General features: G+C 51.4%; 13 protein-coding genes, 3 long non-coding RNA genes and 1 other non-coding gene across 27 annotated transcripts; 11 read left to right on the top strand and 6 right to left on the bottom strand.

Annotated features, from left to right (window-relative positions):
* Positions 1-3,350: 3,350 nt before the first annotated feature.
* On the bottom strand, positions 3,351-11,408 carry DUSP23 (dual specificity phosphatase 23). 2 transcript variants are annotated; one of them, XM_053278342.1, is made up of 3 exons: positions 11,130-11,408; positions 6,838-7,112; positions 3,351-6,357 (listed from the first exon to the last, which is right to left on the bottom strand). In XM_053278342.1, exons 2-3 carry the CDS (start codon positions 7,105-7,107, stop codon positions 6,172-6,174), a joined length of 456 nt encoding a protein of 151 aa, XP_053134317.1. In that variant the 5' UTR covers positions 7,108-7,112; positions 11,130-11,408; the 3' UTR covers positions 3,351-6,171. The 2 variants fall into 2 exon arrangements, with proteins under 2 accessions (XP_053134317.1, XP_053134318.1); XM_053278343.1 differs by lacking the exon at positions 11,130-11,408 and adding an exon at positions 7,896-8,193.
* On the top strand, positions 10,283-19,180 carry LOC128337399 (mucosal pentraxin-like). Of its 2 annotated transcripts, none has more exons than XM_053278337.1 (3): positions 10,283-10,339; positions 17,069-17,344; positions 18,133-19,180. In XM_053278337.1, exons 2-3 carry the CDS (start codon positions 17,077-17,079, stop codon positions 18,747-18,749), a joined length of 885 nt encoding a protein of 294 aa, XP_053134312.1. In that variant the 5' UTR covers positions 10,283-10,339; positions 17,069-17,076; the 3' UTR covers positions 18,750-19,180. The 2 variants fall into 2 exon arrangements, with proteins under 2 accessions (XP_053134312.1, XP_053134311.1); XM_053278336.1 differs by lacking the exon at positions 10,283-10,339 and adding an exon at positions 15,113-16,804.
* LOC128337400 (C-reactive protein-like) lies at positions 13,234-14,979 on the top strand. The gene is made up of 2 exons (XM_053278339.1): positions 13,234-13,420; positions 14,159-14,979. Exons 1-2 carry the CDS (start codon positions 13,357-13,359, stop codon positions 14,788-14,790), a joined length of 696 nt encoding a protein of 231 aa, XP_053134314.1. The 5' UTR covers positions 13,234-13,356; the 3' UTR covers positions 14,791-14,979.
* A 1,870-nt stretch (positions 19,181-21,050) lies between the features above and the next one.
* Positions 21,051-23,437, top strand: LOC128337402 (C-reactive protein-like). Its single transcript, XM_053278341.1, has 2 exons — positions 21,051-21,229; positions 22,642-23,437. Exons 1-2 carry the CDS (start codon positions 21,166-21,168, stop codon positions 23,268-23,270), a joined length of 693 nt encoding a protein of 230 aa, XP_053134316.1. The 5' UTR covers positions 21,051-21,165; the 3' UTR covers positions 23,271-23,437.
* A 144-nt stretch (positions 23,438-23,581) lies between these two features.
* On the top strand, positions 23,582-26,752 carry LOC128337401 (C-reactive protein-like). The gene is made up of 2 exons (XM_053278340.1): positions 23,582-25,063; positions 25,718-26,752. Exons 1-2 carry the CDS (start codon positions 25,000-25,002, stop codon positions 26,392-26,394), a joined length of 741 nt encoding a protein of 246 aa, XP_053134315.1. The 5' UTR covers positions 23,582-24,999; the 3' UTR covers positions 26,395-26,752.
* Positions 26,753-29,164: 2,412 nt separating this feature from the next.
* On the top strand, positions 29,165-31,168 carry LOC128337360 (serum amyloid P-component-like). Its single transcript, XM_053278278.1, has 2 exons — positions 29,165-29,374; positions 30,118-31,168. The coding sequence occupies exon 2, from the start codon at positions 30,159-30,161 to the stop codon at positions 30,741-30,743; it is 585 nt and encodes a 194-aa protein (XP_053134253.1). The 5' UTR covers positions 29,165-29,374; positions 30,118-30,158; the 3' UTR covers positions 30,744-31,168.
* Positions 31,169-34,790: 3,622 nt separating this feature from the next.
* Positions 34,791-40,217, top strand: LOC128337706 (uncharacterized). Of its 4 annotated transcripts, none has more exons than XR_008312407.1 (4): positions 34,791-35,178; positions 35,948-36,016; positions 37,960-38,048; positions 38,946-40,217. It is a non-coding gene; the product is annotated as an uncharacterized LOC128337706 (long non-coding RNA). The 4 variants fall into 4 exon arrangements; XR_008312406.1 differs by having other exon boundaries at positions 35,896-36,016; XR_008312405.1 differs by lacking the exon at positions 34,791-35,178 and having other exon boundaries at positions 35,251-36,016; positions 38,946-39,317; positions 39,511-40,217.
* A 6,532-nt stretch (positions 40,218-46,749) lies between these two features.
* LOC128336937 (uncharacterized) lies at positions 46,750-51,003 on the bottom strand. The gene is made up of 3 exons (XR_008312119.1): positions 50,781-51,003; positions 49,850-50,040; positions 46,750-47,473 (listed from the first exon to the last, which is right to left on the bottom strand). It is a non-coding gene; the product is annotated as an uncharacterized LOC128336937 (long non-coding RNA).
* Positions 51,004-55,502: 4,499 nt separating this feature from the next.
* LOC128337504 (mucosal pentraxin-like) lies at positions 55,503-56,473 on the top strand. The gene has a single exon (XM_053278567.1). The coding sequence runs from the start codon at positions 55,821-55,823 to the stop codon at positions 56,391-56,393; it is 573 nt and encodes a 190-aa protein (XP_053134542.1). The 5' UTR covers positions 55,503-55,820; the 3' UTR covers positions 56,394-56,473.
* A 2,695-nt stretch (positions 56,474-59,168) lies between these two features.
* Positions 59,169-60,787, bottom strand: LOC128337390 (C-reactive protein-like). Its single transcript, XM_053278324.1, has 2 exons — positions 60,650-60,787; positions 59,169-59,999 (listed from the first exon to the last, which is right to left on the bottom strand). Exons 1-2 carry the CDS (start codon positions 60,711-60,713, stop codon positions 59,332-59,334), a joined length of 732 nt encoding a protein of 243 aa, XP_053134299.1. The 5' UTR covers positions 60,714-60,787; the 3' UTR covers positions 59,169-59,331.
* An 849-nt stretch (positions 60,788-61,636) lies between these two features.
* Positions 61,637-73,885, bottom strand: LOC128336939 (mucosal pentraxin-like). Of its 2 annotated transcripts, none has more exons than XM_053277264.1 (2): positions 73,652-73,885; positions 61,637-64,332 (listed from the first exon to the last, which is right to left on the bottom strand). In XM_053277264.1, exons 1-2 carry the CDS (start codon positions 73,797-73,799, stop codon positions 63,728-63,730), a joined length of 753 nt encoding a protein of 250 aa, XP_053133239.1. In that variant the 5' UTR covers positions 73,800-73,885; the 3' UTR covers positions 61,637-63,727. The 2 variants fall into 2 exon arrangements, with proteins under 2 accessions (XP_053133239.1, XP_053133238.1); XM_053277263.1 differs by lacking the exon at positions 61,637-64,332 and adding an exon at positions 71,070-72,251.
* On the top strand, positions 67,208-70,225 carry LOC128336941 (C-reactive protein-like). Its single transcript, XM_053277265.1, has 2 exons — positions 67,208-67,368; positions 69,374-70,225. Exons 1-2 carry the CDS (start codon positions 67,305-67,307, stop codon positions 70,039-70,041), a joined length of 732 nt encoding a protein of 243 aa, XP_053133240.1. The 5' UTR covers positions 67,208-67,304; the 3' UTR covers positions 70,042-70,225.
* An 8,120-nt stretch (positions 73,886-82,005) lies between the features above and the next one.
* Positions 82,006-89,228, bottom strand: ACKR1 (atypical chemokine receptor 1 (Duffy blood group)). The gene is made up of 2 exons (XM_053278063.1): positions 89,208-89,228; positions 82,006-83,508 (listed from the first exon to the last, which is right to left on the bottom strand). Exons 1-2 carry the CDS (start codon positions 89,226-89,228, stop codon positions 82,594-82,596), a joined length of 936 nt encoding a protein of 311 aa, XP_053134038.1. The 3' UTR covers positions 82,006-82,593.
* A 14,324-nt stretch (positions 89,229-103,552) lies between these two features.
* Positions 103,553-247,645, bottom strand: CADM3 (cell adhesion molecule 3). Of its 5 annotated transcripts, none has more exons than XR_008312120.1 (10): positions 179,284-179,779; positions 125,523-125,663; positions 124,294-124,446; positions 124,050-124,187; positions 122,959-123,129; positions 122,039-122,129; positions 121,069-121,238; positions 119,488-119,613; positions 117,690-118,363; positions 103,553-104,542 (listed from the first exon to the last, which is right to left on the bottom strand). XR_008312120.1 is itself a non-coding variant. In XM_053277260.1 (10 exons), exons 2-10 carry the CDS (start codon positions 199,583-199,585, stop codon positions 118,245-118,247), a joined length of 1,167 nt encoding a protein of 388 aa, XP_053133235.1. In that variant the 5' UTR covers positions 199,586-199,662; positions 247,575-247,645; the 3' UTR covers positions 107,272-118,244. The 5 variants fall into 5 exon arrangements, 4 of the variants coding, with proteins under 4 accessions (XP_053133237.1, XP_053133235.1, XP_053133234.1 ...); XM_053277260.1 differs by lacking the exons at positions 103,553-104,542; positions 179,284-179,779 and adding exons at positions 199,528-199,662; positions 247,575-247,645 and having other exon boundaries at positions 107,272-118,363; XM_053277259.1 differs by lacking the exon at positions 103,553-104,542 and having other exon boundaries at positions 107,272-118,363.
* Positions 247,646-260,481: 12,836 nt separating this feature from the next.
* LOC128336922 (uncharacterized) lies at positions 260,482-270,348 on the top strand. Its single transcript, XR_008312113.1, has 4 exons — positions 260,482-260,756; positions 262,275-266,479; positions 267,514-267,702; positions 269,404-270,348. It is a non-coding gene; the product is annotated as an uncharacterized LOC128336922 (long non-coding RNA).
* TRNAR-UCU (transfer RNA arginine (anticodon UCU)) lies at positions 260,643-260,716 on the top strand. The gene has a single exon. It is a non-coding gene; the product is annotated as a tRNA-Arg (tRNA).
* A 155-nt stretch (positions 270,349-270,503) lies between the features above and the next one.
* LOC128337273 (olfactory receptor 6N2-like) lies at positions 270,504-271,376 on the top strand. Its single transcript, XM_053278062.1, has one exon. The coding sequence runs from the start codon at positions 270,504-270,506 to the stop codon at positions 271,374-271,376; it is 873 nt and encodes a 290-aa protein (XP_053134037.1).
* The last annotated feature ends 1,904 nt before the right edge of the window (positions 271,377-273,280 follow it).

The raw sequence follows: 273,280 nt of genomic DNA, 5'->3' as shown, positions 1-273,280 counted from the left end.
TCATTTTGGTTGAGCAACTACAACAAAATGCCAGGGCGGCCCTTCCGTTAGGCAGGGGAAGCGACTGCTTCAAGCGTCAGCAGGAGGGCCTCCACGAATCGGCCTAAGCCCCTTTAGAAGCCGTCTAAGGCAGCATGCAAGCACTCAACCTCCTGTTGAGTAGGGCCATCTTTTTGCTGAGTCAGACCTTTGGCCCGTCTCTCCCAGTCCTGCCAGCACAGGCCAGCAGCTGCTCTCCAGGGTTTCAGTCAAGATCTTTCCTGGGCTGGAAGTGCCAGGTGTGACTCTCTTGTTCTTTGACAGTTGGTCCTTTTGAGAAAGGGAACCATCTTCCCATTCCCTTGTTATGTAAACGGCTTGGAGGACTTTCTTTTTGTAGCAAAACGATATACAAATATTTCTCATAACAACAACAACAACTTGGGCCTGTGTTTGCACGCCACGCCTGTGCTTTGATGTCGAGTTCCACTCCCTCCCGATATGAGTCAATTACCGACTTAAAGGCTTGTCAATCAGCACAGAAATGCGGGGGGAATTGGGGGGCGACCACGACCCTCCGGCGAGGAAGGGGTGCTCCTCTCTTCCAGAGAAGCTTGCTTGGCTTCAGCAGAGGCCCCCCGGAAAGTGAAGATCCGTCCCAAGACATGTTCCACCTTGCCGGCGCTGCCTTCAGAGGGCTGGGATGTGCAGGTGTGTGATCGGCTCCAGTGCAACCCGCTGGGGAGTGAGCCGAAATCTCCTGCCGCCGCTCCCAAATTGCCACCCCCCAGCCCCATACCCCGCCGCCCTCGCTCCCCCCTCCCAGGCCCAAAGCAAACCTCTGGCACGCCGAGGCCCTTCATCAGAGCTGAGCGAGACAGCAGGTGCGTGACGGGGGGATTATTTTCCCTCTCTCTAATCGCTACCTTGGAGGGGCTGAAACCAGAGATATTGTTTGAAGTCCCCTTTAATCTAATCCGGGCCTGGGTGCGGGAGACATCTGATCTCCTGGCGGGGCGGCTACGGCGGCTCAGCTGGAAAGACCTGTCTGGGCTCAGCCGCGGCCAGGTGTCCCCCCTTGGTTCACTGAGCGCTTCTTAGATTTCCTCTGGCGATAAAGCAGGACCCCGACTGCTGCCTGCGAGACCCACTCCCCCACCTGTAGAAACCGGAGATGCTTTCTTCGTGTTTACAGGGGTGGCGGGGAAGAGATCCTTGGCAAGGGCTTCGTCGGGGGGGTCGGGAACTGGTCGCCCCCCTGCCCAAATCTGGTGCGTCCTGGGCCCCACAAAACCAAAGGCTGCAGAGGTGCTTTGGGAAGTGTGCAGGAATTCTCCACCCCTTTCCCTGGGGGATCATCTTTCACCCTGATCTGATGAAAAGCAGAGGGTTTTATTAATGCATTCTTGCCTTCCCGCACGGGAGAGCTGGAGGTTTTTCACACCCGGTTTTTAGTCTGCATCTCCTCTGAAATGGAGGGTGTGTGTGTGTGTGTTCACATATCAGCCAAATTTATGCAGTAATCCCTGAAAGCTATCAGGGAGTACTTCACACACAATTCTGGTTTTTCATTGCATGTTAGAGTGCAGTCCGATTTATATCCGGGGTGGGGGGGAACAATCAACTTTTTGCATCTTTTTTTTTTTTGGCTACTTCAAACTCATAGTAAAGTCTTGCAGAAAACCGGCAGAAAGCCTGTTGTCTGGGAAAGCTCCTGGGGGCTTATAGGCAGCAAGGGAGCAACTTTCTACTGAATCAGACCCCTGGTCCACCTACTGTATTCCCCCGAATCCAAAATGAGTTCCCCCACCCGCCACAGTGCGGCCACACCTGGAGTACTGCGTACAGTTCTGATCATCTCATCTCAAGAAGGACATTGTAGAACTGGAGAAGGTGCAGAAGAGGGCAACCCAGATGGTCAGGGGCCTAGAGCACCTTTCTTATGAGGCAAGGCTACAGCACCTGGGGCTATTTAGTTTAGAAAAAAAGATGACTGCGGGGAGACATGATAGAGGTGCATAAATTCATGCATGGTGTAGAGAAAGTGGAGAGAAAGAAATTTTTCTTCCTCTCACATAACACTAGAACCAGGGGTCATCCCATGAAATTGACTGCCAGGAAATTTAGGACCAGCAAATGGAGGTACTTTTTCACACAACGCTTCATCAGCTTGTGGAATTCTTTGCCACAAGATGTGGTGACAGCCAACAACCTGGATGGCTTGGAGAGGGGTTTGGATCACTTCATGGAGGAGAGGTCTATCAAGGGCTACTAGTCGGAAGGCTATAGGCAAGATGCCTCTGAGTCCCAGTTGCAGGGGAGTAACAACAGGAGAGAGGGCCTGCCCTCAACTCCTGCGTGTAGGCTTCCAGTGGCATTTGGTGGGCCACTCTGCAAAACAGGATGCTGGACAAGATGGGCTTCCTTGGGCCTGATTCAGCCGGGCTGTTCTTCTGTCCTTTCCTGTTAAATATAGGAAGGCCGTCTTGAATTGAAAGTCCTCTTTCTTTGGATAAATACAGGTATAACTCGTATTTAATATCTTTTTAAAGGCATCGCCTTCAATGCAGAGTCGCCTTCTATTCGGGTGAATACGGCGAGGATGTCTCTGGGGCTCCCAGCCTTGGGCGTGGCTGGGGATGATGGGAGTTGTAGTCCATCTAGTGACCCGAAGTTGGGAACCCCTGGTCTGCACCGCCTGGCAGCATCTCGGCCGGGCTTCAAGGCTCAAGGGTCCAAACGAAGACAATAAGGACCGGAGGCATTGATCGAGCGCCTTTGAGCGTTGGCGGTCCGCTCTCTGCAGATTGCAGGCGGGAGAGGATTGTGTTCGAGTGCGGGGGGGCAGCCACCCTCGGAAGGCCGGGCGTGGAACGGTGACGCCCCCCAGCGACCTTTGCCCGTGGGCGGGAAACCCAGCGTGCCCCGGGCTCCACGCGTCACGGCCTCTGCCCGGCCCCAAGCTTGCTGAGGACACGGCTAAAGTCAGAGGAGTTAAGAGTAAATAATATTCCCGCTAAGCCGCTTTCTTGGAACTCCCCCAACGACGCCAATCCGCCCCCAGCAGGCTCATCCCGCCGCCTGGCCTGGCCCTCCTGTCCCCACAGCTGCCCCTCGCCACGCTGCCGTCTTTGGGTCGCCCTCAGCTGGGGTGCTTGGCCAATATTTTGCTGGTCCAAGCAGGAAAACTGGCGGGGAACCAGTCTGAAAATCCAGTCCATGCCAGAGTCGGCTGTACTCTGGCCATGCTCCGCCCACAACCCTTGGCTCCACCCATAGCCCTCCAGGCTCCGCCCCAGGCTCTCGGGTTCTGCTTTGTCCCCGCCCACTGGCTGCACCCGGAGAACCAGCATGCGAGAATCATTCATGAATCATGCGTGGAGATCCAATTTATTATTATTAAACAGACACCCTGCATACCTTTAAACCAGGGGTGGGCAAAGATGGCCCTCTAGCTGTAGCTGGACTACAATTCCCATCATCCCCGGTCACAACTGATTGTGGCTCGAGAAGATGTGAGTTGTAGTTCAACAGCAGCGGTAGGGCCAACTTCTCTAAAGGAAGAGAAGCCACCTAATCCACACTGAGAAATCAGCACAGAATCGGTTTTATATATTAACTTATTATTATTATTTTACATTTATATCCTGCACAGAGCCCATTATGTTTATCCTCACAACAACCCTGTGAGGTAGGCTCGGCTGAGAGATGCATGACTGGCCCCGAGTCACCCAGTGAATTTCGTGCCTGAATGGGAATTCGAACTCGGGTCTCCCTGGTCTTCGTCCAACACACTACACCACATTGGCTCGCACGGTTGCGTTTTCCCAGGTTCCAGAGGAAGGTGCAGAGTTTTCACTGTGCACCATTTCCACAGCAAATTGTCACCCCATGCGGAGTTCTCACCCCCAAATTCACCACCCACGTACAGAACGGGCAGCTGAACTGGTTACAGGACACAAAACCTACTTCTTGGCTCTGGATGTACACGGCCTTCCTTCCACTCCTGCCTGACTGAAGCCGGGTTCTGAAGTCATTTACCTGCTTCGGAAAAACCTGCCCCCAGGACTTCGAAGTGAGGCGGGGAGGAAGGATTCTGTGCAGGTTCGTCTTGGAGACGAGAGCGCCTGTCAGTTTGTGTTAGCGTGCCAAGAGCGAGAGGTGAGCGCTGATGACAGACGGCTGATTGCCTTGACAAGCCAATGAGCTTCGCTCCCCAGGACCCCGAGGCTGGGCAGGTGGACGGGAACTTCGGCCAAGACGTGCCGAGAACCATCTGCGGCACGGGCAGAGGGACGAGATCACCGTTCCAAAGAGGCGAGGGCGGTGTTGCTGGCAGCCTGCTAAAACCAACGGAGCCCGCCCCCCCGGTGACCCAAAGGGAGCCCCAAATGTCGCAGAAGTGGAGCAACCTCCTGTTCTGTCCAAGGTGCTCCTTGCAAAGCTGCTCTCTGACGGTAGCCGCCGCGGGGTGTGTTTCTCTGCCTGGCCGGCACCCCCAAAATCTGCTGCCTAAGGCTGTCGCCTTCCCTCGCCTCATAGAAGGGCCGCTCTCCGAATCTACACTTTGTGGGGTTTGTCTCCCAACAGGGCCACTGAAATCCCCCATCACTACTCGTGGGATTGTTTGAAAGGCAACCGCCTTGGGATTGTTGTAATGAAAGGCGGTATATAAATGTAACAATAAAAATTAAAAAAATTTGCTGGTCCAGAGTGACACACTTCCGAACCTGAGCCTGCAGATTCTTGCTTCCTCGAAAGACCTGCCATTTGTTTCAGGAGAGTCTCATCCGCCTCCTCTCCCGTAGCGGACTCCAACTGCAACCTCGTTTTCCCATTCCTCCCCCACTTATTTTTATCCAGCGGCTCTCCAAGACCGTGTCCACCCTCTTGGACTTGGGTGGGGGTGGACCCACTTTTGATCCTCCCCCCTTTCCCGCCACTTCTGTCCTTTTCGAACACCGGCTCTTTCCCTCCTCCGACTCCCATCTGCCGACGACGCACCTGCAGGGGAAGTGTGTGGAGCAGCCCATAGGGGTAATTAGAGCCAATTTAAAAATTAGGTTTCAATTAGGGACAATCAGGGCACCAGCACAACCTTCGAAAGCAGCTGGAAAGACACGGCACGCAGGCTCCCTCTTCTGGTCCTTTCTCGCCACTACACTCCCGGAGGAAGGGAACTTGCTAGGTGGAGGCCCTTCCCTGGGGCTTTCAAACATCCCCCTCTTTCCCCCCTGCCCCTTTGTGGGCTCACAGGGCAGGAGGGGAGATTTGCAGGGCTAAAGATGCTGGCGGATATCCGGAGCAAGGATGCAGCCGAACAGCACTTCCCAGCTGCGCTGTGACACCCAAAAACAGGTCCTCGAGGGCTGTGCATCCTCACATTACATTCTGAAGCACATGTGTACACATCTTTGGCACCTGAGCCATAACGTAAGGTGTGTCTGGGGGTGGGGGTGTACAAGCTTTACCCCCTGGGGGCTCCCCACGATACATCATGCCTCCGCCTGGAACTGGTATTCCCTGCAGACAGGAGAACGTCCAGGTGCCCGTCTAAAAAGACGTCAGGCAATGCAATCGCAGTGCAACATGCGAATGGGCCCTCCATTTCTGTGCAACACTGGCTCTCATTGTGGAGTGGGAACAGTGGCGGGTAGTTCCCCTGCCCTCTGGGTGTGTGTGTGTGTCTGTCTCTCTCCATATCAGGAGAAATCCCAAAATAATCACACACATCTTGATGGTTGTTAATGTTTGAGCTTTTATTCCGGGACAAAAGCTCAGCAGAAACACCCAACAGTGGCCCTCCCCTGCCTGCTTACACCAGGAAGAGACCAGTTTCTCTTCCCAACACCGATCTGTAGGCTCAGTTCGGAAACTGGCGCTCCCACCCCTTCTCCCGGTACGGAAAGGAAGCCTCATTCCACGCAGCTCCGACTAGATCCCATTCCCCCCACCATATCTGGGATCCCTCTGGATCCCAGCAGCAATGCAAAGTCCAGAAGCCACCCACCGAGACCCCAAAGCAGATCTTTGTTATACCTCTGGCAGTCGGGGAGTCCGTTCCCACCGAGAGAGTTCGCTCTGTTTTTCCATTAATAATCAACTGTTATGATCATCATCATTTTTTAAAAAATGTCCTCTGAATGCACTCTGGAGTTGCTCAACAGCCGAGGAGTCCCATTCCTCTCCTGGCTACTTGATCCGGTGGTGGAACTGGACGACGGCTTTCTCCTGATCTTGCGTCTCAATGGAACCGTGACGCAGCCGGCGGATTTCGTGGATGGCGTCGACGCCGGTGATCTTCTGGGTCTTCATGAGGTAACAAGCCAGCATCGTCCCAGTCCGGCCAAATCCCAGCAAGCAGTGCACGGCCACGGCCTGAAGGAGGAAACACACCACCAATGTTCGAGGTATCAAGGTTAACTGGATCCAGGGGACCACTTTCATGCCCCCAAGACCCCAGGCGCTGGCCAGGGAAAACATGCCAGAATCAAGGAGGACCTCTGGAATAGGTCTATTTGCCCTCCAGCCTCAGAGGCAAGATGCCTCCCAATCCCAGTTGCAGGGGAGCAACAGCAGGAGAAGGGGCCTGCCCCTCTCAGCTCTTACCTGTGGGCTTCCAGAGGCACCTGGTGGGCCACTGTGGGGAAAAAGATGCTGGCCTAGATGGGCTTCCTTGAGTCTGATCCAGCAGGGCAGCTCTTATTTTTCTGAATTTTGGGCCTTTAACTTGACCGACGCCAGGAAAAGCATCGTTCCTGTGCATCGGACTGCGATTCGAGCCAAATCGGGCCCAAAGGCTGCCGAGAAATAGACGGCGAACCTGCGTTTTAGCTGAGCGTAAGACTGGGGTTTTACCTCCCCCTTGGCGTTGGCGTCATCCACAATCTGCAAGAAGCGCTGGATCTGCTCGGTCGACGGCGGGCAGAAGTCAGCGATACGCAGGCGGTGCATCTGGATGCCAGGACACGTGTCATGGTAGGGCGGGCTGCGTTCGGTGAGCGACACCAGGTGCCGGATGCCGTGCTCGTACATGTACCGGTAGTGTGCTGGCAACCGTGGCATGGCCAGCCCCGCCAGCCGGCCCGGCGCGACCCAGGAGAAATTGGGTGGCACCGCAGACGCCATCGGACCTGCAAAGGAAGATTCAGGAGGGAGAGGCGAGGCTGAGATCGAAGCCCAACAGAAAGGGAGTTCTTCCTTCCTTTTGTGCCTGCCTTTTGCGGGAGAGAAACAGGTGTGGCTCAGACGCCCCACCTCGGTTGAAGGGCTTTTTGGTGAGGGTTGGCTTAACCGCAGCCGCTAAGCATTCTGGGAGCTCAGCCGCCACTGTGACCCATCCCTCAGCAGGGCTAAAAGTATCATTTGGAATTAAGCAGCCCTGTAACAAAAGCTACTGAGCGGGAGGGTACGATTTTGCATCCCGTTTCAAAAGAAAAGAAAACACAGGACAGTCACTGTGCTGACGGAAAAGGGCGGATGCCGGGGAGATCTCCGGGTGTTGTCTTTGCAGGTATAGACAAAAGGAATCAGAGCAAACATGGGCAGAGGGAGCCTCCCTCAGCAGAGCAGAGGCTATTCTTTTATGCCCTCCTTGTGACCTTCTCAGAGACATGAGGCTGTCCCCTGTTGGAAGCAGGAGGCTGGGAGAGAGCCAACTTTGGCCTGACCCAGCACGGCTCTTCTGGTGTTCGAGGGCTGAACCAAAGCCCTCTTGGGGCCTTCTCACAGATGACAAAGAGAGGCCGAAAGCTCTCGTATGCAAATTTGAAGTGTCAGTGGCTGGACGTTTAATTATTATTTCTTTTATATATAGTATCATCCATGTGCACAGTACTACACAAAGAAGGAGAAGGCAATCCCTAACCCAGAGGCCTTTAGAAACTGAGAATGTAGAGATGGAAACAGAGGCTTACAGGTGTTTATTTAGGATTCTGGGACATGCGTTCTATGGATTTATTTCATTCCTCTGGCCAGGATCTTGGGGCTTAGCTGCCAATCCAAAAAATCTCCCTTGAGTTGGCACTCCTCTCTTTTCTACAGCCACTGCCCAGGGAATGTTGGCAGGCAACTGTCTTAGAATCATAGAATGTTAAGAGTTAGAAGGGAGCCCAGAGGCCATCTAGTCTAACCCACTGCCCAGTGCAGGAATCTACTCCAGCCTCCCCAACAGATGCCTCTGTTCAAAAACCTCCAGCGAAAGGAAGCTCACCACTTCATAGGAACATATGACGCTCCCATATACTGAGTCAGACCCTTGGTCCATCTAGCTCAGGATTGTCTACCCAGACTGGCAGTGGCTTCTCCAAGGGTTGCAGGCAGGAGTCTCTCTCAGCCCTATCTTGGAGATGCTTCCAGGGAAGAAACTTGGAACCTTGATGCTCTTCCCAAAGCGGCCCCATTATCCCCTGAGGGGAATCTCTTCCAGTGCTCACACTTCTAGTCTCCCTTTCATATGCAACCAGGGCAGACCCTGCTTAGCTAAGGGGACAAGTCATGCTTGCTACCACAAGACCATGAGGCAGGCTGTTCCACTGTCTAACAGCACTTAGTTCTTCCAAGCATCTCCTGCTCCACCCCACACATACGGCTTCCCTGTCCTGCAAGAGTGTCAAACCACCAGCAAGCAGCCAGCAAGCCCTGAGGCATGCTGGGATTTCTGGCTGGGGCCCACTGACAGGAATGCCATCTCTGGAGTCGGCACCTCTTCCCATAGATAACAAAAGCAGGGGGGATTATCCGCTCAGCATCCAGAGAGTCAGAGACAAAACAGGCAGCTGGGGGCCCTGGGGGAGGTCTAATCCCCCGCTGAAAACACACCGGAGCTTTCTGAGAGACGCCAGTGCTCTGGACGGCTGCCATCTTCATTGGCACGCAGCCCAGGAAGGTTTGGAGAGTGTTTGGAGGCGACAGCTATCAACTGAAGATGACTCTCAAAGGTTATTGGGCAAATTTGCAGGAAAATGGTCTATCCATGGCTATGAACTGGGATCACGATGTGGTAAAGCCTCCATATCCAAGGGCAGCGTGCTGCAGAACACTAGGAATGGGCAGGGAGTCACTCAGAGAAACTTGTGGACCGTTCTCAAATGTCTCCTTGGGAGGAACCCTGGGATTTGTCCCAGATTGCACTCCGTGTGACATGTCAGTGCCAATGCACCCAATTTGGAGCGGGGTTAGGGCTATCACTTCATTATCCACTTGTGGGCTTCCCAAAGGCAACTGTTGGCCACTGTGGGAAGCAGGAGGCTGGACTCAAGGGTTGGGTCACAGCAAGGCCATTTTTACAGCTATGGGAGGAACGCAACCTCCAGCTTCCAGGGTAGTCTACCTTTGGCCAAAAATACACAACAGGGGATGCTCATCACTTTCATGTCTGCTTGGGCTCCCTGGAAGTATCCATTTGGCTACTGTTGAGAACACAATATTGGACTAGATCGTCCTTGTGCCGGATCGCAAGCTCTGTAACTCTGTGGTAGAGCATCTGCCTTGCATGCAGAAAGTCTCAGGCTCAAAGCATGGTGGCATCTCAAGGTACGGCTCCTGCCTGAAACCTGAAACCCTGGAAAGCTGCTGCCGGTCAGTGTAGATAGTACTGAGCAAGATGGACCCATAGTGTGCCTCGGTATAAGGCAGCTTCCCATGTTCTTCCTAACATTTGCAGGGAAGGAAAATACTTTATCCTTTGCCATTCATGCAGCATAGCCTCAGGTTGCTGTAATGCAAAAGGTGTCCACAGGAGGGCACTCTTTTTGCCACACCAGGAAAACACACTGTATTGCAGCAAGCAAACAATTTGCTATGCAAAGGGCAATGTATTTTCCTGGTATGGCAAAAGAGTGCCCTCCTGTGGACACTCTTTGTATTGCAGCGAGCTAAAAATCTGCTGTACAAATGGCAAAAAGTGTCCACAGAAGGGTTAGGGTTAGGTACTTTATTACCAAACCAATACAACATACTGTCCTTTGTTATCTGTATGGTGTATAGTGCTGTAATTAAAAAGGTATCCACAGGAGGGCACTCTTTTGCCACACCAGAAAAACACACTGTATTCCAGCAAGCGAACAATTTGCTATGCAAAGGGATATGTATTATCCTGGTATGGCAAAAGAGTGCCCTCCTGTGGACACTCTTTGTATTGCAGCGAGCTAAAAATCTGCCGTACAAATGGCAAAAAGTGTCCACAGGAGGGCACTCTTACCAAACCAATACAACATACGGCCCTTTGTTATCTGCAACTAAAATAAACACATCAAATGCAAACGATAACAGGACAACAAAGTTTAGAAACAAGGGTGCAAATAATAAACAGGACCTCTGCAGCAACTGACAGAGCGCCTGCTGAGACGCACAGTGGCAGGTCAGTCAGATGAGGGGGGAATCCCCGTTTGGTTTGGGGGAAAAGATGCCAGGGGGTTGTGTTGCCTGGAAGGAACCCCCCTGCACACTGGAAGGCTTTTCCCCTTTAGAAGAGGGATGGCCAGATTCAAGGAGGACCCATCTACCCTCGGCTCTTAGTCCTGATGGCTAAATGGAGCCTCCAGTCCAGGGGCAGTCTGTCTTGGAACACTTAGTCTCATTTCCTGTAGCATGTATTTTTCTGTGTAAACCGTTTTGAGAAGTTTGGTGGGAAAACAGCATATATTCAAGGCAGCGTGTGCACAGCAGCATACTGCCCCTGGAAATGGAGGCTCGCTTAGCTGTCACGTGTCGAGCAGAGTTTGCATTCCATGAGTTTATCCAACCCTTTCGAGGACTAAAAGAGCCCTCTTCCCGTGCCAGAGAGGCTCTTTGCCGGCCTTCGCCGCTCCGCAAGAGGCAGAAATCCAACAGGTGCGGCTTCCCGGCCACTTCCGAGCGCGGCTCGCTTCTCCAAAACAGACTTTCAGCCTGTCTCAACAAACACACACGCACGTCCCGAAAGAGGGTCTAAAAATAAACCTTTGCACGGATCCCCGCGGCCCGGTGACACTGGGGCTGCAGAGGGGAGCGCCCCGCTCCAGTACCCCCTTCCCTCTCCCCAAAGGACACTCGCTGACCCCCACCACCCGCAAGCCCACAAACACGCGTGCACGAGCCTCCCCTCCCGACCCCGGGCATTATGCAAGAGCTCACGAGGGCAGGGAGAGACACCCCCCCCCCGCGCGTACCTGAGATGGAAGCAGGTTTGCAAAGCTGGGGGGGGCAGGCTTGGGGTCGGGGGGGGGGGCGACACCCAAGCACCACCACCCGCTCCCGGCAAGCAGCTGACCCTCAGAGGCGCGCCGGCATCGCGCAGGCAAGGGAGCGTCTCCAAATGCCAAACCCTCCTCCTCCTGGCGGCAGAGATCGGCCGAGAGGGATCCTCTCGCAACTCCCAGCTTGTGTGCAGGAGAAGCTCCTGAGCACCGGCTTAAGGCCTGATGAGATGATGAGAGCCACCCAAAAGGGAGTTGCTGCTGCGGCTGGTGCTCTTAGGGTCTGGGGGACCCTCCTCGCCCCGGCCGCAACTCTCTCTCTCTCTCTCTCTCTCACACACACACACGCCCCCTTTTGATAATTACATCTTTTCATGCTCTCTAGAGGAAGCCAATAAACTCCTCTAGTGCTGGAAGCCGCATATTCCCAGGAAGAACCCGCTGAAGAAAGCACTTATTATGCCAAGTTGATTTGGTGTCCCCCCCGCCTCGACCTTTCCAGGACCCAGTCTCTGCGGAGGGCTGGAGGGACAGCGAGCCTACCAATCCCTTGAGGGCAGCAGGAAGGCCAAGTTTGTCATTTTGCCAAAAATGTGCTTTCTCCCCACTGGATGGAAACTGTGGTCTTGGGGGAGCATTGAGGCCCGTGAGTCTGTTCCGTGAGCAATAAAGCTCCCCGCAAAGGTTTTCTAGTTCCAAAGCTGCGTCACGGGGGAGAGTCTTTTTTTTTCGTTCCTGCGCCATTCACCGGGGAGGCGACTGCCAGGAGATCTCTGCCCAACCCTTGCAGCTCATGGATTAGTGCAGAGCGGTTTCACAGGATCCCCGAACCTCAGAGCTGTTTTCGCCCAGGAAAGGAATCTCCGAGGCAGATCCACCCAGTTCTGTGGGTCGCGCTGACATTCTGACTTGCTGTCTGGTTTGGGCTGCAGGCAGCCGACCAACATGAGAGCCCTTCACCCACCTTTCTCCTCATCCTGGTGGGCCTGTTGGGGTCTCTGGCTCAGGAAGGCGAGATGTTCAAGGGAGGTGGGTGCAGCTGGGGGCGTGAGGAGTGGGCAGAGCTTAGGAGAAGACAGCCTTGGTTGACACCCTTGGATGCTCGGACTCAAGAGAAGCCTCTTTCCGGGACTGCCTTTGAAAAGGGTCCAGAAGCCGCATCTGGCACAAACGAGATCGTTTGCATGACCGCTGACTGGGGCTGGACGTTTTGATCAGATCCGGGCAATGCTTCTTCGCCATCTGTACAGGCCCGCAGTCCATTTCCGGGCCCAGTTAGAAGTGCTGCTCGTGTCAATCTTTAAAGCCCCACATGGCCTCACAGACCTGACTCAGACATGCGGCCACTTCTCTTGGGCAACCAGGACCACACACAACGAGATCCTCACATTCTGTTCAAAGCCCACGTTCTACTACCTTTATGAGGGAGGTACCAGTGTGAGCTTCACTGGGTCACCTGAGAGAGTGCCTTGCCCCAAATGTCCCACCCCAGACCTTAAGATCTGCTTCGGAGGCCCTCCTCCGGGTGCCCCTGCCAAATAACATGAGGCAGGTTGCTACTAGGGAGAGGGCCTTTTTGGTGGGGGCACCCCGTTTATGGAAGAGCCTCCCCAGTGAGGTACGGGACATCTATGGTGTACTGACTTCCCTACAATCTGTATAAAAGCAGGCTGCGTCCTGTTGTTTGGGGCCATTTGAGCAAGAAGCTGTGTCTCAAGATGCAAACAGCCCGGAGAAACTGGTGGGGATGTGGTTGGTCCGTTGGCCCTTCTGACTTGGGAAGTGCTGTTAGTCTTTGCAATAAAGCAGCTCAGGGTATCCAGTGAAGCCTCCTTTCTTCTACATGCACAAAAGCGATTCCTTTAAAATGGGGTTGCCATGTCACCCGGGATTTCGGGAAGAGCAGAGAAAGCAGCCTGCTGTTTTGGCAAAGCAAGTCCCTCTGAAAAAAAGGCTTTTCTAGTTCAAACCTGACTTGTATGGGGAAGTGTGAGATTTTGTTTTCTGCCCCATTCGCCTGGGCGTGGACTGCCAGGAAATCTTGGCCCACCCCTTTCTGTTCATGGATAAATTCGGAGAGGTTTTTGCAGGATCTCACAACCAGAGAGCAGTTTCATCCAGGAAAGGAATCTCCAAGGCAGATCCAACTAATTCTTTAGGCCATTTTGACCTCCCGCTTGGTGGACTGCAGCTGACCAGCATGGGGACCCTTCACACCTTTCTCCTCATCCTGGTGGGCCTGATCGGGTCTCGGGCTCAGGAAGGTGAGATGAACAAGGGAGGTGGGTGCAGCTGGGTGTGTGAGGAGTGGGCAGAGCTCAGTGGGAGGGCGCCCACTTTCATGCCGAAGGTCTCAGGCTCCATCCCTGGCGGCGTCTCCTGTCTGAAACTCTAGCGAGCTGCTGCCAGTCAGTGTAGAGAAAAAGGAGCGAGGTGGACCAGTGGTCTGACTCAGTAGAAGGCAGCTGCCTACATTCTCCAGCAGAAGGCAGAAGGCTCAGTGGGAGAACATCTGCTCTGTATGGAGGGAGCCTGACACTCAGTGCCTTGCATCTTCTTCTGAGCAGGCTGAGAAAGGCCTCTAGCGGAAACCCTGGAGATCCCCTGCCAATCAGTGTAGACAGCCTTGGCAAAGACCCATGGATTTAGGGGTCTATGTAGGGGTCTTTGTATGTTCCTCCAGAGGAGCACCGATCACTCAGGGGGGAGCACCCTCTTCACAGGCAGAAAGACCCGGGTTCAATCCCTGGCAGCATCCCAGGCAGGCCTGGGAAAGACTCCTGGGGAGAGCGGCTGCCAGTCAGTGCAGGCGAGACAGTGGCTTGACTACGAATCTCATCCAGCTCATAAGAAGTGATAGTTGAATTCTATCCGGACTGCTGTTCTGGGCACCATATTTCTAAGAAGAACGTTGACAATCCCTGCTGGGTACCAAGGAGGGCATGAATTGAAAGCAGGTGAGGGGTCTAGAAACCCATATTAAATCCCTTGGCTTTCCACAGATCTCCAAGGGAAGGCCTTTGTTTTCGCAGAGGCTTCCACCACGGCCTACGTGGTCCTGAATACGGCCCAGCAGCAGCCTCTGACCGGCTTCACCGTCTGCCTGAAATTCTACACGGACCTGACCCGGGAGTTCGGCCTCTTCTCTTGGGCAACCAGCACCACCGACAACGACATCCTCATATTACGTTCCAAGCCCACCTTATACAACCTTTACGTGGGAGGAACCGCCGTGAGCTTCACGGTCCCATCCAGACAGAGCACTCGACCTGGCGAGGAAAAGCTCTGTGTGAGCTGGGAGTCGGCCACGGGGTTAGTGGAGCTCTGGTTGGACGGTCAACCTTTCCCCCGGAAGGGGGTCAAGAAAGGTTACTTCATCCATCCCAAGGCCTCCATTGTGCTTGGGCAAGATCAGGATTCCTACGGAGGCGGCTTTGATGCCAGCCAATCTTTTGTGGGAGAGCTCAGAGATTTGTACATGTGGGACCGGGTGCTGACAGCCGACCAAATCAGCCTCGTGTGGGATGACAGCACCCTTCCCGACTACCTGATTAACTGGAGATCTCTCCCGCACGATATCAGGGGTTATGTCGTGGTGAAGCCCTTCCTGGCTCCTCTCTACTCAGCCCAGTGATTCTGAAGAAGAAATGCAAAATAACGATGATGATGATGATGATGATGATGATGATGATGATGATTGATAAAAAGAGAGAGCCTATGGAATTCTTTTCAAAATGTGTGCATATTCTATGTGGTGCGCCTGTGCACATGCTTTCCTCCTTGACAACCAATTCCATTCAATAAAAGTTTTCATGCAATGAAAGTTTCCGTCCCGAGGCTGGCCTTCCCATCCTTCCAATGGAAGATTTGGCTTGACAGGCCTGGCGTTTCCTAGCCCTTTTTACCGTCCAGGGCTGAGTGGCAAAGACACATAGATTGGGAGTGGTGTGTCTCCGCTTCTCCCAAATGGTTTGGGTTGGTTATGGTCTTGGGGCTGACTGCAAGGAGGGTCGTCAGCAAACGGGGTTCTCTCCTACATGGGTGCCCGCTTCGCAGGGCTTGGGTTGGGGGTTTGTTATGCAGCCATTGTCAGAAGGCTCGTGTGTTCCGGGCAGGCAAAGAAGGAGTGGCCCTCCAGCTGTCATTGGATGGGATATCATCTGGAAGGAGATGGGATGGCGGGGAGATGGAGATGGAGATGGAGATGGAGATGGAGATGGAGATGGGATCTGGAAGCCAGCCTCTGCTGGTGGACCACACCTTGCTCCCCTCCTCCGGTCCCTTCCTTTGATTTGGGGAGCTCCCCTTTCCCTAATGAATGGCCCTCCTCCTCCATCTCAACTCACCTTCCTGAGCAAGAGACCCCCAGAGGCTGACAAGGGTGAGGAGGGACAGGAGCAGCGTCTCCATGTTGGCCAGAGGCAGGGGGACAGGAGACCATCCTCTCTCTCTCTACTCCCAATAATGGTCTGACTCAGTATACGGCAGCTTCCTATGTTCCTTCCTAGTGTGGGTGAGGGAACAGAGGAGATGCTTATTAAAAAATTTAGACAAATTTATACAGAGCTGGGTGACAGACGTGGCCAACACCTTAGAAGAGAGCATCCATTCCAAATGATTATGGCAGGCTTGAGCAATGGGCGAACACTGAACAAGGGCACTTTCCAGATTAAACCCTGCAACAGGGTCTCTACAGATCGGCTAAGTGTGCTTCCGTACTTCCTGTGTTGTGACACCGCAGTCCCTGGGCTGACAGCAAGGTGGCGTTCAGATTCCCGATGCCTTCTTTCGGGTTTTGTCCTTGCGTTTTAGTCCTACAGCGTTGCATGTGCGTCGCAGAAAAATAGCTGTATTTTCCCGTTGTAGGAGTTAGCGATTCTGGGGATTGTTTTCAGTACGATCCTGCCAAGCCGAATCATGCTACCCCTGGAATGACGGCACCCTTTCCAACTACTTGATTAACTGGAGATCCCTCCAGTACAATATCAAAGGTTATGTCGTGGTTAAGCCTCCTATCGACTAAGCCCAGCGATTCTGAAGAAGTAATGCTAAATAATGATGATTGATTAAAAAAAGGGAAATGGCATTCTTTTAAAAATGTGTGCACATGCTATGGGGTGCGTCTGTGCACATGCTTGACTCCTTGACAACCAATTCCGTTCAATAAAAGCTTTTAAGCAATGAAGGTTTCCGTGCCGAGGCTGGCCCTCTCATCCTTCCAATGAAAAGTTGCGTTTGACAGACTGGGCATTTCCTAGCGCCTTCAGTTCAGGGGTGTGTGGCAAAGACAGATCGATTGGGAGTGGTGTGTTTCAGCTTCTCCCAAAGGGTTTGGAAACAGCTTTGGGTTGTTATTGAGGCTGGCTGGAGGGAGGGTCCTCAGCAAAGGGGGTCCTTTCCTACCGGGGTCCCCCCCAGCAAGGCTCGTCAAGGGGGGTGGGTCATGCAGGCCTTGTCAGAGGTTTAGTATTTTCACTAGGCAAAGTGAAAGGAGTTTCTCATTGCTATGTCCAGACCACAGTGATGGAAAGCCATCTGGGAGAAAGACCCCACCAGCATGTCATGAGGAGGCGATGAAGAAACCGCCCTTTCAGCTGGGAGAGCCATTCCAACACATGAAGACGGTGGGCACAAGAAACCAGGGCCCGGTAGGACCCCTCCACAGCTATCCCTGAGATGCTAGCCCTGGTTGGGATGGAGGGCTGTATCATTCAGTGTGAAGACAGACATATAGTTCGGGATGAAGACAGACATAGCATAAGAGGAGATCGCACCAGGTCTCTCTCAGCTTCTGAACAGGCAACACCAGCAGGCAGAGGAAGGTCCCCCAAGATAGGTAGCCGTTTCCCCCACACCCCTTTGCTGAATCATTAAACCAGAGCTGCGATCATGCCTATTAATTTGATCAACAGGCACGTAGATGAACAGGTGGTTTCCACTGGGATACATCCTAACACGGAACTGGCTGAGCAAACATCCGGTCCACGCCTCTCTCCTCCACTCAAGGGTATATAGTAGGCAGAGTTGGAGGCTCCCCACTGAGACTTGGAAGACCCTGGCAGAGACCCCACGGAGATATCCGGACCTGCTAGCCACATCACCGTCCACCCTGCCTCTGGCCAACATGGAGACGCTGCTCCTCTCCCTCCTCACCCTTGTCAGCCTCTACGGGTCTCTTGCTCAGCAAGGTGAGTGTCCTCTTGAGATGGAGGAGGAGGAGGGTCATTCATTGGGGAAAGGGGAGCTCCCCAAATCAAAGGAAGGAAGGGACCGGAGGGGGGCTTGCAAGCTGTGGTCCTCCGGCAGAGGTTGGCCTCCATATCCCATCACTCCTGCGGCTATTGGCCAAGGTGACAGGGAATGATGGGAGTTGTAGTCCAATGACAGCTGGGGGGCCCACCGTTTGAGACCCCGGTGGAGGACCATGCTGGCTTGAGGAAAGGGGTGGCCGATGGTGGCCAACTTAGCAGACCCTCCTAACCTGGAAGGGGGACTCTTTTTCCTAGGACACCAGCCTTAGGTTGTCCGCATGTCTGGTGTCTGCTGTGCACATGTAGATGGTTGTGTGTGAGCAACTGCGCATGCGCTCATTTGCAAAGTCCACACAGGGACTGCAGTGCGCACCTTGAATATAATGCACAAGTAACTGTACACATGTACAGAGCTGCAGTTATATCTATGTGCATGGTATGCAGCTCGAGAGCCAGGATGGTGTCGTGGTTAGAGTGCCGGAAGAGGACTGGGGAGAACCCGGTTCTAATCCCCGTTCAGCCATGAAGCTTGCTGGGCATCCCTGGGCCAGTCAGCCTAACCTCCCTCACAGACTTGTTGTGAGGATATGCATAGCTAGGCACAGCGCTCTTTCCTTGGAGGAAGAGCAGGCTATGAAGGCAAGAAAATAAAAAAATGAAATCAATTTGTCTGGGGGTGATGCCCACATCTCCTCCTCCTCCTCCTCCTCTCCTGCCCTGCACAGATCTCCAAGGGAAGACCTTCATTTTCCCAGAGGCCTCCAACACGGCCTATGTCTTTCTGAAGGACACGCCAAAGGAGCCTCTGACCAGCTTCACCGTGTGCCTGAGATCCTACACGGACCTGACCCGAACCTACGGCCTCTTCTCTTACTCCAGCAGGAAATACGACAACGAAATCCTCCTCTATAAAACAAAACCCAATGAATACATCCTATATGTGAAGAATCAGTACGTAACCTTCACCACTGAAGGAAACCAGAGCATTAAATCAGCCGGGGAGCACATCTGCATGAGCTGGGAGTCGGCCACGGGGCTAGTGGGGTTCTGGTTAGACGGGAAACCTTTCCCCCGGAAGGGGCTGAAGAAAGGGGACTCTATAGATACGGAGGCCTACATACTCCTGGGGCAAGAGCAGGATTCATTTGGGGGCAGCTTGGATATCAACCAATCCTTTGTGGGGGAAATGGAAGATGTGTACATGTTTGATCGGGTCCTGTCCCCCAGTGAAGTCAGGGCCGTCTATTACAATCAGCTTCCTTCCTCATCCCTGATTAACTGGAGATCCCTGAGCTTTGACATCAAGGGTTATGTGGTCTTGAATCCCTCTCTGGCTAGCTAGAGCAGGGGACGATTGCCAAGCAGTGGTCTAACAGGTAGGCCAGGTACCCTAACCCTAACCGGCCTTGAGAATATTGAAACCTTTGGAATAATCATTCTGACCACTGGGCTGGCTGTGTTGATCTCATGTCTCCTCTGCTAGCTAGCTGGCCAATGGGGCATATTTAAGCCACTGGGGATTCTTTTCTTTTTATCAGGGGGAAAGGCCTTCTTCAAAGCATCTCTCGGGGGCTGTGTCTGGTGTCTCCCTTCTGTTTCTTTGTAGATTGTGAACCCTTTGGGGACAGGAGACCATCCTTGTATTCTCTCTCTCTCTCTCTCTCTCTTTCTCTCTCTCTCTCTCTCTCCCAATGGCTTTGAGGATGTTTTGTTGAAAAGCGGTGAATACATCAACATTGTCTCCTGAGGATTGCTGTTAAAACGTGCAATAAATGTCTTTGCTATTTAGAAAAAAGATCTAAATGCTTTATGACCCTTGGGGAGGAGGGACAAGTGACAGGAGGAGGAGCGCTGTCGTTCCGAAAAGAAGAAGAATGCCAGGTCCTTGAAGACCTCTGCTAAAAAGCAATGTTCCCCAGGTGCAGTTTCCCCCAGCTCTGAAAGGCATGTGTCTACACGGCACATTTTAAGCCAGATTCAAAGCTGCTTAATCCTCATGGCCCCTCCCCACCCGGGCGCTGGGAGCTGCTGTCCTTTGACGAAAGGGTTCTATTAAAGGCTTCTCAGCATTGGCCTCCAACTGCAGTTCCCGTGGTGTGTTTTGGGAGGGAGGGTGGGGAGGCCCCAAATGATGAGAGCTCTTCCAAATGAGTGTCAAGGTGTGGTCCACTCCCTTTTGGAATGGGGTCCCCGTAGCACGACCCACCACATCACCCTTCTCATTCACTAGCCAAATGACTCTCCACCTCTCTTTAACCAGCCTGCCCATTCCAGACCTACTGTGGGAGAAGGACAGAACAGGTGAGTTGCTGTCCCTTTTGAATGCAATTGCAGAAGACCTTCATGATGTCTGCATAAAGAACAGGACTGTGAAGGAGGCAGGAGAGAATGATATGCAACTCATGGGGGGGGAGCACCCCTCTAGTCTTCAGAAGGGGGGGATGATCAAATGTGGGCTAAGGGGTTCCCAGATTTACTACACATTAAGTAGGAAAAGTAAGAATCCTGTAGGCTGGAGTCTCAAGACCAAGAGCAGTTGCTAAATGTTAAATGCTGCCTTTGCAGCTATTCAGACAACAATGCAAAGCTTTGGAGTAGATGGAAATGATTCATTTAGAAGCGCGGGCCCGAGGGGGGACGACCTGCTGACTGTGCTTGCAATGGGCTCGGCACCCAGTCGGCCTCTGGTCTCTGGCACAGGGAACCAGCCCCTCAGCTGGAGGTGACGGCAAGGAAGTGGGTGTCCTCCGCAAACTGGTAGCACCTCCGTTGAAATATTCAGAGGACCTTCAACGGGGGTCTCTGGCCAATGTGTGTGTGTGTGTGTAAGATTGCGGGCCATTCATGGCAGGTGCCTGGTGTCTTCTCATGCTTTGAGGAGCATCATGCGCACAGATGGTGCCACCTAAATAAATAACTGCCAGGTTGAGAGTCCAGGGGTCAAAAGTGAATAGGAAGCCCACGGAACGGAAAACACAGAATCCAAGCCTGTGCCAAAGGCTGCCCATTATTCTAAGGCTGGAGAGCTTGGCGTATCAGCAGCCACTCCTTGGGGGCCAGCTTCTTGCTTTAAACACCTGTGATTTCTTCCTGCTGGGTTTTCTAACCTGCGCCCTTTCCAGGCTTGCTGCTCAACAGCAGCGAAATGCCTCCATTCAGGCAAGTTGCCTTCAAAATGTTTAACGTATACAGCACGGGGAGCAGTTTCGTGGAAACCAACAACCCCCCAAAACCAGCAACTTCCTTACGCCGGATGATATACGGATGATATACGACATCCTAGCCCTATATCACAGTGATTAAATTCGAGACAAGGCATTGGCAGTGTGAAGGGCACCCTGCTATCCGCGGAGGGGCTGCCGTGTCACGACGCAGGAAGTGTGGAAGCACACTCCTGAGATCCGACATGACCCCATTGCAGGGTCTAGTCTGGAAAGCGCCCTGGAGAAGGAAGCCTGGATCTTGTCCCAATATCGAGTGATCTCCCTGTGTTCTTGCACAAGTCCCTCTGAAAAGGCTTTTCTAGTTCAAAAGTGCATTCTGGGTTTATATTTTGTTTGCTGTACTATTTGCCTGGGCGTGGACTGCCAGGAAATCTTGGCCCACCCCTTTCAGTTCGTGGATAAATTCGGAGAGGTTTCCACAGGCTCTCACAACCAGAGAGCAGTTTGATCCAAGAAAGGAATCCCCAAAGCAGATCCAGCCAACTCCAAAGGCCATTTTGACCTCCCGTGTGGTCTGGTCTGCAGCCGACCAGCATGGGGACCCTTCACACCTTTCTCCTCATCCTGGTCGGCCTGGTCGGGTCTCGGGCTCAGGAAGGTGAGATGAACAAGGGAGGTGGGTGCAGCTGGGTGCGTGAGGAGCGGGCAGAGCTCAGTGGGAGGGCGCCCACTTCCATGCCGAAGGTCCCAGGCTCCATCCCTGGTGGCATCTCCAGGCAGGGCTGGGAAAGATGGACCTGACTTTGTCTGAAACTCTGGAGAGCTGCTGCCAGTCAGTGTGGCCAGCCCTGCCTTACACAGACCACTGGTCTGACTCTGTAGAAGGAGGCTTTGCATCTTCAGCAGCAGCAGCAGCAGCAGCAGCATAGCTCTGTGGTACGGCATCTGCTTTGCAGGCAGAAGTACCTTGGTACTCTGGCATCCTCAGATCGGGTTGCGAAAGACCCCTGGAGAGTTGCTGCCGGCCAGTGCAGACAACACAGCGGCTGGATTCAGAATGCTGCCGTCTTAGATCTCCCATGTGCTGAACGGCTTGTGTGTGTGAAGAGACAGGGGTCTGAGAAATGGCTGAAAAGAAGTTTGGTGGCAACCCTTTTTCTCCCATCCTGGATTCCCAGACACTAAATCTGCAAGTGAAAACCTGCATTGCAGAATTCCGGTTCTGCTCCACAGTAGAGTTCAGGGGAAATAGGCTGGTCAACCATGATGGTCCAGCTGCTTTCTGAACAGATGAGAGGGGTTGGAATATGGGGAGGAATGGAGGGGATGCTTATTAAAAAATTTAGACAAATTTATACAGAGCTGAGTGACGTGGCCAACACCTTAGAAGAGAACATCCATTCCAAATGATTATGGCAGGCTTGAGCAATGGGCGAACCTTGAACAAGGGCACTTTCCAGATTAAACTCGACAACAGGGGTCACTACGGATCTGCAAAATGTGCTTACACATACTTTTTGTCTCCCTGCGCTGACAGCAAGCTGCCGTTCACATTGCTGATGCCTTACTTTGGATTTCATCTTTGTGATTTAGTGCTACAATGTTGGGGAAATATAGCTGTATTTCACCGTTGTAGGAGTTTGAGATTCTGGGGTCGTTTTCAATATGATCCTGCCAGCCAAGCGAAGCATTTCCCCCCTGTTCTAGGGTTTAATTCGGAAAGTGCCAAGGTAAAGTTCAACAAAGACACTTGTTCTTTTGGGCAAGATCAATCACAAGGCTAGGCTAGGTGTGAGAAGGATCCTGGTTTGTGGTGGATCACCACAAGCCGCATATGAGCCAGCAGTGTGTTGTAGCTGCTGGAAACTCAAATGCCATTCTTGGCCTGCATTAAAGAGACGTCCCATTCTGATCATAAGCAGCGTTCCACTCTTTTCTGTGCTGGTCACATAGAATCCTGTGTTCTGCTCTGGGCACCATGTTTTTAAGAAGAACTTTGACAAACTTTGCTGGGTACAAAGATAGTGAGGGGACTAGAAACTCATTTTAAAATTCCTTGGCTCTTCACAGATCTGAGAGGGAAGACGTTTGTTTTCCCAGAGACATCCACCACAGCCTACGTGGTTCTGAAAACTCTACAGCAGCAGCAACAGCCTCTGACCGGTTTCACCGTGTGCCTGAAATTCTTCACAGACCTGACTCGAGCATACGGCCTCTTCTCTTGGGCAACCAAGACCACACACAACGAGATCCTCATATTCCGTCCCAAACCCACTGAAACCCGGCTTTATGTGGGAAGTACCAGTGTGAGCTTCACTGTCCCATCAAAACAGGGGGCTGGAGCCAGCGAGGAAAAGCTCTGTATGAGCTGGGAGTCAAGCACGGGGTTAGTGGAGTTCTGGTTAGACGGGAAACCTTTTCCACGGAAGGGGCTAAAGAAAGGTTACTCCATCAGTCCGGAGGCATCTGTTATCCTTGGGCAGGAACAGGATTCCTTCGGAGGCAGTTTTCATATCAACCAATCTTTTGTGGGCGAGCTCAGAGATTTGTACATGTGGGATCGGGTGCTGACGGCCGATGAAATCGGCCTCACTTGGAATGACGGTACCCTTTCCAACTACCTGATTAACTGGAGATCCCTCCAGTACGATATCAAAGGTTATGTCGTGGTTAAGCCCTTCCTGGCTCCTATCGACTAAGCCCAGCGATTCTGAAGAAGGAATGCTAAATAATGATGGTGATGATTGATTAAAAAAAGAAAACGGCATTCTTTTAAAAATGTGTGCACGTGCTGTGTGGTGCGTCTGTGCACATGCTTGCCTCCTTGACAACCAATTCCGTTCAATAAAAGCTTTTAAGCAATGAAGGTTTCTGCCCCGAGGCTGGCCCTCTCATCTTTCCAATGAAAGGTTTCATTTGACAGACTGGCCATTTCCTAGCCCTTTTTACAGCCCAGGGCCCAGTGGCACATACTTTAGGAGGGCTGTGTCTCTGCTTCTCCCAAAGGGTTTGGAAACAGCGTTGGGTTGGTATCATAGGACTGCTTTCAGGGAGGGTCCTCAGCAAACCAGGTTCTCACTTACCTGGGTACCCCCCCGCCCCAAACCTAGGAGGGGAGTTGTTTTGCAGGCACTGCCAGGGGGTTGGTGCTGTGATCTGGGGAGGCACAGAAGGCATTCTCTCCTTGCTGTCTCCAGGCTACAGTGATGCAGAGCCCTCTGGCAGAAAGATCTCATGGGCAGGTCATGAGGAGGCAATGGAAGCCTCCTCTCTTTCCACTAGGAGAGTCATTCCAACATTTATTTTATTTTATTTCTCTCTTTCTATACAGCCCCAAACTTGCATCCCTACAGTTAAAATCATTTAAAACATCAAATCAATTGACAATTAAAAACATTGAAAATATCTAAAACCCTGTCTTCAATATCTTAAAACTATCAATCTAATTAAAAGCCTGGGTGAATAAGTGTGTCCTCCTCGGTGCCTTTTGAAAAGTTGCCAGAGATGGGGAGGCTCTTCTTTCAACCGGGAGTGCATTCCAAAGCCCCGGGGGCAGCAACCGAGAAGGCCGGTTGCAACGGAGAAGGCCGGTTAGGAACATAGGAACATAGGAAGCTGCCATATACTGAGTCAGACCTAGCTCAGTATTGCCTTCACAGACTGGCAGCGGCTTCTCCAAGGTTGCAGGCAGGAATCTCTCTCAGCCCTTTCTTGGAGAAGCCAGGGAGGGAACTTGGAACCTTCTGCTCTTCCCAGAGCGGCCCCATTATCCCCTATGGGGAATATCTTGCAGTGCTCACACATCACGTCTCCCTTTCATATGCAACCAGGGCGGACCCTGCTTAGTTAAGGGGACAAGTCATGCTTGCTACCACAAGACCAGCTCTCCTCTCCGGTTCCCGAGTAGAACCTCTCCAGATGATCTTAACAGGCGGTGGGGCTCATGGGGAGTGCGGAGATGGTGCAGAGAGGGTGGGCATAGGGAGTGCAGGCTCAGAAGGACCGTCCACGGCTATTCCTAGGATGCCAGCCCCGGTTGGGATGGAGGGCTGTATCATTCCGGGTGAAGACAGACATATAGATCGGGATGAAGACGGACATCACATAAGAGGAGATCTCACCATGTGTCTCTCAGCTTCAGCATGGACAACACCAGCAGGGAGAGGCAGCACCCTTGAGATACCTAGCCTCCACCACCATCTTCCACCACCTCTTTGCTGAAGCATGTAGCTGAACAGGCTTCCGTTGCGAAACTTCCTAAGAAGGAACTGGCTGAGCAAGCATCCTTCCACGCCTCTCTCCACTCAAGGGTATATAGTGGGCAGAGTTGGAGGCTCCCCACTGAGACTCAGAGGAACCCTGGCAGAGACCCCACGGAGACAGCCGGACCCGCTGGCCACATCACCGTCCACCCTGCCTCTGGCCAACATGGAGATGCTGCTCCTCTCCCTCCTCACCCTTGTCAGCCTCTCGGGGTCCCTTGCTCAGCAAGGTGAGTGTCCTCTTGAGAAGGAGGAGGAGGGCCATTCATTGGGGAAAGGGGAACTCCCCAAATCAAAGGAAGGGACTGGAGGCAGGGAGGAAACTGCGGTCCTCCAGCAGAGGTTGACTCCATAGATATGGAGGGCCTTTTTTCTAGGACACCATCTTATTTATATATGATTTCTCTTTGTAAACCGCTTTGGAAACATTTGTTGAAAGCGGTATATAAATATTTTTTTGTTGTTTGTTGTTGTTGTAGTTAGGTTGTCCGCATGTCTGGTGCCTGCTGTGCATATGTAGACAGTTGTGTGTAAGCAACTGCACATGCACTCATTTGAAAAGTCCGCACAGGGACTGCAGTGCACACTTTGAACAGAATGTACCAATAAGCTTGAGAGCCAGAATGGTGTCGTGGTTAGAGTGCCGGATGAGGACTAGGGAGACCCGGGTTCTAATCCCCATTCAGCCATGAGGCTCGCTGGGTGTCTCTGGGCTGCTCGGCCTAACCTCTCTCACAGGCTTGTTGTGAGGATATGCATAGCTAGGCATAGCACTCCTTCCGTGGCGGAAGGGCAGGCTATGAAGGCAAGAAAATAAAAAATGAAATGAATTTGTCTGGGGGTGATGCCCACATCTCCTCCTCCTCCTCTCCTGCCCTGCACAGATCTCCAAGGGAAGACCTTCATTTTCCCAGAGGCCTCCAACACGTCCCACGTGGTTCTGAAGAGCAAGCCAGAGGAGCCTCTGACCAACTTCACCGTGTGCCTGAGATCCTGCACGGACCTGACCCGAGCCTACGGCCTCTTCTCTTACGCCACCAGGAAACACGACAACGCGATCCTCCTCTTCAAAGACAAACCCAATGTGTACAGCCTGTACGTGAACAATCAGAGTGTGACCTTCACCACTGAAGGAAACCAGAGCATTAAATCAGCTGGGGAGCACATCTGTATGAGCTGGGAGTCGGCCACGGGGTTAGTGGGGTTCTGGTTAGACGGGAAACCTTTCCCCCGGAAGGGGCTGAAGAAAGGGGACTCTATAGAAACGGAGGCCTCCATCCTCCTGGGGCAAAAGCAAGATTCTTTTGGGGGCGGCTTTGATGTCAACCAATCCTTTGTGGGGGAAATGGAAGATGTGTACATGTATGATCGGGTCCTGTCCCCCGGTGAAATCAAGGCCCTCTACTACAAGCATCTTCCTCCCTCATCCCTGATTAACTGGAGATCCCTGAGCTTCGACATCAAGGGTTATGTGGTCTTGAATCTCTCTCTGGCTGCCTGGAGACGTTTGCTAATCAGTGGCCTAACAGGTAGTCCAGGATTGGTTTTGAGAATATTGTAGCTTTTGAAATAATCATTCTGACCACTGGGGTGGCTTTGTTGATCTCATGTCTCCTCTGCTAGCTAGCTGGCCAATGGGGCATATTTAAGCCACCGGGGATTCTTTTCTTTTTATCAGGGAGAAAGGCCTCCTTCAAAGCATCTCTCGGGGGCTGTGTCTGGTGTCTCCCTTCTGTTTCTTTGTAGATTGTGAACCCTTTGGGGACAGGAGACCATCCTTGTATTATATTACTCTCTCTATATATACCAAAGGCTTTGAGGATGTTTTGTTGAAAAGTGGTGAATACATCTACATTGTCTCCTGAGGATTGCTGTTAAAACGGTACTTGCAATAAATGTCTTTGCAATTTGGAAAAAAAGATCTAAATGCTTTATGAACCTTTGGGAGGAGGGGCAAGTTTTTTTCTCGGAGTGGCCAAGAGGTTTCAGAGGAAAGACTTCTCTTCTTGCTGTTGGCTGATGACGACCGCAGTGTTTATATCCCACTTCCTGCTCAAGTCTTCAATGAATGTTACAATTCATACATGCCGATATTTTGCCGATACAATTCATGCAAAGACCCCATATTAAAGGGACAGTTAGGGGAAGCAGCAAATTGAGGTATCATAGCTTGGTTGCATACATGGGTTTTGTAGTGTTTGTCCCCAGGCAGGGCAGGTTTTGTGCGGAGCTATAGCGAGTGGCACCGGGGGGGGGAGGAAAAAATTTAACTCCCATGGGGGGCAGATAGAAGTGGGTGCCAAAGAACTGCCCCACCTCTCTTCCCAGCAGCAGCAGCAGCAGCAGCAGTTCCCTGAAAGATTGCTTTGCGGGGTGGCCAGCACCTCGGGAACAAGTTGGGGTGGGGCACGGGAAGGCGAAGGGGAACCTCCTCAAAAGCCACGCAGGCGTCTTTCACAAATGACCTGATCAGGGATGTTTGTTTCCGACCTACGATTGAATAGCAACCTTCGCACTCGCAGTCACCACCAGGTCCTGCAATAATATACAGTCTAAGCTAAGGACAAAACACACAAATACGCTGTTTGCACCAACAGGAGGAGGAGGGCTGTCATTCTGAAAAGAAGAAGAATGCCAGGTCCTTGAAGACCTCTGCTAAAAAGCAATGTTCCCCAGGTGCAGTTTCCCCCAGCTCTGAAAGGCATGTGTCTACACGGCACATTTTAAGCCAGATTCAAACCTGCTTAATCCTCATGGCCCCTCCCCACCCGGGCGCTGGGAGCTGCTGTCCTTTGACGAAAGGGTTCTATTAAAGGCTTCTCAACATTGGCCCCCAACGGCAGTTCCCGTGGTGTCTTTTGGGAGGGAGGGTGGGGAGGCCCCAAATGATGAGAGCTCTTCCAAACGAGTGTCAAGGTGTGGTCCACTCCCTTTTGGAATGGGGTCCCCGTAGCACGACCCACTTGGGGGAGAGCACTGAGGCCCGTGAGTCTGTTCCGTGAGCAATAAAGCTCCCCGCAAAGGTTTTCTAGTTCCAAAGCTGCATCACGGGGGAGAGTCTTTTATTTTCGTTCCTGCGCCATTCACCAGGGAGGCGACTGCCAGGAGATCTCTGCCCAACCCTTGCAGCTCATGGATTAGTGCAGAGCGGTTTCACAGGATCCCCGAACCGCAGAGCCATTTTCGCCCGGGAAAGGAATCTCCGAGGCAGATCCACCCAGTTCTGTGGGTCGCGCTGACATTCTGACTTGCTGTCTGGTTTGGGCTGCAGGCAGCCGACCAACATGAGGGCCCTTCACCCACCTTTCTCCTCATCCTGGTGGGCCTGTTGGGGTCTCTGGCTCAGGAAGGCAAGATGTTCAAGGGAGGTGGGTGCAGCTGGGGGCGTGAGGAGTGGGCAGAGCTTGGGAGAAGACAGCCTTGGTTGACACCCTTGGATGCTCGGACTCAAGAGAAGCCTCTTTCCGGGACGGAGAGCGCTTGGCCACTCTGGGAACCTCTCGCTCAGGTTACTGCCATGCCTTGTAAGTGGGGCTGCCTTTGAAAAGGGTCCAGAAGCCGCATCTGGCACAGAGATCATTTGCAAGACCACTGACTGGGGCTGGACGTTTTGATCAGATCCGGGCCGTGCTTCTTCGTCATCTGTACCGCCCGCGGTCCATTTCCGGGCCCAGTTCGAAGTGCTGCTCGTGTCAATCATTAAAGCCCCACATGGCTTGGGACCAGGTCACCTGAGAGAGCGCCTTGCCCCAAATGTCCCAACCCGGACCTTAAGATCTCCTTCGGAGGCCCTCCTCCGGGTGCCCCTGCCAAATAACATGAGGCAGGTTGCTACTAGGGAGAGGGCCTTTTTGGTGGGGGCACCCCGTTTATGGAAGAGCCTCCCCAGTGAGGTACGGGACATCTATGGTGTATTGACTTCCCTACAATCTGTATAAAAGCAGGCTGCGTCCTGTTGTTTGGGGCCATTTGAGCAAGAAGCCGCGTCTCAAGATGCAAACAGCCCGGAGAAACTGGTGGGGATGTGGTTGGTCCGTTGGCCCTTCTGACTTGGGAAGTGCTGTTAGTCTTTGCAATAAAGCAGCTCAGGGTATCCAGTGAAGCCTCCTTTCTTCTACATGCACAAAAGCGATTCCTTTAAAATGGGGTTGCCATGTCGCCCGGGATTTCGGGGAGAGCAGAGAAAGCAGCCTGCTGTTTTGGCAAAGCAAGTCCCTCTGAAAAAAAGGCTTTTCTAGTTCAAACCTGTCTTGTATGGGGATGTGTGATATTTTGTTTTCTGCCCCATCCGCCTGGGCGTGGACTGCCAGGAAATCTTGGCCCACCCCTTTCTGTTCATGGATAAATTCGGAGAGGTTTTTGCAGGATCTCACAACCAGAGAGCAGTTTGATCCAGGAAAGGAATCTCCGAGGTGGATCCAACCAACTCCAAAGGCCATTTTGACCTCCCGCTTGGTCTGGTCTGCAGCTGACCAGCATGGGGACCCTTCACACCTTTCTCCTCATCCTGGTCGGCCTGGCCGGGTCTCGGGCTCAGGAAGGTGAGATGAACAAGGGAGGTGGGTGCAGCTGGGTGTGTGAGGAGTGGGCAGAGCTCAGTGGGAGGGCGCCCACTTCCATGCCGAAGGTCTCAGGCTCCATCCCTGGCGGCGTCTCCTGTCTGAAACTCTAGGGAGCTGCTGCCAGTCAGTGTAGAGAAAAAGGAGCGAGGTGGACCAGTGGTCTGACTCAGTAGAAGGCGGCTGCCTACATTCTCCAGCAGAAGGCAGAAGGCTCAGTGGGAGAGCTTCCGCTCTGTATGCAGGGAGCCTGACACTCAATGCCTTGCATCTTCTTCTGAGCCGGTTTATGAATATTTTTTTGGTTGTTGTTGTTGTTGTTAGGTTGTCCGCATGCCTGGTGCCTGCTGTGCATATGTAGACGTTTGTGTGTAAGCAACTGCACATGCACTCATTTGAAAAGTCCGCACAGGGACCAAAGTGCACACCTTGAATAGAATGTAAAAATAAGCCTGAGAGCCAGGACGGTTTCGTGGTTAGAGTGCCGGACGAGGACTGGGAAGACCCCGGTTCAAATTCCCATTCAGCCATGAAGCTCGCTGGGTGTCTCTGGGCCACTTGGCCTAACCTCCCTCACAGATTTGTTGTGAGGATATACGTATCTATGCACAGCGCTCTTTCCTTGTAGGAAGAGTGGGCTATGAAGGCAAGAAAATTTTAAAAAATGAAATAAATTTGTCTGGGGGTGATGCCCACATCTCCTCCTCCTCTCCTACCCTGCACAGATCTCTGAGGAAAGGCCTTCGTTTTCCCAGAGGCCTCCAACATGTCCCACGTGGTTCTGAAGGACAAGCCAAAGGAGCCTCTGACCAGCTTCACCGTGTGCCTGAAATACTACACGGACCTGACCCGGCCCCACGTCCTCTTCTCTTACGCCACCAGGAAACACGACAACGCAATCCTCCTCTTCAAAGACAAACCCAATGTGTACAGCCTGTACGTGAATAATCAGAAGGTGACCTTCACCACTGAAGGAAACCAGAGCATTAAATCAGCCGGGGAGCACATCTGCATGAGCTGGGAGTCAGCCACGGGGTTAGTGGGGTTCTGGTTAGACGGGAAACCTTTCCCCCGGAAGGGGCTGAAGAAAGGGGACTCTATCGATGCAGAGGCCTCCATCCTCCTGGGGCAAGAGCAGGATTCTTTTGGGGGTGGCTTTGATGTCAACCAATCCTTTGTGGGGGAAATCGAAGATGTGTACATGTTTGGTCGGGTCCTGTCCCCCAGAGCTGTCAGGGCTGTCAACGTGAACGACGCTCTTTCCATTTACCTGATGGCCTGGAGTGCCCTGAGCTTTGAAATCAGCAGTTATGTGAGCATGGAGATCTCCCTCGTTCTCTTGGACATGTGAGGTTTGCCACGCAGTGGTCTAATAGGCAGGCCAGGATTGGCCTTGAGTATATCAAAGTTTTTTGAATGATGATTCTGGGCCTGCCGTGTTGATCTCGTTTCTCTTCTGCTAGCCCACCAAAGAGGCATCTTTCAACTGGGGATTCTTTTCTTTTTATCAGGGGGAAAGGCCTTCTTCAAAGCATCCCTCCAGGGGCTGTGGCTGGTGTCTCCCTTCTGTTTCTTTGTAGATTGTGAACTCTTTGGGGACCGGAGATCATCCTTGTATTATTACTCTCTCTGTGTATATATATATATATACCAATGGCCTTGACGATGTTTTGTTGAGAAGCGGTGAATACATCGATGTCCTCTCCTGAGGAGTCCAGTGAAAACTGTACTTGTAATAAATGTCTTTGCATTAAAAATAAAAATAAATAAATAAAAGATCTTAATATATTATAATCCTTGGAGAGGAGGGGCAGGTTCCCCCCCCCTCCCACCGGAGTGGCCAAGGGGATTCAGAGGAAAGACAGCTCTTCTTGCAACTGGTTGCTGGTGATTGCCGTGTTTAGATCCCAATTCCTGCCCAAGTCTTCAAGGAACGTTCCGATTCATGCATGCAGATATGATCGCGGATACAGTTCATGCAGAGACCCCCATATAAAAGGGGCAGGAAGGGAAAGGGGAGGAAGCAAATCCAGGTAGCACAGCGTGGTTCCACACATGGGTTTTGTAGTCCCTGTGCCCTCCTGACTGAGGGGGCCACCTCTTTCCCAGGCCTGCCCAGGATGCTGCCAGGGATTGAACCTGGGTCTTTCTGCCTGTGAAGAGGGTGTTCCCCCCCAAATGACCTTATCAGGTAGGTTTGTTTCCGACATACGATCTATTATTTTGTATTTGTATTTGTTTATTTTGGCCCAAGGCCAGCATAACATACGATTCATTAGCAACATGTCCTTCACAATCACCACCAGCGCCTGCAATAAAATACAGCCTAAGGACAAAACACACAAATACGTTATTTGCGCCAACAGGAGGAGGAGGGCTGTTGTTCCGAAAAGAAGAAGAATGCCGGGGATATCCAACTCATTGGGGGCGGGGGGGGGTAACACCCCTCTAGTCTTCAGAAGGGGAGGGGATGATCAAATGTGGGCTAAGGGGTTCCCAGATTTACTACAGATTAAGTAGGGAAAGTAAGAACCCTGTAGGCTGGCGTCTCAAGACCAAGGACAGTTGCTAAATATTAAATACTGTCTTTGCAGTTACAGACTGTGCATATGTATTCATAGGGACAGAAGGTGCTTTTGGAAAGGATCCATGCCCCTGATATTTACTTTAGGAACATACTGCAGACGCAGCAACTGCCTTGAGGGGTTGCTTGGCTTCTTTACTGAAGAAAAACTCTCAGATACCCCTGCAATCAGTCACTCAGCCCTGCTTGCTGCCTTGCCGGGAGGCAGTTTCCACCCCACACGTTCTCGGCAGGGGGTCCAGGCAAGCAAACATCGTGTCTCACTGTGTTGGCTCATCACGTGTAACATCAGGGCTGCGTTCATTCTGCTGCTCGTTTCCCATTTAATTTTCAGCCAGGGGACTGAAACATCATTCAAGTTCCTGCTTTCCTCTTTGCTCGCCTGAACTCTCCCCCGCGCCAGCCTGGCCCCTCGGTCAGTTGGCTAAGTGAAGAGCCGCCCCTCCGAGATGGCAAATTTTTCCAGCAGGGACCCAGTTTGCAGTGGGGGATATTACAGGGTCTCTGCAGGGCATTGAGACGTGTTGCATCAGGAATGGCACCTTAGAGCCCGGCCCTCCTCCCACACTTCCCCACTCCTCGGTATCTGCGTACCAGTACTGGCAACAGGCTCGGCACCCAGTCGGCCTCTGGTCTCTGGCACGCAGGCACATGGAACCAGCCCCTCAGCTGGAGGTGACGACAAGGAAGTGGGTGTCCTCCACCAACTGGTGGCACCTCAGTTGGAATATTCAGAGGACCTTCAACGGGGGTCTCAGGCCAATGGTGTGTGTGTGTGTGTGTGTGTATAAGATTGCGGGCCCTTCATGATAGGTGCCCAGAGACTTCTCATGCTTTGAGGAGCATCAGGAGCACAGATGGTGCCACCTAAATAAATCAAATAACGGAGAGTCCAGGGGACAAAGATGAATAGGAAACCCACAGAAAGGAGGACACAAAATCCAGCCTCTGCATTTGCTCCCCAATATTCAACAGCTGGAGAAGCTGCAGCACCAGCAAACCACTCCTTGGGGGGCAGAAAAGCCAACTTCTTCCTTTTATTTATTTTTATTTTTTTTAATTTTTACATTTCTATACCGCCTTTCGCTAAAAGAAAACCCCAAGGCGCTTTTAAGACTTGTGGTTTCTTCATGCGGCATTTTCTCACTTGGAGGAAGAAGCTTGGATCTTGTGCAAATGCCAAGGGACCTCCCCATTTTCATGTTGCACAAGAAGTCCCTCTGAAAAGGCTTTTCTAGTTCAAACCTGTCTTGTATGGGGAAGTGTGATATTTTGTTTTCTGCACCATTCACCTGGGTGTGGACTGCCAGGAAATCTTGGCCCACCCCTTTCAGTTTATGTAGAGACCGCCATTTATTCCAACATAAATGCAAATTGCGATGGGAGGTTTTGTGGGGTGTCTGCACAACACATCTGAATACAGCGCCATCTGCTGACAATCTGTGGGGGAAAATATCCAATACTGTTTTATTCTGTCTTGGGAAAGGCACCGCTTTCTCACAGATTCCCAGCAGAGGGCAATAAGCTACAGGACATGTTTAAACAATATGTAGATACCCTATAAAATTCTGTTTGTGCTGGGAAAAGTTGCTGTCTAGATAGAGCGAGGTCAGGAGGTCACAGACTACAAAACCCATGTTTCCAACCACAAAATGGCAACTGAACTTGTTTATTTTCCTCTTCCCATCCCTTTTGTAGCAAGTTTGCAGACTGTGTGTGCCATGGTTTTGGATTGAAACCTTCCTAGAGTGCTTTGGCAGGAAAATGTGGTGATAGAAACATGCCATGTCTTCCCTCTGAAGCCTCTCTAGGCCACTCGGGGAAAAAGTCTGTATCACTTCCCCAAGGGTTATAAAAAGTCTAGAAAATACACAGTAGATACAATGATTCTGCCCCCACCCTGCATGCAAGGAGATTTGGTGAGCCGGCAGTGTCTCGATGCGTGTCCTAGCTGCGCACCCCTTTCTCTTTGGCTTGTGTTCGGCTTTTGGCCAGAAGTGTCTCGATGCGTGTTCCCTAGCTGTGCACCCCTATCTCTTTGGCCTGTGTTCGGCTTTTTGCTGGAAGTGTCTCGATGTGTGTGTCCTAGCTGCGCACCCCTATCTCTTTGGCCTGCATTCAGCTTTTTGCCGGAAGTGTCTTGATGAGTGTGTCCTAGCTGCGCACCCTTATCTCTTTGGTCTATATTCGGCTTTTTGCCGGAAGTGTCTCGATGTGTGTGTCCTAGCTGCGCACCCCTATCTCTTTGGCCTATAGTCGGCTTTTTGCCGGAAGCGTCTTGATGTGTGTGTCCTAGCTGCACACCCTTATCTCTTTGGCCTGTATTCGGCTTTTTGCTGGAAGTGTCTCGATGTGTGTGTTCTGTTTTCTCACCCTTATCTCTTTGGCCTATAGTCGGCTTTTTGCCAGAAGTGTCTCGATGTGTGTGTTCTGTTTTCACACTCTTATCTCTTTGGCCTGTGTTCGGCTTTTTGCTGGAAGTGTCTCGATGTGTGTGTTCTAGCTTTGCACCCTTATCTCTTTGGCCTATAGTCAGCTTTTTGCCGGAAGTGTCTCGATGTGTGTGTTCTGTTTTCGCACCCTTATCTCTTTGGCCTATAGTCGGCTTTTTGCCAGAAGTGTCTCGATGTGTGTGTTCTGTTTTCACACCCTTATCTCTTTGGCGTGTATTCGGCTTTTTGCCGGAAGTGTCTCGATGTGTGTGTTCTGTTTTTGCACCCTTATCTCTTTGGCCTATAGTCGCCTTTTTGCCGGAAATGTCTCAATGTGTGTGTTCAAGCTTCGCACCCGTATCTCTTTGGCCTACATCCGGCTCTTTGCCGGAAGTGATGCAACATTGCGGCGGCATCTTCTTCGGCTCTGTCCTGTTCCCATGGCAGCCGCCACCTCCCGAGGGGGAGCTAAACTTTCTCTCAAGCAGGGCCCCCCCCCAGACCCCCTCTCTTATTTGGGGGAGCCTGTGGGCTCAAGTAGCCCCGGCGTTGATTCGGCGCTTTGCAGGCAGGGAGGGAGCCGAGCGGGGGCGGGGGTAGCTGGTGGATCCTCCACTGGGGGGGGGGGGCGCGGCGGGTGCTTCGCCTCTCTAGCCCTGTTGGCTGCGCGCGCAGCAGTTGGGAGGCTGGCAGGAACCACCCGGCTCGAGTCTGTGTGCGAGAGAAGACGAAGCCGGGGGGACTGGCCCGGCGCGATGGCCTCCCCACAGGTCAGGAGGGGGTGGTGACCCGCGGGCTTCTCGCTCTGGTTTGCGGGGGGTGGGGGGTCCTGGGTGCAGAGCCTGGCTGGCAACAGTTTCAGGGAAGGGTCCAGCTGGGGGCCGGGGCGGGGGGAGGAAGCACCGGAGACCCTGAAGAGTTGCCGCTGCTGCTGCCAGCCAGTGCAGACAACAACTCGGAGGGGCTGAGGGCCTGACTCTGTCCAAGGCTGCTGCTGGAGCCTGTAAGCATGAAAAGGCCCTCGGTGTGTCCAGACAAGGCAGTGTCACCCAGCAGCGGCCAGCACCTAGCCCCATGTGCCAGGAGGAGAATCAGTTGGCAACCATGTTGCCTCTTTTCAGTCAGGCCGCAGGGACCTAGAAACGCTGGGAAAAGACATGGTCTGACTCCTTAGAACTGGCTTGTGTTTGCTTTCATACCCCTTGTGGGGGGTGGATGGAGATTTACCTAGAAGGCATCAGGCTGGAAGCATTGTGTTGTTGGGCTGGTGACCTCAGGGGGTGGTTGGCCTCGTGGTTTCTCGAGGGAGGGGTGCTTCCGGGGTGCTGCTTCTGCTCCCCTTCCGCCCTCTGGTTCCCAGAAGCAAGAGCAGAGTGAGTCAGCAAACTCCTCTCCGGCCAAGCCTGCCTGGTAGCACTTTGCAAAAACTGTCATCTTGGGGGGTATTTCCAGCTGCTTTTTTTGGTGGGGGGGGGGATTCCTGGCAGGAGGAAAAAATGGGACGAGTTCCAGCAGGACGTGCCTTGTGCCCGTGTCCAGGTTCAGCGCAAGCTCCTTGCACAGATGCAGTCTCGGAGAAAACGAGCCCTCCTGCCCGCCAAAAAGAAGGTACAATATTCCGCATCCTGTCTAGCATGATCCTTGGTGGTGGTTCTTTCTTTAAAGGTGGGTTTTTATTCCCCGCTTCCCAGGGTCGACCTGGGTCCTCCCTAGATTTTATCACACTTTTCCTCCAGCTTAAGGCAAGCTAGCTTTCCCTGGTAACTCCCAAAATGTGTGTGTGTGTGTGTGTGTGTTTAACAGATTTCTTTACTGCCCCAAACTCATGTCTCTGGCTGGTTTACCATAAAAATGCCATTAAAGCAACATTAAAATTGTAGTGGGTTTCCAGCGAGATGCTGAGCAACTTTGGTACTTGTGAAAAGGATTAAGTCAGTTTTCCAGCCCTCATTTAACGCTGGCAGGAAATGCAGAATCTCTCAGTTGGGTCTGCAACCAACAGGCTCTATTTAGACGCTTGGTTTGGCTTGGCTTGGCCTCGTTCATCCTCTTTCTCCTCACTACACCCTGCTCTTATCTCATCACGGACTGCTTTAATATCCATGATGGTTTCACATGCTGCTCCTCATACAGGAATGCTAGCTGATGGTTTTAAAACAAAAAACCCCAATAACTGCAAATGCTCTTCAGGCCCTTAGGGGCTGCCAATGTCTTCTTTCCGGCTGCTCTGTTTTCTTTTTATGGCAGTTACTTTCGGTTATATCGTCCTGATCCCTTTTTAATGGATTTTAATGTACGGACTTTTGTAAACTGCCTTGATGAGTTTTACAAAAGGTGGTATATAAATCGAGCAATTGGCATTGAAGGGCTGAATGACAGATTGCAGAGAAAGTAACAATAGGACCATGGGAATGGTCTCTGTGACTGTTAGCTTTCTGTTAAGAGGGGGTGGGGATTCTGGCATACTACTGGTTAGGATTTATCACTTTAGTTTGGAGGCAAATCTCTTGAAATGGTTTTTCAGGTAAAGCCCTGTGTAATCAATGCTATGCTCTGATGCCTACAGCTTTGTCTGTTAACGCCTATCTATGCTGTACCTGAAGCTACAGCACTAAAAAAAAAAAAGTAGAAGCTTATTCTCGGCTACTTGAATTATTGTCTATACAATCCTCTTGAGAAGACGCACACACTGGTGTACATTTTGGATTGAAGCTTTGCACACTCCAGGTGCCTGATGGCTCACAGCTAATCTAAATACTGGGGTGCAAGAGGTCATCTGCAACAGCACACTCTCCCCTGAACAGGACTAGTGTGTGGCTGGGTTTGGGGGTTTCATGCCTGGGTGTTTGCCACACAGCAGGCTTTACCACAAGCTTTCTGCGCACTCAAAGCAGACACAAAAAAACAGACACAAAAAGTGGATTTTTTTGAACCATGAATATAAAGCGGGTTGCACTCTAATGCACAATGGAAAACCCAAATAGTGCCTGGAGTGTTCCCCGATAGCCTGCCGGGACTTCAGGGTAAATCTGCCCTATATGTGGACGCACGCCCTCCATTCCGGAGGAGATGCAAGCTAAAGGGCTTTAAAAGCCCTGGGTGAAAAACGTCCTGGCTGTTTTCTGGATTGCATGCTATCACGGTCCCTTAAGTGTGCTTCCAAATTGCCTGTGTTCTGACATTGCAAACCCTGCCTTGTAAGGAAGGTGCCGTTCATATTTCCGACGCCTTCTTTCGGATTTTATTGTAGTGTAATAGCGGTGCAAGTCCATTGCGGGGGGGGGAAAAGAGTCGTATCTGCCCGTTGTAGGAGGCTTGGCCCCTTATAAAGGATCTCTAGTGCGGTTTGAAACAGATCTCTAATGGGGCAATCCTGAAAGAATATGTATAAAACTGGCATACGCAGCATTTAGGATGCCTGGATTGCCACAAGACAAGTGGGGCGACTGTGTCAAGTCTATTGCCCATGGAATGTTGGGAATGGGTGATCTTTCTCCAGTAAGATGCACTGCCAACCATGCAAATTAATGGAAATTCTTCCTCACCAATAGATTTCTCATGAGAGCAAAAGGATGCGACGGAAGGCCAGCTGAATGACGTTCAAGGAGGCAACCAAACAGAAGCCAAACTCTCCTGTTAGGTGAGGGCTTAAATCTTCATTACTGTGTGTGTGTTCAACCAGAAGTTTTCAAAGCGGCATAAATATCAGGGAGAATAGTGCCCTGGCCGAAGGGGCTCACGGTCTTTTAAAAAAATGTAGACACCAGCAACAGCCACTGGAGGGGTGCTGTGCTGGGGTTGGATGTGGCCAGTTGCTCTCCTCCTGCCCACTGTAAAAACAACCGCCACGCTGACCCCTGCCGGCCAGGCAAAGATGCACCCTTCAGTGTTACAGGTTAGCCAGTAAGACTTCTTGTAGAGGCTTCAAGCCTGCTTTAACTGCTGACACCAAACCTAGTCTCTCAGAAGCTGAGTTCGGAAGATGCTGCAGCCCCACAGTGACTCGCTCATAACCCCACGTGCCCCCCACTCTCCTCACTTAAAGCCTATTTCTGCAAAGGCTATGTTTGGCGGGGGTTGGTGGGGCTGATGCTTCCTGTGAGGGGAATGCTGGGGTGCCAGAGTTGGGAGAGATTCAAACAAAGGCACGTGTGCTCTTTTATTGCCCATTTCACCGAGATATACAGCATGAATGTATAACTCCTCTTAGTAACTGCCGTCCAGGCTGCACCGAATCTTTCTCTCTCGATTAGCCTTTGTAGTTGTTTGTTTGTTATTGCTGGTCAATGACCAAATGAAGGATGTGTGTCTATCAAGGCGTTATAATGTGGCTAGGTTCTGTTTAACAGCCAGTAAAGTTTGCCAGGAGTTCATTAAGACTCATTTCTAGCCACTCTATGTGTTTAACCCCCGTATCAGAACCTTGTCGGGTTGTTTTGCTGGACTTCTGTCTGTCAGCTGTGGGGGTCTGTGACTGTCATAAAGGATGGCTGGGCTGATGGAGCTCTGTCTTGCTTGGCTTTCCCTCTTGGATCAGGTTCATCATCCCCTGCTCTGTTTTGTGTGTCGACTGGAGCTCGGAGCCCCTGTGCACGTGTATCCGGCGTCCTCAGTTCTCCCGCGGCTGAGCAGGGCCGGAGTGTGGCTTCTCCAGGGGACTTCCGAACCAGACCACATCTCTCCAAGCGAGAGAAGAGAGCAGCATAATCTCCAAGACTGTTAAGTGCCTGGAGGGCCTCATCATCTGCGTCCCGTTCTGTCCTCCCACCAGTCCAGGGTGGCAGCTTGAGCAGAAAGATGGTCCACGCAGGCTTCCTGCTGAGCTGCGTGCCTGGGTGGCAGTCTGGAACCATTTCGCCTTTCCCACAGCCCTGCGGAGCCGGCAGGATTCCCAGACTGCCTGAAGCAGGTCAGGAGAAACACAGCCAATTCCTCTTATCTAACCTCCAAATACATGATATGCCTTGTTCTGAACCCTGGATTGTGAGAGCCCAAGGATCCAGAGGAAGCCAAGCGGAAGCTGGCAATGACAAGAAAGCCAAGGGTGGTAAAAATGCTTCTGTGGGCAGCCCTTCAAAATAGATGTGCCTTGTTCTTAACAGATTCCAAAGGAGTTGGCGGGGTCCAAGCCTCACTGTGCCGGGGTGAGTGAAGGCAAGTGGAGCTCCAAGACAGACGTGACCGAGGTAAAGCAACCCTTTCTAAGAGCCAGCATTAACAGGCTTAGATGGCCAGTACCTCCAAAGGAGATGATGGACCTTGTTCTTAACAGCTCTGGGGAGAGCACGGCATCCGGGGACACGGAGGAAGTCGGGCTGCACGACACCAGTGGCCAAGCTGTGCCATGCCAGGATTGTGATAAGTGGACACGCTTCATGCTCCCACTGTTCAGTTAATGTCGGGGGAGACAGACGCTGTGCTTCTTCCCGGGATCAGGACACTGGGGCACCACAGCATCCTGCATCCTGACGCTGTCGACAGAGAAAGGCTTGATCTCTGGAGCCCCACACTGCAACCGTGGGTGGTGGTACGTGGTGCTAGGGGCCTCTCAGAGTTGGGTTATGCTGAGATGTTACTTGGTGTTTGGAAGGCTTTGTAGCTGATAACGACTTCACAGACGTTTTCACTGCAGAGTGAGTGTGTGTGTGCTCTATAAATGTGTGTATGGAATGGATAACAAATTGGCTTGATTTGGGGGTGAATATTTTTGTGCAGATATCCTGACCTTGCTGGAATCCCTCTGTATAATTGGATTTGGAAAAATAACTGATTTGTAGCATTATTTAACACACATAAACTTTGTAAAGGATGTTTTGACTTGTGCTAGATATATTTGGTTTTATGCGTCGCACTTATAATCTGCCCAAGAGAAAATCTCAGGGCAGTTTTACAATTCTGTTGGTGTTGCCCCCTACTCGCAGAGTCACGTTCCAGTACCCCAGTGGAAAAGTAAGAAGACTCCAACACACAGGCAAGGGTTTAAACTGAAGAATATATTGTTCAAACAAATGGCAACTAAAACCGAGAAATCATGGACAGAGTAAAACTACCACAAATAAAACTTAAAAACATCAAAACTAAAACCTTAGGATACCTTAAACTAAAACATAAATGTGATTAAATTAATCAAACCACTCTAAACATATAGAGCTAAAGATTATCGGTTTGATGTCTGTGTGCTGGTCTTGTGGTAGCAGCCTGGATTGTCCCCTTGGCTAAGTAGGCTCCAGCCTGGATTGTATTTGGATGGGAGACTACATGTGAGCACTGTCGGCTATTCCACCCTGGGAAGAGCATCTGTATGCTTGCGTGCAAAAGATTCCAGGTTCCCTCCCTGGCATCTCCAAGACAGGGCTGGCCCATACCTGCCTGTAACCTTGGAACCATTGGTTCATCTGGGCTTTTAAAAAACATGTTGGCCTCTTTTTAGCTGTGGTCTTTTGTACACTGTGATCTACTTTTCCTTGCAGCAAACGACTTCTCCTTGCGGGGACTTGGGGATCAATTATGGGACAGCAAATAAACCTACTTCTGAGAAAGAAACGTGGACTTTGTCCCGCACAGACTTCTGTTGGCAACAAAAAGCTGACCAGATTCAGCTTTTTTTTTTTGCCGGAAATGTAGCAATGTGTGTTGTCTAGCTGCACACCCCTATCTCTTTGGCTTATATTCAGCCTTTTCTGCCGGAAGTGCAGTGATGCGTGTGTTCTAGCTGCACACCCTTATCTCTCTGGCCTATGTTCGGCTTTTTGCCGGAAGTGTCTCGATGTGTGTGTTCTGGCTGCACACCCTTATCTCTTTGTCCTATATAAGCCAAAGAGATAGGGATGTGCAGCTAGAACACACATCGCTACACTTCTGGCAAAAAGTCGAACAAAGGCCAGAGAGATAAGGGTGTGCAGCTAGCATACAAACACACACATCCTTACACTTCCGGCAAAAAGCCAACAGCTGTCAGGCAATGGAAAAAGAGGCATCTGCCTGGGGCCGAGGAGTCTTTGAAGGGGGCGAGACTCTCTCTCTCTCTCCCCCTCCCTCCCCACCCCTGCTGCCAGGCTGGACTTTGCAAGGCGGCAGCAGCCAGCCCTGCCAGGTGCCGGACAGCCCACAGTGGCAGCAGCCTTGACGACCCTCGCCTCCTCCCCCGCTGCCACCCTGTAATGGTCGCGTCCTCCTCGTGACGCCGCTGGAGACGTTCTCATTGGTGCGGGCCGCGCAGGGGGGTTGGAACGTTCAGGCCCGGGCAACGAGACCATTGGTGCAGGCAACGGGGGGTGGGTGGGCGGGAGGTGGCGAGCGGAGTTCTCGCGATGACTCGGAGCCCCGCGGACTCCTCCTCCTCCTCCTTTTGCTAGTCGACGGGAAGAGAAACTCCGGGAAGGCGCTCGTGGCAGCGGCGGCGGCAAGCCAGAAGAGCCGGTAACGGGGGCGGGGGGGGGCGGCGGGGAGGGGGGCACCCGCCCGGGGCATGGCGCGCGGGGAGGTGTGGGCGGTCTGCATGCTTGGAGCCCCCCCTCCCCGTGCAGGCAGGCTCCTCCTGCGCTTTCCCTTTAAGAGCCCTGCTTCGGTCTCGGCGTGGCTTTTTTTGCAACACGTGTGCTGCTCCCCGGTCTGTGATCGCACGTCCGAAAAGGGCGCCCCCGGGAGATCGCGGCAGCCCAGGCTGCCCGCCGCTGCTCCTCGTGGCTCTCTCCTGGACGAGGCTCCAGGCTGCCTGGCCCGAGAGAGAAAAGCACGGCGACTCCCGGCGGCTCTAGGATCCAAGGGGGTGGCCGCCCTGCGCTGTGTGCGGAGTCCGGCCTCTGGCCTGTCCCGCGTAGCCTCGCCTTCTCTGACTGGCAGCGTCTTGCCAGGCTTGCGGGGGTCTCTCCCAGCAGGGGCCTTTCAGCGATCGCGATCAGGGGTTGGGCCGGGGAGGACCTGGCGCCTGCCTGGCAGATGCTCTTCCCCCGAGCGAGCACCGGCCCCGTAGTGGGATAGTCGTGCCCTGGTTAACCTGGGCAGGGAGGATCCCCCAGTCGCAGGACCCTGCAGCTGCAGCCCGCTGCACGTCGGGTGTTGCGGTGGGGAAGCATCCTGGCCGGGAGGCGGGAGGTTAAAACAGCAGCGCAGACTTCCCCAAATGGAGAGTGCCCGTCCAGCCCGCTTCCCGCCATGTGTGCGGATGCAGATTTGCAGGCATTCACACCAGGAATGGGGCATGGGCTGAGATGGCAGTGGGGCCGAGTGAGGAGGGCGGAAATTAGACAGATCTCCTGATGCTCTGCCACTGAGTGAGCAGTGGCCCCCCGTGTGTGATCTCTGTTTTCGTGCCCTGATTAATCTGGGCGGGGGTTCCTCCGTCGCGGGATCCTGCTGCTGCAGTTCGCTGCACGTCGGGTGTTGTTGCGGTGCTGCGGCGGGGGAGCAGCCTGGCTGGGAGGCGGGAGGTGCGCCTGCGCGAGTCTCTCTCCGCGCTCCAGGTGCGGATCTGCAGGCATTTCCCCAAGCAATGGGGCCCGGCCGTGGGCGGAGAGGGCTGCGTAGCTCAGTGGAGCCTCCATGGCCCGAGGCAGCGCACCCCGATCCCCAGCTCTGACGGGCAACCCCCCCCCACCCCCCCGGCAGCTTTGGTTGATTTTATTTTATTTTCCTGCTGCTGCACTTAACCCAGCAGAGCGGCAGAGTGAAACAAGCAACCAGCTTGGCTTTTTAAAACTCGACGGGACGGGAACAAAAAATAAAATAGAGAGATTTAGTGGCTGTTATTTGTAGCAACTCGATTTTATTTTTAAAAGGCTTAAAGAGTATTTACTTTTTTTTTTTTGTGGTTTCCAGCAGGTCGGCGCTACAAGAGTTCGAGGACTCGATTTGGAAGCATCGGTCGCGGTGGCGCAGCGGGGAAGCGACTCGCCTAGGATGCGAGAAGCTGACGGTTCGAATCCCCGTGGGTGCCGCTGCCGCGATCGTCCATTACTTTAGTCGGTCGGTTGTTACACCGGGTTATGGGTCCTGCCACCTGCGTAGCCTTGGGCAAGTTGCGCAGTCTCAAATGGCCCACCTTGGCAGGACCCCATTTGGGGCTGCGGAGCGAGCTTGAGGTGAGAAGGTGAGTAGGGCCCATAACCAGGGAAAGAACCGACCTTATATTTATTGCCAGCTAGCGGATTTAAAAAAAAAAAAAATTATTTTCTTTTTAGCTGCCCCGACCGGGAATCGAACTCCGGACCTTCGGCTTCCCAGGCAGACGCTTACCGCACTCTGCCACTAGGCCGGTTGAACAAATGTTTTCGGAACTAATACTTGTCTCGCCGAGCGGAGGGCGCGTCTTTATGACGTCACTACGTAGAAACGTGCTTTCTCTTCCTTGGCTCCACAGGTAGCAACCCGCCTCGCCCTACAAGCGCGGCTGTTGGCAGTGAGTTTGGGGCGCTGCTGGAGGCAAGGCAGGAACTTGACCCTGACCCAGAGCAGGGATCTGGCTTATTCTGGTCCAAATAGCTGAGTGGCCATTGGGAGTACCGAGCTTGCAGCTTTCCAGCCAGCATGATTTTCCACTGACCTCTATGGGCTGCTGGGGGGAGGCTTCTGGGGCTCATACCTGCCCTGCCCGCTTTCAAGACTTCAGACATGGAGGCTCCAACTCCCAGTGGCCTCCCTGGCTAAAAAGGATCTGGGCAGGATTTGCATCCAGACCCCTGCACCACCTTTGTGCTGCGGATGAGCTTCTAGGAACAGCCATTTAAAAGCTCCAGGCCCCCTAGTGTGGTCTTTGCCTTGCCTAATAGAAATCGAAGAAATCAATAATAATCATCCAGGCTGGGGGCATCCCTCCCGAGGCAGCGGCCCCTGAATGCCACGTGAATCCCAGCACTGCCCAAGATCCGGCAGCAAAGAAAGTGGGGTGTGTAAGGAAGGACACAAGTTACTCTGGAAACCATTCAGTTACTCCCGGGAAATGCCTCCCACGTTTGGAGCGAACCCTGTTCTACAGAGGCAGCTGTGAATGCCTTCATGTATTCAATCAATCAATCAATCTTTATTACAGTCACAGACCAGCATAGTTCATCATTCATATACCACTTTTCAACCAAATCAAGTTTATTTTATTTTGTTTATTTAAAAGATGCATACCGCACCCCTCCAGGGCAGCTCACAACGATACATTCTCAAAGCAGTGTACATTGGAAAAGAATAAGGAGAAGAGGGTTTCCTGTCCCCAAAGGGCTTACAGTCTAACAAACTTTCTACTTAAAGAGTCACATTCATTCATTCGATTTCCATACCGCCCTTCCAAAAATGGCTCAGGGCGGTTTACACGGAGAAATAACAAATAAAGAAGATGGCTCCCTGTCCCCAAAGGGCTCACATTCAAAAAAGAAACCTAAGAGAGACACCAGCTTTAACAGTCACTGGAGGGATGCTGCGCTGGGGGTGGAGAGGGCCAGCTGCTCTCCCCCTGCTCAATAAAGAGAAGCACCACGGTAAAAGGTGCCTCTTTGTCCAGTTCGCAGGGGGACCTGCTTGGACCTGGCCGGCCCAAGCGCACACAGCACAAGGCGGCCACCCCCTCGGCTCCTATCTCAACCCTTCTCTGTTTCCGGCCAGGCGGCCTGGAGCCTCGTCCAGGGGGGAGCCACGAGGAGCCGCGGCGGGCAGCGCGATCTCCCGGGGGCGTCCCTTTCGGACGTGCGATTACAGACGGGGGAGCAGCACCCGTGTTGCAAACAAAAAGCCACGCCGAGAAGCGGCCGAAGAAGCAGCAGGGCTCTCAAAGGGAAAGCGCAGGAGGATCCTGCCGGCACGTGCGGCAGGCGGGCGGGGCCTCCTAGCATGCAGCGCGCCCCCCCAGGCCCCCACCCCCTGCCCCGGGCAGGTGCCCCCCTCCCCACCCCCGTTACCGGCTCTTCGGGCTTTCCGCCGCCGCCGCCACAAGCGCCTTCCCGGAGCTTCTCTTCCCGTCGACGAGCAAAAGGACGGACTCGGCGGGGCTCCGAGTCATCGCGAGAACTCCGCCCGCCCCAATGCTCTCATCTCCCGGGCCTCAACGTTCCAACCCGCCTCCGCGGCCCGCGCACCAATGAGAAGGCCTCCAGTCACGAGGAGGACGCGACCATTCCAGGAGGGGCGGGGGGGGGAGGAGGCGAGGCTCATCAAGGCTGCCACTGGCACCTGGCGGGACTGGCTGCTGCTGCCTTGCAGAGTCCAGTGTGGGTTGGAGGCAATGCATGCCCGCTCTCCCAGCCTGGCAGCAGGGGTGGGGTTGGGGAGGGAGAGTCTGGCCCCCTTGCAAGGACTTCTTGGCCCCAGCAGATGTCCTGAGGGGAAGATCCTCCAGCGCTTGTTGTCTGTAGTCACCCAGCCAAGTGCAAACCAGGGTGGACCCTGCTCAGCAAAGGGGTCAGTTCATGCTTGCTACCACAAGTCCAGAAGCATTCAAGATCAAGTGATCTGATGGCCACTTATGTAGCCGTGGACACCACAAAGTGCATTGTCCAGTGTGACTGTGAGTGAACTATGTAGGCCTAGTCAGACATTGCACTCTAGACGTGTACCAACGTCTATCCCCACTGTCTGTATTCTGGGTACAGGGCCCTCGAATGCGGGGTACAGAGAGGGAGTGGGCGGATGGACTCGTGTTCAGCATGATGTGTAAATAATCCTGCCTGTGGACAGAGCTGTACTTGAGCGCAGGGTACAGAGGGACACATAGGAGGCTGCCGTATACTGAGCCAGACCCTTGGTCCATCTCGTTCAGTCTTGTCTACCCAGACTGGCAGTGGCTTCTCCCAGGTTGCAGGCAGGAGTCTCTCCCAGCCTTGGAGATGCTGCCAGCAGGGAGGGAACTTGGAGCCTTCTGCAGCCAAGCAGGGGCTCTGCCACAGAGATGCAGCCCATCCCCTGAGGGGAAGATCTTACAGCGCTTGTCTGTAGTCACCCAACCAAGTGCAAACCAGGGAGGACCCTGCTTAGCAAAGGGACAGTTCGTGCTTGCTGCCACCAGACCGCCTCTCCTCCCTTTAATGTCTGTGGCGGCTGCCAGCCCGTGAAACAGGAAGGACGTCCTTGCGCAAGGAATGGAGAAAGCAGGGAGAGTCCCTGCACAGAGGGGAAGCAAGGAGGCTCAGCGAGGGATCTGGGTCAACCCTCGCCCCTCCAGCAAAGACTTTAGGCTGCCAATGTGGCTGGGGATGATGGGAGTTGTAGTCCTGCAGCAGCTGGGGAGGGGAGGGAGAGGGGGCAACCTCATGATGAGCAGGGCGGCCCCATCAGCAGTGGAGGTGCCGGGGGGGACCCCAAGTTCAGGGCGTGAGAGTGAGCAAATAGTTGCAATTTCAAAAAAAAATTTGCACTGCAGCCCACATTGATAAATAGATTTATTTTTAAATACACAACTAAATGGCAAAACTGTCCCCCTGCCGGAGGGCTGCTGTGAAAGTGAGGAGAGCCAGGAGGGAATAGTAAACGTGTGGGGCTGCCCCATAAACCCCAAGTCGTTCAGCATGCAGTGCAGCTGGTCTGCCGCTGAGCTCTAAGTCCTCCCCCAACAGGAAGCTCCCTTAGACCATTGATGCATGCAGCACTCTCTCCTCCGGCTCTCCAGGGTTCCAGACAAGGGAACTCTCTGCCACAAGCCGTGGCGACGTCCAAATAAGTTAGCTGGCTTTAAGGAAGGATCAGACACATTCCTGGAGAAGGAGGAGGAGGAGAGGGCTATCTGTAGACATTAGCTGGGATAGATAGAACCTCCCAATTCAGGAGCACCCTGTCTCCAACTGCCTGATAATTTGGGGCGATTGGTACCTTCCTGTCCTGCTTGTGAGCTTCTACCTGAGTGGGCCACCTGGCTGACCACTGTGGGAAACAGGGTGCTGGACCAGCTACACCGTGGTCCCATCCACAGGGCTCTTCTTACGTTCTCAAGCACCGATGCGTCCCTCGGAAGGAGATTTCGTTCCCTGTTGGGGCGCAGAAGCGGCAGATCTCCGTCCTTGCAGTGCAACTGCTGTCGGTCTGAGTTGAGACCCCCTCCGAAACATCTCAGGGGGCACCGTGGGGCCGCCTCCTCATCACCCAGTGGTGGTCCTGGGGGGAAATAAAACCAAGAAGAAGCGATCATCAGGAGAAGTTTCACAGAGCCTCTTTCGGGGTGGTGGGGGGGAAGAGTTTACTTGGTTGGTTTTATTTATTTATTTGATTTCTATACTGCCCTTCCAAAAATGGCTCAGGGCAGTTTACACAGAGAAACAACAAATAAATCAGATGCCTCCCTGTCCCCAATGGACTCACAATCTAAAAAAGAAACAGAAGGCAGATACCAACAACAGCCACTGGAGGGATGCTGTGCTGGGGATGGAGAGGGCCAGTTGCTCTCCCCCTGCTCCAGAAAGAAAATCACCACGTTAAAAGGTGCCTCTCTGCCCAGTTAGCAGGGGTTTTAAACTGGTTTGACCCCAGTTTGAAATCTCAAGGGTCCTCCCCGCAAAACTCTGCCATTTTGTGAAGACTAGGTTAAGAGAGTTTTCTCCATTCAGAGAACCACAACTCCTAGCTGAAGGATGGGGGCCATGTAGAAATAAGACCCCAAAGTGCCAGAGTTCTGGGGCAGAGCCCTTGCTTGCAGGTCCCAGGTTCAATCCCTGGCTGGCGGCTTCTCCAGGTTGGGCTGGGAGAAGCCCCTGTGGGGCTGAAAGACTTCCAAGCTGTACCAGAGGAAACCCCGCTTAGGGGCGCCCCAGCTGCTGAAGACAAATGGGGGCCCATTGGGAACAGGGTCTTCTCAGTGGTAGCCTCCCATTGGGGGGACCAGCCCCCCAAACCTGTTGGTTTTAGAGGGCTTTTAGGGTGTTCTTATGTGCAGTTCTGACGTACAGCATACAGAATGCAACCCTCCACCTTTACTCGCCAGTAACTCCAGCTCTGTTCAATAAGGCTTACTCCCTAGTAAATGCATGTAGAACTGTGTCCACACAATTAATTGGCTCTCCTGACTTCATTAGAAATCTTTCAGCTGGTTAAAGGGGCCCCTTTAAATCATGGTGCAGCTTTAAAAATAACAACAACATGGATAACTTATTTTTAATGCAGACACATCTCTGCTCTCCTGCTTCAGTTTGTCTTTCTTAGGGTGGCACTGCAAATTTTATTCTGATCAAGTTGGGAAATTTTAATCTTTAAAATAAAATAATCAACTAGGATGATCTCTTTCACAGGGCGAAAGCTGTTGTTTCGTGCCATTTTATTCCTCGGTGTGTTTGCCATTCAGTAATTTCGGATGTTTCACTGTAACGGAGGATCAACTGGGCCATGGAGAGCTGGTCTTGTGGCAGCAAGCATGACTCGTCCCCTTGGCTAAGCAGGGTCTGCCTTAGTTTGCATTGGCATCACCGTTTTTCAGAAAGCGAGTTAAATCTTGGCTTTTTACCCAGGCTTTTATATGATTGTCTCTACTGCTGCTTCTTTGTATATTGTATTTTGTATGGTTATTTTATGCTTGGATTTTAAATCTATAGTCAGACTCATGTTTTTATATTCTCGCTTAATATTTTTATTGTGTATTTGTATAGTCTTGTTTTAATTTTTCTGTGAACTGCCTTGTGATTGTTTTAATGAAAGGCGGTATATATATTTAACAATAAATTAAAAAAAATAAAATGAGAGACTACATACATGAGCACTAGAAGAGATTCCCCACAGGGGATGGAGCTGCTCTGGGAAGAGCAGAAGGTTTCAAGTTCCCTCTCTGGCTTTTCCAAGATAGGGAAGAGAGAGATTCCTGCCTGCAACCTTGGAGAAGCCACTGCCAGTCTGTGAAGACAATACTGAGCTAGATAGACCAATGGTCTGACTCAGTAGATGGCAGCTTCCTATGTTCCCCGAGCATTTAGGAATGTAAAATATTTGTTCAGTCTCAGTACATTTTCTTTAAAAGACGATGAATCAGAGCAGAGACATAGGTGCAGCCCAACTGGATTGCAAAAGGCAGTGCCCAAAGTTTCTGAGCTCCGGAGAACTTTTCCTCAGACCGGTTGCTCCCAAGAAGCAAGGCACGAAGGCTCCTTCCCTACGCCACTGCTGTGGTTTATCCATGCTGTGGTATCTGGACTGTTTCAGTGGGGGATTATTAGAGTCTGGTCAGCCAGTGGCTTTGAATTTCAAGGATACAGCAGGCCATCCATTTAACCACATCCCTTCACCCCCACAACCCCAGCCAGACTAGGCTGCAGCTTATCAGGAGGGGTATGTTAAGTCTGAAGAGCCATGGAAACCCAAAAGGAGTTCGCATGCATACCTGGTGGCACTGCTCTTTGCAAAACGACTAGGAGAAAGCATTAAGGCGTTTTTGAGAGGCCTCCTGCTCCGTTTAGCAGAAGAGTTGCAGGCTTAGAAGTGCGAGGCTGGCCCCACAAGCGAGTGGCTTTGGCCCCCTGGGACCCTGCCCTTGTTTGCCAACGGCCTCACCTTCTCTTTGTCCATCACCACGTCGACCACCTCTCCGTAGGCCTGGAAGTAGTCGCTCCGCTCCGAGGCCGGCGTGCCCTTGCGGAAGCCCCTGCCAAAGACACTGCGTTGCTCCTGGGCTGGGCGGGCGGTGCGGAGGTGCTCCAGGCGCTGGTGTTTCTTCCCACGCAGGTGGTCCTCCAGGCTGGGCTCTGCAGCATGAAAGAGAAGCCTTTCAGGGACAGCCCAGGAGGGAAGGGAGACACACACTGCGCGGACAGCCTGCCCCGTTCCCGGAACCCAGGACAGGGCGCGTCTTGCCAGAAGGCGTTTGAGGTCCCACTGGGGGCGCTTCTGAGGCCAGGGCAATAGCAAATGGCGAAGGGGACAGAAGGGAAGGAGCAGGGTTGTCCCTCATGGCGACCCCTTTTCAAGAGAGCCCAACAGTTCCACTTGTGTATCCAGAAGGAAATTAAGGAAGCCGAGAGAGCCAGCGTGGTGTAGCTCACTCTGGCCTGCCCTTCCCAGCCTGCCTGCCTGCCCAGGAGATGCTGCTGGGGAGGGAACCGGGGACCACCTTCGGCCTGCCCAGCAGGGGCTCCTCCTCGGAGCTGCAGCCCCTTCCCCGCAGGGGAATCTCGGGCAGCCCCCCAGGGAGTCTCCCCACCAGAGGGCAGAGCAAGGCGGACCCTACTCAGCAGAGGGAACAAGCCCGGCTTGCTGCCACCTGCAAGGAGCCCTGCTGGACCCGACCCCGAGGCAGCCTGCCCTCCTGCCCCCAAAGCAGCAGCAGCAGCCGCCAGACCCCCAGGGGCCACCTTCGTGAAAGACCCAGAGAGAGAGAGAGAAAGCGAGGGGGACGAGAGTGCCTCAGGACGTGTGCAGAGCGCCTTCCCCCCACCCCGAGAAGCTCCAGCCAGCTACATCCATCCCCCACTCGGCCCCCACTCACAGGCACGTGGCAGAGGCGGCGGCAGAAGCGAAAGCCTCCTCGGGGCAGAGACTCCGCGTCCTCCAGCGCCGCCATGATCCCGGCCTTCCCCGCCGCCATTAGGGCCCGAAAGTGGTCCGTCCCCGAAACCACTCCCCAGATATTTGCCGAAACAAAAGTTCCTCTTTCTTCCGCCGTTGACTTCTCTCAGCTCTATGGTTCCGCCGGAAGAAGAGCAAAGCCACGCCCCTCCTCTAACACGTGATACGCGGGACGCCATTTGCTTTTGTGCCACAGAGGTGACGGTTGCCTGCCTTCTAGCCATCACTTCCGGCTCCGCCCGCCCCCCCACATTCAATGGGGAACTCCGAACTAGTTGCTCCGTCCTTTCTCCGAGATTGTAACCGGCCCACAACGGAAGTGGAGCTTTCCGCGCTATTCCTTCGATGCCCAGCCTAGAGGGGAGATGCCAGTAACTAGAGAGGCGCCACTCGGCGCCCCTCCCTGCTCGCGGCTAATGGGTGCTCCCAAAAATAGGACGAGCGGAAGGGACTCCTAATGGGAGCCTGTGGCTCCCACTTTTTGCCAGAAGTGTCTCGATGTGTGTGTTCCAGCTGCACACCATTATCTCTTTGGCCTATATTCGGCTTTTTGCCGGAAGTGTTTGAATGTGTGTGTTCTGGCTGCATAACCTTATCTCTTTGGCCTATATTCGGCTTTTTGCCGGAAGTGTCTCGATGTGTGTGTTCTATCTGCACACCCTTATCTCTTTGGCCTATATTCGGCTTTTTGCCAGAAGTGTCTCGATGTGTGTGTTCTAGCTGCACACCCTTACCTCTTTGGCTATATTCGGCCAAAGAGGTAAGAGTGTGCAGCTAGAACACACACATCGAGACACTTCTGGCAAAAAGCCGAATATAGGCCAAAGAGACGAGGCTGTACAGCTAGAACAGACACATCGAGACACTTCCGGCAAAAAGCCGAACATAGGCCAAAGAGATAAGGCTGTGCAGCTAGAACACACAGATCGAGACACTTCCGTCAAAAAGCCGAATATAGGCCAAAGAGACGAGGCTGTGCAGCCAGAACACACACATCGAGACACTTTGGGCAAAAAGCCGAACATAGGCCAAAGAGATAAGGCTGTGCAGCCAGAACACACACATCGAGACACTTCCGGCAAAAAGCTGAACATATGCCAAAGAGATAAGGCTGTGCAGCCAGAACACACACATCGAGATACTTCCGGCAAAAAGCCGGATATAGGCCAAAGAGATGAGGCTGTGCAGCTAGAACACACACATCGAGACACTTCCGGCAAAAAGCCAAATATAGGCCAAAGAGAAAAGGCTATGCAGCCAGAACACACACATCGAGACACTTCTGGCAAAAAGCCGAACATAGGCCAAAGAGATAAGGGTGTGTAGCTAGAACACACACATCGAGACACTTCCAGCAAAAAGCCGAATATAGGCCAAAGAGATGAGGCTGTACAGCTAGAACACACACATCGAGACACTTCCGGCAAAAAGCCAAATATAGGCCAAAGAGATAAAGCTGTGCAGCTAGAAGAGACACATCAAGACACATCCAGCAAAAAGCCGAACATAGGCCAAAGAGACGAGGCTGTGCAGCTAGAACACACACATCGAGACACTTCTGGCAAAAAGCCGAATATAGGCCAAAGAGCTAAAGCTGTGCAGCTAGAACAGACACATCGAGACACATCCAGCAAAAAGCCGAACATAGGCCAAAGAGACGAGGCTGTGCAGCTAGAACACACACATCGAGACACTTCTGGCAAAAAGCCGAATATAGGCCAAAGAGCTAAAGCTGTGCAGCTAGAACAGACACATCGAGACACATCCGGCAAAAAGCCGAACATAGGCCAAAGAGATAAGGCTGTGCAGCTAGAACACACAGATCGAGACACTTCCGGCAAAAAGCCAAATATAGGCCAAAGAGATAAAGCTGTGCAGCTAGAACACACGCATCGAGACACTTTCGGCAAAAAGCCAAATATAGGCCAAAGAGATAAAGCTGTGCAGCTAGAAGAGACACATCAAGACACATCCAGCAAAAAGCCGAACATAGGCCAAAGAGATAAGGCTATGCAGCTAGAACACACACATCAAGACACTTCTGGCAAAAAGCCGAATATAGGCCAAAGAGACGAGGTTGTACAGCTAGAACAGACACATCGAGACACATCCGGCAAAAAAGCCGAACATAGGCCAAAGAGATAAGGCTATGCAGCTAGAACACACAGATCGAGACACTTCCGGCAAAAAGCCAAATATAGGCCAAAGAGAGAAAGCTGTGCAGCTAGAACACACGCATCGAGACACTTCCGGCAAAAAGCCAAATATAGGACAAAGAGATAAAGCTGTGCAGCTAGAAGAGACACATCGAGACACATCCAGCAAAAAGCCGAACATAGGCCAAAGAGATAAGGCTGTGCAGCCAGAACACACACATTGAGACACTTCCGGCAAAAAGCCAAATATAGGACAAAGAGATATGGGTGAGAAGAGATGGGGTGTGCAGCTAGCACACACACATCCTTACACTTCCAGCAAAAAGCCGACAGCTGAATCAACGCGCGGCTGCTGCAGGTGGAGCAGGCCAAGGGGCTAGAAACCGGGGCTGCTTGAGCCCACCCGCTCCCCCAAATAAGAGAGAGGGTCTGGGGGGGGGCCCTGCTTGAGAGAAAGTTTGGCTCCCCCTCGGGAGCTGGCGGCTGCCATGGGAACAGGGCAGAGCCGAAAAAGATGCAGCCGCAGTGTTTCATCACTTCCGGCAAAGAGCCGGATGTAGGCCAAAGCGATACAGGTGCGAAACTAGAACACACACATTGAGACACTTCCGGCAAAAAGCCAACTATAGGCCAAAGAGATAAGGGTGCAAAAACAGAACACACACATCGAGACACTTCCGGCAAAAAGCCGACTATAGGCCAAAGAGATAAGGGTGCGCAGCAAGAACACAGACATCAAGACACCTCCGGCAGAAAGCTGACTACAGGCCAAAGAGATAAGGGTGTGCAGCAAGGACACAGATATCGAGACACTTCCGGCAAAAAGCCGAATGCAGGCCAAAGAGATAGGGGTGCGCAGCTAGGACACACACATCGAGACACCTCCGGCAGAAAGCTGACTACAGGCCAAAGAGATAGGGGTACGCAGCTAGAATACACACATCGAGAAACTTCTGGCAAAAAGCTGAAAGCAGGCCAAAGAGATAGGGGTGCGCAACTAGGACAGACACTTCGAGACACCTCCGGCAGAAAGCTGACTACAGGCCAAAGAGATAGGGGTGCGCAGCTAGAATACACACATCGAGAAACTTCAGGCAAAAAGCTGAACACAGGCAAAAGAGATAGGGGTGTGCAGCTAGAACGCACACATCATGACACCTCCGGCAGAAAGCTGACTATAGGCCAAAGAGATAGGGGTGAGCAACTAGAACACACAAATCGAGACACTTCTGGCAAAAAGCTGAAAACAGGCCAAAGAGACAAGGGTGTGCTGCTAGAACACACACATTGAAACACTTCCGGCAAAAAGCTGAATACAGGCCAAAGAGATAGGGGTTTGCAGCAAGAACACAAACATTGCTACACTTCCAGCAAAAAGCCAAAAACAGGCCAAAGAGATAGGAGTGTGCAGCAAGAACACACGCATCAAGACACTTATTGCAAAAAGCTGAATATTGGACAAAGAGATAGGGGTGTGCAGCTAGGACACACACATTGCTACACTTCCGGCAAAAAGCCAAAAATAGGCCAAAGAGATAGGGGTGTGCAGCTAGGACACATGTATCGATAAACTTCTGGCAAAAAGCTGAATATAGGCCAAAGAGATAGGGGTGCGCAGCTAGGACACACGCATCAAGACACTTCTGGCAAAATGCCAAATATAGGCAAAAGAGATAGGGGTGTGAGGCTTGGACACACACATCGAGGCACTTCTGGCAAAACGCTGAGTACAGGCCAAAGAGATTTTATTTATTTATTTATTTTTGCATTTATATACCGCCTTTCGTTAAAAAGATAACCCCAAGGCGGTTTACAAAAGTTAAAAACACAATAAAGATAGGGCTGTGCAGCAAGAACACACACATTGCTACACTTCTGGCAAAAAGCCGAATACAGGCCAAAGAGATAGGGGTGTGCAGCTAGGACACACACATCGAGACACTTCCGGCAAAAAGCTGAATATATGCCAAAGAGATAGGGGTGCACAGCTAAGACACACGCATCGAGACACTTCTGGCAAAAAGCCGACTATAGGCCACAGAGATAGGGGTGCACAGCTAGGACACACACATCGAGACACTTCCTGCAAAATGCTGAATACAGGCCAAAGAGATAGGGGTGTGAAGCTAGAACACACACATTGCTACACTTCCGGCAAAAAGCCAATTACAGGCCAAAGAGATAGGGGTGTGCAGCTGGAACACACATATTGTTACACTTCTGGCAAAAAGCCGAACACAGGCCAAAGAGATAGGGGTGCGCATCTAGGACACACACATCAACACACTTCCGGCAAAAAGCCGAAAAGCTATAGATGTTCACGCTAACGGCAACACTGTGCTATGTGTTATTGGATTAATTATGTTGTTTCATGACCTTTGATGGTGCGTAAGCAACGTTGCACCTCTTATCTCAGGAAATCTAACCAGCCCGGAATGTTTTCTAATGCAGAACTTTGCAAGTAAACATTCCCCTCCACTCCTTTTATCTCAACCCTCTGTGCTGGATGGACTTCAAAGTTCCCAGGCAGGCACTGGTTTCTCAAAGATTTGGTGACATTGACGGGACAGACCTGACCCAGCTTATTTCTCAGAAGCTGTTCCCCTCGGCTCACCCTGCAGCAGTTGGGGCATCGTGGAGAGGGCCTTCCTCTCGTTCCTCTTCCTTGTCAGCCTCTTGGGGTCTCTTGCCCAGGGAGGTGGGTGCCGGCTTGGAGATGGACACGGAGAGGGATTGGGGAGGGATCCCTCTGGCGAGGTCAATGCTTATGCCTGATTCTTCTCTCTCTCTCTCTCTCTCCCCCAATGCCCCCAGGCACAGATCTCAGAGGAAAGGTCTTCGTGTTCCCAGCAGAGTCTGAAATGGCCCACGTAGCTCTGAAGGACAGGCCTAAGAAGCCTCTCACCAGCTTTACCTGGTGCATAAGGACCTTCACAGACCTGACCCGCCCTCACGCCCTCCTCTCTTACGCCACCAAGGAACATGACAACACAATCTTCTTCTTCAAACCCAGCCCCAGCAAATACCAATTTGACATGGGGGAAGAAAGCGTGACCTTCAGCACTGGGGGGAAGCAGATGGTGAAACCTGTCAGGGAGCACACCTGCGTGAGTTGGGACTCAGCCACCGGGCTGGTGGCCTTCTGGCTAGACATGGAACCTTTCCCCCGGAAGGGTCTGAGGAAGGGTTACTCGGTACCTGCCACTGCCTCGATTGTCCTGGGGCAAGATCAGGATTCCTATGGGAGAGGCTTTGATGCCACCCAAAGCTTTGTGGGGGAAATGGAGGATGTGTGCATGGCGGATTGGGTCCTGTCGCGCAGTGAGGTAATAGCTGCCTCGGTCTTCCTGACCTGTTTATTAGCTGGGCATCACTGAATTATGAGTTCAGGGGTGATGTCTGTACGGAGACCTCCCTGTTCCCGCCTACGTATCCACGGGACTATTCCAAAGTAGTGGTCTAATCCAGGGATTCTCAATGTTGGGTCTCCAGATGTTATTGAACTTCAGCCCCCATAATCCCCAGCCCCAGTGGCCTTTGGTTGGGGATTATAGGGATTATGGGAACTGAAGTCCAATAACATCTGGGGACCCAACGTTGAGAATCCCTGGTCTAATTGGTAGGTGAGAATGTGCCTTTCAATGGTCTAAGCACCTTGCATTGTGATTCAGTCAACTATGCCTGCTATGTTGGTCTCCTCTGCCCTCTGCCCCCCTGCTAAACAAGCAAAGGGGCACCTTTCAAGGGGTGACTCTTCTATCCAGTGGCAGGGGAGGGGAGGGGAACCGGCCCTCCCCAGTAACATGGCGTCCTTCCTTGGGGTAGTGCTGGTGACTTCCTTGGCTTTCTTTCCCGGCTGCGAATCCTTTTGGGGACAGGAAACATCCTCTTTTGATTATTCTCTCTGTAAACCACTTTGAGAACTTCTTTGCTGATAAGCTGTGTATGCATAATTGTTAAATTGTTACATGTATATACCGCCTTTAGTTAAAAACAATCCCAAGGCGGTTTACAAAAGTTTAAAAAAACAAACAAATAAAAATGAAAAATTCAAATATTAAGCTAAAAATATGAAACAAGTCTGATTTGTTTGATATTTCAAATCTGATAAGCATCACCCATCTTGTCGGGAGTGCCGTGAAAATCATGGACTTGTCTAGCCCTTCTCGCCAATGTTCTTCTATTCAAATAAAATTAAAATTAAAAAGACCATGTTACCTCCTCTGGTGTCTCTGCTAAATGTTTTATCATCCTCGAGGAAGTGGGCAGAGTCTTGGTCTCCGAGAGGCCAAGAGAGTTCAAAGTAACCAAGGAGGATTACAACGCAAAAAAGTGACAGAGAGCCTAGGGGCTGGATACAAAAGGGATGGGGAAAGCAAAACAAGCACATTCAGGCCTCACCAGTTAGAGAACGTGAACAACAATTGCTTTAGTGACCAGGTAGAAAGACCACGTCTACGGAGAGCAAAATGGCAGCTGGACTCTATGGAGTGTCCATAATTCCGTCCCTATGGAAAGGTGATCCACTTGTGGAAATCTCTGCCACAGGATGTGGTGACGGCCAACAACCTGGATGGCTTTAAGAGGGGTTTGGATGACTTCATAGAGGAGAGGTCTATCAATGGCTACTAGTCAGAGGGCTGTGGGCTACCTTCAGCCTCAAGGGTGTGCCTCTGAGTACCAGTTGCAGGGGAGTAATGGCAGGAGAGAGGGCACGCCCTCAACTCCTGCCTGTGGCTTCCAGCGGCATCTGGTGGGCCACTGTGCGAAACAGGATGCTGGACTAGATGGGCCTTGAGCCTGATCCAGCAGGGCTGTTCTTATGTTCTTATGTGGGGGGTACATTCCCAGCTTGAGTGTGTTGCTGACAGCTCAGAACATCCCTTGGCAATTGTGGGGTGTGTGTGTGTGTGATATGACAAGATGGACCCTGCATGGCTCTACCACAGCGTTATAGCTGTGTGTATCTTGGAGGTGAGGCTTGGACAGCAACCTGCAAGAAGTGTGGGGCTGCATGTGGCATAGAAGAGGAAGAAAAACGTGCCATTCCTTAATTTCCGTTCTTTGCAATTTTAGCCTCTTGACCCTCCCTGAGTTACCCCACCAGCAATTCAGTCCCTCTTCCCCACCTCATCAAACTGTTCCCTGGCAAAAGAATGTCTTCGAGCCCAGCTCCGTAGGTACACAAGTGTCCCCTGGTGACCAAACCTGAGCGTGCATCCATAAATATATGTATATATATATATATTTAATCCGGCCAGCCAAAGATAAACCCGTCGCAGTCCCTTTCAGGGCCACTGGAGAACTTCAAGCCCGTGGGCCGTTCTTCTTCAAGCAATGTGACTGCAAAGTTCTTAACTTTGGCTGTATCGTGTCCTTTTCCTCCCCATCCCCTGACACAACCCAGCTCACAGAGTCGTTGGACAAGATCTCCCCGTGTTTTCTGAACCTCGGGATGGAGCAGGAGAGAAATAAGAGACCGCAAGTGCTTTTGCGAGATGAGAAATTCCACTCACTGGTGTGAGAACGGAGAACCAACCCTTAGCAATCGGGCAGCACTCCTGAGTGTTCAGAACAGCAACTATTTGTCGACTTCTTGTCATCTTTGCCCCAACCCTGCAAAGTAAGTATTATTAGGCCCGTTCTGCAGCTGGAGGAGATTGAGGGCCACAGACCTGCCAAAGGGTGCCTGGCGAACTTGTGACGGCACTGAGATTTAAACCACAATTTCCCCTGATCATGACTCAGTTGTAATCTTGACCCTTCCCCAGCTCTCTCCCCAAATCTGCTGTGCCGACCCCAGTTATTACTGTCCCAAGTGTGTGGGGTAGTGGTTAGAAGAGATGCCCCGATGGGGACCTTGCTAGCCTTTCTGAGTGGCAATTCTCTTCCATTTAGCAGGAGGAGAGCAACTGGCCCTATCCAACCCCAGCACATCATCCCTCCAGGGGCTGTTGCTGGTGTCTACCTTACGTTTCCTTTTCTAGATTGTGAGCCCTTTGTGGGACAGGGAACCACCTTCTGCTGGTCCTTTTTCAGTGCGCACTGCTCTGAGAGCTTTTTCAGCTGGAAAGCGATATATGAATACTAGCCGTAAGTAATCGGGCAAGCCCTGCTCTCTCCCGGAATGGGAACATTTCGAGAGACATGCGTGCGATTATACAGCAAAATCTTTTATTGGAAGGGCTCCGGCATTGTGGAGCATTGAAGGCGCCCGATACAAGCAAGCCACAGGCAGCCTTTGCTGGATCGGCTGTGCAGGACGTTTGCGTTCCGGAAAGGCGAGAGGGTCCTCTCTCTCTCTCTCTCTCTTTTTTACAGAGAGCATTGCATGACTTTGAAGGGACACTCAGCCCTGCAGGCAGGGAAGAGGGATGGCTGCAGAGCGACATTCCCCTTGATCTCGTAACTTAAGGCCCGCCAGTCGATCACGGGGCGGGCGGGCGGGCGGCCGTCCTTGGCCAGGCACACTTCTTCAGGGCTCAGCACCCGCTCCCACAAGTAGAGGGCCTCCACCTCCCCCACCAGGGACTCGTGGGCCTCAAAGCCCCCCTCCATGGAGTCCTGCTCTTGCCCCAGGATGATGGAGGCCGCGGCCGCGATGGAGTAGCCCTGCTTGAGCACCTTCCGGGGCAAGGGCACCCCGTCCAGCCACAGGGACGCCAGCCCAGTGGAGGACTCCCAGCTGACACAGAGGTGGACCATGCAGGATCGGGGCGCCAGGCCTTCGGGGATGCCGAACTGCACCCGCTCGCCCCCCACGTGCAGGCTGTAGTCGCTGGTTCTCTCTTTGTAGAGGAGAAAGTCGTCGGCGCTGTTCTTGGTGGCGTAAGAGAGGAGGGCGTAGGCCCGCGTGACGGCCGGGTAGACCTTCAGGCAGACCGTCAGGCTGGTCAGGGGCTGCGCAGGAGGAGGGGAGGGCTTCAGGATCACGTAGGCTGTGTTGGTTTCCGCCGGGAAAATCAAGGCCTTCCCTGAGAGATCTGTCGGGGGCGAAGGAAACAAGGGAGGTGTGCTCAGGGAGGGGGAAATATGGCTCCCTGTCAACACCAGTGGACACTATGTCACCATCAGCGGACCTCCTTCTCCTCTCACAGGGGCTGGTTGGATACCCAGCCATACCCTGACTGGCAGCAGCTCTCCAATGCCTCAGGCAGGAGACCGACACTGACTGGCAGCAGCTCTCCAAAGTCTCAGACAGGAGACCTGCTCTGACTGGCAGCAACTCTCCAAGGTCCTAGGCAGGAAACTTCCCCAGCCCTACCTGAAAAGACACTGCCAGGGATTGAACCTGGGACCTTCGGCATGCTAATAGCCAGGGCTCTACCACCAAGCTCCAGCTCCTTTGCCTTCTCTGGAGGCAGACCCTCGGGCCCTTTAGACCAGTACTGTCTACTCTGACGGGCAGCAGCTCTCCAGGGAATCAGGCATTCTTTCAGCCTAAGATCCCCTCTCTGTCTGAAACTGCTGCCAGCCAGTGGAGACTGCCCTGAGCTAGACCACTAGTCTGACTCTGTAAAAGGCAGCTTTCTGTTCCTACAGACGAGAGCGCTTCCTCTGCCCTCACTCAGCATTCCAGCCCGGGCAGGCAGCCACATGCCAGTTTGCTTCGAGAATTCAAGGTGCCACCCACCTTCCTGGGCAAGAGACCCCATCAGGCCCGCAAGGACCAGGAGACAGGCACGGAGGAGCCCCATGTTGGCTGACAGGAGAAAAGGCTGGGGGGAAGTCAAAAGCCGGCTCTGCCTTGGAGTCCTTCTGCCTGGGTGACGCCAGTCCCAGAGAGAGCCTCTCTGGGATTTATCCCTCCATGAAATGGGGTGGGCGAAGCTTCCTTGCCAATCCGCTCCCAAGGCCGTTGGCCAGCAAATCCCCGGCCGGGTCCCTCCACTGCCAACTGACCCTTTAACTCCTTCAAGCCCAAGCCTCTCTCTCTCCCAAGCCTCTCTGGGGGCTGCTGGGTGCAAAAATGCATCGCCTTCAGCACGTCCGCGGTGGGAAGAGGGACGTGCTTGAGCAGCGGTGCACCAAGGTAATTTTGGAGCCTGGACCTAAAGGCCTTGGGAGCCCCCTCCCTGGCTGGGGCCCCCCCCGTTAAGTATCATCACCTAAATGTCAGAGGAGACCACACCACCCAGGACAGACCAAAGAGGATTTGGGGGGGGGCAGGGGGTTTGGAGGCCCTGGATTTCAGCCCCAAAGTCCAGGGGTAAGAACGCCACTGATCCTGACCACACAAGCACCATCAGGTCCTTAAAAAGTGATATGAAGAAATTAACCCCCTGGAAATAGTTGTAATGCAGACACCAACATCGGTGTCCTCTGAGACACTCTAGGTGGGTCTTGGGTTTGAGCCAGACATATTGTTTAACGTTCTTAGCTATTGAAACGAAGACTCATGAGATGTCAGAGGCATATGCATCATCCAGCAAAGAACATTTCGAGGAGATCTTTCGAAATTTCGAGGAGAACTTTTTCAAGAGATGTATTATTTGTTTGTTTAAATTTCATATTTGTACTTTTAACCGTGCAGCGTTTTAAGTGTGTATTGTTTTTAATTATAGTGTAAACGGCCTTGGGACTATTTTAATGAAAAGCATATAATTTTAATGAAAAGGTATATAAAATAATTTTTTTAATGAAAAGCATATATATTTTAATGAAAAGGTATATAAGATCAACAACAAATTTATAATAAAAATAAAAATCTGGAGAATATTAGCCATCAACATTCAGAGAGAAGGATTTGGGGAGACAGACAGATACGGATACAAATATGAAGAATATTGATATACCGCTTTTCAACAAAAGATTTCCAAAGCAGTTTGCATAGATATACATAGATAAATAAAAATGGCTCCCTGTCCCCGAAGGGCTCACCATCTAAAAAGAAACATAAGACAGACACCAGCAACAGTCACTGGAGGGATGCTGTGCTGGGGATGGATAGGGCCAGTTGCTCTCCCCCTGCTAAATGGAAGAGAATCGCCACTTTTAAAAGACGCCTCTCGGCTCAATTAGTAGGGGACGAATATGGAGACAATATGGAGATGGCTCCATAGGTCTCTTTCCACAAGCTTCCCCCTGGAGGTTTCCCACACAGGGCTTTTCGTTCACATCTCCTCCAGAATGGAGGGGGTTCATTCACACATCGGCCAGACTGACCCCGAAGTCCCTGCGAGCTCTCGGGGAGCACTTCACACACAATTCGGGTTTTTCACTGCACGTTAAGAGTGTAGCTTGATCTTATATCCAGGTTTAAAACATCCACTTTTTGCACGGGTTTTTTGGGGGGCAACTCCAAACTCTCAGTAAACCCGCGGGAAAACCGGCTCTCTGGGAAAGTTCCAGATCCTGACTCACTTTCGTGGAATAGAACGAGAGTTACGTAAGTCTGACCGGAGGGACGCAGACAATCCTTATCTCTCTTGTGATAGCAAAAGTCAGAGCGACCTGCAAGGGGCGGAAAGGACCACGTGGACAGGAGCAAGGCAAAGATCCAAATCTCCGACGGGTTGCAGGGACGTGGTTATGCAAGATGGCAGCCATGGAGCGTGAACTTTGAGCAACTGCCTCGCCCTCATCAGAGGTGTGCAAACCTTCCCCAGTTTTGGGGAAAAGTTAAATCTCGAACTCCTTTGAGTCACAGAGAAATGCATTAAAATGTGCATGCCATATTCTAGCCAATTGACCACTGCCTTATTAATGTTATTAGCATTACTTGTAGGGTGTTAAGGTGATTAGAGGCATTACATACAAAGCGGATGGAGATTCCTGATCTTTCAGTTTGACTCTCAACTGGGGTCGCCCCTGCCCATCCATGCTGGCCTGGCATCTCCAAGAACCAGCCTCCATCCCCAGGGTGACTCTTGAAAGCAAGCCCGGAGATTTGAGGAGCTTGATACTGTGCAAACTAATATTGGAATAAAACTGGTCACATCCAGGAGGGGGGCTCGGATTGCCCACCCACCAGGATTGGTGTGGAGTCTCTGTCTTCAAGAGACTCTTGAAAGCAAGCCCGGAGATTTCTGGGACTAGGCTAGCAGCCGGGACAGAGAAGACAACAACCCAGATTTCCCACTGTAGTTGCTGCTGATATAAGCACCTTGCAAAATCCCTCAAAGGGATGCAGCAATCAAAATCCCCTCTATTTCCAACTCTCCCATGAACGCGCAGGAGAGCTGGTCTTGTGGCAGCAAGCATGACTTGTCCCCTTTGCTAAGCAGGGTCTGTCCTAGTTTGCATTTGAATGGGAGACTACATGTGTAAAAGGATGGGGCCGCTCTGGGAAAAGCACCTGCCTGCTTGCCTGCAGAAGGTTCCAAGTACCCCTCCCCGCCGGCCCGCCAGCAGCATCTCCAAGATGGGGCTGAGAGAGGCTCCTGCCTGCAATCTTGGAGAAGCCGCTGCCAGTCTGTGAAGACAATCCTGAGCTAGATAGACCAAGGTTCTGACTCAGTATATGGCAGCTTCCTAGGTTCCTAATGTTCCCCCCCACCAGACATTCACAGCCAAAAGTTCTTCCATTGTCAGGGCAGGCCATGGGCAGTGACATTTTTGTGCAGAGGTGAGAGGTGAAAGGTGACACTGAGGGGAAAGGAGGCGGAGTCTTTTGCCCAGGAGGCGCGGCCTCTTGCAGCGGTGTCCGGGGAGAAGCCAAATCACAGGGTATGGAGGGCCGCCCAAGGGAAGCTGATGGCCGTTTTCCTACTCAGTGGAAACTGCAGCTCTCCAGGGCTATATCGCCTTTCAGTTCGTACTGCAGGTTTCGCCAGCTGATGATGGGGGGATATGATGGGAAAGACCCCAGATCTCTGTTGGGGATGGTATAATTCCACATGTCCACCTCTGTAATCTCCCCGCTGAATGGACTCCCGCTGATCATACGCTTTGCGTGGGAGGGGTAGTCCTGTCCCAACATGATCACAGCATTTGGCCCAATGGAATAGCCTTTCTTCACCACTTTGCGGGGCAGGATCTTGGTGTCTACCTGAACAGTGAGGACCCCGGTCTCCGATCCCCAGCTGATGCAGAGATACTGCCAAGACACCGAGGCGCCTTTGATTCGGAAACTGGTGGCGGTTCCCCCGATGTAGACCTCGTACTGCCAAAACTCACCCCAGCGCCCCTTATAAATTGCAATCTCTCTGTCCTGGTGCCGGGTGGCGTAAGAGAACAGAGTGACCCATCTAACGGCGTCGGAGAAAGCCGCCAGGCAGATGGTGAAGTTTTGGAGGGGTTCTTCTTGGGGAGATGGCAAAGTGACGTAGGAGTCAATGCTCCCTTGGGGGAAAATGAAGGCCAATCCTCGAAGATCTGGGAAGGGAGAGAGAGAGAGAGAGAGAATAAATGCACATTAGAAGAATTCTGCTGAATCCAATCAAAGCAAGGAGGATTCCAAGGGAAAAGAAAGAGCCGGTGGTCTCCTTCCGCCATGCCAAATATTCCCCACTCCCCCTTTCATTGCCCCATCCACCAGACGGGAACTTGACAGCAAAATGTCAGGCCACAGGGGGTTATGGGTATCGTAGTCCAAAAGCAGAGGGGGAGAGGATCCCCAAAGTTGAGCAGACCCACAACACAGTCACAGGATATGCTGGTCCCGCAGCTGAAAACAATTAATTATATAATCAATAATTTATGAATAAACTAAGGCCTTCGTTTAACGAAGCCAGGTTGCTCACGACTGCAGAACAAGCAGCAGAAGCCGCCAGGTAGGGAGGAGACTCCTGATATAGGTGTTTCCCTTCCCTCCTCCCCACCAGCGGAGATTCGAACCAGCAACCTCTGGCTCGTTAGGCCAGTCATTTCCCTGCTGCGCCATTCGGTGGCTAGAGATGCACAAAGCAGGCGGTATATACAGTACATGTGACAAATACATCAACACTTTGCATTGGACTAGCACTTTGTGTGTGTGCGAAAAAGCTTCACACACATTATTGTGATCTTTGCAACAACCCACAGGCAAGGGTCCCCCCCCCGGTTCTTAACACGGGTCGAATAACTTGCATTTAAAAATGCCATTCCTGCCATCTGGCCCATACGCAACACTTTGCCCACTCAGCCACCTTGGCTCTCTCTATGGCCTGGGCCACAGAACTGTGTGAATTCAGCAGTATTAGCATGACTGTGTGAACCCGAGCCGAGATTCCCAACGTCGGTTTGTGCCCCGGGATTGGTACACGTTTGCAGAACCGCACTCCTGTTGGCTTCCTGTTGGAAACCTCGATTCGGTGTGAACCAGGCCCGAGTCAGGGAAAGGGCCCTGCAGCTCTCTGCAGAGGAGACCCAGCCGCCATGAAAGAGTTCGCTTTCCATGGCCGTAGCCTTGCGCAATGGTGTGCTTGCAACACACCCCAGAGCAGCCAAGTTTTCTGGCATTTGGACTCTGGTACCGCTGCTGGCAAGCATTCTGTCCTCTTCTCGGCCCCTGGCAGGTCACACAGACCTCCACGTCAACTCTGTTGTCCGTGTCCCTCTTGCTAGACTTTTTTTTTTTTTTTTTGGAAGCTCCTGTACTGTTGCACAAAGATGAGCTGGATCACGAGGGAAGCGGGTTCAAAGCTACCGCTGAAACGAATGGCCTCCCCAAATTCTCCTTTATGGACGTTGATGGCAAATATCCCCCTGATTCTCCTCTTACAGCCTGGATATTTAGCATGCCTTCACTCACTGGGGGCGGGCAGACGCTCTTGAACGATGCTCGGTATCAATCAAAGAACACCAGGAGAGAGACCCCAGTAGGGTCTGACTAAGATTCTCCATTCAACAACAGCTGGCTGGATGTCTCTGGGAAACCCCAAAGCAAAGATGTTGTCTGTCCTTGGCACCTGGAATTTAGAGATGGACTGCTCCTGGTTAGGGAGGTTTCCTTTAGACATCATGGTTAATAGACCTACGCATGAAGGTACCTTCTATGTAATTTATTTAGAACATTTATATACCACCCAATTTTTTTTTTTAAGTCCCTGGGCGGTTCACGCTATAAAACCAATTAAAACATCAACATACTTAAAAATAATTTAAAATACAATAAAAAATCCTAAAACCGAAGCCTTAAAACTCTAAACTGAAAGCCTGGCTAAACAGGTATGTTTTCAGGTTCTTCTTAAAGACATTCAGAGAAGGAGAAACTCTAATTTTGTTGGGAAGCGCGTTCCAGAGTTCCGGGGCAACTCAAGAAAAGGCCCAGTTTTGCTTTGCCGCCAATTAAGCTGGTAGCAACTAAAACCAATTAAAACATGAAGATACTTAAAAATTATTTAAAATACAATAAAAATTCTAAAACCAAAGCCTTAAAACTCTAAACTAAAAGCCTGGCTAAACAGGTAGCAACTGCAGCCGGACCTCCCCAGATGATCTTGATGTGTGGTGGGGTTGATGAAGAAGAAGGCGCTTTCTTGAATATCTCGAACCCAAGCCGTTTAGGGTTCAATGGCGCAACACAGATATATTTGGGCTTTTAGAAATCTGAGCTGTCGCAGACAAATCTGTGACAGTGAGCTTCCCCACTTGAGTTTAACTGATATTACAGCTGATAGACACTGGCTGGCAGCAGCTATTAACTCAGTGGAAGAGCATCAGTCATGCAGATGCTCTCCCACTGAGTTACGTCCCCATCCCCTAAGGCAGGGCTCCTCAACGTTGGGCCCCCAGATGTTCTTGGACTTCAACACCCATAATCCCCAGGCCCAGTGGCCTTTGGCTGGGGATTATGGGAGTTGAAGTCCAAGAACATCTGGGGGCCCAACGTTAAGGATCCCTGCCCTAAGGGGAATATCTTACAGTGCTCACATAGAGTCCCCCATCCAAACGCAAACCAAGGTGGGCCCTGCTTAGCAAAGGGTCAACTCATGCTCGCTCCCTGACCAGGGCAGCCTCCCTTCAGCCATGTGGGGTAGAGCTTGGGAGGGTCTCTTGCTTGGGTGTCACTATTCCTAGCCGCCAAATGTGGGAGACGAAACACTCGTGACTCAACCATGTTGGCCAAGGAGGAGGCTCTTGGAGGCCAGGCTTTGAGAGCGGTGGTTTTATGCTGGAAGGAGTTAACAGACTCCACCTGGCAGCTGATTCCAGGATGGAAGTGGGGCGGGATTTTTTTTTTGTTATCTCTGTTCTGGAGAGTGGAGTGGACTTTGCTGGCCAGAGAAAGCCCAGCCTGCCCCCTTTTCAGTGCACGGATAAATTCAAATGCCAGCAGTGTGGACCAGTTTCAAGCAAGGAGGAGGAAGGCGCCTCCAAGCAGGTCCAGGATCTCCCCTGTCCGGTGTCTTCTGCAGCTCGCCAGCATGGAGCTCTGTCCTTTGGCCTTCCTCGTCCTAACTGGCCTGCTGGGGTCCCTTGCCAAAGAAGGTAGGTGCTGGTGGTGTGAGCAAGGCAAGCCAACTGGAAAGGGATGCGTTGCATGTGTTGAAGCTGGGAGAGCTTTGAATCTACAGGAGTGGAAGCAGAACCAAGCAGAGGACTGGGGAAGTGGGTGGTGGGAGAATTTCCCTGGGTTGGGACATCTCCAGCGTCAGGCTGATGAGTGGAAACTATCACCTCCAAAATGGCCATTTTGGCTCGGCTCCGCTCTGAGGTTTCAAGCATGCCGAAGTGAGGCTTTGCTCTTCTCCCTGGCAGCATCTCCAGAGCTGAGAGAGTCTCTTGCCTGCAACCTGGGAGAAGCCGCTGCCAGTCTGTGAAGACACTACTGAGCTAGATGGACCAAGGGTCTGACTCAGTATATGGCCGCTTCCTATGTCCCTATGTCCCAACTACTTTCTGAGCAGGGGGTGTTGTGGGGAAAGGCCAAGGGTACACACCAGCCAAAGTTACGCACTTGGAAGCCCCACCGATTTCAAAGGATTACGGAGCCACGGACTGAAATGGGAATATTCAAGATTCCAATCCCAACTGCTTAAATATTGGCTGGGGTGTGCCTAGCATATTGCAACACATAGGCATGCCTGCATCATCATGTCGGACCGCTAGGGGTCACACAGACCCCAGAGAAGTGTAGATTGAGCCAGGTTCCTTTGACATGGGATCACTCTCCAAGATGGAGCTGGGAGAACATAATTGCTTGTGGGGAGAGAAGGAGGGAGACTCCCGGAGGAAGCTGTTGTGGCCAGGACAGGAGCGGGAGAAGGTTAAGAAGCTACAAGCAGTTTCCTCCTCCCTTCTATATGAAGGGCCGTGCATCTTTCAGGCAACTGTCATGGTGTCTTCTTCCCCAAGTAATCCTGGGAACTACCTGAATCCAAGGCTAGGTCTCCCCCGTTATTTCGTGGTCAGAAACCAGGGGGTCATCTTAAATTCAAAGTCCCCTTCCTTTTGGGTTATTTGCCTTATTATATACCTTATTCATGCACAGCAATTGGTTACTGTCAAAGATTCCTGATTTTATATATTTGATGACATTTTAGGCTTTGTTTCCATTATTTTCTTTTTACTGTGTATATTCTGCGTATATTGATGTTTGATCTAAGATCGTAAATAAACAACTATCACTATACCTTATTCAACCTCCATTTTTAAAGGGACTTGTCTTAAATCCAGAGTTGTCTTGGAATCGGGTAAATACGGTAGTTCTGCAAAATGGGCTAAGGAGTCTGTTTGGTCAATAGCAAATACGCTAGCCCTGTGCTAGTTGTACATGTATGCAGATGTCTATACACTTCCATGTTCTGTGTGAATGCATTCATGCATCCACAAATGTCACAAGTGAATCCAAGTACCAGCCCCTTCAAAAGCAGGGTACAGGCAGGAATTGGGGTGCACTGAACGTGATGTGAGTAATGGCCCTTGTGTGCACACTGGATACAAGTTGTGGATCTGTTGCATATGTGAAGAGGGCTTCTGTCCACTCCTACTGGGGCAAAGTCACCTGTGCTGCTCAGACAAATTGGTGACCCATTTATGTTAATCACCCAGAGATTTTATGTTAACCGCCCAGAGACGAAAGTTTGAATAGTCTATTAGGGTCCCATTGTACAATATGCTTTTATCTGTGAGACTGTGTCTTTTTTTATCTGTGTTTTTTTAAAACACATTTTATCATTTGGGAGGTTTCTATCGTATGCCACTTTGTGCAGCATCTTGCAAGATAAGTGAGATATAAATCTAATACAATAAGGGTGCAGTGTGGGGTCAGCTTGACCCCGGATTGCCAAAGTGGATGCAAAAGCTTTCTTCCACTGTTCCCACACCACGGCTGCCAGTGTGCTTCTAGGGCGGAAAGAAACTCGGATTGGAACCGAAATGTCTCCAAACATCCGAAAGTCCCCTTCCGAGTTCTCCCAAGCAGATACGCTAGAGAATTCCCTTCATTCCGTACAACCCCACAAAAACATTTCGGTGCTTTGCCTCCTTGTAGATCTTGAAAGAAAGGCCCTGGTTTTCCCAGCAGCGACCGATACGGCCCACGTGCTCCTGAAGCTCACGCCGCCGCTGCCGCCGCCTTTGACCTGCTATACCGTGTGCATGAGATTCGTGTCGGACCTGACCCGCACCTATGCCCTTTTCTCTTACGCCACCAAGGCCCACGACAACGAAATCCTAATCCACCACGACGCGCCTCATATCTACAGCCTCTTTATGCGGGGTGGGGTTGTCACCTTTAATGTCACCGAAAAGCAGGCCTCTCCGACGGGCTGGGAGCATGTGTGTGTCAGCTGGGAGGCCTCCTCCGGTTTAGTGGCGTTTTGGTGGAACAGGCAACCGTTGCCACGAAAGACACTCATGAAAGGCCAGACCATCAGCACGGAGGCCTCGATCCTCCTGGGGCAGGAGCAAGATGCCTTTGGGGGCGGCTTCAATATCAACCAGTCCTTTGTGGGCGAGATGGAAGACGTGAACATGTGGGTTAGGGTACTGTCCCCCACGGAGGTGTGCCAGGCCTGGGATAGACGCCCTGTTCCCGACCCCCTCATTAACTGGAGAGCGTTAGATTATGAGATCAAGGGCAAGGTCATAGTTGCCCCGTCCTTGGCTCCTGCCTGCCGAACCAAATACAGTCTGCAAAGTACATGCCCGTGTCCTTAGAAAGGGGACGGGGTTTGGGTTTTTTTTGCCTCTAACAAGCATGCTTAAAGCTCCTGTCTGGTGGCACAGATTGCTATGCTGATCTCAGAGCTCCCTGCCTAAGAAGGGGGTTCCATTCAACTTGTAAACCTGCGTCCTCCTCTTAGATCAATGTTCTTCCAATAAAAGCTTTTCTTGCACCTGCCTTGTGTCTTCTGACGTGTTATAGTCCAGGAGAGAGAAGGGGAGGCTCGTACTTGGGGGGGTGGAGGCTGCAAAAGTAGAACTGCTCCTTCCCAAGACTGTGGAGCTACATTGTTAAGGGTGAAGGCAAACATAATATATGAAAAGAACATATTCCCATATTCCTTTCAGTCACCCATTTATTCATCGCTGTATATGGCTGTTGTTGTTTTAAATGGGAAATGATTGTCAAAGCGGAAAACTACCATGGGAGGTTTTTGGGTGACCGCATGGGTGCCAGCCAATCGGTCCTATGCACCCAGTCAGGACGTGTTTTAATTTAATTCCACATCCATGATATTTCAAAGGAGTGCCATTCGAAGGAGGAGAGCTGGTCTTGAGGTAGCAGGCATGACTTGTCCCCTTTGCTAAGCAGGATCTACCCACCCTAACCCTGGTTGCATACGAATGGGAGACTTGATGTCTTGACTTTATTTATATCTATGTAAACCGCTTTGGGGACTTTGGTTGAAAAGCGGTATATAAATATTTGTCATATTCGTAAGTGTGAGCACTGTCAGATATTCCCCTTAGGGGATGGGGAAGAACCCCTGCCTGCTTGCATGCAGAAGGTTCCCAATTCCCTCCCTGGCATTATCTCAAAGACAGGGCCGAGAAAGACTCCTGCCTGCAACCTTGGAGAAGCCGCTGCTGCCAGTCTGTGTAGACAATACTGAGCCAGATGGACCAAGGGTCTGACTCAGTATATGGCAGCTTCCTATGTTCCTATGACTTCACCAACATCTTATCAAGGTCTGTTTATACCAGCTGAAGGGTGCCAACAAATTAAATAACACACAAGTAAGTTCCTTTTAAACTAGGTAACCTTTATTGATTTGTTTGTAACATGCACAGACTGGTATTCGGCAGCAGGCTGTCCATGAACAACAAATAACCCTTTAAAAAAAAAAAGAGCACCCCTATTAATGTCTACATAATGTTCGGATTCATATTTGTATCTGAACTTTCTTCCTTTGAGCTCAGATGGAATAAACCAATGACCCCACTTTATCTTCACAGCAACCCTGCGAGGCAGGCCAGGGTGAGAGAAAGTGATGGACTCAAGATCACGCAATGAGCTTAACGCCGGCAGAGTGGGGATTTGAGCCGGGGTCTCCCTGGCCAAAGTCTGACACGCCTCTCAGAAACAGTATATCTAAAATCCAATTCACCACAGCTAAAATCCGCGGCATAGACAATATACTGCAAGATTTCTGCTAGGAGGACTTAGGAAGGTTGGTGCTGAAATTCCAAAAGACTGACATCTGGGGGAAATATCAGGGTTTCTCCCGAGGAGAAACCTCTCCGCATTTTCGAGGGACGCCGGTGGAGTTCCTCTAAGGCTTCTCACAGAGAGGGGCTTCTCTGCCCACTTTGAGAGCGTCATCTCAGCCTGGGCTTCACCACCACTTCGCCCTTGATTTCGTAGCGCAAATTCCTCCAGCCCAGAGCACATCGAGGCAGCTGCAAATCCTGGTAGGCCGACCTCATCTTGTAAGGCGAAAGGACAAAGGTCCACATGTACACGTCGGCCAGTTCTCCCGAAAACGAGTTGTAAGAATCAGCCGCGCCCCCATAATGGTCCTGCTCTTGGCCTAGCAGAATGAACGCCTTCTCGCCGACCACGTAACCCTTCTTCAGCCCTTTCCGCGGCCAGGGCTTCCCGTTCAGCCAGAACTCGGCGGTCCCTGTGAACGATTCCCACCCAAAGCAGACGTGCTCCCAGTCGAGAGGGCCCTCGGGGACCTTGAACGAGACGTATTCGCCCCCCACGAACACGCGGTACTCTCCCGGTTTGGGCTTAAAGATGAGGATCTCATTGTCCTGGGACTGGGTGGCGTAGGAGAAGAGGCCATAGGGGCGGGTCAGTTCAGTATAGGACCGCAGGCATATGGTGAAATTCTCTAGCGGCTTCTCCGGCGATGGTTGGAGGAGGACGTAAGCCTCGCTAGTTTCCTTGGGGAAAACAAAGGCCTTTCTAGTGAGGTCTGCAAAGAGACAGGGTGAGAGGAAAGAGAGAGGTTGCCACCATGTTTCCCTGGCCTGTGCCTTTTCCAGCTGCATCCCTGGCAGAAATTCAACAGGGGAAGAATTGTGCCTCGCTGCATCTCTCTATCCTGGGGAGCAGCTGCCCAAGGAGACCATGTATACCTCTCCCCAAGGAGCTCAGGGAAGTATACATGGGTCTTCCCCCTGCCACTATTTTATTCTCACACCAACCCTGTAAGGTAGGCTAGAGGGAGAGGGAGTGTGAGCTGCATCGATTTTTGTCATGCAGATGTTAGAGGCTCAGGCAGTGGCCCTGCCGAAGAGGAAAAGGCAGCAACCCTACACTGTCTTACTGAAGAGGGACTGGAGTTCCAGCCTGATCGGGTTCCAGATGAGTCCTCGGACTTGGAAGCCCAGCTCCATAATCTCAGATGCATGCATGAGTTACACAGATGACCTAGAGAGAGCCAGACCCTTGGCTGCTAGCTCTGTATTGCCTACACAGACCGGCAGCAGCTTCTCCAAGGTTTCAGGCTCGGGGGGTCTTTGGAACCTGGGACTTCCTTCATGCTAAGCCAGGGCTCTCCTGCTGAACTACGGCCCTTCCCCACCACACTGGCTCATCCTCATCATACAGCTGAAAGAAATGTACTCTTTACATGCTCAGAGGCATCCCCCCTTGCTATGACTCCCAGGGTTCCAGGGAGGTGAGCCCTAGGGTCGCAACGAGGCTCTGTTGTCCACCCTCCAGGGTCGACCCAGCATCTCCACGACTCAGTGTCAACCCTGAAAGCAGTCCTGGGAATTCCCATTGCTTGCCGTTAAGCAAAAAAGTTTGGAGGGGAGGGAGGGACTCTCCATGAATATAAAGCGGGGTCATCGGTTTATACCATCTGAGCTCAAAGGAAGAAAGTTCAGATACAAATATGAATCCGAACATTATGTAGACATTAATAGGGGTGCTCTTTTAAAAAAAAAAATGGGTTATTTGTTGTTCATGGACAGCCTGCTGCCGAATACCAGTCTGTGCATGTTACAAATAAATCGATAAAGGTTACCTAGTTTAAAAGAGCTGGCAACCCTACCTTGACTTCTCCAGGGAGGTCAGAAAGCGTGCACAGCCTCCCCTTTCGTTTTATTGCAAAACAGCAACCCTGCGAGGGAGGTCGGATTGCCAGCCCTCCCGGGTTGGCTTGGGGTCTCCAGCCATCGGCACCCGTCTCCCCAGGCGACTCTTGGAAGCAAGGCTGCAGATTTTAAGGGCTCGGCATGGTGCGGAATATTGGAGGGGGGAGATTTCCAGGAGCAGCTTCAGTCAAAGTGGTTCAGTCCTAGGTGGGACCCCACCTCACAGCCCTCCCACCCCGGCCCCTTAGCCCCAGAAAGTGCTGCTACTGACCTTCCTGGGCAGAAGCCCCTGAGAGGCAGGCAAGGAAAAGGACAGGGATCCAGAGGGTCTCCATCTCCAGGGGCCCCCCCGCCGTGAGCAGAAGGGAGAGAGAAGTCCAAGAGGGCCTGGATAGGCAATCTGGCTCTGGAGTCTGCATGCAACACTCCCCCCTGCTCTCCAGACAACCCCCGGCCCTGACGTCAGTGCCTAAATTTAAAGCCAAGTTGGGCTGTGTTAGCAACTCAGCATCCTTCTCGGTTTCCAGAAGTCACGGGATCCGGGGCTGCTCTTTAACTCCTTCCTGCACAGAGCTGGGCTTGAGGCATCCTGGGAGACAACTCACAGCCAGATCCCCAATGACTGGGGATACAGCCAGCCAGAAGACGAGGGCCCTGAATTAGAAAGACCGTTTGGCCTAGAGTTTAACGGCGGCCAGGATGGAAATGGCGTGTCACTGGGAAGACCCGGAGTTGCCTCTCCGTAGATGGTGGGATATTGCACTGATGGACAAATTAACTCAACAGCTTCGAATTTCTCAAGGGTCTTACATAGGAACATAGGAAGCTGCCATATAATGAGTCAGACCCTTGGTCTATCTAGCTCAGTATTGTCTTCACAGACTGGCAGCGGCTTCTCCAAGGTTGCAGGCAGGAATCTCTCCCAGCCCTATCTTGGAGATGCCACCAGGGAGGGAACTTGGAACCTTCTTCTGCTCTTCCCAGAGTGGCCACCACATCCCCAGAGTGGAATCTCTTCCAGGGCTCACACATCAAGTCTCCCATTCATAAGCAACCAGGGTGGACCCTGCTTAGCTAAGGGGACACGTCATGCTGGCTACCACAAGGCCAGCTCTCCTCTCCATCTCAGATGGTTTTATTAACCACTGCTATCCTCTTATAACATGCACAAACCACCATCCAGATATCTTTCATGGCTCTTCTAGGCATGCTACACTGTGGAATGGTGTTCTTTCTTTCTGCAATGAGAACAATCCCCATTATTTTTCATTTTTTCCTGATTGGTAGACATTCCCTGTATTGTTAACATATTGCTGCATCTGCTAACTGATCAAAGAGGCACCTTTTAAAAGTGGTGGTTCTTTTGTATTTAGCAGGGGGAGAGCAACTGGCCCTGCCCATCCCCAGCACAGCACCCCTCCAGTGGCTGTTGCTGGTGTCTGCCTTGGGTTTCTTTTTTAGATGGTGAGCCCTTTGAGGACAGACAGGGGGACATCTTACTTACTTATTTATGTCTATGTCAATCGCACTGGGAACTTCTGTTGAAAAGCGGAATATAAATATTTGTCTTATTCATACTATTGCTGTTTCTTGTTTGTGAAACTGCTTTGTTGTTTTTCCCGTTGGTTACAAATAGATGTAAAACAGACAACAATTAAAGAGTTGAGCTTTGCACCAGTTTTGAAGCTCAGCAATATTTCAGAATGCAGATCCTCAAGTAAAAGCTGTTTGCCTCTCCTGAAATTAAGCACAAATATGTGTAGGTGTAACATAGGAAGCTGCCATATACTGAGTCAGACCATAGGTCCATCTAGCTCAGGATTGTCTCTCAGCCCTCTCTTGGCGACGCTGCCAGGAGATGCTCTAGATGCTCTTCCTAGAGCGGCTCCATCCCCGGAGGGGAATCTCTTCCAGTGCTCACACTTCTAGTCTCCCATTCATTTGCAACCAGGGTGGACCCTGCTTAGCTAAGGGGACAAGCCATTCTTGCTACCACCAGACCAGCTCTCCTCTCCTAGGCGCTGGGTCACCATTTCTATTCCTGCCCCACTGCCAGTCTGCTTTGGGTTTGGTGGCCCATTTCCTTCCCTCCTGTTGCCTTTCCTGTGACTAATTTCAGACTGCAAACTCCAAACAATTTCTCCTTTTGTGTCTGCTTAGATAATAAAGTTGCAGGCAAGGCCTTGTCACTATTAGCTGTGTCAGGACATTCCCCGCCTCCCGCAGTGAATCAGAACTGAATCAGAACCTAAAATCCTGAGAGCGGCACCAGAAGTGAACTCCAAAACAGAAGAAGCAGCAACTGCTGGTTGAAAATACGTGCGTGCAATTTTCTGCTGGATGTGCAAAAGTGGCACAAGCTGGAAGTGAATAATGGTCAGAGCTGCTGCATGTGGGTAGAGAGAAAGTGGAGAGAGAGAAATTCTTCTCCCTCTCACATCACACCAGAACCAGGGCTCATCCCATGAAATTGATGGCCGGGAAATTTAGGACCAGCAAACGGAAGCACTGTTTCACACGACGCATGATCAACTTGTGGAACTCTCTGCCACAAGATGTAGTGACAGCCAACAACCTGGATGGCTTGAAGATGGGTTTGGATCACTTCCTGGTGGAGAGGTCTGACCTTGAAATGCTCTCTGCTCAAGTTGTTTTTGCACTTTCTAAATGGTTGCTTCCAAAGGGTTTTGCAACGGGGATGGAAGTGGTTTGAGGTTGTTCTGTAATAAACCTAGTTTATTACGAATATTTGCTCCAGCTCCGGCAACGTGGGGGTCATGAGCTGTGAGGAGAAACATCTGTGTGTGTGAAAGGGTGAGCGAAGGCAGGGTTCAATAGTTGAAAGAGCAGACCGGCAAAAGAGGACTGGGTGAAAAGGAAGCGTGCTGAGAGCAGAGACTCGGGAGACGTGCTCAGAGCAGGATGTGGCAGACGGATAACCTCCAACGGCAGAGGAATGATCTCCTGACTGAGCCAGTTTTGGAGAAGTTGACCTGGACCAGACGCCAAAGCAGAGGCTTGCCAAGAGGCCGGGAGGGACTTTCCACTGATGTGTCCTGGGAATGGAGCCCCAAAGCCAGGAAGACGGCCACCCGCCTGGCGTCACGAAGAAAGCCACCATCTTACAAGCCAGGACCAGGGCAGCTGTTCCTCGTGCTGTTGATCTGGGGTTGAGTTTTTGTTAGGATCCTAAAGCCATGTTTCCGTTGTGGATTTCTTGTGTGTGTGTGTGTGTGTGTGTGTGTGTAGCTGCAACTAATGCTTGCCAGCATAGTTATTATTTCTCATTGTGACCAGTGCTAGATACATTGGAACAAAGAAAGCTGCCATATACTGAGTCAGACCATAGGTCCATTGTCTACCCAGACTGGCAGCGGCTTCTCTGAGGTTGCAGGCAGGAATGTCTCTCCCAGCCCTCTCTTGGAGATGCTGCCAGGGAGGGAACCTGGAACCTAGATGCTCTTCCCAGAGCGGATCCATCCCCTGAGGGGAATATCTTGCAGTGCTTACACATCAAATCTCCCGTTCATATGCAACCAGGGCAGACCCTGCATAACTAAGGGGACAAGTCATGCTTGCTACCACCAGACCAGCTCTCCTCTTGCTGTTGTGGCTGCCTGAATATTATGGTTATCATTTAACTCTGACATTGTTGCATCGCCTCTGCCTTCATAGAAGTTACATTAGTGGTGATTTGAACCAATTATGGTCTCCAAGGTCCATCTCTCACTGTCCCTCTAAAAGGTCCCAGGTATATAAAGAAATACTGCCCCCTACTGGGCATAACATTTTCAAGGCTACAATTCTGTGATTCTACAATCACACCAGGGCGCTTTCCAGATTAACCCCTACCACAGTGTCACGACGTATCTCCGAAGTGTGCTTTCGTACTTCCTGAGTTGTGACTCCACAGTCCCTACACTGTCAGCAGGGTGCCATTCACATTTCGGATGCCTCATTTCAGATTTTATCGCTGCAATTTAGAGCTATAGGGTTGTATGTCCGTGGCGGGGAAAAAGGAGCTGTATTTCCCGTTGTAGATTCTGGGGATTGTCTTCAATTTGATCTTGCCGAGCTGAAGCATTTTACCACAGTTGTAGCGGCGGGTAATCTGGAAAGCCCCCAGCCCCATCTTGTTCTTGCAACAGCCCTGCAAGGTAGACTAGGCTGAGAGAGAGTGCTTGGCCCAAAATCACCCAGTTGATGTCCTAGATGGGTGGGAGATTTGAACCCGACACCCTTCCAGAGGGACTAGAATCCAGCCCAAAATAAATCTCCGGGGCGTGGACCCTCTTATTCAAGACAAAAACCTAACCCTCAGGAACTCAGCACCCTGCCTTCCTCTCTAATATCGACAAATGCATTTGTCTTCGGCAGTTATCAGCAGGGGATGCTGTTGTCTTGCAAACAGATCCCATCTCTGATGTGACTTGCTACTCCAAAGCAGAGCTGGTGTGTATGTAATCCCACTGCCATGCGTTCCTAGTTACCAGGGGCGGGCCCTGTTTTCTGGGAGCCGTCCCTGGCCCACCCCTACTTTGCCTTTGGGGAAATCTTCGGTCTCTCTAGGACTTAAATCTCTGAGATGGCGGAGGGGGAGGAATGATGCTAGCCCCAGCATGCATGTCTGGGCCCCAGATCCTACGGTGTTCCTTTCTTCTCACCCAGCTTTTGCACAGAAATTCCTTACCCTCTATCCGTAATTGAACAAGAAGCCAACTATAATGGAGAAACAAGAGTTTGATGTTCATTACCAACTAAACGTGAGCGAAGAAAACAATAAACAGACTACCAGGCTTTTATGCCGAGAGAGGGAGAACCCTGGCCTGGAAAATGCATCTTGCTGGGAGCATCTATTGTGCTGGGGTGGGGAGGTGATGATGCCCTCGGGGGCCCCAGGCATTTCTGAGCGGCTCCTGCAGTTTCTCCAGCCAGCCGGCAAACGCTGCCATGCCAAGCCATTACAGAGCGATCGTAACAGCATTTCGGGAAGTTCAATCAGCAAGTGGGGAATATTCGGGAAGCTTCCGGAGGTCTCCCTTGTCTGAACGTCTCCCCAGATTCTGGGTTTTTTGAATGTGCCAGTCTTTTTTCCAAAGTGGGACTAAGGCATTTGGTATTCTCGGGGGTCCCCACCCCCTTTTTAAATTTGTGAATTCTGTACTAAGCACGATGCACATACAGTTTGCTGTCGCGTTCTGTTCCGTAGGCTCCTTCGTTTCTTCTCCCCCCATCACCTGAATGCAGGTGTGCACCGACACAGCCCAGCAAAGCAGCAAATGTGATGTGCTCACATTTATTTACATTTTACATTTCTATCCCGCTTTTCCTCCAAGGAGCTACATGGTTATGTGTATCTTCACAACAACCCTGTGAGGTGGATTCGGCCCAAAGAAGTGGCTGGCCGAAACTCTGCAGAGCTGCTGCCAGTCACGGTAGGCAATCCTGAACTGGATGGGTCAAGGGCCGGACTCAGTATATGGCAGCTTCCTAGGTTCTTCAAAATTGCCCTGGTTAAACTAGTTAAATCCAAGAAGAGCAGAATGAACTAAAGTGTGCCGTCGAGTCGATGTTGACTCCTGGCGACTACAGAGCCTTGTGGTTTTTCTTTTCTTTTCCTTTTGTATAATTATTTTTATTATATGCCCTGTGGTTTTTCTTTGGTGCAATCCAGGAGGGGTTGACCATGGCCTCCTCCCGCACAGTATGAGATGATGCCTTTCAGCATCTTCCTGTATCACTGCTGCTTGATAGAGGTGCATATATCCCATAGTCTGGGAAACATACCAGCGGGGGTTCGGACAATAGATTCGGAACAAAGTATCTCCTCCTGAGGAAATACATCTCTTTTTGAGTGCACCCAGTGGGCGCCCTCCGGTTCGAATCCGTGCAAAACGAGCACACTAGGCCTCGTATCTCACAAGCCTGGAAAAGGCTGTGATAGGCCGAGAACTGACTCAAGGATCCTGGAATCTGGGCCTTGCTGGCCTCAGTCATTCCGCCCTCCCCGACATTCCCAGAGAGATCCATCCGCGGCTACCGCCGTGTGAGGCTCCCCCCGGTATTTATTTATTTATTTGTCGGCACACCGGTCCGCCATTTGCTATTTCACGGCTGACAGGGCAGTTGACAAGTTATTAAAAGAGGGAGTGTGTCAGCCGTCGACGTGAGCCCCCTTGTCGCCTGCACTTTTCAGTTAACTGTCATTAACGGCAGCTTCAGCCCCGGAGAAGAGGAACTGACACGTGTGTATATTGTCCCTAATCCTCCGCCGGCGCAGTCCGTGACATGACGTTTATCTCTGCTCGTCAGCAGAGAGAGAGAGAGAGAAAGAAAGAGAGAGAATAATCCTGCCTCCCTTTTCAGTTCATTTGGAGAGATAAATGGCCGAGCTCTGATCTGTCATCACTGCTGTCCTGCGGAACCACCTGGATTTGGAGAAAAAATAAAATAAAAAATCCCAAATCTGGTCTCGAAGGAGAGACTTCCTGGATGCAATGGTGTCAGCCCCTGGGGCTTTTATACACAGCGGGCTTTACTGCAAACTCAAAGTCGTCCCCCAAACCCGGATTTTTTTTTACCCCGGATATAAATCAGGTGACACTCTAATGCACAGTGAAAAACCCGAATTGTGTGTGAACTGCTTCCCAATCACTCGCAGGGACTTTGGGGGTAAATCTGGCCGATATGTGAATGCACACGCTCCATTCTGGAGGAGGTGCGAGTTAAAGGGCTTTAAAAGCCCTGTGTGGAAAACTTCCAGGCAGAACTGAGATGCTGCCAGGGAGGGAACTTGAAACCTTCTGCTCTTCCCAGATCGGCTCCATCCCCTGAGGGAACTATCTTACTGGGCTCACACTTCTAGTCTCTCTTTCATACGCAACCAGGGCGGACCCTGCTTCGCTAAGGGGACAAATCATGCTTGCTATCAGAAGACGAGTTCTCCAACCAAAGTCTGGGTGGGGCTGAATTTCCTTTCCAAACAGAAGAACCAGGCTTTGCCTGCCTGCTAGAAAGCTGGACTGTGTGTGTCCATTTCGGTCAGCAGAGCCGGTTATCCAGCATGTCAGAGACAAACGGCTTGCAACTCCTCTTTCAGGGCAGGGCGCAGGAGAGCTGACGGCCTCCCGCCGCCTTTAACGGAGCGAGCCGCTCGGTCAGCTGCTGCTAAACAGACGTTGCCGCCCGGTGCTCTGCTGCAGTGCCTCGAGTCTAAGAGCCCACGGGCAGGGCCCACATTTGGCCGGAGTCCCCCAGCCGTTCCGCAAAAGAGCCCGGGGTACGTTTCCCTGCCTCTCTGCAGCCGGCGCTCACAGCACGCTGGCAGCAACGAGCCCCAGCGATGGAAGATGGCTGCCGCCGTAACGCCCCGGGCCAGGTTGCCTTTGTTTCCCAGAAACCAGCTCCAACCGGAACCGAAAAGGAAACCAACCCGTGGCCTGGTTCACCGGGAGGCAGCGAGCCTCGTCGATTCCGGGGAGAGTTGCGTTTCGCAGCATCTTAGGCCGGAAGTAGAAATTGAGCAGCAGCTTCTGCAGGAGAGGGGGGGCAGCGATACCTTCTCCGTTGGCCTAGCTGGGTCCAGGTGCAGTGCTGGCCATCTCCGCCCCCCCTCCTTAGCAGCGGTGCCACCAAGGGAAAAGGTGGACAGGGAGGCCCCTCCATTGGCCTGGCTGGGATCGTGGTCCTCCTCCCTTGCAGGCTCTTGATTGACTGCAGTGAACTGTTCTACCTGGTCGTCAAACAGGGACATAGGAGGCTGCAGGTCAGACCTGGGTCCATCTAGTTCAGTGCTGACTGGCAGCAGCTTCTCCAAGGTTTCAGGTAGGATGTACACATCGATATGGGTACAAAACGATTTGTACCCAAATCTACCTGCTCTGGGCCATTTGTGGACAAAACAATTCGCCCCTGTGCTAGCTGGCCAGATTTGGACCCAAAACAAATAAGGGGTGATTCAATTAGGGCACAAATTGAATCGGAAAAACCCAGTTGTGCACAACCCTAGTTTCAGGCAAACCTAGGAATATAGGAAGCTGCCTACTGAGTCAGACCGTTGGTGAAACTAGCTCAGTATTGTCCGCACTGACAGGCAACAGCTTCTCCAAAGCTTCAGGCCGGGGTCTCTCCCAGCCCTATCTGGAGATGCTGCCAGGGAGTGAAACTGGGACCTTCTGTGTGAAAAGCAGACGCTCTGCCACTGAGTTATGGCCCCATCCCGAATAATACCACCCTGCAAGATGATGAAAGAGCTGGCACTCAAATTTGCTTATTTCCCCCTTTCCTCCTCGTTGCGTTTCTTTTTGGACAGTCTTTACTAAACAGCACAAGATAAACAATATTTCATTCTTCAACTGGAAGCTGCTCTTTCCCCCCTAAGAACCAATAGCCACCGAAAGCCGAAAGAAAAAACAGGAAAATGAAATGTGAAAATGAAAGCGGAGTCAAGCCTGGATGAGCTGAGCTGGAAGCCAGTTCCACTTTGTGTGTTTTCAGGCTGGTTTCCAGCAGTTCACATGGAATTTAGCGGTTCACCAAGAATTGAGGTTCTGATTCAGTTTCAGTCTAAGTTTCAATTCTGTTTATTTTCAGTCACTGACCAAAAAAATATACATACAGCCCAAACAGTAACAATAAACTAATCCAGATATTCAGTTTCAGTTCACTGAAATAACTTCCCTGTGCTGGTGCTTTGGTTCAGACTCGGGGTTTGAGTCAAATCATTGGTTAACCCCTGACCCCCAGCACTGAGGACCGAATCTCTCTCTCTCTCTCTCAAAATGTCTATTTGGGAAGCAGGGATTCTGTACCGCATGTTGCCCTGTGTCGTGACTGCTATGCGAAAATGAGAGAAAAGATAAACAGGGGAACAGCCTGCCTCATGAAGCAGTGGTGGGTTCTCCTTTGTCGGAGCTAGATGGCCATCTCTCAGGGATGCGGGAACAGTTTCCTTCACAGAGCAGGGAGTTTGACTAGAAACCCTCAAGGTTCCTTCTAGCTCTAGTACTCTATGGTCCTTTGCCGCAGAATGTGGAAGGAGCAGAATTTGGGATGGCATGGGTGCAGAATATTACTTTTTATACAGTGCGGATATAGCTTGGGCATTACAGTGTCCCAAGTCGGGCCCCGACTTGGGATGCTGTAATGCCGATTCAAAACGAAGCAGAAGCCGATACAAAATGAATGCTGGTGCCTGGAGATCATAGCAAGCTGTCAGCAGGATGAGGACGCCCATTGAGCAACCCTGCCTGAAGAGACGCCTAGAATTAACACCGGGCACAGAAAACAATGGGAGACACCCAGTGCTTCCGAGAAGCCCAGGAAGTAGTCGAGAAATTCCTGCTGATGGCAGTCGCGGGTGAGCTGGTTCTCCTGAACCAGCCTGTCCAGGATCATGGCCACTCCATAGGGTGCCCAGAACAGGTAAAACACCCAAGTTATGCCAAGATGCAGATTGCCGCCGCACCTGAGCCGCCTCCGATTTGCTGTGGCCAAAACCGCCACCAGGGGGAGGAAGAGGAAGAGGGCCAGGCAGAAGAGGCCGTGAGCCCACGACCACAGGTGCAGCTGGGCTTCTTGGCTGGAGACACAGACTTCCCCTGGACTGCTGATCACGGCTGCCGGCGTTGCCAGAACGAAGCCGGTGGCCCAGAGAGCTGTGGGCAAGAGCCAGCTGGGGGGAGCCCGGCCGCTGCCCCCCCCCAACAGCCCCTGTGCGAAGAGGCCGCCGGACTTCAGGACGCGGGCCACCCGGCAGAAATGGCTTCCGAAGATCCAGCGGTGGCGGAACCCCACGGCAAAAAATGGCAAGATGGCGGCAAAGATGGCGGAGGCTGCCGCCATCAGGGAGAGAACCGTTCTTCCCGGGCGGTGTCGTTGGCCCCAAAGGGGAGGGCGGGTGGCCAGGCTGATGGCAAGGGCCGTGTTGCTGAGGACGCCCAAGCAGCTGGCAATGGCCAGGAAGCCTGGGATGAAGGGGCCCACAGTGGAGCAATAGGTGCCATGACAGGGCTCAGGAAAGTCCTCGTAGTAATTGTCGCCAGACGCCTCAGAGGAATTTGGCCCAAATGCATCCACCAGGTCTTCCCAATCTGTGGAATAAGTCAGCTCGTAGGCTTGGTTGGTGACCTAAAGGAGAAACACAGAACGGAGGTGAAATGGACACCCTGACATTTGGCCAGTGAGGCTCCCAGGTGCTGGACTACAGTGCCTATTGTCCATGGCTATTGGCCATTGTGGCTGGGGGTGATGGGAGTTGTAGTCCAACTAGATAGCCTCAAGCTGGCCCCCGCCAGCAGCTAGCTCTCCTCGGAGGCATGGTTTGAAAAGAAAACGCGTAACAGTGGTGGGAAACAAAGCTTGTTGGGCCAGTTGCTCTCCCCCCGCTAAACAGAAGAGAATCGCCACTTTAAAAAGCTGCCTCTTTGCTCAGTTAGCAGGGGTGGGTAGGTCTGGGGGAGGGGGCCGGTTAATGTTGGGACGGGTAGCCCCCTGCAAACCCCATGTATGCTACTCTGAGTACCACAATGGAAGAAAGGTGAGCAATATCTATTTCTGAAAGGGCTGGAAATGTTATGGTCCTCATGGATGCATAACTGTGGCTGCGAGGGAGTTCCTGGCAGACTTGGGGTAGCCCACAGATACATCCGTTTCACAAACAGCTGAAGGAAAAAAACCCCAAAGGGGAACCCCTCCCCCACAAACTACCCCAATGTAACACAATGGAGTGGAATGTTCACAGATCCAGAGGGCACTTAACAGACAATCAGGTGGGGGACGTTAACAGATCTCAGTGGTGAGGAGGCGGGGAAGGAGGTCTTGAACAAAGAGAGTGAGAAATTTCTCAGCCTAAAGAATACTCCCTCAAGAGAGGCGCAACCCCTTCTGCTTCTGAGGGACAAAGGAACCTAAAACTTTCTCCGTGTTCAGGCTCAGGCAACACACACACACACACGGAATATACTGTTGGCAGTCCATACTGGTATATGCAATTAATCATGAAATCTCTCCCTCTCGGTGCATAGAGTTTATTTGCCTCCATACCCATCAGAATGCTTCTCTGATTTTTTTTTGCAGACACAAGATTCATAAACTTTCGGGGTCAATTTCTCTCTGAAGGATGAGGTGCACGGAGGAGGCATAAACTTCCCTGGGGGTGGATTTATGGGCTGTTTCTGGAAGGCTCTGCATCCATTTCACCCTTGTCATTTCCACCCAAAGTAATTGCATCTGGAAGGGCATGTCCACTGCCTGAAAAGGTATAGTAGCCACAAATTACCCTGCGTGTGGCTTGTGATTTAACTTTTGTTTGTTCCATCACAACGTCCGGGAGAGAGGTGCCGGAGACCGCCTGCCATATAACGGCGGGGCCCTTCTTCCATGCTAAGCAGAGACGAGCAGTTCCCGAGAAAGTTCTGATTTCTGGGTTCTTTACACACTGGTATGCTCTTTTTCACTTTCGAACTGATCAGAACCCTGGAATTAAGAGGATTTCTCCGGTTTTGTTTGCCTCCCCCTTCCAGGGCACCTAAGTTTCTTTCCCCCTCTTTGCCACTGATGCATGTGGAGAAATCACTGCAAAAAGTGAACATGATGTGCTTGAGCACATGGCTGCATCAAAATCCTTCCAGCGCTGTGTTCTGTGCAACATTCAGAAGAAGAAACCAGAACCATGGAGGATGCCTCCTGCACTGGATAGAAGGCCAGGTATCCTGAACTCTAAAACCCAGGCAGAAATTCAGATGGGATGCATCTCCAGAGCATCCTTAAGCCAGGAAAGGATTCCAGATGAAAAACCCAGCGGCAACATTTCGTCCTTTGTCAGCTTATTTCTGAGATGAGAGCAGGCCAAAGAGGATCCTGAAGAGAAGGGCGGCTTTGTTGTGAAGAAGATCAAGCAAAAGTATCAGCACTTACATGCTAGCCAGTTCTGCACACTCTATGGATGCGAAAGCTGGACTTGGAAGAAGCAAGAGAGAAAAAGCATAGACGCTTTTGAACTTGGGTGCTGGAGAAGACTTTTGAGGAGACCATGGACAGCCAAGAAAACCAACTAATGGATCCTAGTACAAATCAATCCAGGATTCTCACTCGAGGCACAGAAATGACCAGGCTCAAACTATCATATTTTGGACACATTATGCGAAGACCCAGCTCCCTCAAGAAGTCCATAATGCTGGGAAAAGTGGAAGGAAAGAGAAGAAGAGGACAGCCAGCAGCAAGGTGGAGGGACTCGATTACGAGTCTAACACACCACTGAGAGACCTAAAAGGCCAAGTTGAAGACAGAACATCCTGGAGAGAATCTATATAGTCGCTAAGAGTCGGCACTGACTTGATGGCACTCAATCAAGAATCAATCAGTTTGGGACACAGCGCCATCTATGGCTAAAAGACCAGTATTACAGCTAAAGTGGCTCGTGATGACTTCCTCTATGATTACAATCCTGCAGACGTGAAACCATAGCTCATGCGTGGAAGAGAAAGCTGTACACAATTGGAAGTTGCTTGGAAGTTTCCTATAAAGTTGGATAAGAGCATCCTGATGCTTCTGGGATGCTCATGAGCAAAAAAACCCCCCTCCTCATTCACGACTATTGCCTCTTTAGGAGGCAAGTTCAGAAGGCCTCAGGATGAGAAAGGATGTGTGAGAGAACTGGAAGGGCAGTGCCCCCCCCCTTTTTTTGCAAAAGAAAGCCTGTATGATTGATCTCTCCTCAGTGGCCTGAACAATCTTGGGCCCGGATGGACTAGAAACTAGAGACACTCCTCAGACAAGCTACTTGTTTTCTCCTCACCAACCTCTGTTTATTCACTGGGTCCCCCCTGCCCCATTTTATTAATATTTGATAGAATTAAATTACTTCAAATTTCTTAAGCTACCAGTCTGACGATTCTGCAACGATGCCCCGCTCCCTGGGGCCAACTTTGCTGCAAAATTCCTGGCTGAGAGCCTCGGGGTTTGAACTGTTTTTTTCTGGAGAATTCTATGCTGGGAGACTTCTGCACCAAGGGAAACGGTGTGGGAGAAAGCTGAGTGGAGAGATGCCGGGTGTGTGTCTGCGTGCTGATGATCCCAGGAGCTTAACATGCAGCGGAGGGACTGATTAGGCATTCCTGGACGCAGGAGAGGGTTTCGCGTTCCGTAATGTGTGGGAAAGGCGGAGGAGGCTGGTGTGTTCATGTGTCTTGAGGTTCTCAAGGACTAATAGATGCATCTGGACCGGAGAAGTAGCTGAAGGACGCACTCAGCCGGCATATGAATGAACCCCCCTCCCCTCCCATTCACTTTGATAACTTTATGCCTCCCCAGTCAGGCAGAGCCGCTCCGAATTAAGAGAGATTTATTTCTCACCGTAGCTCTTCCTCAGACACGTAATATTATCCATTATGTTGATTCTGTGCAAACCAGAAAAGGTCCAGAGATTGAGGCTGGCAGAGGGAGGAGGAGGAGGCTGGCAAGGCTGTTTCTCAAAAGGAAAAATGTGGAACAAAACATTCATGCCTGTGTAGCTCAGAGTCACATCCCATGCCATTTAGGAAGCTGCCCTGTACGGAGTCAGACCCTTGGTCCGTCTAGCTCAGTATTGCCTACACTGACTGACACACGTTGCCAAGGTCTCCCCAGTCTCCCCATGCAAACCAGCCAAGCTCGCAGCCATGGCCGTCCCTTGTGGCAGTAAGTTCCATCAGCCAACTGTGCACCGACCGGCAGGCAGACACAGAAACTGAGGAGCAAAGGCCCTCACTTTTGGACACATTTTTTGGGGGAGGTCAAATTAGCTGGGAAGCACGGAAGAAGCAACGCGCCTCTGTTTTGATCGTCATTAAACAGGGAGGAACAACCTGGCACAGCCGGCCCCCACCCTGGAAACACACGCGGCTGGTTGTCCTGGGAAGAGCGCCAGTTCTGGCCTGCTCGGGAGCCAGCTCCTCTGTTCCCAGCGCACGTCAGCCGCATTAATGCAGCGCCTGAGCATTAATGCAACTCCAGCCTCTCCGCCATTGCAACTGAGCGAGCCGAGGGCAGGATCATTATCTCGAGGTTCCTGGAGGCGCTGCTGGTGGTGTGGGCGAGTCGAGGAGGGCCAGAGCAGGAGGCCTGATCCATCAGCCCTAACATCTGGGCATGCTGGCTTTAGAGGAGCCAGGATTTCAGAGGGGCAAGGAAGGTGGTGGCCAGGAGCTCATTTTGCGTCGGCCTGGAAGGTGGTGATTTGGATGCGTCCAGCACAGCAGAGTTGGCTCTCTGATGCTGGGAAGCATTTTCTTCCTTCGGCCTGGATATACCCCTTGGATGTGGCAAGCACCCAGGCCTCCGACCGGGGATGGATGGAGCAGAGAAATGTGGCTGGGTCAGGAGTCCAGCCTGGTTCTTTTGAAGTTTTGGAGAGGGCTTAATTCGGGCGGCAGCATCTGCTTTCAGACTTCGGGGCTCCATTCTGTTCCGTCGCAATAGATTAAGGATACCTCTGAGCTCGTGCAGAGTGCATTTCTCTCAGTGCCGATGATTGAGGAGTATCAAGATACAGCATTCTTATTCTTATTCTATTTATTCATTCAGTTCTTATACTGCCCTTCCAAAATTGGCTCAGGGCTTTTTACAAATAGAACAAAGGCAGTTAAAAACAACCAACAATTCAAAATATAAAACACCATAAAAATGTCAGAGCATCGCTCCGTTTAGCTCCGCATCGTCTACTCTGACTGGCAGCATCCGTGCAGTGTTTCAGGCCGGGGTCTTCCTTCCCCTGCCCTACCTGGAGATGCTGCCAGGGAGTGAAGGCAAGGCAGATGTTCTACCCCTGACCCGCTGCCCCACGCCCAGCATCTTGATGTTTCCGCCTGGTTTCAAATGGGGGACCTTTCATTTGTTAGGCCAACGTGATAACCCCTACAATAAGGTAACCTGCGATATAACCCCTACAATAAGGTAATGTATACGTTCATAACTCAGGGATTGGGGACAGGATTCCAGAAAGATGGACGCCTTGGCTTTTCCAATTTGCAGAAATTAAGCATCGGCGTTTGCGCGACACACCAGCGGTGGATAGAAAATCATTTGATTGGTATTTTCTTTCCTGCTGCTTCCCCGAAAGACAGCAATGCTCAACGTGCGTGAACATCAGATATTTTATAAATATAATATTCCCCCCTCCTCGCCCCTGCGCCCTTGGTATCTTTCCCCTAGTGTGAGAGAAGATGGAACAATTTTTCACTAGGTCCCCTGAGGTTGGGATAAGATCGCAGGTTTGAATTGGAAAAAGATCCAGCCGTGGCGGCTTTTTGCCAGTCTGTCCACAGCCGTAGTTTAGTTAGATGTACCGCTTTCTTCCCTCCCCTCCCCATGACTCACTACCTGCCTTCTTTTATTTGTCTATATGAAACATGTATATTCTGCCTTTTAATAAGGGGAGACATTAGCCACTTCCAAATATCTGTGGCACAGGAGGAGGAGTGGACGTGTACTCTATTGCTCATGAGGACTAGCACCAATGGGCGGAAGTTGCGAGGAAGCAGATTTCAGCTAGACGACAGAAGGAATGTCCGAAGCCTGTTGAAGAGTGGAACAGTCTCCCCTATGCCGTGGCGGTTTCTCCTCCGCTTGAGGTTTTCAAGCCGCCTGTTTGGGATGCTGGAGCAGTTTCCCTGAGCAAGGGGGGGTCAGACTAGAAGAACTCCAGGGACCCCTCCGGATCCAAAATCCTATAATGCTGTGATTCTAGGCAAGCAATCAACTACCTTTAAATGCATTGGCAGGGCAGCAGCGTCTCTACCAAAGGCGCAGCAGCCAGGCTTGTGAACAAAACAGGGAGACCCCAAACTTACTGTGGGGAAACAACTGTCCATCGTGGCGCATCTGGCAGCGTCTTTGCTCTTTCTGAGGTGGTTGGCTCTGAGAACTGGTGAAGGGCTGTGCATAGGAGATAAGCAAGGCAGCTGTGGGTTTGTGGTTTTTTTTTTTAAAAGAAAAACAAGCCACACACACTTATTTTGTCCTCTCAGACACAGGAGATAGGAAACGGCTGTCCCAAGAACGGTTGGGAACATTTTTGGGTTGGGCTTGGTCCCGGAGAGAAGTGACATATGTGATATTCCCCTGAGGGACCAGAGAGTGGAAGAGCATCTGCTTGCATGCGTGCTGCAGAAGGTCTCTGCATGGGTGTCCGTCCCTCCCCTGATTGAGCCAGTCCCCATTGAATTCAATGGGGCAGATTCCCAGCGGTGGTGGTGGTGGGAATTGCATTGCTGATTTTACCCCCTGGAAAAAGTCCTCTCGACACCCTGGGTCTCAGGTTCACTCCTTGGCAGCATTTCCAGGTAGGGTTAGGGCCCCCAAAGCTGCTGCCAGTCAGTGTAGACAATCCCGAGCTAGATGGACCAAGGGTCTGACTCAGTATTCAGTATAAGGTTGTTCTCCACACAGCAGGCTTTACTGCGATTTCCAGCAAGCCTTTACTGCTAATTCAAAGTTAGGAGCATCGTTCATCAGCCATTCGCTAAAGCTCATTCCATCGCCACGTATTAGTAAACGCAGATAAGGAAATGGCTTCTTTAAAATAATGGAGCGCTCTCTCAGAAAATCTCGAGGTTAACTTGGGTTTAAATCAGAGGCACAGTTCCGAGGGGGTTGCTGCTGCTGCAGATTCCTTGCAGAGAGCGCCCCAAGAGAGGCCCCCTTTCTGCTGGCAAATTCCACCGCCGTTTAGTAATTACCCAGAATCTGAATTATTCAGCAATAATTTTGTATAACAAACGAAGTTTCACATTCTTTAATTACAGCAGGGAAGTGTGTGCATGCCTACGTGAGTGTGTGCGTGTGTGTGTGTGAGAGAGAAAGCACATTAAATTATTCACCACTTATCATCTCCACGAGAGCCTATTAAGATGGATTACTCACGGGACAAGCCGACCTGTTTGGAAGGTGTTAAATTATTGATTCTCTCTGATTTACCTCTGTTTGAGAAATCACAACATATATCAACCCAACTTATTTTGTCTTTCAGAAGGAATCTCTCCATTCCCACACGAGACAACAAACAAACAAGACGTGGCCCAAAGAATGCGTTTTGCCTGGACACCAGCAAGGGGCCATCCAACCCCACCGAGATGGAACTTCCATGTGCCGGAGCAAGAATCTTTCTAGTCCAAATCAATGGGGCTGAATAACAATGCAAGGCCACAATGCACGGCACTGACTTGTAGCAAATCAGGTCCTTGATCCATCGAGGTCAGGATTGCCTACACTGACCGGCAGCAGTTCTCCAAGGTTTGGGACAAGCCTTCTATCTCAGCCCTACCTGGAGATACTACCAGAGATTGAACCTGAGACTGTCTACATACAATGCAGGTGCTCTGCTGGTGACTTATGGTCCCCCCCCCCAAATAAAGGGATAGGTTTCCAACATCCTTATGAACATGGTCCCTCTAGCTGAAGATTGCAGGCACTGACTGGCAGCAGCACTCCAGGGTTTCAAGCAGAGAAGGCGCTTTCCTAGAGATACTGGCCTGGAGAGACTGCCAGGGATTGAACCTGGGACCCTCTGCTCTGCCACTGAGCTATGGAGCTCCCACAGTTTCTTGTTTGGCAAATCTCCTTGTGAAGTATCAGAAGCAAGGAGAGCTGGTCTTGTGGTAGGCAGCATGACCGGTCCCCTTAGCTAAGCAGGGTCGGCCCTGGTTGCATAGGAATGGGAGACTTGATGTGTCTGACTCAGTATAGGACAGCTTGCTATGTCCCTATGGTCACCGCTGAAAATTACACGGCTAGATAGATGTGTGGCTTAAAGTGCGGTGTCATAAGAAATGACCTTAAAAGGATACCTTCTCGTTTGTGTATGCCATTATTGTAATGGTTCAGAAATTTATATCCTGCCTTTTTCAATGGACCAAACTCAAAGCCGCTAACATAAGCAGTTAAAACACAACAATACTCAAAATAAAACTTGCGTTTGGTGCATGACCACCCAAATGGACACTTCTGGGTGGAGAGAACCAAGGAGAGAGGATGGCAAAACTTTTCCTGGACTGCATTTGGCTAGGATGTGACTGAGTACATAAAATCCTGTGATGTTTGCCAGATAATTGAGAGAGAGAGATATATAGTGGCTTATGCTCATTTAAAACAAGAGAAATAAATGACAGCATTATAAATGGTCACTGAAAACATATTTAAAGATAGCACAGCCGCAATAAAGGGGGGAAAATAGATAAGAAAGCAGCAGCCAGAATTAACTAACTGCTAAAAGTCTGGTTGCCGACGGACCACCGAGCCAGGCAGCAGGCAAGCAGCTCTGGAAAGAACATTCCCGGATCAAGGAGGACCACTGGGAAAGGTCCTTTCGCCCTCCAGCCTCAGAAGCAGGATGCCTCTCCATCCCAGTTGCAGGGGAGCCACAGCAGGAGAGAGGGCAGGCCCTTGCCCCTTGCCTGTGGGCTCCCCAGAGGCATCTGGTGGGCCACTGTGGGAAACAGGAGGCTGGACTAGATGGGCCTCCTCGGGCCTGATCCAGCAGGGCAGTCCTTCTGTCCTTCTGTCTGTCTACCATGTGATGGCAGTGCGCCCAGAGAAGGGTTTGCACATGTGATACTGATCTCATGACGCAGAGTGTTTTGTGCAGGGACACAGATCCTTTAGTTAGGAACATAGGAAGATGCCTTATACTCAGTCTAGCTCAGTATCGTCTACACTGACTCGCAGCAGCTTTCAAGATTCCAGGCAGGACTCATTCCCAGCCCCACTAGGAGATGCTGCCCCCAGGGACTGCACCTGAGACCTTCTGCATGCAAAGCAGATGCTCTTCCCCTGAGTTAGGGCCCCGTCCCAATAAGAGCAGAAGAACCTGCCTAGTAGAGAGTCTGACCCTTGGCCCATCTGGCTCAGTCCTGTCTACACTGACCGGCAGCTGCTCTCCCTGGCAGGAGTCTTTCTCAACGGCCCCTGGAGCCACTGCCTCCAGGATTGAGACTGGGACCTTCTCCGCGCAAAGCAGTGACCTGGATCCGAGCCGTATCGGGTTTTAGCATTAGGAGTTGGGTCCAGGGCTGCCCGTGCCTGTGTGGAAGGCGGTCTCCTCCTCACGGGAGGTCTGCTTTATGCCTCACGCACGCTACGACATTGCACGTAAAAAGGGAAACTAAATCCAAAGCTGCTCCATTGCAGTCTCTCGCACAAGCAGAAGCAGGAAAGACGCCATCAAAATGACCGACCCTTTGCAGAAGTGTCAATGGAACAGGACCAGAGTTCTCCTCCTCCTCCTCCTCCTCCAGTTCACAGTTCTTTGGGTCCAGTCCAATATATGCCATGCAACCTCGATGCGTCCCCATTTTTTTCCAGAGGTGAGAACACGTATGGTTGTCCTTTTACTGTGCACAGAGTTCTAGGAGGTTGTGCCAAATTTTAGAAAAAGAGAAATGCAATTTAAAAATAGAAATTAAAAGGCATGGTCACCGTGAAACAGGACTTGAAATCCTTTGGCCCTGAAATGGAAGAGAAAAGGCACCGTTCCATTTCCGGGGACACTTGTCTGTGGGAGAGGCTTTAATGCAATGCCTGAGGGCCCCCCCCGGCCCCACCTTCCCACCCCCCACCTTTGCATGCAGAAGGGTCCAGGTGCGATCCTCAACAGCTGGGAAAGACCCTGCTTCAAAAGCAAAATCGAGTGTCTGTCTCAGCCAAAAGGCAGCTTCATCCGTTTTGCTAACACCTGAGGAAAAACCCATCTGTGTTAGGCATTGCACAGCATCCCCCCCGCAATTCTGGCCATGCTTAGGACGGAAGCGTCTGCCCCTCTGGGAGAGAAGGCCTGCAGTGCACACCACTCTCTGGCCCCCTTCCAAGCCCCAAAGAGAAAGAGTTCTGGGCCTGTATGGCGTGTGCCACTAGGCGGCACTGCTGAGCCACCGGCAGCGAGACCCTCCCATTTTCCTGAATGCTTGGGGAAGGTTTCTTCTTTGTCTTTCTTCCCATTCAAAAGCAGAAACAAAGAAGTCCCCGTCGTCGGCCTATAGGCATCTGCCCATCCTCAGCACAATATTAAGTCCAACCCCATGTCCCCCTTCAAACTGTGGCCCCTGATCGTAGGGTCCACAGACCTCCTTCTCTGCCCCATAAGGTTTTCCCTAGACTCCAAATCTAGACTGACACATTTAATTGCCAAAAAACAAACAAACCCCTACTCACAACATTGTCAGTCATTCCTGGATCATTGCCTCACTTATATATGGCTGCCTAGAATGCAGCCACATTTAAGGACTCCAGGTAGGGCAGGAAAAAACCCCTGCGTGAAACCTTGGAGAAGCTGCTGCCGGTCAGTGTAGGCCATCCTGCCAAGCGTCTGACTCAGTTGACCCTCGGTAGGAAGGCTGCTTCCTGTGTTGCTGTGTTTTAAAGACAGGCATCCTATATGGTGGTGGGCCTGAAATGCTTGCCCCACAGTTTTGCTGCCTCCTTTGCCGGTGGCAAAATGGGCCATGCCGGAGATGTGGGGAGGGGGGAAATGAGGCATGGGGGAGTGAGAGGGGGGTCTTAGCTATGACATAACTCTAGATGGCGGCCATGTTAATTTCCCACAAGTCCCCTGGGAATGGTGCTACAGGTTGACGTAATGTCCATCCCAAGGGACTTATGGGAAATTAAAATGGCCGCCACTGGCGACCCAGAAATATTCAGCAGTGGCAAAAAAATGAGGTGAGCTGAGGAGATGCTTGAGAACAACGTTCACCCCACACTGGAGAGGATATTTCCTTCTAGCTATCCCACCATTCTAGAGTCCAGGATTTCCCAGTGAGGTTGAGAATTGGCACTTGATTCAATCAGATAATTGGCTGTGAGGAAAGAGCAGCGCTTCTTCACATGGCGAAGAATTACACTATGGAACTCACGGCCACAAGATATGGTGCCAAGTGCTTGCTTCCATGCTTTTAAAGAAGGGATCAGGCACATCCACGGAGGGGGATAGCCTATCAGTGGCTCTGAGCTACTGAGCTAAATAGAACAGGCGTGCACAGAGGTAGTATATCTCCATATTTCAGGCGCTGGGGGCAAACCAGAGGGGAAGACCCTGACACCTGGCGGACTGTGGATGGAAAAAGAATGAATGAACTAGATGGCCCCCTGGCCCAATCTAGCGACACAATTCTCGTTTTCCTAGTATGTCATCTAAACTAGACTTGCTAATTATGCACCTCACATTTACGACCTATGCGTACCCAGTTTGAAGGGTTTCAGACAGGTGCTTCACCTCTGCTCTCGGCATATGTCAGACAGGGAGGGAAAGGTCACCAGAAGATCTTCTCTGCGGCCTTCTCTCACCCTCTGAGTAGAGGATCATTTCGTGTCAACCCGGCAGCCTCATCTCTAAGAGGGCAGAAAGGCCTAAAGAGGGTGGAGAAATCGGACCTCTGGGTCACCAATGGGGATCTGAATATATCTGGTTTCAGGCTTGGGGCCTGTATAGTTCCCAGAGCCGACATCTGATGAAGATACTAGCAGAGAAACGGGACTAGTGATAGCTCCCTGGATGAGAACAGGACCATGGACAGCTCTGGGGAAGGGCAGGTTGGATACAAGACCCTGACAGGCAACGCATTGGGATATGGCTCCAGCAGTGGTCTGGAGCAATGAGAACTTAAAGAGTTCTGCCCTTAGACTGATCAGAGGAGCCAGCCTTTTGGGTGCCACAGTGGCCAACCAGATTTCCTAGGAAGCCCACAACGAGAACAGGAAGACTACAGATCTCCCCGGCAGTTTCTTTCTGCAACTGGTCTTCAGAGGTACACTGTCGCTAAACATGGGTGTTTGTGTGTGTGTCCCTTTAGGTAATCTCACAGCCCAGAATCCTACCACCTCGTTGTAGGAAGCTGCCTTCTACTGAATCAGGCCCTTGATCCATTTTGCTCAGGATTGTCTGCACTGACTGGTAGCAGCAGTCCAGGAATTCAGATTGGGGGATCATTCCTCACCCTCTCTGGAGATGCCGCCAGGGATTGGACCTGAAATCCCACCCCCATTCTCTGCAGTGTCTAGATTGCCCGCCTCCAAGCCAAGTAAAGATTATTTGAGAGGTAAAATCTCTCTCTCTCTCTCTCCCCCCTTCGCTCTCACTCGGAATTTTGATAGCCACGAACCGCAGCCTTTGAAGATGCAACTTAAACTTGTGCTGCTCTCCCGCCCCGCCCCCCCGCCAGGATGATGATCACAATTGGGAATAGATCACCGCGATCATGGGCCGTAATTAGCCCATTTGTCTTTGCAGCGAGCTCCCCCCTCCCGCCCTGTTCCCAGCGTCGGGCGTGCTCTGATATTATCCATACTATAGATCGGCTTGCTGGTTAGGAGGCCAAGAGATTATAAGAGTAAGGACTTTATCCTTCTCATTTCTCAGGGCTGTCCATTGACAGGTTTCCCACTCCGGAAGAAGAGGAAGCGGAGTCGTTTATTCTTTAATGGCTGCCCCCAGCACTTCTGCCTTGCTCTCCCCTCCTGATCATCTCACATCCTGAATATTCCCCCTCTATGCTTGTAGTCGTGGCCTCCTAGTCAAGCCCCTTCTTTGATGCCCTTTGCTGAGCAACTAAGCCCCTGTCCTCCCTCCCTCCCTCCCCCCCTCCATCCAGTTCAGGATGAGGCCTATGGAGATCTCCAGCTGGAGTCAAAGAGGTGGTTTATCTGAAGCCAGGACTTGGCGAGAAGCAAATATGCCGAGCGAAATGTAGCTAGCAAGAAGTGCTCACACACATGGCTTCTCGGGGTCTGAAAGCTCCTGCAAAATGGCTCTCTTTTCCTTGCCTGCACTAAAAAAATAAAGATGGTTCCCTTTAGAAGCTTTTAATTCCTTTTGTTTTGAAGTTCTTCTGTTTCTGGTTGCCTGGTTTGTATTTATATAGCCAGACACAGCTGTATGACAGATAGATAGATAGATAGATAGATAGATAGATAGATAGATAGATAGATAGATAGATAGATAGATAGATAGATATTCTACATGGGGACTGGTGTTGGGTCTCCTCCTGGGCACTCTGCAGACAGGAAGTCTAACTCACACATGCTCTGGGGACTATAAATCTATCAGCATTACTGTCTGTCCCCCTGACTTCCACTGCCCCTGGGTTAGCTCCAGGTCCTTGCTGGAGCAACATCAGAACTCGTTGCCTTGCATCCATGTCCCAGGTTCTTACATTGAACCATAAGTTCTCTCTCTCTCTCTCTGTTCCAAAAGAGGGCTGGGCCTGCTCATTGTTCAGAAGATTGCTCATACTATCCCAGCTCTGATTTGATTGGCTCCATCAGATCTCACAAAATCCTGCACAATGTCAACACCCTGTATAGACACAGAGTAATCAGCTTGTATAAACACCTCTTTATCTACAATTCTGATCTACAATTGATCTACAATTTTGACTGATTTCCTTCCCAGCATGGGCCCCGGGAAAGTGTGCCAGTTTCCCCTTCCATGCTAGGGCCCCTCTTGGCAGGAGCTCCTTCAGGACCTGGGATAGCATCTAGGTGGCATCTCGGACGTTGCACTAGCAAAGGCTCGCAATCAGCCACGCCTTTATGAACTGCCGCAGTTCTTTGGGCCTGCTACCAGCTTCCTAAAATTAAAAAAAAAAATCACTGCCGTCCCTCTGAATGGGCAAACCCTTTTGCCCAGTTTTGTAGCAGTCCCAAGAACATTGCTGAGAGGGGGCACTTTTTGTCACTGTTCAAAATGTGCCCGAAAAGCATCCCCTCTCTCAGATCAGCCGCTCCCCAGCCCCTTCGTAGTTTGCAGCATGTGCTCTGCCCAGCTGCTCTTTGCTACGCATGCGCACTCGGTGGCAGTTGGTGGCAGGTGCCCTGCATGGGCATTCCGTCTGGGGTGCTTTTCAGCCATCTGCTCCACTCCTCTCCTGCCCAGCCTTCCCACTGCCCTTGCTGGACCCTGGCGCCACCCACTCCTGCCTTGATCTACCTCTGCCTCCGCCAACACCCTCTGCCGGTTTTATGGCCCGGAATAAAAGTTATAGCATCTTTACCGAGTGATCCGTTGCTATTTATTCCTTTATTAAACTCCCATTCCTGTTTTATTATGGAGAATGACAGATGGGCCCCCTGCAGGTCAGGGAAACGGTAAAGCGTTGTGAGCCCAGTGACTGATGGGTAACCGTGCTCAGTGTCCGGGGGGAGCAGAGGGGGTCATCAATCTTGAAGGTAACAGAAAACCTCCAGTGGGGATGAGGCTGTTTATAGGCTGACTTTATTATGATGATTATTTTTAACAGGAAAACAAGGGCTTTGTTCCGCTTCCCCAGGAAGCCGCTGAGGGAGAGATTAAGCTCGCCACAAGGAACCAGGTACCAGGAGCAGCTTTCAAGATGGAAGCCGGCCACGGAGTTGTGCGGCTAGAGAGGAAAGAGGGAGGACTCTTTGGAAAGAGGAGGGACGCGGTCAGTGGGGTGTGTGTGTGGTATTGGCAAGATGAAAGACTTAGGGGGCAGGCTGCTTTGGGATCTGTTGTGGGGTAGTGGAGCAGGGGAAGGAGGGGAAAGATGCGCGGAGGAAAAAGGGGACGGAGCAGCAAGTGGCTTCTGCAAACAAGCCCAGCTATAGACTCAATTAGGCTTCTTTCCCCGTCCTCTTCATGAACTGGCCGCCCAGTCGGTTCAGCCACTGCGCTTGCTTTCTTGGGAGCTGAGCCCGTAGGCCAAGGTGGCGTTTGCAGCCCAGACAACAGGCCAGGCCAGCAAAATGGACTCCAAGTGTTGCTTTAGCTAATAGCAGTTGGAGAGGAGAGCCGGTCTGGTGGTAGCAAGCATGATTTGTCCCCTTAGCTAAGCAGGGTCTGCCCTGGTTGCATAGGAATGGGAGGCTAGAAGTGTGAGAAGCACTGTAAGATATTCCCCTCAGGGGATGGAGCGGCTCTGGGAAGAGCAGAAGGTTTCAAGTTCCCTCCCTGGCAGCATCTCCAAGATACGGCTGCTGAGAGAGACTCCTGCCTGCAACCTTGCAGAAGCCGCTGCCAGTCTGTGCAGGCAATCCTGAGCTAGCTAGACCAAGGGTCTGACTCAGTATACCCACTTGAGCTTCCTGACTGAGTGGAGAGTCAAACCTGGGTCTCTGTGGTCCTGTTCCAACACTCCAACCTGCACACCACCCAAGTAACCCATCTGACTTGGTTATCTGATGTGACGGCAAGCGATGGACACCGAAGGCAAGTGAAACCCACGGACAGTGTCGGCAGAGAGGGCAAGGCAAATAGAAAGTAAGCTGGGCGGTGGGGGGGGTGCAGAAAAAGGGGAGGCAGTTTCCGAGGTGGCTGAAAATGTCGGGCCAAGGTCTGAGTGGATCTGTCTCAGCCCGACACGCGGCCCTGAAAGTTGCTCGCGCCACGTCCATTGTGCAGTGCCTCCGCAAGGCCACCTGTTCCCCCCTTGCCGCAGCCCAGGGCTGGACGTGCCCGCCGCCTGCACGCACGGTGGCGGCATTTGGTCTCTGCTTGCAGTCGGAAAGCACAGCAGGAGCCCCCCCGGCTGATTTATAATCCCGGAGTGTTTTTGCCTCTCCGTCGCCTCCCCCGAATACTAACGGCCTCCGTGGCAGCTGTTGGAATGGAACTTAATTAAAAAACAATCGCAGCCCATTTGGAGGCGAGTGCTAATTCGGCGAGATCAAAGAGCCGCTATCGGGGAGTGACGGCTGCTCCTGGCGGGCTCGGGGCTCATTCGGAACCTCGTCACACAGCGAGCGGGAACGTGGCTGGTGGGGGGCGGTGATGGCAGGAGGAGAAGAGGAAATGCGGGAGGGGAGGGCCATGGCCAGGGAGCGGCAGCCCCCATGCCGGAGTGTGCAAACCGTGCTCCTAACCCAGTATACTGCCTCCGTCGAGGGGGAATACGGAGCCCTCCGGGACAAGCCCGCAGGAATCTGGCTGGCTTGAGAATTTGCAATGCATTGGTGCAGAAACCCCAGTGACAAGGTGTGGGCTCCAAACCCCACTGTCCTTGGGCCAGACAGTGCCCCCCAGGCTGGATTACTTTGCAGGGTTGTTGGGAGGATTAAATTAGGGTGGGGGGAGCACGCCCACCACCCTGAGCTCCTTGGGGGAGGAGCAGAATTGAGCGTGTGGATGTTCTATGTCTAGATCTAGATGGACAGAGCTGCTGGGATCGTTAATAGCTTCACAGCAGCCGCAGAAAAGTTGTACCAGTTTGGTTTGGGCCTCTCCTGCAACTGTAAAAAGCCTAGGCTGTGGTGTAGTTTTTAAGGAGGTCTGATTAGGCCGAAGTTGAGGGGTGCCTCTGATGTCCGAAGGAAGGTCGGAGCAGCAGAAAGAGTTCTCTGAAGTACTTTGCTGGGAAAAGGGGTACGGAGCCGTGGAAGCCCAAAACCGGGGCCGTGCACACGGCTGGTCCAATGTACCCCCTCCAAATGGTGTGGCCCCACTTGCCAGTTGTGAAAATGGGAAGGAGGTGTCAGAGATTTTTGGGGAAGGGCTGAAATTCAGGGTGGGGACAAAACTCACAGCGGTTGCCAGAAGCACTAGACAATCCCCCCACCCCTGTTTCTCCCAAACACCCCCAGGACCATCACGTTGTATGACGGTGATGCACCAATCTGGCAGGGGTTTCTGGGTAAAACATGGCGGCCACCAGGAACAGGCTCTGGTGAGGGTGGGTGGGGTTTTCCCCCCGCTCCAGGTTTCATCCCGGAAAGTGACAGGGGGGTGGTGCTGGTGGTTCTGTAGAACTTCTCCGAAAGAACGTGTGGGACCCCAGGACACACACACACACACAGACTCACCGCTACGGAGCAATCTGATCGGAGGCTGTGTTTTAAGGATGGATGTGGAGGGGTATAAATCTGCCAGCAACGAAGGACAAATCGATGGCGTGTGGGCAGGAATTAATTGGGCTTCTCAAGCACTTGTTTTTGCTCCACTTCTCCCCCTCCCCCCAATTTATTTTAATTACTTCTGCCTTGCAAATAAATTGGGAGAGGCCCGCCCACCTGCCCCCCTCCCCGTCACTCCATCATCGACTCCCTCCTCTCCTCTTTCCTCCTTTTCTTCCCATCCATCTGCCTGATGGGATAGCACGCAAGCCACAACTGGGAGAGCTGAGCTTCCTTTCCCTTCCGCTCCTCAAGTGCCAGCCACACACGCACTCTTGCAGGAGTCTTCCAAACAGGAGGCAGATCGCGGATATCACCTGCCGTGCCTGCAGAAGTCCACTGGGTGCAATGGGACACAGCCGTGGGTTTTGCATTCCTTTACATTGCTCTCTGGGATTTAGCCTGTTGCGCATGTGCATGGGCAACCACGACTCACAGCTTTATTTTGCCACCTTTGCAATGGAATGAAGTCGATGTTGTGCCTTGAAGTCATTTCGCCTGCAAGGAACAGCAGCTCAAATTGGGACCGCTGTCCTGTTGAGGAGGGAACTTTGCTGAGCCATTAAAGCAACTGCGCATGCGCTGGGCAACCCTACTTCATTTCTTGATGGTGCCTTTGCCAAAGAGTGGAGCACATGGTGCGCCTTGAAGTCAGTTTCTCTCGCAAGGAACACCAGCTCAGATCTGTCCTGCTGCCTCGCTGCAGAAAGGGGTCCATGACGTGCCTTGAAGTCAACCATAGATGTACCCGGCCGTTGCAATTCAGAGCTCTGTCGCTGCCTGTGCTGCTCAAGGGCGCAGGATGTTGTGCATGGAATGACCCAGCCATGACGAGATCTGTGAGTGCTGCCGCCCGGGGAATGCAATGTGCATGCAAGCAGGCCCTGCTGGCCTGTTTCTGATAGGACCGCATGATCTGCAAAACTGTGGCGAACAAGGCGCATGGGAGGAACCACCACTGCTTTGTGAAGACCACGTTTGTGATGCTGCCGGCAGGGGGAAAGGGAGAGAGGCCTGCCCCGAGGGAAGGGAGGGACCCCAGGGATCCGGAGAGCACCGGACTTCCCCGCCTGATTAGCCGTGTCGGCTCCTCGGCTCCTCTCCTGCCCCCATCCGACACGGGCCTGGGCCTTCCTGAGCCAGCGTTTCATTCCGGGGACTATTGAAATTCATGCGGAGCATCGGAGCGCAGCCAAGAGTGCAGGCGGAGCATGCCAGCTGCTAATGCTGTGCGCCGGAGATTGATAGAGGTCTGGAGTTTAATAGAGCACCCCCAGCTTCTCCTTTGTCAGCCGCGAAGAGGGTTTCTCAAGGTCCAGGCGGGAAATTACTTCTGCCAAAAATAAAAAATAAAAAATAGGAGAGAGAGAGAGAGAGAGAGAGAGGGAGCAGCCCAGAAAGCCAGCCGCCGCCACATCCAGAAATGCAAACACAAAAGCAGAGCGATAAAGAGCCGAGCTCGGAGCCGCGCCAGGGCCAGCGTGGACTGCTCGGAGCCACGGCCGCCGGCTGCAGCAGGGATTAGGGAAAAGAGCCAGCCGCCGGCCACGCAGCCGGAAAGGCGCCCCCCCCGCAAAGCGGATGCCGGCCTTGCCCTGGCTGGCTTGGAGGAGGCCTGCCTGCCTGCCGAGAGGGTCGAGAATGAAGCCCCTGGCCACTGATTGGTGGGATCCCTGCTGGGGTGGGTGGGTTCTGGGTTCGAGTCTCCCCCTCTGCCTAATCACGGAGGGCGTCTGGGTGGACAGGGACACAACACAACAGCACTGGAGGCATTTGAGCCATTCAGTGAATCCAAGCGGTGAGGAGGACGCTTGGGAGTTAAAACTGGACCATTTGTGCTCCAGGACTCAATTCCTGGGGGAGTCACATCCAGCCTGTGTCGGCCCGGGGCCTTTGGCGGCGTGAGGCAGAACACCAAGCCGTGGCCCCTCCCTCCCCTGCCTTTGTATTCAAAGCACGCTCCCAGTTCCTGCCTCCTTTCAACCCTTTCTCCTTTTCTTCTTTTTCTATTAGGGAAGGAAGAGGGAAAGCCGCCCTGGTCCCATCTTGCCTGCCTCTGCAGCCGCCCACTTCACCCTGCCCCATGGGTGGCAGAGCTTGTCGAAGAAGGCCCCGGGTTCCAATCCTGACATCGTCTCGGACTGTCAGCCCCCTGCCTGGAAGGGCAGCCTCAGCAGTCAGCAGTGGAACACCTACCCAGCACAGAGAGGCCCCAGGTTCAATCCCTGGCAGTATCTTCAGCTGGAAGATACTGCCAGGCCACCGGACAAGATACTGGACAAGGCCCCTGTCTGAACCTCGGAGAGCTGCTGCCAGCCAGTGCAGACCAATCTGGAATCCTGAAGAGCTGCTGCCAGTCAGTGTTGGCAAGCCTGAGCTCATTTAGCTCCGAGTTAAGGATCCTTCCCCTCGCTGCATATCTCCAAGGAGGACCAACTCGGCTCTCGGTTCTCAAGAGCCTGGCCCATTTCATCCCGGTTCCGGACCCAGGCCCAGTCACACCCAAGTCTCCACTTGGTTTCTCGCCGACTTGGTTTATTTGGGTTGCGAGGGAAGTCAGGCCGGCTTCCTCGGCCTTAATCCCAACTTAGCCCCCAGCGCTTTTGGCGGCTTGGAATCCGTCCGCTCCCTCCGTGCCGGCTGCTTTTCCCTTCGCCGCGCTAAGCCAGATTTAGCTCTTTTAATCTTTCCCTCCAGAACTCAGTCCTGTTAGATTCCTTATTATTTCAGAGGGTTTCCAACCCCCCGCCTCCTGCTCGACGCTCGCTTTGAACTCCCTGCAGTCTGACAGTCCTCTGCCAGTAATGAGATGCCCGGCAGTAAACACACAGTTCTCTCCCCACACAGCGGCCGGCCAGCCAGACGCCCGGGTTGGGGGAGCTCCCAGCCAAAGCATGAAAGCAACAGTTCTCCCTGCCGGTTTCTCCCCAGAAACTGGCATTCAGAGATAGACTGCCACGGAACATGGAAGTTCCATGTAGAGAGCATGGCAACTAAGCCATTGATGAGACTCCTCCTCCTCAAAATCTGTCTAACCCCTCTTTTAAAAGCACACTTCCTGGCTGGCCATCGCCACATCTTGTGGCCATGAGTTCCACAGAATGAATTCTGCACTGCGTGAAGGACTCTTCTCGTTTGTCTGAATTGAGCCAAATCAGTTTCACCAAATGACCCCGAGTTCTCCCACCATGGAAGAAGGAGAAAACCCTCTCCTTTTTCTCCACCGCGTGATGAGGACCTATAGACTCCTCCTTGGTTATTCCCCCCCCCCCCGAACTAAAGACAGGAAGGCTAAAAGGAGTTCTTGTTTGGGGAGCCTCAGATTTTTATTATTATTATATTTTAACATCCAGCCATTTGTGTCTTTTGAGCAACCATCACTTATTTAGGGTTGGGTATGAATTCGTTCCCAAAAATTCTCCTTGCACAAATTTTACGTTGAATATTCACCAGCTATTAGAAAGATTTCCTAAATACAGAAATTAAGTAAATAAAATGGAGTAACTGCCTGGAGGCTGGCTGATAACTGTAATAGTTCAATATGATATGATAGATAGATAGATAGATAGATAGATAGATAGATAGATAGAACATCCAGATACAGAGGAAGTATACCATAGGCCATCTCAGTCCTGGCAACAAGCCACAGTAGAACTCTCTCTCTTCATGCCCTCCCCAGGAATCTAGTTACCACTGTTGAAAGGGAATATGAAAAAGGAGATGGAGTTTGGAGTAATCCAGCAGAGATTTTCTTATGCTCTGCATTTGATATCCATCTCCCACATCTGTTGATAATTGTTTCCAATAGCGTATATTATTGACACTTGAATTTAATGTAACTTGAACAAGTGACATGCAATGGTACTGAGTATTTGATGGCTGACATGCAATTGCATTTAAAACTGGACCTAAGTGCAGTAACCCAAGCAATTCGTATGAATATGGGGACCAACTTGGAGTACTTCTTGGACCGACGTGTACCTGGGAGTGCCACCCCCCGCCTCCCGACAACCTGTCAAATTCCCCGCCCGCACTTTAAATTTTATCATCAACATGTCTGGGCTAGTAAGGGAAACTGCTTCTTCTTCACAAGGGAGCCTGCAATAGGCAGCACTTCATTGTCCTGGGGGTGTCTCCTGGTGATCATTAATTCCTACAACTTCCGTCTTCTTATCATCACTGGTGGAGAGCGCAGATAGTTTTGCCAAGAGGGGTTTCCATGGCTGGCGAGATAACGAATTTCCATTTCGCTAATCCAACCTTTAACCTGATGCTTGGGCTGCTGGCTTGGCTGTGTAAGAGAGGAAAGAGACCGAACACATCCTGTCTGTACCGCTGAGCATATACATGTTCACAGAGATGCACATCTCAGGCAGAATGTACATATGATAGATATGTGTGTATATACACACACATATACATACACACACAAACAAACAATCCAGCAGATGGTTCTCCTCTTGCATGGAACTCCCTTTCCCTTTCTCTGTATGGCCTATGGCGGTAATAATAAATTGATTGCCTATCATTAAATTGATTGACCTTTCCCAACAACATCCTCTCTTTTCCTGCATTAGTTGGCAACTGCGGTTCATTATCCTCGACTCTCACCCTCCCTCGCCCCAATGTAAACTCAGCATGTAAGTGCCTCGGGGCAGAGCCTTGATTTCTCTGTATGCTACCTGCAAGTACCATATTCACTGGGGGGCCGTTAGAAATCTAACCTGATTATGAACAGCAGCACACATTCAATTAGTAGGCGGCCTCTTCGCCTGCAGGTTCATCTCCAACAATCCCCAAAGACGCTTCAGACTCTGATTTACTTAAGCAATCAAGGGGTGAGTTCCAGGGGGCAAAATGAGCAAGCCCCCCACCCTTAATCAATTAGATGAATGGGTTTCATAACCTCAAAGAAAAACAGGAGGTCCCTGTCTCACTCCTCCTTCGTCCCAGGGGTGTTCTCAGCTGGATTTTGACACCTTGGTCTTCTGCAGACCCAACTATGAAAGGAAGATGTGTGCCACCAAGCAATGGAATACTTCTTGATGCTGGGGTCCACTCTTAAAGTACAAAGGAGTGGAGCTGGGGGTCAGCTTGGGTTCCTGCTTGCATGGATTTCAAAGAAGAAAGCCAGAGACACCCACCCATGCTTCCAGCAGTGATCACGGGCTCAAACAACAGCCACCCTGCTGTTTTGAACGCCAGCCTTCCACCGCCGGAGGCAACCTCGCCTCGATTCAGCTCACAAAAAGGCTCGCCCTGGATGGGAAACGAGCTAAACAAAGGCGAGGAACAGCCTGGATCATATCAACGGCACCGGAAATGGCTGTAACTCCCTTTCCCCGGAGATGCAGAGACCCAGGGATGGCCCAAGAAAGTCAGTGTAGAGCTTCGGTGGTGGAATTCGTTGCTACCGCGTCAGAAGGCCAGGCCCAAGCGAGCAGGCTCTTCACTGGAGGAAGCCCACCTTCCATCATCTGAAGCTTGGGTTTCTAGCTAGGCTTGCCCACTTATTTTATTTATTCATTTATCCATTCAATTTATATGCCAGCCTTCCTAAAGTGGCTCAGGGCCATTTACATTAAAATCACACACACATAATTTTTTTTTTAAAAAACCCATTTAAACCAGATTAAAACCCATTAAAATAAAAAATAAAAACTAGGTATCATTAAAAGCCAGGCTAAGAAGATGGGTCTTGAAGGTTCTCCTGAAGGCCTCCAAGGAAGATAATCTTTGTATGTCCACAGGGAGAGCATCCCTCAACCCAGGGGTGACAGCCGAGATGGGTTGCCACCTGATGAACCGGTGGCACCCGAAGACGGATCCCTCCTGAGGATCTTGATGAGCGGTGGGGATCTCATAGAGAAAGGTGCTCTCTCAGGTAACCCAGACCGAAGCCATCTAGGGCTTTAACCAGCACTTTGTACTTTGCCCAAAAACGTATCGGCAGCCAGTGCAACTGTTTAAGAGGTCATGTGGTCTTCTCTGGGATATCCCAAAGACCAACCTGGCTGCTGCATTTTGAACTAACTGAAGTTTCTGAACTGCATACCAAGGCAGCCCCATGTAGAGAGCATTGCAGTAGTCCAACCTGGGAGGTTGCCAGCTGGTGCATCACTGTCTGCAGGGCATTCTCATCAAGGAACGGGCGGAGTTGTCAAATCAATTGCATCTGGTAATAAGCACTCCTGGCCACAGCCTCAGCCTGAGGCACCAGGGTGAGACCCAGGTCCAAAAGCACTCCCAAGCTATGAACCTGTTCTTTCTGGGGGAGTGTAACCTCGTCCAGAACAGGAAATTCTATCACATCGTGCAGATTATGAACCCCAAGCTGAGCACCTCTGTCTTGCTTGGATTCGGCTTCAGTTTAATATCCCTCATCCGGCCCATTACTGCCTGTAGGCAGGCATTGAAAGGGCTAATGCCGCTTAGACAGCAGCTCTCCAGGATTTCAGACAGGGCCTTTCCCATCACCTGCAACCAGGTACTTTTAGGGACCAAACCTGGGCCCTCCTGTATGCAAAGCAGATACTCTACCATTGAGCGATGGTCCTACCCCCAACATAGGATGCTGCCTTATACTCCATCAGGCCCTTGGCCTATCTAGCTCCGTGTTACCTACACTGACTGGCAGCAGCTCTCCAAGGTTGCAGGGCAGGGGGCTTTCCATGCCCAACTTGGAGATGCTGCCAGGGATCGAGCCCGCAACCTTCTGCTTGCAAAGTTCGCGCTCTGCCCCTGAGTACGGCCTTCCCAACTGCACACCTGTTCATTAGTAGGAAAGAAGGCAGCATTTATATTTTTTCAGCCACAGGGCACCCCCAAAGGCAACTTTCTGGCCAACATTGCATCTCTTCACTGTTCTTTCAAGCTTTGCTTCAGAGGAGACCATCCTGCTGGATCGTATCCCTGGGTGGGATCCATCTGGCCTCCACGACGGTCTTGTCGTCTCCATCAATGCCACCCCAGATCTCCCACTGCCCTTCCAGGCAGGAAAGCAGAAAGAAGCCAGCCGGGTAACACGTATAATCCAGATATATTTATAGGTTTATCTTCTGAGATTAGCACAGGATATTTAGAAAGGTTATAAAGTAACATTGACGGTTGTAACTCTCTTTCCCCCACCCCAACACACCCCTGAAGTTTATGTACATACAAGAACACAGCACGACCATCCAAAACTGCCCTCCTCTCTCGTCCCCACTGCCCACCCAAAACAAGAGTTTGTGTGTGTGTGTGTGTGTGTGAAAGAATGTGTTTCCTTTCCCATTTGAGCTCAGTACAAATATAGCATATGGCTTTCGTGTAAATATTGGGAGTGTCCAACTCCAACCGGGAAGCATAGAGAGCCTGTTCCAGTAGGGGGCGCCAGCAGCCAGCGGTCAAGGACAGGATGGTAGGTTAGGTGCAGTTGGGTAGAACTCCCCCTCCCTTTCCTTCCTCCTGAGATTCTTAGACAAAGGGTGTGATCCAGATACATGCAAATAAATGAGGGGACCGTTGGTCTCATCCATCCTCACCGGTCCTCAACCTTCCTCTGAGGGCTAGCATTCCCAAATTATCGTGGCAGGAGATCCAGACAGAGAAGCCAATACTAACGGTGGGCTGCATTCTAGGAGAATCACGAGAAAGAGTCTAGGGTGGGGCTATACTGCCAAGAGCAGGGCTATACCAGTTTCCCCCTACGAGATGTCCCTCTACGGTTCCGTCAAATGGAGAAATGACTGCCAGTCATGTCTGCTCAGCAAGGGTATGCCAAGATATAATGCACGTGCCAACATTCGCCCCCACACTCTGGGGACCTTGCACTACAGAAACCTTCCTCATTCACACACACACACCCCGTACGAGGAGGGGCATTTCCCTCGTAAAACAGTAAGAGGCTGTGCACGACTATTCCTGTAGCGTGGCCTCACAACTCCTGAATGACCTCCAAGTGACGTACTCATTTAACTCAGAGATTGCCAAGCAAAAGGAGAGCAGGGCAAAAAGCGATCAAAAGAGATCTTTCAGCCAGATTTAAGGGGGTTCATCCATCCCCCTAAAAGCAGGCAGCCCCGTTAATTTTTGCAAGGCTGGGGTGAAGTTGGAGGAGAAGCTCAACTTTCTAACTTAGCATGGTGTTCTTCTTGATGGCCTCTTTGCCCCAATGCTGTGTCCCTATTTTGGACTGATGAGTTCTGCCCCTACCCCAAATTTCACTCTGATCTTTCCAAAAGACCCCTCCTTTTGTGGCTGCTAAGTGGGCCATGGAATTAGGGGGGGATTCATGCCAGAGCTAAGCAAAATCATTCACTAAATAAGAGGCGACCCTTTTAGTGTTCTGTCATCCTGAGTTAAATGTCAATTGCAAACGGGAGATACCAGCAAATGCATAGTCCAAAATAATGCACACCCTTACAGTCCGAGAGCTAAATGCATGCGTGTTTGGGTGTTGCTTCTGCCTTCCACTTCAACATATCTGGCAGCAGCAATAGGACCCAGAGGGAGCACAGGCTGTGTGTGTGTGTTTGTGTTTAAGTGGAACTGAAAAATATACACACAAACCCATTCCACTTAGTGTGCATGTGTGTAGCCTACCTGAGCATGTGCGAGCAGGCAGAAAAAGTTACTCAACTGATACAATTCAGGAAGCACTCGTGAATTTCACAGGATTTCCAAGAATGGAATGTTGGTAGGAGAATCCAACTCATACCCTGGGGTCAGGCAGACCTCTTTGGGGTTGGGTTTTTTTGTACATGGTTAGGCTTGCAGGGGTGGAGGTGCTGGTCTTCCTACCAGAACATTACACCTTCCAAAAATGAATGTCATGGGAGAAAGCCATGCCATAACCTTTGTGCCATGGGTATGTGTCAGTTTCTCAGAAACATCTGGTTGCCCTTCAAAAACAGAACAAGATGCCTCAAAAGAGTTCTTAAGAACAGAAGAACAGCCCTGCTGGATCAGGCCCAAGAAGGCCCATCTAGTCCACCATCCTGTTTCACACAGTGGCCCACCAGATGCCTCTGAGAAGCCCACAGGCAGGAGCTGAGGGCTTGCCCTCTCTCCTGCTGTTACTCCCCTACAACTGGCACTCAGAGGCATCCTGCCTCTGAGGCTGGAGGTGTCCTATAGCCCTCCGACTAGTAGCCATTGAAGGACCTCTCCTCCATGAAGTGATCCAAACCCCTCTTCAAGCCATCCAGGTTGTGGGCAGAGAATTCCACAAGTTGGGCTGTTGCCAATTGCCTCTTGGCCGCAGGGCCTGTGGGTTGGTATGTGCCCTTCTCTGTGTGTGTGTTTCCACAGCTTTTCTCTGGGTCCATCCAGGCTAGGAACTTTGCAGAGAAAAACACAATGGGCTTTAAGCAAACAGCCCCAAGAGAAGCAATAATAATAATAATTAAAACACACACACACAAAAAACACAACTCAGCAAGAACTTGGCAAGGGCCAGTTCCCCAACCTAAGCGTTTTTCTCGACCCCTGCTGTTGCTTCACAGGCTCCATCGTCCTTTACGATTGGGGTTGTTATCCGTGAAACAGAAGCCTCGCTCCACTGGAGTGTCACCAGCTCCGATTCCCCTCACTTCTCCCCCCTACCCTCTGCAGAGTTTTAGAACCAGAGGCTTGCATCTCAGCTCCTGGCCTGAACATCTCCCCGGCTCAGAAACGGCAGTGGAACTCAGTGCATGGGGTCGGGGGAGGAATATATACACACAAACAGAATCAGCATTGCAAGCCATAAAATAAATGCCTCCATCCAAAGGAAAAGCTCACTAGACACAACAGAGTGAATACTGTCTAGGGTGTCCTCAGTGAAAAGAGATCCTCTTGCACACACACATTAGAGGAATGCAGTCTGTTTTGGATGGGAATTGGGGCCCATTGAGGTAGGTTCTCGTTCATTTCAAAATGAATAGGTTGGGCAAGGGATGGGTCGAATTGGGGCTCATTTTCCAGGACCCCCTTTGCACCCATCAGGTTTTCTTGCTCTTTAAAAAGATCTTCCTTTGACATGTTGCTTTTGCCACCAACTGAGTCAGCAGTGTACCATTATGCTGCTATCTCCCAATGGCTGCTACGTTCTGCTGTGTGTGTGTGTTTTTGTGTTCAAGTGCCCTGGAATGCAGCATAAAAAGTGGTTGCTGCCATGAAAAACAAAAAAATGACACAGAATTTTAGGGAGATTATTAAGGCCCCTCTAAATCCTGAAATGCACAGGAATGAAATAATTTGGAGTGTGCCTTCCTAATGCTCTTGAAAATATTGCTTAATTCTCATACCAAAAACCACTGCGTGAGCTTCTCTCTCTCTCTCTCTCTCTCTCTCTCTCACACACACACCTTTGTTGAAGGCTTTTCTCCATCTGCTGTACCCTGTACTCATTTATCCTGCAAAAGCTTATCCTGCACTGGTTTCCTGTGCCAGACTTAAGTCAATGGATACTAACCTTCTTAGAGCTTAGGGATGTTTAATAGAACATTGACTCTTACCACAGAGCTGATTGCACTCCTTATGGACTAGCTTCTTGAATTACCCAGAAGAATTGACTATCTGGACTTGAGTGATAGAAGGGGGGCTATCTGGATAAGGGATGGTGGCAGGATGGAGAGGAAATGGTTCATCCGTCTTTTGTAGTGATGCAGAGGCTTTGAAATCCATGCAAACTAGAGTCAAGATACAGCTCAGAGACTTAACCTCAGGAGGCTGGCTTGAAAGTAAGAGCTACCATGGAATCAGCGTGCAAGAAAATATGTTGGGGAATTAGAGTGTGATCTGCAGCAAACGTTGACACCAATTCCTCCCAAATCCTTCTAAGCTGAAGGAGATGCCACCAGATCATAGGGACCCACTGTGTACAAGTTCAAGAGTCCCTACCCAAGTGAAAATGTGGAAATAATGTGGAGATTCCTGCAGGAGTCCAGTATCCAATGAGTGCTGGTGACAGATGTGTGGCATGGTCTCTTTCCTGACTCCAGGGGAGCGGAGAAAGCCAAGCAGAGACAGAAATCTGTGAACATCCAAAATGCAGTAAGCATTCCCATTTTGCTACTCAAGTTCTGTGGGAGTTCACATATGGAATCAGAATTTGAACGTGGTAGGTGCCCTGTTCTAGGTAGGAGCTTGTAGGGCATAAGATTTGCCAAGGACAGCATGAATCAATGCTGGGTTACTGGATTTCAGCACCACGGTCAGCTCTGCTCTGATTGCCAGCTGCCTTTGGGTGTGATACTGACCCTGCCCACGCCTCACACATACCTACATAAAATGTTTTGCTTTCTGAACATTTAGCCTTACAAGAGAGGCCATGAACATTGTTGGCATCTCTTGATTGTTTCAATGCAATACAAAATCTACTCTGTCACCAAGGCCAAAACACCACCAGGGTTGCCAACTCTGACTGAAGCGATTTCTGGAGATGTTCGTTCCTCCAATATTTTGCCTTCCGATATTTTTCACAGCACCAAGCCATGGAGATCTCCAGGCTGGTTTTCAAGTGTCACCTGGAGATGGAGACCGATTCCTGGAGACGCTAGGCCAGTCCTGGAGAACTGGAGACCCCAAAGGCCTTTGCACTCAATGCCACACACAGCAAATATGCCAACACCATCAAATGCATGCTAGCAAAATGCCTCCTGTTATGACGGGTGGAGTTTCTCTGTCGCTTGCAAAGGTCCCTGGGGAGGGTTGCAAAATGTCCCTGAGTACACAGACACTTCAGCCACTGTGCGAAAATGTCATTCGAGACTCCCACTATTACGGAGTGGGTAAGCAGGTTGTTTCACCCTAACTTTGGTCCTCAAACGCCACACATTCTTGGCAGCCATTAATTTGTAGTTAAAAGAGAGGTGCCTCTGGGCAGCGACACCCGGCATCTGAGGTGAGGGGCAGGTTTTTGACCCTCCTCCTTCGCTATATCTGAGATTGCATTGTCCTATGCCATTCATGGATTTCTGAGTCACCCCTGATTTGCATAGCCTTCATCTGCATCAGAGTGGAATCTTGGGCTTTAAGCACAACAGATGGCATGCTGGGAATTGAATAAGACCAATAGATCGGATATTTCAGACATGGCCAGGTATCTGGGACGCAGGGAATATTCAGAGGGTATTCTTGGAGATAAAACCTTGGAGGAGCAAATTCATCTTAGTGCCCAGTGAATGCATTCTCTCCCTCTACAGCTGATGCCCATGTCGTTTCGGAAAGTTATTGGTTGACAGCCCCCCAAAATACCCATGACTCGAATCTCTCCACGCTCAACGGATAAAACGCTCCATAAATCTTTGTGGGGCTGCAATTTACGGCTTGTCTCAAAGGAACGATCCCATCCCGAGGTTTGAATGATATGTCAAAACAGAGACAATATTGCTCTGTCCTTCCTTCTGGTAGGGATCATATATTTTAATAGGACCTGACTTCCCAAAGAGGGCCATTTCTTCCACAAACCTGTTAATGAAGGCTGACAACCTCACAGGGTTGTTGTGAAGATGAGAAAGGGGGAACAAATATGGCACCCCGGGTCCTTGAGGAAGGGCGGGGGGCAGGATAGAAAGGCAATACATGAATAAGAGAAAGAAAAATAAAGTTGGTTGTGGGCTGGGCTAGGTTAAGTCTAAGAGACCTGGACGAAAATGGTCATTGCAGTGGAGAGAACCTCCGTACCATTTTGGAATTGAATACAATGGAAAGGAAGATTCGTTGGTATAATGAAAAGAAGTTGGAAAGAGTGACGATTGAGGCAAACCCAGGCAAATGGAGGAAGCAGCAGTTGGTTAATGCATTGAATGGACCACCGATGAAAACCATGAGAGGTCAAAACACATTGGGCCATTAATTTACCCCTAACTGTCCACTTGCACTTTAGATTTGAACTGTTTTCTTTCCTGCATATATATAAGCAATAAGATATAAGCAATCTTCATGTCTCATGGTACTTATTTTGTAGATTAAATATTGGATACTTCATTTTGTATGTCTTTATAAAACATTCTTTTGCCTTGGTTTATTTGGCGAAATTCTACTTCATTTTACGATGCCTGGTGTTTTAAATTATTTGAATAAATATTCTTGCATATTTAATACAGAATTTTGTCCTGGATTAGAGTGCTTCGTTCTAAATTAAGTCTTTGTTGTCCTCTTGTTTGCAGTATCTGCAGAAATTCAACCAACTGGCTTTTCCCCTTCCTTCCAGCTAATAAGGGTGTTTGGAGAGTGATCAAACTATGCTGAGAGTGGATTTTATCCCCTACAGTATTCAGACTGGGATTTGTTAACTGTAATCCACTAACATAGCCATTGCCTTGAGGACAAAACTGGAGTCTATTTCTTGGGGTGAGGGGAAGAGAAGAAGAACCGCCTTGAGATTGTTTTAATGAAAGGCGGTATACAAATTTAACAATAAAATAAATAAAGTTCCAAATGGCTCTTTGCCACAGAAATTATATGACTGAAGTAACAAGTTGCTAGTCCTTATGGGAGGTGTGGCTAGAGAACGTTTGGTACAATAGGAACTCTTTCTCCAGGTTTTCCTAACTGGGTCACTTCATCATTTTGTTTTTTAAAGAAACAGAAGAAGTCTTAAATTATAGGCATAAACAAAACAGGTTTTGTACCAAAAATTTGGATAAAAGTGAAGTTAAAAACTAAGGTTTCTCCTGCAAGAGAAGCCAAACAATATCAGATGAGAGAGAGAGAGAAAAAGTATCAGGGTGATACTTAGATATGCTAAAGGATATCTAGCTGCTCAGTTTGATCTGAACTCTCTTAATAAATGTTTTCCAGCTGAGTTTAGAAGAAGCCATTTGCCACCTATTCCAAACTGCTGTCCTAGGTAGCCTCCTAAGCTCACCAACTTGGCCAGGTCAGACCTTTAGAAACAAGGACACTAATTCCAAGCCCAATGGGATGTGGGCGGATGTCAAAGCCTCCGGGCTCAGTCTCAATATCCCAGCTTTACTTGGTGTGAGGACAGGATCAGCAAGGCTCACCCAGGCCAAAGGTAGGGACAGGTTAAAGGAGAAACCACCGCTTCCCCGTCATTTCAGAGGAGGCGATTGCTTTCCACCAGACTGCAAGAAACAAACCAAAAAAAAAAAACCCTGAAAGGTTTTGTTAACATGCAAGTTGGCAGGAAAAGCTTCAAAAGACACCTAATTGTATTGTGCTGGAAGAAACAAGGGCTTTAAAGCTGTCGTTCACCCTGCTGAGCTGAAGATATCACCTCTAATTAGTACAACATGAGAGGCCCCATCACTTAAGACACACCCGGCAAATTCCTTGTTGGTGCCTATGTGTCGTTCCCGCCGCGTGTGCATGCGCGTGCACACACACAGAGAAGGGCAGGGCTGGTCTCTCTCCCACAGGTTAGGGGCCGGTGAATTTTCTCACATGCGTGACTCACGACTGCGACCGGGTTATCAACCCGAATGCATAGAGAAATAATAATACACAGCCCTTGTTCGGGTGTGTGTGTGTTAAAGAACAAGAGGAGATCAGTCTATCAACGGCTATTCACTGCAAGAGCTAAGTAGAGCTTCGATGTTGAGGGGCAGTATAGCTCTAAATTATCTGGTGATGGGGCCAAATGGCACAGGAGGATTCTTGCAGGCATGCTTGGCTTGCAGGGCAAGCCAAAGAGATACAGAAATGCATAGGCTGAGCTTCAGTCTGATCCGGGTGAATCAGCTGAGTGATCATCTTCAGTTCACGGGGCACAGGCCCATTCAGAAGTTAACTGGGTTGGGGCGCAGATCTCAGGGACCGGCAAGTCAAAGGCCAGCTCTTTTATCTCGGCTCTCACGGGGGAAATTCAGGTTGGTTGTCCTGCTCGCTTCGGTTCCTGATTGGCTATGCCTTCTCTCCAACGCTCTGCTTTGGCTGCAAAGGGTCACAGTGCCCAGGGATCCCTGACTGGCTATGCCTTCTCTCCGATGGCTGTCAAGGGGAGTCCCCTAGGCCAAAGTACCCTAGGACCCCTAGATCAGGGCCTGATGAGTCCTCAAAGATAGCACAATTGAAGCGAAAAGGTTACCACTTCAGAATACCAACAGTCATGTGAACTCTGCCAGATGAGACCACAGGTCCATGCTGCACCCTGTTTCCAATGGTTGCTTCCACAAAACATCACTTGAGAGCAACAAGCCCTCCCCCACAGTTGCCTTCCAATAACCCACTATTCAGAGGTAGAGTACCTCTGAACCGGATGATTCCACTTAGCTTTTATGGGTAATGTTCATAATAGTAGTAGCAGTAATAGCCTTCAATAGACAGAGACTCCTCCCTGAACTACGAATCCTCTTTTAAAGCCATCCAAGCCACTGGCCAACCCCAAACCTTGTGGTAGTGAGTTTCATAGGCTAACGATGAAGAAGCACTCTTTTTTGCCTCTCCAGAATCTGTCGCTCCAAGGTGCACGAGAGAGGGAGAAAACATCCCTTGCCATCCCTTTTCTCCATGCCACACCCTCTTTTACAAAACCCAAACCAACTTCTGGAAGGACACACACAAAAGAAAATGATCACAGTTTCAGGGGCTCAATACTGGTCAGGGCTGGCTCTGACAAGCCTGTAATGAGAGAAGGGGGGTGCTCTGTGTATGCTCAGAGGCACTAGTCCCTAGCCAAGCTGTCTTTGCAAACCAACATTAACTGCTACGTGGTCTTATGAAAAAGCTGGATGATCACAATCTTGCGCTGCATTTGGACTTGGAACATGGCAAATGTATGGCCACGGAGCAGCCAAGCTAGGAAGCCCGCACCAGGGCACACCTTATTCCAACCGCTTCTGAAAAATCATTATAGATCAATGTAAACTCCCCGAACTAAGTCAAAATGCTTCTCCCACCCATCCTGCAGATGCCTTCAAACCCGAAATGGCCAATTCTCGCCTTCTAGCACGCCCTCCTCTGCTTTTAAGTCATTTCAAAAATCCACCCAATTTCTGGCCCCAATGGAGGATTTTTAAGGAGGGCCGGCGGGGGGCGGGGGAATCATAGCAGTAGATTTTCAAGCTTCAAAAAAAGGAAGATTTTGTGATAAAAGGGCAAGTGGGATAAGCATAATAAGAACAGGAAGAATCAGACGAAGAAGATGATTGCTCTCGTTAAGAAAATGGCAAGACATTGCAGAACGACCTTGAGACTGGGCCATGCGGGCAACTGAATTGAGGTTTGGAATCCCTTCACACCACCCTGTCCAACTGCGTCCCGGGACGAACCTTTCCTTGCTGGGATCCCATCGGGGGGGTGGCAAACAGGTCATCAGAACTGCTAGCCACAGACACAAGCTGTGGGCGTCCGCATGATGGGTGGGGGGAACCGCACTTTCCGCTGGATCCGGGGAAGCACACTAGCAACGCTCTACTTCCATTACGTGGGGAGGGGTCTAGCCCAGAGGTCCCCAACTGGCCACTGGAGCTGAGGATGAAGGGAGATGGGGACCCAGGGTTGATCAAGTTAGCAGCACACAGTGTGGATTTGGGGGAGTGGGCATCCCATCCAGGAACCCTGCTTGCTCAGGAGGGAGGCACTATGGGCCGACACAGAACCCTGTCCTCACAGAAAACCTCCACCTGGCACCCTTGGAAGGCCTCACTTCTCCTCTAGCCCAAGGAAGACGCAAGAGGGTAGATACGCTTTTGCACTGAGACACTGTAGCTTCCAATGCAGAGACATCCTCAGGGATGGGGCACCTCTCTGACCACCACCGTCCCCGAAGCATGTGGGACTCCTGTCCTCCTGATAAGGAAGCACCGGGGGGGGGGGGAGGGATCAGTGAACCAATCCTTCTGGCCGTGGGTTTGGGTAGGGACTGGAGGTGGCCAGCTGGCGCCCCTTGGCACACGTACCGCACAACAACATTCTCCGCTCAGACAAAGAGACTCAACTGGAGGAACACAACGGTCTCGAAGGATAAAACCAGCAAGCTCTTGGCCCCTTCAGCACCTCCGATCCGCACTGACCGGACCCAGATACGTCAAGCCGAGAGGACGGCCCCAGGCTGGCTTCTGGGGTACCCTCTAAAGACCCGCTGCTGCCACAACGTCTTGAATTTGGATGGAACCCCGAAAGAAAGCCAGAAGGAACCCAAGGGGAAATTTTCTCCCCATTTTTGAGATCCCCCCCCCACGATTTCAGGGTCGGCACTGGTGGTGCCACCCAAATTTAGTCAGCTGTGACGGACACAGGATCCTCTTCCCAAACCGTCACCTTCCTGCTTGGTTCCCAAGCTGTAGAAGAACTCCCTGGTTCCCTCCATCACCTAATCGGCACTCTCCGATCCTTCTGCAGCCACAGCCGGGGGCGAATTTAAGTGGTTCCAGCCAGGCGGAGGGGAGCTTGTCTCTCAGCCTTGGGTGGCCCCTTACTCCTTCTCTCCATGCAAGCTGGTTTCATCCTTCCAAAAAAAGCCCAAAGTCAAAACAACTCAAAAAAAAGGAAAGCCGACGTACACCTACCCTAACCCCAACACAGCCGTCTTGCATCAAGACATTCTAAACAGAAGGGAACAAGAACAGAGATTGAGAAAGGAAAGGAGTCCAAAACAGAGCACGCCATTAAAAAAGAAAAAAGAGAACCTCAAAAGGGAACCGGGCGAAAGGGGGAAGGAGGGAGGGAGGGAGGGAAGGAGGGAGGATCATTCGCTCTCCAACTCTGTTCAGTGCGAAATTGGCAGGCCGTAGATATGTAGGTACAAGCAAGCAGGAACAGGGGCATCGAGGGGTTCCCCCGAATGTTCAGGTGGTTGGTTGGTTGTTCTGTTTAGTAAGAATGTTTTATACAAGTTCAAAGAAGCATCGCGAGCCAAGCTGATCTCGACCTCTCTCTCGACCTCTCTCCCTCCTCCTCTGTCCATCGCCGATCCCAGGTCCCCGCTTTCCTGTCCTTCCTGGGCGCGAGAGAAATTCCACGGACGTGTTGGTTGGGTGGGTTCCGTTGTCGTTCAGTTGAGGCTGGGTTCCGATCCGCCACTTCCCCCCTGCTGCCCTGCTGCGCGCCCCACCCACCCCCGCTTAGATGAAATACTCCTTCTTGTCGTCGCCGCCGGTCTGCCCTCCCTCCGCGTTGATGATCGCCGTGTCCGCATCCGGGGCGTCGTCTGAGCCTTTGGCCTCGTGGGTCAGGTAGGTCCCTGTGCAGGGAGGGAAGAGGGAGGGAGAGGCAAGATGACACCTGGAGGGCAGGAATGCTGGGAATACGGTTTCCGCAACGCTATCAGAAATAGCCAACTGGAGGCTCTCTGGCTGTTGGACTACAACTCCCATCATCCACTGCAGATGATGGGAGCCTGTTGGGCAATGAGCTAAAGGGAAGGGGACACAACTCAGTGGCAGAGCAGTGAAAAGTCCCAATTGTGGGATCTCTGCTGAGAAGATCCCTGCCTGAACTCCTAGAGAGATGCTGCCAGTGCGAGAAGATGACGCTGGAGCAGTATTCGATGTAAGGCAGAGTCATACTTCAACAGCCTGTCAAGTAGGATAGTTGGGATGGAAAGCTCCATTCCTTTCCCCAACCTTGCACCCTACTTCTCTTTCCTCATCCCCTTTTCACACACTCCCACCCAGCTCTGAGGCTAGAGGGTTACAGAACAGGCTTTGATCTGTTCTTCCACATCCTAACCCTGTTTCCCCCCATTTACTTTGTTCCATATAATTCGCTGGGAGCCAATGAGAACCTAGAATGGCTCAGCCAAAACAGGATGGGCATCTTTCATTAAAAATATGTCCCCCACCCTGCAAAGCTAATTCCTTTTCAGGTAAAATTGGTGAGGGGAAAAGCCTGTTCTGAGGGAGGGCAGCAAGAACTGCTCTCACTCCGACTTGCCTTTGCAACATCATCGGCATCATAATGCATCACCACTCCAGGGGGCATCCTTGGTGCAACATGGCAGTTGCCACCTCAGAGGAGCGGGAATGAGTTCGACCCTTGCTCTTGGAAATCACCCCCACCCCTGAAGATCACCACAACGCTCTCATTTTCACGGCCTCTGAATGGAGCCATGAGCCTGGGGACCAATTTTGGTGGTTCAGGTTCAGGTTCAGGTTCTGATAAGAATAAGGTTCTGTGAAGCACTGGGTTCCAGTAGCAACCAAACCAGAAAGTTTGGATTAAGGCAGATGTTCCCCCCCCAAAGGTGGATTTTGCCGAGGAATTTGGAGAGCGGAAGAAGCGTCATAACTTTGGTGTCCAGGGGGCAGTCAGGACGAAGAGGGAACAAGACAGAGACACATGTGCACATCTTTGCACAGAATCTACCTTTGTGCCGGATCAAATAGTGCCCCAGGAAAATCAGGAGGATGAGGAGAAGGAAGACAACGACGGCGACCACTCCCCCAATGATGGCATGGTACGTGCTTCTATTGTGCGTCACTCGGCTAGCATCTGTCCAGAGCGAGAGAGAGAGCGAGCAAGAGAGAGAGAGAGAGAGAGAGAAGGGGCGGGGAGTGGTCTCTACCATGCACCAGCAGCAAAGGTTAAAGGCCAGGTTAATGCACTGGCAGCACTTGAGAGCAGCGCCCTCCAGAGGTGCGTGCAGGGAGAATCAAATTCAAGCGAAGAACTAACCAGGCAAGCAGAAATTCTCCATGCACTCCACACACCACCCCTCCGGATCGTTCACATCAGGCCTTGTCCTTAATTTGGCCTTCCTCAGAAGGGGTTTCCCCCCTCCTAGTTTAGTTGATAAGCTTGAAGCCCAAACAGGGCTCTTCTTCTAACACCCAGTTCTTCACCTCCGGGGCGGAGGGTATGGGAGAGGAAATGGAATCTTTACGCCCATTTGGACTGGTCCACTGATTTGAAAAAAACAACAACCATCATCAGGAGTTAGACCATGTTCTGGGGCAGCCCCCTCTTGGTTTAAGGGCACACAATACCACTACCCTGCTGAAGCTAAGCAGGTCTTTGATGTGGCCAGTGCCTGGATGGGAGACCCATCTACCCTACTGTTTAGGGATTGGGCCACAGCTCAGGGGTGGAGTATCTGCTTGGCATGCAGGAGGTCCCAGGTTCAAGCCCTGGCAGCATCTCCAGGGAACAGATGCCGAAAGGAGAGAACCCAAGCCTCGAGGGACACTTTTGAAAGACCTGATACAGAAATAGTTAACGGAAATGCACACCCCGTTTGCCCGATTATTATTATTATTATTATTACATTTGTATCCCGCTCTTCCTCCAAGAAGCCCAGAGCGGTGTCCTACATACTTGAGTTTCTCTTTCACAACAACCCTGTGAAGTAGGTTCAGCTGAGAGAGAAGTGACTGGCCCAGAGTCACCCAGCTAGTCTCATGGCTGAATGAGGATTTGAACTCAGGTCTCCCCGGTCCAAGTCCAGCACTCTAGCCACTACACCACGCTGGCTCTCCAGCGATCAATGTGAGGCTATGAACATGACTGACTCAAAATATGAGAGATGCTTTGGGGTCATCATTAAAGATCTGGAGTGCATCAAGACCTTCCTATCAGAACGCAATGGGCTGTTGAGTCCGTTAGAAGGAATTTGTCGGCAGGCCGGTCAAGAGCGCAAATTAGCTGTGCCAAAAGGTGGAGCCTTTTTGCGACGGGTTGTTAGCCAAAAATATATATATATCTGCATAGTGAGACAGGCAAGATTGGGCACTGAAAGGTTACCGGCGGGAAGGAAGAGGAAGAGTGGTAATCAAGTGAAGTAAGAGCAAAATTATCCAACGCTTGACATCATAAGCCCAGGAGGTGGCATCTAGGGGTTATTAGAGAGGGTTGTTGGACAGGGATGTATTTAGATTCAACACAGCCTCTGGGCAACCTATAGAGGTCTATAGGCACTCTGCCATGGAACAGGGCGTGGGTGTGGCTTACCATTAACAGCCAGGTTGTATTTCTGGATGGCAGTCCCCATGATATTGGTGGCGTAGCAAACGTAGATGCCGCTGTCGCTCTTGTTCAGGGTGGGAAAAATAAGGACATTTTCTTGGGCTTCCAAGCGGGTGACCTCGGCACCCTCTTTCTCCCACGTGAATTCTTGGGGCCTGAGGACGGGCGGAAGAGAGTCCATTTTTTAATTTATTTCGAAAGATTTATGCTTCTTCCCTCCAGGACATTACTGCTCGGGACAGCTCACAACTTTAATAAAACAGACCCAACATAAATAGAATTTTAAAGCATTAGACCAGCTAAAAGACCAAACCAATTACTATTTGGTGGTGGTGTTAAAATATTTATATACCACTTTTCAGCACAGGAGTTCTCAAAGCAGTTTACTCAGCCAAGTATGGAGAAAATGATTTAGTTGCATATAGCCACCTAATGGCACCGCAGGGAAATCCTTGACTAACAAGCAGAAGGTTGCCGGTTCGAATCCCCGCTGGTACTATATTGGGCAGCAGCGATACGGGAAGATGCTGAAAGGCATCATCTCATACTATGCGGGAGGAGGCCATGGTCAACCCCTCTTGTATTCTACCAAAAAAAACCCACAGGGCTTTGTGGGTGTCAGAAATTGACACTGACTTGACGACACACATTACCTTTCCTTAGTCGATAAACAAGCAGAACAAACATTATGGGTTTGTTATTTGGTGATTTTTTTTAACACAAATGTATGAGATATGTGGACATCTTGGGGATCATAGAAAATCCAATCCACTGGGGAGCGAGAGAGACCCAGAAGCACATGCTCCATGGTGAATGTTGGCAGGAGAGGTTTTCTGGCAACATCCACAACCCTGACCGCAGTGCACTGCACGTTTGTGGGGAACCTGGTGCTAAATCATTCGTAGATGACCTGATTGGGTGTTTGCGAGCTCTGCGGGGGCGGAGAAAACCTTACATGGGGTTGCCTTGTCCATCGCAGTGAAGCTCAAGGTGCTCCCCCTCTTGTGGGTACTCAGGATGAGGCTCAATCGAAACCGTCGGGCTATCTGGGGATTGAGAGAGAAAGAGAGAGAGAGAAATGCCATAACCACCACTCAGGACCGACCATGATTAACCCAGGGATCTGCCTTCCACTAACACTCAGGCTATCACCCTATCCACTATCATAATTTAACTATCGATGCTGAACCCATCCGGGCATGAGGTACTATCTAAAAACGCGGAAAGACACGCTCACACCAACAGGCTTGCAATCGCAATAAGGGCCATAACTCCTGACAGTCAATGTTCCGTGACCCGGAATTGGCCAGATTCGTCTACGTTTGCTACGCCACCAATATCATAGGGACTGCCATCCAGAAATACAACTTGGCCGATTATGGTAAGCCACACCCACGCCCTCTTCCATGGCAGAGTGCCTACAGACCTCTCTGGGTGGCCAGTGCTGGGTCATGGGACGTGGATACATTTGCATCGACGCATGTTTCAACTGCACCCCACACCCGAAGAGTTTGAGTCCTAGGGTAGCCAACTGGGTCCACTGGGTCCTGAGAGAGGGGTGCTGTCAAAGCCAGACAGGGCTTCAGACGCAAGGCAGTGGTTCTCTGGAATTTCAGGCAGAAATTCTGCTCCCCACCCCAGGAGTTTTCCACACTGACTGGCAGAAGCTCTTCAGGGTTTCAGGCATGAGTATTTCCTAGTCGTCCCTGGAGAGGGCGGGGGTTGAACCCCTGAATCCTCTATATGCACTAATTAGGGGTTCTACCACTAAGCTACAGGTCTTTCCCTGGGTTCCGGCAACATTAGGAAAACCTAAACCACATCCGCATGATTTCCCCCCTGCCTCCCCACAAGATAGCACTTGTAGTCACGTACAGAAGACTTCTATCTTCTGGGAGGTGGATTTGTCCGAGTTCTGCAGGGAAGCATGATCGACTGTGCAGGTGACCTCCGCATTGTTGTCCTCTTTCTGAACGAGAATCTCGATGCGGCTGGTCACAGTGAAAGTCTTTCCGTTGGCGTCCTCTGACACCTCAGGCGGCATGGCTATTGGGAGGAGATGAAGCAAGAAATGCTTAGCCGTTCCTGGGAACGTAAAGTGGCCCCGACTTGGGTTGAGGGTCCGAAATGAGCCTTTTGGGGCTCACGGCTTGCAGAATGTGGAGTTGATTTCTGCACGCCTTGGTCGCCTGGAGTCAATTCCCTACTCACCAGAGGTGACTAAGCACCTGGCCTTTTACTGATGTATTGATGGATTCAGCCAGTGCTTTTCAAACCAAGTCCCTGGGTCCTTCAGTAAGATCAGTAACGGCAGGCAAACTTTTCTAGAAGTAAGGAAGCTGCTCATCCATCACCTCTGACCTTCCCCCACAAGGCACATGGATGGGAATCCACAGTGGATAGGTCTATATTAACAGCCATGGCAGGCTATGTCTCAGCACTAGATGCTCCGGGCAAGGGCCACGGAAAGGCTGTGGCCTCCTTCTCCTCTGGGTGGGCTCCCTGGGGGTATCTGGGGGGGGGCACTCTTGGAAACCGGCTGCTGGACCAGACAGGCCTTTGATCCGATTTATTTATGTGTTTAGCATATTTCTATACCACCCCAAACTCACATCACCGGGCAGTTTATTATAAGACACCACAGATTAAAACAATTTAAAAACAATGGCACACTCTCATTAAAAGCCTGGGCTGAATAAATGCATCTTCACAGCCGTTTTAAAAGCTGCCGGAGATGGGAGGCTCTTATTTTGGCGAGGAGCATATTCCCAAGCCTCGGGGTGGCCACGGAGACAGCCTGACCCTGAGCAGCCACGAGATGAGCTGGTGGCAACCTGTGGACGGACCTCCCTGGATGATCTCAACAGGCAGCGGGGCTTGGAACGGAGAAGGCATTCTCTTAGATACCGTGGACCGAAGCTGCTGGCCCCCTCAAGAAGGAGCAACGATCCGGTCTCCCCCCCTACCTGTCAGCACCTGGTCCCCCTTTTGCCACCGGAGGTTAGCAGCCGGCTTGCTGCCGGAGGAGACGCACATCAGCTTGGCTGTGTCTCCTTCTCTAAGAGGCTCCTTGTAGCCAGAGATCTGGGGCTTTTGAGGAATGCCTTCGAGAGAGAGAGAGAGAGAGAGGGAGAGGGGATTAAAGCCAACCACACTGGATTGTCCCAACTCTAGGCAGAAAATGCTGCGTCCGGAACATCTCCAGCTCACCCAGCACCGTGACGATGGCCTTGGCGGTCCGCACAGGCATGGTGAAAATGGAGCAGGTATACTCGCCCTCGTCCGCCAGAGTGGCATTGTTGATACTGATGGTTAGCTCGTTCGGCGTGGACCTCTCCAGCTGGATCCGGAGATCTCGCAGTGCTAGGGCGGAGAGGAAGGGCGAGTGAGGAGAGGGATGGACAAGATTCTCTGCCGCCTCCAGAACCACCAGACTGCTCTGCACTCTCCTAAGTGCAGGTTAGGGTTTCTCACTTTGAATGTGGGGCAGCTTTGGCTGAGGATCGCAGCTTTCTGTTCTGCTTTGGTTTTTTTGACACTGACACCTCTCATGTTTCTAGACCACATGGCGACATTCAACCCAGAAACGCATCATGTTTCCAGATGTCTCAGTGTCATAAAAAAACAACACCCCAGAAAAACGACATCGGTAGTTGAGAACATAAGAACAGCCCCGCCGGATCAGGCCCCAGGCCTATCTAGTCCAGCATAGTTGCTTGTTTAGTTACTCACGACTTTCAAAGACGTGGGATAACTAAGGTGGTTAACAGGGCAGGCATTTGAAAATGTGTATTGGGGACCCCCACAAAATGGGTCACGGATCTGGAGGTGGCTGGTTCTGAAGTTACATCGTGTGGCCAAGAGAGAGGGGGAAGTTTAAAGACCTGACCACGTCATCCATGCTTCCGGTGACTTCCAGGCTAGATGCTATGTGGGACTGCTTTTGAAGTGAAGAGCATAGGAAGCTGCCATATACTGAGTCAGACCTTTAGTCCATCTTGCTCAGCATTTTCTACCCAGACAGGCAGCGGCTTCTCCCAGGTCTCTCTCAGCCCTATCTTGGAGATGCTGCCAGGGAGGGAACTGGGAACCTCGATGCTCTTCCCAGAGCGGCTCTAAGGGGGAATATCTGACAGTGCTCCCACATCAAGTCTCCCTTTCATATGCAACCAGGGTGGAACCTGCTTAGCTAAGGGGACCAGTCATGCTTGCTCCCACCAGACCAGCTCTCTTCTCACAACTAGATACGGCTTCCAACATATAATGCGGCCCTGAGTGGGTCAGGAAAGTAGCCGAGAACGATCCCCACGTCCTCCAGTGAAATACTTCACGGGTCCCCAGAGTCCATCCCAGTGGCATTGGCCTTGGGGCTGCCCACTCTTCCTTCCAAGGGGGTCCCCCCCTCTGCCCAGCTCGAGCCCACAGGATCAAGGGGGTACCTCGCTTCTCCCCAAAATAGAGCGTCTGCTGCGCAGGATTAGACCACTGCAGTGAGGACTCGTCGGGATCTTCCACCTCGCAGCGGAGGACCACCTTGTAGCCTGCCACCACCGTTTCATCCGACGTGGTCGGTTGACTCCCTGCAAGGGGTGGAGAGAAACTGGAGCTGTGACCGGCGGCAAAGAGGGCCTCATAGGAACATAGGAACATAGGGCGCTGCCATATACTGAGTCAGACCATTGGTCTACCTAGCTCAGCATTGTCTTCACAGACTGGCAGCGGCTTCTCCAAGGTTGCAGGCAGGAATCTCTCTCAGCCCTCTCTTGGAGATGCTGCCAGGGAGGGAACTTGAAACCTTCTGCTCTTCCCAGAGTGGCTCCATCCCCTGAGGGGAATCTCTCCCAGTGCTCACACTTCTAGTCTCCCTTTCATATGCAGCCAGGGCAGACCCTGCTTAGCTAAGGGGACCAGTCATGCTTGCTACCACAAGACCAGCTCTCCTCCACTCGTTTCCTAAGAAGACCAACCCTGGCGCTAGAAAGGTACCACTCGGCTCTAGCCTGGCTTTGAATGGACACGCCCGACAACCGCAGGGCTCTGTGGGCGCCAGGAGTCGACACCAACTTGACAGCACACCTTTACCTTTATACCTAGCTCAGGATCGTCTTCACTGAGTGACACTGGCTCTCCCAAGTTCCAGACGGAGTCTTTCCCAGACAGGGATTGAACCTGGGACCTTCCGCATGCACAGCAGACCCACTGCCACCCTGAGCTGCGGCCCAACATAACAGCAGAAACACCACGCCCCCAGCCCTGAAAAACTATTTTGCCTTTTTGGCTCTACCAAAGCTCCCTTTTGCAGCCGCGTGGCTTCCTTTCTAGGTCGCCCGCCACCCCCAAGTTCTTTTGAGCAATGGCAAACTACGTGGGTAGTCTCAGAGCAACGCGGCAGTAGTAACGGTGGGAAACAGCTCTCGCACGCGGGTCCCTGACTTATGCTTGGCTCCGCCCCCATCCAGCGTCTTGGAAATCGAAACCGGGCAAAACGGTGCTCAGCCCCAGATGCCGCAGCCTGCAGCAAGTACACCCACCCACCCACTCGCAGGCAGATCTGTCATGTACTGAGGACTAGAAACCTGGACCGTTTTCTGGCTCCAAATCCCGATTCTGTGGCCGTATCGTGGCACAAGCCAGCCAGCCTTTCGGATCTTCCCGCAGCATGATGTGGCTGCACTGCAGAGTGCTTCCCCCCCCCCGCCCAGCTTTTACAACAAATAATAATAAAATACACTCAACCAGTTCGACTGAACTTCGCTCACTCGGCCACCAGTGCCAGCAAAAAACAAACATGTGCTTTCATCGCCAGCCCCCTTCACTGCTCTGAGCGGGAGACTCTCTCTCTCCCCCCTCTTCTCCGGCAGACTTTGCCGTCTCCTTGCCCCGTGGGCGTCTCTGCCAGGAACATTCCATCCCCGCCTTGCTGGCTGGGGGTCACGGCCTCAAGTTCCTCCCCACCTCTGCAATGCCCCAGGAACCAATGCAAGGGACCATCACAAGAGAAAGCCCTTGGCTGATATCCCCGGTGCCAAGCCTCGGCCGACGGCCCTCCGCTCTGCCAAACAAGCAGGCCCTTGTCTCGGCCACGCAGCCCCCAGATTGCAAAAAACCACGCCCGGCAGCCGAGATCCAGTGCTTCAGCGCACAGCTCCCTCGGCCACTACCCGGGGCGTCGGAACTGCTTCACATGACGAGGCAGAACGGCCAAGGAATGTGGCCGAGTGGGTGCCGTGCTGCCTCCCTTCCCAATCCCTCTTTTCTGAGACCTGCCCCATCATCTAAGCGTGGCATTAGGAAGGACCTCGGCGGTCTTCTAGTCCAACCCAGCGCAGGGAATCCGTAACACCAGCCCTGACAGATGGGCCCCCGGCTGCTGCTTGAAAATCTCCAGCCAAGGAGAGAGGGCTAATGATTCCGCTCATATAGTTGTTGCTTGAAAAGAAAAAACCACTGTTTCTTTCCCCATTTTTAAAAGGCTCTTTAAAAGAGACATTCAACGGGAGACAAACAACAGAAAAATAAGCCATGAATCACGGAACTGGTGATTCTGAATGCCTGATCACCAGACCACTTGTCTTGAACTGGTTTCCTCTTCCCCGCTATACAGGCTTGGTTTGGGTTCAAGGCAACCGAGAGATTTTAGGCTCCGATTCAGTTCGACTCCGGTCCTTAAACCCCGTTTGCACAGAATGGATAACACACAAAGAATACAAACGGCAAAAGCAGTATCAGAGAGCTAAGCCCCAGCCTGCACAGCTATCCACAAACTTTCCCGGTCCAGTTTTTAATCCCCACCCGAAGGGAATCCGAAGTTGGTCTACTTTCTCCACGGTCAAATCTCACCCTCTCATTTGCTCCTTGGTTGCCATGGAGAAGGATTGATCTCGCTACCATCCTCTCTGCAAAGCCATCCCTCTCCGAAGACTCCTGCAACCTTAGCACCCCTTGGCTGTCAATCTTCTGGACTCGAGTTTAAAAGGGGACAGGCTTCAACTGGGGAGCGTGTTCTTGGAAACTGGGTCAGGGAAGGGCCGGCTGAACCAAAGCCCAGGAAGGGAGGGGCGGAGGAGCTCTGAAAAAGCCAGTGGCCATGACTCCGATCTGGTCCAGGCACCTCCGGCCAAGTTGCAAACTCACTCTGCTCTTTCTAGAGAGAGCCACCAATGTTTGTCTCCTTAACGTAGCCTCGTTTGCATCTGAGTTTCATGAGCCACCTCGTTACATGCCACTAATTTAAATAAGATAACACACAACAACTTGCAGTTTGCAGAGTAATGCAAGGGAGACAGGTCTCTACCCCAAGGATCTTCCAATATAGATGCTGAGACAAGCACAGACTGGCAGCGGCTTCTCCACGGTTTCAGGGAGGAGGAGTCTCTCCCAGCCCTACCAGGAGATGGCCCCAGGGAGGGAACCGGGGACCTTCTGGATGCAAAGCAGACGCTCTTCCATTCTATGGCCCCTGTTCCTGATGCTCCTGTTCCTAGCCCATGCACAGGTAGTATCGTGCATGCGCGCTTAGGGTTGCCACCTCACTCACTGAAACCTTCTGTGCTATTTTTTCCCCCCAGCACAGTTTGAATCAAAAGGAATAAACACTCTTTGCTTTGCCTTTTAAGTCGGTGGCGGGCGAGATAATGGCAGTGTTAATCAATATCGCCCGTGAAACGGAGCCTTCAGCCCTGGGGCCATAATTTCTACAGTATGGGATTGGGGGTGTCCAAGCTTGTCTTGATTTATATCTGGAAACTGCTGGCGGTGGGGAGCACGAGGGAGAGGAAGTGAAGGAGAGAGGGGAGGGCACCCATTTCAAATGTGCACTGGGTAGGGGGCAGTAACCCCTCTTTGGGGTCCTGGTCCCTCTGCTGTTTATCCTTGCAACCCTCTCGTCGCAAAAGTCAAGCAGAGAGAGAGAGAGGAGAGAGGCCTGCCAAGATCTACCTGGCGGGGCTGGGGGGTGGGTTTGAATTTGGACCCCTTCCCTCAGAACTGCCCATCTCGAGGAGACCAAGGGACTAGCTAGCCCAGTCTCCCATTACCGGCAGGAGGGTCAAGCCGATTGCGATTGCATTATCAAGGACATTCATGCCGCTTTTCGACAACAGCAAAAGCCGCCAAAGCAGTTTCCCTAGCCAAGGGAATGGAAAAATAGTCCTCTGCCCCCAAGGAGCTCACAGTCTTTAAAAAGGAACCCATGGAAGAGCTCCCAGCACTGGGAGGGGGGCTCTGCTGCTCTCCCCCTGATAAATGAGAGGGCCCCCACTTGAAAAGGTGCCTCTTGGCCCAGTTCATAAAGGGGGGCTTGGAGATGGTTCCCTGCCCCAAAGAGGTCACAGTCTAAGCAGAAACACAAGCGCCAGGCTCCCGGGAGAGTCACTCTACTGCCGGGCTGGGCAGTTGCTCACCACCATCACCCGCTCAACAGAAGAGAGCTGCCATTTTCAGAAGGTGCCCCCTTAGCGGGGGCTGTTTAAAGAGGCCGACCTTTGCATGGGGCGAGGGGGGAAAAAAATCTCCTTCCTTGAGTATTTAAGCCTTAGAATCTCTCCCTACTCTGCCTCCGCAAGAGCAAAGGTTCCCAAAGCGGGGTCCCTGCTGCCAAGGGGCACCCAGTCTAGAGGGAGATAGAAAGGAGGAAGGCTGTCCTGGGCTGGAGGTGGCCAGCTGCTCTCCCCTGCTCAACAGAACAGAGCCCACCCCGAAAGCGCCTCTTTGCCCAGAGGAGGGATTCACAGACTGCGTGGGGCTCCCTGCCCCACAGAGGTCACAATCGAAAAGGAAACACATAAAGGAGGAGACACCCGCAGCAACCTCTGGGGAGGGTGCTATGCTGGGCTGGGCTGGGTTGCTTCCCCCCTGCTCAATAAGGACCAACACTTTAAGGGATGCCTTTAATCACTCCGCCTGCAGGGCTGAGCTGAGAGACCTCTGGGACAGCCTGCCTCCCAGCAACTGGGGTTCAGAGTGATAGGCTGCCCCTGGACATGGAGGTTCCATCCTGCTCACCTCCTGCTTCCCACGAAGCCGGCCCTTTGTGCAAAACAGCTCCCGTGCGCATCGGAAAGCTGCCCAGGCCACGTCCGCGCCCCACCCTCGCCCGGCATGCGACGCCAGCCCACCGCTAGCCTTCGTGTCCGCGGGCCCAGCAGGCCTCCCAATTAAAGCCCCGCTCCCGGCATGTGGCGCACAGCAGGCAGTGTGGCAGGACGCGCCCCCCCCCCCCCACGCGCATCTCTTTATGGAATGCGCTCACGGCTTGCTGTGCTCCCGCGTGAGCCGTCGCTCTTGACAGGTTTCAATATTTCTGCTAATAGAGACAATAAACCGACACTCCCCCCCCCACCAGGCAGACGCTCCCCCGGTGAAGGGAAGGGAAGAGAGCTGCACCCGGCCTCGAGAGAAGCAGGCTGCCCGGGAGCGAGGAGGGCACAGAGGCGCCGCAGCCACGGAGGTGGAGAGTGCCACGTTGGGGTCAGATGAGGCAGGAGGAGGAGGAGGAGGTGCCTGGGGGTCTGAGAGAGCTCTTGGCTTTTTCATCACAGGTTCTTGAGGGCATCCACCCCCTGGAGGCACTTCTCTCCCAGCCTCACCTCCTTCACAGGGGAGTTGCGAGCAGACACTGAACTACGTACACCGCTCTAGGCTCCTGGGAGGAAGAGCAGAATAGAAATGCAAAAGGAAGGAAGGAAGGAATGGGTCAGTGCAGACGATCTCCAGAAGGCCACACGAGAGGCACGGCTCCTGCAACACACCCACGTGTGGCCCCTCAGCTCTGGAAGAACTGGCTGGGCTCCCACTATTTGGATATTTACAAGGATTTAAAGAGCCTCCTCTTCAGAGAGATCAGAACAGCCCTGCTGGATCAGGCCCAAGGAAGCCCATCTAGTCCAGCCTCCTGTTTCACACAGTGGCCCACCAGATGCCACTGGAAGCCCACAGGCAGGAGTTGAGGGCATGTCCTCTCTCCTGCCGTGACTCCCCTGCAACTGGTACTCAGAGGCATCCTTCCTTTGAGGCTGGAGGTGGCCTATAGCCCTCTGACTAGTAGCCGTTGATAGACCTCTCCTCCATGAAGTTCTCCAAACCCCTCTTCAAGGCATCCAGGTTGTTGGCTGTCACCACATCTCATGGCAGAGAATTCCACACGTGGATTATGCATTGTGTGAAAAAATACTTCTGCTTGCTGGTCCTAAATTTCCCAGCAGTCAATTTCATGGGTTGACCCCTGGTTCTAGTGTTATGTGAGATTGGAGAAGAATTTCTCTCTCTCCACTTTCTCCACTCCATGCCTGATTTTATAGACCTCGATTATGTCTCCCCGCAGTCGTCTTTTTTCTAAACTAAAAAGCCCCAGGGTTGTAGCCTTGCCTCAGAGGCTTTCAAGCATGGGCACCCTGCTGTCAGTATCAGTCATCTTTGGGGTTTAACCACGGTTTTAAGGGGGATTCCAGACCAGTTTGCTGCCTTAAAAAAAAAAGGTATGTTCTTTTATTGTGATGTATTGTCGTGCGCTGCAGGAGCAGTGGGATATAAATATAAATCAATGTTTCAAAAAGGGCCCCCCAACACAGCCATCGTGGGGGGAAACCAAACTCAACATACAAGAGGAAATTCATCCAGCCCTGCAATAACCCTCACCCCAAGTCTTTGGGATTGCACAGGGCAAGCTCAGGGCGCCAAGAAATCTGGCTCCTAGTGCTGGCCTCCATTCCCTCCAGCGCCTGGTGAAGACTCAGTGAAGACTCCGCTTTTCCAGAAGGCATTTGATTAGTGGAGAGGCAATTTGAATCCGGGGTGTGTGTGTGTACCTTTATTGGGCTCTCTAAATGGGGTTTTTGATGCAGCCATGGCATACTATCTTATTGCTGGCTCTCCTTTGTGGCCTGTTGCTTTGTGTCTTTAGGATCCTGGAAGACGGGGTGGCCCTTCCGTGAGGCCAGGTGAAGCTGTGCCCTCAGGCCGCAGGGTACCAGCCAGACTACAAGATGACCTCAGGGGAGCTCTTCGGGACGGATCCAGCCCTTGCAAACTGCACAAGGAATGCTTCTCCTCAAATATGCTGGGCTGCCCCACTCTTTGGGCCCCGAGCTGTGCAAAAAGCAGGCTATCCATTCAAATTAAAATGAAAATACAGAGACTTTCTTCCTAAGGTCTGGAGTGAGAACTGCATCCGCTTCTTGCGAGAAACTGCAGGCATCCTGATGTGAACAACTGGATATGGGCTGTTAGAAGGGAGGCGGGCAGGAAAGAAGCCAGTGTTGCTGAAGTGGCAAATTCCGCTGTAGGATCTGGTGGCCCAGTGGAAGAGGGTGTTGTGGATGGTGTGGGGGGAGGTTCCGAATGAGACTGCCATCGAGAGAGGGGAGGAGGGAGTGTGTGAGAGCGGGGAGAAGGAAAGCAGTGGATGCAGGCAGGGAAGGGAAAGGCAAGCCAGTACCACTGGAGGCCCTCAAGGAAGGAGCAGGGGGAAAAGACCCACAAAGGGAAGCAGTGAAGGAGGAGAGAGAGAGAATACATCAAACGCGGAAACAGACGGAGAAGCGACAGCAGCCACAATTTAAGAAGAAAGGACCGCCGAGAAAGTCCTGGTGGTTGATGGGCTGAAACAACGGGAAACGCTCTTTATATTGCTGTTATTTCTTGCTATCGTGACGCAAAGCAACCAAGCAGAGGCAGATAAATAACAGAGGGCCCGCCAAGCAGCAGGATGCTGGGGGAAAGTGGACCCTCGCGTCTCAGAAAATGGCTGAGGGTGTTTCCAGATGGGTTGTGGGGGGGAGGTTATGAAGAACACAGGAAGCTGCCACCTACTGAGTCAGACCCTTGGTCCATCTAGCTTCAGTATGGTCTACCCAGACTGGCAGCGGCGTCTCCCAGATTGCAGGCAGGAGTCTCTCTCAGCCCTATCTTGGGAGATGCTGCCAGGGAGGGGACTTGGGACCTTCTGCATGCAAGCAAGCAGATGCTCTTCCAATGAGTTACGGCCCCATCCCAGAAGGGGTATATCTTACGGTGCTCACACATGTAGTGCCCCATACAAATGCAAGCCAGGGTGGACCCTGCTTAGCAAAGGGGGCAATTCATGCTTCCTACCAGAAGACCAGATCTATTAAAGAGAATAATAGAAGTTTTGGGCTATTCCACCCTAGTCCGCAGCCAAGACCCAGTGGGGTGAAGAAATATCCTATTTTTTCTACTTTGCCACAGTACAATCCATTTAAAAAACAGACCAAACAACCAGTTAAATGCACTAAACATCGTTAAAAAGATTAACGTAATGTGGCAGCAACTCCCCCTCCAAATGCTCAAATCATTGGGAGAACATATCAAAACACTTCCTGAAACAATAAGTTCTTCAAGCACTGGGAGGCCAGGGGCTCTTCTAATTTCTTGTGGCAGGGAGTTCCACATACAAAGTACCATCATGGAAAAGGCCCTTTCCTGTGTTGCTGCTCACTGTACCACCGAAGGCAGTGGAACATGCTGCAAGATCTCACCAGATAGCCTGTCCCTGAGATTATCTCATATGGAGAGAGGGATCTCTTCAGGTAACTTGGTCCCAAGACATTTGGGGTTTCAAAGATAAATGATGCGCAGTTCTTTCTCATGGGGACCTTTAATAAGTGGACAATGAATCATTTCTCCACACTGAGGGACTCCTATTATTATTAACACATTCCACAGATCTCTAGACAAGCTGGCAAACTAAGGACACAAGTTTCCCGCCCCCCTATCCAACAAGGCTCAAATAAATTTAGACAGGGAAATACCCCTGACAACAAAGCATCCCCTAAATGGAGCCTCCATTTATAGAGGAAGTCTACTTCTGACCATTACATGCTGGGTACAAATGGCAGAGGAAGTCGACAATGAATGCTTTTAAATGCACCGCTCTTGTGCAATGTGTAACCCGTGAGTATTTCTAAGAACAAGCTTTGGTGGGCACACCCCTGTGCCCGCCACCTACTAAAATCTTAAATGTTGAATTTGCATCTGCTCCAGCTAACCGATGCCACCATGGCAGGGCATGTTGCACTGCAACACTATGCTCTTTCATGTGCACGTATGCACTTCCTTTTAAATGTTTCTGAATGGTTCCTTCTTGTCATGTTCAACAGCTATAATCACCCCAAGTTGTCACTAACAAATTAAAATTAGACACAATGCGGATCATATTAACAAAAACACCGATTCCTAACATATAATATCCTATCAATCATTCTTGGAAGATATTAAAGAAAAGCGAAAGAAACCCCCAAACAATGGGAAGAAACTGATAATATTTCCATCAGAGCATCTGGTTGAAATATCTGTTCCAGGATCTTACAAAATGGTCCCTGTGTTCAGCCTCAGCTCTAATCTCCATCCTTCTCCATCTTCCCAGAACCTTGCCAAAATGTGCAATTAAAAAAAGAACTAGAAATGTCTCTTTTTACTTCAGCATAAGACTTCTTCCAGATTATTATTAAATATTCTTTTTCATAGAAGCACAGACTGCAGGCATCATAGGATTAATTACGGGCGATTTCTTCAAATTGGGCAACAAATTCTAGGTTCAAGGCCTACGTTAACACTCCCCTTGCCTTTCTCGGCTTTAATCTGCACCTCCCCTGACAACGTGGTCCAGCATTGTGCGGTTTTGCATCGGGGCCAGCCGTTAGATTGGGCCATCACTGGACCAGTCGAAAACTGACAGCTAGCAACTCTCCTGGTTGTAACTGCCGGCGGAGATCCCAGCCGAGGGCCTGTGAAAGGCTCACGTCTCCCTGGCGCTGGAGGCAGAGAGAGGGCATCAAAATGCCAGCTGAACTGAGGGATGGATCACAAAGCGTTTGGCTTCAGATACCAGCCAAGTGCGCCGCGGAGTCCTGCCCGAGGCGACGGCCAGCAGGAGCTGCTGGTATGAGATAACAACTGACCCCAACAAGGCATCCAAGCAGAGTGTGTTGGAGCCGTGACCGACGCAGTCCCCAAGGGCTGGCATTCAAAACACGGCCGCCCCTCAGGCAGCGAACTGCCACAGAGATATGTCAGCTGGAGGACAGCTCCGCAGACAAAAAGGGAAGATGCAGGGAAGAGCAGGCGGCAGAGAGAAAGGAAACCGGCAGCCATTTCAGAAAGAGCTGCTCGCCGCCCTGCTCCGGAGGGTCTGTAGGGCACAGGGAGGGGAGACAGCTTGCCGTGGGGAGCAGGCAAAGATCAGACCCCGGATAGGAGCTCAAGTGGCTCTGCAGGACCTGGGAGAGCTCCTGACGAAAGCAGACGCTGCTCCGACTCAAAGCTGAAGGTAAGGAGAGCCCTGTGGGGTGGTGGGACGGAGGGGCTCCTCGGTCTGAACCCGGGCCGAGCAAGGCAGGCTGAAGGCACGAGCGCAGAAAGGGGCTGGTGTTCCAGCAAAAGGCTGGTAGTAGCCGAGGGTATGTCGCTGGGGAGAGCCCCACTCTGGCCCCTGTTCCAGGAGGCGTTTAAACTGCCATCCGCTCCTCCCGTGTAGGCTCAATGGGAGGGAGAAGATGCACCTATGAGTATTCACCTGCAGGAATAACTGTTGCCATCGTCGTCGTTTTTTAAAGCCATTTTGATCTGCCTTTCTACCTAACACACCTGGCTGTCCATGTGTACCCAACGGCATGCAAACCTTGGTGAGGGATTCATAGATACAGAAGAACGGCTGGTGCAGAAGGAGACCCAAAGAACAGCACCAAAGAACGGCCCAAGGCCCATGTAGTCCAGCACTCTGTTCCCCACAGTGGCCCACCAGATGCCCCTAAGAAGCCTTCAGGCAAGTGGTATGTGCATGCCCTCTCTCTTGTTGTTGCTCCCCTGCAGCTGGTATTGAGAGGCATCGGGCCTCTGAGCCTGGAGGTGGCCCACAGCCACCAGACTAGTAGCCATTGATAGACCTGTCCCCCATGACTTTGCCTAAGCCCCCTTTAAAGCCATCCAAGCTGGTGGCCATCACCACATCCCGTGTGGCAGAGAATTCCAGAGGCTAATTAATCAATCAATCAACCAATCAATTAATTAATTAATTAATAATAATTCTATTTCTATACCGCCCTTCCAAAAACGGCTCAGGGCGGTTTACACAGAGAAATAATAAATAAATAAATTATGCACTTTGTGGGAAAGTCCTTCCTTTTGTCAGTCCTAAATATCCTGGCCATCGGTTTCATGGGCTGACCCTGGGTTCGAGTGTTGGGAGAGAGGCAGGATAACTTCTCCCTCTCCACATGTTCCAAACCACGCCTACTCTTATAAACCTCCATCATGTCTCCCCTTAACGGCCTTTTCTCTACGTGAAAAAGCTGTTGCAGCCTTGCCTCCTAAGGAAGACACACTGGGCCTCTTCTCCACTGTTTCTAGGCCTATAATATCCTTTTTGAAATAGGGGGACCAAAACCACACACAGTATTCCAAATGTGGCCACTCCAGTGGGGTGAACCACATACAAGCGGTGGGGTGTGTGTGTGAGAATGGCTCCATCTAAAAATTAAAAAATCTCTCTGGTCACTTGCCTAGAGCATCCCATTTACAAGAGATTTGCTGCTGCTGAACATCGAGGGTCCATTCAAGTCGCACAGGGAACAGCCCTTAACAGACCTAATTTTCTCCATGAACCTGTCCGCATAGTTAGAAGGCTTTAAAAGTAGACCCTTTGTGGGAGTGAAATATGCAAGTTAGCAATGCATTGTGTGCAGAGATGTTTCCTCTGTCTGGAACCGATTGGCAATTAGTTTTATTGGGCGAACGGGGAGTTCTAATATGTGGAGAGAAAAGCATCCACTTCCTAGCTATCCTTGTCTATAAAAACACATTGCCATTGCTGCCGCAAGGCGCCATTGGCAAGCAGAGATGTGTAAACATCCTTCAGCTCAGGAGGAGGCATAGCATCGTCTACTAGCCACGATAGCCCAGTGGAACTCCCATGTACAAGAGCAGTCTGCCTCTGAATATTAAATGCTGGAAAGGCTGTTGCCTTCATGCCCTGCTTGTGGGTTTGTTGGAATGTTCTAGCAGCCCACCAGGGGAAATTGCATGCTCGATATGGTAGAGAGGCCTATCAGCGGCTATTAACAATCATAGCAGAGAATCAACCCTCCACGTTCAAGAGCAGCACACCTCCAAATAACCATTTGGTCTGCTCAGACAAGGATTCTCCCCCCCACCGATTTTCTGTTTTCAGGACTTTCCCCTAGTGACCGATAAAGTGTGTATTTGTTGTTTCAGCTCATTTTTTTAACAGTATGTTTTCAATTATTGGCAGCTTTTCTTGGGAGACATTTATGATGAGATGTATTCTTATTGTCTCTGTGTATGCTCAGTAAAAAGCCTAGACATATGTCCATAAAGGCTCTCAGCCTTTGCTGACATCCACTCTCCCTCACCTCCCCTTTGTTCACCCCCTTGCTGTTGATTTCTAGACTGTAAGCACCTTGTGGACAGGGGCCTGTTTGTCTTTTGATCCTACAGCTCTGCAGCGCACCTTGTAACCCTGCTGGCAAACAAACAAGAAGCATCTTTGATAGGACTGGAGCGTTCCAGGAAAAGCAAGCTTTACTGAGGGTTTTCTGTGAGGCTTTACTGAGAGTTCAAATTTGCCCCCCAAAACCTTTAAAAAGTGGATGACCATGGATATAAAATTGAGCTACACTGTAATGCACAGTGAAAAACCCAAATAGTGTGTGAAGTGCTCCCTGTAAATTGCAGGGACTTTGGGGTCAAGCTGCCCGATATGTGAACGCACCCCCTCCATTCCAAAGGAGACGGAAACTAAAAGCCGGGTGTGGAAAACTTCTAGGAGTATCTACTCAAAAGAAAGGTAAGTAAGTAAGCCTGGGGGGCGTTCTATGACTTGACATCATGGGAAATCTTCTAAGATACTTCTTAGATACTTCTTAGATCTTCTAAGATACTTCTTAGATACTTCTAGGAGTATCTACTCAAAAGAAAGGTAAGTAAGTAAGCCTGGGGGGCGTTCTATGACTTGACATCATGGGAAATCTTCTAAGATACTTCTTAGATACTTCTTAGATCTTCTAAGATACTTCTTAGATACTTCTAGGAGTATCTACTCAAAAGAAAGGTAAGTAAGTAAGCCTGGGGGGGGGCGTTCTATGACTTGACATCATGGGAAATCTTCTAAGATACTTCTTAGATACTTCTTAGATCTTCTAAGATACTTCTTAGATACTTCTAGGAGTATCTACTTAAAAGAAAGGTAAGTAAGTAAGCCTGGGGGCGTTCTATGACTTGACATCATGGGAAATCTTCTAAGATACTTCTTAGATACTTCTAGGAGTATCTGCTCAAAAGAAAGGTAAGTAAGCAAGCCGAGGGTGTGTGTGTTCTATGACTTGACATCATGGGAAATCTTGGTGGGGGAGTCTCCAGAGATAGCCAAGCCCACTTTTGCTCATTCTCCCTTCACACGTTACAGGCTTGAGTTTCGACATGGAAAAGAGATGTTGGGGGCACAGATGCAGACACACCCCTGCAACTAAAGCATACGATTTCAGACTTGGAAGGGATCTCGGAGATCATGTAGGAATCTGCTATATCAAGCACAAATGTGAAATATCTTGTTGTCTGTCTATGTCACTTGGTGACTGGCATTGGGAAGCCATCTTAAGAAAAATTCCTGGGGGGCAGAAGCCAGCACTGCCCAGAGAAAGCAAGGGAGAAATATAGGATTTTCTTGGCGCCAACCCCAAACCAAACACAGCAGCTAAGGCAGGAGTTTCTGCTCTAAACCAGGGAGCTTTTCCAGACAACAGGCTTTACTGAGAAACTTTACTGCAAACTCAGTCCCCCCAAAAACGATGCAAAAAGTGGATTTTTAAAGTCCCAGATATTAAAAGCCAGATAAAATCCCCTAATGTGCAGTGAAAATCCCAAGTTGTGTGTGAATTGTGTGTGTCCCCAATAACTTGCAGGGACCTTGGGTAAATCTAGTCAATATGTAAACACACCTGCTCCATTTTGGAGAAGACACAAGGTAAAGGGCTTTAAAAGCCCTGTGTGAAAAATGCCCAGGTCTCATTTCTCATTTAAAATAAAATAAAATAAAAGGAAGCCCATGGCAGCCACAGGGAATGCTGGTTAGTGACTAAGACTCCATTTCCCCCAAGCTTTCAGCCTAAACACCCTCTGAATTCTTCCCCCCAATCTTAGAGCCCTCACTCAAATGTATTTTTCAAGCCACTAAGGAGATACAGGTAAAGGAAACTTGCTCTCCCTGAAACAGATAAAAGCTAAACTCTCTCTAATTTCTTGAGATATTGTCCTATTTTTTTTTAAGGAAAGAACCCTTGTAATAGTTTCCATATAATCGAGAATCTTTCCCTCCCTCCCAGAATCAAGTCTGAGTTATTAAAAAAAAAGCCAGAGAAGTTTACCTTCAGGATTTATATAAGAGGGAGTGGGAGATTGATTGATTGATTCCACCAGTCTCCCCTGGCTACCCAATTCTGCCTCACCCTGTTGGCTTAAAGGGCTAGCAATTCCATTTTGTGTCTAGTTTCCCTGACCAGGATGGAGGCCTTGCTCCTGAAGCAGCAGGCTCCAGACTCACCATGCAAAGCACAACTAACTTGTGGAACTCACTGCCACAAGGTTTGGCCATGGCCACTCACTGGGAAAGCTTTTGAGCAGCCCAGGCTACTGCAGTGCCTGAAGCAAGGTGCCCAATGTTGCCTGGCCCCATGCCCTGGGGGGGGCACAATCCCCTTTCAAAATGGACCCCCGCAAGCTTTGAAAGTGGCATAGGGGATGGCTGATGGCCAGCAGTCTCCTCTTCCCTCCTTGTGCCTCCTGTGGGCTTTGCAAGGCGGGGGGGGGAGAGGATCTCTTTGCAAAGCCTGCAAGCTCGCTCCCAAAGAGCTGCTCTGGCAGCAGCAGGCGGCGTCTTGCTGCCCTGCTGGCATCTCCAGAATCCACCGCCTGAGGCCAACGCTTCACCTCGCCTCATGAAAGGGCCGCCCCTGAACAGGATTCGACCATTTGTGGAGAGTGGCTCTTTTAGCAACCATTTTATTTCATTTCATTGCACTTCGATGCCGCTCTTCCTCCAAGGAGCCCAGAGTGGTGTGCATAGTTACGTTCCTCCTCACAACAACCCTGTGAGGTAGGTTAGGCGGAGAGATATGCGACGGGCCCAGAGTCACCCCGTGTGTTTCATGGCTGAGGGGGGATTTGAACTCAGGTCTCCCCAGTCCTAGTCCAACGCTCTAACCACTGTACCACGCTGGCTCTCTAGTCCTGATAGCCAAAAGAGAACCCCTCTGTTGCTGAACCTCGTGGACAGCAGCGGATTTGTACGAGCCCCTTTCAAGCTCCCAGACCTGTCTAGGTGACCGCTATTGGAGACAGCATGCTGGGGTCGTTGGGTTTTGAGTGGACCTAGCCAGGCTCTTTTTAAGCTCCCAGAGGCACTGCCCTTGCTCACAGAAAGATAAGATTTGGAGATTTGGAGCCAGCGTGGTATAGTGGTTAGAGTGCTGGACTAGGACCGGGGAGACCCGAGTTCAAATCCCCATTCAGCCATGATACTTGCTGGGTGACTCTGGGCCAGTCACTTCTCTCCCAGCCTCACCTACTTCACAGGGTTGTTGTGAGGAGAAACCTAAGTATGTAGTACACCGCTCTGGGCTCCTTGGAGGAAGAGCGGGGTAGAAAATGTAAAATATAAAATGTAAAATAAATAATAAAATGGGGGCTCAGTGTTTTCCACATGAGATGATGGGCTGCACCCCTAAGCATGGGCCCAATCCAGCATGACACCAGCATCGATTCAAACGGCCCCTCGTGGTGGGAAATGCAGCTTACGCCTCCATCCTGGCTGTGGATCAGTGGCAGGTTTCCCAGCCCCCCCGCCCAACCCTTGACTGTCTCTGCTGCCGCAAAAATTAATTAATTAACTAATTACTATAAATATTAGACCGTCTCTCTGTATAGGTGATCGTATTTAAGATGACAGTTTTCCTTGGCTAATTAATACAGACAAAACCACTTAGCGCCGGGAGGCCGGGAGCAACTCAAGATGGTCCCAGGCGCCCTTTCGAAGGGGTCAGCTCAGTAACATCCACGGAGTAATCCACGTTTGAAAAAACTCTGATTAAATCGGTTGCCTAATCATTCCCAATTAACAGCTTCCAGCTCTGCAATTAATGCATTCATTAGAGCACTGCTGAATCCTACTTGTTTCAGTAATAATGTTTTGCACCTATAAAGGGCTTTCGGGTCTTGAAGCCCCATAAATTCTTTTCTCTTAGCACAACCCCCACAACGACCCTGTAAGGTAGAACAGTCTCTCTATATTGCAGGTGCGGGACCCATGCTGAGAGCTTGGGAAGTGAATACTCCTGAAGTCGGGAGAAGAGTAAGCTTCAAACCAGGGAACTTTCCTGTTTGTAACCCAGACTGCAGTTCTACATGGAACTACTTGAGAGTAACCCTTACTTAACTCAACAGCCACTATCCTGACTAATGGTGTGCTTGTTGCATGAATGTTCAAATCCAGAATCACTGCAAGGATGGGAAGACCAACTTTTTTGCAGGGATTTATCACTGCATGCATACAAGTTAGGAATATTGAACGGAGAAGGACACATAAGAGCCAGCATGGTGTAGTGGTAATAGCACTGGACTAGGACCACAGAGATGCGAGTTCAAATCTCCATTCAACCATGAAACTCACTGGGTGATTTGGGGCCAGTCTCGTCTCTTTCAGCCTAACCTACCTCACAGGGCTGTTGTGGGGATCAATACAACCATGTACACCACTCTGCGTTCCTTGGAGGACAAGCCAGATATAAATGTAAAGATAAAATTAAAATGAAATAAGAAGAAGGTTATGGCAAATAATGCAGATTCACAGCACTCCATGTGGAATTTGGAAAGAAAATGCAATACTGGACGACGATTCTCAATGCAACGGTCCTGCTTTGGTCACCAGAGAGAGTATTCGGAACTCATGGGAACATAGGAAGCTAGCTTCTACCGAGTCAGACCCTTCCTCCAGCCAGCTCAATATTGTCTACACAGGCTGGCAGCAGCCTCTCCAAGGTTGCAGGCAAGAGTCTTTCTCAGGCCTATCTTGGAGATGCTGCCAGGGAGGGGACTTGGAACCTTTTGAATGCAAGCTGGCAGGGGCTCTTCCCTGAGTGGCTCCATCCCTGAGGGGGGATATCTTCCAGTGCTCACATGCAGTCTCCCATCCAAATGCAAACCAGGGAGGACCCTGCTTAGCAAAGGGGACAACTCATGCTTGCTGCCACCAGACCAGCTCTCCTCTCAAAGCGAAGGAGAAACCTGGCCAAGGTGAAGGTCATTAGCAGCTCTGTTTGCCTCGGTGCCCGTTCTCCCAGAAGGGCGGAGGGCACATAATTCAGGGAGCGTCTGGCCCAGGAGGGGCAGAACTGCGTTTTGGATTTCGGCATGGTTTGGAACGGCGAGGACCTCTAAATGTGTGAGCAAGGACAGGAAAAATGCAAAGCGGATGCCTGGCGTCTGGAATAATGAAACCCTGAGAACGGGTGTTGGTTTCAACACGGCTCCGAAACCAGTTATTGAGATGGTAAATAATATGATTGTCTGGGTGTTTCCCCCGACGAGTTAATCTCTCCGGCTGCCAATCCCCGCACCCACCCCAATTTGTTAATTAGCTAAAAAATAAAAAATTAGATGATGCAAGACGGGCGTGGAACTCAGTGCAGCCTCAGATAAGGGCAATCTGCCGATTTGCATAATGGCATTGTAATATTCCTCCAATTCTCGTTCTCCCTGCATCACGGCCCGTCCGGGTGTGCTTTTCTCTCTCTCAAGCATCACGTCACTCCGGGCAAAATTCTCCGTTTGGGCCTTCGGTTCTCCAAGCTTGAGGGAGGCTTTCTGAAGGAATGAGAAAGAGAGCTGGTCTTGCGGTAGCAAGCATGACTTCTCCCCTTAGCTAAGCAGGGTCTGCCCTGGTTGCATCTGAATGGGAGACGAGATGGAGCTGCTCTGGAAAGAGCATCTAGGTTCCCAGTTCCCTCCCTGGCAGGATCTCCAAGATAGGGCTGAGAGAGATTCCTGCCTGCAACCTTGGAAAAGCTGCTGCCAGGCTCTGTATAGACAATACTGAGCTAGGCTGTCCAATGGTCTGACTCAGTATATGACAGCTTCCTACATTGCTATGAGAACTTGGGTCGAGAGGAACAGAGGAAGCTGCCTCCTACTGAGTCAGACCCTTGGTCCATCTTGCTCAGCATTGTCTGCACGGACTGGCAGCGGCTTCTCCAAGGTTGCAGGCAGGAGTCTTTAAAAAGCTCTGCTTGGAGGTGCCATGAGAGATTGAACCCGGGACTTCCTGCATGCAAAGCAGTGGCTGCAACCTCTCCTTGAAGCTATTTCCCTCCCCGAAGTGATACAGTTTTCTCTTTTGCGTTTCACTTCAGAGGGATGTTGGTACCTTCGGATCTTTCAAACTGGCCAGGCTCTCCTCTTGGTTTTGGGTCTCAGCAGACACCAGACAGAGAATACCATATGTTGTCAAATGCCAGACGCCCAGTTTAAATATGGAGCTGCCTTTTACTGAGTCAGGCCATTGGTCCATCTAGCTCAGTATTGTCTGCACAGACTGGCAGTGGCTTCTCCAAGGTTGCAGGCAGGAGTCTCTCTCAGCCTGATCTTGGAGATGCCGCCAGCCAGGGAGGGAACTTGGAACCTTCTGCTCTTCCCAGAGCGGCTCCATCCCCTGAGGGGAATATCTTGCAGTGCTCACACTTCAAGTCTCCCATTCAAATGCAACCAGGGTGGACCCTGCTTAGCTAAGGGGACAAGTCATGCTGGCTACCACCAGACCAGCTCTCCTTATAAGAACAACAGTTGAGATTGTAGAATCATAATTTGCCAAACGTTTCAGAAAATGAAACTGTTTTTGACATTCACCTAAAAGCCAAGAGCAGTTTTCTACTCTATAGAGCTGAGGGGTTGGTCTAGAAGACCTCTAAGACCCCTCCCAATATTACGATTACTCTAGGGCAGTGATTCTCAAACTTGGCTCCTCAGGTGTTATTGGACTTCAGCTCCCATAATCCCCAACCAAAGGCCACTGAGGCTGGGGATAATGGGAGTTGAAGTCCAATAACACCTGAGGACCCAAGTTTGAGAATCCCTGCTCCAGGGTCTGATTCAGCATGAGGCAGCTTCCTAGGGGATGACACTGTGGCTGAAAGGGGGAGCACCTGCGTGCAGAAGCCCCATCCCTGGCAGCATCTCCAAGTAAAAAAGCTCCCCCGGCTCCTGCCCACGGCTTGGGAGGGTCACGGATGGCCTCAGCCGGTGGTCCAACCGTCTGTCCCTCCGAGCAGAAGGCAACTCGGGGTGGCCCAGAGGGGTGCCCCCTGCCCAGGGCTCAGAGACGGGAGGGAGATGCTTTTAACCGATTGCCCAGATAAGCCTCCGGGATAAGGACACACACACACACATGGCCGCAGCGGCAGGCAGGCGCCTGACCTTAATCTGTCCTCCTTACTCCCCAGGCCCTCCTGCATTTGCGCATGTAGGTCAATCTATTCTCGGCCTCGCTCTGGGAACCCCCGGCCTCTGCCCAGCTGCTGCTCGCCAAAGCCCAGCCTGGGTGCCTCCGCTGGGCCCAGCAGACAAGGCCTGGGAGCTGGCCGCAATTCTGCCGCAGGGAGAGCAGAGGGGACTTGATTTGAAGGTGGCGGGTTGCAATGGAGGTTTGCAGCGTGCCTTGCTTGCTTTCGGGGGTGTACATTTTATTTATTTATTGTTGAATTTCTATACCGCCTTTCATTAAAAACAACCCCAAGGCGCTTTACAAAAGTTAGAAAAGATATATAATAAAAATGACAGTTAAAAGTTATTTCCTCATTTCTTTGTCATCACGTGGACTAGAAACTTGGGTGTTTAGGGGTTGTTTTTTAAGCTCAGAATCCAGGCCCTGAAGATGCTAGGTTCCTACAGACTGACTTGTATTCACGGCTGCAGGAAGAGGCTGCCTTATACCGAGTCAGACGCTTGGTCCATCTAGCTCAGGATCATCTACACTGACTGGCAGCGTCTCTCTGGGGTTTCAGGCAGGAGTCTTTAAAAAGCCCTACCTGGAAATGCTGCCAGGGAGCGAACCTTGTGCATGCAAGCAGGCAGGGGCTCTCCCACCGAGCTCTGATCTCGTCCCCAAGGCCCCTCGGGAACAGGTGCCATTCCAAAAAGGTGCCTTACCGGTTGGGCAACCCGAATGAGACCACCCCACCCCATCCGGGCCCTCCTCTTTTGGGCCTCTGCCACTGCTGCTCACACATGCCGGCTGCTGTTTCTCAACCCCCACCCCCATCCTGTCGATAGCCCTGCAGCCATTTTGCAGCCGATCCGACGGCTCCCGCACGATCCCAGGCAATTTGAATTAATTCTAAGCATCGGGCATCTGACAGGCACCGTGGCGAATGGCGCGCTGACAATCCGAGAGAGCTGGAGCCTCCCACTATCCCTTTCATCTTGCTTTCGGTCTCTCAGCCAGGCGTCAACAAGAAAACAGCATTTTAACCACCCACGATGCAGATTCTTTTACACCCGGGAGTTTGCTAAGTGTGCCAATGTGGTGCCCTCTGACAGGATTAGGGTGAGGGGTTTTTTGGGGGGGAGTGGGGGCTCCGACCAGCTCTAAGCCCAAATTAAAATAAATGGGCAATCAGAATCTTTTTTTAAAAAAAATACCCCCCATGTGCAACCTTGCAAGCAGAAAAGTAGTCCAGCAAGAATGGGTCTCAGTGAATGCTAGTTTTCTGCTTGCGGGGAGTTGCCTTTTTCAGGGCAGGGAGCCTTTCAAAAGGGCCTGCTGCCACAGGGCTCTAAAGGGGGACAAGTCCACCCCACCGTTGCAGTAGGCCACCCCCTCATTCTGTTGCAAGGACCAGCCAGGCCTGGGCAACTGCCCGTGGAGGAGAGATAGCTGAAGACCCTGCAGGGCTCTTGGCTGCAGAGGGGGCAGCAGAGACCCACCTTGCACAGCACAGCAGCCTGCTTCCTTTGCTGGGGCGGGGTGGGGTAGGCAGGAAGCGGCTCAGCTAACTCCCACCTGAAAGGGAGAGAGCATAGGTGCAAAATGCAGCATGGGGAACCCTGCTCCACAACTTCCAGGGTTTGACACCACTTTGTCCTGAACCTCCCAACGTTTCCCGTCAAGCGATGGCCGGGGGTTGGGTTCTAATCTGTGTGTCCTCCAATTTTTTTTTCTTTTCTCATCTGTGTGCAGAACGAGTTCTGTTCTGGGCGGCAGGATCAAGGCAGTGTGTGTGCATTCAGAGTGGGGCCTTCCGTCCCGGTTTAACCTGAGCGGGGTCTAAAATGGACAGAGCGGACATCAAGAAATGTGCGAGCGCATGCACGCACACTCACGTGCCTTAGAGGGAACACTGGTTCGGATACTAGGAGGCGGGGGAGAGCAACTTCTCTCTATCCACTTGATCCACAAGGTGCATGAGAGAGTGCTGAGGAGGTCTATATGCCCCGCCCCAGGAAGCTCACTCCCAGGGTAGCAGACTAACCCCCCGTTGGGAGGGCTCTTAGCCCACCTTCTGCTGGCATCGTTGAAGATCTCTCTTTGAACCGAGGGCACCAGGCAATGCCCAGAGTTCTCCTGGCGGTCTTGGTGCACACACAGGCACGGGCACTCGAGAGAGAGTGGAGATCCTCTCTGAGCTCCCTCGTGGGTGGCTTGTAATGAGATGCCCCCAGCGTGTTTGCATATGGGAGTCCCCTCTGGGGTGCCTGCGTGTGTCTCTGCGGAGGGGAAGAACAGAGCCGTTTCGAAGAGCGTGGCAGGAGGAGTCCCATGTGAGGCGGAAAAGATGTGCTCCCCGAGACCTCAGAAATATCTGATCCGCTCACATCGGTTTTGCTCGCTGATACATTTGCTACTGCAAAGCGTGGCTGTTGCTGTGGTCACCTCTAAGGGAGAGGAGAGCTGGTCTTGTGGCAGCAAGCAGGACTTGTCCCCATAGCTAAGCAGGGTCTGCCCTGGTTGCATCTGAATGGGAGACTTGATGTGTGAGCACTGCAAGATCTTCCCCTCAGGGGATGGAGCCACTCTGGGAAGAGCAGAAGGTTCCAAGTTCCCTCCCTGGCAGCATCTCCAAGACAGGGCTGAGAGAGATTCCTGCCTGCAACCTTGGAGAAGCTGCTACCAGTCTGTGAAGGCAATACTGAGCTAGATAGACCAATGGTCTGACTCAGTATATGGCAGTTTCCTATGTCCCTATGTCACTCGCAACTCACAGGAACACCAGAAGCTGCTTTAGACGGTTTCGGGCAGGGGCCTTCCCCAGCCCAAGAGTGGGAAGCCGTGCTCTAGTGTGCCCCCCCCCCCAAATGTGGGCCAGCCATGGAGCTGGGCACTCATCCTGCTCAGCACCGAACAACCATGCAGAGAACCGCACAGAGGATTCCAAGCCAGAGGGGGGGGGCCCTCGGTTCTTCCCCCTGCCGCGGTTACCAGCTGAACACACTGCTTGGGGATGGGTTCTGTGGGGGAAGGAGGCACAGAGGGCATCCTGTGGGGAGAAAAGGGAGAAGCCCCTTTGTTGCAACCTCCGTGCCGGCAGGCCTGTTCTTTCCGCCGTTTGCTGCCAAGCCTTTTTGGCAGCCGGGCTCACCCCCACCCCCAGCCCTGGAGGGGACTCGGCCTCCGTTCAAAGGCTCCGAGCTAATTGTCATGAGATCATTGCTTTCTGATCCCGGGCCTCTCCGCCCCTTCGCTATTACCCTGCCTCCCGCCTCCCACTCGGCTGAGTCACGGACCCTCAGAAAGCCGCCGCGCCGAGCCCAGACAAGCCACTCCGACGCCGGCGGGAGACGTGGCCTGCAGCTCTGCCCCGAGGAGAATGCCAACGCTCGTCCCCGCGTCAGCCGAGGGAGAGAAAGAGCTCTGTGGGGTTCGGCGAACGCTGCGCTGAGTCGCGGCCACATGCCGGGATGCATTGGCTCAGTTCAACTGGCAAAGCGGGGACGTGGGGGGGGGGCAAGCTTAACCCAGCCTCTGCCCTCGCCTGTTCTCCCCTGCCCCTCCCAAGGGCCACCGTGACTTTGCCTGGCACCCAACCGAGTGGCATGTCAGAGCAAAAGGGGGAGGAGGGAGGGGTAAGTCTGGTGGCCCATGTGTGGCCACACAGCTGCTGCTTTCCCCATGATGCACTACTGCAGAATGCTCGGGGGGTGGGAAGAGAGCCTCCTTCCTCCACAAGCGCCGATGCCTCTGATTCTCCCGGCCCCCCACCCCGCCCCCCAGGATGTAAAGGCTGGGGACTGATGGGGCAGAGGGCAGCCTCAACCTCAGGAGAACTCTCAGGACTCTGGAAACTCACCGTCTTTTGGGGGGAAGGATTTCAGAGCCCCAATAATCCTTCTCGAAGTCCAGACGCAGAGACATTTGCCAGCGTCCCTGGTTATACCATGAAAACAGTGGAGGAGAAATTTCTAACCCGAACGTGGAATTTGCCAGTCTAGAACAATGTGTCAATCTCCACATTTCTTTTCTCCCCCCGAATGGCTCAGACTCTTTTGCATCATTTGGAGGATGATGCCCGCCAAAATCAAAGCAAAAATATCATAGATGATCTGCTGCCAAATACTACGCACCGTTGCAGGTTATCTACCAGATATTAGGGCATACTACATTCCATTGCATGTCAGCAGTCCAACGATCAAATCAGTACTACCAGAGCTAGAAAATACGTATAAAATGTAGTGCCGAGACACGTATTCTTCACTGTTGAACGTGAAAATAGTGATTCAGGAGTGGGACGAAATCTCTATTAATAAATGCCTTAATCCTACTGATTGTGTAGTGGTTCACAACCTGCTGCTGCTTTGGCTGCTGTCCCACCCTCCATTTCATCCCTTCTTGAGTGATCCCAACCAATCAGGGATCATGCACAGACCACAATATCAAAATGCATTGTAGCCAATCAGCTATGTGCTGATGTCACACAGGGACACAGAGTCTACTGGAATGAAAGTAAGGGTTCCTGTACTAGTCAGCGGAAGGGCGCTAGCCAATGAGGGATCACTCTAAAGATGGAGTAGTTTCTCAACCCTTTCGCAGTGATCCCTGACAGATCACCAAGTGGGGTGGGTGGGTGGGCATGTTTCAGGGATGTCTGATGAAGGGGTTTATAAAACTGGCCCTGCTCGACATTTCTGTTCCACCCTAACAAGAAAAAAGGATGCTTCTGGAGAATATTCAGCATCAACCTTTGCAGGGAAGGCGCCTTAAAGCAGCTAGGCTACTCTCTTGGCCTTCCAGCCAGGAAGATTGGAAGTGTCCACACTGATCAGAAAGCAGACTCCAGCCCCTCTGCTGCTACAATCCCTGGACTGCCCCCCCCCCCACTGCCTACAGCCCTCAGGCATGACCTAAATCTGCCGTTCGCCCTGGAGCCACTCACAAGGTTGACAGCTTTAACTAACAGATGGGAGCGCCAAAGCCGCCTTCCTCACTGCCAGCTAGATTTAATTAAAAGAACTCCCTGGCTGTAACCCACTGGCCCTTGACAGAATGGGGTCACAGCAGCCACAAGGATGCAGCTCCTCGCCCATGCAACCCACTCCCCAGCTGCACTGGAGATGCCAGCGGGGACTGGGTAGGAGGTGGCTGGAAAGACGAGCAGAACCCACAGCAGTACGGGGGAATCCTGCTCATGGAGCGCAGGGCCGATACGAGGGAGTGTGTTTCACAAACAGCACTGCCAAAACGCACCTCCTCCCATTCCAGCAATCGTTTGAGGTTCACCCATGCAGAGTGAGGGTAAGCAGCACCATAGCCCATTCAGAGCGAGGGCAAGAAGGGCCGTGTCGTCCCCCCCCATTCAGAATGAAGGCAGGAAGCATGTCTTCATTCTAGCTAGGAGCGAGGGATGCACAAGCATCCTGCCATTTCCCCGGAAATTGCTTGCGGAGAGAGCAGCATGAAACCCTGGAGCCACCAAGGAACAGAATGGATGGCTTTCGCTCGACACTGTGACCCCTTTCCCACGAGGTACAGGGTGATTAAACCGGACTGCGCTGTGACCTTTCTGCATTTCTGAACACTCTGCTTGGAGCAGCTCATCGGGAGCGCTGGGGATGTGCGTTCAAAACAAAGCCACATGGAAACATCCACGGCGGTTGTTCCAGCAACCGTTGCCAGCAACAAACGGGTTGCACCTGCCCGCGGCCTCTGGGGGACAGGCAGCAGATGCCAGGATGGACCATGTGCCTCGAGAGGAGCCGGAGGAACGGCCAAAGAACGACAGAGCATCATCTACCACCTTGTGCAGCAAGAAAGGCTTCGACTCTCTCTGGGTTTGTTTAGCAAGTCAAGACTCTGACGGCTGAAGTGAGCAAGAGCAGGAGAGAGGCTGCCAAGAACCTAATAATAATAATAATAATAATAATAATAATAATAATAATAATAATAATAATAATAATTTATTTACACAGTCAGACAGGTGTTATTGACTGGTTTGTTTTATCCAGACATCGAGTCCTTCTCAAGGACCTGGGATGGCTGAATTTTATTGTCAATGTTGTTGCTATTATCATTATCATTATCATTATCATTATTATTATTATCCTGCTCTTCCTCCAAGAGTGGTGTATTACATACTTAAGTTCCTCCTTACAAGTAGGAGGAAATAGGTTAGGCTGAGAGAGAAGTGACTGGCCCAGAGTCACCCAGCAAGTCTCCTGGCTGAATGGGGAATTTGAACTCGGGTCTCTCCGGTCCTAGTCTGGCACTCTAACCACTACACCACGCTTTTCAAGAGTCACTGCCTTTCCCCAAGGGACCCTGGGAACTGTAGCGCCCATCCCCTAGGACGATGCCACAGGAAGTCGCCTTATATCTAGCTCAAGGTTGCCAACACTGACTGGCAGCAGCGTTCTAGACGGGGGACTTTCCCAGCCCTACCTGGCGATGCTGCCGCCAGGGAGTGAACCTGAAGCCTTCTGCATGCAAAACAGGGCCCCATCCTTGTCTTTCCTGCCCCATGGCTCCATCTAGGCTCCACTGAGCCCATTGCCAGCACTGATATGCAGGCCGGAGGGGCTGAAGGTGCTTGAAATTCAGAAAGCATCCAGTTTCTTCTTGGGGAAACCCGGAGAGAGTTTCCACTCGGGAGGCATTTACAGTATCTGTGGTAGAGCATCTCCTTTGCCTGCAGAAGGTCTCGGGTTTAATCCCTGGTAGCATCTCCAGGTAGGCGTGGGGGAAACCTCTGCCTGGAACTTGAGAGCAGCTGCCAGTCAGTGTAGACAAGACTGAGCTAGATGGACCAGGGGTCTCACTCAGCAGGAAGCAGCTCCCTACATTCTGCAAATAATCCGGCCTGTATGGATTGGGTGTTTTTTTTTAAAGCACTCTTAGTTCCCCATCGCTGACGTGCTACAGAAGGATGGTGTGACAAGATGTAGAGACTCTTTTTCATCTCACACATGGAGGAGTTTGCTCAAAAAGCCAAGTCATGTGCCTAACGATGTCAGGACACATCACGGCTGCAACACGAGACGCACAGGCTGCGAGTGGTTGCAAAGAGGCAGTGATCATCTGCTCAGATTCTCCGGGCGGGTCGAGGCAGTCGCTCGAGGGTCCAGCACCTACTCTGCACGAGGAAGATTCCTCGGTCAGGCCCCTGCGTCTCCAGTTGGAAAGATCTCAGGGAACAGAGTTGGAAGAGGCCACAACGCCAAGTCTTGGAAAGCTATGGCAAGTGGGAGCAGAGCACAGCTGTGCAGCTGGTGGCCCGGCAAAGCCCTGGTTCTCTGCTAACTGCCCTCTGAGTCCATGAACATTCCGCCCCACTGAGTTACATTGAGCATGGGTGTGTGTGTGTTTTGTAAACGAAGCTTCGCCATGCTCCCTCCCTTAGTGTTTAAAAAAGACCCCACCCATTGAAAACATCTTTTTAACAAGGCTTTTTAATGTCCCATCTCTGTTTATATCTGGTGGGTTCTTTAGTTTTTATAGTTCTCCATTTTTAACTTTTAAAATAAAGTTTTTTTTTTAAAAAAAAGTAATTTTAAGTGTGGTTGTAACGTGTTTATCTTCAGTTTGGTTAATTTTATTGGTCTTATTTTACAGTGTATCATTTTATTAATATTGTGAGCCACCCCGAGCAATGGTGGATTACCCCACAGGCAATATAGGCAGCCGCCTATGGCAGCAAATCTGGGGGGGGGGCATCTGGAGGGAAACTTAATTCTTTTTTTTTTCAACCTTTAAAAACGCTGCTGTTTAGTGGTGGAGGCTCCACCCACCTCTTAAACCATCGGAGGAGGTAAGGTCAGGCACTGGAGGACCTCTACACTCTAACCACTACACCACACTCTTCAAAGAGTCCCTGACTTTCCCCAAAGGACCCTGGGAACTGGAGGACGGTGACGAAAGAGGTCCTCCCCTCAAGCCTGGCAAATGAATATTTTAAATAAATTAATTAATAAACCCCTTATGCATTTTTTCTTTTCGATTTTTGTGACGCTGGCATATCCCTGCAGGCTCTCGCCCACAGGCGCCCTGGTCTTGCAGCCGTAAGGATAACAGCCTTTACAGCCCTTTCAGAACCAGGTATAAGGGCTATATCTCATATTTATCTCTCTCTATTGAGGCAGCATGGGAACTCCACTTCCCTGGCCAAAATGCATTTTCTGAACTGGATGGCACGGCTGTCATGCCCTGGTTGACAACGTATCATCATCCTCCATCTCCCCCACACTGCATTTCACGGACGGATTTCTCCCGGGCACCTGGCAGGGCGTAGGGGAGAGATGGAGTGGACCGCAGAGACAGACCATTGCTCTGACCCAACATGGCAGCTCTTATGTTCTTGGCCATCAGGTGTCCAACCGAGGGAGAAGGTCACGGACCGACAGAGGTTAAGAATCAGAGCTGTCGGTGGCGAGGAAGAGAAGTGGCGGAGAGGGACGAGAGCAATGACTCCATTAGTCCTCCAATGAGCAGCCGCTCACAGGGTCGCTGATGGACGTGACAAGCCGGTTCATGACCAACAGCGGAGAGATGAAGGGATCAGGAAATAGCAAGACCCAGCCGGGAAGATGGAGGAAGGGACGCAGGGGCAGAAGGCTCTGCCGATCAGCACCACGGAGAGCGCCAAGCACTCTGGATCTGCAGGCAGGGACGATGCAGAAGAAATAAGTGGTGGGGTGCGAGGGTAAGACTCTGCATGCAGAAGACCACCCCCCACCACCACCATTCAATCCCTGGCAGCATCTCCCGTAGGCCTGGGAGAGACGCCTGCCTGAATCCTAGAAGAAGCCGCTGCCAGTCAGTGTAGACGAGACTGAGCAAGATGGGCCAAGAGTCTGACTGGGTGAAAAGGGCAGCTTCCAAGGCTCCTACGTTTAAAGCATCCGCCAGAATTTTGCTTGGAGAGGAATTCAAAGCCAGTAGCCTCCTGAAGCAATTCAAAGCCTCCTGAAGCAAGACGTCTGAGGGATTCTGAGAGGGGAGCCAGAAGGGAATGTGTGACAAAGGCAGTTTCTTTACTCCCAGTTCCACCCTATTCTCCCCCAGTTCCTTATTCTGTGTGCAACCTGATTTAACAGGTTCTGGAGGGTTCCTTGCAAAGCTCTCTCCTCTGTGCCCCACATAAGGTCATTCACTACTGTTGAGTTGTTTTCAGAATATGATCTTGTTGTCTAGAGCTGGGTCGTGTGGACTCTGGCTGGACAGTGCCTGTAAGTCCCAAGCCGGACCGTTCTAGGTTGTGGAAGCCGCGTCTAAGCCTGGTCAGTGGCTTGAGGTCAGTCTTCAGCTGGTGGCAGCCTACCTCGAAGGAGCGGCGTGCTCATAGACTTGGGATCAGAGCCATCTGGTTCACGTCCTCCTGTGTTCCACTTGGCCCGTATTTCCATTTCACTAGGCCAGCTTCAGGAGACAGGAATATGTTCCCTGGGCGTCAACTGTGAAGCTGAGAAGGCAATTTAAGGCCACCTACTTTTGCTCAGCCGAGCCTACCTCCCAGGGTGGTTGTGCTGATGAAAGGCGTGGGGGGGGGGAGTCGGTGAATCATCTAGCCCGCCAAGCACCTTGGCAGGTTGAGATGAAAAGCATAGAGAGTCTGGGATAGCTGATTGTCCCAGATATTCCTTCTGGTGCCATTTCAAGACAAATGTTGGGCTGGAATGTTGGAGAAGCCGCTGCCTGTCTGTGTAGACAATCCTGAGCGAGATGGCCCAAGGGTCTGACTCAGGATATGGCAGCTGCCTAGGTTCCTATGTGACAGTTGCCACAAGCAACAGATTACAGGGCTGCCCATGATGCTTTTGTCTCCCCCTTTTAAAGGGGGAGATCCAAGGACTGTGCATGTGAGCGCACACACACCCCTTGAGTTTCCCATTTCTAGTTTCTAATGGGGTCGGTCCCTATCTGTCCAGATGCCCCCTACGGCTTCTCCTTGCCCTGCTGAAGCCTGACTGCCCGGCCCGCCTGCCAGATGCCAGGCCAGGCCAGAACATGGCGAGATTACTCAGCTCCAGAGGGTGTGTGTGTGTGTGTGTGTTTTGGGGGGGGGACGCCAACAGAAGCAACCCAGCCACGCAGCGGCAGGCTCAGCCCTCCCTCCGTCTGCTGCTCATTGTTCTCTCAGCCCCACACACGCACCGAGTGCGAGGAGGCCCCATTGTCAGAGGATCTGGGGAACTGGTGCAGAAGGAGATTCAGAGGTGCAGCAGACAAGAAGAAGAAGAAGAAGATACCAGCGATGCCAACCAGAGCTCGGTTATTGGCAGCGAGAGGCCCAAGCTGTGCAGAAGGCACCTCGGAGGCCAGCCACATGGCTCTGCTTTGCCACAGAGCATCTCCGGAAGGCTGGGCCATGCGCGTGATGCACTGGATTCAAAGGCAACCTAACCAGCGAGAGCAGCCTGGGGGGGGGGACCTTTGGCAGCCTGAAGGGGACCCCGCTGGGCCAGAAGAGTTCCTTTTCAGCCTCCGGAGCAGGCAAGAGAGGCCAGGATTGAGCCCAAGCGAGGCCATTGGTGTTGCAAAAAGGTCCCTCCCCCTAGAACTGAAACAGGGATCCTTCAAGGAAGGACTCCTCCGTGCGAGATCCCTCCCTCTCCCCTGGCAAGTAGGAGGCTTCAGTGGGGATCAGGCCCCCGGTGGTCAGATTTTAGGAATACTGCTTCTGCATCGGATGCCGCCAGAGGCACGGAGAGCAGCAGTCCCGAGGAGGCAAATGGGGCCCATATAAATGGGGCAGATGGGGCCCATATAGCTCAGTGAAAGAGGATCTGCTTTGGATGCCGGGGGTCTCAGGTTCAAGCCCCGGCAGCATCTCCACGTAGGGCTGGGAGAGACTCCCGAGCCTGAAACCTGGGAGAGCTGCTGCCAGGCAGTGTAGACAATTCTAAGACAGATGGAGCAAGAGCCTGACTCAGTAGGAGGCAGCTTCTTAAGTTCTTAGCATCCACTGAATTCTGAATGGTGGGGGGACATCTGGCCTCTTGAAAGAGGAAGCTCTATGGTGGAGGTGGGTCCCTTTTCTACCATGGCCCACCCCTGTTGCAAAGAAGGGGCCCCCGCACGCCACCAATTCAGCTCAGCCTTCATGCTGACGCTCCCCAACCGTCAGCCGCCGGTCTCTGTCTCCATGCCAAAATGAATGTGAAAGTCAAGCCACGGACAGACGCGCGAAGAAAACAAGGCCAGCAAGAGGAGCAGAGAGAGTGCCTGTGTTTTGAGGAGGTGGGGGCGGCGAATCCCCCAGGCCCCGGCTGCTCTCTTCAGGGTTCCGCCAGCCCCCCCACCTGGGCAAAAAGGTGTCTGTCTCCGAGGCCAGCCCAGTCACCACAGCCAGATAAAAGCAGCCCCCTCTCCTGTGGGTTGCAAAAGGTGCCGGGGGGGGGGGGGAGGGAGGGAGAGAATCAATATTTTCTTAATTAAACCTTCTTTGGCTGCAATTCCCGGCCGCTCTTTGAATATTTATGAGGAAAGGGGCCCGCGTGGAGAGGCACACGCTCCTCCAACCTGGCGCACGGACGCCGTCTCCAAAAGGTGCCCCGTCAGAGGCCAGAAGCCAGCCACCAGCTGGCTGGCTGGTGCCAGTGCCCCACGTCCCACCAGCCAGTGGTGGGACGTGGGGATCAAAAGTTGCCCAGAAGGGTCTCCAAAGGGTGACTGGATCTTTGCCAAGTTGCTTAGGTTCCTGGGGGGGGGGGCTGCTATCTCCTCTTTTGCAGCATGAACGGTCCCCTTTGCTAAGCAGCATCCACCCTGGTTTGCATTTAAACGGGAGGCGACATGTGTGGGCACTCTAAGCTACCCCGCTTTGGGGATGGGGCCGCAGCGCCTGCCTGCTTGCATGTGGAAGGTGCCCAGTTCCCTCCCTGGCGGCATCTCCAAGACAGGGCCGAGAGAGACTTTTGCCTGCAACCTTGGAGAAGCCGCTGCCAGTCCGTGAAGACAATCCTGAGCTAGATGGACCAAGGGCCTGACCCGGCAGACAGCAACTTCCTTGGTTCTTACTCCCCCCAAAACTGCAGTCCGAGTGGACCATCTCACCTTGCCTTGCGGAAGAGCTGCCCTGTGACTCCTGAGATTTCGCCAGGCGTGGCCTACACATTCACATTTCCTTGATTTTTGATACAGGCAAAATGTCCCCCAACTTTGCCCCCCTAATCATAGGTAGCAAAATCCAGAGGGCATTCTCGGGGCAAAACCCACCTGCATCAGCATTGCTCCCGAGCATCAACAGCTGCCTTTGTTGCTTATTTTTACCCAGAATCCCCCAGCAGAGTGGTCACTAGACCCCGAGGACTAGAAACTTGCTTTTTAAAAGCGCGCGCGTGTGCGCACACACACACACACACACACACACACACAAAGCCCAAGGCTCCCTGGACGCCAAACCGAGCAGCCTCGAAGGCCACACTCCTCCTGGGACTTCTTTCCCCGTTATCCCGCCTCTCAGGAAGCGCCACGAGGCGCACGGCCTCTCCTCTGCCTTCCCAAGTGCGATTCCTCCGGAGAGGGCGTTGGGTGCAGTGGAGAAGACGCAGTTCTCACCTCCTGCAAACTAATGCTCCGGTGGGAGAGGCTTCCCCCACAACACCAGCCAGCCTCACTCAGTGCCACATCCACTTTAGCACGGAGGCAACAGTCAGCAAGCCGAGGGGGCCAAGATACAAGCTGGTTACGTAACTTGCAGAGTGCGGTGGACACACACACACACACACACTTACACTTCACCACAGGATTACAGAATCTGCTCCCCGCCGCACTGCCGGCATCCTCCGGTGTGACTCACCGGCTGCTTCTGCAAGCAGAATTGACAGGGGCCCTTTCCCAGCCACATCACAGGGAGATGATCCCATGCCATTTGGCAACGACAGGGGCTGGATGGCAGCCTGTGCAGCAGCTGCAGCAGAACTTAACCCAAATTAAACCGATCCCCTCGGCACAGGGCGGTATCAATCTCTGGGCACATGCACGGCCAAAGCGGGCCACCAAGTTCATTTATGTATTCATGGGTAATCGTTTATCATAGGAAGCTGCCTTCTACCGAGTCAGACCATTGGCCCGTCTGGCTCAGAATTGTCTACCCAGGCTGGCAGCGGCTTCTCTAAGGTTGCAGGCAGGAGTCTCTCCCAGTGTTCTTCCCACCCCCTCAAAGGAATATCTGACAAGGCTCACACACGTAGTGGCCCCATTAGGGGAATATCAGACCATGTTCGCATGTGGAGTCTCCCAGCCCAATGCAAACCAGGGCAGACCCTGCTTAGCACAATTCATGCTTGCTACCACAAGACCAGCTCTTGCCGGGCACCGTCTCAAATGCTGGTGCAGGAAGATGGCGTGCAGGTTGTGCAGCCAACAAGGAGAGCTGTTGGTCTTGTGGTAGCGAGCACAGATTGCCCCTTTTGCTAAGCAGGCTCTGCGGTGGTTGGCATTGGGATGGGAGATGACATGTGGGTGCTGGAAGAGATTTCCTGTAGGGGAGGGGGCCATGGCTCAGGGGAAGAGCATCTGCTTGCTTGCAGAAGGTCCCCGGTTCCCTCCCTGACAGCATCTCCTGGGAGAGCCGGGAAAGACTCCTGCCTGAGACCTTGGCAAGCCGCTGCCAGTCAGTGCTGACAATCCTGAGCTAGACGGATCAAGGGTCTGAATCAGTACAAGGCGGCTTCCTGCCTCGTTAGTTTTAAAGGGGAGTTTTGCACAAGAGCCCAATTCTGCAAACCCACATTTATAGTGCAACAAATTTGACCTTCTCACACTTCTATGCATTGCCCCAAATCCCTGCTAACTGGGCAAAGAGGCACCTTTTAAAAGTGGTGGTTCTCTTTTATGGATCAGGGGGAGAGTAACTGGCCTGATCCGTCCCCAGCACAGCATGCCTCCAGTGGCTGTTGCTGGTGTCTAGCTTATGTTTCTTTCTTTTTTTAGATTGTGAGCCATCTTATCTATTTATTTATTATTTCACTATGTAAACTGGTTTGGAAACATTGTTGAAAAGTGGTATATAAATATTTGTTGTAGTGTTCCGTTATGATGTCAGCCACAGAGGCTAGCTCATGAGGAGGACAGTCTTGGGTCAGCTGAGATCCGTGGGAGGAGAGCTGGTCTTGGGACAGCAAGCGTGAATGGCCCCCTTTGCTAAGCAGGGTCTGCCCTGGTTTGCAGTTGAATGGGAGACTAGAAGTGTGAGCACTGGAAGAGATTCCCCTTAAGGGATGGAGCCGCTCTGGGAAGAGCAGAAGGTTCCCAGTTCCCTCCCTGGCAGCATCTCCAAGATAGGGCTGAGAGAGATTCCTGCCTGCAACCTTGGAGAAGCCGCTGCCAGTCTGGGTAGACAACACTGAGCTAGATAGCCCAATGGTCTGACTCAGTATATGGCAGCTCCCTCTGTTCCTGATTTTAAAAAAACCACGCAAGAGTGGCCAAGAGTCAGGGATGATGGGAGTTGTTGTAGTCAAAACAGCAGCTGGAGGGTTGCAGTTGCACCGCCCTGTTCTAGAAGGTGCTCTTGGACGGGCGCCAGCTGCCCGTCTCCGAAGCCCTGCCCGGCGAGCAAGATGGGCTCCATCCTCCAAGAGGAGGCCACCTCTGGGTCTCTCTGGGCCGGCCTCGTCGAGTTCCAGGCCTGGCAGCCGAGGGCTAGGGCCGCCGGAGGGTGCGTTGCCAAGCGCAGTGCGTGGGGGCCGGGGCCGAGGCACCGTGCCCAGTCGGGGTGGGCCGCCCGCTCCGGAACACTGCAGCCTCAGCCGATTTTGTGCTCCAGCGCTATGCAGATTGCTCGCTGCCATCCGTTATTTTCGCTGGCATCCCCCCCACCCCGAATCAGACCTGGGGAGGGGAGCAGCCAGATGGTTCAGCTCTGTGTATCGCTTGCCGTGTCCGGGGTCCGTATAAGATGACGAGAAGAGGGGATGCGGCTGCAGCTCAGGGGAAGAGGGCCGGCTTTGCACGCAGAAGGTCCCCATCCCTGGCAGCGTCCTCGGGTTGAGCTGAGAAAGGTTCCTATCAGAAACCCAGGGTTGCTGCTGCTAGTCAGTGCTGACAATCCTAAGCTGCTGCCAGTCCGGGTAGTCGGCCCTGGGCTAGATGGAGCAAGGGTCTGACTCAGCACGAGGCAGCTTTCTATGTTCCATGTATACCTGGGGAGGATTGCTGGCCTTGTTGTAGTGGGCATGAATCCACGCCCTTTGCCAAGCAGGGTCTGCCTTGGTTTGCAATTGGACTGGCGACGACGTGCAAATGCTGTAAGAGATTCCTTTTCGGGGATGGGCCCGAAGCTCAGTGGCAGGGCCCCTGCTCTGTACGCAAAAAGGTCCCAAGTTCACTCCCTGGCAGCATCTCCAGCTAGGAGGTAGGAGAGAGACTCCTGCCCGGAACCTGGAGACGCTGCTTCCAGCCTGAGCAGACCACACTGAGCTCGGCGGACCAAGGGTCAGACACGGGAGCTGCCTAGGTCCCTAAAAACCCTGCTGGTTCCAAGGGAAGTTCAAGCCAGCAAGGTTGGGGGGCTGATTCCCGCCTCCCCCCCCCGCCAAAAAACACGAGGCACTGTAATAAAAAACCTCCCTGCCCGCAAGTGGGAGAGAAGCCGCCTCCCCCACCACAAGAGGCAGCAGGCGGGAGCTTTCCGTGGACTCTCTGCGCCGGGCCGCACCGGTGCACGCAGGCGTCGGAACCATCTGGAGCGCCGCCCGGGAGAGAACGTGTTCCAGGCGGCTGCTCAAGCTGTCAGGGCCTGCCACGCCTAACAAGAACTAAACGATTGGAAAACGGCGAGTAATTAGCAATCGATAGGCAATTAACGGGGACAGAGAGATAGCAGGTCTTGGGAAGAGGGAGGAAAGGCAGGGCGGGGGGCCGGGGGGGGCACCTTCCCCAGGTCTGCATTTCCCCACCCCTGCCACTGGCGGACGCCTTGGAGCTGCGGTGTTGGGTTTTCAGGGTAGATAAAAGACAGGCTCTCTTTCAGAGGATGCTACCGTCTACTGAGTCAGGCCCTGGGTCCATCTAGCTCAGGAGTGTCTACACTGACTGGCAGCGGCTGTCCGACAGAGAGATTGTCTACACCAGGGATTCTCAACGTTGGGTCCCCAGATGTTATTGGACCTCAACTCCCATAATCCCTAGCCCCAGTGGCCTTTAGTTGGGGATTATGGGAGTTGAAGTCCAAGAACATCTGGGGACCCAACACTGAGAATCCCTGGTCTACACTGACTGGCAGCCGCTTTCAGGCAGGGGTCTCTCTCAGCCCTCCCTGGAGACACTGCCAGGAAGTAAACCTGGGACCTTCTGCATCCAAATCAGGGGCTGTCCCACTGAGCTACGGCCCCCTCCCCAAAGGGGCATAGCTTTACAGCCTCACTCACCCATCCAAATGCAAACCAAGATGGGCCCTGCTTAACAAGAGACAAATCCATGCTCACAGCTACCACAGGATCAGCCCTCCTTTCCATTAAGCCCAGTTTGGGTCTCGGATTCTCTCCGCCATGAGATGTAGAAGGTAGCCACCGTGGCAAGGGTTGGCTCAGGGTCCCCAGGAAGCTGCGAGCCTGTCTGGGCCACTGTGGCAAGCTAACCTGGAGATTGGCTGGATCTTGTGCAACATACTGGGGGTGGGGGAAAGCTATTCTAGATTTAGTTAGAGCTGGCGACCCCACCACATGGGCTAAGATGCAGCAGTAAACATATGCCTAGGAAAGGGGAGGTTTATCCATGGCAATCCATTGTGAGAGACACAAGCAACTTCCATACTCCGAGAAAGTATGGCTGCTTAGCAGTTGCTGGCGGGGAAGAAAGGAGGGAAGGAAAGAGCACCTTGTGCCTCACCGGAGAATTTCAGTGAGAGAGCCAGTGTGGTGGAGTGGTTAGAGTGCTGGACTAAAACCGGGGAGACCCGAGTTCAAATCCCCATTCAACCACGATACTAGCTGGGTGACTCTGGGCCAGTCACTTCTCTCTCAGCCGAACCTACTTCTCAGGGTTGTTGTGAAAGAGAAACTCAAGAATGAAGTACACCGCTCTGGGCTCCTTGGAAGAAGAGCGGGATATAAATGTAATAATAATAATAATAATAATAATTTCCTGCACAGGCACATACATAGGAAGCTGGCCTCTATTGAGCCAGACACATGGCCCATCGCACTCAAGACTGTCTAGCCTGACTGGCAGCAGCTTAGGATTGTCAGCACTGACTAGCAGCAGCAACCCAGGGTTTCCGATAGGAACCTTTCTCAGCTCAACCCGCAGACGCTGCCGGGCATTCAGCCTGGGACCTCCTGCTTGCAAAGCCGAGGCTTTGCCTCCAAGTCTCTGGCCATCACTCACTGGTAGGGCACTGATGTTTTGCATGCAGAAGGCCCCAGAGTCAACCCCCAAATTAGGAACAAACTAACATGCAGCAGGCAAAAAGGCCCCTGCCTGAAACCCTGGAGTGCTGCTGCCAGTCAGGGTTCGGCAGCCCTGAGTTGGGCAGACCAAGGGGCTGACTCAGTAAGGGGCAGCTTCAGAGCAGACCCGCCCACTGCATCTCTGCAGATGTGTTGCAGCCGTGCGTGCCAAGGCGAGGGACAGGACACGAAAACACGATCCGCTTTCCCCCTCATCAGCATCACCTCGTGCCAGTGGCTTGGCAGACAGACACTCTGGTGGAGAATCCCCGTTGTGTTTACAGTTCTCTTACACCAATTAGCGGAAGACAACCCAGCAGCAGCCTCGCAAGCGAATCCAAGGGAAGCCAGCAGCGATTGGGCCGGGGGGGGGGGAGGACGGTGGACCAGCCATCTGGAAGCTAGTACCACCTGCGGCAAAAACAGCCAGGCCAAGACCCCGGCTGGAGCCAAATTAGGACCCGCAGCTAGCCAGCCCCCCCCCCACGCCCCCAGTCCCTGCCGCTGATCTTTTAGTCCTGGTCAACATGTGTGCCCAGTTGGGCTGCCAGCCCCCCAGTGTGTGTGTGGGGGGAGAAAAACCTCTCTAGGAACATAGGAAGCTGCCTTCTACCAGAGGAGAGCTGGTCTGGTGGTAGCAATCATGATGTCTCCCTAGCTAAGCAAGGTCTGCCCCAGTTGCATTTGAATGGGAGACCACGTGTGAGCAGTGTAAGATATTCCCCTCAGGGGATGGGGCTGTTCTGGGAAGAGGAGAAGTTCCCTCCATGGCAACATCTCCAAGATAAGGCTGAGAGAGATCCCTGGGAGAAGCCGCTGCTGCCAGTCTGTGAAGACAATACTGAGCTAGATAGACCAAGGGTCTGACTCAGTATACAGCAGCTTCCTATGTTCCCAAGTCAGAGCATTAGTCCATCTAGCACAGTATTGTCTACACAGACTGGCAGTGGCTTTTCCAAGGTTTCAGGCAGGAGTCTCTCTCAGCCCTGTTTTGGAGATGCTGCCAGGGAGGGGACTTGGAGCCTTCAGCGCACAAGCAGGCAGATGCTCTTCCCAGAGCAGCCCCATCCCCTAAGGGGAATATCTCATGGTGCTTGCACATGTGGTTTTCCATCCAAATGCAAACCAGGGGGGACCCTTCTCAGCAAAGGGGGCAATCCATGCTTGCTACCACAGGACCAGATCTCCTCCTGTGTCTCGAGGAATTGCTTCCATCAGAGCTGGCAACCCTAATGTTGCAGGAGGAGATGCTAGAATCCAAAGTTGCTAGAAGGCACCACTATGGGGGCGGGGGAGAGGGAATCACATTTGTTAACTCCGCTCCTTTGTTTACAAGTTCCTGCAAGCAGAAACCCAGTAGAGCAGGAAGAGGTCTGGGCTAGAAGGCGGAGGGTGGCCCATTTGCCAAAAAGGGCCGCTGTGTCTCTCCCTTTTGCTTGCTTATGTAGCTGCCCTAGGCCCTGCCTCAGACATTTCAAGAGTTGGGATGCAACCATCCTGGTAACACTATTCACGTGCTAGCTTTCCGCTTGCAAGGATGATTGCTGTCATTTCCAAAGAGGCGGCCACTTCTCTCCAGTACAGAGTGGTGCCGTCCATTCAACCAGCTTGGCAGGGTGGCCAGAACCTCAGGGGTATACCCGTGAGTCAAATGGGCCGTAACCCAAAATGTGGCTTAAAAAAAAAAGCCAAATCTGGCAACAGAGGCAGGCGGCCACCTCATTCTGTAGCAGGAGCAAGACCAGCCTCAGGCCAGGTCTAGTCCCGCAGCAGGAGGAGGTGGCAGAATGGGCCGTACCAGCAGATGCAGATGGAGGGTGTGTGTGTGTGTGTGATTTCTGAACGCAAAATCTTTCAAAATCCGCTTTAAACCAAGTGGGGGGTGGATCTTCCTTGGCGGCCCCTCTGGGGTTCTGCAGAGAGCATCCTGTGCAAAAGCGCCAGGCTGGCCAGCAAGCGTTAACACCGCCATGGAGGAGAACTTCCTTCCTTCCATGCATCATTTTAATCTGATTCCACTGACACTCCCCCAGATAAGTGCTAGATTGTGACTCTCATTACCGCAAACCAGACACAGCACACTCATCCATCTCGGGTGGCTGAAATTGACTGGGGACCAGAAAACCTGCTTTTCTCTCGCCCCTCTCCGGTGACAGGCCAAGGAGAGACGTAAGCCTGCCTGAAACCAAACGGGAAGATGGGCTTCTTTCCAGAGGGCTTAAAAAGTTTTTTTTTTAAAGTTGAGAGAGAAAGAGAGCGAGAGAAAGAGAGAAGTTTCCTCTTATCAGACAACTGAGGGACCATTTCCACCTTTTTAGACTCCCTGGAGAAAGCCTCCAGATCTTGGTTTCTCTCTCTGCACTTAGATCTCAGATTCTTAGCCTTCTCTTATATGGAAGGGCTTTTTGTTTAGGGATCTCTCTCTCTTCTCCCTCCAGAGAGTGGGTGGGTGGGTGAGTGAGTGTGCACGCACACACGCACACACACAATTCTGCTGGCTTTGGAAATGGCCTGTCACTGACATAAGAAGCTGCCTTCTACTGAGTCAGACCTTTGCTCCATCTAGTTCACTGCTGCCTACACTGACTGGCAGCAGCTCTCCAAGGTTTCAGGCTCAGGGATCTTTCCCAGGCCTGCCTGGAAATGCTGCCAGGGATTGAAACTGGGACCTTCGGCATGCAAGCAGTTGAGCTCCCATGCCCCTCGGCCCCATCCCCTAAGGGGAATATCTTACAGCGCTCACATGTAGTCCCCCATCCAAATGCAAACCAGAGTGAACCCTGCTTAGCCAACAGAACAAATCATGCTTGCGGCTGCAAGGCCAGCTCTCTCCGCCCTGCCGAGATTTTCCCACCAATTCCCTCGAGTCATCAGTTTCCCAGCAGAAACTTGTTTGCTAAAGAGACAGTTCTCAGCTATTCATTGCTCTGCTGACGTCCACATTCTGCAGAAGAGATGGGCGAGTGGACGGGACAGCTGTTTGGATTTCAAAGAGAAGCCCCTCTCTCCACCACCCTTAGGCAGTTGCACTGAAAGGCACGCTCTGCTTTCGCAGGAGAACATCTGTGATTCTTGACGCTGTAACTGGGGCCTGGCACACACCGTGACTGTAATAACAGATATCACAGATCAAATGCCACTACAGGCAGAAACTGGAAAGAGATCATTGCGCCCCCACCCCCCCAATAATGGCATTATAGCACCTTGGTTGTCAATGGTATACACACCCCAACACACCCATTTTTATCTAGAGTCAAAATTTGCAGGCAAGTATCCCCAAAAGCCAAAATACATTGTTGACCATAGATGATCAGGTAGTCAGCACAAGGATGACACAGCATGGCTGAGCAGATTTGGCTATGTGGTGATGTCACAAAGCCCAATCCAAGTGAGGGCACTGCACCTGCCCTCACTCTGGAGGGGCAAATATCTGAAACAGGGGTGTGTGTTTTGCAGAGGTGAATCTTTTGCAGAACATTCCACCACACTTTTGGCTCAAACCTGCATCTAAAAAACAATCGATGTTTCGGAAGACACCTTTGGGTCCGGAGTGGAATCAGCCAGGGTGGTGTAATTGTCACAGTGTTTGACTAGGACCGGGAAGACCCGAGTTCAAATCCCGGTTCAGACACAAAATTCACCAAGTAACTCTGGCCAGTCACTTCTCTGCCAGCCTAACCGACCTCACAGGGTTGTTGTGGGGATAAACATAACCATGAACACCCTCCAAGCAGCCCAGAGTGAAGAGCTGGATATAAATGGAATCGGTAAGTATCGAGAGAGCCAGAGGAACAAGAACTGAACTGAACAGGGAAAATCTGTTCATCTTTGATCTCAATTGCACAAGGATATTTCATACCCCCTCGGGATACTAACGGCTTTGCACCTTCACCTTCAATCTGTCCAGTGCTGAGTAACCAAGCAATGCGCGGTCAGGCATATGCATATTCTGCGCCCTGAGGCTCCCGCACGAAGCCAGGATCTTGCCCTAACTCTGCCTCCGTGTGTCGCCCTCGCTGTGGCAGGAAGTGCAGAAGGGATACGGATTCTGCCACTGCGGAGGGGGCGGATTGTTTTCCTTTCCAAGACAGGGCCTTTCCCGTTGACGTTAATGCGATCTGCCAGACCGCTGACTGGCCATTTTTGGACTCGCTCCTCCTGCTCGTTAGCAGAGGGCCTCTCCGTGGCTCCTGCCTGTTATCCTTACGTGCTGTGGACATTCACACCCTAACAAGCTCAGAGCCGAGCCCGGGGATGGCGTAGGAACTATTGGCCAGCCCCCCCCTTCTCTGGGGTCCCCACATGGTAGGCAGCCTGTCTCAGGCTGACAAAGGTCTTCCTCCTCCAGAGTAAATCTGCCTGACTTATGGTTGTTGGGTGCCAACCTCTAGAGAAGTCCAGCCAGGACAGGACCTTCTCGGTGATTGCCCCGTGACTGTGTAATACGAGCGAATTTGTGTTCAGTCCTTCCCAAGTGCCCGAAGAGCCTCTTCTCCAGAGATGTCTTTGAACAAGAGGGAAGATTCACCCTGCTTGTTTCTAATCCATCACTGTCTTGGCCCGTCTCTGCTCCCATGGTTTCTAAATTGTTTTGTGCCTCTCCAAATCCCAGTTGCTGGGATACAGCAGGAGAGGGGGCCTGTCTTCACTTCTTGCCGGTGGGCTTCCCAGAGGCCTCTGGTGGGCCACTGTGGGGAACAGGATGCTGGACTGGGTGGGTCTTCCTGGGCATGATCCAGCAAGGTTCTTCTCTTAATATGTATTTTAGGCTGAACACCACTTGGGATCCACCTGACGAAAAGCCGTTGATAAATAAATACGTATTTCGTTAAATTTTAAATAGGGACGTCTTGTCCAAAGGAGCAGTTTAATATTTTGAAAGCTTAGCGTTTACATACAGGAGCTGACACCCTGACCAAATTACTCAATGGACGCTGATTGAAATGAATAGGACAAACGTTAGTCCCGACTGTCTGGCCCTATTCATTTCAATGGGACTTCCATCGAGGAATTTGGTCAGGATGTCAGCCTGTTTATCTGTTGTTGTTGTTGTTGTCATCTATGTTTTGTTTGGTCCTAATAACAGTATTGCTGAATTGTGTGGCATGTTTTAGATTAGCACCCCTACCTATAATTATACACTGTTTATGAATGTTGATCAATCATTTTAATTGTTTATGTCGAATCTCGGGGGGGGGCGCTAAATTGAGCAGGCCTCTAGACAACTGAGCATGGTGTAGTGGTTAGAGAACAACGCCATGCTGGCTCTCATCTCTTCCCAATTATACTCATGCATTTTTTAAAACCGGAGTGGATTTAGGCAGGCCTACTAAAGGTAAAAGTAAAGTTGTGCCGTTGAGTTGGTGTCGACTCCTGGCGCCCCCAGAGCCCTGTGGTTGTCTTCGGTAGGATACAGGAGGGGTTGACCATTGCCTCCTCCCGCGCAGTATGAAATGATGCCTTTCAGCATCTTCCTAGATCGCTGCTGCCCAAAAGAGGCGTTTCCCATAGTCGGGGATTCGAACCAGCAACCTCTTTCTCCCTAGGCAGGTTACTTCCCTGCTGTGCCATTAGGTGGCTAGGCAGGCCCACTAACCACTATAAATAACTACCGGAACATAACAATCCCTCTATGGCTTATCCCAAGTGTTCTGGAGGTGCAGAAGCCGGCATGGAGGCAGGACCAGAATTAATCCCGAGAACAGTCTTCCCTTCCGCTAAAGCCATCTTCGATGTCCTGGATCGTTAGCAAGAGAAAGCCATCTACAAGTTTGAGGGGGTGGGTGGGGGTGCGTGCCTTCCGTCACAGCACAGCCAAGGATGAAAGTGTGCCTGATTTTGACTCCGGCACATAAATACCGCTCACGCCTCTCATTCCAGCAAACAAGTACTTAGGAATGCCTACAGGGGCGATATCCCTCCTTCCTCTAGAGATCCACCATGCTGCTGCGTTGTTGATGGGAAAACAGCCCTCTCAAAAAGTCTCATAAGAGCAGCTAACTGCATGTCAGACTCCCGACGGCGGCTGCCAGCCAGCCAGATAAGCGACTACTGAAAAAAAAGGGGGTGGGTGGGCGGGGAAGGCACGTGATCGAAAGAGCCAAAATGAGGGGAGCGGGTGCCGCTTTCGTGCTCTTTTCTAAGGGCTCCTTTTAAGGCTGATTTGCTCCCAGTAAGCTGTTCAGAATCTGCTGTCTGGTGTGGATTCTTTTCAGCTCTTTATGTCTTTATTTTAAGTTTCTAGATGTCATGGTCATCACAGCCAGGGATCCCTCCCAGAATCCAAGAGGCCGTGGGTATAATCAGAGGTGCAAGACTTTTCTGTAAGCAGATGTTGGAAATGGGGCAGGACACCCAGTTGATTGTGCATTTTAGAAGAAATTATCAACCCCTTTTCCTCTCCAAAGAGGTGCTCAGAACAGCTAGTGTAACAGAACCAATACCAGTCAAGAAATCACATTTTCAAGAACACCATCATAAATGCCACCAAAAAACCCCCCAACATATCACAGCAAGAGAGGCAAAAAAGCAAACAAACAAACAAAAAAAATGCAAATCACAGAGATGATTTGGAATACATACCAAGGCTGGCAGGAATACATACAAAGAAGGAGAACAAATATCATGAGGCAGGGAGTCCCACAGGGTGGCTGCCATCACTGAAAAGGCTCCTTTGCCTAGCTAGCGCGGCTAGAGTACGCTAGCAGCCTCTAAATATCAATCGCAGGGGAGCAACAACAAGAGAGAGGGCATGGCTTCATCTCCTGGTTGGCGGCTTCCCAGAGGCCTCTGGTGGGCCACTATGGGAAACAGAATGCTGAGCGAGAGAGGCCTCCTTGGGCCTGATCCAGCAGGGCTGCTCTGATGCTCAGATGCAAACACCAGGGGCCCAGAGACCCGCAGAGCTGCACCAGCGTCTGGTTCCTGGCCCACTTGCTCACACTTGTCAAGGGCAGGAGGGCTTTGCCCACCCTCTCCGTCTCTGCCCATCCCAGTTTGCAAAACTGACAGTTTAAATCGATCAAGACCAACGGGAAAATACATTAACCAGCAAGGGTGGGGTGGGGGGGTTTACCTGGGAACTCCAGGTCTTTGTTTAATCCCTTGCCCTCTGACTGCAGCGTGGTCATGAATGCTCACTTGCATGCTTGCCTTTAAAGGCATGGCCAGCGGGCTCCCCTTTCCCTGGAGGAGGACCCGTGCATTGCAATGCATGGAAGGCAAACATCTTCCTGCGAAGCCTTACACACACACACACACACACACACACACACACACTTACTTATGTTGAGGAGACACAGTGCACTGATAATTCTCCTCCTGAAATCCCCTTTCAACTTCCACACTGGAGAAGTGTTGCTTCCAGCCCTACAGTTAACCTGCGGGACTCACTGCCACAATACGTGGCGACCACCTGTCGCTTCCATAGCTTCAGAGAGGGGACTGAGACAAATTCATGGAAGAGGAGAGGCCCGTCGATAGCGATGAGCCCAAGCGGAGGCCTCCACGTGTAAAAGCAGTACCCCACAGCATGGGGGAGGTTCTGCTTGTGAACTCTTTGATGCATCTCTCTCTCGCTCGCTGGCAATGCTGGGACATTTGGGGGCCCAATCTTGAGGACCCCTGGCCTAAAGCAAAAGTGGGGGCAAGCTCAGACATTTCTGCTTGCCTGCCACGGGGATGGGACTTTAGCAGATGGTGGAGCTTCTGCATTCCGTGCAGAAGGTACCCGGTTCCATCCCAGGCTGGCAGCATCTCCAGGTAGGGCTGTGAGAGACTGCTGCCTGAAACCTTGGGAGAGCCGCTGCCAGTCAGTGCAGGCAAAACTGAGCCAGGTGGACCAAGGGTCTGACTCCATGCAAGGCGGCTTGCTGTGTTAAAACTCTGGATAACCTGCTGCCAGTCAGTGCCAGACAGTCCAAGGGACAACTCTGCAGAAGGCAGCTTCTTACAGAGACAGGCCGCAGCTCATTGGCAGAGCATCCGCTTTGCATGCAGAAGATCCCAGGTTCAAGCCCTGGCAGCATCTCCAAGAAGGGCGGAGAGAAACGCCGACCTGCAACCCTGGAGAAGCTGCTGCTAGTCAGTGCCGGCAGTCCTGAGCTAGATGGACCAAGGTCCTGACTCGGGATAAGGCCCATGTCCCTAATTTGGAGAGGGCTTGCAACTTTTGATCAGCCAGCCCCCGATCCCCCCCTGAGAAACGCAAGCTCAGGACCAGCCTCGGGCCTTTCATCCCGCGAGCGCTAATCTTGACAGTCTCAGTGGAGCCGCGAGGCGGCAGTTATGAAATCAGAGGGCTGCCGCCGCAGATTCCTTGATCCCAATGATATTTGCTTTGTAGCGTTTCATTAAAGGGTGGCGCGTTGTACACGGCGCCGCTTGGCATTGTCAGCCGTGGCTGCAAAACACCCCTTTGTCTTGAGGGTTAAGTGGATAGCAGCACGGGTGGGAGCTTCGCAGCCACATGCTAAAATATTCCGAATATTGAGCGCTGGAGGCTCAGATTTACGAGCCATTTGGTCACTACAAGATGTACAAATCTGAGCAGCATTTAAGGGCAGTGCTCAGGGCTTTCGGCAGGATTTTCACTGGTGGGGGGAGAAAGAGGCTTAAAGGTACAATGCAGGGGAGTCTCTTTTTAGGACTCTCCAAAGAACCAACACCCCAAATGCAAGCCATTTAAATCTGCTTATTATTCGACGCATCAAACAAATTTAAGGGTGTTTCACTTGCAGAGAAGGATCGCACACACTTGACTCTGTATTGCTCTTAAAAGGTCCTTTTCTTTGAAGCTTGTGGTGGCCCGTGGTTCTTACAAATACACAGAAACAAACAATACACCTTGTCACTTTTCTGTAGTCTGCCATGAGTGGGTGGGTGTTGGTTTGTTTAATGGAAGGCCTGGTCTAGCAAGTCCACAAGCAAGACGTGAAAAAGAGAGGCAGACCATGTTGTGCAGCTCCAGCATCTGCTATTCAGCGTTAGACTGTTCCTGAACAGGGAGGTTTCATCGAGCTATTGTGGACAACAACCATGGATAAGAACAGCTTTGCTGGGTCAGACCCAAGACCCCTTGAATTAATCATCCCGTTTCCAGTAGTTGCCAATAAGCCCTTAAGCAGGGCACAAAGGCTCCCCAGTGGCCTCCCCTTGTTGTCTGTCCCCAGCATTTGGTGCCCAGAGGTAGACTGCCTCTGAACAGAGAGGCTCCATTCTTAATCCTCACAATCAATAAATACACATAGACCTGGCCACCCTAAATACATCTCATTAGGAACATAGGAAGCTGCCTTATACCGAGTCAGACCTTATACCAAGTCCCATCCTATATTAGAACTGGTCTATTGGTTCCCTCTAGCCAAAGGCTATCCAGCTTCAGCCCTCCTGCAGATGTTGGTCTACAACCCCTTAGATGGTGAGGGTGTGAAAGGGATTTTTGAGGATAAGGAGATTGCAGATAAGCTGAATGAGTTCTTTGCATCTGTCTTCACAGCAGAGGATACTGACCATATGCCCTCTCCGGAATTGAGCTTCTCAGGTTTAGCGGCAGAAGGACTGGGCCAATTTGAGGTGACAAGGGAAGATGTTCTAAACAGTCTTGAAAAACTAAAACTTAACAAATCACCAGGGCCAGATGGTATCCACCCAAGAGTTCTGAAGGAACTCAAATGTGAAATTGCCGATCTTCTAGAAAAAAGGCCTCGCTGAAGGAGAACCAGCATGGCTTCTGCAAGGGAAAGTCTTGCCTCAAAAAGCTTTTGGAGTTCTTTGAGAGTGTCAACAGGCATGTGGATAAAAGTGACCCTGTTGACATAGTACACCTGGACTTCCAAAACGTTGTTGACAAAGTTCCCCACCAAAGTCTCCTGAGTCAACTTAGTAGTCATGGGATAAGGGGACAGGTTCACGTGTGGATTGGTAACTGGTTGAAGGACAGGAAACAGCGGGTAGGAATAAATGGACAGTTTTCACAATGGAGGGAGGTAGGAAGTGGGGTCCCCCAGGGAGCTGTACTGGGACCAGTGCTCTTTAACTTGCTCATAAATGATCTGGAAGTTGGGGTAAGGCCTCTATGGGAAGCAGGATGCTGGACTAGATGGGCCTTCTTGGGCCTGATCCAGAAGGGCTGTTCTTCCCATCATCCCTATTGGCCACTGTGGTGGGGGATGCTGGGAGCTGTAGTCCAAAAACAGCTGGAGGGCCCAGCTGAGTGGCCCTGATCCAGCCCAGCATCCTATTTCCAGCAGCGGAAAGATGGATCCCTTTGGGGAGCCCCCAGGGTAATGGGCCTACTTGCTTTTTGTCAGCAACATCTGGAATTACAGGTACACTGCTGTCATACATGGAGGTTCCTTAAGTGGCCTGAAGAGAAGAATCCTGCCTGTGTATTCCTTCTCATCTCTCATCTAAGAAAGAGGCCCAGAAACCGAATATTCCGCAGAACAAAAATGGAATATTCCGTAGAAGGCCCCAAAGGGGCTGCCTTTTAATTTTCTTCTATTTTTGAAAGAAAAATTGGCTGCTGCTTCCTCTGTGCTCTCTTCACAACCTTCTGCCGCTTCCCCAAGAACTTTGGTGACTCGTCTTAATTGAGGCACTCTCTGTACTGACTTAATGCAGAAGGCAGATGGATCCCAAAGAGAGCACAAGAGAGAGAAATGGAGCTATATCGGTTGGGAGGCAAATCGGGAGCAATCAGAAGACTGATAACCAGCCAGACCGAGAGTGAGAGAGATGTTTCTGGAGTGTTCCTTGCTTGTGAAGTCCAATGGCATCCTTCCAACATTTGCTAGGAAGACTGAGCTGAGACAGGAGAGGCCTTTCCAGGAGAACATTCCTCCAACTATAAAAAGTCCTTCCACGTCCGGATATTTTTAGGAGCTCTGGGGAATGGGGCAAAAGTGTTTGCCCATACAGAGTGAGGGCCAAGTGGGTCTAGGAAGCATCGCACTCACCCGCAGTCGACGATGTGATGTCATCACATAGCTAGTTCGGAGCAATGACATAGCACCATGAGGTCATTGAGCCCACTTCTAAATGCAGGGCAGATTCTGCCTAACCAAGGGGACAATTCATGCTTGCTACCACAAGGCCAGCTCTTGTCCTGACTCACCTCATGCAAGGACCACCCTGGGCCACAAGAGTGGTGCTATGACCCCTTGAAAACACCCGACGTGCCCCCTAACAGCCTCTTGCTGTTCTAACCACTCCGCCACACTGCCAAAAAAGGTGAGGCTTTCTGACTCAAAAAAAAAAGTGGCATCCTATTATACAGGAAATGAAAGCGGGTCATTCCTGGCGTGGAGGGCCCACAAGTACAGGCAGCCTGGCCCTCAGACTGACTATGGACCCGTGCCCTCGACCGCGGGACCTAGAAGAAAGCCCCCTCCACCGCCATCCTCTCCAAAACCAATCAAGCCATGGCTCCAGTGTGACCTCGCTCTTTGCACGCAGAAGAGACAAGATCTCTTCAGAGCAGCTCCAGGGAGCTGTTTTGTGTTTCCCCCGAGAGGCTTCTGGAGATGGTCCCAGAGGTAATTCTGGGACCTTCCCCAGGATGGAAGTGTGATGAAGTGCAAGGGGGGGGTAAGGGGGCTTCTGTGGAGCTTGCACCCGAGTGCTCAGCCCAAGGGGGACACGTACCACAGGGGTGATCCGCAAGGTCACCACCTCTGACGGAAGCTTTTCCTGGAGACGGCAAACACCCCAAGGTTTTGCACACAATCACAAGCCCTTAAGATCTCCAGGCTTGCTTCCAAGAGTCATAGGAACATAGGAAGCTGCCATATACTGAGTCCGACCCTTGGTCTATCTAGCTCAGTATTGTCTTCACAGACTGGCAGTGCCTTCTCCAAGGTTGCAGGCAGGAATCTCTCTCTCGGCCCGATCTTGGAGATGCTGCCAGGGAGGGGACTTGGAACCTTCTTCTGCTCTTCCCAGAGCAGCTCCATCCCCTAAGGGGAATCTCTGACAGTGCTCACACAGCAAGTCTCCCATTCAAATGCAACCAGGCTGGACCTGGTGAGGGCATGCCCTCTCTCCTGTTGTTGCTCCCCTGCAACTGGGATTCGGAGGCATCCTGCCTCTGAGGCTGGAAGTGGCCTACAACCACCAGACTAGTAGCCATTGATAGACCTGTCCACCATGAATTTGGCCAAGCCCCTTTTAAAGCCATCCAAGCTGGTGGCCATCACCACATCCCGTGGCAAAGAATTGCATAAGTTAATTGTATGCTGTGTGAAAAAGTAGTTCCTTTTCTCACGCTTGCCTTGAATTGTAACCCATGTTGCTTAGTCTTTTTTTGGGAAGAGATATTTGCTGATACTGGCTGAAAAGGCCTTGAGCTAGACAGGTCTCCGCCCCCAAACTGCTGCCAAATATCTCCCATGGAGTTTGGGGCAGGGCTATTCACTTGGGAAGACCAAAATCTGCAGCAAACTCTTTATCAAGGAATACTAGGACAGACAGGCAGATTAAAGCCAAAACTGCACACGGAATCCTTGGTTCCGCTTTGGGGATTTATTTTCTTGTCTTCTACCCTTCCTGGGTTAAGACAAGCACAAAGAGACACAAGCAAACACAACATCATGAAAAAGAAGCACTGTATCAAAAATATAATGAATACCATGGTATACAAACAAATCCGTTTTGCCAGCCTGATGAAATTGCACTCCGAAAGGTCAGAGAGAGAGAGAGAGAGAGAGAGAGAGAGAGAGAGAGAGAGAGAGAGAGAGAGAGAGAGAGAAGTTGGCACTCACAGAAAGGGATACAAAAACCCACACTCTGCTTACTGGAAAACTTATTTAAACCACCCCACTCCCTGCCAACCACCCCTGCTAACTGAGCAAAGAGACACCTTGGTGATTCTCTTACACTGTATTTAGCAGGGGGAGAGCAACTGGCCCTATCCAACCCCAGCACAGCATCCCTCCAGTGGCTGTTGCTGGTATCTGCCTTGTGTTTCTTTTTAAATGGCGAGCCCTTTGGGGACAGGGGACCCTCTTATTTATGAGTTATTTATTTAGGTAATCTGCTTGGAGTACTTTGGTTGAAGAGCGGTATATAATGATGCATATTATGATTGCTGCTGCTGCTTCTGAGCTTTCACTGTGCAAAGGATTCTCAAACTTGGGTCCCCAGATGTTGTTTGTTGGATTACAACTCCCATCATGCCCAGCCACAATGTCCAAAGGCCATTGGAGAGGAGACTTGGCCTTGTGGTAATAGTGAGCATGAACTGCCCCCTTTGCTAAGCAGAGTCTACCTTGGTTTGCATTTGGATGGGTGCTACATGTGAGCACTGCAAGAGACGGGACTTTGGCTCAGTGGTGGGATCTCTGCATGGCATACAGAAGGCCTCAGGGCCAAGCCTTGGTAGCATCTCCAGACGGATCCTAGAAGAGCTGCTGCCAGTCAGTGTAGACAATATTCAGTTAGTTGGACCAAGGGCCTGACTCAGTTTAAGGCAGCTTCCAGTATTAGGAACATGGACCAATGTTCTGACGCAGTAGAAGGCAGCTTCCTACGTTCCTAACACTGGAAGCTGCCTTCTACTGAGTCAGAACATTGGTCCATCTCGCTCAACATTGTCTACACAGACTGGCAGCGGCTTCTCCAAGGTTGCAGGCAGGAGTCTCTCCCAGCCCTATCTTGGAGATGCTAGTCTCCCCTTCATATGCAACCAGGGCGGACCCTGCTTAGCTAAGGGGACCAGTCACGCTTGCTACCACAAGACCTGCTCTCTTCCATTGTGGCTGGGGATGATGGGGAGTGGTCATCCCACAACATTTGGGGAACCAAGGCTCTAGACAACCTCCACACCTCACAACTCAAGCCGCAAACAATCCACAGGCATATTGGCCCAATCTCGGGTGCCCTGACTCCGATGCAACCCCGAATCACAGTGGGCACCAGGGTTCTCTCCAACAGGGACTCCCCCATGCCGCTGACTTCAACCCCAATAAATCCCCAAGCCAAAGTCATCGTAGCGGAGGATTCTGGGAACTGTAGTCAACGACATCTGGGAATCCCTGCGAGAGGAAACACTGGTGGGCACATCTGGCCGTGGAGTGGGGTCCACCAAGTGGTCCGTTTTCCAGACGGACAAGCTAACCGCGGCATCTATTTAAAATATTTATACCCTGCCCCTCCCGTACGCTACTGCCCGGGGCGGCTCCCCACATTTATAAAATAGTCACAATGTAAAAATCAGACTGACGACGTCAAATCAGGCACCTGACGTTTTCCTCCTCCCCTGCCTTCCCCGAGAATCCCTAGATGCTCTCCGTCGAGCTCGCAGCCTCTGAGGGGCATCCCAGCCCTGTCCCCCCTTTTGACCAGGATGGACGGAGACCAGTCGTGACAGAGACAATGGATCGGTTTACATATCAAACTGCAGTTGGTCGGTCAGTCTGTCCAGATCCAATGCCAGATGAAGCCCTCTTCGCACATGCGCATCCGGGTCCCTTGTATGCTTATCAAGATCTGCAGACTTGTACACCAGGGACGCACAGCTTCAGCCTTCCTGCAGATGTTAGACTATCGGTCCCATCACCCTGACTACTGGCCACTGTGGCCGGGGACGATGGGAGCTGTGGTCCAAACACCGCTGGAGGGCCACAGATGTCCTGTCCCGATTTACAGTCATTTGCACATTCTGTTCAACACATGCGCAGTTGTAGCACACTTCAGTTCCCATCTGCGGCCCGCCTTTGAGAAGGCCTCTAACCAGCTTCGTTTTCAAAACAGACGCCTATACAACCATTCCCACAAAACAGACGCCCAGCGGACGCGCACAGACACTTGCACAGCAGCATGCCTGGATAGGGCTTGTCCACACGGGGCTCGGGATGCCAGCTTCAAAGGGCGGCTTCCCATCCTGAGCTGGTGGCCCGCTCACAAGTCATGTCTTCTGTAGGCCGCGTTGGTTCAGACATCATAACCAACCAGGATCTGGCCTCTGGTCTGGACCGTCGCTGGTTCTGCAATCCCAGGCAGGCAGGAGAGGAGGTTTTCCCCCCAAAGCTGTTGGTGGGCCATCTGAGGGAACCTAGTTCTGCTCATGGCCAGGGGGGCATCGTCATTTTAACCTTCTGCTCCAGGCTGGGGAAAACGGCAGTATTTCCGGCCACTGGCCTCCCAGATGCAGGAGAGTCACCTGACTGTGGAGGCCCTCCGGCTAGGAAATCTCGCCCTCCTCCCTGAAAGAGATGGGCTGGGATTCTGACATCCCCCCCCCAAGGGAGGTGTGTTCTCGGCATGAAGGACATCCGTGTTGCAAGGTACAGCAGGAGCTGGGAATAAAAAGCCCCCCCCCCCGCCAGGAAGAGAAGGAAAGGGTTGGCATCCAACTGGCAGGCTGCATCCCCTAAATCAGCCAATGGCACAGACAGCTGCCCTCTCCTGCATCCGTAATATAAAACAGCCAGATGTTCCTGCCTTCAGCAACCTACCCCCCACCCCAGCCCCATCCAGCAGGGAGCTATTAAGAATGTACTCACAGCCAGACCCTCCCGCTCTGACCTACATAACCGCACACCGTCCACCCGACGCAACGCAACATCGCAGCGGCATCCCAAAGGAGTAGGCGTCTCCCTCCTGTCTCCAGGCGATAGCCCCCACTGAGGATGCCCTCCCCGCCTCTTTCTGACTCTTGCTCCCTCCCCCGACCCGGTACCGCCTGTACAAAGCTGCAGAGACAGCTGAACATGGTCACACAACATTCCAATTCTGCAAAGCACAGAGTGGGCCAAAGCTCAAAGGCCCCCCCACTCCACTGCTGCTACTTCGGCCCCCTGGCACCCCCAGGTGCACTACACAGAAGGTTCACGGCAGCTTTCCTGGGCCTTTCCGACCACTACCCTGATGCCAATATTGTGGCATTCCCTTTTAAAACAAGAACAAAACAACCAGATGTGCTATTTCCCCAGCCCAACGGTGTCTGCTGCCAAAGCACAGACTTTGGGTGGCTCTCCCTCTTCCCATTGTTGTGATTATTAATTGCCACGCCGATGTTGGGACACAAACACGGCGTCAGTCCGGAGCAGCGGCAGACAAAAGAAACTGTGGGGGGGGGGGCTCCTTTCGAGGCCGGCTGGCCGAGCACGCCCAGGGGAACCATCGACTTTGCGAACAGGCAGATGCCGGGCTCAGAGGGGAAAGACACACACACACACACACACACGTGTGCTCTTATTTATGCCTGCCTTGCCACTCCCCACCCAGTGTGTCCCCCGCTCCCCGGAGCCACCTGCTAGCACCACACCAGGGAACCCAGCTCCTCCACAGTTGCCAGGGCAGCCAGGATCCAAGGAGGAAAGAGGAGAAGCGGGCAAACGTCCCACCCACCACCACCACACACACACACACACCCTGTGGCTCACCCACCCAAACAAAGCCGGGGTCTTGACACAAATGCGGCCTGCCAGCCGCCAGAGCCCTGCCTGCCTGGGCAAGAAGCGGCTGCAGCCAGTGCCACCGCCCGTGCCAAGCGGCCTTGCACCTGCAGCTGCTGCGTCTCTGCCCAGCCACATCCAGCTTGTTGATGTTAGCAGCGGAGAGAGGCAGGCGCCCACCCAGCGCCCCTCCCTCCGCTTAAGCACCGCTCACTTCCAAGGTGGGTGTGTTTGCATACATTAGACCTGCTGGCAGCAATCCTGCAGCCTGGGCAGCCTCCTCCAGCCCACCCCACCCCACCCCAGACCCAGCCACTCAGGAGGAGGAGCAGCCGGCTTCCCAGCGCCCACCGCCAGCAGCAGCCCCCCTGAGCCTCCAGGGTGTCCCACCATGCCTCGGCAGGAGGGCCTCCCCCCCCTTCCAAACAGGTGCACTGCCGCTGCGTTGCCAGCTCTCTTTTCCAGAGGGCCCTCCCTGCTAGAAGCGCTCCGATTCCGACTGGAGCGCCCTTTGGAGGGCAGCAGATTTCGCATGAGGGCCACATCCCGAACACCTTTCGGTTGATGGGATGGTTGCTGGTTGGGGGTGAGAGAGAGCCCTTAGAAACGGGACCCTCTCGCTCCCCCCGCCCCGCTGGGATCCCCTTTATTGCCCAAAGAGCATCCCTTATCGCTAGGTTTCGAACCAGGAAAGCCTTATCTGGCCAAACATTGCCGCGCCAATGTGACAACAATGCCCCCCCTCCCGCCCTGATGCGCACAGGGTGGGGAGGGGAGGAGAGTAGCCCTCCAGAAAACCCCTCCTTTCCCTGCTGCACCTGTTTCCAGCGGGACCCTCCCTTTTCCTTTCCCCAAATACCCCTACCTACCCCCCAGCATCCTGCTCCTCCGCCCCAGAAAGACTCACGGTCATGGGAAAGGTTTCCTCGGCTGGTGGCGATCAAGCAGGAGCCCAGAAGGAACAAGAGACTGCGAGCCGGAGGGGGCATCTTGGGAGCCCGGAGGGTGGGGTGGGGGGGTCCTCGGATGACTTGCGGGGGCGGGCGGGCGGGCGGGGAGAGGAGGGGGCTCTGTCTCCCTCCTCCTCCTCCTCCTCCTCCTCCTCTTCTCCTTCTCCGCTCCTGGCGAACTTAGTCCTGCCCCCTCCCCACCGGGGGGAAAGGGAGAGCGGAAAAAGCAAAGCTCCCCCCTTCCCTGGCGGGCTGCCTCGCTCGCTCTCTCCAGCCCAGCCGCAGTGGCACAAACCGGGAGGCGAGCAGAGCAGAGCAGTGGAGAGGCCGGCCGGAGATGGAGATGCTGCTGCTGCTGCTGCTACGACGACTGGCGCTCTGCTGCTGTATTGACGGAAGGCACAGAGAGGGATGCTGCAGAGGCGAGGATTAAATAGAGCACCCGGGAGAGCCCATTCGCCTGCGCAGGAGAGGGGGGGCCAGCCAGCTAGGCAGAGGGAGGCGGGCTCGCAGGAGCACGCCCCCCCACTCCACCCCCGCCTCACTGCATGCCAGGCTTGGGGAGGGATGGGGCTGGGCTGGGTGCGGCGGATGCATTTTGCAGGGCCTGGCGATGCCGCCCGCCTGGGCTCCTCCTTGAGCAGCAGACGGTCCAGTTCGGCACCCCCCCCCACCCCCCACCCCTCTTGTGATAGTGGTGCGGTCCAGATGGCTCTCTTCCCCAAGGGAGCGGAATACTGTTGCTGCTTGCGCTGGGTTGGACGCTGGAGCGGCACCAAAAGGAGGAGCGGCGCGGGCGGGCGGGGGATCTCTGTTGCAAGGATGACATTTGCGGGCGGGGGGGGGGGCACGGCCGACCGGGGCATTTCCAGGGCCTGCTCTGGCGATTTCCGAGCTGGAAATTCACCCAGCCAAGAGGCACCCACCTTTCCAAGAGGAGGTGCGCTTACATTTAACAGTGGGGGAGCAACTGGCCCTCTCCAGCCCCCCAGCACTACAGCACCCCTCCGGTGGCTGTTCCTTCTGTCGTTGTTTTAAAGAGTGTGAGCCCTTGCGGCTCACACTCTTATTTATTATTGATTGACTGATTGATCAAATTTATATACCGCCTAGTATAAAAATCTCAAGGCGGTGTGCAGAATTAAAACATAAACTATAACACATTTCAAATCCATAAAACAAAAATTAGATAAAAACATGTTAAAAACACATTACAACTTAAAAATCGAATCTCAGTTGAAGGCCTGGGAAAACAAGCACGTCCGCGTTTACTGAATTGCTTGTTTGTTTTTTTACGTAAACCGCTTTGAAAACTTTGGCTGAAAAGCAGCATGTAAATATGCATAGTGGTTGGAATGCAGGAAGGCAACCAGGCCGAAAAGACCCACCCGTCCAGGGCGGGTGCAAGGCATGGGGAACATTTGCCCCAGGTGTAATCATGCCTGCAGGATTACACCTGTGCAGGCATAAAGAGTCAAGAGGGGTTCGGCTGAAGGAGACAGAGGGCAGCCTTTCGTTTTAATCTCAGGGCTGCATCCACACAGTCACAAGCTGCTAGTTGATCAGGGTTAGTGAGTCCAACAGAGCTGACTGTGTGAACCCAGAATTTCAGGGCAATGCTGGTTAACCGGAGCGCTTTGACCAGGCTGGCCTGGACATTCTGGGTTCTCACAATCAGCTCCACTGTTTATTTATTCTTTTATGTATTTCGTACAGTTCTATACCACCCCATACAATAACAATAACAAAAGTCCCTGGGCAGTTCACAATATAAAACCATTAAAACATTGACATAATTAAAACAATGGGATGGAGCCGCTCTGAGAAGATCGAAAAGTTCCCAGTTCCCTCCCTGGCAGCATCTCCAAGACAGTGGGGCTGAGAGAGATTCCTGCCTGCAACCTTGGAGAAGCCACTGCCAGTCTGTGTAGACAATACTGAGCTAGATGGACCAAGGGTCTGACTCTGTATATGGCAGCTTCCTATGTCCCTAATTTAAAATACAATAAAAACTCGAAAACTGAAGCTGTAAAGCTAGGCTCACTGATCCGGATTACTTTTTAACCAGGATCCTTGGGACTGTGTGAACCCAGCCTAGGATTCTGTCCTGAAACATGGATACCATGGGGGGGGGAGCGGGGGAGGTCTATTGAAACTGCTTCGCTGTGGCCACTAAATCGGACCTCCGAGTCCAGAGGGTAGTCCACCCCTGAATAGCAGTTGTCGGGGCATTTTAGAGGGGAAGGTCTTCTTCACTTTATGCCCGGCATGAATTGAGGCCATGCCTGGCCACACATCCTAGCCAGCAAGCCATGCCAGTCTGAACTCCAAAGGAGCAGCTGCCACAGAATTGGGAAGGAGTACTAGCCCCAAAGTGGAACAGTCTGAGCAAAGCTTCCAAGAGCATTTGGGTCTAAGAGATAAAGACTTGCCCGCCCAGTCACTCTGAACCAGAGATGGGTTTAGCTCCCAGCTCTCTAGATCGAAGGCATCCAAAGCTGACGCATTTTGCAAACCACAAGGCGATACAGACCCCTGCTAGTCTGAGCCAAAGCTCCTTCTTTTCCCAGCAGCTGGACTGGGAAGCTAAAAAGAGACCATGCCATCTCCTGTTTGCACCTAGCAGTTGGTATTCAAAGGTAGACTTCTTCTGGACATGGAGGTTCCATTTAGCGGCTGTGGATAGTCACCCCTGACAGCCCACTCCATGAATGTATCGTGCCCCCTCTTACCTAACAAGAGCCTTGTTGGCTCGCAGTCCCTGCCCAGTGTTCTGTTTCCAACGGTGGACATCCAGATCCTTCTGGGAAGGATCTTTTTAAATTGGGACCCCTTTGGGGCAGAGAACCATCTCCAGGCCTTCTGGGGGCACACCGAAGGGGAATCATCCCTGCTAACTAGGCCAAGCTTCTTAAAATTGTGTGCCACCAAGTCGATTTCGACTCCTGGCGCCCCCAGAGCCCTGTGGGTTGTCTTTGGTAGAATACAGGAGGGGTTGACCATTGCCTCCTCCCGCACAGTGTGAGATGATGCCTTTCAGCATCTTCCTACATCACTGCTGCCCGAAACAGGTACCAGCGGGGATTTGAACCGGCAGGGCGGTTGCTGCTGGGGCTTCTCCTGTGTTTCTTCTCAGATTGTGACCTTTTGGGGGCAGAGAACCTTCCTTGCCTACTCATTTGTTTTGCTCTGGAAACTGCTTTAGGGACTTTGTTGTTTTGTTGAAAAGCATCATATAGAGGTTTAATAATGATGATGATGATGATGATGATGATGATGATGATGATGATGATGATAGCATAATGATGTTATGGAAGAGAGAGAGAGAAACATCCTTCTGCCACTTTCTCCACACCATGCATCATTTTATAGATTGCTGTTATATTTTCCCCACCACACGTACACACACACACACACACACACACACACACACACACACACACAGACTCATCTGTTCTCTAACTACAGTTCCTTCCCTGGGCAAATCATTGGAGGTACACACACACACACACACATATATATTGCTTTCCTTCCCCCACCCCTTAGCTGGCCATGGGGAAAGAGGATTACTCCACACCACCATTGCTTCCATGCTGAGCCCCACACCTTGAAATTACATTGTTACTCTAGAAGCAGTGGGGAAGGGTGTGTGTGGGGAAGCGTTACACTTGGGCCTCAGTTAAAGCCCATCTTCCTGCAACAAACCTTCTGTGATTCAGTCCTTGAGCATCTGGATCTGTGGGAGAGGTGGAGAGGGAAGCTATAACAGCTCACAGTAAATAGCAGGAGATGTTACACATACACACACACACACACACACACACACACACACACACACACACGTCTCCAGGGCCGCTTTCCTCTGGGGGACCCCGGTGGCAGAATTACAAGCACACATATGCCGTGAAGCAGAGAATGGTGCATCTCCTCCGGAACGGAGGAGATGCACGTTCACATATTGGCCAGATTTGCCCCGAAGCCCCTGCAAGTTAACGGGGAGCAATTCACACACAATTTGGGTTTTTCACTGCACGTTAAGAGTATCGACTGATTTATATCCAGTTTTTTTTTTAAAAAAAAATCCTCTATTCGCATCGGTTTTTGGGGACAACTTCGAGTTTGCACCAAAGCCTCCCAATAAAGCCAGCTGTGTGTAAAAGTCCCAGGAGTTTGCTTGAGAGTAACCAGTCCACAGCCAGAAGAAACGGAGATATCAACACCATGAATCCAAACAGAAGGGGTTTACTTCTGAGCCAAGAAGGGGATGTCTATTCTCAACCATAAGAGGGTGGAGATTTCTGGGAAGGTTTGTGTTGTTGTTTTTTAAATTTGGCCAGAGCAAGAGGACAAAAACTTCAGCCAACCCCAAGTTCTAAACAGAGCTGATCCAAAACTTAGAAACAGAGTGAAATCCAAAAATGCTGAAGGGCTTGGGGGAAGAGAGAAGGGAAAGAAACTGTTGTAAAGATTCTTGTAAGGTCAAGCTTCAAGGGGGATGGCTGACCACTGTTCGGAGGCAGTGACAACGGGTGTCACTTTTCTTTTCTTTTCTATAGTTGACACCACCTCTGCAGGTTGTAGTGGCAGCACTAATCATGATGTAGCATAATTCGGAGGGGCATTCTGGGGGAAAATGGCCACCCCAGGAGGCCAAATCATTGCTCAGGCCCGCTGGAGAAATTGCGGCAATTGGTTGGAAATCCCTCCATGAGAATATTCTCTTAGCATCATAAACTGATTTTGATCTCTAGGAATAAAGAGGTGTGTCATTCAAGGTCTGACTAATCCATGATGACTTCCCATTCTTGATATACTGCTTTGGAACATGGAGGCTCTGTTTAACTAGTATGGAAAGGAAGATCACAAAAGCATATAGTTATCCATTTCGGTGATACTACGGTATACATTCTCTTACAACTGAACAGATGAAGCTGCGTTCTACTGAGTCGGAGCCATCTAGCTCAGGATTGCTTACGCTGATTGCGAGCACCTCTTTGGGGTTTCAGACAGAGGCCTTTTTTACAGCCTACCTGGAGATGCTGCCAGGGATTGAATCCGTGACCTTCTGCATGTAACGCAGGTGCTCTATGATTGAGCTGTGGGGCCTCCCAAAGAAAACCCCCCTATGTTTATTGAAATTTTGGCAAAATGCACACTTATTCAAATTTAATCAATGAACTACATCCATTAATTGATTAAAAGGCAGGTGATTAGATCAGCTAAATATTCTTTCCGTGGCTGACAGCTCTAATGGTCTCCCTCCACCATCTCATCTCATCCTGATGAAACTTGTTATATTTGCCACTCAGGCACTTCCTGAATCCTGACATATATCCGTTCTGTGACATGCATCCTTTCCAATGTTTTGCATGTGGGAGTCTAGCCATTGCCCTTGTTGGGAGGGGGAATAGTCTTCTGGAAAGACCTGGACATTTTGACTGTAAAGCTGATCCAAAATGTCCTCCCTAATTTTCTCAACTCTATTCCCAACAGCAAAGTGGGGAGTCCAATTTGGTTAACTTTTCAGGACGCTGAAAAATTATGGGCCGGGGGATCAGCATACTAATGGCTGCCTTCTCTCCCCAGAAGCCCCTCAGGATGACACCATAGCCATCCACTTTGAGGGCACTTGAATGAGGGGTTCGTGGCAGTGAGCAGGAACTGGCTCATGAGAAGGGCCCCCTCATCACCAGTGCCTGCCCTAGTGGCAAACCTCCTCCAAAACTATCTCAGAATTTTTCTGGGTCCCCCTCGAAATTGCCCCAAGTTTCAGCCTTGCCTAATTTTGCCTGTGATGCCAAATTTGCAGTCTAAAAAAAAAAAATCTTCCATGAGGATGTTCTGCTCAGAGCTATGAACCTATTCGGACCTTAGGGAATGTGAAGAGTGTCTTTTTAGGGCTGACGAATCCAGGGTCGCTTCATGCCCCTGGGTCCGGACAGACAGTCACTAATGCAGATTAAAAAAAAACCCTGACTTTCTTCATCTATGGACCACCTTGTAACTACACATAGGGATGCAACAGGGTGGTTAAAATAATCTCCGTGGAGGAAAGGTGTGAGTGGGCACGCCATACCCCCTTTCGTCTCCTTGAGTCTCGCTCAGATCTCACTGCAGCCAGAGATGTGAAATTCAACAACAGCAGCAACGACAAAAAAACTCCCGACTTTGGGGGGTAAAAGTAGGCCGTGAAATTGGGCTTAGAGGGGAATACGCTCGACACACACTCTCGGCTATGGAGGAAATCGTAGCAGGGCTTAGGAGTCCCATAATCCCCAACATTTGACACAGATAAGAGGCCGGATAACACCAGCCTAGCTGCCACCCAGACGCCTGGCAGGATCGCAAGGTGGATCCTACCCAGTGTGGGATCTGTGCCTTAGTGCTCATGCGCATTTAATTCTATTTATTTATTTATTTAACATATTTCTATACTGCCCAAAACTCACGTCTCAATTTACTTGGGTGTGCACTAGAGACTTCCACACCCAACCCAGAGATGTAACTTTTAGAGATTCCAGAGGGGGCGCTCCCCTCCCTCTCAGATGGGGGGGGCGTTCCGAAGAGGTGTAAGACTCATGTTTTTTAGTAATTCAGTATATTGTACAGTAGTTCAGTTTACCATAGTTATCTAGTTAGCAGACAACTCTGCATTCAAGACAACATCCTTAAACTATAGGGTTGAAATACAGGAAGAAGATGTCCCTAACCGCCCACCCAAATTTCTAACATCAAAGAATTTGGAAAAAGCCTAGTCTTGGCTTCAGGTAAATATGGTTTTTATAATATATAACTACAAAAAATAAGAATATAAATGGGTATTTTAATAAGAAAGGTTAATAATGTGGCATAACATTGTTTAAAACTTAATAACGATTGTTTTTAAAAGCCACAAGACATTGAAAGTCCTCATACATATGCTGATTAGGTCATTAGTTCAAATATTATAAAAGTCCTCAGACATATATTGTCTAAATTTTCTCTGTATAAACTCTGTATGAGATGTTTGAACCTCAAGCCACTGTATTTGGATAAGTGGCTTTGATTTTTTAAAAAAACTTTTATAATAAGTTATGTAGAAGAAACATGTGTCACTGAGTGAGATGGGGACCTTGGAAATATGATGAAAATTTATTTGGATCAAAAGGAGTCTGGAAGAGCAATGTCCTTGTAGGAACAATACTTGGAAAGCCACTGAGGAAGACTACAATTTGAAACGCGTCTGACTTTATAAAGATCTACAAGGACTCCATATCACTTGGGAGTTCAAGACTACACACTTTAGACAACACAAATCGGAGGACTTCTATAATATTTGAACTAATTACCTAATCAGCATATGTATGAGGACTTCTAATGTATTGTGACTCTTTAAAACAATGCTTATTAAGTTTTAAACCATGTTATTCCGCATTCTGAACGATGATTATTAAAATACCCATTCATATTCTTATTTTTTGTAGTTCCATGTTATGAAGCTACTAGGGCCATACTGCAGGTTTTCCTGTTCTCAAAAGACCAACCCAGAGACAAAAGCACCCAGGACAGCTCCCAAGGAAGAGAGGTCTTCAGAAAGCAACCCAACCTCCGCCAAGTGTCCAAGCAGGCTCACGGAGTGCTCGCGCACGGCTCTGCTCGCTGGCTGACAAGCAGCAGGCAGTTAAAGGGTCAGGATCCTGCCTTTCCTGGGGTAGTGTCCTGTTCCCAGTCTTCCAAGCAAGTGGGGTTTGGGGGTGCAGCAGCATCAGGGAGGCCAAGTCAGGTGGTCAAATGTTGGATAGTCAAGGAGCTGTCCAGAAGGTACCCAACGCCAGGACCTGTTCCACGGAGCAGTTGTTCCTTGGGCCTGACGTCTCGCCATGCCTCTGGGTCAAATTCGGTGCTATTGCTCAGGGCGAAGGTCATGACACCTGTGTGACTCAGTGCTAAGGGATAGCAGCAGCGGATGCTGGGTCCTCCCTTGAGGTTCATGAACTGTCCGTCCGGAGGACAGTCAGGCATCAACCCTTGCTAACTGGGCAAAGAGGCACCTTTTACTGTGGTGATTCTCTTTATTTAGCAGGGGGAGAGTAACTGGCCCTATCCATCCCCAGCACAGCATCCCTCCAGTGACTGTTGCTGGTGTCTATCTGATGGTGTTTTTTTTAGAATGTGAGCCCTTTGGGGACAGGGATCCATCTTATTTATTTATTATTTCTCTGTGTAAACCGCCCTGAGCCATTTTTGGAAGGGCAGTATAGAAATTGAATTATTATTATTAATCCTGGGGGCAGCCCACAACTACTTCCTAAGAACAGGGGAGAGGAACTGGCCCGATCTTTATTTATGTAGCAAGGGGGAGAGCAACCAGCCCTATCCATCCCCAGCACAACATCCCTCCAGTGGCTGTTGCTGGTGTCTATCTGATGTGTCTTTTTTAGACGGAGAGCCCATTGGGGACAGGGAGCCATGTTTATTTACTTATATCTACGTACAACGCTTTGGGGACTTTTGGTTGAAAAGCAGTAGATAAGTATCCATCGTATCCGTAAGTACGGCTGGATCCGGCCCATCTAGTCCAGCATCCTGTTCCCCACAGGGGCCCGCCAGCTTATTATTGTTGTTGTTGTTGTTTCTTGTTTACAGAGTCAGACAGGTGTTATTGACTGGTTTGTTTTATCCAGACAACGAGTCCTTCCCACTATTATAATTGTTATTGTTATTGTTATTATTATTTACATTTATATCCCACTCTTCCTCCAAGGAGCCCTACATTCTTGAGTTTCTCTTTCACAACAACCCTGTGAAGTAGGTTAGGCTGAGAGAGAAGTGACGGGCCCAGAGTCACCGAGCTAGTCTCATGGCTGAATGGGGATTTGAACTCAGGTCTCCCCGGTCCTAGTCCAGCACTCTAACCACGACACCACGCTGGCTCCGGGAAGCTCCCAACCAGCAGATGAAGGCATGCCCTCTCCCCTGCTGTTGCTCCCCTGCAAGTGGGATCCCGAAGTACCTGGTGGGCCACTTCAGACCAGACAGTGGGCTGTGTGTCAGTCCCTGCAACAGAGGACCCCTTTCCTACACCCGGGGAGGCTCCCTCCGCCTTGCAGATCTGCAGCTGGGAAGGCTCTCGGCTCTATTCTTGGCTGGCCGGGGCGGGGTGGGAGGGGGGGGAGAAACCCCCTGCCGCCCTCGGATTCTCTCCTCCCCGCTCGGGGATTATTTTATAGTATGTTTCTCTCCCCGCATCAACAAGAGATCCCCAATGAGAAATCTGCCAAGTTAATGCGGGGAGAGAAACATACTATAAAATAATCATCATGTGTTCATAGCTGTATCTCTAATATTGTTGCTTAGAAACTGGTGCCACAGATTTTTGATGGGGGGGGGGAGGCGAGAAAGAGCTGGCAGAAAGCCCAGTTAGGGGAGCCCAATGGGTGGTGGTGGTGGGGAGGCAACCAAGCTCTGCAGGTGGTTTTGATTGAAACTGTTTTTAATTTTCCCCTCCGTCCCAGTCCGGGTGGCTATCAGCGATAAACATTCCCTGGGCAAGCATCTGCAGCGGGAGAGTGAAAGCACCGGATGGTTGGCGTCATTAACGCTCCCAGGGAAACTTCTGAAAAACGGGGCTGTCTTCTAACGAGGCGGCGGCAGCAGCACCCACTAGGCCAGACTGCCTGCCAACACCCACTCTGCTCAATTCACTGCCTAGCTGACTTTCCAAATCAATCGCCTGGGAAGTTAACCGGCTCACGCCAGCCCTAACACACCCCTTCACCAGTAATATTTCAAGACCAATTGCGCTAAATCAAACGGAGATTTATTTAGAGGAATGGTTTACATGGGTTGTGGGGAAAGGATGTCGCTAGAGTGTAGCAATCAAGGAAGCCAGAAATGGGGACCAAGAGCATTTCCTTCACTCTGTCCCTTTCAGGGCTCCTGCCTGGTCCTCCTCCGGCATTCTGGTCTAGCTCGGAGAATTTGGAAAATGCATCCTGGAGCTGGGGAGAATGTGCCTTCCATGGCAGTTTCCCATTCTGGCTGTTCATCGGCCTCTTGGCTTCCTTTCTGTGTCACTCATGTTCTCAAAAAACAACAACAACAACCCCAGAACAAGCCTACATTGTGATGAAAAAGTGCTCCACAGAGGCCTTTAACAGAATTTCCTTCTGGGTAATGGTGCCCTCTAGCTGACTGGACCAGCAACCCCCCAGAAACCCTTCTCAGAGAGGGACACAACACCACAGCTGCTGCTAGTCAGTGCAGGCAATCCCGAGCTAGGTAGACCACGGGTCTGACTCAGATGGCAGTGTCACATGTTTGCTTGTATGCTGCCAGAATGGGCTGCCCCTCCAAGGACCCTCCCTAGGCCATTTCCTCATGGAAAGGCCCACGTCGAAGCTACGGACCTCTGACTCCATAAGGGCCGGTCGGGGTGCCAAGTCCCTGGGACTCTGGGGGGGAAAGACACTGCAAAGGAGCAAAGAGATCCGCAGTGGGAAGGCTTGGCACGGCATCAGCCACGGCCGATCAATAACTTCCCATCTCTGGCTTTTACGGAGTGGGCTGGCCACTTAATTGGGATGCAGAGAATTATGGAGGATGGGCTGCCAGGCCGGGCGGGGCCCTGTCCCGAAAACTAGCCCGTCCTCGCTGGGGAGAGGGAGAGCAGTTGGCGGCCGAGGGAAGCGACCTTCCTTCCTGGGGGGGCTGCCCCCCGAAACGTGGAGCTGGTGCTGGAATGGCCCCCTCCCAAGCAAAAGACATCCTCCTCAGCCTTGCTCGAGACAGAACAGGCTCTTCCGCAGAAAACTCACTCCTCAGAGCCGGTCTTGTGGTAGCAAGCAAGCACCAATGCTCTCCTTTTCTAAGCAGGGTCCACCCTGGTTTGCATTTGAAGGGGAGACTACATGTGTGAGCCCTGCAAGATCCACCCCACCCCCAGGAGATGGGGCCTCTCTGGGAAGAGCACCTGCCTGCAGCATGCAGAAAGTCCCCAGTTCCCTCCCTGGTAGCAGCATCTCCAAGGCAGGGCTGGGAGAGACTCCAGCCTGCAACCTGGGAGAAGCCGCTGCCAGTCTGGGTAGACAATCCTGAGCTAGATGGACCAAGGGTCTGACTCAGCAAAAGGCAGCTTCTTAGGCTGCTGGGTCTTAGGCAATGGCCAGGCCGAAACTCTTGCTCCCTGTCCTCAATTCCTTCCTCCAACCTTGACCTCTGTCCGATTTTTGGCGACAAACCTCTCTCTGGCCTATGTTCTCGAAGGTGTTCAGAGCTGAAAATGCATCCCAACCTGCTCCAAATGCCCTGCTTTGGAAATGCACCGGCTGCATCCATGCTGGGCGCGCGAGAGGAGCTGTCCTCGGTGCTCCCTGCTCTGGTAGCATCCAGGCTAGATTGCCGTGAGGCATGATACATGGAGCTGCCCTTGAAGACTGTCTGAAAGCTTCAGCTGTTAGGCAAGGTGACCGCCGGGCTGTGGGTTGTGAGTGATGGACACTTTTCTGGGGGCCAGTTGGTTTCCAGGCTCTGTTCAAGATGGGCCTCTGGCTTTTAGCTTGGAATGGAGGATGTGGATTTGCACCCAAGTCCCTGTGAGTTATCGTGGAGCACTTCACACACGATTTCGGGTTTTTCATTAAGCGTCAGAGCCTAGCCCAACTGATCTCCGGGGTTAAAAAATAAATCCACTTTTTGTGTTGATTTTGGGGGGCACATTCGAACTCACAGTAAAGCCTTGCAGATAAAGCCTGCTGTCTGGGGAAGCTCACGCTGTGGGACCATGGTGCTTGAAGGACTTCATCCACATAAACCTGACAGTTAAGGCCTCCTTTTGAGGCATTCTTCCAAGAGCCATTGCCTTCTGAAATGTGGTGGGAATCTGCCACACTCAGGGACATCTGCATAGTGGTGGTGCACAAACTGTGGAACTCCTTGCCGCAGTATATCTACCCGACACCTTTGATGTTCTCTTTTAGGCATGACTCAAATACTTCACGTCTGCCCTGTTATTTTGGGGTTTCAATGGCAACGTAGAACCAGTGCAGTTTAAGTAGTTAAGCTAGGAGTGGAAAGACCCCAGTTCAAATCCCCATTCAGCTAGGAAGTTCACTCAGTAACTTATTACTGAGTCCATTATCTCTCACCCTAACCTACCTCACAGGGTTGTTGAAAGGATAAACAAGCACTTTATATAAAAACCTAATAATAATTTGATTGCTTTTGTGTTATGTTTTTTTAAAACCTCAGGATTTTTTTTTTTTTTAGAAAACAGTTAAAGCTCCATCTTTTTAGTGAGTTTAGTGTTTATCTGCAGCTCCTTTTAACTTTTGCATTTTCTAATTTGTACCTCTTCAATTCAGTTTTAATCTGGATCTTAATCTGGTTCTTGCTAATGTCTATCGCTTTTAGATGGTTTTTGTATGTTATCTGTTCTAATTCTGTGAGCCGCCCTGAGCCACAAGAGCCCTGGAAGGGCGGGGTAGAAATATTTTAAAAATAAATCAGTCTTGGTCTTTGCCCTTTCAAATTGGATGCTCGTTAAAGTTTTTATGCTGAGCTGGCTGTTGGGTTCTTTTAAATCTGCTGCTATTTGTATGTGCCTCGTTTTTACGGCTCTTATTTGTTCCTTTGTTTTAAGGTATCGATTGGGCGCTGCCTTGAGGCTTTGGCGAGATGGAGGGATATGCATTTCCAAATGAGTAAAAGAAAGAAAGATGATTTTTTTTTTTTTTTTTGCTGCCACATTTCTTGCAGCACTGCCTTCCCTGCACTGAAGTCACACTGGCTCTGTGCTGGAGGGCTGGGAGAAGGTTGGCGGAATAAGTTTTCCTGCGGGAAGCTGCCGCTTGACTCTGCTCCCATCCCGCGGTTCATCTGGAGCACGGTTCCAGACAACCATGGTGTGAAGTGAGCCGGAGTCTCTTTGATACACTGCTCCCGGAGAAGCCTCCAGAGAGAGTGCTTCAAAGACGGCAGTTTGCTTCCCCTAGGATGGGTTTGCCTTTCATCCGGAAGATGGCAGGGGGTGGCGGGGAGGCCAAAAACTCTACTGGAAACAGGAAGGAGGGTGTCTGTTCTCTTTGGGCGGGGATCGGAACATAGGCAGCTGCCATACACTGAGTCAGACCATTGGTTTATCTAGCTCAGTATTGGCTACACAGACTGGCAGCGGCTTCTCCAAGGTGGCAGGCAGGAGTCTCTCTCGGCCCTATCTGGCGATGCTGCCAGGGAAGGAACTTGGAACCTTCTGCACACAAGCAGGCAGGGGCTCTTCCCAAATAGAGTGGCCATGCCCCCCGAAATTCCGGGTTTCACCCGGATTTTAAGCATCTCACCCAGATTGCTTGCCCCACCCAGATTCGCCTGGATTTCATATTTCATTATATATATATATATATATAGAGAGAGAGAGAGAGAGAGAGAGAGAGAGAGAGAGAGAGAGAGAGAGCTAAGCTCTAGCCCTTAGAGAAGCGGAGTTATGAGCAAAAACGTGCAAACACTATTCTGCTCAAAAACTATTTTCTTCAATTATTTTCTTTTTCTTCCATTTACATAATATGCAAATTAGGCACCGAAATTTGGAAAGCCAGAACATGGCAACCCTATTCCCAGAGCAGCCCTAAGGGGAATCTCTTACAGTGCTCACATGTGGTCTCTCATTCAAATGCAAACCAGGGAGGACCCTGCTTAGCAAAGGGGACAATGCATGATTGCTTCCACAAGACCAGCTCTCCTTTGGTCTTGGTAGAGGTCCTGGAGGATAACAAGGCCTCCGTCTTCCCACGCTGCATGCCGAAGAAATCAGGGGATTGCCACCAAGGAAATGCAAAGAAATTGATTGTGCAGCAAATATTTCTCACGGTCACCTCAACCGTGGTGCAATTCTGGTAACCCTATCTCTTTTTAAAAAGGGTTCCGTAAAGTTGGGAAAGGTGGATGATAAGGGGAGTGAAATGGTCAACAGCTGGAGCATCTTCCAAGGAGAGAAAGCGAAAGGGTTTCCAGGTTTTTCATTTGGGAAAAAGGAAGATAAAGGACATCTCCGCACCATCCACCCTGAGTGGCTTCCTGGGATACCTGCGTTGTGTCACTTCCATTAGAACAGCCCCACTGGATCAGGGCCCATGGCCTGTCTAGTCCAGCATCTTCTTTCACACAGTGGCCCACCAGATGCCACTGGGAAGCCCACCCCACAGCCAAAGGTTGAAGGCGTGCCCTCTCTCTCCTGCTGTTGCTCCCTTGCAACCGGGATTCAGAGGCATCCTGCCTCTTGAGTCTGGAGGTAGCCTAAAGCCATCAAGACTGGTAGTCACTGATAACTTGTCCTTCATGGATTTTTTTATTAGAACCCTCCGGAACATTTGGCATAACCCCTGGTCCCCTTTCTCAACCGTAACTCAACCTGAGCACATAAACCTGAAATTAATTCTTGTCCCTTCCTGCCTCCGTTTCCTTCCCCTCCCCTGTGTTACTTTTCAATTTGTAAGTCCCTCGGGGCAGGGACCTGGCCTCTTATAGCATGTTCACTGATGCCACTATCCAAATATAACAACATCCAAACCACCAGGAGAGAATGGTCAGCAGGGTGGAGAAAAAGGGGTTTTCTTCCTTTCCTTTTCTCCCTTTCCCATGGGCAGACAGAACAAAGAACTTCTGTGCGCATCATTCACATGCAGAACTCACTGCCACAGGAAGCGGAGAAAAGCTTTAAAAGGATTGGATACATTTGTTTGATATTTGCTATGACTGCCAAGTAGAGCCTCCATGCACAGAGGCAGTTTAACTGAATTCAAGATGGTGGGGATATACAATGGAGGTGGGCTACTGCCGTCATTCCTGCTTATGAGATTCCAGGGAGCTGCTGTTGGGGCTCAGAACGCCACACAGGACAGATCTACAGCCTGATCTGGCCGGGCTTGGTTTTAAGCTCTAAAATGTGGCACTCTGAATAAATTATGCAAATTCCTTTTCTTTTTTATTACAGACAGAGTGGGATCATCATGGATTGTAATGTGGCTGGGGACTGCCTTCTCTCTCATTAAGGAGAAATAAACATATAGAAACAAGTCATATAAAGCCAGGCCGTGCCGCACTAAATATATTGGCCCCTGCGCCCGTCTGTGCATCAAAAGATAAAGCCACGTGCTGCTGAGGGCGAACCCAATTTTCACATGTGGATTGCCTGATCGGCACAGGCTTGCATGCCTAAACTGGCATCGGCGTGAAATGCAGGAGTTTGGGCCCCTCAAATGTCAGCTTCCTCCCCTGAAAAGCAGCCAAAGGGGGCAATTCTGGGGAAACAGTCATTAGATCCATTCTTGGGTTTCCTGCCATTAAAAACAAAAAACAAACCCCAAAAAACACCCACCACCTAAATGCAGCCACAGGGGAGCAAATTGGATTAGCATCACGGTGTGGGGAAGGAGGGATAACCCTCCCCCCCTGCACTGCTTCCCTGATCTAATGCATGGAGGCAAAGAGGTGCACACCAGATCGCCATGACCCCCCCCCCCACACACAGGCACCTCAAGATGGCTTTGCCTTCTGCATTTGTCTGCAGAGAGCAAGCTCTGAATGAAAGGGGGAAGTCCTCTCTGTGAAAGCCAGCCTGGACCAGCTCAAGTCCCGGACTTCATGAAGAAGCTCTCCCAGCATCCGGCTCTGCAGAGGAGCAGGGGAAGCCTGGGGCGTGGCCAGGAAGCACATCTGTGCCCAGGTGTGCGCAGTGGTGGGTTAACCGAGAGGCAGAGGCGGCATTTGCCTATGGCGGCACAATTTGAGGAGCAGCAAATTTTGCCCCTCCTCCAATTTTGCTGCCCCTCTCTGTGGGCAGCGGCTGCTGCAGCAAGGATGGAAGGGGCGAGGAGAAACTCTCCCCACCTTTTATCTTTTTTAAAAATGGCAACCCTTTTTTGTTTAAGATAAAAAGGCAGCAAAAGCCCTTTTGCCTATGGGCAGGAAAAGGCTTAATCTGCCTGTGGGTGTGAGGCGAGCCAGCCCGTTTCCGGAACCTCCTGGCCCCAATGGGTCACTCACTGTCCCCAAATTCAAAAGCCTCACCCATTTTCCCTCCTCCTTCTTGGCCCTTTGATCAGTTTTGCCTGCATTTCTCTTCTGCGAGGTGTGTTCCTTGCAAGGGCGGGGGGCAGAATGGCAGAGTAATTGAATTTCCAGGTGGCTCTCTGCCACGGCTGGCATTTGGCAGCGGATCCTTGGGGGGCAATAGGAAGATCTGCATATGCATGGAGCCATCCGCACACAAACAGCCACATGATGAGCCGAGAGAGAACCCTCAGAAAAAAGCAAACACTTTCCTGAAGAATCCTCCAAGAAAGCTCCGAGATGTGGGGCCCAGGCTGAAGTGAGCCGAGGAGAGCTTGCCCGCACAGAGCGTCCGACAAACCCCCTCGGCCCCACACAAGACACAAAGCCAAGCCAACGGGCCCTGCCCCAAGGGGCTTACAATCTAACTGAGACGGCCAGATTAGGAGGAACCAGAGATAAAGTGGAGACCTGGAGGAGGCAATAACCAAAAACAGTGAGAGGAAGGAGAGCCGAATTCATGAGAAAAGAGAGCCATGGTCAAGCAAAGCATGCTATTTTTTAGCTTAATAAAACAGCATAATCCCATCAAAGTTGGGCAGTCCTTCTCCAAGGTTGCAGGCAGGAGTCTCTCTCAGCCCTAACTGGAGATGCCAAGGAGGGAATTTGGAACCTTCTGAATGCAAACAAGCAGATTCTCTTCCCAGAGCGGCCCCATCTCCTCAGGGGAATAGCTTGCCAGGCTCACATATTGTCTCCCATTGAAATGCAAACCAGGCAGACCCTGCTTAGCAAAGGGGACGCGTCATGCTTGCTACCACCAGACCAGCGCAATGCAGTTGTGCAGAAGTGCATTGACTGCCAAAGAGCTGGGCATTCTTTTGCAGGAAATCTCTCTAAACCAGGTTAACGTGGTTCCTAATGCACTTTCCCCAGGGTTCGCAACGAAACTGAACTTGGGAGAGAAATACTGAGGAACCCGAAGAGCGTTCCACTCTCAAATGGTCAGACTCCTTGCTTGAAGAAGCTGGATCTTTCAGGATGGCCAATTGTGCCTCTCTCTGTCGTCCAAGTGGGACCTCTCTGGACCTCTCCAAGTGGGACATCTCGGTTGCCCCAAGTGGCACTTTGGGAAGAGCACCAGCCGGATTGCATGCAGAACGTTCCAAGGTCCCTCCCTGGCAGCATCTCTAAGCTAGGCCTGCAGTCTTGGAGAAGCCGCTGCCAGTCTGGGTAGACAATCCTGAGCTAAACAGCCCAAGGGTCTGACTCAGTAGACGGCAACTCGCTATGTTCCTGTGAGTACTATTGTACAGGCATAGCAACCCAGCTTCCCTTACCAGAATTTGGCAGGGGTGGGTGGGCGGGTGGGGTCTTCTTGGTGCTGCTGTATCTTGCTTGTCGCCCTCCGCCAAAGATGCACAGCCCAGCCCGCGATTCCCTTTGCTAATAAGGGATGGGGGAATGAATGTCTGGGCCTCTTTTGAGTTACAGCCCTGCTGCACTCAGCTAATGTGGCATTTACGCCACGGAGGCCCAGGCAGGATCTGGGCTCTCCCCCAGAAGGAATGTTCAGAGAGAGGCCCAAACAAGAGATCTCGCTGTGAGACACGAAATCGCTTCCAAAGAGCCCAGACAAAAGGACGGCGGTGGTGGAGGGAAGGCATCCGAGAGAGGCTGGTGCGCAAGCTACGGGGGTGTGGGAGAGAACGGAGTGGGGAGAGGGTGGGGTGGGGGGGACCTTTATTTGAATGTGACAAACGAACCTAATTTAGTGTGAATTGATTACTGCTCAGAATTGCGTGCGAGCTTCAGACACACAGAACCAACACAAGAGCTTCCCTTTGTCCGGCAAGAGTGGGGGGGAGGGAAAGAGAGTGGTGTGTGTGTGTGTGTGTGTGTGCTGATTGTGCTGCTACCAAGGTAACTTCTAGGCAAGATGTACCAATCCCACCCACTTATGTCCAGGGGTGCTCATCCACAATGATCCGCTTGGAGAGCCATCATGGCTTTGACATTCCGTCACACTCCGGGGTGACTCCAGGCACGGAGGGCAGCAGGGCAGAGCTAAGGAGACCCGAGAAGAGCTCTCTCTCTCTCTCTCTGTGTGAAGGAGGAGTTCCCAAGGGACAGGGTTAGGGCTTCACTCTGCCATGGCAGACCCAGAAATAACTCCACCCTGGCTCACTGGGCAAAGAGGCACCTTCCGAAATGGCCCGCTTGAATTCAGCGGGGTGGGTGGGGAGGAGCAGCCAGCCCTATTCAGACCAGGATAATAGTGCCCCCCCCCAGTGTCTGTGGCTGGTGAAGATGAGGGGGGGGCTTTGTAGCAGCAAGCATGACTTGTCCCCTTAGCTAAGCAGGGTCCACCTTGGTTGCATATGAATGGGAGACCTGATGTGTGAGCACTGCAAGATTATATTCCCCTTAGGGGATGGAGCCGCTCTGGGAAGAGCATCTAGGTTCCAAGTCCCCTCCCTGGCAGCATCTCCAAGATAGGGCTGGGAGAGATTCCTGCCTGCAACCTTGGAGAAGCCGCTGCCAGTCTGGGTGGACAATCCTGAGCTAGATGGACCCATGGTCTGACTCAGTATATGGCAGCTTCCTAGGTTCCTGGAGGGAGAGAGGGAGAGGCAGCGAAAAGGAGAGAGAGAGCGAGTCTAAAGGCAGAGGCACAGGGCCAGTTGGCACTTTGCAAAGATGGCAGTCCTCATGAGGAAGGTGGTGTGCTTGCCGAAGGCCTCCCACCAGAAGGCTTGTTCCGGAAACACTGATCCACCACCAGCGTTGCCAACCAATTCAGATAGTCAGCAGCGGCCGTGTGCTGTAGCCATGCCTCCCCGCCTCCCCCCCCCAGCCCGTTCCTGCTCACTGCATTGTTCTCTCTTGGCCTTGCCGATGATGTGGAGTGGCGGGGGGGGGGAGAGAAGAGAAAGCGCATGCCGGCGCGCGAGGAGCGCATCTGAGGCAAGGACACTCAACAAAGCTCCTGCATCATCTCCGGGAGGAAGAGCACCCTTATCGGAGTGAGATTTCTATCGCAAGCCACACCCAAAGGTCCAGATTTCCCGCTTGCGGCAAGGTCAAGCGCTTTCGAAAAGGCCTCACATTCCCAAAGCGGATCTCCTCATCTTGGCTGCATCTTGCCATGCCGTGTGTGTGTGTGTGTGTGTGTGTGTGTGTGTGTGTGTGTGTGTGTGTGTAACAAACGTGTCCCCGCCTGTGGGCACAAGTGTGTGCGCCACAGACTTAGATGCGTTCATAGAACCATAGAACCATGGTGCAAACCATAGAACCATAGAACCATAGAACCATAGGTGCATTCATTTCAAAGCAAAGGGGCAGGAACGAGTGCATCTGGGGGCCTCTGGCATAGCAGCTGCCTTTCCCCCCTTTTCAAAACCATTAAATGCCTAAAAGGAGTTCCTTTGGGTGGTCACCTCCTGAGAGCGGCCATTTCCGCCCCCCAGAATGCCTTGGACATTGCATCATCCCAGATAGTTCTACGATACGATACGACACGATACGATACGACATGATACGGCAAATATTTCTACGCCGCATTTCAACAAAAGTCCCCAAAGCAGTTTACACAGATATAAATAGTATGGGTCCCTGTCCCCAATAAGGGTTCACAATCTAAAAAAGAAACATCGGATAGACACCAGCAACAGCCACTGGAGGGATGCTGTGCTGGGGATGGAGAGGGCCAGTTGCTCTCCCCTTGCTAAATATAAGAGAATTGCCACTTTTGGGAGGTATCTCTTTGCTCAGTTAACAGGGGGGTTCTACCTGAGTTCTACTCCCTTTAGTCCTTTTTTTCTCAAGCTTGGGAACAGCTAACCTGTTCATTCTATGCCCATCTCATCTATGACACTGTAAGCCCTTTGGGGCAGAGACCTGTCCTTTTGTATTTGTGCCATACAGATGGATGGCATAATAACCACAATGACATCTCCTTTGGTCTTTAGTTGATTAAGGCCCCTAGCATCCAAACTCAGCAGAGGACAGTCTATTGGAGAATCTATAAATGCAACACAAGCAGGTAAAGAAGCAAGGATCCGGTAGTGATCTCTGGTCTTGGAACCGGATTCACCAATATATCTGAGCCATTTTTGGAGGGGCCGTATATAAATCAAAGAAATAAATGGAATAAATAAACATATCCCTGTTTTCACCTGTAAATGCTGCAGGCAGTGCAGGGTAGAGACAGGAATTCAACAGGTTTCTGCTCATCTTTTCTGCAAGGCACTCAAAACCGGTCTTGATATTCTCATGTCCGCATATTCAAAATGCACTTTGAAAACAAAACGCTAAAACGAAGAAGAAGAAGAAGAAGAAGTGTGATGTATCAACACGGCCAGGTAAACAAAAGTGACAGCCCCCTTTCTAGCCCCAGATTTCCGTAATATATTTGCAGGGAGGTTTGCTAAGACCGAGTCAACAGAACTGTTTGCTTTCGCTTGTACACTTGTTTGTCTTCTGGGTTTCCCAAGCCACTCTTCTCCCTCCCCATTTCCCCCCCCCCTCTGAAAAATCATTACACGTATTATAGTCAGTGAACGGCGGTGAAAAGTAGCCAAAAGGAGACACTCGCCATGATGGGGTAACCCCTGGGAAATGCACTTTAGTCTATGCAGTGGGAGGGGGCTTCGACAGAGATGGGGTGTGTTTTGTGGACCACTCAATCTGAATCTCCCCCCCACCAGCATGTATTCATTATAGGGGTTCCCAGATGCTGTTGGACTACAACTCCCATCATCCCCAGCCACAAGAGAGCTGATCGGGGGTGTGTGTGCAGGGACAGTGCTTTTCGGCTTCTCTGGCTCTTGGGGGTTGCATGGCCCTGGGGTCACGCACTTCGGGATTTTCCACCACATCCCTGGATTTGCACTTTGGGATTTTCCACCACATCCCTGGATTTGCACTTCTGGATTTGCAACCACATCTCTGATCTAGTGTGTTAGCAATCATGAATGCCCCCCCTTGCTAAGTAGGGCCTGCCTTGGTTTGCCTTTGGATGGGAGACTACCAGGCGAGTGATATAAAGGAGAGGGCTGTAACTCTAGGCTAGAAGATCCTCTGCTTGGCCTGCAGAAGGTCCCCGGTTTGCTCCTTGGCAGCATCTCCAGGCAGGGCTGGGAGAGACTCTTGCCTGGAATCTTGGAGAAGCTGCTGCTGCTGCCAGTCAGTGCAGGCCATCCTGAGCTAGCTGGACCAAGGGTCTGACTCAGCATAAGGCAGCTTCTTCATGGCCTACGCTGGAGGAGGCAAGCCCTGCATGTTGTCTGGAATAGCCCCCCCCCCCCACAACAGATCCAGGGAGGAGCAGAATCACCGGGGCCACTCTAAAGCTGCCAGCCCACAGAGTTCCTCAGTGCTGGGTCAAGAGGGCTGTGGGCGAACTCCACCCCGGGGTACTGGCTGGGGGCGATGGGAGTTGTCGTAAGGTTGTCCCTGCACTAAGCGGGCTCTGGATTCTGCTCTCATCCAGGCTAAAGGAGATGCATGCCCTCATTTTTACCCAGCACCTTCTTCAAACATAGATCTTGCATGGGGGGAGTCAAAGTGTCCTCTGGAACCTCCCGCTCCTTGATGTTCACTGGTTGAAAAGCAAGCGGGAGAGAGGCCATACGGCTTCCCTGGCAAAAGAGAACTGGGATCTGGGCCGGCTCTGGGGGCTTGGCAGGCAAGACCCACTTCCTTGCCTCTCGGACGCCCCACGGCCCCAGCTGGTCACTGCCCTGAAACGCCCACGACACACTTCCCCACACACACCAATTCCGGGAACAGGCGGACAGCTGGGCGGCTGGAACGGCAAGTCCCAGGAAGGCTGCCAGATCACCCGGATGATGGATGATCCCCTCTCTGTGTCTTGGAGCAAGAATTGGCAGCGACTAGGACGGATGCATCTTTGGGGGGGGGGAGGAGGAGGAGGAGGCGGCAGGGATGCTGCAGTGGGTCTGACGGATTCAGGAACCGGAGGCCTGAAGCAGAAGCAGGAGGTCATCCAGTCCAGCCTTCCTGCAGCCCCCAAGACCCCCCCCCCACCAAAGAGCTTCGTGCTTTAGGAAGAAGCTATGAGCTCCTCAGATGCCTCCGCACCAGCAAAGGGTGGAGAGGTATGGTTCTGTTGCAAAGCACATGCATGCAGCTGTTCCCAGGGTCCTCCTCGAGTTTATTATTGTTGAACAACCATCAAATAATCGCATACATCAATTTCAATGATTAACTACAGCAAATATGGTCAGGTTACAACTCCCTTGACTGCAGGGAGTTTCCAGAAGCAGGCCGAAGGAGCTGGGAAAGGCTGAGCGCAGCTGCCGGCCAGAGCAGGCGATACTGGGCTCCGTGGACCAAGGGTCTGACTCAGTAGGAGGCAGCTTCATAGTCTGATCAGAAACATCCACGGCGCCCTGGAAGAGAGTGTCTCTTTTGCAGGCACAGAAGTGCCAGCTTCAGTTCTTGACAGCATCTCCGGGCAGCACTGAGAAGGATCCCTTGCTCTCGAAAGCTGCTGCCAGCCAGTGCAGACAACACTGCGCCCGGTGGACCAAGGGACTGGCTCAGTGGGTAGCAGCTTTGTGGGAGGGAGAGCTTTGGGGGCTGCCCACTAGGGGTGGTGGCAGGAAAGCTACCTCTCCCTGGGGCTCTCTCTACAGACTTAAAGTGCCCCCCCGCCCCCCAGCCCATCAGGAAGGGAGTTCTGGTCTGACCTTCAGTGGGTTTGACATGTTGCACCAGGATATGTCTCTCTCTCTCTCTCTCTCTCTCTCTCTCTCTCTCCTTGTCTTCTTCCTTCTTAAATAAACCAGACAGAGTCCATCTCCTCTGCAAGCTTTTAGAGTGGCCCCGGTGATTCTGCTCCTCCCTGGATCTGTTGTGGGGGGGCTATTCCAGACAACGTGCAGGGCTTGCCTCCTCCAGCGTAGGCCATGAAGAAGCTGCCTTATGCTGAGTCAGACCCTTGGTCCGAGCTAGCTCAGGATGGCCTGCACTGACTGGCAGCAGCAGCAGCTTCTCCAAGATTCCCGGCAAGAGTCTCTCCCAGCATCCATAAAGTCCACTTTGCACAGTCTCCAAAGAGCTGCCCCCTTGAAGGCTCCTCCTTCCTCTTCCTTTGCTGGTCCATGACCAAATAAACTTTTATCTCTCTTCCTTCCTCAGCAAGGGACTGAAGTATCAATAAGGGGGTCTGCCGACCTCCCGCCCTTCCCAGAACACCACCTCAGCGCCCTGGGCCCTGTCCAGGGTCCGGAAAGAGCAGCCTCCTTCCTTTCCTCCCCCAGTTCCCGAAACTCAGTTTGGGTCCCCCATCCCTCCGCTCCACCCCCCAGCTGTTTACTTTCCATTATTATTTCCAATTAACGATAAGCCACAAAGTTCAACACGACAAAACGCAACATTTACATAACAAACATTCTGCTGACGGCACATGAAAAATTCCGTTGCGTCCGCGCAAAGCTGTTATTGTCTGTTGCACCAGCAGGCTGGAGCCTGTTGGTTGAATGCGGGAGCCCCCACCCACCCCCACCCCACTGGGAGATGCAAACCGACTCGGAGGTTGCCCAGCGAAGAAAGCTGAAGGCTGGATTGAACGCAGGGAAGGCAGACACAATTCAGCAGTTTCCCAAATTGCCAATCAGATGTGGACTGTGTGACATTTCACTCAGATGTCCTAGAATCTCTCTGCCGTTTGGATCCGGGCAATCATCCGCCCAACAATGTCCAACACAAACTCCGTGGCATTCCAGCGTTCAGATACGATGTGCCCAGATACAGTTGTTAACAGTCGTCAAGCATGGCCAGATACAAAATAATGCCATTGCATGTTGACGATCAAACGCGGTCTGAAGGCCGGCTGTGGCTTCCAGAGCAAACTGTAGATCCCGTAATAATCCCATATTCTTCCCCAGGCGATCCCTGAGCCAATAAGAACTCTTGTAACACTCTCTAAAAAAAATAAAAATAAAAAAGCTTTGGGACATTCTCCAAAATTGATTGCATTTGGTGATACATGAACAGTTCAGGCTGCTGGCGATTTGCTCAAAGAACATAGAGCAGAGGAAGAACAGAAGACGCTGCCTTGTGCTGAGTCAGACCCCTGGCCCATCTGTCTCAGTATTGTCTGCACTGACTGGCAGTGGCTCTCCAAGGTTCCAAGCACAAGACCTCCCCAGCCCTACCTGGAGATTGAACCTGGGACCTTCTGCATGCAAGCAAACGCTACAGCCCCATCGCCTCAGGGGAATATCTCGCAGCAGACAGCGCTCACACGCAGTCACCCATCCAAATGCAAACCAGGACAGAACCTGCTTAGCAAAGGGGACCATTCATGCTCATGGCTGCAAGACCAGCTTGCCCCCATCTGTCTCTAGAGTTTCCTGCCAGGAATCCTGCCCAGCACCACGAACCCTTGCCGGTAATAACAATGACCCCTCTGCTGCAGAAGAGGTTGGCTGTGTCTCTCCGACATCTTCTTCAGAGAGGACTGAACTAAAGTGAGCACAAGACATTCACCCTGTTAACTGGGTCAAGAGGCACCTTTTCGAGTGGTGGCTTTCTTCGGCTTCGCAGCGGCTGAGCAACTGTCCCTCTTCAATCCAGCACAGAGTTTCTCCTGCATCTCTCACCGGGATCTCCCTTGTGAGTGCTTTTCCCCTAAAGATTGGTAGCCCCTTCCGGGCAGGGAACCAGGCCCTCTTGTGGCCCACAGTTTGGGGTTCAGCTCTGCTAACTGGGCCAAGGGGTCCCTTTGAAGGTATCTGGGGGGGGGGGAGTAGCTGTCCCTATTCAGCCCAGCATCCCTCCTAGTAGCAGTACTCAGGGTCTCCCTTTAGAGGGTGAGCCCCTTGCGGGGACAGGGAGCCATTTCCACTTCTGCTCTTTCAACCGCTTTGGGAACTTGGTTGGAAGAGCAGCATATAGATCCAAACAAGGAGAGAGCCGGGGACTCTGCAGAGCAAGAGAGGGGTGTCGTCCCCCCCAGTCCTCAAGTCTTTCTATTGATTGATTGAGTATTCATTGATGACCTTTCTATACCGGCCCATTCAAAGGCTGGGGCCAAACAAAAAAAGCACCCACCCATTAAAACAAGTGGCTCGAAACCACACGCAAACAAATGTAAGACAGTTCGGAGTTCGGAGCCCTTAGAAGCCAACTGAAAGCATTTACGAGCAACTGGGAAACCTCGGGAGGCCCGGCTGAACAAATCCGTTTCTAGTGCTCTCTGGAAGGCCAACAACCAGCCCAAACGACGACGGAGATCTGCGGGGGGGGGCATGTGCACTCCACAGGCCAGGAGCTGCTACAGCGAGGCTTCCGTAAGCGCCTTCTCTGAACCCACCAACCCTTTTAATGGTCATTGAAATGGTGATCCACTTTGGCGGCCCATCCAGGTGGGAAAGCGGCACATACATCTCACAAGAGCAGAGGCCACCCCAGACATGGGGAATGGGGAGAAGAACACCGAGAAGGTTCCGTCCGGCAGCGACGGCCCAGCTGCAGGTCACCCCCCCACCCCACCCCAGGCGTACAGCCCCAGAATTTAGCGACAGAACAGACAGCAGGCACCTGTGCCGAGGACACGAAGGGGAATGTTCCTAAGCTGATTAAATTTCTCCCCACCAGCAGCAAGTCCTGCCCAGGTCTTCTGGGAGCGCTGCTTTCCTGCCAAGAGAAGACAGGTTCCTTTCTTTCCCCCTCATTCACATCCCTGGAACCAGTCAATAAAAACAAAGAAAGGCCACATATGCTGCTATAAATGGGAACAATTGAGGTTTGGGGGGGGGTGTTTGTGTGTGGGGGGGTGGTGGTGGTGGTGGTGGTGGTTTTTCTTCTTTTTCTTCCTCCTGGCCATTTTCTATTTTGAAAAAGGAGACAGAAGGGATAGAGTCAGTTTCTCCTAACTACCCAGGACAGTGTTGTTTTTTGTTTGTTTGTTTTTAAAGTATCCATCGCTTTCAAAAGGCCCACCTTGAGATACTTCAGCTTCTAAAGGAGACCTGCCAGAAAAGAAAAGTGACTCCATTTGCATTTCCTTAAAACTGGAGAGAGGAGAGGTTAGGGACATAGGCAGCACAGAGGCATGCTGTGCTGGGGACGGATAGGGCCAGTTGCTCTCCCCCTGCTACATAAAGAGAATCACCACTTTTAAAAGGTGCCTCGTTACTCCGTTAGCCGGGCCCTGGACTGACTTGTTCTCTGTGGCTCCCGAGGGCAAGGCTAGAACCAATGGGTTGAAAGGCCAAAGAAGCAGATTTGGGCTCGGAGAAGTTTCCTGACTGTAAGGTGGTGGGACAGTGGAACAGTCTGCCTCTTGCTGGATCGTCATCTGTCAAGGAGGCTGTAGCAGTTTCTTGCACTGAGCAGAGGTGGCCTAGAAGACCTCCGGGGTCCCTTCCAAATCTAACATTCTATGAGTTAAAGAATAGGCAAGAGTAGAGGGGGAAAATCATTTCAAAGGAGGATTGTCTTGTTTATTTATTTCAAACAAACACAGTCCACCTTTTTACTTGAAACAATCCTCCAGGACTGCTCACAACATGAATAAAACATCCTTTGGGGGGTGGGGGTGGGGATGAACTCCTGGAGAGAGCGACTGTTAAAGCAAGTTTCATTTTTTAAAAAAATCTAAAAATGAATGGGGAAAAAGAGTTTCATTCTTTAAAAAACAAAAGAACAACCAAACCTGGCAATGAATGGGAAAATGGTTGAAAACAAGATTTAATGAATAGCAAACGGAAGACAATTAAAACAAATGGGAGATGAAACGCACCAAATTTTCAAACACCTGAAGAATAAGAAATGCCCTTTGTCCTGAACGCTGCAACTTTGGCAACTGGAAAAGAGGTTAACATGCTTGTCAGGTGAGCAAAATCCGGGCTCTGTCAGTCCCTGCAAAGGTGACAAGCGATCTGTAATGTGACCCAATCTAGATTTCACGCAAAGGCTCAAGGTTTGGGGGGAAACAGCCCATTTTTCATGTTACCTCTCCCATCAACTTGTGTGTAATCAAATAAATTACTCGCTCAGGGACCACAACGCAGGCTTGAGGAATTTCTTCCTCTCATTACAGAAGTAATTAATCTCTTTGCAACTTGGAGCAATTTTTTCAAAAACAATCTCCAAATTCCAGTGCAACTGTGCTGTTAACCTCTTTGTCCTAGCAGAAGGGTGTGGCAGGTCAAGAAAGGACTTCTTTGGAGGACAAGCATCCTGCCTGAGTTCTCTTCCCGTTGCCCTAATTGTCATCTCGAAGGGCTTGTTACGCTACGGTTCAGAGCAGAGTTAACGTGGATTTAATGCACGCCTGACCTTCTGTGGTTCGTGCCAGAGATAGACAAATGCTCCAGATTAATTCCAGAAACAATCTACAAATTGATTCCCAGATGTGTGCTGGATGCCGGGGGAAAGTTCATTCATATTTTGGATGGTGCTAGTGTCTAAAGAACCACACAATGAATTCCATGTGTCTACAAGCACTTTGTGATACAATCCACAACCCTGAGTAGCAACTGACTCAACCCTGAGTAGCACCTCAGAGAAACAGGCCTCCTCACACTTCTGCATTCTTCAATAACTGCAGGCCAGCATTGGCCCCCTGGCAGGACTGGGGCAGATAAAACAGCAGCTGGAGCCCCATACACAACACAGAAGCTAGCAAGCTACTTCAGGGTCTAAGATGCTATAATTGAGTAGACAGGTTCAAAGAGCCCGGGGGGGCAGCTCCTGAGGGCCCCCCAGCTCCACCCCTCCCTATTTTCTTCATTATCCCTCACTCCAAGGGGCCACCAGGGAAACATGGCCCCCTCTCCCCTAGCTACGCCCGTAATGTACAGAGCACCTCCAGGGAATCCGAACACCATCTCTCAGCACCAGCGCTGTCCATGGTGCTGATTCGGATTCATCCCCTCGCATTAACCCCTGCTAACTGGGCAAAGAGGTGCCTTTTAAAGTGGTGGCAACTCTCATATTTAGCAGGGGCAGAGCAACTGTCTCGGTCCAATCCCAAAACAGCATCTTTCCAGTGGCTCTTTTGTGCTTCTGGCATCTCTCTTGAGTTTCTTTTTAGACTGTAAGCCCTTAGGGGACAGAGAACCATCTTCTCATTATTCTTTCCCCCCCGCCAGAAGTAAACCACTTAGAGAACCTTTGGGTTGAAAAATGGTATCTAAATAATCAACACCAGGCCCTCCGCCACTGCCTGGCCTACGAGTGCACCCCCTTCCATCCAAGGCTGGTTGCCAAGGGACCGCTGCGGTGTGGTTCAGCGTCCTCTAACCGCCAACCCAAATTAGCGGCGCTCACACGCGGCCAGCTAGAACAAATTGCTTCGCTCCAGCTTCTGTGCTTTCAGCTGCTCGGCTGACTGGTGTCTGGATTGATGGCCGGATTGAAAAGAGCCAAAAAGTGGTCTTGGGAGAAGCAGGTTCTGGAAAGAGAGCCCGGCCTCTGGATAAACCCTGTTGCCTTTTTTAATTTCCCCCTAATTTTGTCATTGACTATGATAAATTATGCATTTAGGGGTGGGAGAAGGAGTGGGAAAAGTCAGCCAAGTTTTTGAGTCTCGGGCACATGGCGCTTTCGGTCTCTCATATGGAACCTCCAGCTTCACCTGTTTCCTTATGATGTGTGCCAGCTGTGGGCATAAGTTGAGCCTGTTCTTTAGATACCTGCTTGCAAACCTAAAGCCAGCTCAGAGCAATCTTTTAGGACATGTACCACGGTTATAGAAAGACAAATGGAGCATCTAATTAAAACACAGCACTGGTAGACTTACAGATAAATAGTGGGTTTGTTAAACTGGACCACCTCCTGTATCAAGTGATCTTGAAAAAATAAAGTTAATGCAGGCTGACAACTTTGAAACCTCGGTTGCTACTGGCTGCAGGTGCTCTGGCTGCAGATGATTACAACAAGCCTTTCCTAGCCTTTAAAAAACTATTCTCCTAACCCCAGCACAACAACAGCACTGCTGTACTGTTCAGCAGCTGAGGTGCTAGGGAATGTTCATAAACGTTCTACCTGCTCAGAAGTGCTGGAAAGATGTCATCATTCAAGGCCTACAACAACAACAAATATTTATATACCGCTTTTCAACAGATGTTCCCAAAGCCGTTTACATAGAGAAATAATAAATAGACAAATGTTTATTACAGAAAAATGGGGCTGTGTGCTCAAGGTGCAGAGGGCTGCAGGAGATAAATGAGTAGAGAGCATTGCTGGAGTGTTGAACACCTGCTAGACTGTGTGGAAGAGAACAGTACCTGAATGGGGTATGCATGCGTCATAGGTGTATACTCCGTCCCAGTTTATTATGGTGCTTGCATGTGAGTAGCAATAGATCTGAATATTATCTGAGCACAGATCAGAACACAAATCCACATAGGCTCGTAATGCTCACCTCGATAGGAGACGAGCATGACGACACCAAAAAATCTTTCCTGGTCTGTATCAAAATGCAAACCGAAGGGCAACATAAGCCTTCTCTCCATCCCTGCCTTTCTTCTAGCCCTGATTTCTGCTGCAGATCTAACAGCAGCGTTTTCTGAAACAAAATCCCGAAGGTTACATCCCCTGCAGAATACACGGGTCTGCTTTTAAGGGACGGGCAAAAGGTGTCGCTAAGCTAGTGAGCCCCCTCCCTGCCTGGAAAGAAGGCTGTTCAGACCAGCGACTCTTCCGGAGAAGCAACGGGCAGGCTCTTCCGAAGGCCGGCAATTTGGCTGCTTCTTTCTGTCCGGAGCACATGAGCGTTCCAGTCACATCTGGCAGAGAACTGCAGAGGCTCAATGAGAGGAGGAGAGGCCGAAAGCTGCCAGGCTCCAACGGCTGCACGAGGAGGAGGCCTCTTCCGTGTCTGAGTCCTGGGGACTCACAAAAACCTTCAGAGAAGAAATGTGTTTCTTCCTTGTGGTGCCTGGGTTTGGGAATCGCTCTTCTCTGCCAGCGCTGAATTGCCTACTCCCAGAAGCCTGCGCCCCAGACTCTTCTGGAATTCATTCACCCCTGCCTGCCTGCCCCTTCTTGGGCATATGCAGCAGCATGCTAGTCAAGGTGCATAATTATGCTAATAAAATGCACACCAAGAAAGCAGCATCAACACACAGACCCCTTCCTCAGCCAAGGAACTCTGGAAAGGGCACTTACAAGCCAAGAGCAGCTAGATCCGATCCAAAGGCCGGCCGGCCGGCCTCCTGTTTCCAACGCCATGGCCGATGGGAGGCTCCCCAAAAGCTGGCATCAGGGAGGACCTTTTTTCAATCCCAGCTGGTAAGTCCCCCCTGGAAAGTTGCTGCCGGTCAGGGAAGACAGCACTGAGCCAGAGGGACCCAGGTCTGACTCCGCAGAAGGCAGCTGCTGTGTCTTTCGGATGCAGAACGTCCTCCACCACTGCTTCTCCCGGGCACCTGGCATTTAAAGATATATTTCCTTGCAACATGGAAGCTCCATTTAGCGATGGTTTCTCGTCACCGACGACAGCATCCTCCTCCTCCTCCTCTGTGCATTTCTCCAGTCCTTCCCCAAGTCATCTCAGCCCCTGGCCCTCAGCACCTCTCTCGTGGCAGGAAATTCAATAAGTTAATTAACACAGAGCAAGAGGCACTCTCTTTTGCCTGCCCCGAAGCCCAGCGCCATCGATTCCAGCAGGTCACCCCGAGGAGTTCCGTCCTGATTGCAAAGGGGGAGAAGAATTTGTCTCTATCCACTTTCTCCGCACCAGGCAAAACATTTCTCCACCTCTAGCAAGTCAACCCACCCGCCCAGAGGCTGCAATCCTGGGCACGCTTCCCTGGGAGGGAGACCGATAGCCTGGGAGGTTATGGGAAGACCTCGTCTGGGAGGTTGGGCGTAGTGGGGCTTCCGAGTAAACAGGTGCAGGATTAGGCCATTAGTGACAGAGTTGGGGATTAGCCCAGAAATCTTACCACTTCAAACAAACAAACAAACCTTTCCTGGGGACTGGTTTATTGTAAATGTTTGCTGGTCAACGACCAAATAAACTTATATCTGTCTATCCTTTCCTGGGGATGTTGGGCAGGGGAAATCTTGATCATTGGACTGGTTGCAAACTGGTTTAGATTTTGCAATGTAGACATGCCCAGACTGTGTACCAGTTATTTTGGTACATGGAGCTTTTCTCTCTTATTGAACGTGTCCTGGTCAAGTGCCAGGTTAATTATTATTATCAAACAACATTGCCATCTTCAGTAATTTACTCTGGTTTTTCACCACTTATGAGGAGGGACAAGATGCTGGAGTCCCACCCTTGACTTTGTGAATCCCTATTTATCATCATCATCATCATTCCTATGCCATCCTTCCTCTGAGGAGCTCAGAGGGCACGTACGGCCCTTACCCGGCCACTTTATCCTCACAACAACCCTGCAGGGTAGGGCAGGCTGAGAGAGAGTGACTGGCACAGGGCCTCCGCCTAAAGCTGCATAGCTAAGTCAGGATTTGAATCCAAGTCTTCCCGACCAAAATGAAACCCTCTAACCACAGCACCAGTTTCCAGCTCCCTTGAGAAGTCCATAATGCTGGGGAATGTTGAAGGGAAGCGAAGAAGAGGACGACCAGCAGGAAGGTGGATGGACTCGATTACGTGTCTAATGCACCACTGAGTGACCTCAAAGGCCAAGCTGAAGACAGAGCATCCTGGAAAGAATCTATCTGTGTGGTTGCTCAGAGTCAACACTGACTTGACAGCATTTACTCACTCACTCAATCAATCAATCAATCACCATCTAGCCCTTGTGACGGAGGATTATGGGAGCTGCAATCCAACAAGATCTGAGGTCCCAAATCTGAGAACTCCTGCCACACCGTGCTGGCTGAAGATCTCTGGCTTTGAAGCTTGCCCAGTCTCCATAGATCTGCCATATATCTTGAGGACTAGAAACTCACTTTTAAAAAAAGAGAGAGAGAGAGATGCTCAGGAGCAAGCTGAAGTCGGTGCCCACGGCATTCTCTGGCTTTCCTCTTGTCCAGTAGCATGCACACAGCCCTGACGGACTCCTCCAAACGGCATCACAGCAATGCTTTAGCTCTCTTTGCGTCTCCAGCCTCCTCCTCCTCCTCCTCCTCCTCCTTTTTTCGTTTCAGGGAGAGCTGGTAGATGGAGCTAGCTGCCAGGTTTGCGTGGGGAGGGGGGAGTTCAGAAGCCAGGAGGGCAGGCCTTTGCTTTGGGCAGCTTCAGGCTGGTTGCAGCAGAAGACGCTGCTGCTTTTCGCCCACCCCTCACACAGAGAGAGAGAGAGAGAGAGAGAGAGAGAGAGAGAGAGAGAGCGGCAGCCCAGCCATCACACACGGCTGTCGGCTGGCCAAGGCTGAAGCAGGAGCCGCAGAATTAATCAGGGATCAGAGACGCTCTCTGCAAAAGAGTCGTTCCAAGCAGGCCGAGACGAGGCGGCCGGATTGCTCCCGACTCGGTCCCAAAGGACAGGGAGCGGAAGGCAGGCCCATGCTGTTCACCAGTGCGAGGGCAGATGTGCACCATTCTGCTCGTGCCAGAGGCCGCACGCACCCACATGCCAGCCGAAGCGCCCCTGTGGGTTCTGTGATGCTCCCTTCATCGAATAGCCCAGCACGAGGCATTCAGAAGCCCTTCTGGGGACGGAAGGCTCCTTCTGCAAACAAAAGGGCACCGCCGGATCCAACCCACACCGCTCCCTTTCTTGGACATTTACGTCCAGGCTTGTCTGGTGGGATTCTGGGCCTTTTTGACCACCCAACACCATTGTGGTGGGCTGGGCGTTACTGTACAGTTCAGCGAGATAATCATAGCCTCTGAACATATCCGAAGTTCCTTTCCCTTGTCAGCCTTCAAGACCTGCACAATCAGAGGCAACGTAGCTCAGAATACCAGGATGCCTCCATTCATGCCCCGCTTCTAAAATTCGCGTCTGGTTGGGCATGGCTGAAAATACTCACCAAGCAAGATATGGCACGCCTGTGCGGCTTCTCGCTCTCTTCTGCAATTCCTCAGATTCATGCTTGACTCTGCGCCTCCAGGTCTGCAAAGCATGGCACCGTTTTTGCCTAGGGGGGAAGTCTGTTGGTTGCTGGACATGCAAATAGGCCTGAGAGGAGATGGCAGCAATATTATGTCCGGCTTGCAGATGTCACAAGGACACTGAGGGTTCCCTAAAGCAGGGTTTTTTTTAGGAGATCCTTTCCCCCACCTTCTTCCACATAATTCCGAAAGGAAAGGGACCTTTTAGGGAGGCTGAGAGGCTGTCCCTGTTTCAAACAGCACATCTGGCCTGCGGTGGCGGAGGGAGAGCGGCCGCCACCGGAAGCGCAAGGGGGCTAATCCGCCGTTTCTCTGCCTTTGTATCTACATTCCTATTGTAACTTCCCGCTCTCGGATAATTAGCCAATATCTATATTTATATCCAAGCCACATGTGTTGTAGAGAACAGCCAACGTTCCTCTTTAGAGAATGCCTGGCAGGCTATAAATAGCCCCCATCTGTAATTATCTCCAGAACGATTTGTTAAAACAGGGGAAAGGACATCAACAAGGGACGGGAATCCAGGCCGTCTCATTCGCGGGAGATGCTGGGCCCTGCGCCCGATGTTCTCCTCATCCTCTATTTTTTGCGGGGAGAACCTGATTCAATTTTGAAGTCCGTTTTTTTTTAAAAAACACGCTGGCAACTCTCCTGAGCACATCCGAAGTGCCTTTCCTCTATGAAGGTTCAGAACTTCCCTGGACAGTGGCAGTCTAGCTCTGAATACCGAATGCCGGACAAGGAGAAGGGGGCACTGCTGCCAGCACACCATACTTGTGGGCTTCCCACATATGAAGACAGGCCGCTAGGCTACCCAGACCCTCAGTCTGCTCCTGGGGGGGGGGGGGGGGCTCTTTTTACATTAGCCATGACTAGGAATGGAGCCTCCACGCACAGGGGAAGACTATCTTAGCATCCCTGCCACTGAGGGAGGGCAAATGAAGGAGGCACATATGCTGCCTTCAGATGCTTGGAGGTATCTGAGCTAGGGCCTACCGACAGACATTGCCAGGGATTGAACCTGGGGTTTTCTGCTCTGCCAGAGAGCAATTGATACCCCCGAGATACAAATGAAGTTGTCTTACACTAAGTCAAACCCTTGGCCCACCTAACTCGGGATCGCCTGCACGGACTGGCAGCATCATTCTCTGAGGGGCTTCAGAGAGGGCTTTCCACTGAGCGACGGCCCTTCCCCAACAGGCCTCTCTCTGGCTGGCCACTTTTGGAAACCCAAAATGGACCTTTGGGTCGGATGAAGCCTATCCATCCTCCTCGATTCCCCTGCTGGGCTCATTTTAGCATAACTTAGCATAGGCGAGGAGGAGAAGGCCGTCTCTCTGCGCCTTCCAGATGAAGCAAGGAGATAAAAATCAAAGGGAAGATAGAGATCGCCAGAATTAAGACAATGAGCCACGAAGCGATGGGAAATGCTTCTAAGCGGCCCGTTTCATGGAAATGAACTCAGGGGCATCTTCCCTCCCTGCCCTCTAGCATTTATTATTCAGTCTTGCACAATGATTGGCTTTCTTTTTCTGTCCCTTGCTAACTGGGCAAAGATGAAAAGAAACCTAAGGTAGACACCAGCAACAGCCACTGGAGGGATGCTGTGCTGGGGATGGATAGGGCCAGTTGCTCTCCCTCTGCTGAATATAGGAGAATCAACACTTTAAAAGGCACCTCTCTGCTCATTTAGCAGGGGAAAGTGCGGTCAGGCCGAAAGGACAGGGATAAAATTTAAAGAATCAAGGATTCTTTAAATGCTCCTCAGCATAAACAACCCCATGCAAGTAGCAAAGCAGAGCAGAGAAGGGACTGAGTTGGAACCTCTCTCTCTCTCTCTCTCTCTCTCTCTCTCAAACGTGTCTGTGGTTTGGTTGGGTGTTCATTTGGTTTTTACTTGCATAGTTGTTTGGTTTGATTTTTTTTCTATAATGCGGGAACAAATCGCATTCTCTACCAGCAGTCAACTTAATTCTGCCACTTTCTTTGGCAGCATGTATAGACTGGCCCCAGGCTGAACTGAAAGATAAAAGGGTCCTTCTCACCTCTAAGTTGCTGCAGCCGTAATACTGTAATAATCCCCACGATGCACTGCATCACTGAGCAACTTGCCTAAGCGTCAGGGCTGCTTTAAGACTACAGACCCCATGATACATTGCAACTGTGAGCAAAAAAACAACCACCCCATTCCCAATTCAGAATTGTAGCGATTCGTTTGGAAAAAATGGTTGTGACTTGAATTGTAGTGAACATAAGGACGTAAGAAAACTGGATCAGGCCCAAGGCCCATCTAGTCCAGCATCCTGTTTCGCACAATGGCCCAGTGAATTGTGAATTGTTTGGGGAAATTATGATGCAGGTACCACCTAAATTTGGGGTTTTTTTGGGGGGTGGGGACAAATTGGAAGCATCAACAGCATTCCTCCAGTGGGGTCTTCTCCCTCCAGTGGGGGGCATACTCTGAGCGAAAAGAGTGTAGGATGGTCTTGGAGAGCTCATCAAGTATCAGGGATCAGGAATGGAGAATATAAAAACAATGACTCTGAATCCACGTGCATAATCAGCTTGTGGAATTCTCTGCCACAAGATGTGGTGACAGCCAACCACCTAGATGGCTTGAAGAAGGGTTTGGATCACTTCATGGAGGAGAGGTCTATCAACGGCTACTAGTCGAAGCAAACGGACGCTCGTATTGCTGCCCATATCAGCAGAGTTTGTTTGTCCCCGATCATCACTCTGGTTCAAAGCCCTTGCTTCTCCGCATGTATCCCCCCCTCCACAAATCATGTAAACAAGCACGCTCTGGATTCCCTTCTGTGTCCTCGTCTCCATCTCAGGCTCCCCTCCCTGGCCTGGGGGTATTCCACCCCCCCCAGTCCTCTAGGTTTAAAACACTGTAAGCTTTCACCAGGGGTCTGTCTTATTTAATCTTGTAACACTTCCTGTACATTCAAGGCATTATATAAATAATGAATAAGGAGAAGCTGCTACAAGAAGGAGGAGAGCTGTCTGAAATTTTTCTCTTCTTAAAAAAAGCAGGCAGAAGGCGGGGTGGGGGGGAGCTTGTAGACAGAATGATATTCAATAACTGGGAGGCGAAGCGGGAGGGGGAGATTCTCCCCCACCTTTGCAACCTGGGCTGGAAGTCAAGAAATGAGAAATAGGTCAGGTATTTTAACATCCTCATCCACTCAGCATAAATCAGGGTCCGGAATGCTTTTTGTGGCAGCAAAGGCTCTTGATAACAAAGGCAATGTAATATGGGGCCAGCCACAGGGCAAAGTTGGACAGAGAGGCAACATCAGGTGATCACAGGAACATAGGAGGCTGCCGTATACTGAGCCAGACCCTTGGTCTATCTAGCTCAGTATTGTCTTCACAGACTGGCAGTGTCTTCTCCAAGGTTGCAGGCGGGAATCTCTCTCAGCCCTCTCTTGGAGATGCTGCCAGAGAGGGACGTTGGAACCTTCTGCCCTTCCCAGAGTGGCTCCATCCCCTGAGGGGAATCTCTTGCAGTGCTCACACATCAAGTCTCCCATTCAGATGCAAGCAGGGTGGAACTTCCTTAGCTAAGGGGACCAGTCATGCTTGCGGCCACCAGACCAGCTCTCGACTCCTGGTCTATGGGCTGTTACGAAAGAAACGTGGAATTATGTGTTTTTGCAGACTGGGATGCAGTCAGACATGCATTCAGGATGGTTGGGGAAGCCAGAAAGCCGCCTTCTGCTGAGCGAGACCCTTGGTCCATCAACTCAAGATTGTCAGCCCTGGCAGTCAGCAGCTCTCCGACAGGGGCCTTTCCCAGACCTCCCTGGAGATGCCAGCGACAGAACCGGCGACTCTCTGTGTGCAAACCAGGGGCTCTGCACTGAGCTGCAGCCTCTCTCCCAGGCAGAGGGGAATCGGGATGTGACCAAGCAGAATCCGAGCCGATTCCGAGTCAAGCCGACTGAGATCTGCCCATTGAGAAATGGCGCAGGCTGCGGGACGGGGACCCATGCCAGGCTGGCCGCCTGGCTGTCGCTCACGCCTCGTTGAATCCGTTTTGCTCTTTAGGGGGAGGGATCCGGTGCAGCCCCCCCAGCCCAGCCCACTTTCTGGTGCATTCACGTCCTCCCCCCAGATAAAGAAGGTGGCCGGGCAATCCATTGAGCGCGTTCTAAAATTAGACTTAAGTGCAAGGCAAGGGGGAGGCCCGCCTACGCAACCACAGCTGGCAAAGGGAGGGGGATGGAATCACTGACAGCTTCCCCATGTACATTTACAGGGGTCCCCCCCCACACACACACATATCCTCTTGTGACCAATCTGGAGCACACCGCCTTCCTCCGCAAACCGTCGTTACCTTCAGTATATTTAGCAGCAAACCAAAAATAGGCAATCAATTGGCGTTTGCTCTGATTGCCCTTGGCTCTTCTGGTCTCTCCCCAGCTCCCAGCTGTTTTAGACTGCAAGCGCCTTGCGGGCAGAGACCTGTCTGTTTTTCCGTTTATGGAACAAAAGGGTCAGGCGTGCTGGGGGGAAACCCTCAGGTTGAGTCTTAAGGGACAAGAACGCCTGGTTTGATGCTACTCACATAGCAGGGAAGTCGGGGCCCAGAGCATAGTCTAAGGTCGGCCTGCTCCACTTAGCCCCCTCCCCAGCTCTTTTTTGGACTACAACTCCCATAATCCCCAGCCACAGTGGCCAATAGCCAGGGATTATGGGGATTGTAGGCCAACATCTGCAGGAGGGCTGGAGTTGAGCAGCCCTGGTCTAAGGGCACACGAGAAAGCCATCTTGCTGATGCTAAGCAGGTCTTGGTGTGGTCAGTGCCGGGATGGGAGACCCATGCATGCCCCCTTGAGGCGATGGGGCTCTAATGCAGTGGCAGAGCCCCTTCTTGGCATGCCCAAGGTCCCAGCTTCACTCCCCGGCAGCCTCTCCAGGGAGGGCTGGGAAAGTCCCCTGCCTGAAACCCTGGATGGCTGCTGCCAGTCAGAGTTGACAGCACGGAGATTGGTGGGCCAAGGGTCCATCTCCGTATAAGGCTGCTTCCTCTGCAACACTAAACCACACAATGCTCGTCTGGAGTGGAGAAGGGGTAAGTGGCCACCTAGGGTTGCCACGACAAAATTCAGGCTCCAGACGGGTGCTGGTAGTACAGCATGCTTATTAATAGGGGTCTATACTGCTCCCTGGCAGGGCGCTGAAACCCAAGCCTGCAGCAAGCGCTCTCCTGGGCCAAATGAAGACAGGGAGAGAGAAATCCAGAGGCGGGCCCATTTTTAAGGGAACAATACAGTTACTTCACCGCACTGGAATAAAACATGAAGGGGTTAGGGGTGCTAAGTGAATGATGATTTTCACTTCTAAACATAGACTAAGATGTGTTGTTGTTGTTGTTGTTGTTGTTGTTGACAAAGAGCACCCTGCTGTTTGTCTCCTGCATCTAGCACTCAGGAGGTATACTGCTGCAGTCCATGGAAGTTCCATTGAGCGACCATGGATTTTGTTTTTAATAGTAAGCATCGCCACCACCCTTCCACCACTCTCCCGGGCAAGCATCTTTCCTTAGGTTTGGGGACCATGCAGATGGGTGGAAATGTAATTGCTGAGTCACGGGTCTGATCAGTAAAAAAGCAAATCCATCAACGGAATGCCATGCCATAGTGGCATCTTCACAGTGCAGGATTTCCCCTCGCTCAGAGGCCAGAGAAGGGTGGGAGTCTGTTTATGGCACGTCGTCGACGGTAGGGAAGATAAATCCATGCTCTAGATAATCTTCATTTTAATGGTTTCCCTATCTAAGTGCATGTCTTACTTAGATGCCAATAAAAGATGATTTACTAATTCTCTGCAGCTCAGCTGCTTTCTAAACAGCAAAATCATGCGACAAATGTGGAAAACAAAAAAATGCTATTGAGTCTTCAATTCCCGATTATTTCCTTTTCATCGGAAAGCGGGGTTCAGTTGGGAACGGGTCCTTCAGTGGGGCCATGAAAGAGAGCTTGGATTGGATTGTGTTGACCAAAGATCTTTGTTGACCAGGCATCTCAAGGTCCAGAGTTTGGGGTGCTCTTAAATCAGGGCTGCTCGACTTTGGCCCGCCTGCAGATGTTGGCCGACAACTCCCATAATCCCTGGCAATTGGCTACTGTGGCTAGGGATTATGGGCGTCGTAGTCCAAAAACAGCTGGGGGGCCTAAATTGAGCAGGCCTGTCTTAAATCCAGCCTCACGTGTGGAGTCTCAGGCATTTTCTGTGGGTCACAGCACCTTTGACCGGTCTAGGGTAGTGCACCAGCTGCAACTTTTGTTGGCAAAATGGGACTCTGATACTGTCATAAACGCCTGATAATATTCAGGCTAGACCACTGCACTGTACTCTACATGGGACTGCCTTTGTAGACTGTCCAGAAACAGGCGTGGAGAAGTCAGCTGACCACATTCAAACTAAAGGTCAGCTGACCACACCCCGCCCAGCACTGCAGGCAACAGAGCACCCTTGGTCCCTGGAAGTCTATCTTACTAAGGGCCGAAGTGTGGGTGTTGCAGGAGTTAAGATACCAAGCCTGGCTGTTGAAAGTCCCCGTTTGAGCCTGTTCAGTGCCCAGCATCAAGTACTTAAATACCGTCAGTCAGCATGAGAGGGAAAGACGTTCCTGCTCTCACCGGCTTTTAATGGAAATTGATTTTCATGCTGTTGCCAGCGAGCAGGTTGATCTGCTTAGCTCCCCTTTGTTTTAAACTTTTGTTAAGTTGCTGTTAGATGCTTTGCGAATCTTTGACCCAAGGGCAGGATATACATATTTAATTAATAAATACACTAACAGCTTGCCCAGTATTCTAGCCGCGCACCCTGCTCTTTGTCTGCAGCATCTAGCATTCAGGAGGTATACTGCTGCAGTCCATGGAAGTTCCATTTAGCAACCATGGATGATCACCATGGAGAGACCTCTGCTCCTTCCTGGATTTGTCCAATCATCTTTTCAAGCCAGCTGGCTCACAACCCAGAAAGGAACGCCAAGGGAAGGGTTGCCATGCCCCCCAGAATTTAGGGTAGCCCCCGGATTTTGGCTCTTCTACCCGGCGGCTAAATTCCACCTGGATTTACATGGATTTCAAATGCGCTGCCCAGATTGCCCGGTTTTTACTCTGGATCCGATCACATGGGAGGGCAGAGAAGGAGGGGAAAGCATACACATCTGTCAAATAAATAAATGCAAATTAGCTGCTGTGTAATTTGCATAATATGCAAATTAATATGCAAAGTTGCATAATATGCAAATTAGGAAGCTTGGATATAGCAACCCTACTAAAGGGGGACCCCAGCAATAGCCACCGGAGGGACACTGTGCTGGGGATGGATAGGGCCAGTTGCTCTCTCCCTGCCAAAGAGAAGAGGGCCCCCACTTGAAAAGGTGCCTCTTGGCCCAGTGAGCAGGAGGGACCCCCAGACTGTGCCCCACAAGAGAGGCCTGATGGTGGCTCCCTGCCCCCAAGGGGGGCTCACACTCCAGAAAGAAACCCAAGGGAGCTCTCCCCCCCACCGCCACAACAGCCCCTGGAAAGGAGGCCAGGCTGGGCTGCCGAGAGCCAACTACTTTCTCCCTGCTCAGAGCCGTGAGTTTGGGGTGGTGTACAAAATAATATACGAAAGCAAGCCAACCAAAAAAAACCAACCAGCGAGCCCTGCTTTAACTAGTCCTTCCCTTGCCAACTCACTCAGCAGGACTTAGATGCTCTTCTGCGGTTCCTGCGGTGGTTCTGTTTTGATTCCAGTTTGGTCTTGCCTGTTTACTGTGTCGGATTTTGGAAATTTGCAAACATTTGATCTGAAAAGGCAGGGCACCAGCAAACCACCGAAGTGCAAGGCATCGAGGGGAGGGGAGCTGGTCCTGTGGGAGCAAGCATGAATTGTCCCCCTGGCAAATGGTTTGCATTTGGATGGGAGACTGCATAAGGAACTCCCCTCAGGGGATGGAGCCGCCACTCTGGGAAGAGCATCTAGGTCCCAAGTCCCCTCCCTGGCAGCATCTCCAAGATAGGGCTGAGAGCAACTCCTGCCTGCTGCAACCTTGGAGGAGCCGCTGCCAGTCTGTGAAGACAATCCTGAGCTGGATAGACCAAGGGTCTGACTCAGTAGATGGCAGCTTCCAATGTTCCATCCACCAAGGGGCGAAGGGTGAGATGGGGGGGAAACCAAGCAGCAGAATTAAAGACGGGAGCCATTTCGAAGCTGGGGCGGAGTGAGGTTCTCTTCTCTCCCCACTGCCATCCTGCTGGGCTCCAGACCAGTCCTTCCTTCTGTGCAGACACCCACACAAATAGGAGAACAAACTCCCCCCCCCCGCCGCCCGCGCTCCACCATGGCTGTCCCTCAAATTCACACCCAGCTGGTTTTTTATTCGGCACATTAAGGAGCCCTTATCAAAGATTTACAACCCTCTTCAGAAGTGCTTTGTGCTGCTGTCGTTATTAACGGAGGAGGCCACGTCCTCCGAGGAGCAGCGAGGCTTCCATCGGCAAAGAGCCCAACGTCTGCACGGCCCCGTGATGGGCAGGACACCCGGCGGCTAGGCTGGCGCTCGGGAGATTTCTGCCGATTCACCGGGCCGCCTGCTCACGGGCGGATCGATTTCAGCACAGCCCCAGGGCCCAGGGAAAAGGGGGCCTCAGGGCACAGGCAGAGTTCTTGCTCACCACAGGAACATGTGAAGCCTCCGGTGTCTCTCTCTTGGTCCATATTGCTTGGTCTCTTGCTCAGTATTGCTTGCACAGACTGGCAGCATCCCCAGGCCAGTCTCTCCCAGCCCTACCTGGAGATGCTGCCAGGGCCTGGAGCAGAGACCTTCTGCATGCCAGCAGGGCGCTCTGCCACTGACTGAGCTATGGTCTCCCGATTGAGCTAAGCTGCCTTCTGCTGAGTCAGACCATTGCCACTATAGCTCATGATTACTTGGCACTGAGTGGCAGTGTCTCTCCAAGGTTCCAGGCGGGAGGCTTTCCCTGCAGAACTTCCACTTTCAAAGGCACTCTACCTCTGAGCATCACAAGTTGGGGAAAGCAGGAAGGGCTGTTGACTTGATGCCCTTTCCTGTGGTTTCCCCAGAAATGTCCTTGGTTAGTTCTACTTCTGCCCTGATCCCTCAAAGTTGTTCTTATGTGATACATTTCACTGCTTTATCAGAAGTCTGAAACCCATGAGTGGGTCCCCATTCCCCAATTTCAAGGAGTTTCTCCCTCCCTCGGATGGCTGAGGGGGTAAGCCCAATGCATTGTGGGAATATCCCGGCTTCCCCTCCCTCCTTCTCCCTCACACACACAATGCTGCTGCCAGAACTGATTTATTCTGAGTCAGTTCATTCACACACAAGAAGCTGTTCCCTACCAACGCTAAGAAGGGAGAGATACAACTGTTTGAATATTTACACTCGCAGCACTGAAATGTACTCGGCCGTATTAATAAGTGAAGGAGGCGGCCATCGCAATTCCGTTTGAATTAGACACTTTCTGACAGCAGAAGGGAGAAGACGACAGTGTTGGTGGAGGGAAAAATCAGGTTGTAAACCACACAGGAAGAAACCCGGGGTGCCCTTTCCTCTTATCCCCACGGTGGAACCCAACATCGGAACCGAATCTTCTCCAAAGCACAGCCCAAAAGTGCATTTCAGGAACTGAACTTTGAAAGGGGATTTCTTAAGAACATAAGAACAGCCCTGATGGAGCAGGCTCAAGAAGACCCCTCCAGTCCAGCATCCCACCAGATGCTTCTGAGAAGGCGAGGGCAGGCCCTCTGGGTTTCTCCTGCTTCACAGGGAGAAACGCAGGAGAAGTTTCTAAGTGGCTTCAGATCAGCCACCGCCAGAGAGAGCTGCCCGACTACCTGGCATCACCCAAGGCGGTTCATGGAGGGAGTCTGTTCACACATCACAGCTGAGAGCTATCAAGAGTCAAGGCATGGAGCGATGGGATTTCGGGTGCGAAGCGACCTTACATTCGGGTTTCTGACCCCTCTCGCAGATCTGAAGGCAGGAAAATTGGGAGGGGGGGTTGAGTCTTTCATGTTTCTGTTCATTCTGGGCATGGAATTTGGTGGAATCCTCTCCCAAGATGCTTTACGTCTGCTTTGCACCAAGCATGCATTCTTGGTTCCCCCCCCCCAACTAAAAACCGACTGTTGGGGGCCTGACCTGGATCAAGACCATGGCGTGAGGGAAGTGGGGCTTGGATTCTTTGCTCCACCACAATCCTGACTCCAATCTCACACACACTTCCCAGAGGCATCTGGTGGGCCGCCGTATGTGAAACAGGATGCTGGACTAGAGAGGCCTCCTTGGGCCTGATCCAGTAGGGCTGTTCTTATGTTCTTAGAATATGCTTCAAAGCAGGGTAAGAATCCAAGACTCTGCACCGCTACTCCTGCCATTCAAATCCAAGTGACTTCTGTTAGCTTCACTCACCCGCACTCTTTGAGACAAAGTCGGGCAGGACCCAAGTTTGCCAGATGGGTCAATCACCGTGTGACCAAAGTCCCCTCTCTACCGAGAGCAGCCGAGCAACTCACCCAAACGGTCCTAGCTGGAACCAGACCGCAAAAAGCCTCGACAGCACAGCACCACTTTACATAAAAGAGCATCAGGGCTGGAACAATATTTTTAGATGCACAGTCAACTTGTTTAATTATTCTACACCAACTGTCGATACGATCTGCGTTGTATTTAAAGGAAGCAAAAAAAAAAAAAAGGTTCATTCTAACAGACACATTTTCTGCTCACCGGATCACTTGGCTAAGGTCTGGCAGAGCCGCTTGCGGGACCTTAGATCGTAGGAAATCAGGTCTAGCACAGTGTATCTTAACTGGCAAGGAAGCCAGGGTCTCGTGAAGAGCTCCAACAGCTCATGTTCTGGAAAGCTTACTCTAATGATTTTGCAGAGGAGCTGCTGTCCTGCAAAGTGTTTGTTTTGACGCAAGGGACCCATGTCTTGGAAATGTTTCCATGAATCGCTTCCTAAAATGTCAGTTCTGGCAAAACCTTCATGAAGGTGAGGGCGACCCCAGGAAAGGGGGACTGGGAAGATTAGAGGTCAAAGTGGGGGTAAAACTGCCTGCAAAGAAGTGGGATTAATATTGCATTTGAAATGCACAATCATACGCATGATCATCCCTCTGCTGTGCAAAATTGCTAGATATGTGCTTGAGAAACCCACAAATAAAATACGTATTTGAAAGTAGAAGGAAGATCAGCCATAAAATCTAGACTCTCTTACTCAAGAGGGAGAGCTGAATGGGCAAGTTGGTTTCACATTTTCAAACAAGCAGATACAGCGGAAACCAAGTGGGTCTCTCTCATTTGCCCCAAAGTAACACTGAGACAATACTAGAGCTGGAATAGGTAGAATGCACCCCCCCACACCAAAAAATATAATTTAATTATTTAACTTGGTGTAGTAGTTAGAGTGATGGACTAGGACCGGGGAGACCTGAGTTGGGTGACTCTGGGCCAGTCACTTCTCTCTCAGCCTAACCTACTTCACGGGGTTGTTGTGAAAGAGAAACTCAAGTATGTAGTACACCGCTCTGCACTCCTTGGAGGAAGAGCGGGATATAAATGTAAAAAATAATAAAACAAAATAAATAATAATAAAATACAGTCCATTGCTAACTGCCATTGCATGTCTGCTGTGAAACACAGGCGGTTCCCAGTGCCATTGCATGCCTAGTTTCTCAAATGCAGACGCACTGTGGCACAGCAGTTCTCCAGAGCTGCCCGGCACCCAATAACCCCGATGGTCCCTTTCCCCCTTCCCAGCCACCCCCACCGCCCTCCTTCCTTTCCACCTCGCCTCCTTCCAGCCACGGCTTCAGAAGCAGAGCCGATTAATCCCGCTGCATTGGCGGAGCAGATCTGACTCAATTAGCTGCAGCTCAGAGGCTCGCGAGACAGCTCCGGGACCGTTTCCAAGCCTCATTCATCACCGAGGAAAATTCTCGAAGCCGGGGAACGGAGGGATAGACCGTCCTGTGTTCTCGGAGCCAAGGGGAGGGGGGGACGGGTAGCAAAAGGGGGCAGGCTGCCAAGGCATCGCAACGGGAGGTTGGCCTCGCAGAGCACCACCAGAAAAACCCTCCATGCTGGCGGCGAGCCTCCCCAGAGCCCGAGGGAGGCTCACGCTCGCTGCTCCTGGACCCTGGCCCTTTGCTTTGGGGTATCAATACCGCCCCACGGAGACAGAGTCTGGGCTTGCCCCTTCTGGCCACAGGGAACAGAATCCTTTGCATTGCATTGTGAAGACTTCACTGAGCACAGAAAGCTCAAGGGAAGGATTCTGGTCCAGGCTGCTCCTTGACACTCTGGTTTTCTCTCTGCAGCCGTTTGGGGCACGCCTTTGGCAGCCCCAACCTGCCGTCACAAACGGTACAGCCCAGGCACAGGTTTATCCCTTCCGGGGGAATGACTGGATGGATGAATAATACCCTTTAAACAAACGTTTAACAAACAATAAACAAACTTTGTTTATTGCCACAACCTGGAAACGCAAATGGCCAGTGCGCATGTGCGGCGGCCTCCAAAATGGCAGCCACCAGCGCACAGAGGCCTAGAACAGGCCAAAAACAGCCCCCAAAGGGCCATTTGAGACTGGGGGAGGCCGCCTGGGGGAGGGGGTTGTAAGGAGAACACAACTGCTTCCCACAACCGCAGCAGCACCCCGCAAAGCCCCGAAATAGCACTAAGTCCACCATTTTCCCCCTGGGGGAAATTTTTTCTGTTCCCTCTCCCCTCCGAGCCGGGCCCAAACCGGTCCGGAATCTAGCCAGGTTGGGCCTGGCTCTAGTGTGCACAGAACTGGACCCGGTTCGGTTTGAGTCCCGTTCTACGTGAACCGGTTTTGTACACACCCCTAAAACGATCCATGGGTTATCAGTAGGGCTACCCATCTAGAAAGCCGCAGTATGCATCCAGGAATGTTAGGCAGGGGCTTTTGCTGAATGTTGGAAAACTAATCTTCAAGATAATTTATCTCCCTTTGCACAACTCTCTCCGCTCTAAACTGGGTCTTTTCAAAATTATTCAGTGGGCCTCTTCTTTTCATTGCATTTCGGATATTTGCCTCCGTAAATATTTGCATTAGCATAAACTTCTTTGATTTAATAATATAAGATGAACTATAAACCCTGATAGCATCCCAGATGTTCCAAGGATAGTCACGCTCAAGCCACCTGGCAGCACCAGCTCACACGTGGACCAGCTCACAAGGGCAGTATAGAAATTGAACAGACAGACAGACAGACAGACAGATAGATAGATAGATAGATAGATAGATAGATAGATAGATAGATAAAGAGCTCGTAGAGTTAGGGAATTCTTCCTAGCCTGAATCTGCTTTCTTGCTATTTTGAACTATTGGTCCCAATCCTGCCCTCAGGAGCAAGTCCATTGCTGCTTCTTGGTGACGGTCCTTAGATATGTGAAGACGGCTCTTATCCGCTCCTCCCCACAGTCTTTTCTTCTCCAGGCTAAACAACTCCGGCTTCTTCCAACCATTCCTCATAGGACTTGGTTTCCAGAATCAGTACGGTTTCACAAACAAAATCCAATCATTCAGAACTCCCAAATCTCAATTCAAACAGTGTTAGATCTAGGGGTGTGTAGGAACCCCCTGAGTAATTTCATTTCTGCTTCTGAAATTCATTTAGCTTCCTTTGAAAATTCTCAGATGTTCTTCCTAAGGAAGGATATTGAAATTGGTCCATATCACAGTATTGTCTACACTGACTAGCTGCATCCCTCCAGGGTTTGAGGCTAGGGATGTGCAAAGATGTTTCGACATCGACACGTTTCAACTCGAAACGAGCCGTTTTGCATGTTTCAAGCTGAAAACAAAACACCCTTTAAAGAAAGGGCCTGTTTCGAGCTCAGAACAAAACAACCACGTTCCGATCCAAAATGTTTCAACTTTTCAAGCATCATTTGGGAGGCCTGTTTTTTCCTTTACTGGTTGGTTTTCTGGCACTGGCTTGCGATTCTATGGGGGTTTGGGGGAAAGGTTACAATTCTGTTTTAAAACCCATTTCTTGTGTGGGTCGGGTGGTAGGTAGCACACACCATGCCCTACCTCCCAACCCACTTTGGTGACCCTAGGAGTTAGCCATGGGGAACAATGTGGTGTTTCAAGTTTCCCCATTGTTTCCTAAGGCCAAAACCTTTGAAATGTTTCCAGTCTCATTTCGGAGAAACAACAGTGTTGACCGCTGTTCCGATGAAACGTTTCTTCATTGTCTGTGTTTTGTTTCGAGCTTGAAACAAAAACGCAAAATCTGTTTTGTGCACATCCCTGTTTCAGACAGAAAATGCTCCACCACTGACTACGGCCCCCACACCACCCCCCAAACAACCTGTTGCTTTCCCCCTTTTAAAGTCAGAACTAGCACAATTTGATGGCTGCATATGCTTAAGAAGTTCGACTCAACCCAGGTCCCTGGACTGCACGTGAATTTTCTGCAAAAATGAAACTTGTGGGAGAACATGACCTCAATACATCCATGCGGCAGTCCGTCAAAGAAAAGGTAAAAATAACTTTCAGCCATTTTCACATGCAAAGATTTCCCAGCACAAAAGGCGGCGGGGGAGCTAAGATCCAACATCTGCCCAATTCTACATGTGCCTTCTGCTTACTCCAGAGTAGTCTTGGTGATGGGTGAGGATTTTTGTTGTTGTTGTTGGCATTGCAGAACTGGGACCAGAGTCAAGGTGAAATGTTGGAGCTGAGGAACAATCCAGAGAGAGTGAAATGGAGGCTAGGGTAGCTGCCGGAATCTTAGCATTGGGGTCCATCAGAGGTCATCTAGACCAACCCTCCGCTCAGTGCAGGAATCATCTACAGGTCCGCAAAATCTGGACTTTGTCCTTCTACGCCCTATGCAGTTCCACTTCCATCCAGATCCCAGACCATGTAAAGTCTGAAATGAATCTGGCTTACTGTAGATCACAAGAGCAGCCCTGGTGGATCGGGCCAAGCCATATCTACTCCGACCTCTTGCTTCCCACAGAGGCCGACCGGATGCCTCTAGGAAGCCCACAAGCAGGACATAAAAGAAACAGCTCTTCCCCAACCATCCCTCTCTAGCAACTGGAATTCCAAGGTTGACTGCTTCTGGCTTTGGAAGCTCCATTTAGCCATCGGGACTAATCACCACTGATCGATTTGCCCTCCTCTGTCCAATCCCCCTTTAAAGATGCCTAAGCCAGAGGCAACCAACACACTCTGCACAAGCAAATGTATTATGACATGAAGGCTGAGTTCTCTAGACCCTGCAGTGACATCATCCACACGTGCCAGCAGGTCCAGAAGACCCATAGCCCTCCTCCTGCCTTCACAGCCTGAATGGGTCCCGCCTTGATGGCTCTGTCCTTTCCATCACTTGAGAGAAGTGCTGGTGGACTGGACACTCCGGGTGATTAGCGGAGGCCGCATCGTGGGGGCATCCTTTCCCGGTGCACATTCCGAGCAAAGCCGCAAATCTGGGGCCGAACGGGCCGGACCGGTCCAGCTGTTGCCAAATGTTTGTGCATGGAAGTGGGGCGGATTCCGAGCCGCCCCACTTGGGCAGAGCCTGGTCTCTGTCTGAACCTCAGCTGGAATAATAAGACAGAAGCCCTCAGGCAGCCAGCAGCTGGATCGGATGCCAAGGCAGCTGACTGGATCCACCGATCCCCTCAGGGCAGCTGTTGGAGGCTTCTGCCTGCCTTCCCTAGCCAATTATCCGTTCCTTGAGCCACTTTGGAGAAAGCTTGCCTGGGACTCATTACGGAGCCTGCAGGCCTTAATGGCCCCGGCATCGGCTTGCTGAGTGCCAGGGAGAGGGTCTGGCGTTGGGAACCCCTGTGGGGAAAGTTACACCAGCATTAGTGAGTCCCGCAGGGAATTCCCACTGCACAGAGAAGGCCGTCCCCGGCCAACGAGCAGGGGCGGGGGGAGAACAGCAAGAGGAGGCAGCAGTGATGGTTGTGCTTCTGCGTCGTCATGATTAGGGCTTACTAGCAAAGAGCCTGTTCATATGTAGGCAGGAAGCTGCCGCCTGCAGAGTCCGACCCTTGCTCCGCCTGGCTCAGTGTGGTCTACTCTGACTGGCAGTAGCTCTCCGGCATTTCAGGCCTGCGGTCTTTCTTTTTCCAGCCCCACCTGCCCCCTTAGCTAAGCAGGGTCCACCCTGGTTGCATTTGAATGGGAGACATGATGTGTGAGCAGTGTGAGATATTTTCCCCAGGGGATGGAGCCGCTCTGGGAAGAGCAACTAGACTCCAAGTTCCCTCCCTGGCAGCATCTCCAAGACAGGGCTGAGAGAGATTCCTGCCTGCAACCTTGGAGAAGCCGCTGCCAGTCTGTGCAGACAATCCTGAGCTAGATAGACCAATGGTCAGGCTCAGTATAGGGCAGCTTCCTCTGTTCCTATGTTGCGCCTCTGAGACCAGAAGACCACTCCTGATCAGGGCTCAAGCAGCCCGCAAGGGGAGGTACCTGCTCTGCTGGGCTTCACTGGCCTTCCACCAGCTTCCTCGTGTTCTGTCCATGGTGCTGAAATCTCACCTGGCCCCCCAGTATCCTCAATCCTTCCACTGTTCCGCCCACCCAGCTTCCTGCTTGCAGATATTTGGATCTGGCTGCTTCCTCAGCTAAAAGGGCCTGGCACCCTTCCCTACGCTCAGCCCCCGCCCCCCATGGGCCCACATGCGCACACACCGTGCCACCGTGTGAGACCCCGCTGTGGGGAAAGGGCCGCCGCTTCTCCAGAGCACACATCCAGGCAGGCGCCTTGGGTGGCTCGCGGGGGCCTCGTTTTCTGCCTCTCGCTGCAGCCTGCCTTCCTATCCACCTAGGGAGCTGCCTTCTGCTGAGTCAGACCCTTGGTCTCTCTAGCTCGGCACTGACTGGCAGCAGCTCTCCAGCTTTTCCCAGCAGGAGTCGTTCCCAGTCCGGCCTGGAGATGCTGCCAGGGAGTGAAGCTGGGACCTTCTGCATGGAGATCTGGGGGGCTCTGCTGCTGAGCCCATCTGGAGTGTGTTCCCTCCCCCACCTCTCCATCCCTCCCCGAAAGCAGAGCTGCCTCCTCCTGCTCCTCTTCCTCCCCCCACCAAACCCAGCCCTGGTCTCTCCCTTCCTCCCCTCCGCCTGGCCTTTGGGGGGCTCACGTGCCCCAGCGCCAACTTGAAATGCAGGGGGGGTCCATCAGGCAGCCTCACGCCTGGCTCCCAATTCCGTCTCCTTAATTGGCCAGGTCAGTCAGAAGGTGACTGCTGATTCTGCTGCTCCATACAGAACATCTGCCTTTCTTCTCCTCGGTTCCTGGCAGAAAAGGCTCTTTGCTCAGTGCCCGGACTGGGGCCTCCGCTCCCCCTCTGCACGTGGCTTCCTGCTGCTGCCCCCTTTTTTTGTGGGCGCCAAATGCTAAATGTTCCCTGCCTCTTCCCTTTGGTCATTCAGTCCGCTTGGAAATCAGACGCGAGCTGATCTCCTCCTCATGGCCTCCTTTCCCTCTTCTCCAGTACTACCTTGAACATCTCGCCCTCCCCTGGCATAGCTCTGGAAGCCATCAGGGGAGAAATCGAGGCATGTGCTGAAGGGCTCCCATGCAGGGCACATTTGGAAGTCCCCTCTTGGGAAGAGCATCCAGGGGATGTGGAGAGAAACCTTTCAAGGAAAAGTCCCAACAGGACGAGAAGCTCCAAGCATCCCTGTTCAGCACAAGGATTAGTCCTTGTTAATCACCCTTTTTTCTGGTACCTGTCCCGGGTGGGGAATCAATCCATATCCGTATTACGTGAGGAGAGCTGGTCTGGTGGCAGCAAGCATGACTTGGGCCCTGAGCTAAGCAGGGTCCACCCTGGTTGCATTTGAATGGGAGACCTGATATGTGAGCACTGAAAATATTTGTTTATCCCCCTTAAGGGATGGAGCCACTCTGGGAAGAGCATCTAGGTCCCAAGTTCCCTCCCTGGCAGCATCTCCAAGATAGGGCTGAGAGAGAGATTCCTGCCTGCAACCTCGGAGAAGCCGCTGCCAGTCTGTGAAGACAATACTGAGCTAGATAGGCCAATGGTCGGACTCAGTATATGGCAGCTTCCTCTGTTCCTATACTGAGTCAGACCACTGGTCCATCTAGCTCAGCATTATCTGCACTAACTGGCAGCAGCATCTCTGTGGTTTCTGGCAGGAGTCTCTCCCAGGCCCTACCTGGAGAGGCTGCCAGGGAGAGAACCTGGGACCTTCTTCATGCAAAGCAGATGCTTTATTACTGAGCGGCAGGCCCAACAGTAGCCAAGGGAGCAAATATCTGCTTAACTTTTAAATATCACAGAAGGGCAAGCAATCTTATTGGTGTCATTTTAACCGGTAAATAGTTTGTCCTCGCTTTATTATATTATTGTTGCCTCTAATAAGCGTATCAGCTGCCTTATTATTTATGGAGAGCAGAAGAGAAATGGTTTAGGTTTGAAGGTGGAGTCGAATCTTCTGGCATGTTTGACAGTTACGGGTGGGGGGTGGGCTCGGCTCACACAATGGCGTTTGGGGTGAGATAAGACCATCCTTGGCATGAAGGGGGGTGCTGAATATGCCCTTGTTTTCACCTGCAAATTGTTGTTGGGAAATGCACATCTTTACCTTCTTTACCTATAAATGAGAGGAGCTGCTGCCAACTGAGTCACACCCTTAGTCCATCTCCCTCAGGACTGACTGCACAGACTGGCAGCAGCTCTTCAAGGCTTCAAGCAGGAGTCTTTCCCAATCATACCTGGAGATGCTGCCAAGGAGCAAAACTTTTTCTGCATTCAAAAAGAAAAAGAAAAGAAAAGAAAAGAAAAGAAGAAAGCTCTACCGCAGAGCTACAGTCACAGGAACACAGGAAGCTGCCTTCTACTGAGTCAGACCACTGGTCCATCTAGTTCAGTACTGACTACCCAGACTGGCAGCAGCTTACAGATTACAAGTTTACAGGCAGGAGTCTCTCCCAGCCCTACTAGAGATGCCAGGGAGAGAACTTGGAACTTCAAGCAAGCAGATACTCTTCCCAGAGTGGCCCCATCCCCTCAGGGGAATATCTTACAGCAGGCTGTGCTCACATGTGGTCACCCATCCCTGTATGAACCAGGGCAGACCCTGCTTAGCAAAGGGGACAATTCATGCTCACTGCCACAAGACCAGCTCTCCTTCCCTCACTGAAGGGCATCCTATCACGGCAAACACCTGAACACCTGTAGACTAATTGGGTTTCATTTTAGCGTTGAGCTGCCTTGAGATACTCCAATCTGGCCGGATGGGGAGCTCAGCTAGATGGAATTCATAGGAACAGAGGAAGCTGCCATATACTGAGCCTGACCATTGGTCTATCTAGCTCAGAATTGTCTTCACAGACTGGCAGCGGCTTCTCCAAGGTTGCAGGCAGGAGTCTCTCTCTGCCCTACCTTGGAGATGCTGCCAGGGAGGGGACTCGGAACCTTCTTCTGCTCTTCCCAGAGCGGCTCCATCCCCAGAGGGGAATCTCTTGCAGTGCTCACACTTCTATTCTCCCATTCATATGCAACCAGGGTGGACCCTGCTTAGCTAAGGGGACAAGTCATACTTGCTACCACAAGGCCAGCTCTGTGCTCTCCTTCAGAGTGTCCAGATTGGTCTTGCCTTCTAAAACTGCTCACTCCCAAATCCACACCCCAGGTGTGTGATATTTCAGTCCTCAAGGACTAGTGGCTTGCTTTATGTTTCAAGAAGGAAAGAGACGGTTCTGAATGGACTGCTGGATTCTAAGAGGACCCCACCATGTCCTCCTGTTCTTTCTGGCTTCCGAATCGAGCTGCCTGCAACGTCCTGTTCTTAAATCTGCAGCACATTAATTGATCCCTTGTACTGACAACAGCCGAAAGAGTGCTCAGCGCCCACATTAAATTCCAGCGCAGAGATGATGCTAACTGTCAGATCCTCGCCATCTTCCATGCTCCTTGTCAGGTCCATCCATTTCTCCCCTGCCCCACAGACACAAAAACCCCATCCGGCCACCCTTACTGGTGTATACTTCTTCGTTATCTTCTCAGCCAGCTTTGCTTCAGAACCATCGGAGCTAAATTGACTGCTAGCTCAGAGCAAGTTAAACGGGTCCTGGGGAAAATGTCACTCCATGGTTTCATGGGATTGTCGTTTATCAGCATTATGTAGGTTGCCTAAACACCGTTTCGCATACACACGGCACATAACAGACTATTTATGCACTTACTCTCCTATGTATCCGGTTCCCCCAGTACTGTGTTCAGTCCATGCAAGCTGGGCGAATGAACACAAACTGCACAAACAAACAAACAAACAAAAATAGGACAAGCATGGAAATTGGGGAGAAGTGAAATTTAGCAGAAATTTCAAGGAGTTCCTTTCGAGGTGAAATTTTCCAGGTCTTGTAAGGGAAGCTAGCCACCTAATGCCGCAGCGGGGAAATGACTTGATTAGCAAGCCAGAGGTTGCCGGTTCGAATCCCCGCTGGTACCTATATTAGGCAGCAGCGATATAGGAAGATGCTGAAAGGCATCATCTCATACTGCGCGGGAGGAGGCAATGGTCAACCCCTCCTGTATTCTACCAAAGACAACCACAGGGCTCTATGATCACCGACTCGACGGCACACTTTACTTAAACAAGTTTCTGGAAGGCAAATGAATATTCTCCATGGGTTTATGCACTTTCTTGCTGTTTCCAAACATGTGATCCTGCAAAAGTGGCTTCCCCCAGCCAAATTCAAACCTGCATTTTCCCTGCAGTGGGAGAGGGAAACACGCATGATAAGAAGGGGGCTGGCTCCCTCACTTACATATCTTTAAATCACTGGCTCTTCCTTTTTCAATCCACTGGAGTTGAACACTGCGGCGCCTCGCTTAAAATTTGCTGCTGCCACGGTTCTCTTTTATTGGTGTCATTTTAATTGGCGAATAGCTTGTCCTTGCTTTATGATATTATGATTGCCTTTAACAAGTGTATTCGCTGCTTTGTTATTTATGGAAAACAGGCCAGAAATCAATTCAATTATTCATATCAACACTTTTGCCAAAGTGCTCAAAGCCGTTACAATTGCCGAAGGAAAGATGGTTCCCCTTCTCAACTGGGGGTGGCAGGAGGCAACGTGTGGGGAGCCCAGCGAAGGCTGTGCAGAGTTGGATAAGGAGTGGCCACTCTCCCCTCGCTAAAGGCAAGAGAGTAAAAGTGGTGATTCTCTGGTATTTAGCAAGAGCCTGGCCCCTTAGGCTTCCTTTCGACAGTGAGCCCTTTGGGGGACAGGGAATATTTATTTATTCCTTGCGTCTCTACGTAAACCGCTTTGAGAACTTTCGTTCAAAACTGGCATATGAACACTTGTATTATCATCTCGTAGTACTAGAACCATCGCTATGGACGAAAAAGAAATCACCCCTCTCGGCCGGGGAGCCCAGCCAACTTGGCCTTGGATTTTCGTCAGTAGGTATGTCAGCAGAAAGATGTGAAGCAGCTCAAGGAAGGCTGCAGTTCAAGAGGAATGCCATCTGTTGAGTTCACCCCCTCACGCACCATATGGCTTGCGCGTGGAGGAGCAGAGGAGGCATCGTCCCTTCCGGCCTGCACTCGAGGAGATCCCCCTCCCCAGAGAGCATGGATCCCAATTCCCTCCTTGAATCCGAGTGGCGGATACCGGGATGCCGGCACAGTAATTATTTTCCCCCTGTCAAACATCACGCTCGGCTTGCTGTCTGCAGACAGCCGGAGAGTGATGGGCCCTTTTGTGTGCACGGCAGCCTTGGACCCGCTCCAGGAAGGAAGGTGCAGAATTGGCAGGAAGGCAAGCCAGGAACCCGACGGCACGTCCATTAACACGCAGCATTCAAGAATGCGGAACTGGCTCATGGAACTCACTGACAAAACCTAGAATCCGGTCCCTGGCAGCATTCTCCGGGGAGAGCTGGGCGGGACCCCTGCCGGAAACCTTGGAGAAGCTGCTGCCAGTCAGTGCAGACAATTGTAAGCTAAATGGGCTGGGGCTGGATAGGGCCAGTTGCTCTCCCCCTGCTGAGTGCAAGAGAATCGCCACTTTGGACAGCGCCTCTTTGCCAATAGCGACCAGATATCTTCCTGAAATGGAACCGGGGACCTTCTGCCTGCGAAACATGCACTCTACTAATGAACTGCAAGCCTGGCCCTCTCTGCCCCTCAGATCACACCCCAAGCCACGCACACCGGCCCTTGTTCTCCCAGCCACAAACCCCACCCCACCCTGGATGCCGGCCTCTCATGCCCCACACCCCTGCCTTATGCCCACGGGCGGGAGTTGCTGGTCACTCTTAACAGCCATTTCCCAAATTTTCGTTTCGATCCGCGCAGATCTCTCCGCGCCGCCGTTTCCGCCCCAATGTCTCTCTCCTGTATAGAGTTGTTGTCTTCTCGGCGCGCTCAAGAGGCAGCAGGCGCCGTCCCTTACAGAAATAAACAGGACATTTTGAAGGCAGGGGGAGAGGAAAAGCGACACGCGAATGAATCACGCTTTTCATAATTCTGAAACGCAAGGGGACCGTTTGGAGGCGAAGGCAATTATCTCTCTGCATTAGCAACCGCAGCCCGCACCAATTTGCCACCCGGCTGAAAATGCAGAGCAGCGCCACACAACCCGACGCGTGATCAATGCCACCCTTCCCATTCTCCTTGCATTGTTTATATCTCAGCCTTTGTGGTGGCGAAGAAAGGGAGCGCAGTAGATGCTTCCACGGAGTGCTTGGGAAATCTGGGAAGTTTGGGGGGGTTTTTAAGTGGCCGTTTCCACTCCCTCTCTCCAAAGTGGTTTGGAAGGAATGGCGTCATTCCGGAACTTGCCCCTTCAGGGGGTTGGCCTCAGGCTGTGGTGGGGCAGCAGAAATACGGCCTGCGGCGTGTCCAAACAGCCATGGCCACCTTCCACTGAAGACCGTTTGCTCGCTAATGATGATCAGGGATGATCAGCTGATATAGTTGGTATGGTAGTTGGCGTGTCGGGCTAGGACAGGGAGACCGGAGTTCAAACCCCATTCAGCCATGGGAACTCACTGGGTGACTCTGGGCCAGGCACACATCTCTCAGCCTAGCCTACCTCACAGGGTTGTTGTGAGGATTAACATAACCACGTGCACTGCTGTGGGCTCCTTGGAGGAAGAGCGGGATATAACTGTAAACAATATAAATGTCCCCTGCTAACTGAGCAAAGAGGCACCTTTCAAAAGTGGTGATTCTCTTTATTTAGCAGGGGGAGAGCAACTGGCCTTATCCATCCCCAGCACAGCATCCCGCCAGTGGTTGTTGCTGGGGTCTCTCTTATGTTTCGTTTTAGATTGTGAGCCCTTTGGGGACAGGGGGAGCCATCTTATTTATTTATTTCTATCAATGTAAACTGCTCTGGAACCTTTTGTTGAAAAGCGGTATATAAATATTTGTCATATTCGCTGAAAATGTAAAAAGAAATAAAATAATATATACAGCACCCAATAGGGGAAATTGGTTAGGCAATCTACCTGCAAGGTAGAATCAGAGAGAGAGAGAGAGAGAGAGAGAGAGATATCGAGAAGCAGTTTTGCCATTTGAATCTGGTCAGAGACAAAAGATCAAAACAGACATGATGCCGAGTAGCTCATTTTTCCCCTTAATTAAAAGGGAAGGTGGGAGGGGGACCACTGTGTCCAGAGCCAAGACCTTCCACCGTGTGGTAAGACTCCCTCCTACAGCTTGGCTCACTTCCTTGAGCTACCCCCTTCCTTGCCCACAATTGTTAGGAACATTGGAAGCCGCCTTCTATGGAGTCAGTGCTTTGGTCCATCAAGCTGAGTATTGTCTAGGGCTTCAGGCTCACGGGTCTCTCTCCCAGCCCTCTCTTGGAGATGCAGCCAGGGACTGGACCTGGGGCCTTCTGCGTGGGAGGCGTTTCTCTACCACTGAGCTATGGCCCCAACCCCTCAGCGGAATATCTGACAACAGTCAGCGCTCACCTGTAGTCACCCATCCAAATGCAAACCAAGGTGGACCCTGCTTAGCAAGGGGGCAGTGCATGCTTGCTCCCACAAGACCAGCTCTCCTCCCGTAAAGAGGGGGAGTGTGCATGCAAGGGGACAAGCAGGATCACCGTGGCGGGCTCCACTCCAGTCGAAGAATATTCATTCGCCTGGGCTGAGCTCCGGGGCCCTTCCACTGTGTCACTCCAATCTCTGGGAAGCCTTTGGTGTCTACTGGGAGATGCTGCCAGGGATCGAACCTGGGACCTTTTGCAAGCCAAGCATTGAGTGAGAACCCTTTTAAAAATGAAGCTGCTGCCTGCTGAGTCAGACCCGTGGTCCGTCTAGCTCAGGGTTGTCTACACGGCCTGGCAGCGGCCCTCCCAGGATTCAGGCAGGAGGAGGATTCAAAAGAAGCTCTAGGAGGAGGCACCTCCCAGCCCTGTGGCTGCCTGCTCTTCACCTCCCCTGCCCTCCAAGCCGTCCTGTTCAAAAGGCACTTTGGAGTAATTTCATTTTCGGCTTTTAATATTTCCTGCCATTAGGAAAGCTTCTTCCCCCCCGCCTTTCACCCGGGCTTTTCAGCCTTGCTAAGTGATGGAAAACATTTCCCTCTCACACACCTCGACCATTTGAGGTTGCAATCGGATTTCCCCTCCCCGTATCGGAGCAGGGCTGGAATATTCTCCGTTCTTTTCTTTTCAAAGCAAGGCACTCGAAATTACAAAACGCCATTGCCGAGCGGGTCCAGATGCCGCCAAGGCCCACACTTGCGGAAGAGTTCGATAGTTGTTAAAATTACAGTGTTTTGGAAAACGATTGTATTTTGAGACTTTTTTCCTCCCTCCCTCTCTCTCTCTTTCTCTCAGACAGCGGGCGTAATTATTTTTATTGAACCCTTAGTGACCATAAAAATCCTGTCATGCAGGCTCCCATGAACAGCACACCCCACAACAATCCCATAATGTGGCGAGCAATCGACAATTACGGCCCTAAAACAACGGCAGCTATGGGGGGGGGCCAATCTTCACGAATGTTTATTTTTAATAAAATAACCAAAAACAGTTAACAGAATTACAAGCTGCTGTGGCAACGGCCGAGGGCTGGCCGTCTGCCGGAGCGCCGTAAAAGACAACCTGCAAAGGCAGGAGGACACGGGGCAGCGCGTCTGGCAAGGCGCGACCGGCATCCTGGGGTGAAGTTCCCGGCAATGGAACTGTTCGGCAGGCAACGGAGAGGCTGGATCCCCTGCAGCTTGCCAAGAGGTCAAGGCAGTGGCCTTGTGTCCTGCCCCCAAATCAGGAGCCGGAAAGGTGTGGTGGTTGCGGTTCCAGCACCACGGAGAGCTCTCAGTGGGCAACGTGCTCCAGCAAGGCTCAGAGGAGGCCTTAAAGGCTTCTGGACGCAGCCTGCCCTCCCAGGCTCTGGAGATCTGAAGGAGTCACCTTCTGCACTCCTCCTCTGCACCTAGTGTGCAGGCTTGGGGGAGTGCCAAGTTTTCCAAATAGTCGAATTTTAGAGCGAGAGGGCATATCGGGGGGCCTTCTAGTCTAATCCTTGGCTCGGGGTAGACATCTGCTTCAGCACCCCCAACAGGTGGCCGTCCGGCCTGTGTTAGAAAACCTCCAACAAAAAGAGAGCCTGCCACTGCTTTCATGAGGCAGGCTGTTCCACTGTCCAACAGCTCTGACAGTTTGGACATTCCTCCCGGCGCCTGAGTCTGCTTCCTTGTGATTTCAGCCCACTGGTTCTGGTCCTGCTTGGTGCAGAAGAGATTGGTTTGTGGCAGCTTCTAGCTCCGTTAATGCCATTCCTGGGGTCCGGGGTGTGTGTGTGTCTCCCAACTGGCAGGCTGAGGCACCAGGGCAGTGTTGGGGCTTGGACTGGTTCCTCTGGCCTGACTGCTCCCCCTCCGCAGGGTCCAATTCTGCCATCCTTCTCAGGACTGAGGCCTCACACCAGAAATATGTTAGGAACATAGGAAGCTGCCTTCTACCAAGTCAGACCCTTGGTCCATCTCGCTCAGGATTGTCCACCCAGACTGGCAGTGGCTCCTCCGAGGTTGCAGGCAGGAGTCTCTCCTCACCCTATCTGGAGATGCTGCCAGGGAGGGAACTTGGAACCTTCTGCACACAAGCAGGCAGGGGCTCTTCCCAGAGTGGCCCCATCCCCTCAGGGGGATATCTCATGGGGCTCACACATGCAGTTTCCCATCCAAATGCAAACCAGGGCAGGCCCTGCTTAGCAAAGGGGACCATGCATGCTTGCTGCCACAAGACCAGCTCTCCTCAGACTGTCGCTCACCAAGAAGACCAAACAGACTGAGAAAGGAGGGCCAGAGAGCCGGGCCCCAGGGGCTGACCTTGGGGGCAGCTTCCTACGGGCACCGGCGGTCTCCTCAAGGTAACCCCAGCCCCACAACTAGAGAGCGGTGCGTTAGTAGCAAACTTTCCCAGTCCGTTTTTGGCATGCTCCGATTTCCTCTCGGGACCCAGGGGAGAGGGGACGGTTCCGTTTGAAGTCGGGGAATCAGGAGAAGTGTCGGAATCCATTGTGACGCGGCCTCCTCTCTCCAGAGCAACCAAAATAGAGTCCATCTGCTACTGTCTCCGCGGATCACCCTGCCCGCCTTCCCGTCTTGCTTCAGGCCTGTCCTTGCCAACATCACGCAGGCCGCCCCTCCCTGCCCAACACACACACACACACACACACACACACACACACACACACACCTTGCTCCTTCCCCCCCTTACCTCCACTCCTCTCTGCCTCTAAATGCATCTCCCAGCAGACGAGGGGTGGGGAGTCAAGGATTAAAGCAGCCAGAGCAAGGAACAGCATCTCAACGTCTCGGTGCAAATGGACCCTTCTCATTATTAATGCATTGTGTTAACGAGCTGGGGGGGCTATGGGGAGGGGCTACGGGGAGGGGCAGGGGCAGTTCCATTCTTGCTCTCAAAGAACAGAAATCCAGGGCGGGGGGCAGGATTCACTTAATGTATTCCCCAACTCAGTGGACAGAGGGGGGTGGGATTATGTGAAATTGTGCCTCCTTAGGGATCGGACACACCCAGGCTGGTGTCTGGGGCTTGGCTCACCCCGTGAAGCCGACGGGTTGTGGATTCAGGGCCAGCCGGCAAAGGGCAGCATGGGAATAATCTCTGGGACTCGCTGCCACAAGATGTGGGGGCTCGTTTGAGGAGGCTTGATCAAGGATTCCCCCAATCCGTGGGAGGAACTGTCCGTCAAGAGGGAGCTGTGTTCCTTCTGGGCCACTGCCAAGCGGGAACCAGGATTTGGAGCTTTGGGGGTGGGGGGGCAGTGGGGGGGTGTCAGAAGCACAGGACAAAACCTAGAGCTAGCTGAGGACTAGAGCTGCCCATGCAAAGTACTCCCTCAGAGAAGCATCCTTGCCACTTGCTGTTGGACAGCCAATCATGAGTCTCTAGTGGGCAGAATACCTGGAGATGCTGCCAGGACCGAACCCAGGACATTTTGCTGCTTGCTGCTGAGTCAGACACTGGGTCCGTCTAGCTCAGTATTGTCTACACTGCCTGGCTGTGGCCCTCCCAGGCTTCAGGCAGCCGTCTCTCCCAAGCCCTCCCTGGAGATGCGGCCAGGGAGTGAACCTGGGACCAAAGCAGATGCCTGTGAGTTAGGGTCCCATACCTGCAATCCCTGGCAGGGAAGCCATGCACAGAATAGTGGGTTCCTAGTTCTAAATCTGGTTGCTCCTGCCTCCCATAGAGCATCCATGTTCAGGAGCAGTGTATCAGAGACTGGGGACCAACACAATGGGGAAAGGCATTGCTTTCTTGACCCACTCCAACAGGCTGGATTCCTCTGGGGAGGAGAGCTGGTCTTCTTGTGGCAGCAAGCCTGAAGTGTCCCCTTGGCTAAGCAGGGTCTGCCCTGGTTTGCAATTGAATGGGAGACCGCATGTGTGAGATATTCCCCTGAGGGGATGGGAAGAGCCCCTGCCTGCTTGCCTGCAGAAGGTTCCCAGTTCCCTCCCAGGCAGCATCTCCAAGATAGGGCTGAGAGAGACTCCTGCCTGCAACCTCAGAGAAGCCGCTGCCAGTCTGGGTAGACAAGACTGAGTCAGATGGACCTAGGGTCGGACTCAGGAGAAGGACGCTTCCTCTGACACAATGCTGTGCTGGTGTCCCTTGGGCCTGATCCTGCAAACATGGCTGATCTTCTGCAATATGCTGCGTCAGAGACTCAAATGGGAATCTAGATGAGTGCAGGTGGATTTCTGCAGGCCCCTCCTCCTCCTCCTCCTTCTCCTCCCGGCTCCTTTCCACAGCCATCTCGTACCAGATGACTCTGGATTCGACTCCGCTCCAGGCACCTCGGCCTGGCTTCGCATCTCCTCCTGCCGCACTCCTGCGGTGCCAAGACCTTCTCCCCTTCCCCGGCCCAGAGAGCCACCGCAAGAAGCGGCCGGCCTTTGTGGGGAGAGCAGAGGGAGCGAGCCAGGCAAGGCAGGCAGGCAGGCAGAGGGAGAAACTTGCAATGAAATGACCAAAGCACGTGAAGTCACCGGGCTGCTCAGGTCCAAAATGCCAGGCAGCGAGGCGAGGGGGGGGCGGGCGAGGGGTGGAGAGCGGGGGCCGCAGAGCGGCTGGGCTTCTGCCGAGAGAGAGAGAGAGAGAGAGAGAGAGAGAGAGAGAGAGAATGACATCATCCCCAAGAGCACTTTGGGACCGGACAGAGGGAGCCTGCGCCGGCCACGGAAGCCAAATCCATTCCGCAAATGGAATTAAGGGCTTCTTTGCATCAGGAGGGCAGAGCCGAGAGGCGGCCGCAGCCAGAAATGCCGACGCAGGAGGAGGGAGAGGACGCCGGAGCGATAGCAGAGAGAGCCCTGGCCATCCCGATTAGCCACAGGCCTTTGGTGAGGTTGTCGTGCTTCTTACACACACCACACACACCACACACCACACACCAACACCCCGCTGCCTGAGGAGACCGCCCCACCTCGCCGCCTGGAACGGCCGCCCCAGACTTCCCTTATGTTTTCGAGCCAGCAGAAGGTTTCATCCAGGAGCTGGTCTGGTGGTAGCCAGCATGACTTGTCCCCGTTGCTAAGCAGGGTCTGCCCCAGTTTGCATTTGAATGGGAGACTACATATGAGCACTGGAAGATCTTCCCCTCAGGGGATAATGGGGCCACTCTGGGAGGAGCAAGAAGGTTCCCAGTTCCCTCCCTGGCAGCAGCATCTCCAAGATTGGGCTGGGAGAGACTCCTGCCTGCAACCTGGGAGAAGCCGCTGCCAGTCTGGGTAGACAATCCTGAGCGAGATGGACCAAGGGTCTGACTCAGTAGGAGGCAGCTTCCTATGTTCCTGTTTAGAGATGAGCACTGCAGAGTGTGAGCGATGGGAGAGACCAACCACTGTGACAGCAGAGAGATTTGGGGAGAGGACTGAGGTGTGGCAAGGGAAGCCCAGGGAGAAGAAGGTCGCAGCAGTCAAGGCAGAAGATGGATGCCTAGAAGACATCCCAGAGCATGAGCCGGGGTGGGGGCGGGGAACAGGCGGAGTTTGGCGATGTTATGCAGGAAGAAGCCCTGTGCCCAGAGGGAGCTGGCAAGTCCTCGGCTCGACTGATACTCGCTTTTGCATCTCGGGATTCGGCGTATCGTTCCCCCTGCCCCCAACCCCACTGTATCAGGGAAGCAAACGACGAGGACGCCACCCATCACTTCTTGCATTAACAGAGGTGTTAAAATAAAGCAGGCAAGTTATTTTAAAAGGGGCTGCCATGAAGAAGAGGCACAGAACATAGCAACACCTATTGGCTATTTTAAAGGAGATAAAAATAGGAGGGGAGGGAGGCGGATTGAAGCCGCTTCCTCGGTGACAACAGTAATAATCTTAAACACAAAGGACCCGTCTTAACTAAAAGGAGAACGCAAGAGAAATTAATTGAATTTGGGGGAGAGCTGTAACAATGTTATGACAGATGTCAGCAGAGGAAGCCTAGGAGGCGTACATGGTATTGCTAAACAAGCTTACTCACGAGTAGGCTGGGTTGAAATTAGTGGCACCGGCACCTGGGGAAGGCTGTCAGGTAGCAGAACTCACAGGCTACATAGGAAGCTGCTTCCGACTGAGTCAGACCCTTGGCTCATCTAGTTCAGGACTGTCTGCACTGGCTGGCAGCCCTACCCGGAGATGCTGCCAGGGACTGAATCTGAGGCCTTCTGCATGCAAAGCAGATGCTCTACCTCTGAGCTATAGCCCTTCTGCTGAAAAGCATATTAGGCTGCCTTCTGAGTCAGATGCTTGGTCCATCTTGCTCGGCATTGTCTGCACTGACTGGCAGCAGCTCTCCCGGGTTTCAGGCCGAGAAAAGTCTGTCCCAGCCAGGGATTGAACCTTGGAGTGAATATGCTCCATTGATCCTTGTTTATCAGGAACAAGCTCAATTTCCTGGCACTTCTCTTAGACAGGCACAGTGGCCCCTTCTCCCTTTAAGGAAAGAAAAAAATTCGGGGGTGGTGGTTGTGCAAATGTTTGTTCACATAGGAAGGCAGAGCAAGGCTAGCCAGTATGCATGGCAACCCTGGGGATGAGTGGCTTAGGCTAAGAAAGCAAGGCTGAAGCAACAGCCATAAAGAGACAGCCAGGCCCACATTGGCTCCCCAGATCACCTGCTCTAGCTGGGCTGATGAGGTGCAGTACCGTCCCTGGCCATCATTTGGGTGGCGCTGCAGAGCAGCCAAGGCCAGGCAGTTCGTTCCCGCAGCCTCAGAGGGGAAAGCGCTTGGATCCATGTTGTCACAATCCCCGGATCGAATCCCTTGGCAGGCGTCTCTGGAGCCAAGGAATGCAGGGCCAAGAAGTGTTCTGCCCTGGTATGTTTTCAGAGGTAGCCAGGCCTTTTCTCGCAGCAGCAGGCTTTTGCACATGGGGGTAGTGGAATGGTTGCTGTAATGCCCCTTTCCCACATTATCATTTTATACAGTTCAGTCGGATTTATTCTGTGATTGTGGATTTGTTTAGGTTGTGGTTGTTTTTACTCTTTTCTAAACTGCTGTGCGGACATTTTTGGTTGAAAGGCGGTCTGGAAATGGAAAGACATAAGTAAGTGAGCACAGACCTCCCAAATGACTGTTCTCTTAAATACCCAGGACCTAAGCCATTTAGGGCTTTATAGGCTATAACCAGCACCTTGTATTTTGCCCAGAAACTTATTGGTAGCCAATGTAGCTCTTTTGGTATAGGAGAAATATGGTCTCTCTGAGATGACCCAGAGGCCAACCTGGCTGCTGCATTCTGGACCAACTGCAGTTTCCAGACTACGTTCAAGGGCAGCCCCACATAAAGCACATTGCAGTAGTCAAGCCTAGAGGTGACCAGCAGATATACCACCATTCTGAGGTCGTTTGTCTCGAGAAACGGACACAGCTGAAGCACCGCTAGCCACCACCTCAGCCTGGGAGAGCAGGGAGAGCTGTGGGTCCAGAAACACTCCTAGACTGCGTACCTGTTCCTTCCGGGGAAGGGTGACCTCATCCAGAAGCGGCCGATCAAAATCGATTCAGAGGGAATAGACTGTGAAATGGGTCACGCGTTGATCCGAGTTCATGAGTGGTAAGAAACCCGACAAGAAGATCAGCAAATCCAGGAAAATACCAAGCTGGACAGATGCCTCCGCATTGCAAGAAAAGGATGTGAGATATTGTTCAGGGCAGAGAGGGGGGAAAAACCCTCATCATACCTCTGCCGAATGCTGCAGATGCGTATATCGCTCAAAGCACAGAGCCGCTGAAACTGACAGGGTTGTCTCAAAGCAAGCGTTTGTGTTTGCCAGGGCTCGCACACAATCTGGAAACAAACCGACAGCACTCACAGAGAGAGAGAGAGAGAGAGAGAGGTGGGCCTTCCGTCACACAGCGCAACTTTCAGGCGCTCCCTTGCTGTTTCTAATGGCAGAACCCACAAGCTGGCTTTAACCGCGCTCGGTTCAGAGCCCGGGGCCAGCCACCGGGGCCATTTTCAGGGACCTGGGAAATGGGTGTCCAGAGAGCAGGTGGGGGGGAGAGAAAGAGAGATGGCAGCCATCTGGGGGTGGAGGGCTGATCTTACAGGCGTGAGCATGAATTCTCCCCTTTGCTAAGCAGGGTCTGTCTTGGTTTGCATTCAGATGGGAGGACAACAGGAGTGCTGTGGCAGAGCGTTCGCCTTGCGCGCAGAAGGTCCCAGGTTCAAGCCGCTGCCAGTCAGTGCAGACAGTACTGAGCTCGACGGAGCAGTGGTCTGACGCAGTGGAAGGCCGCTTCCCATGTTCCTATGGAACAATCTCTTCCCCTGCCCACATGACTATTTTAATCTTTAAGCTGCAGAAAGCCATATTAAAAATACAAAGGACACAAAGGACAGAGAGAGATGTGTACTTTAAGGCCACATATCAACGCCATCCAGAACATATTGAAACCATACTGCCTTTTGCTGAGTCAGACCCTTGGCCCGTCTATCTCAGTACTGCCTACTCTTGCTGGCAGCAGCTCCCTTGCATTTACTCTATTCCCACTTAGGAGGGACTGTTTCTTGGTGGCAGAGCACATGCTTTGCACGAAGATGGCCCCCACTCTGATCTCTGGCATCACCAGTTCAAAAGATCAGGGATTGCAGGCAAGGGAAAGAACTCTCTCCCTTGGAATCCTCTTGAAGAGAGTCAGTGCGGTGTAGTGGTTAGAGTGCCGGACTAGGACCGGGGAGACCCGAGTTCAAATCCCCATTCAGCCATGAGACTTGCTGGGTGACTCTGGGCCAGTCACTTCGCTCTCAGCCTAACCTACCTCACAGGGTTATTGTGAGGAGAAACTTAAGTATGTTGTACATTGCTCTGGGCTCCATGGAGGAAGAGCAAGGTATAAAATGTAAATAATAATAATAAATAATAATAATAATCCCAGAGAGCTACTAGTCAAAATCCTGGGGGGAATGGACCTATGGCCACATCCTGTATACAACAGCTTCATATGTTCAGATGGCCTGGTGAGGTGGGTTCAACCTGTACCAGTCAAGACGCAAGCTTAGCACGTGCCTAAAAACATCAAAAGGCCTCAGGGCCTCCAAACTACATGCAGGGTCCAGAGGGTACCCAGGATATCCAGATTCAATCTGGATCCAACGACAAGAAACCCACCTCACCACCTTCCCTATATCGGAGTTTCAGTTTCTTGCCTTTGACTCCCGGGTCCTTCTGACTATATTCATAGATGTTTTTTTCTCTCTCTCCACCCCTCCCTACAGGGTGGTGGCTTTATTTTATTTTATTTTATTAAGATATGTATTTTCTTTTTCTATAAGCTGAGAGCCACGACTGCCTCCTCTAAAGTCTTTCATTTTAGGCTGCTGGTTTGTAAGCCCTATATATCTCCCCTTCCTGCCAGAGCAGTAGAAATTGATTTTGGATTAGATTTATAATAGCAAACAGCACACATCTGCAAACGGAAAGCTTTCTCTCTCCCTCGCACATCATAGAACACACGCACACAGCACCTCTCTCGCTCTCTTTCGGGCACAAACGGAGCTCTCTGCTGCCCTCATGCGTCAAGGAGGCGTATGTGTGGCTAATCAAGGACTCATGCTCTGGGTGGGGTTTCCAATGCACTCCATGAGTCCCTACCTAACAGGGCGTGTCCCGTTTTCCTGCTGGCCCCCCATTTTCCTAGATCTTGCTCATTGCTGCTCCTGTTTTTTTCTTCCAGAAAGATTGGTCAGGATGCCTTGTAAAAAGAGCTCCTGCTGGCCATGATCCCAGCACCAACTAGGGACTCCAAGTCTGGCCTGAAAGAGGCAGCAGCAGAATTAGACCCGGCTCTGGGCCCTCACACTAGTCAAGCAGCACCTGTTGAGCCCAAATCTCCAAAGCAACAGCCTCGGAACCTGAAGTCCGAGGAGAGTCGTCTCCTCCCCTTTCATCACCCTCCCTGAGATCTGCACATCAGCACCAGGGACAGGTGAAGCAGGATCAGCTGGAGGAGGAAGAGAAGTGCCCAACTCAAACCAGAGACCTTTGAAGTCTCCTGCTCTTCATGCAGGCAGGTGGAGACCATCAGAGGTAGCCAGAGCTCCTGGATCCTGAGTCAGATAGAGCCCCTTGAAAGAGAATAGAGAACTCTGCCCAGAGCAGATCCTGGTATGTGTTAGGACCAGGAGGATCTGGCTCCCCCTAGTGGAGGCTCCTGGACAGCCTCTATGAAGGACTCTTCAAACATGGACCCTACCATCTCAAGGGATTTGGATATGCACCCCTTGACACATTCCTAGCTTTCCTTCTTAGCTGGACAGCTGCTTTCTCTTGCTTGCAAGACTGTGACTTGAGGCCCTCCTCTGTTAGTGGGAAAGAGGCGGAAGAAGCCTACAGAGAGTCCTGTCTTAATTCAAAGATATTTTCCCAAGCCCAAGACTCAGCAGGTAGCAAATATGCAGCTCAGCATGGTGCCGACAGGAGGTTCTTCAGGACCAAGGACAGCAGCCAGCCAGCTCAGACTTTGCTCCAGCAAAGCTTCAAGGTTAGCTTTTTGACTGGCTGCAAGTCTTTGAACCCTCTCTGGCCCTGCCCAGCTACGAGGTGGAGAACTCCTAAAAGGACTATTGGCAAGAACAGGGTGAGGGTGCATGCATATAAATGCACCTGTATGAACACTGAGGCTCCACGTCACGCATGGACATTTAAGGCACTGCAGCTGGTGAGGTCCATTTGTTAAATACAATAACACATTAGAAGGGATTAGAACAAACACACTTCCTTGGCTTTAAGTCAGTGTGCATGGCTTGCAACAGCAGAATAAATGAACACATCACACAGCGGGGGTGAGAACAGCCTTCTGTAATGGGTGGGCAGCACAGGCGGTGGTCCTTGGCTTGAGACTCGAGGTTTATGCGGGCACAAGAAAGTCCCTGTTTTCTTCTGTGGAATATGGGAGGATCTAAGAGTCTCAAAACGTGGCCTAAATGTGGTGGGCAGAGTTAGATGGAAGCAGAGCCCAGTTGTCAAGAAGGCAATGGAGCTCTCTCTGGGCTGGACTGCCTCAGTGCACTAACATTACTGACCATCCTGCCAGGTCAAAGTAAACCCACCTGCACACAGAAAGTTAGCATGCCACGTCTAGGGCTAAGCTATAACCCTCCTCCTTGGCACCCTAGTTTTCTGCACGCGGGGATTTTTTAACAGATGATCACTCACCTGCAGTCTCAGTGGCACAGCCAGACACGGCTTGTCCCTCATTCACATTTGAGGACCCGCCTGCCCTCTGGTCGGCTTGGCACCCCTGTTTCAAAAAAGCAAATTTCAAAGTGAATTTTCAGCATTCCTCCCAGGGAGAAACAGCTGAGAATTTTCAAGGGATGCTGACGTATTTCTGCAATACAAGTGCAATTTCTCAAGGCAGTTCTGCACTTCTTATCTCCCTGCACAGCTTGGGGCTGGGGTATCTGTCAGACCACATTCGCCCATATGAATCAAGCGCTGCTCACGGCTGTGCCCTTGACTGAGATTCAATTGGCGGGGGCGTGAGACAGGGCCTTTTGGGTTGTGGCCCCTCGGCACTGGAATGCCCTCCCAGAAAAGCTTTGCCATGCTCCCTCCCTTAGGGTTTTTTTTAAAAAGATCTGAACACTTGTTTAAAGAGACATTTTAATGGGTTTTACTACACCCTGATGGGTTTTTTTATTTTATTTGGATTTGTATTAATTGTTTTGACTCTGCATGGTGTTTTATTTGTTTTACTGTGTTAAAATTTATCTTTCTTCTATTGTTTTACTGTTGTGCCAAGGGGCCCCAAGCAGTACAGAGCTGGAAAAGAAATTTCACACCAAATGAAATTCCAAGTGAATTTCACTTGGAAATTTCAGGGTCTTTCCCAATGTGAAGCCTCTGAGAATTTTCAAGAAAAATTAATCAGGTCTCTTTCTACATGACCTTCCTCAGAGGATTTCTGAAATTCAGAGTACTCACCACCCCCAAAACTGCACCGTTCTTGTGGCGGGACCTTTGATGTCTTATTCAAGAGAAGCTAACCTTCCTGCAATGGGGGGAAATAAAAGCCTTTCTTCCCAGAAAGAAATTAATCAGGTTTCTTTAGCCTTCCACAGCTGAATTTTTAACACATCTCCAAGTTTGAAATTTTTTTATCGTTCTTTTATTAAGCACATTAATATCCAAAGTAGCCTCACCACTGGCCAAGATAATATAATATTTTAATTAAACTTTTATGATGTTCGTTTCAAGGCAGATGCTAAATACAGCTGTTCAGGGCTGATCGAATTTCTCTTTTCTTTTACCTGGGCTCATTTTGAAAGAAAGAAGATGCCACCTCAATCCTTTAGCTAAACCAAACACCATACCTGCCCAAGGTGGAAAACGTGGCCCCTAATTTTTACAGATGCTAAGGCTCGAGACTGCTCAAAAATCCTCACCTCCTTCAACCAGGATATATCATGGAGTGGTCACAACTAAGCAACAGAGAGACAGCGACACTCTGCACACTCCCAGAAGAACTCTTATGGCTTCAAACATTCTGGGGACCAAAAGAGGAGAGCTGGTCTTGTGGCAGCAAGCATGACTTGTCCCCTTAGCTAAGCAGGGTCTGCCCTGGTTGCATATGAATGGGAGACTTGATGTGTGAGCACTGGAAGAGATTCCCCTCAGGGGATGGAGCCACAAAAAAACAGGGTTCCAAGTTCCCTCCCTGGCAGCATCTCCAAGATAGACCTGAGAGAGACTCCTGCCTGCAACCTTGGAGAAGCCGCTGCCAGTCTGTGAAAACAAAGCTGAGCTAGATAGACCAATGGTCTGACTCAGTATATGGCAGCTTCCTACGTCCAGAAAATGTTCTGGAGCAGAGACTCATCAAAGCAGACCCTTCAGGCAAACAGGAAACAGCAGCACACGAACCGGAAGTCCTGTTGGTGGGAGCAGGGTTACCAATCAGCCAACCAGTAAGGCCATTTAGCCCTGTACTGAATTATCCCATTGGTCCATCTAGCCCAATATGGCCTACTCTGGCAAAAGTTCTCTATGGGCTTGGAGGCCCTTCCATGGTTTCCCAGTGCCCCAGAATACAGGAACAGAAGATCCTATTGGCTGCTTGAGGGACAGGGTGCATGGAATAGCCTGACCTACCCATTAAAACCTTCCTGGTTGCAAGAGCCCCATGGGTGGCCTGTTCCCATGTCAGAATTATTTAATGTCCCCTCATAAATCTGCTCCCCAGGCCCCTAATGAATCAGGACCAGGGGGCCAGTTGAGAGAAGTGACTGTGCTATGGCTCCGAAATCACCCGATCGCTCCTTGGAACTGCAGGCTCTCAATTCATGGCTGACATCTTAAAAGCCTCTCTCCCCACCCCCACCCCAACCCACCCCCTTTCCTTTTTGACTGACTATTTTCAATTATACAAGAAGGAGGGAAGGAGGGGTTGGTATCTGCTCGGCTCCAGGGCAATACGGAGGAGGGAAAGAGATCAGCTGAAGCCAGAGGCCTCCCGGCAGAAGGGGAGAGAACGTCAGCTCAGCACGTGTGATCAAACGCTCGCCGATGAAGCACGGATGGTGATTTTTAATTATTGATTATTTTCCATGGGACCAGCAGCAATGTCCGTGCTGCTTTAGGGAATAATATCAGCAGGGCTTTGCCTGGAGGAGTTGGCGGCCTCCTAGAGGGAGGGGCCGGAACGCAGGGCAGGGCATCTGTTTTGCATGCAGAAGGCTCCAAGTTCCACCCCTGGTAACTCCAACTGCAAGAATTGGAGACTGCAGGGGTGAGAAAGACTCCCGCCTGAGACCCTGGAGAGCCACCACCAGCTGGAGTAGACAAAACCGGGCAAGATGGACCAGGGGCATGTTTGTACGGACATCCTTAAGAATTTCTTCAGGGGAGGGCAATCTATAGCTCAGTGACAGAGGATGCTCTCTGCAGGCAGACGTTTCCAAGGCTTGTCTTAAGAGAACCTGTATACCACTGCCCCGTGTGGCAACCGGGTGAATTATGACAGCCGTGCTAAGCAGGGAGTTCTCAGGGCCTGGGCTGGTTTTGCCCAGCCAGGATGTTCATGGGACCCTTCCCGGACAGGAAGGAGATAAAGATTCCCTGCCTGGCCTCAGTCGCATGGTCGCCTTCATCCTGGCCCGCTGTTGCTTGACCTCAGTTCCTGCGTGGCTGGAGCCCTGTGATTTCCAGCTCCTCTTCCACTCTGGCTTCCTGTCTCTCTGCTTGGCTTGGAGGCCTGGCGTGTTTCCTGACCCCGCTTCTGGCCGGTCCCCTCTCTCCTGGTTCTTTAATGGCCTCTCCCAATCCTGACTCCAGTCCTGTCCCTTTGGTAGTGGGGGGGGGACCCAGGGCTGGCTAGAGATCAGAGTGGATCTGGGGAGGAGAACAGGTCTTGTGGCAGCGAGCCCGAATTGTCCCTTTTGCTAAGCAGGTCTGCCTTGCTTTGCATTTGGATGGGAGACTACATAGGAACATAGGAAGCTGCCATATACTGAGTCAGACCATTGGTCTATCTAGCCCAGTCTTGTCTTCACAGACTGGCAGAGGCTTCTCCAATCCCAGGCAGCATCTCAAGTTAGGGCTGGGAAATATTCTTGCCTGAAACCCTGAAGAGCCGCTGCCAGTCAGTGTGGATAATACTAGGCCAGGTGCACCAAGGATCTGACTCAGTATAAGGCGGCTTCTTATGTTCCAATACTGGGCTGGATGGACCAATATAATGCAGCCTCATAGGATCAAGTGCTTGTCCGTCATCCCAGTGCCTTTGTTCTCATTGGCCAGAACAGCTGGGGTTGGCTGCATAGGAAAAGCAAAGTTCACAGGCAGGGATAAAATCACAAAGAGCAAAAGAGGGAGCTGCAGAGGGCTCGATAAGTCAGAACAAAGAATTTGTGCTGGACGTGGGTTCAGCCTGGGTTACCACCCCTTGACAACTGTAACATCAAGTGATGGTTTGCATGTGTGAATGGGTCACCACTATAACCCCCCACAGAGAGAGACCTTTCCCGTTGCCTCCCGTGACCTGAAAGCCGATGGCTTCGAACAAGTCAATTCACCCGACTCGGTGGCAAAATCCTTGACAACCTTGATTTTCCCAAACAGACTAAATTATGCAAAACAGGCACATGCAAATCTACTTAATTGGCATTGTGTCTTCTGGGGGTAGAACCAGGCTCTCGGGGAGGGGGGCGGAATGCACCCCCACAGTCCTGCCTCTCTGCTTTCCTCCAAATTCAAGCGTTGCCGTTTTGTTTATCAGTCTCAGATGAAAAAGCCGACAAGCTTCTGGAAAAAGGAGGGGAGAAGAAAGGGGGGGAAGCTATTAAGCAGCATTAAGCGTATCTAATTAAACCTTTTCCACACATTCGCTCGGTGATTACGGGCCCCTTAGAAGAGAATCGAGGAAAGGGCGAAGGGGGCCTGCCAAAGCCAGTGAGCGGTTCGCAAGATCCAAAGAAAAAGAGTTTCATTCTCCTGTCTCCAAACAAGGATTCCTTCCCCTCCCTCTTTTTGGATTGATAATCTCACTAAATATTTGCTGCTGGGAGACCGAGCCGTGCTGGCACTTCCCTTGGCACCTTACACAATGCTTGTTCAATTATTTACTGACTTTGCTCACCGAGTGCTGGGTACGCCAGGAACGTAAAGAAAGTGAGCCTTCCTGAATCTCCCCTCTGTCCCCTCCCCTCTTCTTTAAAACATTTCATTGCAAGGCAAAATGAGAGCAATGACAGGAGAGAAAAGAGAATGGTGTGTCTGAAGACGGAAAGCGGGGGAGAAGAGGAGAGGGGTGGGGGGAGAGAGAGAGAGAGAGAGAGAGAGAGAGGCAGCCTCCTTGCCGCGTGATAAATAGAGCTGTCACTGGGGCCGGTGATTATCACATCTAAGGAAAGCCTTCTCCCGACCTTTCTCCAGAACGGAGGAGAACACGTCCCAGCTCCTTCACACCCCAAACCAAGACCTTGTCTAAGCATCGCCTGCTTGCGTCAGGAAGGCGCTCGTCCGCAAGACTGGCAGAAAACCATCCCCAGATAATTAAGGCGGGTCACTTCGCCAACAAGGCCACATCCGGGCCTTGGGCGGGTCAACATGGAGCCATCTCTGGTGCGCCTTACCTCAATGATCTCCGAATAAGCGCATTCAACTGAGGGGAGGCGGTCTGAGGGAAGCTCAGCACCAACAAGGGGAGGCATGGCCAAATGCCGGGGATGCAGAGGTGCTTCTGAAAGCCTCTGCATCCCAATGGTATTAGTCCTCGTTTTGCTAGGCCACTGTAACAAGAAGAACGGGGACCCCTTCGCTCTGCAAGAGGCGGGCTCATGTGGTGAGTTGCAGTACTGCACTTTGGAGCATCTTTCTTGGGAGTCAAGCATCCTCGGCCACGCCCACCCAGGCTGCTGGCCGGACCCTCGCAGCGGGAAGTCAGAGACAAAAGGCTTCCTGTCTCACCCTGTAGCCTATATCTACAGAGCAGATTTAGGCTAGGCATTAGGAAGCATTTCCTAAGAGCTCTTTGGCCGTGGCGCAGTGGTGGGCCCCCTTCACTGGAGAGTCTCAGACGGGGGTGGGCGGCCGTCTGTCGGGTATGATGCAGACGTTTCCTGCACTGAGTCAGAAGCCAGACAACATGGGGCAGCAGGAAAGACACAACTAAAGGACTGGACGTCCTTCAGGTCCCTGAACACTTAAGCAAATGAGGCACATTTCACCAATCCCAAGATGAATTTTAGAAATCCCCCAGAGCAGGGTTTCTTAACCTTGGGCCCCCAGATGTTGTTGGACAACAACTCCCAGAATCCCCAGACATGGCCTCTGGGGCTGGAGATCCTGGGAGTTGTAGTCCAACAACATCTGGGGGCCCAAGGTCAAGAAACCCTGCCCCAGAGACTTGGCAGAGCAAGAGAGAGACAGATTCTGTGGGCCAGCACCTTTGACATCAGCCAGCCCCTGAATCTGTCTGCAGCTCCTTCCTACCCACTCCCTTGGGCCAGTCCCCATCTCTCCGCCTCACCGCCCTTGCAGGGTTGTTGTGAGGATAAAACGAGAGGGGAAGAGCAATGGGCATTGCCCAGAGTTCCTTGGGGACACGGCAGGATGGGAATGTCATCAATCCACATCATAAGCCATAGCCTTCCCCAGAGAGGAGGTCCTCGTGGAACAGGTGCCGGCATGGAGCCAGCGGAGCCCCTGGAGACATGCCCCTCTTCCCCTGCTGGGTTTAGCCTGCCGTAGACCCAACACTCGCTTGAAACAGAAGAGCTGTCTATGAAAGAGACCATTAATGGAAATAAATGAGGTGGAAACTACAGGTTGCCGCCTTGCCTGGTGGATCAGAGCAATTCCATCACCTCGCAGACACACCCAGCAGTGCTTATTAAGCTATCTTCATGTAGTGAGACAGCCATGGGCTCCTTTCCCTAATCCCCCACGCAAAGGCGTCTCCTTCTGCTCAGTGCTCGATTCCTAAAACGAGAGCGGCGCCAACCCAATTCGGCAGAGCGGCATTTGAGGCACGTTGGTGTCTGCTTCCTCCAGGAGAAACATCCGAGGAACACCTAATTTCAACTTGCTCACTCTGCTGCAGAAGCACCTTAAGAATTAGTGCTGATCTGAAGATTCTCCTAGAAGCAGTCTGAGCTAGATTTGAAGGTGCTGGGGGGTTTCGGGACGAAAAGGCAATTCGGGGAGGAGCTATGCTTGCCAGGTTTCGAGGGGACAGCTCACGACTGTTTGATGGTGGCGTTCGCCAACATCATTTTACGTTTCTTTTTTGTAGTTTATACCACGCCTCAGCAGGTCTCAGGGGCTGAAATAGTGGCGACATACTGTCATTTTGAGGAGGATTCTGGGGGCAAAGGGCAGCTCTTGATAGACTAAGAGTTTCTTTGGGCCCCCAGAGAAAATGCCAAGATTGCATCCTCCTCATATTTGTCACCTGAATATGATGGGGGTAAATGGGAGAGGCATTTTGGATAAGAGGAAATGGGGTGGAGAATATTAAAAAGGGACATTTGGAGATGAGAGTTCAAACTGGGGAAAATGAGAGGCATTTCTGATCAGTACTAACCCCACAGGAACACAGGAAGCTGCCATATACTGAGTCAGACCCTTGGTCTATCTAGCTCAGTGTTGTCTTCACAGACTGGCAGCGGCTTCTCAAAGGTTGCAGGCAGGAGTCTCTCTCAGCCCTATCTTGGAGATGCTGCCAGGGAGGGAACTGGGAACCTTCTTCTGCTCTTCCCAGAGCAGCTCCATCCCCTGAGGGGAGTATCTGACAGTGCTCACACTTCGTCTCCCATTCAAATGCAACCAGGGTGGACCCTGCTTAACTTAGGGGACAAGTCATGCTTGCTACCACAAGGCCAGCTCTCCTCCCATCAGTCAGAGAGATCCAAATAACTGCTTGTGCCTGATTAAAATGTATGCACGTAGGGGTGTGTGTGTGCGTGTGCGTTTCCTTACCTAATGTGTCTGTCTAACTCTGTTTTTAAAATTAAACATTGGATCTATCAAGTATATGGAGTCTGGGTGAAATTTCTCATGAATACAAATACCCCAGATTTGGCTGTATAGCAAAAGCAAGCTGCATCCCTCTCCTGCCACCTCGGGGCCATTCCAGACAGTGCAAAAAGCGTTTTAACATCTCGCAACACCCTGAGCCTTGAGAGGGTGCACGCCTCCCTCCTCTGCCTCCACAAGCCTCCTAACCCTTTTATTTCCAATTGAGGTTAGAAACAAGCCAAGACCGGTCATGGCATCCAAACCCACCAGTCTTGGCTTCTTCTAACCAACTTGTTTGGCATAAACCAAGATCTGGAGCCAAGCTTTGCAGTGAGCTTCACAGCTAGGTTGATTTCAAGCCAGCTGGCGAGATGAAACCCAGATGTCACGATGGGTCTTGATTTGTTTCCAATTTATGTTTTGGGGGTCGTAGCAACGAAATTCCAGGTTTGGCGAGGGGGGTTCAGTAGAATGAGCAGGGAACTTCTCAGACGCTTGGGAGAGATCTGCACCCCTGCCAAGAACATATAGATGGACCCTGGTCACTAGGGACAGCCATAGAGACACGATGCCTCTCAATCCCAGTTTGCAGGGGAGCCACAGCAGGAGAGAGGGCCTGCCCTTGCCCCTTGCCTGTGGGCTCCCCAGAGGCATCTGGTGGGCCACTGTGGGAAACAGGAGGCTGGACTAGATGGGCCTTCTTGGGCCTGATCCAGCGGGGCTGTTCTGAAGTTTGTTTATTATTTATTAGTTGTATTTATATACCGCCAGGCTCCAGGCGGTTCACAAGAGTAGCCTATTCTTATGACATTGGGACAGGGAACCATCGTCAACGTCCTTTTTCGAATGAAACCAAGCAAAAGCATCTCCTGTGTTTACCGTCGCTGCCCCCCGCCTGCCCCAAGGTTCTCTGTTCCCAAATGGGCCCTTGTGCCTCAAGAGGAGGGGGGAAAGCAGGTCCTTGGGAAGTCACTCTACAAAGCAGCCCAACTCTCTGGAGTCCTGGCCGCCCTCCGCTCTCGATGCGCCAAGTGTCTCCCCTCGCCTCCCGATTAGCCAAGCCTAACCTTTACAAATCAGGGCACGTCTTCCATCGCCAGCCACCCGGCGTCCGCTAACCCTTGCACCCAGGCGAGTGCAGCGTTCTCTAATCGCCCACTTCATTTCGAGTGCTTGGAGAACTCCTCCGCCTCGGCCCCTCCGAGAAGACAAACCGGCTCATTTTTCTCCGACACTGTTCTCTGTTTCAGCACCGCCGAATCGATCCCCGCCTTGGCACATTCCTCTCCCGTGCCCCAGGGCCACAGGCTGTTTCAGCAGTTCGTAGAGCCTGCTGTGCAGAACGCAAGAGCTGGAGAGGCTTCCAGGAGGCGGCCCAAGGCCTCAGGAAACAGGAGGGGGCGTCCAAAAGAGAATTTGATGGGACTGCTGCTTGCTTCTCCACTTCAGGCAGCAGCTCGGCTCGGCTCCTTCAAAAACTCGTAGAAATTCAACACACAGGCAGCTTCTCCCAGAGTGGAAATGCACCTGTTGGACTTTTGCCTCAGTGCACCTGTTGAAAGGCATGAGGCTTCTGTCAGGGAAAATCGGGGATCTGGGAAAGAGACCCAAAATCTGCACGTGCCAAGCCTTTGGCCACTATGTATGATGGGAGTTGTAGTCCAACAATGTCGGAAAACCCATGGGTTGGAATCCTTGGGCTAAGCTACCATGTCTTCTCCATATGGTCCTGCCTGCACTCACAAGTGTGTGAATGGGATGGGGGGGGGTGGCTTTTGCATGTCCCATCTCTGGCTGAAGCATGCTTGCTGGGAACGAGGGAAAGTGTGTGTGTGTGTCATTCTCCACAATACAGAATCTCCTGCCCTCAGAGACTCTTCTTGCTCCCTCCTTGCTGGCTTTAGAGCCACCATCTTGAAGACTCTGTCATTTAGGCCAGCCTGTGGCTTACTCTCTCTTCAGTGGTGTTACCATTTGGCTTCCCCGCGCCTGCATTTTAGCTGCTCAGTGACTGCATCTTCGCCCTTGCATGTGTTTTGTATTCCAAGATACTTTCAGAACCGAAAGGCAGGGTCACGCCCCCAAACCAATCGAGGCACGTGGGAGCCGGGGAGGAGGCCATGACTCTTGACAGAGGAGTTCATCTCCCATCCGGTCCTTGGTCTCGCCGGTGAAACAAGCGGAGAAGATTGTGCGCCCGGGAAGGAGGCCTCTTTGCCAAAGACCTTGGGCTGCCGGTCAGAGCAGGCCCCAGGAGATGAGGCGGCCTGTATTCTGCAGCGAAACAGACCGGAGAAGCAAAAAAATCCCACCTTTCTTCCTTTCCCCCGCAGAAACTTTGAACGCAGTGCGAGCGGTTTATCGCGCCAGGACAGAAAGCGCCGACTTCGCCCCAAAGTCGCCCTTTCCTCAAAGCTTTAATTGGAGTGCAGCCATGCCTTTGTGGAGAGAGCAGGCCCGGAGCCTCCACCTCGGTTCCCATGGCAACAGCTCAGCAGTGATGCTCCAAGGACAGGCCGGCCAGCAGGGACCCTTCCCTGAAGTGCTGGCCTGCGGTGGGGGGGGGGGGGGCGGCAGGGGGAGTACCGAAAAGGACAGAGGGAGGCAGAGGGGCTCCAAAAAATATAGCCAGCTGGGACTGAAGTCAAAATGCTTAAAAATCAGGAAGGAGGCGGAAGAAAATTGGGCCTGGACCGAGGCAGATGGGAGGAATCGAGGGGGTTGCAGGGAGGCCCAAGTCTGCCTGGTTTCTCTTGGACATTCTTGGATGTGCCTCAAAGCAGGACATGGAGGCAGCACTCCTGGGAGATAGCGGGGCCATTCCTTGTGCAGGGTGCTTTTATTGCCGTGGTGACCGTTGGGCCTGCAGCGGACAAATTTGTAATGGTGCTCTAAAAAGCTTCTAAAAGAATTTTTTTTAAAAAAACACAACCCCTACTATAGAATTGTATCAGCGTTGCCAGAGGAAAATAAATTTACTGTTTGTTTGTTTGTTTATCTGATTTCTATACCACCCTTCCAAAAATGGCTCAGGGTGGTTTACACAGAGAAATAATAAATAAATAAGAGATGTCAATATGAGATCATTGGCAGGGGTGTCTCTACTCCCTGGAGGGAGTAGAACCATTTGTTCATGGTGACCCGCGCCCTTTCCTCGGCTCTGTGCAGACGTGACTGCAATTTTACCCTAATTGCTAGAGATAAATAAGTAGTGATAAGATAAAGAAAGCCACCAGTGAAACCATGTTATCCCCTATTTTCCATCCCAGCGGGGGGACGGGGACACACAGATGTTGCCAAAACCCATTCTATGAATTTGTCCTGGTCTGGTGGTAGCCAGCATGACTTGTCCCCTTAGCTAAGCAAGGTCTGCCCTGCTTGCATATGAATGGGAGGCTAGAAGTGTGAGAAGCACTGTAAGATATTCCCCTCAGGGGATCGAGCCGCTCTGGGGAGAGCAGAAGGCTCCAAGTTCCTTCCCTGGCAGCACCTCCAAGACAGGGCTAAGAGAGATTCCTGCCTGCAACATTGGAGAAGCTGCTGCCGGTCTGGGTAGACAATCCTGAGCGAGCTGGACCAAGGGTCTGACTCAGTATATGGCAGCTTCCTATGTTCCCATGACTAACCAGCAGGTCTTCAGCTTGCACCCAAACTGGAGACCAGTTCAGCTGTTTTGCAGTAGCCATGATACAATCGCACTAACTTACACCTATCAGCTCTTCAGCAACAGCATTGTGAAGCAGCTGGCATTTCAGGGAGAGTGCCTTTCCTTCTGAACAGGGGAAATCAGAGTGAATGGTTTAAAGTGGGTTAATCTGCATAATCTGATGGAACGTCTGCCTACCTCATCTCCTTTATGATTTTTGCCTCTATGGAATTTGACAGCAGCGAGGGCAGTGGGTGTGCTCAGCGCAGCGTTTGATTCCTCCTGCAAACGGCTGCTGATGAACTCGGCAGTCCCAGTCCTGGGAATATTTGTGCAAAGAGTTGAAATAAGAGAACACCTCTGCCCTCATCAGGAGGAGCTTTTGGGCTAGACAAGGCATGAATCAGGGTACAGACGTGGAAGCAGGCAGGGTGGAGCTGACACTAACGCTGAAAGCACATAATTTCAGAGCAGGAAACTGAGTGGGCTTACACCTCTGCACTGGGAACACTGCAAAACCTGTGTGAAGACCACCAAAGGCATGCAAAATATCACATCTTTCGCAGCTTCTCCTTAATGTGGATGCTTGCAAAATGTTGCTCACCTGAATTTATCCTGGATTGCAGAAGTCCAAATAACCTGGTTGCGTTTCCAAAGTGGATCGGACACGTTAGGAACCCCATCTCACTCTATTTACCAAAAATAAATAAAAATCCAAATTTCATAGAGACTACTACCTATGCGGTCTGCTGTAACTTCTTGGTCTACATGTGTCTTCCACCCCCCCGCCCGATGTTACTGAATCATGATAAAACCCAGCAAAGAGGCAATCCTGCTGCAGTCATACATGTGGTTGTCTCAAGATACTTTCTGTGTGGTGTTTTTTTACCAATGCGCAGAAGCATTGGAGCATCAGGAGCACACAGAAAGAACGCTAATGCCATCATGCAGAAACATATCAAGATGATTCTTACAGCTTTAGGCTTTGGGGTATTTTGCTTCAAACTAAAAGCTGCAGCAAACAGCATTTTCCAGAATTAATTTTAGGAATTCTTCACATGAAACAGCAAAATAAGTGGCGAAGAATGTGGGGCGGAGCAAACCCCTGGGACAAGCAAGGAACAGAGGGGTGGAATCCCATGTAGCAGGGATTCCAAGACGTTGTGGACGACAGCTCCCATAATCCCCAGCCAAAGGCCATTGGAGCTTGGGATTCTGGGGGTTGTAGTCAACAGCATTTTGGAATCCCCGTTACAAGGAGCACTGGTGGAATCTACTCATCCCTATGTAGAATGGCTATATATGTGGCTTCAAAGTCATTGGAAGGTCCACCACATTGCCGGTGGCCCTTATGTCACTGTTAGAAAACCTTCTGGGGCTCTCTCTTCAAGGGGAAGGAAGCCCATTGCTGCAGCCTAGGAGACCCCATTTTGCCTCTTTAAGTGACCCCTTCCACTCCCCCAGGCCACTGTCCTAGATTAACTGTCAATCTGATTTAATGAAGCCTCCATCCTGTGCATAAGGCGTATCTGTGTGTCAAAGGAGAGAGTCCGTGCTCTGCAAAATTTTAAAGGAACCCATGGACTTTCCCAACAAAGCTATGGCTTGTGCGTTTCATTCCCCACCCCACAACCATTCTTTTCCAAAAGAGAGAGAGAGAGAACCTCTGTCTGGGCACGAACTTATTTCCGGACCGAGGAAGGGGACGCTGGCACAAGCCCATGAGGGGATACAGCAGGTACAGCCAAGCTGGGGAGCTGTGAGCTGTCCATGGTACTGGCTGTGCCAATGCACAGAGAGAAACTGTCCACTGCACAGAAATGCAATCCCAGCTCCAGGTTTTTGCTGTCTCTTTCTCTCTTTGTGATAAGGTTGGAGATATCCGCTGAATTATATACAGAATCCTCCCCCCCTTGTCTCCCTTATGTAAGCAAAGGGTGGGGGGATGCTGAACGGAATGTATTTGAGGAGCAGAGGAAATAGGATTCCTGGCTCCAGGTTTTCCCTCTGCCCCTGGCAAAGCGGTACAGAAATAGCAGGATGCTGGAATCGCTCAGCAGTGATGCAGAAGGTATGAGCTTTTTCAGTTCTGGTCCTGATGCTGAGCTTGTGGTGAGGTCTCTGTGGCGCAATGGACGAGCGCGCTGGACTTCTAATCCAGAGGTTCCGGGTTCGAGTCCCGGCAGAGATGGTCTCCAGGACAGGTGTCTTAATTTTTCGCACATCCTCAAGTAAGGAATGATAATTAATTATATTTCACTCTAGTGGGTTTCCAAAGGAAAATGAGCGGCAGTTGCCAGGATCCCCTGGGCAGTGCATTCGGCTTCCGTCTCTTCCTCTTTCATACCCCCACCCCCAGAATGAAATAGATCATCTCTTCCTCCTTTGCATGAATATTCGCTTTGTCTTTGAAAAGAGAGAGACCTCTTTGTTCCATGATATTATAATAATTATCGGTTCTATAATGATAACTCTCCATTTGTACTTTAACCCTACAATGCAATTAGAAAGGAAACATGCTCTCTTGTGTGAAAAAATAATATATCCTTTGCAATTTATGTACATTGTGACTTCTTGGAGAGAATGTAAGAAATGGAACTTAGGTTTCAAGATATTTTGCATGTCATTTAGGTTGGTTACACATTAAAGGCTCTTCTCTTCTGCCTTTAACACCAGCCATTCCCAGAGAAACTGAAGAGAAACTTTCACCCCCAGAGAAATTGGGGGTGAACGTTTACCCCATCAAGATTGAAGGGGTGACGATTTATTCCTTTCCCATTGTTGGATTTTGGCACACCAGACTAAACACAGGACCAGAGCATATAAAACCTCTGGCAACCAAAGTTATGAGGGAGTTGGTATTCACAGCCACAGGGTGTGGGGATGGCCTGTGGTTTTGAAGGTTTTAAGAGGGGATTATTATTATTTAAAATAATACACTACTGCTCAGGGCGGCTCATAACAATAAAATAGATACCCTATACAATAAAAGAAATAAAATTAACCAAATTAAGTAAACAAGTTAAAAGACAGGTTAAAAACCACAATCAGTATTACATTTCAAATTAATATTAAAAGCTAAACATTGAGAATTATAAAAACTAAAAACTAAAGAACCTACCAGATATAACCACAGAAGGGGCATTAAAAAGCCTCTTTAAACAGATGTGTCTTTAGTTGTTTTTTAAGGACACTGAGGGAGGGAGCATGGCGAAGCTCTTCAGGGAGGGCGTTCCAAAGCCGAAGGGCCACAAACGAAAAGGCCCTGTCTCTAGTCCCCATTAACCAGATCTCTGTTAGTGGCAGGGCCCTGAGCAGGGCCTGAGATAATGAACGGAGGCCCGTGGCGGATTCATATGGATGAAGGCAGCCCAACAGGTAGCCCAGCCCCAAGCTGTGTAGAGCTTTAAAGGTCAAGACCAGCACCTTGAATCTAGCCTGGAAGCAGACCGGTAACCAATGAAGCTGCCGCAGGATCGGTGTGATACTCATGAAGTGACTTGCACCCATGAGCATCCTTGCAGCAGCATTCTGGACCAGTTGAGGCTTCTGAACAGTCTTCAAGGGCACAGTCTTCACGTGTCTATCCTCTGTTTCTTTTTTAAGATTGTGAGCCCTTTGGGGACAGGGAGCCATTTTAGTTATCGATTTATATCTATGTAAACTACTTCGGGAACTTTTTGTTGAAAAGTGGTATATAAATATTTGTTGTATTCGTATTCTTTTAAACTCTGATCTCTTCTTCTCAGAGGGACCGTGAAAGCCACTATGAGGAACGTCACCTCTTCCTTACAGGTTATTCTCTGGATCAACTGATTCAATAATGTTTGGAACTGAGTCATCATCTGCAAAAACCCACCATCTGCGACTTCTGATGTTCCGAATTGGCTGGTCTTGTTTCTGAAGTGGAAACTATGCATGAGAATTCTTCCATTCCTCCATTTTTCCTTCCAAATTTTGCTGCAAACACTGTACACCTATGATATCATGGCTTTTAAATTATATATTGTTTTTAATGCTTTGGGTGTCCACTGCCTTGAATTCCTTGTACGAAAAAAGCGGAATATAATTTTTTTAATGAATCTAAAAGAGCCTGCATGCTTTTCCTTATATCCCCACAATGGAAAAGGCTAGAGACTTGACTTTATTTATTTCTAATGAAAGCTGAACATTCATGAAGGGGCCTGGAATCTCAGGGGGAGGCAGGCCCCCTGTGGCAACCGCTGCAACCAGTTACACCTTTCACAGGGCTATCAAGAAGGAACAGAACTGCATGGAGAAGATCTTCCACTTTTCTCAACCCAGAAGGACACTGCTATTCCTCCTTTGGGCAAAGTTACAGCTTTGCCAAAATTTCATTGCAGTGCCCATGGTTTGAAGATTGGAGTGCACAACAACCAAGAGCTAAATTTCTCCACAGACAGAGCATCCGGTTTCCAAAACTCTAGAATTCCTTTGGGGACAAAAATCACTCTGCACGCTCCCTCATCTGCCCGTCTGCGGAGACACCACCTGCAAAATAAACCCTTCTGGAAAACACACCGCCCAGAGTGTGTTCAGCTGGGGATGTTTAATATATGTTTTTTCCATCCTCTGTGGATGCAACCAGAAGGATCAACAACCAACCTCCTAATGATCTTGTTTATGAATCTGCCTCATTTCCCCACTGCGACAGGAAAGGCCCCTGTCTGGCATCAGAATAAAGTTTGTTGCAAGATTTAATTAGAGATACTTTGCCTCCATGAGCATTCTGGGGCCTCTGAATTCTTCTACTGCTTAGTTTAAAACTGAACCAGATAAAAATTCCTGGCTGATCCCCACACCCATCCACCCAGCCCCCTAATCCCCCAAATCCTCTCCCACCCACTTCCCTTTAAACCCAGTTTACCTGGCCAGACCAGTAGAGCCATGAGCAGCAGTGGTGGTACAGAAAACAGCATGCTGGGACAAAAGACCGCAGTGGCTCTTGGGAAATGTAGTTTTCCCAGGGGCTACTGGAATTTCCCATGGGCCATAGAGCCTTTCATCCTTGTGTGGTGTGATGCAATGCACCAGGATTGTAAAGCAAGTGGCCAGCAGAGGGGTCTCCATCCTTACCTCTCCTCACAGTGGTACAGGAGCATCACCACAGCTCCCACTGCTGGTGTGGCCAAGTCACTGGGTTTAAAGGGAAGGGAGTTTGGGGGGGTCAGAAGACTGGGTAAATAGACAGGAATGGAGTAAAAAACTGGGGAAGAATTCAGGGGCCTCACCAAGATTGCCCAAGCGTTGTGAGGCTCCAAAGTTCAGTTTGAAGGAAAGGGTGTTTGGGGTTTGGGAATCAACTAGCTGGAGGAATGGGAAGCAGAGAAAGAGATGGGCCGATCACTTCTGAAGTCACACCAGCTGAGAAAGTATTTCCTGACCTGAGAGGAAGCATAGCATAGTTTTTATTTCGGTCTTTGACCAGCATCACAACAAAATAAACAAAAAGCAGTTAAGACAATCTACTCCAACAAAGTAATAAGGGATCTCTATAAAATTACCTTAAAACGTAGTATAGTGAGTAGAAGAAGCTAAAAGTCAAGACCTAAAACTATATGTAAAAATTAATCAACACTGGTATCAGAATGATATTGAGTATAAAGGGGGTGGGGCAGCAGAATTGTGTGCCTAATACAGAATGGTGTCAAATCTCTTTCCATATTGTATTCTATACTATGTATGGCATCAGCACATCCAACAAGTGGAAGCAACATACATACAGGCGCAAAAGTGTTTAGTTCTTATTAAACTCTAAATGAATTTTGTTAGCTATGAGGCAGAACTTGGCCACATTATAGGATCTAAAGTCATCCTGACCTGTTAAGAGGAAATTAAGATAAAAAGAATCAATACAGTCTGGATAGCGCTAATATTTGGGGAGATAAGCTTATGCTGAACGTCACGATAGTACAATCTCACTGGAGACAAAGGGGGAAATGCGCTCTCTGTACGGGATTTTTTGATATCTCCCTTCCATCACAGCTGTGGGCAAAATGTTGCATCAGGCCAACGTCAGGGCTCTGTGGTACTTTGGGACTGTTAGCTGGCTTAAATAGTTGACAGGGGTATGGCTCAGAATTTGATTGCCACAAAAGACACCAACTGGAATGGAGCCCTGATCAATTTGCCACTACATATTATAAACTCTTTCCCTTATTTTGACTCTGGTGCTTTCGTAACCCAAGGTTAGCAATGCGGCGGGAAGAAAGCCATAATGGTTTCGCCTTTCCTCTACCCCTTTCCCCCACCCACCTTGAGTGATCATGTCCTTTAACACAAGTGGAGCTAAACCAGTGGGATGACAAACCAGCTTAAACCAGAATTCAAAAATAATAATCCAAGCGCTAGCCTCTGCTTTGAGCAACCCCTGAGAGGAAGCAGCACGACTTATTTTCCAGCCCTCTCACTCAACCCTGGAAGCATTCACCCATCTCTGGTTTTAATGAGCCTTTGACCTAGGTTGAAAATCAGAAGATCTCGCCAACATTGGCCTCACAGTGCCCCAGAACTACGGAACTCATCAAGGGGGACATTTGTTCACGGGGGAGGCACAAAGAGTTTATCTCCATCCTCACAGACTAGTACACTGAAACTTGGTACACAGACATACCTTATAATGAGAACAATCTAGAGTTGAGGCATCCATACTTCTGCCCACCAAAACAGGGGACCAGAAGAGTAGCCCCTGTGATGCCTGGAGTATTGTGAGGTTATTAGCAGCCCTTTACTACCACTTGAGGAAGATTTTAGCACTCCCCCTGATCCCCCAAGCATCTCGGGGTAGCTGTGTCTTTTCTGCTGGTCCATCATTTCCCAGGACATGGGAATTGACCGCTATAGAGCTACATGGGATATCCAACCGCCGAGGATTTATTTTTGCTTAAAACCATTGTAACCCTTCTTTCCTGCCAATTGAGAAAAGAGACACCTTTTAAAAGTGGTGCTTCTCTTTGCTGAGCAGAGAAAGAACAACTGGCCATAACCAACCCCAGCACAGCACCCCTCCAGCGGCTGTTGATGGCATTTATCATGTTTCTTTTTTTAGATTGTGAGGATCCTGGATCCTGTAAGAGACTTATAAAGGAACTCTAGTCCTCCTGCTAAGGGGCTGGGGTCTCTGCCCAAGAATGCTCAGAATCACAAGGCAACCCCCCCCCCATTTCTTTGGGTGAGTCTGTGGCAGCTAGAGAAGCAGAGAAGTGGGTCACAACCTGTGCTTATTATCTCGGCAAACACTGGCATTGGCTTCTCTCTCCTCCGACTTGCCTCAAAATGCAGAGAGAGGATTGCAGCAAGCATCAAAAGGCAGTTCCATTACTCTGTGCTTCTGTTGCAGCTGGGTGCAGAGAGGGGCAAAGCACCCTTCTGTCCTCTCTGCCTCATCTCAGCCAAGGATGATGGGATGTCCATTTGCCCTCTGCTTTCAGAAAGGGAGTCCCTCCAGCAAACCAGGCATGATAGCCAACACAAACTGTTACTCTCTGGTCCCTAGTCGTCCCCGGTGTTGGCACTTCCACACATGCAAGTTTATCAAGTGGCAGCAGAAAGAGAACAGAATTAGAGTGCCTGAGCTTTCTTCTGCCATGGGCAATAAATTATAGCAGAGGATGATGGGAGTTGTAGTTCAGCAACATCTGGAGTGCCCCAGGTTCAGAAACCCTGGTATATGGCTACTATGTGTATTCAAGTGTGGAAACCCCCTTATTTTTTTGGGGGGGGGAGACCGTGGCTGAGTGGAAGAGTCCCTGTTTTCCATGCAGAAGGCCCCAGGTCCAGCCTCTGGCAGCATTTCCAGGTAGGGCTGGGAGAGACCCATCTGAAACCCAGGAGAGCTGCTGCCAGTCTGAGCAGATGACGACTACTACTACTACTACTACTACTACTACTACTACTGATATTTATATCCCGCTCTTCAACCAAAGTTCCCAAAGTGGGTTGCTTTGTTTTATTTGTGCTTTCATTGTGTTCTAAGAGTTTTAACTTTTAGATTGTAATTGTTGAAATGTTTTAATCTTTTTATTGGTGGTTGTTTTTACTCTCTTGTAAACCACCCAGAGAACTTGCATTTGGGAGTGGTATAAAAATGTGTTAAATAAATGAAATAAATAAATAGAAAAATAAATAATACATCAATAAGAGGGCCCCCTGTCCCCAAAGGGCTCACAGTCTAAAAAGAAAGACAAGGCAGACACCAGCAACGGCCACGGGAGGGATGCTGTGCTGGGGTTGGAGAGGGCCAGTTGCTCTCCCCCTGCTAAATGTAAGAGAAGAGTGTCTCTTTGCTCAGTTAGCAGGGGTTGATATGGATATGGGCCAGCCTCTCATAAGTTCATCAGGAGTGTCCTTCGCTCAGTGGTGGCACCTCTGGCCTCGGATGCAAAAGTTCCCCGGTCCAAACTCAGACCTCTCCAAGTAGATCTGGACAAAGCTCTTGGACGAGCCACTGCCCGTCAGCTGAGATCAGGGAGGAGAGCTGGCCTTGCAGCAGTGAGCATGGATGGTTGCTTCTGCTAAGCAGGGTCTGCCCTGGTTTGCATTTGGATGGGGCTTAGCACAGCAGAGTACCTGCTTGGAACGCCGAAGGTCCCAGGTTCACTCCCCGCCAGCATCTCCAGGTAAGCCTGGGAAAGGTGCCTGCCTGAAGCCCTGGAGAGCCCCTGCCAGTCAGTGCAGAGAATCCTGCGCTGGATGGACCAATGGTCTGTCTGAGAACACAGCAGCTTCCTATGGTGTTGGACTACGACACCCATCATTCCAGCCACACTGGTACAGCTGTGGGAGATGGGACCGCTAGTTCAACAGCACCTGGGGGTCTAGAGTTGGGGTCTAGAGTTGGGGTCTCCCGGTTTAGATGGTGCAACTGAGCTAGATGGGCCAACAGAAAGAGGCAACTTCCCTCGGCCCTGACCGAACAAAATCCTGCTCTTCCTCTCTGAGCAAACTTTCCTACTCTTCCTTTTTCAGATGTTCTTCCTTGCCACTCTCTGCTAATTGGGCTCGGTTAATCGCCCCAAAGGGACGGGAATGAACCGCCCGGGGCCACATCCTGCATCCCAGCTAGGGAAAGAGCTGGCTTCCTTTCCCCCCAAACAAGCCACTTAATTGAGAGCTCCCCGGTGTGGGTGACGAGATTCTCCCTTCCTCCGGAGAAAGGTAGGAGCACGGCAAAAACAAGTCCATTAGGGCTGCCAGTCCCGGAACTGATCATTACTGGGATGTGTTGGTGGCAAAACAGAAAGTCCGCTGGGAAGGGGCTGTCTGGGGGTTCGGCCAGACTGCTCCTGCCCCCACTTCACCAAGGACCCCATGGAAAGCAGGTGGGGATCCAGGGAGCTGGCCAGGAGGTCTCGATCCCCAAAGCATAGGAGCGATCAGCATAAACAAACCAAGACGTTTCTGAAGAGCCTCGTTCACTACAAAGGGCGTGAAGGTCTCTTTTAGGAACCTGCCATGCTGAGTTAGACCATCACTCCGACAAACCCGTTACTGTCCACTCCAGGGATTCCCTACCTGCAGTACTCCACCTGCTGTTGAACTACAACTGCCATCACCCCCTGCTACAACTTAGCATGGCTGGGGACGATGGGGGTTGGAGTCCAGCAACATGCGGACTACTGCAGGTTGAGAAGCCCTCGTCTTCCACTCTGCCGGGCAGCAGATCTCTCCAGCCAAGATCTTGCTGGACCTCTGATCTAGACATCCCTTCATTGGGACTGAATCCCACCTTCCAGAGGGTGTTTCAGTATCTAGGGGTGTGCACAAAACCGGTTCACCCAGTTCGGTTCGAGTCCAAACTGGACTCAGGCCAAACTGGGCATGTTTGGTTTTGTGCCCCTGATGAACAAACCCCCCAGCTTGACTCGAATTTGAGCCAGTTCAGGGGTTCTAAAGATAGATAGATAGATAGATAGATAGATAGATAGATAGATAGATAGATAGATAGATAGATAGATAGATAGATTCACTAACCACTGGGTCTGGCAGACCAACCTGTGTTCTCCAGATGCTGTGGAACTCCCGAGGACCCCCTGGAGGACCACCATCTGGGAAACCCTGGTCTAATGTAGCCTCAAGCAGCATCCTGTTTGGGGAGGATTCCTAGCTCAGATGTAGAACGCCTGCTTTACATGCCGAGAGCCCCAGATCCAGATCTCGGCATCCCCAACTCAAGGACCGAGGGGCTGTCGGCAAAGATCTTTCTTTCCTCAAGCCCGGGAGAGTCACCTTTGGTCAGAGTAGGCCATGCTGAGCTAGGCAGACCAGTGGCCCAACCTTGTACAAGGCCGTTTCATGGTCCTGTACTTAGACCAATGTGTGGATGACAAGTCTATTAAAGTCTATTAGTGAGAGGAGTTTGGATCACTTCCTGGAGGAGAGGGCTATCGAGGGCTACTAGTCGGAGGGCTATAGGCCACCTCCAGCCTCAAAGGCAGGAAGCCTCTGAGTACCAGTTCCAGGGGAGTAAGAGCAGGAGACGAGAGGGCATGCCCTCAACTCCTGCCTGTAGGCTTCCAGCAGCATCTGGTGGGCCCCTGTGTGAAACAGGAGGCTGGACTAGATGGGCTTCCTTGGGTCTGATCCAGCAGGGCTGTTCTTAGGTTCTTGTTTCCTGTGTTTCAATCTATGGCCAGTGGTTTGAAGCTAGGTTTAAACTGTCAGGTAACTGGCATTAGCGTGACTGTGTGAATCCCCGCCAAAATTAACCATGTCAGATTGTGTTCCGAGGTGAATCTGAGATTCCCATCCTGACCTGGATTCACACACTCACGCTAATGTTGGCTGCCAACTTTAAACCTGGATTCAAACGCTTGTGTGAACCAGGCCTGTGTTTCTTCTGTATGTTCCTCTGGGTAGAACCCACCATGGTCCTGGACCTCTGGTTTCTTCGGGAAGTTGCTGATTTATCCATCCAGCATGGGAGACCCACTGGGGACGCTGCTCCAAGCCAAGCTGAAGGAGTGATTGTTTTCTTCAGGAACCTCAAAGGGCCAAGCAGGAAAGCACTTCTCTCTCTGGAGCTTTGAGATAAGTACAGAAAAGGGACCCTCTTTTCAAGAAGAACCAACTGCACCCTCGGCAGAAGACAGCAGGAGGAGGAGGGGAAGTCTGCAAAGAGACACAGGTCAGTGGGCAAACCTTTGTCTGCAGAAACTCGAGATCCACGTTGACCTCAAGCGTCTCTCTCCTTAGCATGTGAACTGCAGAGATCCCCAAGTGCCTGTGCCCTCAGATCCAAGATGAGTGGCCTGCTAGACCTGTAGCCTCTTCCGTCCTCTCATTTCAAACGCCAAAACTTTATCCTGCCCCTGGATATCGTCATCCAAGAACCAGCATGGTGTAGTGGTTAGCGTGTTAAACTAGGACTGGGGAGACCCGAGTTCAGACCCCCCTTCAGCCGTGAAACCTACTGGGTGGCTCTGAGCCCGTCTGATGAACACGAAAACGATGTTTAGCACTGCACGTCCATGGCTTCTGTTCAACATGGTATAACTTATTGCATGACTATCTAAATATGGTCCTTATTTTGGCTTTCATTTAACATTGTGTTGTGATGGTTTCTCTCCGTGGCTCTTACTTTATGGCCCCTACTGAACCGTGTATCACTCATTGTAACACTATCTATAATATGGTTCCTGTTTGGGGCTGTGTTTAATACTGTATTATTCCGTTTGTGGTTAGAGATTCTGACATGGTTATGAATATATTTTTGATCTTCTTCACACATTAGTATTCTGTTTTCTTCTTTCTTCTAGACTTCATTGTGAGTATTATCCCCTTTTTTTGTATCTCCCCGGAGGAAGAGCAGTTTATAAATGCAAAAATAGATGAATACATAAATAGTGCTACATTTTTATGAATGTGCCTTTCCTTTCCCGCCGCTTAGCAGTAAAGCGTCTGCAATGTTTGTGGGCAGAGGGCACCACCAGAATTCTAACCTGTCCACAGACTGAGGCATGGAAACCTCCAACCAGACCAAGGTCACCAAGTTCATCCTGGTGGGCTTCCCAAACCTCCAGCAGTTCCAGAAGCTCCTTTTCCTCCTGCTCCTCGTCGTCTACCTCTTCACCATCTTCTTCGTCAGCATCCTGTCCTTCTTGGAGGTCTGGTACATGGCAACCACCATCCCCAAGATGCTCTCCAATTTGCTCACTGAAAGGAAGAGCATCTCCTTCAGTGGCTGCCTCCTGCAGACCTATTTCTTCCATTCGTTGGGTGCCACCGAGTGCTACCTGCTGGCGGCGATGGCGTACGACCGGTACCTGGCCATCTGCAACCCGCTACGGTACCCCTCCATCATGACCAGCAGGATGTGTGCCCAGCTGGCTGCCGGCTGCTGGATCTGTGGCTTCATGTGTCCCATCACCGAAGTGATCTTAGTGTCCAAGCTGCCTTTCTGTGGCCCCAACCAAATCGAACATCTCTTCTGCGACTTCCCACCACTGCTCAGCCTGGCCTGCACTGAGACCTCCGTCAACATCTTGGACTTCGTCATCAACACCTTCATCATCCTGGTGACCTTCCTGCTCATCACGAGCTCCTACGTGAAGATCATCCAGTCCATCCTGAGAATCCGCACCACCGAAGGCCGCAAGAAGGCCTTCTCCACCTGTGCGTCCCACCTGGTTGTGGTCTTGCTCTTTTTCGGGTGCATCGTCTTCATGTACGTGTGGCTGAAGAAGAGCTACTCCTTGAATTATGATCGGGCTTTCACTGTGATCTATTCAGTCTTCACCCCGTTGGCCAACCCAGTCATCTATAGCTTGCGGAAGAAAGAAATCCTGAAAGCTATAAAGAGGAGAATCCAGGTGAAGAGCGACGTTAACTAGCACTCCACACTGAATGCTCTTGAGACGGGTGTGGGAACAGCTCTGTTAAGTGTGAGGAATGAACAGGTCCTAAGCACCACCTGACTGCATCAAACTCTTTGCATGCAGAAGGTCCCAGGTTCAATCCCTGGCAGTATCTTTTTAAGGGAACGGTTCCCCACCTCAACAAACTGATGCGGTTTCAGGCACCCGAGGCGGTTCGGCGCTTCCCTAAGGAGGCTCCGAACCAGTTTGTGCACATCCCTCATGCATTTATCAACAGCTCCCAGTCACATGAAAAGCCTAAGTAGAACCCCCATGTTTAGAGGCAGTCACCTGACATTGGTCTGACCCAGCAGGGTTCTTTGCATTTTTGTATGACAGGTTTATTCAGCAGAAGTGTTTATCCCACTCTCTTTGATCTCCTCAAAACCTCTTCTGTCTAGAGATGTTTAAAAATGACAGATTCTGGAGATGTGGCAGCCTATCGGAGATTCTAGTCCACATGTTTTAGAATTGACCTGTAATTGGGTCTTTGGAGGAAGATGCCATTGACTGAATCAATTTAATCTTCTCCCTGAAACTTAAATCCTCAAGCACCTCATTTGGGGAGAGTCTCTTGCAATCTGAATGGCTCAAAACGCTTCTGTTCTCTGGCTTGCCACGGCGTCACTGGCAGAAAACGGTATTATTTTACAGTTGTGTAAGTCGCAATTTGCACCTATAATCAGAAAGTGGATTGAAGGCCTCCTAAATTTGCCCATTAAAGAACAAACTGCATACTACGAGAGAGATAAACTGGAGTGCTCAGAGCAATCTGGCAACCGTTTCTAGGAATGAACTCTAAATAAGCATAAATGCTTCTCAGCCATACACAAAAGGGAAGGGTGGTGTTCTCTCTCCGTTTGGTTACAGCATTCTTTATGTTGTGTCCCTTTATTGACCGATGGTTCAGTTATTTAAAATATTTATATCCCACTCCTCCAGCATAAGGCCTACAAAAAATATCAGCTGTAATTAATCAATTCTACTCCACTGGGCAGTCTTAACTTGCTCATGGGTTCCAGATGGCACCCGCTCTCCAAGGTTTCAGGCAAGAATCTCTCCCAGCCCTACCTGGAGATGCTGCCAAGGATTGAACTGGGTGCCTTCTGCCTATCCAAATCTCCCTTAAGGCGAATATCTTACAGCAGGCAGCACTCACAAGTACAACGGATATTTACAATGAATGTTTATATTCCACTTTTCAACAAGAAGTTCCCAAAGTGGTTTCAAATGGATAGATAGATAGATAGATAGATAGATAGATATGAATCCAGTGGCAACAGAATTTAAAATTCATAAAAAGGTAAGAATCATAATAGATAAAAACACATAAAAATTTTTAAAAAATTGGTCTCTGTTGAGGGCCTGGGAAAACAGGTACGTCTTCCTAAAAGCAAACAGCGAAGGAGATGTTCTTATTTCAGCACAGGGAGCATTCCAAAGCACTGGGGCAGCCACAGAGAAGGCCTGGTCTCGAGTCTCCACCAAACGAGTTGACGGCAACCATAACCGGACCTCTCCGGATTATCTGAATAGGCGACCGGGTTCACGACAGAGAAGGTGCTCTCTTAAGTACCCAGGACCTAAGCCATTAAGGGCTTTAGAGGTAATAACCAGTACTTTATATTTCGTTCAGAAACATATTGGCAGCCAGTGCAGTTCTTTCAAAACTGGTGTTTATGGTCCCTTCGTGTTGTCCCAGAGACCAATCTGGCTGCCATATTCTGAACCAATGGTAGTTTCTGAACTACGGACAAAGGCAGCCCCACATAGAGTGCATTACAGTAGTCAAGTCCAGAGGCTACCAGCATATGTACCACCATTTTAAGGTCATTTGTCTCCAGAAATGGATGTATCTGGCATATCAGCTGAAGCTGATA

The sequence above is a fragment of the Hemicordylus capensis genome, chromosome 14, assembly GCF_027244095.1.
Source record: "Hemicordylus capensis ecotype Gifberg chromosome 14, rHemCap1.1.pri, whole genome shotgun sequence".
NCBI lineage: Eukaryota > Metazoa > Chordata > Lepidosauria > Squamata > Cordylidae > Hemicordylus > Hemicordylus capensis.
The sequence above is the reverse complement of the archived record's forward strand: the minus strand, read 5'-3'. Positions and strand labels throughout refer to the sequence as shown.

What these genes read in the sequence shown, in the direction of transcription:
- LOC128337402 (XM_053278341.1), top strand. Translation starts at nt 21,166, where the DNA reads ATGGGGACCCTTCACACCTTTCTCCTCATCCTGGTCGGCCTGGTCGGG. An exon ending in CGGGTCTCGGGCTCAGGAAG is followed by an intron (nt 21,230 to 22,641) that starts GTGAGATGAACA and finishes GGCTCTTCACAG; the next exon opens with ATCTGAGAGGGAAGACGTTT.
- LOC128337390 (XM_053278324.1), bottom strand. Translation starts at nt 60,713, where the DNA reads ATGGGGCTCCTCCGTGCCTGTCTCCTGGTCCTTGCGGGCCTGATGGGG. An exon ending in GGGGTCTCTTGCCCAGGAAG is followed by an intron (nt 60,000 to 60,649) that starts GTGGGTGGCACC and finishes CGCCCCCGACAG; the next exon opens with ATCTCTCAGGGAAGGCCTTG.
- ACKR1 (XM_053278063.1), bottom strand. Translation starts at nt 89,228, where the DNA reads ATGGACAGTTGTTTCCCCACA. An exon ending in TGGACAGTTGTTTCCCCACA is followed by an intron (nt 83,509 to 89,207) that starts GTAAGTTTGGGG and finishes TTTCTCCTTTAG; the next exon opens with GTCACCAACCAAGCCTACGA.
- LOC128337273 (XM_053278062.1), top strand. Translation starts at nt 270,504, where the DNA reads ATGGAAACCTCCAACCAGACCAAGGTCACCAAGTTCATCCTGGTGGGC.
- CADM3 (XM_053277259.1), bottom strand. Translation starts at nt 179,365, where the DNA reads ATGCCCCCTCCGGCTCGCAGTCTCTTGTTCCTTCTGGGCTCCTGCTTG. An exon ending in GGGGGACCAGGTGCTGACAG is followed by an intron (nt 123,130 to 124,049) that starts GTAGGGGGGGAG and finishes TCCTCCCAATAG; the next exon opens with CCATGCCGCCTGAGGTGTCA. An exon ending in ATACAACCTGGCTGTTAATG is followed by an intron (nt 119,614 to 121,068) that starts GTAAGCCACACC and finishes CGCTCTGGACAG; the next exon opens with ATGCTAGCCGAGTGACGCAC.
- LOC128337401 (XM_053278340.1), top strand. Translation starts at nt 25,000, where the DNA reads ATGGAGATGCTGCTCCTCTCCCTCCTCACCCTTGTCAGCCTCTCGGGG. An exon ending in GGGGTCCCTTGCTCAGCAAG is followed by an intron (nt 25,064 to 25,717) that starts GTGAGTGTCCTC and finishes TGCCCTGCACAG; the next exon opens with ATCTCCAAGGGAAGACCTTC.
- LOC128336939 (XM_053277264.1), bottom strand. Translation starts at nt 73,799, where the DNA reads ATGCAGACTCCAGAGCCAGATTGCCTATCCAGGCCCTCTTGGACTTCT. An exon ending in AGGGGCTTCTGCCCAGGAAG is followed by an intron (nt 64,333 to 73,651) that starts GTCAGTAGCAGC and finishes CTCCCTTCCCAG; the next exon opens with ATCTTCGAGGATTGGCCTTC.
- LOC128337399 (XM_053278337.1), top strand. Translation starts at nt 17,077, where the DNA reads ATGAACAGGTGGTTTCCACTGGGATACATCCTAACACGGAACTGGCTG. An exon ending in CGGGTCTCTTGCTCAGCAAG is followed by an intron (nt 17,345 to 18,132) that starts GTGAGTGTCCTC and finishes TGCCCTGCACAG; the next exon opens with ATCTCCAAGGGAAGACCTTC.
- DUSP23 (XM_053278342.1), bottom strand. Translation starts at nt 7,107, where the DNA reads ATGGCGTCTGCGGTGCCACCCAATTTCTCCTGGGTCGCGCCGGGCCGG. An exon ending in ACGCCAACGCCAAGGGGGAG is followed by an intron (nt 6,358 to 6,837) that starts GTAAAACCCCAG and finishes TTCCTCCTTCAG; the next exon opens with GCCGTGGCCGTGCACTGCTT.
- LOC128336941 (XM_053277265.1), top strand. Translation starts at nt 67,305, where the DNA reads ATGGAGCTCTGTCCTTTGGCCTTCCTCGTCCTAACTGGCCTGCTGGGG. An exon ending in GGGGTCCCTTGCCAAAGAAG is followed by an intron (nt 67,369 to 69,373) that starts GTAGGTGCTGGT and finishes GCCTCCTTGTAG; the next exon opens with ATCTTGAAAGAAAGGCCCTG.
- LOC128337504 (XM_053278567.1), top strand. Translation starts at nt 55,821, where the DNA reads ATGCCCCCAGGCACAGATCTCAGAGGAAAGGTCTTCGTGTTCCCAGCA.
- LOC128337360 (XM_053278278.1), top strand. Translation starts at nt 30,159, where the DNA reads ATGTCCCACGTGGTTCTGAAGGACAAGCCAAAGGAGCCTCTGACCAGC.
- LOC128337400 (XM_053278339.1), top strand. Translation starts at nt 13,357, where the DNA reads ATGGGGACCCTTCACACCTTTCTCCTCATCCTGGTGGGCCTGATCGGG. An exon ending in CGGGTCTCGGGCTCAGGAAG is followed by an intron (nt 13,421 to 14,158) that starts GTGAGATGAACA and finishes GGCTTTCCACAG; the next exon opens with ATCTCCAAGGGAAGGCCTTT.